This window comes from Pieris napi, chromosome 1, assembly GCF_905475465.1.
Source record: "Pieris napi chromosome 1, ilPieNapi1.2, whole genome shotgun sequence".
Classification (NCBI taxonomy): Eukaryota; Metazoa; Arthropoda; class Insecta; order Lepidoptera; family Pieridae; genus Pieris; species Pieris napi.
Window position 1 is genome coordinate 7608822 of NC_062234.1, and position 288358 is coordinate 7897179.

The window sequence follows — 288358 nt, forward strand, 5'->3', positions numbered from 1 at the left end:
TTTGAGATAATCTAGACTTGTAAGAGACTCATTATGCAAAGCATCGAGTTAACGCATATTGTAATAAGATTATAAGTTTAATTACAATAACAAAAAACAATAACTAACCTCAACATATAATAACTAAAATATATTACTAAAAGGAGTCGCTTTAGGCAATGTTCCGATACTGGCAGCGTTCCATCTTATTTTAATTAAATTAGTTTATAAAACTTGTCTTTTTTATATAAATCACTCCTCGAAAAATGAACTAAACAAATACACACATGTATTTTTTACATTTTAAAACGCAAAATGTTTTTAAAATCGATCGCAATAGGGGTGTAGAAAGCCAAGCCTTGTCACTAGTTTTTATACAACAAAGCAAACTTAGTAAATTCCATGGTAACCTGAATCTAATCCAATAAACATGTATTTATATGTGGCAGCCCTGCACAACTAATTTCTTTTAAGTGCTCACGTTTACGCCATCCTTCTATTTAGTTTATATTTTATTAATGTGATATATGCATTCAATCACGGATACTAATGATTATAATATAGTAAAACATCTGTAACACTTATACTTTTTTATTACAATATATTTAGTGATGTTCAAGGATCTGAGATGGTGTGAAAAAAGACTGGTAGGTAATGATAAAATCTAGTGATATATTATTCTAAAATCTAGGGAAAACTGAACTGCGTAGTAATTTTTTTTGTTAGTTTAGTCTCATTCTAAAATCAGGCCTAGTAAACAACCTCATTCTCGTATTATTTAAACATTTTATTTATATAAACGATGAGAGGGTAATATTAAAATTATAATGATAAACAAAAGTTAAGTCAAAGTTTTTGCAATAGATTTATCTTAAATTATTCACTACATATCGAAGACTTTGGAGTTCAACCACAGGTAGCTAAGTAACAGATTCTAGAAGAAAGAAATAAAGATGACAAAATTGACGCTGTCAATAAAATTATGAGAGCACTTTGAATAATGTCAATAATGGTTTCCGAGTGTGACAATAGAGTTCCGTCCAACGCGTTGCATTGTCAGACTTCAATGGCTGCCCTCTCGGTGGAAAATCGCTGTTACAATGATTTGCTTTTATACTTAACGAGTAATTCCGTTTTAATACAACTAGTATTGAAAAAGCAAGAAAAATTGATTTTTCTCTAAATAAATTGGTACTTTTTATACATAAATATTTAGTTCTACCCGAGCCGTCAGCAGCATTAGCTTCTTTTTTTATATCGACCATTCGACATCCGATAACAGCCTTGCGATTCTGTAACTCACTTTTCGAACTCTCACAGCGGTTTCCGCAGCGGCGGTCGCGCTCAAATCAGTCGTGAAGCAGTCATTTTACGATTTGGCATTCTGATAAGGAGCTTGTAGTTTATTGTTTTTCGAATCGCAAGGCAGCTACCAACAACTACTACTAACAAGATAATCGCTTATAAGAGGTTCTTTGTTAAAACTATGCGACTACTCTTATTGAAGTTTATTCTAATTATTTTAATAATAATATGTTAGTATAGGTAAATTGAATGTCATCTTGAAATATAAATTTAGTTACGCTAGGTACCAGGGTGGGAGAAACGTTCAGAATGTGGACTGCAGGCATTTAATGTATTCCGCGTCCGATTTAGTTGAATAAGGCTCAAGCAAGATACCGACATCCATTCTTAGCGTCTTGAAAGCACTAACTAGACAATGCTTCAAATATCTGCATTCTAGATAAAACTTTTAATGAAATATAACGTATATTTCAGTATAATAAATTTCGTTATTTGTTGAAAAAATATGTCTAAGTTTTGATATAATATATTAGTATCAATGTTTAACAATACGAAACTGAGAGTAATGTTTTGTAACTAGTGCGTGCAATTTAGTTATAGTTACATTATTTATAATAAATAATTTTAGTGGACATATGAGTATGATACTTTAAAGCAGAGTTCCTCAAACTTTTTTGTGTCGTGGACCCCTTGCCATGTTTTTCCGTGTTGGGTAGGCCCCTACTTACCTGATATTGATTTCCTGTAAATTTCTAACTGTGGTGAAGTTTAGTGTTAAAAACTTAAAGTAGCAAATTGGGGAACTGAGAAAATTCGCCCCGTCCAATATTTTGCTTCATTAGTTTAACTCTAGCAAAACACTCTGATAAGATGGACTTTGTTTTAATCAAATTTAAACTGTCGCCTTATAATTGCAAATTGACCATATTAAATTTTGTAAACAAATATGTTAAATAGGCGATGTCTGTTTTCCTCTATCAGTGTATGTGTTGAGATCCACTATTTTCATTTCATGGACCCCCAAATTTTTTTTCGCTGACGTAGACCCCTTGCAGGTTGTCATAGACCCCTAGGGGTCGATATAGACCACTTTGGGAATCACTGCTTTAAAGGGAAACATTGAAGCAATGAAAGAATTTAAGTGAGACTTTTTATATTAGTTCAATGTTCAGATAAAAAGAATGAACGATTTATCCTTACCTGTTAAATTGAAAAAGTTTACTTGGACTATCGTAAGGGCAGATTTACGTGCAGCGGGTGCTGAGTAATATCAAAAAAGTTTATCGAAAACCTTATTTCTACAGTCAAAGAAAATTTCAATAATTTGAAACGAATTGAAAAGTAACAGTTTGGTCGGAAATTAATAATGCGATGGAATTATTTAACTTTGAGGTCTAAATTGAATGACAAAATGTGTTTCATTGAATTTTTTTAGAAATTAATGAAACATACCCGCTTCTTTCGTTTTATTTATAATTGAAAAAATGTTGTCATGTTTATAGATATTAAATCGTAGGTTATACGTTTTTTTAATTAGTAAGGTTCTAAATTAATAACAACGTAAATGATTACATAAAACACGTAATTAAATGAAAAATTAACTTAAATTTAACCTGTTAATATGTTATAATATATGAATAAAACTCATTACATATATTATATAGTTAATATGAATCTAATATAGTTAATAATTAATAATTATATTATTGCAGCTTCACAATATTTAATAACACCAGACGTAATCCTTAGTAATAAAGGGACCCTTTTCAAAACACAGCCACATCGCATCCTCTCTTTAGTCTTGCAAGATATAGTTAATCTACGGACAGTCGCGACTTAAGAGCTTCAATAATTCATGATGTTAATTATTAATTAGTGGACGAACCGCGCTTTACTTTAAGCCTGGGTTTTAAATGAAAAAAGCTTTTTATGTTTAATCAAGCTGTTCATACAGCTACGTTGTTCCAAATGAATGAGACAAAAACCAATTAGAAGCGATAGTAGTTATATCAATAAATACACAAGACAAGAGCGTCAGAATGCACTTGGTACGATGCAGCCATCAAATTCAGTGAGTGCTACACAAATGTTTGCGTACGTCAGCTAGTCTACGAGCTACGAGCAACGAGCGAGGGGCGCCCGTAGCGGCTCTACGTGGCGTGTCCGAACCATTGAATTGGAAACATTTTACTCGATTAGACGGAAGGCATACGCTTTAGTGGTGACAGAATTCTCTCCTTCGGCTACTGGATATCTGATTTATGTACTTCATGTGTAAACTGGAACATTATGTATTCAGGCATACCTACAGTTGGGGCTCTTAGGTACACATGATTGTCATGTAAAAAGTTGTTCCTGTTATATAGTTCTCAACATTTTTAATGAATATTATAAGAGATTTTTACGTTATGAATAAACTTAAAGCAAAATGTAGCATCCGCTTTAGTACAATTATAAAACTTGAATAGCTGGGCAACAAAGTAGTTTTATAGCTAAACAACACACGATATAAATCGTTTAAAACTTTAGCCAGAATCACAATGCAAGAAGTCAGGGATAAAAACTACAAATGTTCTTTTTACAAACTTGGCCGGCAAGGAAATTACACCGGTTTGTGTTTTTGAAATGAGCCGGAAAAGTTTTGTGAGATCTGCCGTAAATTAAGAAGAATTATTACACCTCTTATCTTGCATTTGGTCCAAATAAAGACTTGAATCGAACACATATCAACGTCGCTATACGGCCACGAATTAAAACGAACTTCTACAGATAGCTGTCGAGCATTTGTCACGTCTCACTTAGGTTTATTATTTTACAGAATCGTGAAAACGATTGAGAGAACGAGTTTCGGTCACTGATATTAACATTATTTTATTGCTTTTAAGAGATTTATTCTTACCACCACGCATTTCGTACAAATTCAACTATCATTCTTAATTACCAACTGGGATTTTCCGCCGTTTCGTTTGTGTACAAAAATATACATTGTTTATGTGAACAAAATATATTAATTTAGCTTCCCTTAGCCAGTTCTTGAAAATGTTTTATCGTTTTTATTTAGGATGAAACTTTATAATCATCACCTATACAATATATTTTTTAAATTGGTATTTTAAATGCAGTAGTATGCCGTACTTGGAAGTTGAAATTCTTACGAAAATTCGTACGTTAATGATCCTGTTTCTGTAGAGACTATTGTAACTGAAACGTTCTTATTTTGTGCGGAGCGTTTAAGGGGCTACTTATAAAAGTAACAGTTAACAAGGAGACGAGTGTAGCTTTGGAGTATGCCATAAGAACTTGTAAGCGGAATATCATAAAGTTTTTTTAAAGTGAAACTTTTATTACATGGTCTCAAACTTTTTCGTCTGTGTGTCGCATGTCGCGTGACGGTCGGCCGCGGAGTAGGGATAAATTGAAAGGCGCTCGTCATAGCAGCCAAGGCCAATATGGCGGCGCCTATAGTTCGCAGCAGCTGACCGTGTAGTGACTATTATTTAATATGTGTATATAATCTAAATAATAGTTATTAATATGTGTATATAATCTAAATAATTGTTAAGTATTATGTATGTCGAACTCTCTAAGACACAGAGTTCAATAAAAATATTAGTTGGAGACTTAGTCTACTTTTATTATTTCCCATTATTATTCCAATTTTCCAAGTATACAATTAAGATTACTAAAGCGATATTTATACCCTTAATGGAATATTATTCCAAAAAAATTTAGTTGAATGTCTATAATGTGTCTATATAATATGTTTAAAGAAAACACTTTTTTAAAAGCATTGTTTAAAATTATTTACAAATATATTTTTCACGGCGTATAAACATCGCGCAATGAGTATAGAAATATTACAATAAAAACCGCAATTGAAGCCAGATGCCGCGGTATAAAATAAAAAATGAAAGCTCTAGCGGCCCGTAATCTATCACGCTCACAGTCATAAGCTGACTTTAATGTTGGGTCACTTCAAGCCTCTTTGTTGACGTTAATGACTAAAGCCTTAAACATTATACAAAAAGTTTTGGAATCATTTAGCTGTGACATTAAAATAACGTAAAAACATACGTGCTTTAGTATGCAAGTACAGATAATTTAAATTTGGAAATAAACATATAATTGTATGTAGTAAAAATATCTACTTCAATAATTGTAATAAACATATATTTTAATAAAAGTGAATTCTCATGTCATTGTAATCTTACGAATACTATGAAAACACCGTATAACTTCGTACCTTTCTACATCCAGGTAGGAATAAATATAAAAATTCACCTAAAAGGGACATAAACATTAGAAGCCAACGTATCTCATAACCAGAACCCTTGAATGCGGTCAACGTTCGCGGAAAAGCAGCAGGGCATTTTATCCTTTGTTTTAAGCAGTTGTCTTACAGTCAAGTGCCTAAAGGGGGAAAATATGTCACTATACTTTGTCCCCTACACCCTAAAGTCTTGAGTATATACCCAACCGTTGAAGTAAGCATAATTATCAAATTCATTCCTCATTATCCTATTTGAACTATAATTATTCTTAAAGCTTTAAACTATCTCTTATTAAAAATCTATGTATCCAATTTAATGACCTGCGTTCAAGTAAAATAATAAAACGTTATCATTTCACAAGAGCTTGCAGAAGCTTCTCGCTTCACAATGGAAGCTTTTCATTTATAGTGTAATAAATAAAATATAAATATTAAAAACTAGTATTACTTAAATGTCGTTTGTAAGTGCGCGAGCTTGGAATATTTACTGCACCATGCTACCGGTAACTTTACGCTTTTCCTAGAAACGCAAATGAGAGTCGCTCTCCTGAGGCTTCCAGCAAATGAGATTTCTTAAATGAATCTTTATTAAGTGTTACCAACCGAGATATCGTTTTATTTCAAGCTAACATTTCAATAAACGCTAGTCGTTAGCAGAAATTAATTAGAAAAATTTCGCTGGAATAAGCAATGTTGAGATTTTTAATTAATATGCAAGAATGTGACCGGAATCTAAAGAAATGCCGAGATCGGACAGAAACAAATAAAGAAAATATACAGTGAAAGCTTTAAAGATAGTGAAAAATGTATTTTCTTTCACAAAGCGCATAACATAGAGAACATGAAATATGGTACGGATTCCGTTTGGCTCAGCCTGCACTGGGATCTACGTATCGGTTTTCGCGACTCGAAAAGCATCGAACTTATGCTCAGCATTTGTTTTATGTTCGGATTGCGACAGTATTTCATTTTTGTGTATGATGCATATGTAAGTCACAAGAAGGTTCTTTAAATATTTCATGTTCCAATATTATTGTTTCTTTATATTACGATATTTGTTTGCCAAACTACGCCGACAAACAAGTTTCCATAACTTGAGTTACACATTATCAATCGTGGTACGCCAAATGTGTCATCAACACTAAATGAACGTTAGACGATTACGGTAACGAGAAACATGCCTCAGACAGGAGCTTTCCAGAAATTACATTTACCGTTGACAAGCCTCAAATTAATTAAAGTCAAACAACGTAACCATTCTCCAAAATTATCTCCTTCGCTAATGAAATTAATATTTTCATTTGTGTATTGCTATTGTGAATGTAAATTTCATGTTTGGTATTTAAGTTTTTGACTTCAGAGTCTTCATTTAACAAGGTTTTTGTATAATATGGATCGTAATACTTTAAGCGGGGCCGGGAAGAATTTTACCGGTATTACGTTACAATATTTTAACAGTTTTGGTCCTCTCGCTTCCTATACGGACGAGGGTATTCAATTTAACTTATGTAATATATAATAATAGGTAAATAATTTATGTAATTAATAAATAGCAAACAATTTTATTTCTCTTGAAATATAATTCATTAATACACTCAAGATCCATCATCATGCCCCAAATAACACTTGACCTGAAAATGTAGACGTTTAATACATTAGAAATTAACGTTTCTTAGAAACCAGTATTATTGATCCTTTTGAGTATTTTTATCACAACTGTATCAAGGAATCCGTTAAAAGCCTTTCAGTGTTTGTAAGTATCGCCTTAGGATAAGTGTATTTCTAGATAACATTAATTTCTTAGTATTATTTTTACGTTCAGATTTGTTTTAAAAGAACGTTATGCAATTTTGATCCATAGATACAGTTTTGCTCTAGATTAAATGATTCATTTTGTTGCGGCCTCTTACAAATGATTATAGCGCCGTGGACCATGGGTAACTGGGAGTGTACGCGGCAGACGATCAAACGTAGTGAAATGTACTGAAGTCGTCAGAATTACAAGAAAAGCTATCATGCAACTAGTCTTACATTCTCTAAACTTCTACTTTCTTTGCTTTATAAGTCTTATTCAGTGATGATAAAAGCTGTATAACTGATCTTCAAGATGTATGAGTAAACTGAAAATCAGTTTTGCTGGTGACAGTAGCGTACATCATAGTTGGGACCATTTTTGGTTAAAGTGATCGCGTGATTTTTTTGTGTTGTTTAATTTTAATTATTTTTTTTCTTTCTTCCTTAAACCATATTTACATTTTTATCTAAATCGAACTCGTAGATTAAGGCAATAGAAGAAGCGGCTTTCTTCTGAAGTGAATCCCTATACTTTGCTAGACACGTATCAATATACTATTTGCCAAACATTCTAAGGTATAATTGAATAATATCTGATATTCTGATATTCTGAATATTATCCTCCGGAGTTATCCCGTATGTCAGAAATGTTTGCGATTTAATACACCGGAGTTATATTTAGCGCCTAATTCTCAACTCTAAATGTTACTCTTAGTATCCAGTTCGAGTAATTATCCTCAACGTCAAACAGAAAATATAAATATATTGTGGGGTCCTGAGTTAATCATAGTAAACGATATATACGACTGGTGTTTTTTGGTAGTAGGAAGTTCTCTACCTACTACAAAAACTACTGTCTAACAGGGAAAGCCACGTCCAATATACTATAAATACTAATACAAAAACTTAAACAACGTAACATTCGCGAGGTTATATCTCTCAGCTACACTCTCAAATAAAGCCTGACGCACACACACCCATTCGCAGACTCCTGTACTTACGCATACTTAAGGTCCCACATAATCTCCTGTTTAATTAGATATTCATCATTAATACTATTTTCCTTAATATTATTCTTATGTATCACGTTTATTGTTTTTTTTAAACATGTTCTATGCACCACGGTAGAGCTATAATCTAGTGAACCACAAGACGGGGCTCCCTAGTGTTGGATCCATCACACCGTCAGATCAATTTTCTCAAAACCATGTTTTGTTATGATTAAAGTTAATATTTATTATTCTTCAAAGTGATACACCGATATTACACTAGTTGTTAAGGTCCACTTTTAGTACTAGAACGCATTTTATTTATTTGAAAGTAAGCATATTGTAGTTAAATGAGTTCAGATGGAAAAGTTTTGGTATCCGACAAGCCGACCTAAGTGCACTTTGTCACTTAAATTGAAAAATATTGCGCTGACTGTAGAAAAAGCAATAGCCAGGAAGCTAGAAATGTTTCAGCGTTTTTTATTGACTCTTAAAAATGTTTTAATATAAAAAATACTTTCGCAAACAAAATAAAGGTAGTTAAAAAAATATAACGAAACAAAGTCTTATTAGTTGACAAATCTTTCAGCATTATTTTTTATTAGCAAATTGATATAAAAGTGACAAAGAAGTTTAATAGGTGAGTGCGACGGATCTCGCCGTAGTACCTTTATAAATAATGAGGTTATACTGGTAATACCGCAAACAACAGTTTTCACATTAATTATTACATTATTAATTACAAAATCGGATAAATTCAGAAACGTAATATAAATCGTTGAGCTAAATAATTTATTATTACCAAAAATATGTTTTAATACGATAATCCTTTATTTTATCTCAAAAAACAATATTTCCAGTTGTGCAGTCCAATCGTGTGCAATAAATTCCACTGATATGTCACCTATCGGACGGGTGACGAAAAATGGGAATTATCTGGATTCATGGCGTGATCTTTCATTGAGACCGTATTTTACCGTTTTTACATTTGTAGCTATTCGAAACTATATGGGTCAACTTATTGATGAAATATTCGCACAGCAATATACAGTATACACCCTTAATATATACACCATTTTTTCCGTTCAAAATATGTGTATTCAAAAGTAACAATTTCTGTGAGACATATTCAAGAATGAAGCTACAAGTATTCAAATCACTTTCTTTAGAACATAATTGCTATTTATAGGTTTTTATTATTCAGTATACAACAACACCTTTAAATATGAAAATAAAATATCAAACACCGCTCACACATCTCGCTGTATTAAGTAACAATGAAAATAAATTGCTATGATTTATCAATAAATTTATTTTTAGATCAAAAGCATGCTATTTCAGTATTATGTGCAGTTTATGCTCCATACCCTTTCTTTTAAATCCCATTAAAAGCTGCCCTGCGATTCTGTAACTCACTTTTCGAATCGGTGGTCACTCTCAAATCAGTCGTGAAGCAGTCATTTTATGATTTGGCATTCTGATAAACAATAAACTACAAGCTCCCACCTTATCAGAATGCCAAATCATAAAATGACTGCTTCTCGACTGATTTGAGAGCGACCACCGATGCGAAAACCGCTGTGTGAGTTCGAAAAGTGAGTTACAGAATCGCAGGGCTGTAATTAATAATAACATTAATTCGTAAAATATACACTCGGTTATTATGTTCAATAGAGCTAAACGCACAGATTTAGCCATTTGGTTCAGCCATAGTTTAGAGATGTGACCGCAACTGCAACATTTCACCTCGCCCTAATAGGATACTGGCGCGAAGTTTCGCCTTATAAAGTTTTATGTTATTCACATTGCAACTACAGTTTGTATTCCTTTTTGTAAATTCTTCGTGAAACTATTTTGAAATTCTGCATGCTTTAGCCGTTAGTGCTACATGGCTTGTTTTAGTAATTGCAACGGCGCTTCTTTTTACTATGTTAATATATTGAATTTGTAAATGTGTTTCCATTAAGTTCATGAAAGATGAATTTAAGACACTTCTAATGCTTTTTGTTTTTGTTAAAATTACTGAATCACCTCAAATGAAACTTATTCTCGAGTCATTCACATTATCTATGATAAAGGACATATCTCTTTGCAATAACATGCTATTTTTTTGTATTAGACAATGCACACCAATTGACCTAGTCCCATGCTAAGCTGGTGAAGCTTGTGTTATTATATTATACATAGATAGACATATAAATACATATTTAAACACCCAAGACCTAAGCACAACACCAAATGCTCATCACATCGATGTTTGTCTCAGCCGGGGATCGAACCCGGGACCAATGGATTCGCAGTCAGGGGTACTAACCACTAGATCAATGAGCCGTCAATATTGTCGTATGATTTAAGTTTTTAATAAATACACTTTTAAAAATATATAAGTATTGCAATCTCGTAATATCTAAAATTTTGGTGGATCCACAAAAGTCTTCCATATATGTCATTGTTAAAATAACGATATAATGTATGAATATTGTCATTGTATTTTTTGATCCTTAAAATAATGAAATAATACAACACATCAAAGCGGCGGTTTTGCACTTAGATTACAAGGGGCAAGGCTGTTGAGGGTTTTCTGCAAAAGCCCAAGGCTATTGTCCCTTGTACGTTGCGATGCTTAACCCTAGGCTCAGTACAAAGGCTCTACACAAAATAGGCTTTCTTCACTACAAACGCCTTGTTTTTACTGCATCTTAAAATAAAAAATTCATATCTGCCGGCAGCGTGCGGTTTATTAAAAAATCAACTGAGTATACCGGTCCTTGTTGTGAATGTATAATTAAGTTACTTATTTGTACTAGCAGAAATTCACCCCTTAATTTTCATGTTTCTGTTGTTTTAGTTTATGTAACAATACACAAAGTTTATGTGGTTGCTACTAATTTAATTTGCGATTCAGCTCATTATTTGAATATGATTTGTTATTGTTTAACATATACTGCGGCTTATTTCAAGCCCTGTATTGACTTTTTATTACTTCTAGATAACCGAACGTTTATTGTAATATGATTTCAAGATGGTTTTCAGACAATTGCGTAATAAATACGTAATTTTATCTTATTTGTTTTTGTCACTTTCCCCTTAAATACTTGTTTTTACGTACAGCTTTGCTACTGTACGTAGTTGTGTTAATTAAATACCGTTATGTGTAAAATATTCTTCTTTCATATTTAGTGTTTTGCATATACTCTACACTTTAGATGCTTTTATAAAAGCCATTACTTTACGAATATTTGATTTTACTTGACACAGCGGTCATACTTAAATTGTATGCATTAGAAAACTTTAATGTAATTCAATGTACTGTATTCATTATTATAAATTGACTTTAGTGTTTGGTTATATTTGTTGTATCAAACCATCTGTTTTATTGATTTTTGAACAGCCCTGCGATTCTGTAACTCACTTTTCGAACTCACACAGCGGTTTTCGCATCGGCGGTCGCTCTCAAATCAGTCGTGAAGCAGTCATTTTATGATTTGGCATTCTGAAAAGGTGGGAGCTTGTAGTTTATTGTTTATCAGAATACCATAAAATGACTGCTTCACGACTGATTTGAGAGCGACCGCCGATGCGAAAACCGCTGTGTGAGTTCGAAAAGTGAGTTACAGAATCGCAGGGCTGTGTTTAGTGACTGTAAATTAATTATATTATAATAATATTCTTAAATGTAAAGATATTTCCTGAACAAGACCATGTTCCGATACACCTGACTCGGTTGTTTTTATATCACTTATTCAATAGCTGTCAATAAATTGGATGCTATTATTATAATAACAAAACGTATCCATAAACTGACATGTTTCAGAATAATCTGGCGTAATTAGTTCGGCCGTTAAATCGACAATTACGTGTAATAATGTTGTGTACAGCTTATTCGTTCGGAAAGTAAAAAATTGCTCCAATAAACGCTCATTTATTTTAAATTGTATGTTTTTATTATTTCGCAATTCGCCGGTTACGTTTTATTAATTTTAATTATGTAGATTTTAAAGTTATTTTAAAGTTCATAAACTTTTATTATAACGCACAAAGCCTACTCTGCTCGTGTTGTAAAGTATATGTAGTATTTGACGACTCATTGGTCTAGTGGTTAATACCCCTGACTGCGAATCCATGGGTCCCGGGTTCGATCCCCGGCTGAGACGAACATCGATGTGATGAGCATTTGGTGTTGTGCTTTGGTCTTGGGTGTTTAAATATGTATTTATATGTCTATCTATCTATAATATGTATGTATATCCGTTGCCTAGTACCCATAACACAAGCTTCACCAGCTTAGCATGGGACTCGGTCAATTGGTGTGAATTGTCTTTTAAAAAAAAAAAATGTAGAGTCACTTTACTAATAATAATTAGACTATTTATTTTTTAAACTATACTATACTATATTACTAGACTATTTATATATTTTATAAATTATGATATAGTTATAATAAAATGATTATAAAATTTACTGATAAAATAATTTACTAATTGAGTATATGTCTAAGTTAATCCTTAAATAGACAGTGACCTAAGATCAAGAAGTAAATTACTAGAATGCGAGTCACAGTCGCAAAATCCGATCAAAGGCAATTTTCTCAAAGAAGGATTTTCTATCCCTCGAGTAAATATGCACTCATGAGTTTGCCAACTGCTATGAAAAGGTAGAGAAGAAAATTGAATTGGACTTAAAGAAAATGGAATTGTGTTCTTCTATTTTCAAATATCATTTACATCCAGTTTATTATGTTTCTAGTTGTTTTATAAATAACTTACATCTGGCGTTGGTCTAAATTGTTAGGTGATTTTACTAATGAAAAAAATTGCTTATACCTGTGACTTAATATGCAAAATGTGTAAGAGAAGACAATAGAATATACTGTTTGCAACACACCACAAACGAGATTTACAAAAATAAAGTTTTGTAACTAGAAATATAATTTATAGTATTGTCTTTTATTGACTTAACTTTCAAACATAGGAAATACACTTTTTTTACGGATTTGAAGTTATGTTTTATTATAAATTTACAATTATTTTACAAAATTTTAAATTTAACCGACGTTTCACGTGCTTTACAGCGTGGTCACACACGGTGACCATAAAATAATTGTAAATTTATAATAAAACATAACTTCAAATCTGTTAAAAAAGTGTCTTTCTAATATAATTTATCTGCAAATATTTTACGCAAATGTTAGCTGTTAAATATTTTGCAGACTCACGATTGATATCGTGTCGTTAAATAGAATTTAATATAAATTTTTCGAAACAACTAGTTCCAAAATAACGCAATTGTTATTTGGATTTATATAATTTGTTTAAAAACATACTGGCTTTAGCCAAAAAGTGTATAGCAATAACTTTAAGGCAATAAAAAACTCGTATGTTGGGAGGCGTATTTTTTGTAGGTCCAAACAGCTAACGACATGAAAAGTTTAGATGGATTTTTCATTGCTCCAGTAAAAATACAACGGCTTTTGGCCAAATATTGCCAGTTTTGGATATCTTTTATAGGTCAGAATAATAGAGATGTCAAACTGCAATATTAGAAAGTAAAATTAAAAAAAAACTCAATATATATTCCTACACGTTTTGCAAAACAGAAATGTAATATTTTCTTTGTGAATACTAAAAAATAATTTTGGTTCCAGTTGACTGGTGTAGTTTTTTAAATGTTGAGTGATCTCGACTATTATGAGGCGATCAGTTTCAATATCCGGTCGACGCACATGTAATCATTTATGTTCTGCTTTTCACACAGGATCATAGCGGAATCTTTAATTATCACATGGCGGATGCTGCTGAATTTCTATGGCAAGCGGAGAAAAGTACCGCAGATACTACAATGTCTAAATCTACTAAAGTGGCTTGGTGGTTCCACTTTCATGTTACCCTATCATATGCGGGAGATATTGGAAGAAATATTAAGTAAATTTTCCCCGGCCATGGCGTCTAAACTCTATTGAGACCACCCATTTACACAGTAGACATGCTCTGCAAGTTATATTCATTTTGACAACGTTATTTTGCGGGTGCTATTTGCAATACAAATTCAGGAAACAGGAAGAAATATTAACTTTGATGTTTTGATTAGTAGATTTACGCCTACCCGCACAGCGTAACATAAAAGTAACGCGCTATACCACATTCAGTAGGTATTTCTCACAAAGATTGCATTTAAAAAATTAAACTATTAAATAGTATTTTTTTATGGTTGTACAATTCACACCAATTGACCTAGTCCCATGCTAAGCTGGTGAAGCTTGTGTTATGGGTACTAGGCAACGGATATACATACATACTATAGATAGATAGACATATAAATACATCTTTAAACACCCAAGACCTGAGCACAACACCAATTGCTCATCACATCGATGTTTGTCTCAGCCGGGGATCGAACCCGGGACCCATGGATTCGCAGTCAGGGGTACTAACCACTAGACCAATGAGCCGTTTTGTTTAACAAAAATTTAAAACAATAAAATAGGTGTAAATTAATATGCAGTGTGTGGCCTAAATCAGCTGTGCGTGTAACCAAACAAAACACAATAACAAAATGAAATCAATTTATTTCCCTTGGTACGTACATGTTACGGGCTAATCTAGTTTGTTGGATCGAGCAAGGGTTGAATTACCAATGAGTTACGCAGTCCATGACTGGAGGTCTATATAGAAAAAAATTGCCCAATGAGTATCGCATTTCAATGAAAGTTTTTGAATTAGATTGTACTATGCGACGGTAAAAGGTTCACTTCGAAGGCACAATTTGCGTACCTTTTTAACTTAAAAGGACTTTTTAATAAATATAATATGTTGTTGGGCTTTTTGGGACCCCTCATTGGGTGGCTTGGTGTTTTGTAATACAAATAATTTCTAGAGAACTTTATTTCTTAGTATAGTTTAGTGGAAACATGTGTTTCATTTACATAGTGATGTGGCTAAAATGTATTTCCTTACTTCCAATTGTGGTTGTCTCGGCAATTCTAAAACTCCGGGCTCTAGGTATAATTATTATACACAATACAATACATAATAACATTCCTCAACCTAAAATTTTAATTATCACAAGAATTAATAAAACTCGAAGCTAATCAAAGTATTATATTTAAATAACAAAGGTACAGAGACAAACGTGATATAATTTGCTTAATTAGAACTTCCAACTACGAGGATAAGTACTATTATGAAGTAGTTTTTAGGGGTTCAGTTCTGGCTTTCAGTTCTCGAGCATACTATTCTAAAAACTTTTTTAATTACCGTGTGTGTAATGTATGAAATAATATAAATCAGTAATTCCTTTTTAGGTCTGGGCCTCAGATTGCTCTATTTGTTTCATGATCATTTGTCAGTCTTATAAGCAAGTAGGTAATCAGCCTCCTTCATGTGCCAGACACACCCCGTCGACCTTTTGGGTATGTTATCCTTCATCGTTTGATTGAATGTTAAATGCGCACATAGAAAGAAAGTCCATTGGTGCACAGCCGGGGATCGAACCTACGACCTCAGGGATGAGAGTCGCACGCTGAAGCATCTAGGCCAACACTGCTCACTGTGTAATGTAGAACGCATAAAAATTCGGGCTAAAATTTATATAAATAATCGTTTACGTCTTTTATTGACGCGAGGATCACAAAACCGAATATACACGATAGCTAAAGGATTTTTTACCCAATTATATTATTTTATTTTTTCCATGTGCGCTTACTTTACTATTAAGCTATTTCTTATTACCTTTCCAGAGAGATTTCATAAATCACAATAAATATTTCTTGTATAATTAAGAGTGATGTACTAATTCTGAGTTTTGATTGGTCAAAAGGATCTCTCGTCTTATTATAGATACGCGATACAATCTGTGGTTTAGTTTAAAACATCACAACCAAGCTGGCAGCATCTTTTAGACTTTTGTTTAACATTACACAGATCCTCATTAAAATAAATGACTACGACACGCAACGATATTAATGTCATATTTCTTAAGACAAAGATTTCTTACTCGTAACCTCTACCCATATAAAATAACCTCGTCACAAACGAGTTGGATGCTCCGACTGCAGGCTTTGGGGCTGAAAAACTTATGAATAAAAAATGAATTCCTTGGTTTTAAAATTAGCATTACAAAGAGAGGTAATTCTCGTACCTTTGCGCTTGAAAAAGAAATGTATAACGCGGTCTTTGTCGTTTATTGTACTTTGGTAAAAATCTGCGCTTTTCGCTGACGAGAGCGTTTTGATTATGCAGGACTTGTTGTTCTTTCATTTAGTACTTTATATGTTAAAATACTTAAGATTTATTACTCCCAACTCCTATCATCTATCTCAAAACAAATCTAAAATTATTATTATATCTTTTATGATCCTTAACATTTCTCATCTGTAAAATATAAAGTATGTGCTTCATGTACTATGCTATCTCATCGTTGGAGATATTTATTTTTAATGCTTAAATAGGTACTTACTGACGGACCCAATAACTGGTAATTTAGTATTGTCCCTGGCTAAGCAAATCCGAATCTTGCAAACGCGTGTCCCCTTCACATAATGATGAAAATGTTATCGCGTCTCTCTGAATTGAGTTCTTTAGATGGAAATAACTTTCAAACTACCGTTATGTGAACGTTTATTTCTCAATGCAAAGGAAAACGAGAGGTTTATACAAAAGCCTGCCTATTTAGGCATAATTTGGAAGGTTTTTGCTGAATACAATTCTTTCTACTCACGTATGTATAAAATGTGTTTATATATTTAATGTGTCTATATATTTTGTACCTTTTGGTACCACAACCTAGCAAATTAATAATTTTCTGGCTGGTGCCTTTGTAGGCACTTTTAGTTTTTATTAATATAGTCCTTATATATATTCTGTCCTCAACATTTGCGTGCAGACACCAGCCTTGCGATTCTGTAACTCACTTTTCGAACTCACACAGCGACACGATGACTGCTTTACGACTGATTTGAGCGCCACCGCCGCTGTGAAATCCGCTGTGTGAGTTCGAAAAGTGAGTTACAGATTTTTTTTCGATTCGGGGGCTAGGGTGCGACATACGTGTGATCTTCGACTGAGTTGTTTGACCCTTCTGATCGCCAAAATCAGAAGTGGGATTTGCTTGAAAACATGAAATTTTTATTTTTTATTTTTCTTTGTTGACTCCTAAAATGAAAAAAAGAAGTATAAGTTGGAAGCTTTGCTTTTAGTTGCATTAAAAAAAATATATATTAGTTTTGTTCTATGTTATCAATTAATAACTCTGAAGGAACGGCCTGCAAAGGTTACATTTATTTCTCGCATCCTTGCACTGAAAACCATACGCCAGCATTGACTACCGAGACACCTGTACGTGCCATGGACGAAGCGATAAGGCAATGTCTGTTGAGGCGTCCCGTGAGTCTGACGCAGCAGACAGGATCGTGGGTGTACTTTTTTGGTTGATTCGAAAACAGAACGCGCGACCTAAATCAGTGAGATGATTGGGTATTCATGGCCTGTTTCGGCGGTTACTACGTTAAGCCTAAAAATCCATCTTCCACTACCAATAATCTTGCACGCACGTCAGACGCAACTAATCCTGATCCATGGAAACGTAGACTTATTGGTCATAGTCTGGTTAGGCCGAGCTGAAGCTTTGGTTGAGTCTCGCTGAAAACTAACAGCGATAAGATTATATTAACGAGCGACAGCCACGTTAATTTTCTGTTTTTGTTGGCAGTTTTGTATTGCCAAATCACTGAGAAAATGGATTCCAGTATATTAGGCAACGTACAAGGTTATGCGGGCTGTACCACACGATTAATATGAACTGGATATATTGGTCGGTTCATACGAGAAGAAGATTTAAAGCGCTGTAGAACACATGGTTCAGTGTGCAGTGAGTGGACAATGCGGACTGACGAAACGTAGAGTCATCTTTGCAGCCCCTGGTATTATGTACCCCGACATTGCGGTTCTTGCTGCCCCGACATTATGGCTTTCTCGAACTCCGTGATTGAGGTAGTAGCAGCCTCGACATTGCGGTTATCTCGTTCCCCGACGTTGCGGCATTCGGTTTTTCAAAGCCTCGACATTTGGTTACACTTTTGCTTTTTCTTTACTTGCCAGAGATTTTGTTGTCTCAGTAATAATTGCTGTTTTGATCTGCATTGCTGATACAACTTGAAAATTGCTAGTTGTTTAATGCTATCGTATGGGAAAAACGCTTGTAAGAAATAATGGGTCGCTTGAGACTAGCGGACATGCTTAAAGCTTTGTTTTGTTCTAGGTATAGATCTGAATATTGAGGAGCAGAAACATGACGATCCTCCATTAGGTAACCAATCAAGCGAAAATAGTATAACCAACCAGTAAAGCCAGTATATTTACAAACTAACTAACCTATAGAACTTTAGCACAGGAAACATTTAGTTGGTTTTATCATAATAAATGCAAACCAATAGGAATTACGTGATTGTAAAAATACGATACATACACCTTACATACGTAGAAATGTATTTCCTTTTAAATGTTACTTGTGTAGTAATAAAATTATCTTAATTATCATATCAAAAATTACTAAGACAACATTTATTATTAGAAACATAATAGATAGGCTACGTATACTTAATTATTTTAGTAACCATTAATTTCCCACTAAAAATCATTTAAAACACATAAAAAGTTTGAAAAGATATTAAAAACACGTTAAGGCGTTAATAAAAATGACCCATCCATCGGATGATGTACAAAATTTTATTCAAACTTGTATACCTCTCATACAAAAACGTTGACAGTGGAATTTTCTCATTACAGCTCAAGGATAACCATACATCACTTTGGAAAATATGGCTTTTAGGGTAACAATATATCCAATAAATATATTAATCACATCCTATATGTTTACCATTACTGTTTATTTATAGAGGAATTTTGAAGTTTTTTCCAATACAGTTTTTTTTTAATATAATAGGGGGGCAAACGAGCTTGCGGGACGACCAAAAAGGGCAGTCTTCGCAGCCCATAGACACCCATTTTTAGTGGGTGCGTTGTCGGCCTTTGAGGGAGGAGTACACTCGCTTTTTAAACATTTGGAGGTCGTATCTCTGAAGACCCCCACCGGGAGTCGTTTCCACACTTCGCAAAAGAAAATGCCTTGTGAAACGGACTGTGGAAGACCTCCAACCATCAAGATGATGTTGGTGAAATTTAGAGGTCGTACGGCTCGTATTATTTTGGTATTATGTTGGTAAATTATTTTTATTATTTGAATACTTAGTCATCAATTAAATTTTGTCCAGTCCAGTTTTTTATATCTGAAATTAGTCTAACAACAAAAAGTGGAAGGAAAAGTTTTTTTTTTCGCTCAATGTTATTTACATTACTTATTTCCTCGATGTGCGATTACTTGTTTCCTTAGCTAAAAGTTTAATCATACAGTTGTACTATGAATATGATTAAACTTTACAAAGGCAAAGAACTCCGTAAAATGAAAAGATAATATAATTTTCCGGTTACTATAAAGGCCGGCTAAGTCGGATTGCGGTACGACGTTATCCTAGTAACGCTGCAATTTTATTGCTTGCATTGCAATTGCATCCAGGCTGTTGTTAATCGCTATCATTATGGAACTACTAATATACGACTCTATTTTTTATTATATAAGGTATATATTACAAAAAATATAAAAGTATACTTAAAGTATTTAAATAATACATTAAATCACGTTAGTCCCTAAGAAAAAAAATTTGCAAATGTATCCGCCCCATATCCTGTATCATATGCTGCATATTTGCATGGTACGCCTTTTTATGTTTATGTTCGAGTCTTTATGAAATATCTTACCATATTGAAAAAGCAACAAAGCAGTTTACATTAACAATAAAATCACATGCATAAACTATTACTTTTTTTATACGAAATCCCTTCCAATCTAAAATTAAACTCAGGACTAATGTTTTAAATATATAACAACTAAATCATGTTCAAGCTATGATTATAGCAACCAATTTGGCTATGAATAACTAAGACGCGTTTGGGCATCCTTCCATTAGCTAAGACTTAATTAAGCTAGGCGGCTACTATAGCGAAATTTGGACGATACTAATCCCCTCATCAACATTCTGCTCACGAGTTTTCGTTTGTATAAGAGTACGCCAAATGTCAATACAAGTCTGCCATCAAATTTCGCAATTTAGAAAATCATATTCCATCGGAAATTATTCGCCTTGCAGGTTAAGTGCTTGTAAATTGCTTTGTAATGCGATTGAGATTTTAAAACGATTAATTTCCTTAATTTATGATTCATTTTAGGTTGAAATATATGTTTATAAAATTGTGTAACTTTTAAGTGATAAAATTATAAATTATATTGACCCAAGTCACCCTTGGGTACTTATTAAAAAAATTGTTTTTGCAAATAATTATTACGTGTATTCCACGAAATTTAGTAAATTAAATCTTATTAAATGGAATGAACACTACTACTTAATACTAGTAATAAACCAATCACGGTTTAAATTAATTAATACGTGTGGTAAACATTACAAGCAAGCATATTCCACTAACATTTATAGCAAATTATACTTCGCAGGGATAATTAAAGTTTATTAGTTTCCATTCGAGATCTAAGTGCTAGATCTGATTCTGCGCTGAATGTTACAGATTATAACTGCACTTCGAAATCAATATAACTCAAACAAGCTATGATTAATTGAGTCGAAGATGAACTGTTTCGATTCCAGTGAGAATCTATTAATAGTGATTTCATTGGATATCTAACAATACACACATTACCACATAATATACTCTAGTTTATATTATATACGTACGTTACCGCTGTCGGACTTTCATTGTTTATACATGCGTTTAACCAATTCGAAACAACCTTATTGTACTAAAATACTTGTGCTTGATGGAATCGATGCAGAAATGTACAAGTACAGCCCTGCGATTCTGTAACTCTTTCTGTAACTGTGACTGAAGCAGTCATTTTATGATTTGGCATTCTGAAAAGGTGGGAGCTTGTAGTTTATTGTTTATTAGAATGCCAAATCATAAAATTACTGCTTCACGACTGATTTGAGAGCGACCGCCGATGCGAAAACCGCTGTGTGAGTTCAAAAAGTGAGTTACAGAATCGCAGGGCAGAAATGGTTGACTAAAAAAACAAAAACCATACCTGTAAGTAAACGCTATTACGCACACTACTGAACAGTTTTTGTTGTAGCAATTCAAATTCAAATACACCATGATTGCGTAAAGTAGTCAAATATTCGAATGAAACAGAATTATTGGCCAAAACTAGTTCATATAATTGAGTTCAGCTAAGTAACGATAACGGGTGGGTTTGAACGGTGAACATATATTATCAGTTTTGGCGGATAAAAGCTATCAAGCACACCTGAGACTTATTTTACGCCCCGCGTGCCAATATCCCTATTTCGTATCTACGTGGTTACCTGGAGCCTTGGGAGTAATTCCACAGAAATTACAAAAGTCATGTCAATAAGGATATGTATCCTTTTTCAACCCAATTTATAGAATTAAATGCTGTGTGATCTCACTCACTGTTAATTTTAGAACATAGTTAAGATAAAGTTCATAGAGTCATATATTGTATATTGAAGACAGTTGGTTGGTTTTTAGAAGTGTTAGTTACAACTTCGTCTTAGTTTTAAGTTTAGTCTTACAAATTACAATATGGCAAGGTGAATTCAAATTGAATCATTCCGAATATTAAAAAAAATATCATTTTGTCCCATTCGGTGTCGAGACCCTTGGTCCGTGGGGTCCTAGCGCTTTAAGGCTTTTTAACGAAATAGCAAGAAGGTTAGTCGACATCTAAGGAGAGCGAAGAGCTGGCAGCTACCTCGGACAAATAATTACTCTAGCTATTCAAAGGGCTGCCAGTATCTTCGGAACCTTGACTAAAGGGACTCCTTTTAATAATATATTTTAGTTATTATATTTTAAGGTTGTTAATTTATTTTATTTTTATCTTAAATAAATATATTCAAAACTAAATTTGCACATTAAATGAGAATATAGTAACTGAATGTTTAATTATTTATGTTTTATTATTATTACAGCGGTCAACGTAGTTTGAAATGTATTTTACAATGCTTTTAATAGGTAAAGTTTCGTGACGTTTGATCAGCACTTCTCTCAGGACATTTGTATTCCATCAATTTGCACACATCACGTATGCACCAAGGCGCCAGTGATCGTTTGTTCAGGGTGTGCGCCGCATAACTCATAGATAACCCTCGATACATGTCATAATACTATTTGGATCCATACATATATTACTGAGGCATATTTTTTTACTTAATGCAGTTCTAGTTTGGACTGCATTAAATAAGGTAAAATTTTCAAGATTTGGTAATAACTATATTCGTAATAATTCAAAACTCTTACTCTAACTTACTATAATAAATTAATTACTAAAATGATTAATGCTTATTAAAATGGTTAAGAGCGTGCAGACGATCGATATTGAAAATCGCGGCACTTATAAAACTAAGAAAAGTACAGACTTTTCTGCCGACATTACTATACCATGTCTATACATGGTATAGTGATAAAGAGGAACCTTTAATCAAAGAAATTATTAGCATTTAAAATAATAACTCTAGGTAAAATACTGCAATGGATATAAAAGCAGCTCGGCTCGTCGCGACGCCTACAAACTAAGTTTGGCACTTGAAATTCTTCTTGGCGTTTTAGGGAACGTTAAATTACTTATATTAGAAAGACAGCGCACATGACCGGCGTCTTAATTTCTTCTCTGTATTTGACGCTATATCAACTTTTAAAGAAACCCCTTATTTTCGTATAAAAAGACAGCACTCAGAATCCAGGTTACATTTTATTTAAGTCTTTCAATGAAATGTTTGCCTGACTTCTTTCACTGACCATTTATGAAAACAAAATATGAAACTCGTCAACATACTGAATGAAAACGCTGTATAACCTTCAATATTTTAAAGTTTACTCCCGTTTCATTTTATCTTAAACCCATATTTAGATACAAATATATATAATAGTTTTATTTAACAAAGAATTACGAAATCACATTCGTATTTACTAATACATTTTTGATTTGATTATATAACCAATAAAATAACTACTATACGTATACGTAAGTAATGTTTCAAATAAAATGATATCCGGTTAGTTCCCGCGAGTATCTGAACGGTTAATTAAATAGAATTTCTCTCTAGAGAACGCTGCTTGTAGATAATATTGTATACCTTCAACTTATACAAAATGATAATTAAGACGAACCCTAATTATTTCTCCCATTTCGTTGAAAGAATTTATGTTTTATGGTGATTCCTTTACATTCATTTTGCGTTGCTCAACTGTCTCGACTAATTAGTATTGTGTTCATTGGGAAGAAAAATTTTCTTTTGTTTCTGTCACTGGCTTTTCATGTTACACGCTAATTTGTTATAAATGGAAGTCTGAATGAGACAAAGTTATAATTGAAATTAAATAGAGAATGCCACATTTTTATGTAAAAAAATACAATTCGTTGAGGCTTCAGTTGCGTTTTATAATTTAAACTGGCTCTCAAAATGTTTTTATTTCGAAGTTTAAATAGTCACTTTAATACAAATTCTATTTCTATAGAATGTCGAACTTAATTCTTTAAGTCTTCAAACACTTCCGAACAGATCTAATATTAATTTATAAATAAATCGCAATGATGTGTTTCTTAATTGCCCTCTTCATCTGCATTCGAATATGCTAATCACAGAACCAATGAATTAGTTAGTTTGGTTATTGTCAGCGTGTTCGTGGAAAGTAGAATACGGATAAATTAACATCACCAATTAACATAAGTCTTGTACACATAATATTCCATATAAAAGAGCCTAGACCTAAGACAATTTTGTATATAAAGAAGGCATGGCAATGAAAGTGATGGGAAAATGTGGGGGAGGTTTTTATGATGCGTCTACTAACTTTAATCAAAAATAATAATAAAAATGTATATTTATAATTAATGCAATAAAAGCTTTAGTTTGTTTATTATATCAATAATAGCCCAGTTATTTTATCATTCTCTATCAGAATCGTGTTTAAACAACGGTCGTGCGTTTAGCGACAATCGTTGATTACTCGCAGCGTTCGCGTAATCATTGACTCGTACCCAGTACGTGCAGTGCAAATGTACTCGTTATTCAGGGACGAGCTGATTCTACAGTGTTGTTGTGTCATTCAAACGTGACTGATAATTAACCTGAAATCAGCACATTTGTTTATGGCATCATATTAAGGCTCCGGCTTTCGAAAGTAGATACATGTTGTTTATATCGACGTAGGAAAGCATATTTGCTGTAAGTAGACAAAATACCTAAAGTGACTTTTTCCTGCCATTAGAATCAGAAAAAGCCGCATCGAATGACCCGGGTCCTGTGTCTCTACGATGAAAAAAAAAATTCTGCATTTTTTTCTTTACAAATACTTCTTCCCATTTAAAAACTTAACGCTACTTATAGCATTTCAGCGGCGTGTGATTTTTACATTCGTTTACGGAACCTACAGTTTTAGTTCTTTTTTACCATTTACGACATTTTATTTCAACCAAACATTACATTACCAAATGACCCACTGCATTTCTAGATTTAATCATAATTATAAACTAATCTTACATCTTGAATTGCAATTGAAAGAACCCAAATACATAAATGTAGTGCGTACAGCATATTTACCGCCTGTAAATTGATAATATTTCCGCGCGTACATTTTTCTTCCTTAGTTACAGCATTTTAAAGGTTTGTGATTTAAAAAACTATTTGCTGTAACTAGCCAAACACGAACTTATAGTAACTTTGGATAAAAAGTTTACATTGCAAATGGTGACTAGCAGTTAAATAAATATATGTTTCAAAAATGGTAGCAATATCACGGATAGGTCAGACACTATTAATTTTTTTCCGAAATTAATAAAGTTTTTTGGCTCTGGTGAACAATTGCAATATCTCTACTTACAGCAAATGTGCTTTCCTACGTCGGTATATTGTTGACCCAGTGACAACCCAGAGATTCTCTTAGTTTCCTAAAAAATACTCTACCATAGAATCTGAAACTTAACGCTAACAAAGAAAAGACTAGAAAGACTAATTTTTATTAAGAATTTATGATATGTTCACTATCTTTTTAGTTAGTTTAATACGAAAATAGAACTCAGAGTACTCAATAATTAAGTAACAGAACGTTTTACCTATACATTAAGTGGTAGATCCATTTTGATGTATAGGAATCGTGACGTATACTGATGACTTCTACTTATGACGTATACTCGTAAGAATGGTTTCTCGATATTTTAAAATTATATTATACTTCGAAAATGAACGTAACAGCATAACATAACCTTTTATAAAATTGTGTGATTGTAGTTAACAGAATTTTTTATATTGTACGTAAGATTTTAACAAAGTACAATAAGTTCTAATTCACCTAAGTAAACAAATCGATATGTATTAGATACTTACGGTGCTCGAACCAAAACGTCGCGTATTTGCTGAGCAAATTGAATTACTCCCCGAGATTGTTTAATTTTAAGCGTAAATGTTGATCTTTATAACAAAATATTTGCTCCCCAATGTGTTTCTAAATATATGTTCTAAAAGTAAAACTTGTTTTATATATCTATTATATTTTATAATCTAATTAATAAAAGCAAATATATAATAAACTGGTTTGACAAATTTACGAAAATAATATTAATCTGATGTTTAATAAAACGCTAGCTCAGTTTAATCTCTCAGTCGTGCTTGACTTAAATTATAATCACAGATAAGCGACAGCTTAATTTAAGTTTTCTATTTCTATCTTATCATTTTTGTCATCTTTCGACGATGGATGTTTGCTGCAAATACGGCTAAGGAGTACGAATTATAAAATTTTGTTTATTAATTTTAATATATTTTTTGCAATAATGATATTTTAACACGCCAAGTAAAGCCGCTATTATGTTTAAATTACATATTAGATAATGTCAAAGTGTCAAAAATCACGTGTTCTTTAGAATTAACAGCTAAATACACGATTGCAAATCTAGCGAATATGGGAAAAGCGTTAAAATAATTTCAGATTAGAAAAGGTACGAATTATACTGATAATAACCGCTTTCATCTAAAACATTCGCCATTGAAGAGGGTAAATGCAAGTACACTAAAAGCTTCCCTGTGTCAGAAAGACGCCTCAGGCCGTTCTTTCTTAGCCACTGGGAATCTTTCTCTTTATGATCGGAACACGAAGTACTTGGGACGATCTCAATTCAAATTTTATTCAATGGTAGAATTTCAGATCATTACTTTGAACTTTATTTTCTGTATAATTTTGCTTTATTATACATATTATTATGTTTGTAATTAAAATCCCATTTTGGAATACCAGAGTGGATTTAATCGGCTAACCAAATGGAAATTTGCTCTTATTTATAATTAGTTCTACGAAAAATCGAACAACGTTTTAGCCTTTTGTAATGTTAATCCAAGGCCTTGGCGTGATAACACGCAGTTTGTTATTGGACAACGTCAAACGATTAATTTATTTACTAAAACTAATATTGCCTTATTGATATATGAAGTCTACAATAAAAAAATATTTGTTCATCGCACCGCCAGAATTGTGATGATGTTTTTATCATGATTAATACAATGGTAATAATAGTAATTGTTTGTGGGATTAAGTACGAGCCACGGCTGTATATTTTGATCACTTAGGTTTCTTAGTTATAAGCGTGGCGATAACCCAAACCAACGGAGTTAAGCGAGACGCAGGCACTTTCTTTAGCATAGCATTTTATAAGCATTTCATAGTACTAATTTATTCTTTTGTGATATGCGAGGTATAATGAACATTAAAACTGATAAATGTGTCATAATTATCAGTAGAGTCAGTAATAAACGTTTGCTCATAGCCTTGGGGCTGATTGCAAATAACCGCAGAGAAAAAAAAAAGTTATAAATGTAAATATATTATTCAGTAGCTACCAATATAAAGTGAAAATCGTTTATCGTGGAGTCAACAAGTCAAGCAAACAAAAATCGCGGTAAAGTACTTGGTTTCGCTTCTGTTTATATAACATCAATATTCAAAGCTTGTAGAAAAATCTGGCGTTGCTCGGCACGGGGCTTAGCCGTTCAGTTTCAGCCGTGTGTTTATGCAGCGGGCACGCTTCACTGATTTCCTCGACGACAAAATGCACTCACGTAGACTCCGTGTGCACTCAGCCAAGAATTGGAATGCACTAATATTATTGATCATAGGATCGATAGTCGTAACCCGAGCTGAGTCCCGCCTACCGAATCTTCTAGACGCTACTTCAGTACACTATGTAAATTTGATAATAGTCACATAGCCTCTAACAAATTCTCCTTCAGAATTTGAATCTGTGATAAGGTTTCTAGGCTAAATATGTTTAATATCAAATATATACGAATACAACTCGACAAATAATAATATATCGATATTTTGATATGATTTTTTTGTTTTCGATTCATGTTGTCTGTATCATGATGTCATTTTGTCTGTATGTATTGCGAAGTTTGTCATAATTTCCATCTTTATTTAGAAAGCTTATTTATTTTTTATAGAAAACGGGGGCAAAGGGGCAGGAGCCTCACCTGATGTTAAATGATGCTGTCGGCATGGACACTCTCAACGACAGAGGGCTCGCGAGTGCATTGTCGGCCTATTAAGAATTGGCACCCTCTTTTCTTGAAGTACCCTATGTGGAATTGGCTCAAAATTACTTCAGTGGGCAGCTGGTTCCCCATACTGGTGGTACGCGGCAGAAACTGTAGACGTCGAGGGGATTCAACGCCTTGACTTGACATTAAACTGTATTTTCAATTTGAATAAAAAATATTTTTTAAAGTAACACAGTTCAGTGATATTACCAGTATTCAAATTAGTAAAATATTTAAACTTCTATTAACAAATGGATAGAGACTAAGTTGCATTAATAGTTTTTCATAAATTTGCAAACGCGCTAAAACATATCGTTGTTAAGCCGTGCATAATTAAGTTGTTTAAAGGGATTAATAGTATATCGATACATAGTAGCAAGTTAATGTGAGCAAGTGCACTTATCCCAAATTAGTAAGGATGGCAACGTTGCACACGCTGAGCCATTCCTGAGCACCGTCTATCGCGGAACGTGATCCCCTGAATCTTAAACCTTCATAATTTTAAGCAAGCCGCATAGATTTACATTTGAATTCGAAAACACACTTCATTACAATAAATTCCTTATTATAATGACGTGTTAAGGCAATATAGTAGAAATTTTCAGTGCGCTTATCGAAAAATGTCTGAAGAATTCGTCTTATTCATTCGAATTGCAATACAGTTCAACGTTTATGCGTTTTAAAACTAGCCATTGTGCTCGTAACATAACAACAGAACAGATCCGACAGCGGAGAAGGTTCCACAATAGCTCATTCCGCTCCCCTAATGCTGCAATTAGAACGAGAAATACTAGTGAAAGGATTTGTCTGTCGCTAATGAAGACTGCAACTTAATTGTATTTAGGTTTCCTTCCTAAAGAATTCTCTTTTCCCGCTTCTTTTAATGCTAATTGAAGTTTAGGTATTTACACTAATTAGGAGTATCGTTAAATGGAATGGATTTTTAATTGTTTTTCTTGATCTAACTAAATCGTCGTTTTTTTACTTATTATTGTTGGTTGAATAGTTGGGTTAAGACATACTCATACCTACATACTATGGAAAAATCGATATATCCTTTCTACAAAATACTTAGTATGTATTTTAGGTTTGTTTGTAAAGCTGTATAGTTTTGTAAAGTTTTATAATCGTACAGAGCAAGATAGATATTATAGTATCAATGAGCAGGATAATTCAGAGACAACAACAACTCACAAAGTTAACTATAAAAACCATTTATAAGTAGCAAAGCATAGCAAAACTCATAGATTACCCATTTCATCCAAAGAAAAAGACAACAAAGATGATTAATTAATAATTGGCCGCAAGAGGAGCTTCTACGGAGTAAAACTTAATTACTTTTCTCGGCTGAATCCTAAGGCTAAATAATTCATACACTACCGAGTCCAGGCTTAAATACGTGACATTTTTCGACACGAGACTAAAATTGGCTTGGCTTTTAGCACATCCCGTGGTAAAATTTACGATAACATTTTCATACAGATGGTTATTTAAACATACCTTTACAGGCATTAATTTATACGTTGATAACGCGACAAGTAATGGAATATCGATTTCACCATGAACAAAAATATATTCCGTCATGCTTTTGCTGCTACAGAAAAGGATTTTAATTAAAAATTGGCATGAACACAGTTTTGTATTGCTTCTCATTCTGCATAATGTTGCACAAGATGATATCGCCTAAAGTACTGACACAAATATACACATTACCTTTTATGTAAACTGGGAAACGTTACAAAATTTGTTTCATATCTTTCGATTATATATTTGTTTTCAAAATGATTGAATCCACAATATTGCTCTCAACAATGACACAGATGCCACAAATTCCATATAATGTCAAAAAACATCACATTAAAACTATTATTTTCGCTGAAAATGCGAGTTGTTACAGAAAACTCAAAGGAATGTAGCCAGTTAACCGGTCTTCAATATCTCAGGGGATTACAGGGACACGTTCCGTTCAGTCGGCAATAGAACTTCTACTCTCAAAGACAATTTCAATGTTCTTTTCTCGTCTATACTCTATAGCTGACATATAATTTCGATTCGATACTAACGGTTATACAATACACAACTGAATTGGGATTTCAGCATTGGATTTCACCGAATACGCTCTTTTAAGGATGTCTCACAAACAATGTATTTATTTGGAGTGGCCTTTTCAAACAGCTCATCCGGCGGATTCGGTCGGATCAGTATTTCATTTCTATTTGTGTTCTGATGTGAAATTTTGTTTATTTTCTTTTATGTTATATATTATAGATTATGTTATGATAATCAGATAAATATTTCTAGATTTCTCTTAAAGAGACATTTTTTAAAGTAACTAACTAACTTTTTATCAAAAGTAGCGCAATTAAACCTTCTTCGTCAGAGTCCATTATGATACTGCAGGCAAGGGTTAAAAAAAGTAGCAGCCACCGACCGCAAGTGTCGACCACCGGCCACAAGTAGCTGTCGCGCGCTTCAGCTACCTTTGTAGCCGCTTCTAGCTTCTCATGGCGGCGTTTGTGGCTGTGGCATGTGGCCCGTGTGCGGCGACAGTAAGTAAATTTTATTGCCTAGAAAAGCATCCAATTTCACTTAACCTTTTATGCGTGCGAGTTTTTATAATTCACACATATTAACAAAAGACCACCGCTAGCCTTACCTTCTTCAATATTTACATTCACAGGTAATAATATAAAATTTCATTGATCAAAACAATATAACAAAATGACATGTATATATACATTATTATTGTGACAGAAAGTAAAGAAATTATTCAAAATTAGTAACGAAACAGGCCGTTCATCATGGGTGATAAAAACAACTGTTTAAATTTTCTTATAATTTGTCTAATAAAGTTTAATTATTCATATTGGTAGATGCCGCTTTAAAATGTCTCACAAATACATGAGAGTACGAACTCTCATTCCCTTGTCGGATGAAAATACATAAATTCCAATAGCCAACCGTTAGTCTTTTTAATATGCGCAAAGTGTTTTGTTTCCGCGTTGAAAAATGCATTTATCCTATAGTGAGACAACGTGACAGATTTATTTTCAACTCCTATATCTGAAACTCCTTCGGTATTACAAAGTTAGTATACACGTTTTTTACGACAAAAGTGGATTAAGATTCGCTATATACGTTATTATATCCGGTAGGTTCGTATGATTTATAGGCTAACTTTGCTAAACTTTTGCATGTCATCTACCGGCTCTTTGGGAAAATTTCTAAAGAAAGTTTAAACTTTTTACGTTAGACGGATGATGGTGACTAACCTAGTTTAATATTATACGCTAGATTACTTTTAAGTTTTTTACATGTATTTTAAATCTATCATTCATTTTTTCTAGTTATAAATATTAAAAAAAAACTATTTTAAAACGAAACATACTGCTATGGGTTATTTCATGCGTTAGGGTTTTTGTAATAGCACTGGGAAATAAACATGTCTACATCTTATTAAGTTATAACTTTTCCTATTAGAAAAACTTCCAATCGATCGCTTTATACCTGATCTAATAAGGAGCATGAGGGAAGAAACTGCTTTTTATTAATCAATGTTAATAACTTTCGTTGATTAGAAGTTAGTATTGTAAATAATAAGCTACCCATACGACTTCGATCTTGGAAAGAGGAAAATACATTTGGTAATAAATATTTATTTTTCACCAGTATCAAACTAACTATAAACAAATTAACTATATACTCGTATTTTTACATATAGTTATTTATAAAATAATAACGTATTAGAACAACGGAATTTAAAAAGGTTACACTTAAACACACTATAAATTTTCCCAAAATCAGTCCAGATGTTTAGCTAAATAGGTTGGACAGAGGATTTATATATATAAAGAAATCATATGAAGAGTGAGAGTTTCTAAAAATATTTTGAAAGCGTCTAATAATGCATTTTCGGAACATCATTATTTTTAAAAAGAACCTCTTATTATGGAAATATGTTTTCAAATTCCCTATACATTTGTTATATCTATATATAGGCTTAATAATTTATCGTGTTAAATTTGTAAGAAAGATAACTAATGATATTTGTCTGCTCTGTGATTAATGGTAAAGAGAGTTGCGATTGTTCGAGCGAGATGAACTCTGAAGAAGCCTCCACAGCCCGTGAAATTAACTTTCGATGTCGAACTCCTGTCAGTTTATTTTCAGACTTATAAGGCGTCGCTTCCCTTATGAGCATTTGAAATATCAGCATTATTGGATTTCGTCAATTACATTAGCGCGAGCAACATTACAAGTATTCTATATAATTAAATAATAAGTAAAGTAGTAGTATGTATTTAAATAAATTATATAAATCAATAATAAATAACTCACTTTTCGAACTCACACAGCTCAAATCAGTCGTGAAGCAGTCATTTTATGATTTGGCATTCTGATAAGGAGGGAGCTTGTAGTTTATTGTTTATCAGAATGCCAAATCGTAAAATGACTGCTTTACGACTGATTTGAGCGCAACTGCCGCTGTGAAAACCGCTGTGTGAGTTCGAAAAGTGAGTTGCAGAATCGCTAGGCAGGTCTAACAGTATTAATGTTCGTAGCTGTTTTTTAGTAATATGCTAACGAAATTTATGTATTATAATTTTAGCTAAGTTTAATATATCTGCTGGAATAGGGCATACCCATATATGTATTACATACTCTTTTATAATTTAATTTAAAAAAAATTAAATGGAGTAAAAGAGACAACAAAATCGATAAGCTGTATGTAATAATGTACGGAACATTGTTGTCTTTATTATCACTATATCGACAATCTATCGTACGATGAGCGAGCACTGCATACTATGTCAATGTTCCTTTTAATGGCGCCTTTGTAGTGGCCAATTATTATGTATGGCAATCACAATTATGTCGGTGCTTTTACGCTCCATGAGAATTGTGAATTTCCAGTAAATTTACAAACATTTGATTTCATATGACGGTTTCGTCGGTAGTCGTTTAGTACTTTCTGTGATTTATATGATTATATTTACTATTTATTGCAATCACAATAATTATGGTGAAAGAGGCCAGGATTTATGTTTTATTTTTATTTAATTAAAAAAAAATATTCAACGTTATCTAGATTACGAATCTTAATTTACATCTTAATTAATCGTAAGGTTACGTAATAAGTGTTATATAGATATCTCATAAAATTTTATTAAATACTTTAATAAGTATTTGGTCATTAGTTAATATATTTTTATATATTATGTATTTTCAACAAATAAAATATAATAAACTTATAACCCAGACGGAACATAACTCTCGATATTTTAGCCCGACAAATAGGGCGGAAATAAAAATTCCTTTTAAAAACCACTGTGGAATATAAAAACATACTTTTGCTTGCTATTCAGTAAGGCAATGTGATTTCAGGATCAATATGTAAATGCATTTGTGAGTGTTCTGGTGAAGGCGTGAGTGCATTTTGTCGTAGTCTTCGTGACCTACTGTTTCAGATTGTGTACACCGAGCCTCCGGACGCCTGGGATTTGAATAAAGAAATGACTTGTATTATTTTTAAGACACTACATGCATCGTGTTTTAATAACCGACAAAGTGCTGCAAAAATGTGAGTAATAATTACTTTGTGAAAATTCTATGCTATATAGTTGTTTAATGAACATTTTTATCTAAGTTATTTTAATTGTATTCTCGCTGTTTGTGCTTTCTAAATAATTTAATGTGCTTTAGTAATTAAATAACATGTATTTTCGTTCCTCCACATCTCTTGTATTTTATGTGTTTCAAACGTGTTGTTGTGTTTACTCCGTGTCTGTTCTAATTAGGTAACAATTGCGATATGTTATATTCCAGTTTCAATGGTTTAATTACGTAAGAGCCGTAAAAAATAACTTTAAAACTTGGCTTATTTAAAACAAACTACGGAGACGGTAATTGTTTCCTTATCTCCTTTGTAAACCTTTCATTTTATAACCAGGTTTCATGAACTTAGTAAATATTAGGATCTTTAATCCAGAATAAAACTTACGAAAATAACGGCTGAGCAAAAGTCAATAATTACATGAAATGTCACTCACACAAATTGACTTTTAACCTAACAAGAAAAACCTTTGTTATTTTTTATCAAAATACAGTCAAACATATTAGATTAACTGGTACATTTTTTACAATTAAGGGGCAGTACTCGTGTAGTGGTTAGAGGTGCGCGAATCTTAACCCAAAGGTCGTGTAATCGAAGCCCGGAAATGCTCTGATACATTGTCCTATCGCACGTAGCACGTTTAAATACTTATATTGGTTATACGATAAAGACAAACGTCGCAACCATCATGTTTAATGGACCAGCTGTCAGGCACCGAATAAAATGCGTACCGCCACCCATGGACCTGCAACGCCTTGAAGGTGAGTTTCCGATCTTTGGGAAATTGTACGCTCTTTTCTTGAAGGCCCCTAAGTCGTATCGGTTGGGAAACTGGCTGAATAGGGCCAAAACACACAAGGCAGAAAGTGCCTTCATGATATGTTGCTGGCGACTCTAGTTGAGAAGAAAATGATGAAATTTAAATTTCCCCACCATTATCAACAATCTATTGAGTAATTCCGTGTTCGTTTACGTGGTTTCAGCTTTCCTGTTTACAACAAAGAAATTAAATTGATTGAACGTTTGCATGTTTTGAGGTATTCAAACGTTGACGTGCTTCCATGTTGTAAGTCGGACTTAATTTTCGCCAAGTAATTACTTGTGGAAACCACAATTGGCTAAAAGCGTGTAAAATGAATTGTTTTTAATTTTTATTTGCTTAGGGTTTTACTAGATTTTATTGTAGAATATCACTTTTCTAATTTGTAAACCGAAACGGTATAAGAATGTTATCTTAATAACTTATAATTAGAATAAAAATAAGATAATTGGATCATCTGATATTGCAGTATGAACTCAACTTACAAAATTGCAATTAAAAATACTTTGGGATAAAAACACCTATTACCAGTGCGGTTCATATTTTTAAAAATTTAATTGCACAATACGTTGAAAACTTACTGTTAAATTTAGCTGTATTTGTGAAACAGAGACCTACCTGTTCTACGAATCACAACGAGGTTATAGTTATATAACTTAAAAACTTTGACATTAGCTTCTTGCATACTATAAACTCATAAGCTACTATAATACTTGGCAAATTGCACTAAGTACACTGTCAAAATTTGTTGGTATGCGGTACGAACGCAGCCTGCTCACACAAGTTAAATACGACTTAGGCTAAGTTCTCTTGACAAAGAGAACCAGACTAAGGAGCCAGTTTGGTTGAGAAACAAGCTACTTTGTATTATTAATGGTTCAATTTACATTACCGACGTTAAGTGAGCTTTGGGAATTGTGAAATACGATCAATTGCTAAAACACCTTGGCAGACGAAATGGAAAACTACAAGTTTACCTTCACTTATTGAAGTTTTAGAATAAACATAACTGCGTCAAAGACGATACATTCTTTGCCCCACGCTTGGTTTTACTAGAAACCCGAAAGAGCAACAAAGCCAGAAGAAGTTTGATGACATCAAGTAATAAAATTAGACTTGTTTTAAATACACTTGTAAAAGTTCAAAAGGCAACTATTTATTACAATATCATCCCATTGTAATTGTGTGTTATTAGAATATAGGCCACATAGGCTCTCTCGAAATTCCCATAAAAGGATTCATCGTTTTTTTTTCAAGTTATACTTCTTTAGGCGCGTTATGAAAAATTGATGAGAGTGAGATTTACGATGCGCGCGCACCGTGACACAAAATTAACAGTATGAAGTTGCCCACGGAAGATGCTACGGCATTGGACATAATTTAAAAACAACATTCGAATAATAATAGAATTTATGTTACACTTAATGTAAGAAATTAATAATAAATATTTATTTATTTAATTTTTCAAATGACTATAATGTCTCCTTTTCCAGTCTTTGATTATTGAATTGTAATTAATTATTTGCATGCAATCAAAAACAATTTTTAATAATGCCAAAGAAGTATAACTTCTTACGCGCGTACATGTACACGCACCCTTTTTTTTCATTGTTGTTATACTCGCAAACCTTAAATTTATATAAGAATCTGTTCACAGAGTGCTTCGTACTATTTAGTTCTCATTGTGCTTGCTAATAAATCCGTTAACCTTTTTACTTGTTGAGCAAGAATACTTTACTTCCGTGAACTAGTTTTTAATAGTAGAACGCTCAGCTTGAACATTTTCCCATATAGTATGCAAATGCCAGAGATGAAGCGCTGTAGATTCAAGAGCTAGGTTAAACATTCTATATATGCTTATTAATCGTCGACTGGACGTACCATAAGCTACCATTAATTTTAATACGCACAGTAAAAAGTAAAGAAATAAATAAGATAAAGGCCTTTGAATTATCTAATATTTACGCTTAAGAAAATGCTTAAATGGAGCTAGAATCAAGAGGCTTCGCATGAAATAGTTAGATTTTGATATTGTCAGCAATAGTTAGCAGTTTACCGATTATAGCGGCCTCCCTAATGACTTAAATAAATATTAAGAAATTCCAAAGATTACAAGGTACATTAATTAAATTTAATTGTATTAAAAATACAAGACACCAATAATATTGTGATTTCGAAACATTTATTTTAAAGTGCTTTCGTTTGTTTCTGACAGTATACAATAAATTTAAACGGATTTAATAAATATTTACAAAATGTTTCATGCCTTTCTAAATTTCTTGATGTATGCCTTACTCATAATCTAATAAATAGTAATTTTGTCCTTTAAAGTATTTTATTAGCCACCATTTATGTGAGTGATTCGGATATCACGATTTTCACTTCTCAACTCCAATATGACAGAGACAAAACTTCCATATTTGTTCAGTTCATTGAAAATAGTAAAATAGAACTCAAGCGTATGTATAGATTGAATTACTGTTGATTTTGTTTACTGTGTCGGAGGTATGTACGGTCGCAGTAAATTGTGATGGTAGTCGGCCCTCGCAATCGACCGAGTCACCAGGGTGGAATTAAACGATTTATCGTAGTCACGGAGTGCGATTTCAGGGGAACCCTGTCACAATCCGCTATAATGGTGTTACATGGATCGTAGTAAATACTTTTAACTCTTTTTATGACTTAGATTTGTTTGATAAGGTTGCACGATCCACGATATATAGATCGTGCAACCTTAGATTATAGAGTACTGTATGAAATTAGCTTGCAATTGTTTTGATATACTAGTACATTAACAAAATTGAAAGTCTTCTTGGCATATTAAAGTAGATAACTATTTGTTGACTTTTGAAATCCACATTTTATCGCTATTAAGAAAGCCATCTAATCTTTTTGTTAAACAAATTACTCATACAAAACAATACATACACATATAAAAAAACAACACAACATTAAACAGTAATATATTAAAATATTTACAAAAAGACTATCTATTTCTCATCTATTTCAAACAGTATAGAAACTGTTAGAAGCATATCTTTTGTCAGTTCACTCAATGGACAATTAAAAACGTCTCTCAATCTATGTCCTTCATTTAAATATTTCCATACATTGTGTCATGTGTGCCCTTTTCGAGACGTTAGTTTCGCTGAGGTTACGAATAGTAACGGCGGTCGATGTCGCCTAATAGCCATCAGGCAACCTAGGTCTAGGCATGTGTGCACTGCCGGATGGTTTTTCTTTCCACGTAACAGCTCTATAAGCAAAAAATTTAACACAAATTCTCGGCGCACTGTGAGTTCGTTCCTATACTTTCTTGAGGAGCCCAGATTGCGCCATTATGCTCCAGGTGATTCCTCACTAACGAATTATATAAGACTTGAATGGTCTGAATACTTGTGAAATCTCTGGCCTACCTTATTAGGAGTCAAAGATTTCTAAATGCTTTCTCACATTTGAGTAATGTGGCTTCCAAATGTCAGGTCTGAGTTAAACAACGACTCGCTTTGGCGAATCGTGCCCATAGTATAACTATATTTGTTAAGAATATATAATATGTTAGTTTTTGATACCACAAAGTCGATGTCGATATGTAGTAAGCCTCTGTAGATTCGAAATCTACAGAGGCATTATTTGTTTTTTCTCTTTTATAAATGTTTAAATCTTTTTAGGTAAAAAAACCTACCTATTATGTATTCCATCTCTGGCTAAATTTTTAGTGTTATTTTTTGTTATTATAATGTTTGTTAGCTGTAAGATGACGAAATAAATAAATGAGAGGTAAAAGTATAACTTATGTACCTACAATCTTACAAAGATATACATGGAGCTTACATATTATAAGAACTTTGGTAACTTTCGAAATTGTATATCTTAAATGATCCTGTTCTAAATTACTTACGGATTTTAATATGTTTTTCATCGATAGACTAACGTTTTGTCGGGTTCTGAAGTCTGTACTTGTGTATTATCTCGACAATTTTTAAACTACGCTCTTATTTCCAAATTCCAAGTTATAGTCAAGTATACTTATAAGTTTATATATAACATAGTCTAAAAATATGAAAACGAAATGTAACAGATATTATTGCTTTTATTTATCTACTCAATGCATCCGATCTTGAGCTACAGAGAGAGGATGTATCGTTGGAAGGAAGACTCAATAAAAATACTCTTAAAAGATTCACATTGAGGGAGTAAAATTTATACAGCTATGTATTAACGTAGCAAGCTTTCAGCAATCATATTTCAATGCGGCTCATTTTGTGTGGGCTCCACAGGGACAATATATCAACCCCAATTTATTTTCTTCTGAAGTATTTTCATAACACATACAAATACGTCTTAGGTATTTTAAATGAAAAATCTGTTCATTATACGCAAAAGTTAATATGTTTTCTATGTTAATAGAATTGACTTCATCTATTGAACCTAGTATTTTACATCTATACTAATATTATAAAGAGGAAAGATTTGATTTTTTGTTTGTTTGAAATGAATAGGCTCCGAAACTACTGGTCCGATTTCAAAAGTTCTTTCACCGTTGGCAAGCTACACTATTCCCGAGTGACATAGGCTATGTTTCATTTTCAAAAAAAATAGATATGCTTACTAAAACTTGAATAATCTAACCCAAGGTGTAAAAAAATAAACAAAAAACTCCCTTCAATCGCGTGCGCTTCGAAAACTATTAATGATAGAACAAAATGATGTATTACAATTTTTCAGGACACATCACTATCTATAAAAAATGTCACGACAGCATGTCTCTATCTTTTATACTTATGTCTCAATAAGCGTCCTTTTATTAATTTTTTTTAATCAAAATACCACCGCTAGAAAAGGCTCTTTATTCGTACCTAGGTATTGATCTTATCAAAATAAATACCAACGTTTCACATAAGCTACAATTTAATGGCATAACCACCAAAAAGCATGGTGGATTGGTGTTCTCCTGCCGTTTCTATTGAATAGTTTACTACTATGTAATATAACAAAAATCTTAGCCACAGCAACGCTTGGCCGAGTCTACTAGTGTAAACTAAAACTAAAAAAGCAATTGAACTTACGTTTTTAATCAAACAACAACCAACGTGTTTTGAAAATAGAATTCCAATGATTGGAAAATATAATGTTGAATTTGAAAAAATAATATTGTATATTTTTAATTTATTTGAATTTGGAATACATTACATACATTAACTTACAGTTCAGGTGGTAGAACGGTAACTTGGTAGATAAAAGTGTTCGTATTTTGTTACTAAATGACACTGTGTAAGCAAAATTTAAATTAAGACCATTTAATACGATTTCAATGTATTCAAGTTGAACAAAGTGATTTATAAAGACTTTGTACCGAAATAAGAAAATTGCACAATAAGACTTTCTAGTTATTTGCAATTCATATTAAACGTTTACACAGTTAATGTCGCCTGGGTGTAAGATCTTAAGATAAGACTTAAATAAATAGACCTGTCCACAACCATGACTCACTTCGTTTTGTTTAGTCTTTCAGTGGATCCTCAAGCTCTTGCCAAACAGTCAGTTTTAACAAAACTTTATGTAGTTTATTATTGCCGACTTAAAAAAAACTATTTCTTTGTAGGTCTTATGACCGTAAGTCATGATTTTAAAAATCCTACCTGATTTGTTCAATTGCAACCAATATGTTTCATGGCATGTCCTAGTAAATCTAGTCTGTTTAATAATTAATAATAGAAATAAATATAACCAAATTTTTGAAATCGCTCAAATAGATTTTGAGTTTATTCGTTACAAAGGGACGACCACGCACGCACGCTGTAGTATAAGAATGTTATGTATACCAAGACGAGAGAGACTAAAATATGGCGAGGGGGCCGATGGCTGGCCATGCGTCATACTCCTGAACGGGTGCTACTTGTGGTGACTGGTCGTACTTGAATTCGTGTATGCGGTGATGTTAATAATTTCGACTATGTGTTTGCGTGTTGTTCCCATGAGAATGTAAGTGCGTGCTCCTATTTCACCATGCCTCCTGCTGATAGAGGACAAGTCTTTGTTTTTAATTTATGTTATTATTATTAATTACTTAAGATGTCATGTGGAACATGGTGTAATGGTTGCAGCTCCTTACAAACGTTGTGTAAAAAAAAAACATGGCGATTAAAAAGAGTGGCGGAGAGTTTATTGCCAGTTCTTCGCTTCCGTTCTACGCCCTAGATTTGAGAACTGGCACTAAATGTAAAATTAGAAGCATTCATATGTATTTCTTTACTGACAATTCATAAGTTTACAATGTGTTACCTATATGATTAAATGATTTTTGAATTTGAATTTGAGACGAAATATAAACTATTATTAGAATTCGTTAAAAGTCTGATTATTTAAATTCCAATTTTAAATCCAAGATTTATTGGTTAGTTCTTTTAGCGATCCATGGTATGCGAATCATCTTTCTCCAGCGCCACATCTCCAGTGAATCAATCCTTTTGCAGTCCAGTCCGTGACTCCGATCCATAGAGGAATATAGTCAAGACGCACAGAATCGCAAGGCAGTATAGACCTTCCACTGAGAAATAAATCGAATGCTATATTTCAATGTTTGACGTCACGAGACAAATTGCTAAGATTCCATAAACGTCTCGTTATCTCAAAACAAAATTAATATCGTACACGCTAGTTGTAGACGTTAGTACGTGTGGTTATATCAATAGTTACTAGCGCTCAGTGTATGACGGCAGCTTGAATATCAGTAATCGTATTCGCAACACGTCGCCCGCTGCGGGAAGACGCGCTACAAATCTCATGAGACGCCAGGAATCTGTTCACAGTATGCTTTCATGTACACCTTAGTCTTATTTATACACGCTTCGAGCAAACATTGCCTGGTAACTAGTTATAGCACTGAGCAAGAGTATATTTAACATAATGTTAATGTATATAACAGGAAGTTTCCGCTAACAATGTTTGACTAAATATTCTTTTTTAGCACTATGTGAAATGAAAATCGTTGACGTAATGTAATTAATAGTGATGATACCTATCGAGCTCACTCTACCTATATCAGCTATTGGTCTATTACAAGTCTTTGTCCAGCCTTGCGATTCTGTAACTCACTTTTCGAACTCGCACAGCGGTTTTCGCAGCAGCGGTCGCGCTCAAATCAGTTGTGAAGCAGTCATCTCAGTCATTCTGATAAGGAGGGAGCTTGTAGTTTATTGTTGACCGCTGCTGCGAAAACCGCTGTGCGAGTTCGAAAAGTGAGTTACAGAATCGCAGGGCAGCCCTGAGAGAAACGAGTTACAGAATCGACGCCTGACGATGATAATTAATATTTCAAAAATTCATATCACCTGAATGTCAATTATTTAGAATTATTATTGTTGTTGTTTGCTTTGTTCCTACCCTGCTTTTTTGTAGTTTCATTATATATTTATAGATGCTTGGTGGACCCATACTTACTACCTACTTCGCTATAAAAAGCCCCTTTGGGAGTTGTGTGCTGCGATATTGCGATGTACTCGATTGTGAGGAATTGCATGGATCCGATTGGCGCTGCGCCTTCTTAAGGTCTCATGTCATTTTCACACGTGTATATCCTTTTTATAACATACTAGCTGACCGGGCAAACGTCGTTTTGCCATATATATAATTTATAATAAAAATATGAGTTGATCGTAGAGGGGTGAAAATTAGGGGTTGTTTCTCAGACATACGCAATATGCACACAAAATTTCATGAGAAGCGGTCGAGCCGTTTCGGAGGAGTTTTACTACAAACACCGCGACACGTGAATTTTATATATTAGATTTTCATAAGTATTTGATTGTCCTAATTTCAACAAGTTTGATCTTTGAGAGCATAAATAAAATAACATAAAAGACGAACAAAACAAAACTAGACTTAATATTATAGTTGTAAACGACACACCTCACACTTGCAAGCCCAATTTTAAAAATAATTAACGTGTATAATATTATTATATGATACAAAATATAGGCTGATTAAAATGAAAAACGTATCGCTTGGAGCGAGAAATCCTTTCAGAGACGGCCGCGAGCTTTTCATTCAATTTCCACAATATCAGCTTTTAATAAAGTGATAAAACGTTTATGCCAAACACGCGATGTGTTTTTTTATTTGCAGTTTTATTCAGCATTTTAAAGATTGTTCCTCTGGATTCATTTATGTGGAAATTTAAAAACGTCTTAACGTTTTAGATTAACTATTTAACAAACAGTTACCAAGCGTAAAAATCTTTGCTTAAATGTATATATTTTTTAATTATAATTATAATTTAACTGCGCGATACAAACAGTAATAGACTGTAAATAATAACATAATTTTAATGGTTAGGTTATGACCTATTTTGCTGTATATATATACAAATATAAATTCATATTATAGCGTTTTTATTATTATTTTTAGAAATCGCATAGGCTCACCTGATGTTATGTGATCTCTTACGAATATTCAAAAACGCTAGAAAAATCACGAGTACAATATCGGCTTTATAAGGCTTGGTATACTACTAATACTATTAATATTACCGGTGAAGTTGCTCGCATCTGGTTAGATACGTAAAAAGTTAGAAGTAAAAGCAATAAAACTTTTACCCCTTATAAAATGATGAAATGCACCATAAATGGTTACACTTCAAGGAATAGCTTGATTAGAAGCAAGATTTGTCTATTTTTTATTTCTTATAACAATCATTATACAACCCATGCTTGTCACGGGACACTTTTCCTTATTTATTCGTGTCTCGATCCTGATACATTACAATTTCACTTCGCACCCTTATTTTCTCTGCTCCATAGATCCCACATGATCCATCCCTTTTATGATCCGTCCCAACACTCTACCACTGGATTGGACACGATTCAATTAAATAAATACTATTTGGAATTTAAAGCAGTCGAAAGCTACAAAAAAACAATAAAGAAAAAAGAAGACACACCTACAAGTTTTTCTTTCGACAAAACCACAGATTGTATGACACAATATTTTTGCATATTAAGAAAATTTAAAATAGGTGAACTAACTACTAAACATTGGCTACTTTTCAAATGAAAATTTTCAAGCAATAGTTAAAAATAATCTACCAACTAAAAGACAGCGGTTTTATATTGCTGTATACAAACCGTCTCAATCTAGTGTTGTTAATAACTATTACTTATTTCTCCCCTTAATACCTCAAGGGATCTTGGCGTGATTTATTGCATATGCAAAGAATAAGAGGGTAATATTTTCTTCACCATAATTCAGCCCGGTTGAGATTAGAGGCCGCCCGTGTAAAGGATGATATATCAATCTATTCATTTTATGCGTTGATACGCTTTTCCTTTATGGCCCCATTTATTTGATATGGAAATCTATTGAAAATGTAAAGTTGCTGATTGATTTGTACTTACTTGTGTACGCTTATTTTACGGGCTTACAGTCATTATCACCACAGACACCGCGTAATCAAGATATCGCGATATCATGTAACAATATTTAAAAAATTTCGCTACAATCTTTTTAGGTACTTAGATTTATGTGTGCCTCTGGCGACCATTTGTTTTTTTAATAGGGCAGTAGGTCCTTTGTGCCTGACACACGTCGTAAATTTTTAGATCTAAAGCATGCCGATTTCCTCACGATGTTTTCGTTAACCGTACGAGGGTGTTTTAACACAATATGACAACAAGAGAGACAAAGTAAGAAACTCGCGCACACGCATAGAAGAATATGAGAAAATCCTCGGCTCGTCACATCGGGACGCAAATATAATTGTTTAAACAAATTAACTTATAGCCCGATTGCATAAATTGAAGAAAATGTATGTAAGTATAATCGGTACAAAACAGGTACGTAACGCCAATATACAGAACAGAATGTAATGACCTTTTTTAGGTTATTTTTATAGTAAGGTATAGGAGCCTATGTTTAAAAAAAGGCAAGGCTAAGTTTTCTGGCTATTGAACGTGTTGTAAGCTAAGATTTTTAATATGGGCAATACAAAGGCTTATTTAATTAATATTTTTACATAACGAGAACAAATTACATATTTATTGTAACAATATTGTTTTTTCAAACGTCTTAGGATATCTTTCCCATTTAATTATATTTTGTAAAAATCCTCTTTCTTTACCTCACACAGAATATCGTGTCTTCGTGTAATAAGTAAGGTGATATCAGGGCTCAGTAAGGGTAGGGCTTGCTAAACAATAGACTAATTTATTATCCATGTTGAAGTTTGTTATCAAGATTCTTGAACGCATTAACGTTGTTTTGATTGTAATTTAATTTTACTACGCTGGGGAACGTTACCATTAAAAAAAGTACTTTTATTCATCAGAGTATATAAATAACTGCTATATGGTTGAATAGTTAATGAATAAGTATGAGGCCTTAACTTAAGGTCGTGTGTTCAAACTCCATCTACCCCAATGGATTTTTCTATGAAATGATAAATTATTTCCTTTCGGAAGAGAGAATACCCATCACTTTCTTGAAATTAAAATATTTTATATAAGAGAATTGTATCAAGCCAATATAAAAGCTTTTATATCTCAGGACTCACGATATAAAATAAAAGTCAATATTAAAATCAGGTTGGCCGGTTTCTTTAAGTTATTTTTCTTGCACTGAAACTTGTTGACTAGTTAAATTAAAATTTTACCCAGGGCGTTAGCTGATAAGCGCTGAAAGGGGTAAAAACGGCAACTCAATATGCATACTAATAAGTTTCTAGAAAATCGCAATCTTATTAAAGCAAAATCGTTAAACAATCGCTGAATATACAAAAGCAATTTTAAGTCTGTATTGAGTATTCTACTTCTATATTGAGTATTCAAAAAACTGTAAGTGTATGATTCATCAAAGAAGAGTCTTAGAAGTTATGGGGACTAGAAACTGCAAATTGTGGTAAGTTGATTTTACGATGTAAAAATTAACTAAGACTTTTTTGGAACATCAAGGACGATTTGAGACCTTAATATGAAAAGCATTGTTAAAATTTTACGATGTATCAAAGTTGATGTAACACACAACTTTGTATAGAAGTAGATGAAAAGAATATATATGTATAGAAGTTTACATGGTGATCATGAACTTTTACAACCATTTGTCCTTGAATACTTACGGACAACCCCAAGCTAGTAAACATAAAATACTGATATCTCTATCAGTTTGTTATTTTATGTAATTTTTTTTAGTTTTATAAGCAAGTAGTTCTTACATTACGCTTTATGTTTTCAATTAATGGCAATTAATTGGTAGATTCTACTAGACAAAATAAGTTCTGAAAAGTATGTGTTCTAATTATTAATAGGTCGGCAACGCCGAGTGCGTACCCTCTGGCATTGAGTGAGTCAATGAGCGGGCGATATCACTTAAAATCTATAAAAAAATGTGTATTATAAAGATCAAAGAAACATAGTCTATATGGTCAAGGGGTGTAAAAAAAGTATAATTGCAGTCTCATTTAATTTATTATTTTCGTTATGTATACTAATTTAGGATTGTAGGTACATCAAAACACGTAATAAATTAGACTGGAAGTAAACCAACGTTACAGTACTAGAGCAATATACGAAAATATTCCAACAAATCTGTTTGATATGCTTTAAACGTATGAGTAAGCAAACATCCACAAATGGAATAATATTCAATCCGAACCACGTTGCGGAGCGGTGAAAATAGTCTAAATCTAAAATTCAACAGATATGTTTGACCACGAACTCTAACGCATGTAAAATCTAGTCGAGTAGATCATTCGAATATTGTCATAGTTTTATAATTACGCTAAACAGATAAAAACTTAAGCTTAATCTTAAAAGCGTCTAAAACTTATAAACTCGTACTCGCATAGTATTTAAAATTCTATTATCTACATTTTCCAATACCAATTTTTACTATGTTCTACGAATGATAATCTCTGTATAGATGTGCTAGAAACAGTTCGTATAATTCATTGACATTTAACATTAAAGCGGCTTGTAAAAAAATCTAATCTATATTACTATTTACACGATATCTACAAGAACTTATGAAAACAAAACTCTTTGTATTTCAAAAACAATTCGTACCTGGCAAACAAAATAAGATGTAAAGACGCAATTAATTTTGAAACATTAATTTGGGATGATTTATGAATTACTAGAAATGTTATTGTCATATTTTATATTCACTGAAAAACAAAGCGTAAGAAATAATTAAATCTGAGTAATTACTTATCTATTTACTAAGGGAACAGCTACTGTACAACTATGGCACTTTATATTAGGTACATAATATAATAGTACTAGTAATTAGGTATTTTGAATGAAAGTCTTAGATTAAGAATGTATTTTAAAATACTGAGCGATATTTTATATCGGAAACTCAGTATTTTTTACATATTTAAGCGTTATTATTACGGAATGTTATAATTAAAGCCCATTGAATAATTTTATTCTAATAATACAATATTATTTTGAATAAATAGTTGAGATATAATTAGTTAGTGATCCTAACTTAATAACGAGATGGCTTTGAGGTGTTTAGATTATACGACAAATACTTATGTATAAAATTATTATTTCCAATGACCGAGAACAGGTATTAGAATTTAGAAAATAGTTTGTCGTTTGTTTGTTCAAAAGTCAAATAAAATAAATTTTGTTGATGATTATAAAATACTTAATAATTATTTTTATTTCAGTTAAGGTTATGGCAATGACAACAAATATATTGCTTATTAGTTAATGATTGTTATACATTAACTAAATAACACTCTTAAAGAATAATACATAATTGACACGCTAAATGCATTACTAAGTTCACATCAGAATAATCTCATTTTACTAATGCTGGATAAATTGCAGATGATATGAGAACGGAAAGGATAAATATGGCTGGAATGCTTAAACATTGTAACAGGACTAGTGTCGTTGCTTTTTTACCAAATACAAATAGTATTGTTCAGTTACAATAATTATCCTTCCATCCTGACTTATGTTTCCATAGATAAAACGAAACATTTTACTGCACATAACAGGTTTTGTAATAGATATGTATTACAAGGTACAGGTACTAGTAGTATTCAACTGTTTGATAATACTTTTAATATCACTGGCTGCAGCCTATGCAAAGTTATACACAATATCGTATCGTACTCATAGGTCGTATGGGGTTCGTGATGTCTAAATGTCGTCCGTTCGCTTTGATGCTAGCAATGCAACCACGCAGTCCCGTGTACAGAGACGTCGGCAATCCTAGTGGTAGCGATGGAGATCCACCTACAGATAGATTTATTTATTACTTTTCAAATTATTAAATAAAAGTAGAGAAATGTCAAAGGATAGGTATAGATACCTAAATTATGTTATCGGCTTAAAGTCAATTTAAAACTACAAGCATTTTATTCTAACTTAGCTTAATTCTATAATTCATTTGTTTAATGGATTATTATTATTGTATCCCATCAAAATATATTCAGAAGATTATGAAAAAAAAGTTAAAGTTTCATTAAATTTTGAACGAACGATTTTAGTATCGAAGAATCGATGTCCTTTAAGTTAAAACTTACCGATCCACAATTTAGGATTAGCCTTCGAGGGTACCAGTAAAGACTGAGAGTAGCCTCTAACTGGTGGTAGATCATCCACTTGAAGCATTGCCAAACGTTTACGTCTCCTCAGTATAGCAGTGTGCCATAATCCATCATCAACTCGATCTCTGGACTCTACACTTTGGAACCAATCGTCGTGTCCTATAATATCCTGAGTATCCGTATCGGTGAAGATCAATTGCAATTTTCCACCACTGAAACCCAGTCCGATGAAGTCACGTGGCCGTACACCGATTCTACGTCGCCACATTAACAGACCAGATTCATTGAAGGTACGGAACTTGATTTCGTATCTAATACCGCGAGGGCCACGATTCCTAAAATATATTTTTTATTAATAATAAATATAGATATGAGTATACGTAGATACAAGTAGCTGAGGAAAGCGAACACCAAACCCACTAATAGCTACGGTTTAAATCGGCTAGCAAAACCTATTTGTATAAAAAGTACATTATTTTGTTAGCTAATAAAGCTTTATAACTAACGAGATTCAGTTTAATAACATTGGAATTCATAATAGTAACAGGTAGCTTATAATTCCTCTTTTAAGCAATATTTTTGCTCATTCATATATAATGTAAATATTTTAAAATAAATAATGGTATGCAATACAAATCTATGCGACAGCAGTTTTGAATTTATGCTTTTATGCAAAATATATGGAACTTTGGCTCAACTTTTATATTACCATGCCGTGAATTCTGCACATTCGAAAGCAAAACTTGAATTAATAACGAGAGACATTAGGAAATCCGGCGAACTTGTTTAATTATTACGGTAAAGTAAGTGCCTACCAATTGCGTGTTAATGTTAAATAATAATTGAAAAATATGGAAGGACGCACTCATATAAAAATATATATTTCTGGGGTTAGCCACTACTTCCCCTATCACCCTACATCGGCTTGACGTTGATTTATGGTACACTTGTATATATTTATATTCAACACCAGTATTACGATACATATAACTGAAATTGTAGTGACGATTTTTTATCTTGGTATTTAAATGTATTTTTGTCTAGGTCGAAGCAAATTATTTAAATGAAAAGGGCAAATGTGCTAAATAATTTATATAAGAAGCATTATTATATAACTCGAACCGCCTTTGTAGATTACAATAGTTGGAACATGACTAGAATTTCGCATATTCCGAAACTTAACCAAGTCACGTATAAGCACTTTAGTGTGATCTGATAAATCAACTCAATTTACAAAGACTAATGAAGTGGAGTAGCGAATAATTTACAAACAGGCGTATTAATCTATGACTATTACTATATTACTACTTATCTTAATGAAAGTGCAAATTAATACAAACAAGCTTATAAAGGAGAATATTCATATTTATTCGCTTTCTGACCAAATCAGCTTGCCATGGTGATTGGAAATAAACCGAAGATCTAGGATAAAATTCTCGGTGACACGAAACCAGCGTATCATAGAATCGACAGACGTAGAAAGTGTTCGACCAATACGTAAACGTAATGAACCACGTTTCGTTCGATTGTGGCCATATAACATCTTTGGACCAATCACAGGCATATGACATGATTCGTTTTTCCGTTTGACAAATGACTATCAACGCGCCTTCGAATCGTTTTACATTATAATGTATAGTATAACGGTTGGAACCAATGTGTCTATACTACGATGTATATTTACTAAAAAAAAATAGTGCCAAAATTGCAATACTATTTTTTACAGAATAAATATGTATCTCCTTTATTCTTTGAAAAAAGTCACTTCACGTAAGTGTTAAAGAAAAGCTAAATCCTTCAAAACACACATATATCACAAAATTATTTACCTAATCTAATTATTGTGAAGTTATATTATTATCTATGGAATGCATCCTTTAACGCTATCTTACATCATAATTTCCTTCACCAAACAGCGCATTAGTTTGTAAGCTAGAAAATAAAAATTATGTTAGTTACAGTTAGTAGATATCTAATATAAAATATATCGATACGTCGAATATATCAAAGAAAAATTTTAATGTAACGCCTCTAATGTGATAAAATTTATTTAGAAAACAATATTATATTCATCCAAAGTTGACAAAGTGTGTTCATTGTACCTTTATACTCGAACCTTCAAGCATTTATTATTAAATAATACCAAAATGTTGAACTTTAAAATCAGCTTATGGTTATTTTAGAATGCTGACAGACCCTGAAGAGAAAATCATAATATGCATCCGGGTAAGACGTTCTTTGATGCATACTATCGGTGTTTATTTATACTTATATATTTCACCGTAAAATTGTCAAAACCGTTAGATTGTAATCTATCTCGCGAGATTGTAAACTGTCGAAAGATTGTGAACCTCAACGAACTGCTTACAAATTAACGTATTATTATTCGGTAGTTATATGAAATTGTTGGGAAGTAAAATTAATCTGTAATTGACCAAAGAAGTTTGAATGATAACTAAGTTAGTGTAGTACAATCTACCGAATAATAATACATTAAATTGTAAGCAGTACGCTGAGGTTCACAATCTTTCGACAGTTTATAATCTCGTGAGATAGATTACAATCTAACGGTGTTTACAATTTTACGTTAACATATACACTCGTAAAATTTACTTTAATAAAACACGTTATAGGATAAAATAAAAGCATTAGTCACACATAATTGGCTCTAATCATTATTGCTTAGAGTCACAAAAGACTTCATAATTACCTGCGTCCGCCCCGGCTCCTATACGAGAAGTAATTATTTCCGTCGAACCTAACAGGTGCTCCGTCGTTCAACATCTCCACTTTTAATTGCACCTCACAGTTCCTGCCTTCATAGCCTTCGCGACACACACATTTATACTCGTTCAATAGTGGTATACATGTGCCATTATTTTTACACGGTGTTAGACCTGGTAAAAAATTTATTAGTAGAGCCTTTTACCATTTGGATGCCTTTCTTTATAAATAAGGAGGAAATAGGGTCTCTATTTAATAAGGAAAACACTGGGATCCTGGTCAAGAGTTTCATTCTACGCAAATTTCTTAAATGTTACTGGGCCAACCATCTCCTTGTCTTAATGATACCTACTTCTACTACTACAACAACTACTTGAGAATCAATGAGAAAGACGTGAAAATGACTATACTATGTTAACCTTCTACTACAGTACATAAGATATAGTAAAAATATTTTTCAATTTACGTCAAGATTTTTTAGAAAGTAAATGAAAATAATACCCATTTATTTAATGTCACCTTTTTTAATCTAGTTCATTTTTATCTTAATCTATATAAGATTCAGTTATAATTAATAAATAACATAGATAAGTTGAAAACAAATTCATTTTTGGTTACGTTAAATAGAAAGCCCAAAGACATATTTGTTCTTTCCAAATTTAAAATGGTGAAAGTTATTGTTATTTGTAAAAACAATATACACATATCGTCAAATTCTGGAAGAATATTTAAAAGTCAATTCAAGTATTAAATCTTTTAGAACTTACCATTTCCACAAGGTGGACCGGTGTACTTTGTGACCCCACTCGTGGCACAAGGAAGCCTCTCCTCCTCGGGGACTACAACACACTTTGCTGTATCCGAACTGTACAGGGATAATGGTTCGCCATTCACAAAGACCTGTTGCACGGCTCCTATAAAACTGCTGGTCACCCCTGACATTTTGTGGGGACGGATGTAAGAACTGAAAAGGGGATTTCGTGTCAGTCTACCCTTCAATAGTATAAGAAGTAAGATTTATACGACTTGAATAACAGTGCTTTATTTTTGACGTTTTGCTTGTGGGCTAAGATGAATTTATACTTTGCAACTTTATATAAGTTGATTGACTGAAACGTAAATTATTTTTTTAATCATTTAGTATGGTTATGCTTATTAGGCTAGTTAGGTAAGGCTTATGGTACGGTTGTATATGTTTCTCAGCAAATAGTACAGAAATAGAAGTATTATAATATAATAGAATATCAAAAATGGGCAATTATATTTTTTTATTACGTCTAACTATATTTTATAGTAAGCTAAAGGACATTTTATAATCACTGATCATACTTTATAACAAAAGTTAAAAAAAAATAAAAATCTAAGTAAAATAAACAAAATTGACTTGAAAGCACTTTGTTAAAGAAAAATCCGTAGAAATAACATTTTGGATTTATGTATTTTAAGAAATAAATTCGAGTTACCATTTTTCTTTACGTAAAGTTTTTAGCATATTTAACACTTTAAAATAATAAACATAAAACAAATTGTATAATCCTATCATGTATGTGATTTTTGTGAATTTACACAAACAACTTTACATGACATTATAAAGTAAATAACATTCCTCTTAAACTTTGTATCTAATTAACTAGCGGCAGAGTACATAAGCGTCATGAATTTCTATGAGAACAGAACAAAGTGTTGTTTTTTAAACACAAAGGGCATGCGTTAGGCGTCATTAAACTATACATACGGTAGAGATCCAATAAAAAGGGGCAGCGTCAGCTCCAAGTGCGTTAGGGGTGGGGGTGAGTGCCCCCTCTGAACGGGGTGGTGGTCGAGTTGTAGGCTTCCGTGTCGGCCTGCGCGCCCCACACGCACGCGGTGCCAACGACCCTTGCTCACTGATACTGGTGACCTGGTGACGTTATTCTATTAGTATCGGTATCAATTTACAGGTAAGTTCTTATACCTGCTGAAATAATAATTTAACTACCCATGATATAGGAGAATGATTTTCAGTATTATTGATATTGGTTTGTAAATTATACGTAATTAATTAATAGGTTAGGCTTAGTACACATACCCCAGCGACCATTTTAACATAAAAAATCTATTAATATATACCATTTCATAAAATACAATTGTACAATTTGATTTATTAAATATAAGGTTTAAAAAATAAAATATGTGCACATGTATACATAATGAGAAATAATTTATATCTATCAATCATTCCTTTCTAGTTAAAAATTATATATTAGAAGTTAAAAAAATAAAACTATTGCTGTAATACAGGAACATATTTTGAATCAAAGAGTTATTTAAACGTGTAATCCGTACTAAGCACAGGAAATCCCCTTAAATTAATTTGGTTCTGGAATTCAAAGCTTTACTTACGTGATATTAGCAATCCCACTCCCTAAATTGTATCTAAACTGAAGGTATCCATTAACTAAGTTAATAGCTATAAAATCTCCCTTCGCTTTATTGGATTGGCCGGTGTAGAGCAGCATTCCAGAGAATCGGTTCGTTAAAAACCAAATTTCGATTCGAAACGCTTTTCCAAGACCTTCGAGGGGCATTAACTCGATGTAGCTCGTGCCATTGAATTGAGGAGACCACGTCTCTTGAATTACATTTACATCTGTAAGAAGAAACAATTAGTGACGAAAAAACAATATGGCGGGGGAAAATAAGAATATTGTCTACCATTGTTACAAGTATTTCCACTAGATCCGATTTCTCCAAATAAACAACGGCAGACGTGTCCTCCATCTGGTCCAATGTCACACAATAGACTATCATCATATCCACAAGGATTTGATTCGCAAGGGTCTAATCTCTCCTCGCAATTGGATCCTTGAAATCCCAAAGAGCAGCTACATGCGTAGTCAGTTAGCGAGCCCTCGATAGCGCGGCATGTAGCCCCATTTTTACACGGCATACTCATACATGGATTAGATTGACACTCTTGGACGTTTTCTAAAGCGACTACTAATGAGTCAGGACGACCCAATTTCTTAGTTACTTGATGACGTATTATTCTCAAGTATTTCACACAGCCTATAAAGCCGCTTCGTGTCCCGATATTATCGTAAACTCTAAAATAAAATGTAGAATAGATTATCTGAAGCTGTGACGCTTACATGCTTTAATTAACAATGACTATCAAAGTGTCAAATACACCAGGAAGATAATTTTTCATTTACTGACCTCGAATAATTAGTAGGCACGCTGCCAATATAAGCGTCATCAGCGAGGTCCAAAGCTTTTAAGTTGCCTCTCGACTGTCCCGCTACATCTTCCATATTATCAACTGATAGAATTCCATCTCGATGATATCTTTTGGCCGACACTTTATGATACTCATTTAAGGTGATTTTTTCCAGCGATGTAAGAATTATAGCCCCGTTGCCGAGGTTGTACCTAAAGAAAAACTTCGACTACAGTTTGTACAACATTGTATTGGTTAAATACTTTAGCTGTAGAACATAGTTGCACGCGTCAAGAATACATTACTTGAAGTAGGTTATAAAGTAAATCAATACAGTACCTGAACTCTAAATATCCGTTCACAAGAGCGAGCGAAACAAAATCGCCTGTACCGTCGTATTTTTGCTGATTGTACAATATTACTCCATTTTCAGAAAATGCCTTGAACTCGATATCAATATTCAGCTTATGGTAAGCCTTCAATGGTTTTAGTCTTATATAAGACGAACCGTCGAAGGAAGGGGTCTCTATATAGGCGAATAGGGAATCATCTTTGAGCAGTGTTTCGCAATTGATTCCTGTGTAATGGTCAGAACACACACAAGCGTATGTTGTTCCGGGCAAGTCAATACATGTGCCAAGATTGTAACACGGCTCGGACAAACAGGCACTATATTCCTCCGTTGTTTCTGGAGACAATTGCTCTGTAAAAAGAAGTATACTTATGCCACTAATAAAAAAATAGTACTAACATCGATTTAAACAGGCCAATAAAAATTTTTTAAAGTTAAAATCTGTATCGACTCGAAATTGAAATGACATGAATTTACATTTTATATTCATCAATGGAAATACACATTTATTATTGCTTTTATCAGATTGAAACATCACAACTATGGAAATGTGCTGTGAAATAAATGAAAGGATAAAATAAAAGTACTTTGGATGACGACAATATTTGCTCTGTTTATACATTTACTAACCAACACATGCTTTCCTATGTGGAGTTGGTATATATCCAGGGCGGCAAACGCACCCGCCTCGCGCGCACTGGGCACCCGGCAATGCGTTACAATCAGAATCCTCAGTACAAAGATCGCCAAGCAATGCCCCGACAGCCCCAACGGTTGCTGTTGTAGCTGTTTGTGAACCTTTGAATGGACATTCCAAATTTGAATTTATTTAAAGTTATTACATGTCTCACGGCACATTTTCAGTGTTTTAATCAATTATGGTAATTATATTAAAGGCTAATACAAAATGTATCGAATAAAAAATATTGCTAATATTTTAAGTTACATTTAATTAATATGGTCGTAATATGGCCGCGTCGTGATGATATCAGGACGTAGCATTGTAGAGCACTTTGCAAAAGCGTAGCCAGAAATGATCTCCAATTTTCGCAGCCTATGTCGTAATTTTACAAATCAGAATTGGCGTTGCAATTATTGTTGAAAATGAAAAATTTTCCAGAAATTAATATTCCACAAAAAGTTTTCCTATTAACTTGTATTGAACTTTGAACAATGCCTGATTTTTCGTTTTATCGAAAGTTAAGGAAAATACTTGTATTTATCTCTTATAATGAAACAGGCTGATGGCAATTAGCATTATTAATAAGTAAGATAAATTGTTAACAAAGTTAGGACAAGGGGCGTTGTAGAATGACAAGGGCAAACAACTCACACAACAAGGAAAGCTCTAATCTCAACATTTGTGATTAAGATGAATTGAGTAGTTACTGTATTCACAGGAACTTTCCGACTAAATTTCACTTCCGAATACTCAATTTTCATTATTTAAAGGGGTAATGTGGAATAACATTAAATATTCAGCGACGCAGAAAACATGGATGAGTGGGTTAAAAGGGTTTCATTATGATATATTAATCATCATAGTTTAAAGAACTCATAGTGCAAATTCATAAAATAATTTAAGTGGCCGATATTTCTGGTAATTTACAAGGCAAATGACCCTGCTAATACTCAAACATATTTAGGATACTAATATGGTTTTTATTTAATTTATAGTTTAATACATTAGAGGATAATAATTTCGCCTCTACAAGGAGTAAATATGTTAAATATAACACTATATCCGTTAAAAGATCAAATATTTGACCTTGACGTTTTGATCAGCCGGTAGTCTTAACAATCGATAAAAATTTCCTGCAAAGTTCACGTTCAATACTCATAAAATAAGTTGATAATTTCGCACTTAACAAAGTTTTATTTACAAAAAAAAACACTACACTTAAATATCGTAAAAAAAATTTCCGATACAAAAATCAATTAATTAAACATTAGCATCAATCACTAGCAGTAGATATTGAAAAGGAATAAAAAACCTAAATTCATGTGACCTAAAAAATTGAACGGGTCCCACCTGCGACCTAAATCTTGTTCCCGATACGACGGAATTTTATAACATCTAAATGTCAGCGTTTACTTCTAAAATTATGGTTATTGCTACTTAAATTTATAGAAAATGCCATAATTTTGTGCTTTAAGTGGCTGTTGAACATTATTCGCAAGATTTTAAAATGGTATACGTAAGAGCACGTGACATAAGTTAATAAGCACAAGTCCGGGTAGCATTTATATTTTAGACCATAAACCATCGTGTTTAAATTGTTCCCTAGGTGACAATGAAACTCATTTATTCTTAGAGATTGAACCTCCAATATCTGTTATTTTCTTACCTTTTGTTTTTTGCCCGGGAAGAATGCTTTCGAAATCACTTGGCGTTTCTTTTAGTGTCCATTCATATTTATTGTAGTATTTGTCTGGATTAAGTAAGTGTCGTGTAGATTTAGAGGCTGCACCATCGTCTTGTTGAGTGAATTGTATGGGCGAGGAAGGTCTCAGAGGCCCCGCAGTGGCCGGTATTTCTGATAATTTACAAGGCCCAAATGCCTGTATAACAATATCCTCTTGAGTTCTACAAGCCTGCAGTTTGAGATGGCATTCCGATTCATACGTCTTTCCGTCGCTTCCACAAACCTTAAAAATTTCATAAATTCGAAATATAAACTAATTTGAAACCATCTCCAAGGCGAATTCTTAAGAGTCGCATTATCTCCAAGTAAACTAGTATAGCAAACTGTCTGACGGAACGCGGAAATTTAATGATCTCTCTCGTAAACTACGAAGCAGATTGTCAGACTGAAAAAGGTTGTGTTACCACTTGTCGATAACTTCACGGTATCAATAAACATTTTACGGTTATGAAATCACAAATCAAAAGCGATATCGCAGTCAAACAAATCGAATGCAACATATTACACAGTTTAATGTTAGCTGGATATTACGTTGGCTTTATTGGACAATCCCAAATGTTCTGACAGATGCCCAATTTATGTTTCGTTTGCCAATAGAAGAGAGTAAATAATTGTTACACAAAATATTTTATAAAATTGTTAATAAAAAATTCAAGCTCATTCCCCCGTATTGTTTCTTAAAAACCTTTCCGCTTTAATTGCGCCATTAACGTTCTACTTAACGAGAAAGATATTTAACTCAGAAAGAAATTCAGAGTTATTGCTTTTCAGTTAATGGCTGAGACGTTAAACTGAAGGATAAAAAAAATACTAAAAGGTTGATTGCAAAATTAATCAAAATCTCTAATTTTATTTTCGGCGTTTCAAATCCCTTTTATACAACGTTCCTATTGTGTTACAAGCTCGGATTCTGAATACACATGAATCTGTACTAAATTGAAGGGTTTCAGATAAAATATCGTATTTCTTTAGTTACATTTCACCTTTAAAATAGAAGACCATTCTTATGATCAATAAATTACCTATATGTATGAATACTTTGACTAAGTAGGTAGCTTTATATTTTTACTAGACTAGTTTATGTCTACCTAAATGATATTTATACAGGGTGGCCAAAAAGTCGTGGATCAAACACAAATAGGGGATAGATAAGGTCATCAGCGGCAAAAAATTGTTCTACGGGAGGTCTCTAAGGTCAACCCCTGCAGAGTTATGATTTATTTTGGTTTTTATATGAAAATTGACTTTTTTTTACTAATTCTTCTTAAAATTCGAGAATATCTACATCCTGTATGTTTCTCATAATATCCACTAGATTGGTACTGATGAGTTCTTGCGTTAGACATACTATTTATAGTTGTTTATTGAGTGTATTCAAGATAATATTAAGTGATACAATATAAAATTTTTTCAAATCATAAATTTATCTTTACTTTGGACCCCACTGTGAAAAAAAATTACTCCACCGAAAAGTGTCCCTGTACTACAAGTTTTGGCGCATTTAATAGGGATTCTGAAAAGGTATTACACGTGGCTATGAGTCGCTCTAATATCTTTCTAGGAAGAATTACAAACAAAGATTGTGAAATAATGATTGTATTAAAACAATTATTTCTCAATGGTTGTTTGTAGGAAACAAAATATTTACAATAAAATATGCTAAAAATTCCTGACTCTGACCATAATACTTAATCTGCACCGTCTAATCAAATTGCTACGTAACCCTACAGCCATCTTTCAATTTTTTTAATCTAGTCCGATTCACACAGTACTGGTCACAGGTAGGTAAATAATCTATCATAAGTCCGAATCGTTGTTGTTTTTTCGTCCTAGAAAGATATAAGAGCGACTCATGGCCATGTGTAATACCTTTTCAGAATCCATATTAAATGCGCCAAAACTTGTAATACAGGGTCACTTTTCGGTAGAGTAATTTTTTTTCACAGTGGGGTCCGGAATATACAAAAAGTTTTGATTTGAAAAAAAATTATATCGTATAACTTAATATTATCTTCAATACACTCAATAAACAACTATAAATAGTATGTCTAACGCAAGAACTCATCAGTACCAATCTAGTGGATATTATGAGAAACATACAGGATGTAGATATTTTCGAATTTTAAGAAGAATTAGTAAAAAAAAGTCAATTTTCATATAAAAACCAAAATAAATCATAACCCTGCAGGGGTTGACCTTAGAGACCTCCCGTAGAACAATTTTTTGCCGCTGATGACCTCATCTATCCCCTATTTGCGTTTGATCCACGACTTTTTGGCCACCCTGTATACATAGAATATAATAAAAGACATAAAAATTCATCGAGCTACAAGTACCACTCTTAAGAATATTTATTAGCGCTACTACTTACAGCGAAAATTTTTTTACGTTCTTGGGTACAATTTTATGTCATGAGCACTTACCAGCATATTGAGATCGCTGTCGGGGCAAGGTGCAGCAGCACACTCACATAGGGCTCCACCAGTCCGCTCTGTGCACACAGCGCCAAAGTAGCAAGAAAGCTCTGCGCACGATTCTGCGATTGCCAAGTTTTCAGCTGAAACAAATCTTATATGATGTTTCTTGCTACCTTCGACTACACAATATAAAAAAGTTTAACTTGTGTATATTGTTCTAATTTTTAAAATAACTTTTTTTAGTATTGTTTTTTTTTGATGACCGTTTTCAATCGTTGCGCTAATGGAGAATGTAAAATAACGACTTTTAGTTTTTCAATATATAGAATTTTGTTTAGTAAAAAGCAATATTTTATCTAGTAGGATAGATGACAGAAGTATTGTCTTTTATTGACATAACTTTCACACATTTGATAATAAAACAATATCTTACCGGATTTAAGTTATGTATTTACAATTATTTTTCATAATTTTAACCGACGTACAGCTGTGACACTTTTTGACATTCAACACCTTTTGTCTTCAGTCACCGCGACCACGCACGCTGTAAAGCACGCGAAACGTCGGTTAAAATTATGAAAAATAATTGTAAATACATAACTTAAATCCGGTAACAAATTGTTTTATTATAGATGACAGAAGAACAATTATTTTCAAACTATGAATAATATCCGAACATTAGTAGAAGGAATATAGAAGGCGAATGTAAATATCTAGGTGGGGCTAGTAGACCTGCTTGCAAGTTCTCCGAAAAGATATCAGGACGTTCTAGAAAAAGAACTAGTCAAAAGTATCCATAACTGAAGAGCGTGTATAGTGAATATCAGTGAGTAGGAAGATAGACAGGTGTAACAGAATCGTACCAAGTGAAGTTGTAAAGTTTTCCTTTAGGAAGCAAGTGGGAGTTACATAAGTAAATACAATATTTTATTGAAAGAGCAGGGATGGAGCCAGTTGCAATTACATCCTATAGTCGTATTTTTAATAAGACGAAGCCAACTGACAGTAGCTAATGTCACTTTGTAAAATAATGTTGCCATATTTAAAGTAATAGTGATACGTTCAGTTCTTGTTCAATCAGATGAATGAACAATGAGTGTGAATAGTTAATCATTTCAAACTATAAAATAATATTATTTATATTTTAAAATTGTATTAAAGTGCTCTGATATAAGTTAGGTACTAGTAGTATGTAACTACAATCAGTTTTTTGACGGCTTATTACAAAGCGCGGCGTGGTGACTAGTGCCATCACCGATCATTAATTCGGGAGTTTTTTCAATCATTCACTTTGTCACAACACTATTTTTATTTCATTAAAAAAAACTGACAACACCGTAAACGTCAGTTGACTTCGTCTAATTAAAAATACGACTATAATTACAAAATCGAAGCCCTTTTAGTTTGGGAAAATATCCCCTTGTTGGTCCAATTTTAGCTAATTATATTCTATTACACTACTAAAAACATTATTGTGGCAGTTTCACCGTTATTGCCTTAAAACTGACACAGGCACGCACAACATTCCCTGGAGTGAAAAGATGTGTTTTGGGCCTACCCGTTGTATTTCCAAACGTCGTATATATTTACGTATTTCACAAAATTCGTAAGTACCCTTGTGTACCAAGTACTATAAAACAGTGTATTTAAAGTTACATAATATAATTTTAATACATCTTAAATCTATACTATAATATTATAAAGAGGAAAGATTTGATATTTTGTTTGTTTGAAATGAATAGGCTCCGAAACTACTGGACCGATTTCAAAAAATCTTTCACCGTTGGCAAGCTACACTATTCCCGAGTGACATAGGCTATGTTTCATTTTCAAAAAGGGATGCTTATTAAAACTTGAATAATCTAAAAAAAAGTGTAAAAAAATAAACATAAAACTTCCTTCAATCGTGTGCGCTGCGAAAACTATTAATGATAGAACAAAATGATGTATTACAATTTTTCAGGACACATCACTATCTATAAAAAATGTCCCGACAGTACTTTTATAGTTACGTCACAATAAGCGTCCTTTTATTATCATTTTTTAATTAAAATAGCACCGCTAGAAAAGGCTCTTTATTCGTACCTAGGTATTGATCCTTATCAAAATAATTACCAACGTTTCACATAAGCTACAATTTAATGGCATAACCACCAAAAAAGCATGGTGGATTGGTGTTCTCCTGCCGTTTCTCTTGAATAGTTTACTACTATGTAATATGACAAAAATCTTAGCCACAGCAACGCTTGGCCGAGTCTACTAGTTTATTATAAAAGTATTACAAGTAATTTCGAGGCCACAGATCCTAATTTATCTTTTACGCCTGAAATGAATTACATGAAAAGCGAAGAAATCCAATTATATTCATAAAAATTGGGTATTTCATTAACCGATGTAGACAGGCCAATATGACTCAATTACAATTTACAATTACTTCTTGTTTTCGTTGAAGATCTAAAACAATTATTTATGCAACTTACGTAATGAAATTAGTGAAAATGTTCGGTAAATTACGGACGTACACACGTAGAGTGTGGGGCTTAATTGAAAGCAGCGTGAAATTGTATCATGTTATTTACACACAAGTACATAACGAGCTGGCGATTAAACGTCTAGAATACTTCGGAATTTCTGCCAAGATACGCAACTCTTAAGAAAACATTTCCTTTATAGCGTAAACTGTTCGGGATTGTTCGCACAAACTTGCTTCTAGCTTTTAATGCTACAAAGCCTACTATTGTTGCTTTTAATCTTTGTTAAAACTTTAATCATTTAAACTTAGAGATATGAAGGCTTAAGAAGAAACTATCCACTTTCAAAAGTAACGTTACTTACGTTTTGTGTTATTATTTTCGTTTCTGAATGATATAAAGATACGAGCAAAACTTGAGACATTTTCATTTAAACAAATCGATACACATACTTATATTCTTGTAGCTAAAGTTAAAACACCATCTATGTATATGATATCAGGTTACGTATCACTGTATAATTAATACACTCGTTTAACTGGGAATGTTGATTTGAAAAAAATATAATTAAATTACTTATTGCGCTCCTGCCTTGCGATTCTGTAACTCACTCTGATAAGGAGGGAGCTTGTAGTTTATTATCAGAATGCCAAATCTTAAAATTACTGCTTCACGACTGATTTGAGCGCGACCGCCGCTGCGAAAACCGCTGTGCGAGTTCGAAATGTGAGTTACAGAATCGCAAGGCTGTATATACTGTTACGAACATTCATAGTTTTTAAAGATACTAAAATAAAATAATAGTTAAAAACGGTATTCACCAAATCATTATAAAGCTCGTAAGCTCTAGATATCTGAAACAATGTTATACTGTATCAGTACTTTATAGATGTTAGCTTTAATACTTACGATCGGAACAACCATTAGGCCCTAGTCGTCTCCTATGATCGGCACAAACGGTACACTTCTGTCCCTGAACTCCGGGCCGGCAGACACAACGACCAGTCATTTGTTCGCAATCTTCTCTCACAGAACCAAATGCTGAACACCCGCAGGCTATGACACACAAAAAACAGGTGTGCAGAATTTATAGATAAGGATGAATAAGGAAACGCGCCTACAGAGTACGAAACTATTATAGTACAATGTGATACGTTTTAATCATTGTTTATAAATCATCTTATAATACTATTACGAGTATTGGCTTCAGCGTGCGACTCTCATCCCTGAGGTCGTAGGTTCGATACCCGGATGTGCACCAATGGACTTTATGTATATGTGCGCACCTCAACTCTCGCTCGTACGGTAAAGGAGCATTGTGAGGATTTCTGGTTCACTGTATTCTTCATTATATTAAATCCAGAACGACCACATCAAAAATACCGATATAAAAAAACAGAAAATATCATGAAATGTTAATAATAAGCAATTATTTTCGCTTGATATTCCTTTTTTCCAAATTCTATTTAAATGTACTTAAAAAAAATAAAAGTAATGCCTAAGGTACATGATGGCTATAATTGTTACTTACGAATACATCCAGTGTGTCCTGAGCCTATACGCGGCAGACCCCAGTAGCCAGGCTCGCATCTATCGCACTTAAGTCCGCCAACGCCCGGCCGACACACGCACTGGCCGCTATCATCGCACTGATCAGACACCGACCCCAAGCGATTACAGCCACAACTTGAACTTGTAATCGGGCAACCCTCCTCATTAGGGCCCGATGCTGACGTTACACCATCCCCGCAACAACCAAACACACTGTCTGAACAATGCAGCACCTTCTTATCTTCCTCTTGCTTCATGTCATCTGCATATAAATTCAGGTTTAACCAACACAAAGTGCATTTTATAACACCAGAATAAGTGACTCAAAGCCGCTTCAGCGTGCGTGATTTTATCCAATTTGCTCGGTCTTATACTTTAGTATCCTGCAAAGTTTCACAAAATGGAGCGCTTGCCAAAGTTATTTATGAATATGTAAATAAAAGCGGAACGTACGATCATCTGCATTTGAAAATAATTTTACACATTTTTTAACTGAAATCATCACGTATTCAGTTTAACCCCCGAAATGCTCCGCGCCCACGGGATGAGCTTTCTGTTTTGCATTTAAAATGTATTTTATATTTTGGAATTCGTAATATTTCGACTAAATGTAGCATTAACAGTTACATTGTTTTTAAAAACACACACACAGACACACACAGAGTTCATATTATTTCCATATAATTAGTTTCACGGTATGAAAATAAGATTAGCTTACTTTTCGGACAACACCTGGCGGCTGTTAGTGTGATGTGGCAGTAGCTCCCAAGAGGACAGTCCTGTCGATGGGGTCCGTTCCCGCAGTCTATTTCCAGACCCGTAGATAAATCGATCATTGCTTTGCTGTTCCCACAAGGCCTGACTTCCATGCCTATAAATGAGATTTTGCTTAGTGTTTTGATAAATAATGTCTACCACTTTATGACAATCTGTAAGTAGAAGCTACGAAGTTGGCAAAATAAATTTATAAATGGATAAGTCAAAATGTAGTAGAATAATTTTTTTTCCTGAAATTATTATTTATATCATTAGTCTGTTAATTAAAATAGTCAGTTGCTTGTTTCTGGTAAACGAATTAAAATAATTAAGTTTATATTTTTACTACAACGTTGTATAACAATTAAGTTTTGATTAAAACAAATAAATTTAAAAAAGTTTGTAATGCCCACAAGAAACTAAACAGTTTACGAGCAGGCAGTTTGTACCTAAAACTGAAAAAAATAGGGCAAACATCTCAGCTGTGTTCCGGTCCTAAAATTGTTTTAAGTAATTAGAATAAATATCATAAGCAAAACAAACCTTTACATAAATCCAGCGGTCGTAATCTGAGCTCTAATTGCTTCTGGCATCCCTCTTTCCGCATCGCGCACAAACTTGGATAAAGTCGAAAGTCGGACGCACAGACCGGAAAATATTCGTCTTCCGTTGGACATTCGAAGAGGCAAGAGCAACGGGGATAGCCGTCTACACCGATTTCACAGCTGGCGTCAAAATCGCAACGGATATCGCGGCAAGCAGAGGCACTTGTCGACTCTCCATCCGTTGCACCCAAAGAATCCGTAAACTCTTGCTCAGCCTCGGTTGTAGCCATCGCGGTCGTTGCTACTCGCGCCATGCAAATATTTGCGTGTTAGTCAAGCGATAAAGCGGAAAGTTAGTTAATTGATCCGGATAGGTCGCTTTATTGGAATTACACCCAACAACCGAAGTTGATGGCGGTCCGATAGTAAATATTTTGTTTGCGATCGTACAAAACTTTTAGTATAATGATGAGTATATAATAGAGGTTAGTCATACTATAAACAGATTTTATATGATTAAAGGTTATACATAGGTCATGCGTTCAAATAACATTAAAGCACTACTTACTCATAGCTATAGGTGGTACAACAGCAAGTCTATCTTTGCAGTCCCCGTAGAAAATAACGTGAAGTTTTGTCGGTGGTGGTACTCCACATGCTGCCTTTTGAAGTTCGCATTCATTGGGATATGTTTGCATAGAACTGCTACATACTGGTTCATGAGGAGCTCCCGTACAATCGGTGGGACACAAGCATTCTCCAGCTACACAGTGGGCCCCAAAAGAGCACTGCACTCCCTCACATAGAGCTAAAACAAAATAGAATAAAAACAAAAATTAAAAACGCGTTAAGACAATAGTATCCCCTCGTTATTTAATTACGTTCTCCAGACGATATGTTTAGTAGATTTTTGTTTTCCGCAATGAAGAATGGAGGAAGAGACTGTGAAATTTAATAACGATTGTTTGCTACTTTTCAACAAAATGAAATCCTCGTGAACGCGGTCGATTACCGCTTCGCGAAAAGCTGGTTGCGAAGAATTAAAAATTATTTAGCTTGGGGAAAAAGAAAGGAAATTTGGTAAGGTATGTCTGTTAATTAAAAACTTTTTGATAGCTGAGCCCGAACCAGATAATTTTCGGAAAGGGATAAGCCATTTATTTCATATTTACAAAATTATGATTACCTTACAATATATACGTAAATGTTTTCTAAATTGTTTGATACACACATTTGACATATAAAATACAAATGAGCGGCCTTAATTGAAAAATAATTACGTAAATGGTCTATAATAATTAATTCATATAACGTCCCTTTAATTTCACTTCGACCATAATTCTACTATTTTTGCTTTTTGCTTTGTCTGTGAGAATGAGTAATGTCTCCTTAATTACCATTAATAACAATAATTGACGGTGGGTTTATTTGGGCTTCAATGCGTTTTATTTAGTAAATTATCCGTTTTCGTATAGTTCATCCCTTATTTTGCTTTTTAGTAGTTGAGTATACAAACTCCTTTGGAGCCATGTTGTCTTTGTAAATGCAATGGAATGTGAATCTAATCTGTTTAAACGCGTGTTTGTACATTTTGTGAATATATCCAAAAATATTGTTGATGGATAAATATATGATAGTTTGCTCGCTGGTTAATGATTGTATAGCAAAATGTTTTAAAAATAAAAATATGTATATTTAATTCATTTACAATGTAATAAAATGAATTTCACGTATTCGAAGTAGATGGGCGCCAGTTTGATCCATAGAATACGTTTAGATAAATATATGAATTATTATGATATGTCTAAATATTGACCAAAATATACAGTTACTTCTAAGTGTTATATTAGCTGTTAGACCCACGTTCATAATCCCCAAAACTTTATCCCGATGCCACATAATACGTTAATATTAAAGTTCTCATGCCACTTCACAGTTTCATAACATCCTTTGTGTCCCTGTTTCATTATTACTCATATGTTGACGAACACTAATTAAAATTTTGGACAATCTCTTAATGCCCAAAAGTAAAGTCCATTACCCTGAAGTTTGGTCTTAATAATATCAGGTATATATTCTGCCGCAGTTCAATTTAATTTGAATAATAATAAAACTACCTTTCTGTTTTCCTATTATTAGAAGTATTACGTGGAATTTTTTATCATAAAGCCTTCTTTTATATTACTACTTCATTAAAAAAATATCTAATAAGTAGAATAGTGTTTGTAACGAATATTTGAAAATTTGTATTAAAGGTTTTGAACCAATTTGACTTTGACGTTATCAAAAGACAATGACAATGGCAGCTGACACTAACACCATAGCTTCAACATAAATAATAAGACTATCAAAATATAGTCGTTCATTTGTAGAATAATATTGGTAAATAAAATAAACCATATAACGGTTTTTAACTAATTTGACTTTGGTGTTATCAAATTATAATGAAAATGGCAGCTGATTCCAGCGCCATTGCTCCGACATATACATATATCTAAGGTCATAACTAATACAGGTCTTATGACCTGTACAGTATTATATAGTATACTAGTAGTACTACTTGCTAAATAAACACTGTTTATTCAAAAACAGTATATTAGTATTTTAATAATAGTATACTTGGGAATACATTGTCAATAAAATATTTGTTACAAATGTGTGAAATTAAAGATGGCGTTACAATTCACAGTAATTTCCTCGCGCAATTAGTAACCGCATTTAAAAGGACGAGGCAGGTATTGTTCACGTTTCATATAATTATCCCAAGGCTTCATAATTGAGTTAAACGAAATTATTTACCTACGAATGTATTCAGATTTGTTATTACATAACTATTATATGAAATACATTTATTTATAATAACTATACAATTATGGTCTTATTCGCTGTCCATAATAGTAGTGTTTTTCGGTTGGTTATTGAGTTGCAACTATTCACAATTTTTTAATAACTTCTCCTACACATGATGATGAAAGAGATCGCATGTTAATATGGACAAAGTTTTGTACCGCTAAAAGGTGAATGTTAATTCACCTATACAATTCGCTACTTATTGGATAGATATAATGTATAATAAGTAAAAAAACTACGGAATAAAAAATAAAATAGATCAAAAGTAAGGACTCTGGTACTAGAATGCACAGATTACAATAGTCTAATATTGGGCACAGAATATTGTTACACATAAAATGACTTGACAGTTGACAAATGAAACATCTCTGTGTCAGATTGTAGTCCAATGTTTATTTCAGATATGAAAACATTGACTGGGGAACCTTAAGTTGGCGGGGGGAGATTAATTTTTTGCACTTTTTTTGGCTCTATCAACTGTTCGTTAACTGTTCTTCATTGTTCTATCAAAAAAATTTTTTGTTCGTTCTTATTTTTTTTTTTAATTATAAAAAAATTGACCCTCAATTTGGCACGAACTATAGATATTCTGATATTTTTTTTTTTCTAATAGTTTAGAACTATTCAATAACTGTTCGTTCGAAATAAACAACTGTTCGGCTTTCATTATCCTGTAATTTAATAATAATTAACTTTTTTTTATAAATCTTAATTAAATGTTATTGCGCATGCGCAGTATCAATGCGATGATTTTGTTGTTGTTGCTGTTATTGTTGTGTTGTCTCTTTGAATAGAATTCAAATAGGCCGCGCATAATTTATGAGAACTATGCGCATTGATACTGCGCATGCGCAATAACATTTAATTAAGATTTATAACAAAAAGTTAATTATTATTAAATTACAGGATAATGAAAGCCGAACAGTTGTTTATTTTGAACGAACAGTTATTGAATAGTTCTAAACTATTAGAAAAAAAAAATATCAGAATATCTATAGTTCGTGCCAAATTGAGGGTCAATTTTTTTATAATTAAAAAAAATAAAAATAAGAACGAACAAAAATTTTTTTTGATAGAACAATGAAGAACAGTTAACGAACAGTTGATAGAGCCAAAAAAAAGTGCAAAAAATTAATTTCCCCCCGCCAACTTAAGGTTCCCCATTGACTGAAAGTGTTGGATTTGATAATTTGACTATAATCTTTGCTACGTTGTATTTTTGGTATTGTTATTATAATAATTTAAATAGGTTTTTATTTAATTTCTCCTAAGTTGAAAAAAATATTTGGTCACTGAAACAATATTATTTCTACATTTAAAAGTTACCGGCATATATCACCACGGAAATATTTTATAAAAAATTGCAGTTGTAATTGGTAATGTATATATAATGAATTGTACTCAGGCATAATAATAATAATGCTGTAAAAATATAAGCTATATTGATACATATATCTTATTTCTTTGTTTAATTTCTAAAGATATTCTCTAGGTTTGTTATAGGTTAACGACTATGACGTATTGTCTGCATAATTTCACCCATTCAGTAACACCGGTTCAATACTAATAATTAGGATTTACGGGTAAATCTATTCAGTTAAGGTGTAACCAACCGTACAATATTGCCTAGTCTAAATTGATTGACTGAAATAGCTTATCTGAGAGAGCAAATATGGATTCTGAAGAAACTAATTGAAATATGTATTTATGTAAAATTTGAGTTTAAGAATGAGGGCTACTAGAGGGTTATCCTCTAATACGATATTCAACCTATCTAAGACTGTTCCCCTGTGTGGAGTTTACAGGTATGGAGGTAACCTTCTTTTCTAACAGCTAAAATCTTCGACCCAAAGGATCAACTAAACAGTTGCATATTCAGTCTGCTCTATTCCTAACTATTTATGTGAAAAAGTGTCGTTGACTGTGATACAAAATTAGCAATCACGGGCATTATGTGTGACCATACGAAACAAAGCATACGATTCAAATACGCGACCGAAGAAAAAATTAATAAAATTATAGAAACTCTAAATGCTCGGAAAACTCCGGGCCTTGATAGCATAAAAGTATCTGACCTAAAGTTAATAAAAAACGAAGTTTCTCCTGCACTTAAAAATTTAATTAACCAAAGTTTTAAATACGGGCTTTATCCTAACGACTTAAAACAAGGGTGTGTAAGACCTGTCTTTAAAAAAGGAAAGAAAGATGATTATGCCAACTACCGTCCTATAACGATACTATCTTCTATAAACAAGATAGTAGAGAAATATATTGGGGAACAAATTAAATCTTTTTTTAACAGACATGACATAATATACAAGAACCAATTCGGGTTTCAAGCAGGCAAAAATACCTCGGGGCTGCTATCGCGTTTCACGGACGAAGTAAATAATAACCTTGACCTTAAAAAATATACTCTTGCTTTGTTCATAGATTTTTCCCGCGCTTTTGACACTTTGGATCATAAACAACTTGAGAATAGACTTAATCATGTAGGAATTCAGGGGCCACTAGGCACTTGGTGTTCAAATTATTTAAAAAATCGTACTTATGTAGTGAAAATAAACAATACACACAGCGAGGTTGTTTCAGTATCAGAAGGCACCGCCCAAGGCTCGGTCCTCGGTCCTCTCCATTTTTTGACTTACGTAAACCAAATGCATAATCAAGTAGAACACTCCACTTGCTACCAGTTCGCAGATGATACGTGTTTGTTAGTTGGAGATAGGGACCCTCATATAGCTATTGAAAGGTTACAATCAGATTTTAACAACATACTAAAGTGGTGCCATGATGCTAAGCTAGTACTTAATATTGAAAAGACAAAACTACTTATCATACAATCCAATTCCATAAAAGAAGCTACTGGTATAGCATTGGTGGCTCACGATCACGCTTGTCTCCACAAAACAACAATGTGCAAGTGCCCTTCTATACAAATAGTCGATAAACAAAAATATCTCGGATTAATTATAGACAAAAATATGCATTGGAATCAACACATAGAATACGTCTGTGATAAACTTCGACAGTTTTTGGCACAAATAACAATACTCAAAAAGCGTATCCCATTTAAAACCAAACTTTCACTTTACAACGCGCTTTGCGAATCAATCATCAATTACGGTCTAAGTAGCTACGGGAGAACTTATCCAACGTATCTCAGCCGAATACATAACCTCCAAATGCGAATCCTCAAACACGTTGTCTCGAGAAATGTGCTCGACTCATATAAAAATGAAGAAAAAGGAGTTTTCAAACACGTTAATAAATGTCTTCTAGTCGAGCACTTTTTTCGAGATGACTTAAAAAAACGAGTAGAGCATGACGTACAGACCCGAACGGTAACGCAAGTCCGGCTCTGTACATCAAGAGCAAACAACGTATACGGCGAGAGAACGTTGAGGTATTTGCTACCGCGGCTAATAAATGGTCTACCAAATCACATATTAGATTGCCTAACGCCAACCAATATAAACAGCAAACTAAAAAACTACTTTTATATGCATTTGTCGCGCTCCTAAACAAGATTGTTATGGTTACATGAATATAAACCACAGCGGTTTGCTAATGTAACTTGATATGATTGTATTATATTTTGTTTGTAAAATAAAGAAATTAAAAAAAAAAAAAAAAAAAAATTTACACTTTTTACTTTACAATGTTAGGACAATTGTTTCTTTCATAATCTTAATTTTATCATCGTGTAATTTTTATTTTCTATTGACCGCACGATTTCATACGTGTGAAAACGTGAAAGCTTAGTTTAAGAGATAAGCATACAAATGGTGAAAAGGGACTTTATGGGGTTTAAAGGGGTTTTATGCTATTTGAAACTTTTTTTGAAAGTAAAGAAACGAAATCGTCTTTCGCAATAATCGTTATCGTTCAGTCAAATTAAAAACAACTAATTCTCCCTCAGGAATCACTCTATCTATTAGCGAAAACCATACAAAGTCGTAATGTACATTTTGAGTTCATCGTGTTCACATAGACGACAGCGGCCCGGGTAATTCGTTCTATTAATTATTTTATATTATTCGCAAATCTTATTAACAACGAAACATTTGATAGACCGCGATACGTAAAACCACAGCTGCGATTGTAGCTTGGCCGCAATTTGCATGTCATACCAATGTGTAAAGGCAACAGCGGACATGATATCCGATTATCTGATTACAAATCTAAATTTCATGAAAATGTAACAAGAATTACTCGTCACCGTATCGTAGTTTAACGCATGTGTTGTTTTAAATTCCGGAAAAACAATAATATTAATGTTGATATCTTTGAAACATATGCAGAAACTTTTGTGCCCTATGGATGAACAGGACACAGCAAAAACTCGTCGTTGGGTTTGTTGACGGGTTGACGGACCTTAAATTTTCATATAGAATACACTTCGTATATAATGTATATACGAAAGGTCGTATATACATTTTAGAGTTTTTTACTGTCAACTTCAAGGAGTTTATAATGAATTTACTATCATTTCGTGATACAATTAAATTGAAATTTACGGAAGTTAAAAATCTAATAATCAGTCTTGCTTTGAATGACAAGGGAGCCCTTCCCTCTCCCCCCTCCCTTCCTCGGGGAGCTGATGCCTTGCCTCTCATATGGCAGCGATTTTTGAATTAGTTTATACTTAAGTTTACGTAAAAATAAGATAATTTGTATCAACCTGAATGTCCTTGATTCAGGTAAGTACTTACCACAGTCGCCATTATAAGCCAGCCGGAGGTCACTCTGCTCTCGACATGCAGTTGAGTCTAATTCACACTGAGATTTGTATGTTCGTCCATCGTTTCCACAGACTACTTCCTGTCAAAAAACCGGAATTTGGTAAGAAAAAAGAACTGTGCAAAAAATTATAGATACTATAATGATGTCTCAAAAACATGATATTATTATATATTGTAATTATACACTTATAATAATAGTATGGACTCCTAAAACTCAACCATATCTCCTCATTTTTCAGTTAATAATAATAAACACAAATAGTATTAAAGCTAAATTCAATTCAAGCAAAAATTAAGTGGCTATCATGAAATTGGGTAAACAGTAGATACTAAAATAAATTATAGTCATAGCTAAACATTTACGAAAGTTTTTCCACGATTTTGGATATTCACTGGACAACAGTCGTACCATGACCGTGCTACGAACGCGCCAGGAATGCATGACACATACAAAAATGTTTCAACACGATAGCAACACTCATGATAAATATTGATACAGTCAGCGTATAAGAAGTATATAAAATATAATTGCCTTAATTTAATTATAACGCCATCACCATCACGGAATGTTTACATGCACACAGCTTTTGATAAAATTAAAATGTGGATTTCAAAGCACATAAGTTCACTGAGCTAAATTTAATGTATATCATTCAGGTTAGATATATAATTAATGATATTAATGTATTGGATATCTATTAGTAAAAGGCATCACGTTTTACAATTTCGTAATAAAACTAGCCTAGATTTTTATTCCTATATAAATTTAATAATAGAAACATATCGACGGATTTGTGTACAATATGGTAATAACAATTGCAGTACAGAATTAACAATTTTTATAAATTTTTAGGCTTTTATGTACTGTAATAAAATTTGATTCATACAGTCTGTAATATAGTACAAATGTGCCATCTATTGCTGTAAAAATGCCGGTTAATAACTGTTAAAAGTTGAAATAATAATAGTGTGTGGCCCTGAAACACTATAAAGGTCTTGATCTCAGATTTCATCCGTTTCCTTGATCATTTTAAAAACAAATTTGTAAGCTCTCTGCATATCATACATTTTTGTATTTTGGGACACACCGGCTTCCTCGCGATGTATCCTTTCACCGTACAAGCGAGTGTTAGATGCGCATATAAAACGTACCTTGCTGCACGGTTCGGGATGAGAGTCGCACGTTGAAGCCACTAGGCGGACAATGCTTCTTTAACAGTTGAAATGGAAAAAGTTTAGGAAAAACATTTCTCAATTATTCATACCTGACTATCAGTGCAGTTGTGGATACAGCGACAAACAGGGCGCCCAGTTAGGACGTCCACCTCACAGTCACCGCCGCCAAGGCATACGATATCTCCACACGTTACTATAAAAAAAAATGTTGCTTGTACCTGTGTTATTTGAAATACACATCTATATTTCTCTATTATATGTAACAAGAATACATTTTTCAAGTGTAGCCAAGCGTCGAAATAGAAATATGTAAATACAAAATTGTTATAGTATAATATTGTCTTGAGACTATTCAACTTCAGCCGTATTTCAAATATCAAGGCAATAAAATCAGTCCATCAAAGACACCACTATCTTTGAAATTGAATGAAGTCTCAACAGACTTTGTTCAAAATATCTAAGTCGTAAATCTGTCCATCAACGTCGTTCCGAACGAAGCAGAATATTCTTAAAACTAAAGTAAAAGTCTTAGAAAGCGATTCTCAAAGTAGCAAGCTAAACCCTCTGAAAGAGATTTCATTAAAATATGAAAGCTATTACTGAAGGATAGCAGCGTTCAATATTGATTCAATAACCAATAAGATTGTGTAAAATTAATCCTTTGTCTCCGCCCATTAATCCGTGCCTCTTTTCATTATTCACTGGAGCCATTTTAATCACTAATTGACGTTTCAACGAACGCAGTGGCTGATGGATTTGATGCTACTAATCAACGCGCTTCTATGTGATGTGAATTAGCCTTTCAAATTAAGGGACAAGTTGATATCGTACTTGAATTCGATTAAAGTCTACATTAACCTGTCCAATTTGATAGACCTACAGACTAATTAGTGAACGTTAAAAAGTAGTATTAATAGCAATTTAGTTCGCTAACGGTATTAATTGTCTGATCATAAACGTGATTTTTTACATTGTTTTATTATATCGTCTGGATATTAAAACAAGCTCGCTCTTTATGAAAGCATTTTTATGCAAAAGGAATCCTGTGCGTCTTTTATTGACAACTTTATAAAAGACGAAGACTTTCATCACGGGAAATTGATAGCGATTTTTCTTCCGAGGGAATTTTATAATTGATTTCATCTTTACTTTTACATTCGCTGCGGAAAGCGGGGCTTAAATCTGAATGACTGATGAAAATATCCTCAGGTACCGCTTTAATATTACCGAATAACAAAAAGGTTGGTGAAAATTGTTTGAATGATGCTTCGGAAAAGATTCTTCTAATAGACGACCCAATAAAATTTTCCACGAGTGTTTTATTAAGTATCTAGGCAATTGATATTGCATTGCATTGTATTTTATATAACTGTTAAAATAAATATAACAGTTGGTTGATTTTTGTTTCTTTTACGTCCTTAGTTCAGAATAAAATGTATTATTAGATACATACTAGTATGTACTATTCTGTTATTACCTACTATCTACTACTATATACTAACACATCCGTATTCTTCATTAAAACTTTTTATACGTATTTATCTGTTTCTGACATTGAAATTCGCGACTCATTAATAATATTAATTAGAATCTTTCACTTTCTATACTGCATGAATCGCGAGGGTTCACTGCTCATTAAACTTTACGTTGAAAAAGTTTAAACTGGCTGCAAAAAATATTCCGCTGCAATTCGACATAAAACTGCTTAGTTTTCTAAAATATTATCTTAGTTGAGTGCAGTGTCTCATTTAGTTGGCACCGGTTCAAATCTCCTAAAGTATAAAATATATTTGATAAAATAAATATTTTCTTTAAAAACTTTTACATTTTATTAAGTTTAACTGTAAAATTACCATTTTAAATCTTATTATATGGTTACGCTTTGATGGTTTACTTTTGGATTCCAGGTTGAATCTTATAATCGCTATTGCTTCCTATACAAAGTCTCATAATAATTAGGCATGTTATTTGGGATGACCTGTGCGTTAAAGTATTTCATGACACAATTCGACCTTTAAAATTCAAATAACACTTTGTCGATGCCAACGGGTATATTCGCTACCCAGACTATGTATTGTTGGAAACAAGCACGATCTTCATTCATAGTTAATAATATTTATTTGTTTAAGGTATTATTTATTTAATGATAAACTATTAATTAATATATCTGGCATTATAAATGAGAATTGTAATTTGCCACATGGGAAAATTTTCGTTATAAGTAACTTGGACAATAACAACATATACTTACAGCAAGTACCATTATAAAGGACTTTCAGTTGATGTTCCCCGATACCCTCTTGACAGGCGTGCATACGCATTTTGCATTCGCTTCCATATGTATTGTGGTCTGAGGCACACACGGGCGCTAGACTGGAGTCACAAACAGGACAAGAACAGCGCGCAGTGCCACCGTGTGCTATGCAAGCTCCGCCCCAGGGGCAACTTGCTTGGGCACATGGGTTTTCGTCTCCTGTTAAAAAAATATCAATTATTGTCACTCATTACGTGGAAAGATAGGGGGTTATATTGGTAAAAAAATTAGCAGATCCTTACCACAAGCACCCATATAAGCAACTCGAATCTCCCGGTTCTCTAAACACGCAGCTCGGTGCAGCTGGCAAGGATTGTCATAGGTACGACTGTCACTTCCACAGACTGGCCTCATCACCTTCTCACATTCTGGACCACAGCCACATACAGCGACTCCACGTGCATCTAAAGTGCATAATTCTCGCATACTGCACTTGACAGATTCGCACGGATGTTGGGCTACGACAAAACAATACGAAACTTCGATTAGCTTGCTATTGAATATATTTTATTAACAAACTAGAACTGACAATAGAATCCCTAAAGCTATATTTTTCAAAGTATAGATATTTTTAAATCTTTATAAATTTCAAATTTAAGATGTACCACTAAAGCAATTTATCACTGCAGAAATTGTTGTGGATTGTAAAGATTTTTAAACCGACTTAAAAACCGTAAGTCGGCTTAATTGGGAAGCACATGAATTGATATCTAACGAATTAAGACTTGATATCGATCTCCATACAAATAGAAGCTATAAGGATCTTTATACCCATCTAATATGAATGAAACTAGTTAATACTTTCTTTAATTCTCTTGGCCACAAAACCATTGTATTGATAGAAATTAAAACTATTACTATTTAATACTTTTCAGTGCATTGGAGCCGGTTATATTTTTTGTTCTAAAGGAATATAAGGCAATGTGTAACGTTTGCTCTATAATAACGCTCTCCAGGCCGACTTGGCCACGGCGGCTGATGTTTTATTTTATTTATTTTTATTTATTTACACTTCGTTGCAAATAAAAGAAACACAATACATAAAAATTATAAGGGATGCAACGGGCGGCCTTATCGCTAATAAGCGATCTCTTCCAGGCAACCCTAGTTAAGAGAAAAACTAAAAAAATAAACATGATGCGTGCGAGAAGTGCAGAATCCTTAATCTAAAGTAATACAAAAAAAAATGTCCATTGAGACAGGAAGGATATCTTTTATTTTATAAATAAAAAATAAATAAAATATATATTCGAAATTTGTTCGAGAATTCAGTTGAATATCAAACCTCTAAACCTACTATCTACTAAATCATATATATGCCTTACACCCTTGTCAACGTAATAAAAGTCAAAGACACTATAAAAATCAGGAGAATTTTTAATCTCACAAAGACGAAGCAATCATATCTGGTTAAAACAACTGATAAAACACAACAGCCTTTCAAATATTGAGTTAATAACTCTAGAAAATTGAATTATATCGTTGCTGTCACAATTCCTTTGGACAGTGCAGGCTTGGATGCTCCAATTACTTTCTTTAGAACAAATATCTTACAAACGGTACCTCAATAAGCGGGGGATATTTGTGTTTACGGAGACAGATTTAATTATAGATTAGAGGCAGACATCGTGGTGAATATTTGTTAAACCAAAATATTTTGTTTCAAATTTCTCTTTAGAATTGGAACTTCAATTCGAAATGTTTTGTTTGACGTAGACAGATTGGAATTATGACGAATGTTATTAATGGGTCATTTAGCTGACTTTAATATTGTTAAATATGTAATAAGTTAGTAAATAATATAAAACTAAAGTTTTACCATCTATGAATTTGAAGGGTGCTTAATGGATATATATAGATGAGTATGTTATGCCTTAACGGACCTAGTATACACATTACACAATGAATTAAAAAATGTATAACGTTACACCGTTACCTGATGCACACTCTCCTCTGTAAGCTATGGACAATTGTTGCCTCGTTCGACAGGACTCTTGACGTAGAGTGCACTCGCTTATATAGTCTTTGTAATCGGATCCACATACAGCTGAACCAGGTTGAACGATCAGATCACACGAAGGGCCACAACGACAAACCGGGGCGCGCACCTCATTCAATTGACACACACTGCCATCAATGCATTCATGCTCCGAACAAGGATCTACGTAATAATAAAATTAAAAAATATTGTTATAGATCTTTAAAGGTAAATTCACGGTTTCTATAAATGCTAGAAATACTTTTAGTGAAACTTTTATTACATCGTCTCAAAATTTTTCGTCTGTGTGTTGCATGTCGCGTGACGGTCGGCCGCGGAGTAGGGATAAAGTGAAAGGCGCTCGTCATAGCAGCCAAGGCCAATATAGCGGCGCCTATAGTTCGCAGCAGCTGACCGTGTACTATATGGACTACTATTTAATATGTGTATATAATCTAAATATGTAATTGTTAAGTATTATGTATGACGAACTTTCTAAGACACAGAGTTCAATAAAAATATTATTATTATTTCCCATAATCATACTAATTTTCCAAGTATAAAAGATAAGATTGATAAAGCGATTTTTATACCCTTAATGTAATATTATTCCAAAAACATTTAGTTACATGACTATAATGTGAAAAATTTTTCACTTTTACCGTGGTTTCATAAAACCACACAATCTTTTTTTGTTAATTACTTGTTTTGGTCCTCAGTACGACTAGTTCAGATATCTAAAATACTAAACGTAAAAATTCAAACGACTTATTCTTTTTAATGCTATTATATATTCCTCTACAAACATTGGTTATTATTCTAAAATTGTCGAACACGTGTACCCACTGGTTAAACTTCTGTTGACTTAACGAACAACTGTCTCGACTTCCATACATTTATAAATTATTATTCGCCGGAAAACTTTTAAATTATTTTCACAACGTTTATGTAAGACTAACTGTGTTCCGGTTCCGAACGCAATTTTAAACATTTTTCGTAGAACTCCACTTCTAATAGGGCCGTTCCGTTATATCATATCATCGTCATATATCATATATGTATATATGGATATGAGTACACAAATAATTTAAAATTCGTAGTTCCTGAAATAAGCGCGCTTAAGCAATCGGAAAACAAACCCTTCATCGTTATAATTTTAGTATAGAATTCATATTTATTTGTGTGGTATCAAAATCTAGGTTTGATAGCAAATATCATAAAGGATTACTTATATCAATTGAATAATAGTTTTCTAGTTTAGAGTCAGTAATTGTTTCACCGAGATTCGACACTTTGAACGCACTGAATAAACTCTCGAAGTAATTGAAGTAATTCTTTGTTATAGGAGAACACAAATATTTGAATATATTTCGTTGATTTAACAAAAGAAATAAAATGAGATCAGAGACATTAAAATACGTCCTTTATTTTAAGATTGAACTCAATCTGATTTCGAAAGAATAAAAGCATCCAAGTGCGACATAATTTCACATCTCGAAGATTTCAAAGTCCAAGACGAACCATTTTATGTAAGTATAAAAGCGAGCTAGTAAGGTAAACAGTAAATCTCTCAAAGGACTGAATGTGCGGGCATTCGGTACAAATTTAGTTTAAATCGAACGGTCTGGGACAATTCTATGAAAAGGTTATACATGCTTCATTGTTATATTAAAGAAAGTTTGAATTAAGAATCTGTTTTCCTTGTGAGACTTCAAAGAATCTCAAGTCAAGATTTTTCCTTCGCTTTGACTGTATAAAAACTGGAATAAAAGAAATAAACGTTGGACGTTTCTCATTCATTTATATTTTAGTTTGATTTCGTTGTATTTGATTAGAGCTATATTCAAATACTAAAATCCAACTTTATTTTCTCTGGCATTGAGAGTGCCCATGAGCGGGTGGTATCACTTAACACCAGGTCAGCCCGTTTGCCCCCTTTTCTAAAAAACAAATATATATTTATTTGTGACTTGTACCATAATATGACCCAAAGCTCTATATATACCACATTATACTTTCCATGATATCTGGAAAGTATAATGTGGTATATAAGATAAAAATCCAGACGTTTTTAACCGTCCGTTAAGTGAACTGACATAAGTACTGTTTCATGCCAGTTCCTATACTGTAAGATATAGTTAGGTCTTTTTGTAAATATTTTAATCTATTACTGTTTAATGTTGTGCTGTTTTTTTCGGTGTATTATTGTTTTGTATGCGATATAAATGCAAATAGTAGTCGCATTGGAGTAATCTAGAATGATTTTATTTTGTTAAATAAATTAAATAAAAAACTTTTATCTAACTAATTACTAATTATAATAGTTCTATAAAGTTTCCGTACCGCATTTTCCATGATATTTCACTGTGATATTAAGCTGGTTGTCGCAAGCGTGTTTATGGACGTGGCACTCTGAAGGGTATTCTCTACCGTCAGATCCGCATACCACCTTCCGCTTTTGACAATTCCGTGGACACCGACATTCTGCCTGGCCAAGGGTCGCTACGCAACGTGTGCCAGGTGGACAGGTCATAGTACTACAGGGTTCCCCAGTTTCTATACATAAAAAACATCTTTATAATATATTGGTATATATCTTGAAGCTTATACTGTCAAACAATATTAAAATAATGATTTATTGTATATCGTAATGGCATTAAAAAAACATATAAACTGTGAGATTTAGATAATTAGTATTTACCCATTAGCATGCACGCATTTTGTCCAGGATATAAATTTTTCATTACAAAATTGTTTTAGTTAAACGTAGCGATATAAACAATAACTTACCACATTCTCCCTCATACTTGACTCGTAAGTTTAATCTTCGTTCGCAAGCCTCCTTTCTTAGGAAACAGTGGTTTCTGTATGTCCGGCCCGCGGTTGAACAAACCGGCGTTGCTGCTGATGGGCAGCTTGTAGGGCAAGCGCAGTGTGCACGGCCATCGCCTAACGATACACATTCTGCTCCCCAACGACAAAACGTTTTTTCACAGGCCTCTATGGAGAAAAAGTTTTGCTATGAACGATTTGAACTTGAAACACAAAACTCATACTCTTATTTAATAGAGTTTGGATTATCTGTAATTCCTATGAATAAGAAAACTAGAACTATCATTTATATAAGTTATTCAGCAGTTATTCAGTTATATGCATATATTGACTATATTACTAAACCTCAAGATTTACTACGGGTTAAGTATGTACATATTTATAATGGATAAAGCGCATGTTGTCTATAACATAAGTTAAATATATTATATATATCAAAATAAATATGTATATTTCAAAGAATTACAATAATAAATTAGTTATTGAGAATTGACGCGTATGCAATGCAATGAAAACGGAAAACAACTATCTAAAACCATTTAGCACTCTTTCATAGGTATTGATTGACCAAAACGTAAAAAGTTCTTTAAAACTCTTTCAAATACAAAAAATAAGTAGATTTTCTACAACTTTACATTTGAATTGCCTAAACTCTTATCAATTTTCTTTATAATATAAATAATTGAACTTTGAAAAGACGTGATTTCTTAGCGAATCCTTAACTCAATTACCTAGTCTATTTCCAATTTTCTACTGAGGCGTTGGAGTCGTGACTAAATTATTAAGACACGCTAAAGTAAGGTACGAATATCCGTTTTGCCACCGCATTGTATTCACTGGCTTTGGAAATTGTCGATCTCTATCATCTAGTTAAAATTCTAAGGCGTGTTTTCCGTGGGAAATCTTTTTATCTTAAGCTTTTTATAAAAAAAATATGTTTGATTCATTGGAAAACTTTTCTTCAATCTATTGTATTTCTTATTCTATATTACTGTTACTTATTTTTTATTTAAGTTTAAAAAAAAACTATTTGATTTTTATTTAATCATACTAATTACTCGTTAATTTATTATATATTTATATATTAGGAAACTTTGAGGAACTGTCGGAAATGTGAAATCCTATTACATCGTACCTTTTTGACCGTAATACAACACTAACGTACAGTATTAGCATAAATCGTCAAAGACTGAATAAATTTTTCAAAGAGAGTTTACTTCAAGCATCAAGATTCAACCGCGAACTCATTTCCTCGAGTTTTATGAAAGCTTCAGATGAATCCGCTTAAGGAAAGAAAGCAGCCGGAAATAACAATTTTGTAAGAAACAAACAAAGTGTTAGGAAGCGAATCGCTGTTTGGTCCCAATATAAATGGAGGGGAGATAAAAGTGATGGCGGATTTGAATAGAAGAAAATTAGTAAATTAGGAAACGGTTGCAGGTGCCCAAAGACCGTAGAAAATTTACTATCTGTTTGATTTTGTATTCTGTAAGCATATTTTTGTAAGATTACCTAATATCGTATTATCTAATTAAATATTTTAAGACGTAGTATTGTCTTTTATTGACATAACCTTATCATATTTAAAGAAAAAAAACTTTTTAACCGGATTAAAGTTATGTATTATTATAAATTTACAATTATTTAACATGTTAAGACATAACTTTAATCCGGTTAAAAAGTTTTTTCTTTATTTTAAGACGTGTTTAAACATTACGAGAATCATTAAATTCTTTTTAACTTCATCATAATGATTACGCGAATGAATCCCGATTTATATGCAAAATTACTTTTGCGTAATGCGTAACAATGCTTTTCAATGTTCTACTTATTTATAAAACAATTTCAAAATAAATAGCTTCTAAAGTGCAGATGCTAATAAGTTTATTAATTAATTACGAGGAAATCATACCGGAGCATTTACTGAGTAATGCGAGCAAAAGCGCTTCCACTGAGTATGAACAAAGCAATTTTGCTGGCACTCTACGTAGTTGGCATGTCACCCGCAACGTACGTGCTTGTGTGAGCCGCAGATAAGCTTTTCTACTCATCTGTACCTTTACACAAAGAATTTCCTCAAACACTTTTCCGAGTTTCAAATTTAGGAATGATGTTAATTTTAATGAGAATATTATTATTATTTGTATGTATGCTTAACATATAAAACGCTGAAATTTTATGAAAAAGTCGTGATCTGTTCTTAAGACAGATATACAATTACATAACGTGGAGAAAACAATGTGTATTTAGGAATTGAGGTAGGCAAAATTTTTAATAGAATCAAAAGTTGTATTACCTAGATTTTTGCAGCTTGATTTTACTTACAATAATAAAATACAACAATGTGGCTGCTAACTAAAAATAAATGGGTCTTCGCCTTAGATTGCATCTGTTTCTCGATCATGTTAATTTTATAGGCAAAGTGATCAACCTTCTGTGTCTGACAACTGTCATCGATATTAGGGTGTGACATCAGTTTGCTCACGATGCGCTTTCACATGCGCAAGTGCAATTTGCGCACATAGAAAAAAATCCATATAAACATAGCCGTGCGTCTAAAGCACGACCTCACAGATGAGGGATGCACGCTAAAGCCACTACTGCCCTGTGATTCTGTAACTCACTTTTCGAACTCACACAGCGGTTTTCGCATCGGCGGTCGCTCTCAAATCAGTCGTGAAGCAGTCATTTTATGATTTGGCATTCTGATAAACAATAAACTACAAGCTCCCACCTTTTCACCGCCGATGCGAAAACCGCTGTGTGAGTTCGAAAAGTGAGTTACAGAATCGCAGGGCTGCTTTTGTTATTAAAATAAACTTATTTATTTAAGCAAATAAAATGTAAGTTATCTCCACACAGATGAGGAAGGAATCATTTCACGCTTTGGAAAAAACGAACTGCAAAAAAGTGTTTTAAGTTACAAACCTTCGGGGGCCGGCGGTCGTGGTTGGTAATGTAAATCTGTAACAAAGAACAATCGTATTAAAAAAAAAACAAGAACATATTTTCTAGAATTTTCTGTTGTTCAATTGTAAAATTAATCATACTGCTGTTGTACTCAGTAGAACCGAAAACTATAACGTACTAAGTAATCATTAATTAAAGCTTTGATCGGTAAGTTTATTGGGAGATCAAAACATTTATTTCGGATAATATTTATCTAAAATTGTATTTGTACTGTGTAAATAAGTTTAACAATATCTACTATAATATATTATTTATTTTTTATTTAGTATAACTTCAAAGTCAAAAATTGCATGATATAAAATAAAATTAATGTATCAACTCAAATCTAAAATAAAAATTGAAAGCTATTTATCATCAATTAATATTTGTTTAAATATATTTTCTTTTTAGATGTCTGAGCTAAAGGGACACTTAGAGGGCCTTCTTATTACCCAAACAAAATTGTATAAATTTACACACATTAACGACACATGTAGCTTAGTAATGAATATGCAGAAAACATTGAACTATGAACCTCAATTTATCAATATTTAGCTTCCCAGATCAAAACTCTCTATCAGACTATTTTAATAATATCATGCCGTAGAGTTTGTTTTAACCCACTAACCGAATTATTGAACTGAGTTACTTAGCAATTTTTGTGATATTCGATATAAATATACGAATGTCAAAAAAATTAAGTTATAAACTTAATTTATAAATATATATTTATCATAATTTGGAAAGGTTTTATTTGTAATTCTGACATCATTTTCTGTAATCATTATAGAAAGTTAGTTAATCAGCACAAGTATTTAATTTTGAAGTTGCCATTTCATTATCATGAATATGTTAGATGTCATCATTAAAATAACTCCGCAACATATTAATGATAAATAGCACTCGCGCATTTATGATTTTCAACCCGCGTTATGTGTACACACTACAGGACACATGTGGTTAAATTATATGATGAATAAGAATTGATGTTGATGATACATGCCTTATAAACATTTCAAAGCATACGTAAGAAAGTTATACGATATTTTAAGAAGAAAAAAAATTATATAAAAGAGGGCAACAGGGCACTAGGCTCATCTGATGTTAAGTGATACACCCGCCGTCCCTGGACATTACCAGAAGGCTCACAAGTGCGTAGCCGGCTTTCTTATTTAGTAGAATTGGTTTGAAAATACTTCAGTCTGTACGTGGTTAGTGTGGTGGTGCGCGTCAGAAACTGTCTTAAAAACGCTTAGCTGTGGAACGACGGATGTGAAACCAATTATATGTTTTTACTTTATTATTACGCAAATGAATTTACCATAGAACCGTAATATTTAGAAATGTGCCTCAAAGGCCGTGGCTAATGATGCTGTTAAATATAAAATACAAGAGGTTGGCGGTCGCAACACGGCGTTTGTGTGCGCTATATTGTTTTATTGCAAATTGGATGGAGGTTTCCCTGTCCTTTACAAACGGGGCTATTAAACTACACGCGGTGTCCACTCCTGTGGCAAACGAAGCCGATCAGATAGTTTGTGCTTGGATGTCTATTAAAATGTTATTTAATACCTTTCTTTAAATTGTATTTTGGGCTATAAATTCTAACAACCCCTAAATGACGTAGTAGATAGCACTAGCTACATACAGAATTTGAATTGCATACCTAGTTTTTTTATATAGAACGATCTAAACGGACAAGAATTTCACCCGATGTTAACTGATACCTTCAGTACAGTCGCGAATGCGTTGCCGGCATTTAATTTGGACATCACGACGGGCAACTGGTTCCACATAACGGTGGTATGCGGCAAAAAGTATCTTAAGAAACGTTCAGTTGTGGATACGGTTGTAATTATATATTCTGCCTCGCCCACGTCCGAGTTTTATTTTTGTTTTTATACTAATAATTATCATTTAACTATTTTAATAACATGGTGTCAATTTATTAATATTTTTACAATAAGACAGACTTAGAATAGTAATGTTTTGTAAAAAGTTTTAAGTATATTACATACTACATTCGAATCAACGAACTAGAAGTCCAATATCAGTTAGAGCACACAGTAAATAACCAAATTGATAGTTAATTAGTAATAGAACTGACTCATAATGCGGATGCCGTATTTAATATCGCGGTATAGATTAAATCTGCACAGAATATCCGAGTACTAGATTCGAAAACGTTTCATTCGAATAGTCGCAGATTAAGTTCTGCAGGAACGCAACAGGAAAGTGGAGTGGAATCGATCTACCCGAATCGAGTAGAAGCTGCAATAGCGCCGCAACAAATTGAAATTGATATCATCTTTGGGCAGCGGCCGGCCGGATATTACTGGTGTCAGGCGGCGATCACGCACCGCCAGGTGGGATCTAAATACCCTTCTAACCTTATCATATCGATGTGCTATGACAATCGACCCAAAAACGTTTTGCGACTAGAAAAATACCTTGTATTATTGCCCTTGACAGCTTTATGGCTTCCAACACACCCTAAAAGTTATTGTGTACAAACATTACTTTATGATTAAACGTGTTTTTAAGGTTTTGCTATATTTTTTGTGTTTATTAACCGTTACTTAGCAACACATTTTTGGTTGTAAATATATAATTAAATCACACAGTATTTTTTCTAAATATTACTTTGTTTCGAAGAATATTGCGCAGCCTTAATATATGGGGCAGTAATTAATACTTAGAAAAACACCTGTCTTTATCGTACATGTAACAAATTACACCCTCCGTTACGGAACACGGACGGACACACGGTCAAGGAAGTGTTTTTTTTTTACTGGTTTAGTACGTAGCCATATGAACTATCAACAACAAAAGTGTTTTATATGTCAAACTTGCTTATAAGTCTAATAGTTTAAGTACTGTATGCTTTGTGCATGCTTTTGTCATTATTCATAGTAACATGAAACACTAAGTTTCGATTCACCTTATAGCCAAGTACAGCGTTGGCGCTGTGAACATTGCCACTTGGTGATAGTGAGCGCATCTTACTTGACAAGAGGCAGCTTCACACTATTATATAGTAATAAAAAAAGTTGTATATGGCATGTCTTTATAAAGGGAAAGTGCACTAGCCCCCACATTAGGTACCCTATGTCGTGGAAAGTTAGTCTCTTCCATTTGACATATTAATTTAGGGACTAGACCTTGACGTAATACATTCCACATAACACAATTTTATAACTACTGTTGCATAAGAAGAATAATTTTGGTTTCACCGGGACAGGTTTAGAAGATATTGTTCAAGATTGGTAGTGAACGTATAAAGTTTTGAATCGATATACTATAAATATATATTTTTTGAACTCTGATATTCTATATTTCGAAAGTTTTAATCATATCCAATGAGTTTCATGATTACTTAAACACAGGTTAAGGATAACTTTCTTCAAATATAAATAATCCGAAAAATATATTAGAACACAAAGTATTAATACATATATTTTATATGTCACTAAACGGTTCAAACGATTAATTACCTACAGTAGTAGTACTGCTTATAGTATATCACTTCTAATAAAACTACATATTTGGATTTCAATTCAACGCAACCGCCAGAGCCTTGCCCCAACCCATAAATCACTTTTGCCCATATTTCTTTCTGATTCGTACATTTAAGGCACTATTCATTGTATTCTTGTTAATCCAGTAATCTGCGTGCTAAGAGGCAGTTATTCAAATTCACTATCGTTGTATAAATTATAGCTTCATACTCAATTACTGTATTGTGTAGGACACGGGCGGCTGTGCGTGATTTATAATGTTTTTTAATCACCTGTGGGGGTCGTTCATAATTTGGTGGCTATTTAAAACCATTTAATTTTATTAATTAGCAAGTATATCACGGAATTTGCAATAAATTGATATAATTTGTTTTCATTTATGCGTTAGAGCGGTTCGATGTGATTTATTAATGTATGAAATTAAAGGTACAATTAGAATTTTGGTTAGTTTGGAAATTGTCTTTGTTTTATTGTTTCGGTTTTGTAAAACGTGGATCTAAGGATCTGGTTCTCAGATTTAGTAATGGTAAACTAAATTGGTTGGTTAGTTATATTATATTACTATAGATACCTTTTTCAGAGTTAAAAACAACAATCTCTAATAAAGCTGGGGGAGATTTATTAAGCCACAGATCATGGATCAATACAGACTATAACTATAGAATTTTGTGCTCAAACAGTGTGAAAATTAATCGTTCGATTAACCATTCGCGCCCAGCATCCCCAGCTAAGCCGAACGTGACTCGTGAATCAGTGCCCGGGCGATGGTGGAAATTAATTCCTTCGACAAAAAAATGCGAAAAATTCGCACAAACCGTTTCGACTTTTCGATGGCGCATTGAATAGAGTTGGGAATGGGTACTTTTTACTTTATTCTGTTGTTACAATTGTGAGTACAACTAGGACGGTCGTTAACAAAACATGACACTATATTGGCTGTTTCCGCGACACCATGAGTACTCGTACAGTACGAGTCGTACTAGTAATTTGATTAGTAGTACCTTCTATACTATTTACTCACTCTAGCTTCACCCAGGTGCCATGTTTTTACACGACATACGTCTTTACTAAAGTGGGATTAGCGTTGGGCGACATATAATTTTATTATCAATTCTATCTTAGAGTTAGCCTCTACGTGATATACGTACATTTAAAAGTTCCCCTTGAAAGACATTAAAAACGTCTGTATACAGCGTATACATTGCAATCTGTTGGGTTGGTTAACAGATCTAAGTGTAAAGATGGCGGTAAGATTTTGTTTCATACTAATTATACTGGTACAGTGCAGTCAACCACATGTATAATTGGTTTATAATTATTTACAGCTATGGATGAAATAAAAAAAATAACTTGCGATGTTCTACTATACATAGTAGTATATGTAATACTTCAAATAAAACAAACTTTTTTCTTGTACATAGAGCATTTTATAATGATATTTTAGTAATCTTTACTTCTGTTTGATTACAACGGTGATTTAATTTAAAATTCATTAGCTTTGTTACAATTTAAAAATCGTCTACGTGGCGTTCGAAGTGGCACTAAAATAAATGTTCTGTCAGAGAGAAAAACGAGCGCAACGCCACACTCTCGGCCCCTCCTATACTTGTACACCCCACTATTTCATTTCAACTGAATCAACTTTGAATTACAGGTAAAAGTCATACGCATACGTTGCCTTTAATATTAAAATAAAATACTCATAGTATTATTTCTATGGTGATTAACGGTTTCCATTTTTTTTAACTTTAGATTTATGTGTTTCAAAGTTATACCAAAATGAATTTGTTTGGTGATTTTCACAGTTTCATATTTAGTCGACTTTTGTATTAAAATAGATGTAAAGTGTAATAAAACGTCATTATAATTTTTTTCCACTAATTTTAGGCACAAATGTGGCAACCCCATATTTGTGCTGTTGTCTATGTTGCTTAATATTTTGCCCATCTACTTCGTAACATTTACTGAAGTACATAAAAAGGCAAATTTCTTTATTACATAAATCTTAATTGTAAGTAAATAGATTTTATAACATTTATAGTGTCGTTAAACCTTGCTGTTAATCTTAATCTAAAACATATAAAAGTCGTCTCTTCCTAAAAATAAATTATACAAATTTCTATAATATATTTATATTTTCACGATATATTTCACGATATATTTCTCGAAGATATTTTAAGAGTAGATCAATTGAAAACTTAACTAAATGATAACCTTTATACTTACAGTTATTTGTCAATAGAAACCCTGTAGAAACGCCCAACAAAACTAGAAAAAACAGCAGCAGCAACACAATTAGGGCTGGTCTACAATAATGTAGCCAGCAATAGTCTTCAGAGTTCGCTACTTGCGGGTTCGATGACCACACACAACACTTCGCACACGACGTAGAGTCTGCACTAGCAGTTCTAACCACTGCACTGTTTCCCTGCTGATTCACTATCACACCCTGGACTGGGGCAGTACTTGTCTGAGAATATGCATTCTTCTCAGACATGCGAGCAAACCCAGAGCTTTCATCATCTTGTGAAGTGCCATATACGCCATACGATGCCACCATGTCGACCCCTGAAAGAGATCTCGTCGTTGCATTCCCATTTGCATTTTGCACCTCATTATTGTCAGAACTAGGCCAACATTCACAGGAACATCGGTTTTCCTTTCTTCGCTGTCTTGCTTGAGATGCTTCAGATCTTACGACTTGCGTATCAGTTTTCTTCTCTTCCTCTTTCTTAACCTTAACTTCTGGTATAGTCTCATTATTGGTGTAATTTGGTTGTACATTTTTATGGTTTTCTATATACCAGTGTCTCTCCTCGGCTCGAAGAGTGGTATCATTGTTGCCCTCGTAGATGTCTGCATAATTCGAAAGGGGATGCGCTGATGGACTGTAGACGGGAACTGAGGTAAGTTGGCCATACCCGTGTTCATATTGTGGTGGCCGACTGTTCGTCGGATAATATGTGGTGGAGACAGGCACGGCATATTCGTAGCCCGGCCTGTTCATCTTCAGTCCGTATTGCCCTCATTGAAAATTACTTCACTCTAAAATAACATTAATATTTCAAAACTACATATATTGCTATCCAATTCAAAAATAATTTGATCAATCCCTAAGTAGAAACAAATTGGTTTATAAGGAAAGTAATATATAGAGCCGAACCGAAAGGTGAGGTAACTTCGTAGACAAACTTTTGAGATTTTGTTATATGTTACACGAAGTCAGAAAGTTATATGAGCAGAATATACACCTGTTTATCTCAATTACGTCTCTTGTTGTACGTTAGTATTTATCATTTGTGTTAAGAATAGCGCCCGATCATCCGGTTTCTGGGTAAAGTAGACGAGAAGTAACAACGTGCGTAAACAAACAGTTTCTTATTGAATTAACATTGGGTATAAATCTTATATTGTTACGTAAACGTTGTTTGAGGGAGAAAATTTATTAGCGGCAGTGATTTAAATATGAAGATAAATTTTGAACAGTAATTCAGTAACCTTTTCCGCTCAGCTTCCGTCACCGTATTTGAAGAAATAATTTAATAATAAATTTTCATCCGTAAAAGTGTATCTTAAATGTTATGTTAAAAATAGTTAACCGCTTACCTAATTAAACGGTTGCAGTTACTAAAAATATTTTAAATAACTTCATTATACCAACCATTTAAAATAGTCTGATTCAATTTTTATCTGCGGCCATATTTATAGCGGCCATATGTATTCACTGACATATTATACAAATGCCTAGTCAACTTTTTTGAAAGTGTCGGATACGTGTATAAGACACGATCCTATTAAACAACTTCATTAATTAGTTTAAAAAGTTTTATCTACTTAGTTTGAGCATTGTGAAAGTTTTGTACTAATCCGTATCCCCGATTCTCCTAATTAAAATCTGCTTAACGAGTCTCAACGCAGATAAAAGCAACGTTAACTAAATTACTGTAAGAAAATTTAAAACAAACATGTGAATATCTGAACACATCACTATAAAATTATTTCGACTTTCTCTGTGGTCTTTTTTAGATTAATCGATAATATCTGCAGAATATTTTGAAAATAGAAATAAACTACACCAAATAATGGTACAAAATATAATAAAAAATGTGCGTAGTGCTAATTGGCAACTCAGTGCATACTTGAGCTAACCTGAAAATCACTGCTCATTCACTGATTTCTAATGAGCCTAGACGGAAGCAAAAACATACAAAACGTACAGCCAAATGTATGATGTGGATATACTGGTAAATGTATACCAGCCTTGCGATTCTGTAACTCACTTTTCGAACTCACACAGCGGTTTTCACAGCGGCGGTCGCGCTCAAATCAGTCATGTAGCAGTCATTTTACGATTTGGCATTCTAATAAGGAGGGAGCTTGTAGTTTATTGTTTATGTGTGTGTGACTTCGAAAAGTGAGTTCGAGAATCGCAAGGCAGTACTTCGACTATCATCTATATCGGCTTCTAAATGTAACACTAGTAGCATGTATACATGCAAAAAATTAGAATCGTATTATAATCTCAATCTTAATAGTAGGGGAGCCCAAGCGGGGATTTCTGGATTTACTAAAGCGTGGCAGATTAATATACGGGGGGATTCCATGTGCCCTGTTAAGTACCTCCACTAAATGTGAGACCCGTATATATGGGCTCTCTTCAAGGATAAAGGATCAGATTAGAAAAAAATAATAATTATCAGATATTCTCGAGTGCGTCAGATTAAGATAGGGTGAGTTAATAACATGCTAAAGTGTATATTTCACAAATCTGTCAATTTGCAAGTGGCATAACCACAGCCAGAAAGGGGATAAGTAAAAGCTCACAAATAGTCGACATAATCGATAGTTAAGAATTCTATCTTTCAGAATGAATTGGTTCAGAAACCAGTGAAAAACTTTATACTTTGGTGCCTTTTTCAACGTCAATCTATTTTATCTAAAGTACTTAAGTACGCTCACTTCAATGGAAGTAAAAAGAAGTTCTTAAACAATAGTTTATTGTTTAAGAACTTCACAGCTCTGAAATTAAGGGCTTAGTTCTTATATGTTTTCTTATTTAGATGCACACTAAGTTTTCTATTTTTCAGTAACGTATAGTTTCATGAAAATGAAAATCAAATTTATGAGGGTAAAAACCATATTAGATAAAAAAGTAATGTTCTTGAATGAAAAGTAATTTGATCTGTGTGAAAACTTTACGATGATATCAAGACAACATTAATATATCTAATTAATTTAACTATTTATACATTAAATTCTCTCATAAATCTATATGCATAGCTAAGAATATATTTACATATATAGCCTGGCGAGTTTAAACCCTAGCGGTTTTATTTTATGAGTTCAAATACGTCATTTATAAAAAAAAAACATTGTCAGGAAACCGTCACATCTAAGAAATAAAAATCGATTATGTGCCCGCCATATGAGGGAAGCCTTTGTATATATACCTGCATAAAAATTAAATATCAATAAAGATAGAGAAGTAGGTGATAACACGTACAGAGTGTCGTAGCTAGATTATTTTTATACTTTCCGCAATTGTTAAATTCTATTTAATCAAGATACCCGATTTCCGTAAACATTTAACGCGATCTCGAGATTCCAATGAATTAATTGTTTAAACAGTAAACTGTAGTATTTACTAAGAGCTTACTCAGTGTACGTCAGAGAGGATAAAGTGAATTGGGTCACTGTTTGGTCGCAGAGGATAAGCCATAATGTAACTATGAAATCTAATGAATTGCCCCGTTCTTGATACTTGCATGGACACTCAGAAACTGTACTTTATTATTATTTTGCTGCCGTGAACTCTCTCAGGTTCATTTATATTAATACTTACATATATACATACTTAATTTCCTACTTTATCTTTTGATTTAGTACATCGTAAACCTCTTTTAACATGGAGGTTAAAACCTTAGTTTTACCGCAATACGGCTTGAAATCTAAACCCTCTGCTTCAGTCAGCAATATTCACGCTAAGGTTCGTAAACGACATTCAGTCAATAAAGCGACGACAAAACGCAATGTTCAGCAGTTTCAAAACGCTTGGGTCACATGTGTTAGAATAGCCCACACCTGGACGTGAAATATATGCAAATAGCCGGAGCATTTAAATAACTGTTTCGAACAAAGCCTATACTGTATTTAATGCTTGAAAACGTGTAATTTCGTACTTTGCGGCATAATAGGATCACTTTATCGGGATTATTAATTAAATTCATACATTTTAACGTTAACGCTCCGTAAATAAGTTATTAATAGTAGTTTAAAGGTAAATACATAATATATTTATTAAAAAAATAACATGTAAAGACGGCTTTGTCGCGGAAAATAGGTTGACGTGACTGACAGTTAAAATTTTAAAAAGGTCGAGTTGATCAAAGGAAATGCCTTTTAAAGTAATTAATACCTGATCTTATAATACGAAAATGTTGAAGCCTCCTTCAGTGAATTAAAAAAAAACAAAAACAAAGTGATTTTATAAATTCATTTTTTAATTTAATAGTCAGGAAACCGCAAATTTATTTCTTGAGTGAATAAACGAACATTCACTTCAACTACCTAAACTACATTGAAATGTAGCGATTTAACTAGTATATATTGGCTTGTTTTCAATTATCTAGTCGAAAACATCTAGAAGAGACGATTTTTATACGCTATGTGCAGACTTTTAGCTGGTGTAACAGGAACCCAGTCATATATAGATATTGCATATTTAAATATAAGAGTTTTATTTTAATATAATGTAAATTGCCTTTATATTATTATTTAGTGTGTCCATAATTTTTTTTCTTATTGCTTGTAATATATAAATTAACTGTATAAAAATTTACTATAGCGGTGTGTATAATTACGATTTTAAATTCAGGCGACTAGCTGCTGAATCGCAATATGAAGGTATGGGTTATTATTTTTGATAAGACGTTTCATGTAACTAAAATACTTTCGATCAATACAGTCAAACAACCAATTATTGAACGGATGCGTGACATGAAATTGAATTGTATTATTTCATTCGGGCACAGAATATAAAACTATAAAAATAATAATATCTTGATGTTAAGTTCTATTTCAATAGATATCTAATAAATAGTTGGATTCTTTGCATCTGTTGTTATACAGATATGCCTAAATAATAGTATTCATTATAAAAAAAAATTTCATGAAATTGGAAAACTTAATTAGGTTACGCTTGAGAACAAAACTAACGTGTCGATGGCAATTAGCAGGCGGTTCAACGTACGGTATATAAGCTATAGTTAAATTAATTAAAAACAAACCGTATAATGGATTTTCTACGTGAAATATTACTGAAATATAAACTAGACGTCTAATTGGATATGAAACTTTGTTATGAAACAAAACTTTTCGTGAAACATATTATGTTTAGGAATTTATTAAATTCCGAGAAATATCTAGGTATTTTTCTGTTTGTATTTTATTAATAATAGATAGAGAGAAAATGTATTATTATTATTATAGTTATTATTAAATACTCTATAACCACCTGCTCTACTTCCTATATAAACCTCTCTTTGTACCCGTACAAATTGGATACACATTCATTATTCTGGTCCCTTAATTAAAACTAAAGTCAAGTTATTTACAGTTCTTCACCTTTTATTTACTTCAATACCACATTCATGAGTTGAAAACCCGAGTATTTTTTTTTATTTTGATTCACCGCATCAGGTGTACTATCATTTCCTCTAGTGGCCAACTTGATTTACATTTTCAACTTTTTATACTTTTTATTTCCGTTACTGGTTTTTAAAGAGTTTATATTATTACCATACCTTTCCAAAATCGACTAAACGTAATTAACTTTAACGTGTGATTTTAATACAATTAAATTATTTCTTAGTTTCGAATTCTCTAAAAGGATAGCAATATAGCAAATTAAAAATTCACTACTTGGTAATTTTAATTAAATTAAGTGTTTCCTTCTTTCTGACGCACCAACACATACATAAAATTAAAACACATCCATGCAGAACACTGATCGTACGCTCTCATTCTGCCGACACGGTTATCATTAAAATAGGAAAGATCGTGTTACAGTCATTGACTCGATGCGTAGCACGCGAGGTACGGTGCGACGTAGCGTCGCCGTAGCAAAGCGTAGACTGCCGGCTAGCGCCGTAAGCCCCGCCCGCCCCTGTCACCGCCACTAGCCCAAATCCAGACAAGTTCTCATTAATGTTGTTATCGGTGTAAAGTTTGTCCAAGTCAAACTTATCTACAGCTTTAATTAACTGCCCGTAAAATAACACTAAACAAGCAGAGATTCTCTTACTTTAGGCGCCTAAAGTATAGAGTTACCAGGTGGCTTTTAGTACTAGTCAAGTTATGTAAAATATGAATAATATGTATATTAAAAGTTGATGAGTTTGTTTACGCAGTGGCTATATTAATGTATTTTCATTTAGCATATACGTAGAATATAAATATGGTGGCCAAAACGTACTAAAGACTACATTATAGCTGGAATAATTAGTTACGATTATTTATTATTTATGACAAAAACGTGATAGAATTAAATCATGCCATATTTTTTTAAACTTATAGTAAATACACTTATTAATCTGGTGATTAAGACTTATCCATCCATAAAAACTAAATCAGTCCTATAAATTATTTCAGATGACTGATTTACTTAAACAAAATTAAACAGAAAGAGACAAATGACTCAGTACTTTAGTAGAAACAGTGTTAAAACTGATATGGTTATCATAAGACGGAAGTTTTGTCAGGAATAATTTGGTAACAAATAATTTAAAGACATTAGTTATCATAGCAAGCAGTTATAGAACTAATTAAACTTTGCGAATAGTGTTAGTAGGAGCTCTATTGTTCCTTTATCAATGCTTCACAGTATTGTCTATAAACTAAACATATATGTTAGCGCTTAATATTGGGTTATCTCGTAAACGATCTTAATAACAAGGTGTATTAATAAATATCCACTTGATTACAATTACTATATATGATATGTATTATAGACACACCTTTAATAATATCTACATATACTGAACTATAAGTTCCTGATTGTATAGGAAATAATTATATAATTTTCGTTTAATATTTACGCTCGTACGTTGAAGGAAATCATCGTGAGGAAACGGTTTGCCTAAGACTGTCAAGGAATGTCAAGCACAGAAGGCAGATGACCTACTTGGTTATTAGTAAAATGATCTCGTAACAGATACAGAAGTAAGAGGCCCAGACCGTAAAGTTTGTAGCGCTACTGGATTTTTTCATTTATTTTTTGAAGTGAAACTTCTTTATCGGGGTTGGAAAAAAATTTTGTGTAACATTTTTTCGTTACGCGTCACATTTTTCGGTTACGCGTCACATTTGACCGTTACGCGCGTCTTTTTCTCGTCCCTACCACGGTTGATTCTAAACCATTAATAACAAAAATGTATAATAACGATAACAATGATACTAAAAATTCTATTACAATTTATGAAATTCTGTAATAATCTTAATGGTAATAAGGTAAAATGAAATAATTGTATTATTTGTATTCAAGTCTGTGATATTAAAAGCCTTTTGTTAAACTTTATCTAATTTAACTTTATTTAACCAAGTTCTGTAAAGTTAGTTGCATATAGATAATTTTTCGAAAAATAACATCATAAAGAAGTTTCACTTCTAACGTGTGTACACTAGTACACGCACATTTTTATTTTTTTTACTTCGTCAAACCTCCAATTGGCACCACCTATTTATTAGGTACATCTTATATGAAAAGTTATTACTTAAAGAAAACTAAGAAATAAATTCATATTTGTCGGTCAGTTCACACACTCACACCCCTAAAACTTTATTTTGTAGTAATCTAGTTGATTTTTTGTTTGTTTTTTTTTAGAAATTCTAAATTTGGTTTGCCTACTCATACTCGTATTAACTACATACGTATTTTTTGTTATAACTCAGTATGACTTTGCTGTGGAATGGAAGCCTGGTATCCATATCACAGGTTCTTACCTAGCTTGGGAACCAGTCTCCCACCTTCTTAATTGTAATCGTACTGTTTGTTTCAAATGTTATATGTGATAAAATAAAGAAAAGAAAGAAAGTTTACGCGTACTCTTGTCTCTCAGAGCCCACAACGAGCAGAGGGACACATCGAGCGAGACATCCTATATTTTGTTCCCGGTGTAACTATATTAAATTTAGGATTGCACAGAAAAGCTGGTAAATTTAATTATAAATGTTCAATGCACACAGAAAATTTATACTACGACGTATTTCCCATTTTTACCAGAATGAATTAAAGTTCGCATTTTAAAAACTCTTTACACAAGATTTTTAATTGACAAAGTAATGTATATTAATATGAATAGTCTTATTTTTACCATAATAATTATTATATTATTTTTTAATGTTGGATTACCACTACACATAGAGGTAAACTATCACCGCTCTTAGAGCAGTGTTGGCCTAGTGGCTTGAGCGTGCGACTCTCATACCTGAGGTCGTAGGTTCGATCCCCGGCTGTGCACCAATGGACTTTCTTTCTATATGCGCATTTAACATTTGCTCGAACGGTGAAGGAAAACATCGTGAGGAAACCGACATGTCTTAGACCCTAAAACTCGACGGCGTGTGTCAGGCACTGGAGACTGATCACCTACTTGCCTATTAGATTGTAAAATGATCATGAAACAGATTCAGAAATCTGAGGCCAAGACCTAAAGAGGTTGTAGTGCCACTGATTTTTTTTATCACCACTCTACCGAAACAGTATTAACTAATACAAAAATAGTTATTCGTAATAGAATGATAATGGTACATAGCACGTAGTAACGAGATTTATGTACCTCGAGAAGGTTAAACTTATTGCACAATACTTTTATGCAATGGCAAACTTTTATTCCTTTTCTTCTTCCCTATAAATAACGCAAAATTATATTTACGCACTATAAATAACTTTTGTCTCATAAGTTAATCTCAAAAGTTACATTTGATTTTAACTTCATGACAATTTACTTTTTGATAAACTTTGCGAGTCTTTCTTTTTCCCAAAAGTTATTTCATATACCTTCCAAGACACTCGTAATTCAATCCCAGATTTCCAGAAATAGCTGTAGGCTAGGTCTGTTGTAGAAAGTACAGGACAAACTGAGAGCAAACTTTTACCGGCGTAAGCACGAGCGTTACTTATCGCTAGCCGCTGACAGCGCCAGATGAAAAATTGAAATTGTGTGAGATAAAACTACTAACTGCCGCCGCAGTGAACAATGCGATGACAAGAAATAATTTTAGCTTGTGTACCGAATGCATATTGTGATTTTTGTGACACTACGTTTGCATATTTTATTAAAATGTCCAAGAATTGAACGTGCTAGGATAGAAATATACGCTCTTGTTTGCTTTTTCAGTGACAACAATATTTAATAGTGGTCAATATTATTTAAATATATGTATTCAACTTTTGAAAAATGCAATTTATTCATTTTTTGTGAGATTATGTAGTAGTTATCATATAGTATAGTAGTTATATATATATTATCGTATATTATCATATAGCCATAAAACATCTAAATCTACTTAAATTGTAATTAAAATATGAAGTCATTGTTGATGACCACCACACAAGGTTTTAGGGCCCATTTAAAACAAGAACATTGATTTATGGTCAGAAATCAACTGAACAATTAAAACAAAGCATAACGCTAAGGCGCATTTCATGCCTTTGAGGTTATGGTAGCTCTTTTAATGAAATCGTCAAATTTTTATCCGGTTTAATATACATTATACGTGGCAGAAGTGCCAAAAAACCCTCGAAAAACAAATTTCACACTCTGCCTTGACGTTCTTATCGGACTATTATTATTAAAAGTTACCTTAGGTATCTCTTGAATTTCGTTTATGTATTAAAACTCTTTATTATCAATTTACAACGCACATAATAAACTTACTATTCAATTCAAAATAAATTCATCGTCGAACGTGAAATTTATCGTCCGTCAGAAAGTCCACAAAGCGCCAAGTGAGCAAAAATCATTTTTATGCGAACTCATATCAATTGAATTACGATAGGAAAGGAAATAATATGGAAATTTCCGATCTTATTTCGATCCTATATCAAATCGGGACCGGCAGTTCAACAATGACAACAGCACTCGGCGCAAACAACAATAACGAACTGTTCAAAACGTCAACTTGAGACCCTTCCTTTTATGATAACTCTGAGGGCGTTACGAAAAATTTCGCGTACATCAAACACATAAATTCAACTATCGTGAATGAATACCATGAATGTCTAGTACAGTCGAATAGTCCCTCCCTCATAGGATCACCTCTACCAAGTCATTTGCCTTTGTTCGTAGGGCAATTAATAACTGGCAGAAGGGCGTTATCGAACCGCAGGCGCCATTGCTATCTGAAATGATCTAGCGAGGTTTCACAACCAGATCAGGTTTGCTATCGATCATTTAATAATACTCTTTGATTTCATTTGATTCTTGCATATTCATGCGATTAAATTATTATTTATTTACGTGTTCAACAGGTATCATTATATAGGTTTTTTTAGAAAGGGCATATTTTTTATTGTGTATAGTCTCATTTATTTCACAATTGTTTTGTATTATAAATGAGAAACTTTTGCAATTTTTTATGTTCTATAATACACGCTTTTGGCACATTTTTCTAGACGTCATTCCGGACCCAATGAGCTATCGCACTGTATAATTTTAAGAGCAGTATCTCTATTTTGTACCATTTCCAACTTGTCGACTAGACTATATATGGGAAAAACTTAATAATTCCTAATTGGTTAATGCAGATTTTTCAGGTTTGTTGAAAAATAGTATTCATTAAGTTTTTTTTGTTTCCTACTTTTATAAATGCGACCTGTTGGCGTTCGTCGTCAAACTCAAACTCCATACTAACTTCATGTAGGTAAACAAGGACACTTATGAACGTCAACAGAAAAGATGTTAAATTGATTCTAAATTTACATTTACTACCAGTTCGCAAGTTGTTGTTCTTGTTCACAATGTTATTTTGATTGAAAAGTTAATAAAAGGTAGTTAATAGTTAGTATAATATTTTTCTGGGGTCTCAGTGTGGATAGAATAATTTTATAAAGGTATTTATTAATTTTGTTTAAAAACTACCGAGTCCGTCAATAAGCAGTATATCAAATTTTAGAAAAAAATAATTATACGTTAAATTATTCACGTTACAACTTTTATAAAATCAATAACTAAGGAAAAATATAAAAAAACGATGAAGCTGCGATATTTAAAGTAACGAACTGATAAATTTAAAAAAAAGTGTTAATGCCCAGATTTATTTTAGTAGAAATTATTTTGACAATAACTCATCAAATATTTAGCCCGGCAAATATTTTAGAAGTGAAATAAAATGGCATGAATATTCCGCCCAGAATTAGAATAGCTAATTGTTAAATAGCGTGTTCCGTTAGTCGTGCACTGTTGTATTACTGAGCTGAATGGATCATTTTTACCCAAAGGATAATAAATATGTAGAAGCTATTCATTAATCCCAAGTATTGTTCTAGCTACTGTGGTCGACCCTGAGGTCAGGCGTTTGAAGCACAACTGTGTAGATTCTTATATCTATGTTAGCAATGAATTCTTGCTCATATGGTGAAAGAAAACATGATAAGAAAGCCGGTACGTCTAAGACCTATAAATCGATGGTATATGTCAGGCAGAGAAGACCACCTTTATTCAAAGAATTTTGAGGCCAAGGCCATTTTGTAGAACCTGGAGTATTATTAATATTGTTATTCAGCAGTTATTCGCGCATATTCTTAAGAAATTTAACATTTCCGATAAATTCAATCAATTTTTTTCTAATAGTAGTCAAAAAATCATTCATTCCAACAATTCATCATCATAAATTGCATTAGCTGCCGATATCACCGTTAAAAATTCTATCATAAATATAATAAAGCAGAATTAATAAAATAATTACAGTTAAAGGAGAATTAACTGTAATGCTATTGTTTTCAAAAATACAAGATGTTTACCCAATGGTAACAATTTACAAGTCGAACTTCTTTCTATAGAACACTCAGTTTACATTTCACTTTATCTACGTCCTAGATATTAAACTCGGATACGGATACAGTGAATAAAACATTGTGTAATTAAAAACTTAAATAAAACAATAATTTCATTGCATAACATTCGAAAATTATGATCAAATGTAATGTACTTATTCACGCAAAACTTTTTATCTAACACAAAATGAAAAAATATTAAATGCAATAAAGTTTTCTAGGGATTTCACAAAGGCATATTTTCGGTGTCACATTATGTACCTATATATCGTCCAAGTTTTACATTGTTGTTTACGACAAACTTGGAACTTACTAGGGGCAATTCTGCTCATAAATTTTCGAGTAATAACAGCTCTTAGTTTCCCCAGACACTTGAGGAGTATGGTTGTATATAACCAGGTAATACCGTCAATGTATAAACCATGCTTAATCACCTGAGTTAAGCAAGCATTTAAACATTTCCAGGAGGTTTCATATACGAGAAAATTCTAATAGTTATGATGCGCAGATTACTATCGAAGTTATCAATGTTACTTATAGTGTGGAAAATAAGTATGCTAAACTTATTACAATTAAACGCCTCGTTGCAGGAATAAATATTTTTTTCATTAATCATGAGCATGATTTTGTATGACGGCAACCACATAACAGTATTATTATAGAAATTTTATGAAATTATATAGATCATAACAATATATGATTAAAAAGTTATACACACAATAGGTGGTCAGAATCAAATTAATAATATTACATGTCGATTGTCGATGACAGCTGTTGGATCTGAAGTCCCCAATACAGTGCCAACGCACTTACACCAATAAATAATTACTGTTAATATAGCATGAGCTATATCTTCTAACGTCATCATATCATAAAACAAGTTTTTAAACGTTTGTATTAATAGCTTGCTGATAAAATTTTAGACTGTGAAGAACACTAAGGAATGCTATTAAAGTAAAAACGCGTGATTTAAACATTTGTACATGCGTTTTGTCATACTCAAGTATGCTATTACTTTGGTCTTTATAAACATACCTCTGTACTATATTTAAGAAATAGCAATATTCCAGTACCTGTAAGAAAAAGAATTCGTTAACTAACTATAATTGCGTTTTAGAAGCTATATATATTTTATCACTAATAGTCGTCAAATATGAAATGACCTTAAAAGAATTTGTGACGACTTAAAACCGTCACTTACGAAGACTCACACTTAATAAGCGCATTTTCTGCATTTTTAGTTTTATTCCAACCGGAATGTGAATTAGAGATGGCCCCTTATACAATATTCAGTGACTATTTCAAGTGGGTTTTCCCGCAGAATTCAACCGCTGTCAACAACGCGGCCGCAACCCGCAGCGTAATTACCTAAATATGGCTTCTACCAAAAGTTTTGCAGCAAAGCAAATTCTATTTGAAATTATCAAAGCTTAATATAAATATAGCATTGAAGTATCAATAGCATAGTATTTCCGTATTTGCACAATCTTCTTAGCCAAGAATTCGAGGTTCAAGCAATACACCGAATGGAAACAAATGTATCTAAATTTTCCCGGTAAACCCAAGCTGAATAGCAAGTAAGTGCAACCCGTATAAAGAATGAGCCGAATCGAATATATACTGGAATATGGCTTAGTGCGGTCAAAGGGTTATTTCTTCCAAAATGTAATCATAATAAATTGTCCCATTTATGAATCGAATATTGTATAAAGCTTATGTAATTTTATTGAATGTTATTATTTTTTTTACTCAGAAAAAACAATAGATATACGACTTATTTGAGATAATATATGTTGTCGTGTGCATGTAGAAAACAATTCTTCTTCTTCAGTCGCAATCTACATGTCTCAAGGTGGTGTTAGTGGCGGTGTACAACTTTCTCGACACTCCTCTGACTTCGGAAAGCCTATGGGTGATGGTAAGACATGTAAGGGTCTTTACTTTATCGATCCAGCAAATCAGCCTCGAGGTCAGCTACCCTCCACTCTGCTTGTCACGATGACTTTTTCTAAACTTTCTTTTACGTATTACATGTCCAAAAAAACTCAGGATGCGTTGGTAACAAAGTGTCGAAGGATATTTACCTGTAATGATCTTGGTTGGATTTTGGTTGGACACATATGTTTCCTGAGTTGTCTAAGGAATCCTAACCATCCGCCTCCAACACCACATAGAGCATCTATTTTTCTCCTTTAAGATGCCCGTATTGTCCAGGATTGAGCGCTATAAAGAAAAATCGTAAATACCAGAGTCTCAACCAATTCCTTCTTTGTTTCCTTCTATAAGTAGTCAGTAAATATGTAATTTCATGTGAAGGTATCATAGTAGGTCGTAAAGTCTATATTTAATCATATTGCCACTTTAATTTACTTGCAGAAATGAAATAGCAGCGTACTGAAATACAAAATTATACATTCAATAAATGTTGCGAACATTAATTTAAAATTTTCATCGCATCTTTGAATGCTGAGGCCATATGAAAGGTATAAATAATAAATCCTAATTGCCTCTATCTGACTTGGAAATTAAGTTGAACTAGACTCCGATAAGTTCAGGTGATTCAGTCTGCTACATTTAGATCGTCGTCGACACCCGATAATAACACAAGTTATTAATTGAATTGCATCGTACGATATAACTGTCGCGGTACATTAATATTCAAAATTGAAAATGAACATGTCGCTAAACGATGCTTTTAGCGTAATCATAATCGTTAAATATACATAAAATACCTTGTTGCTTGTTGGTTGAGGACGTTATATGTTTTTGAGCTCTTTTTTACAAAAGTACCATATCCAAGTAAGAATAAGTAGAAATAAGATAATTAATCTAGCTTAATGGCGCAAAATAACGACTAATAGAAGATATAAATTATCAGACACAAAAATACCACCGCAGGTTCCATTATGGGATTACGGGCAGTTTACGCACATATATATTCACGTTCACAAATATATATATGATAGAACTTGTAATACCAATATAAACTTAAGCCTTGTCAGCGAATAATTATGTATGCTATTTATACCGTTATCGCCACTGTTCATATCAGCTTGATACAGATATTTTCACCTCGAAAAACATAAAATAATTAAGATAAATACTAAGTGGAATTTTAAGCAGAATATAATCACACGCACTGAATTAACAATTTAATAAAAAGAACAAGTTAACATTTCAAACGAGAGCTATAAGGAATATCACTTCATTAGGTCACTTTAGATATTGCTTTACGCCTCTTAATGTAAAGTAGATTGACAAGGTTTCAATGGAATTTCACAATTACTAACTTTGTGTCTTTTTATAGCCTTAACCTTTCAATACAAAAGGAAAAGATTGGCGTGCGTAAATCGATTTATAACTATTTTGACAGACACACGACGTGTTGATTAACGTAATTTAAAATAATAATATGACTCTAATCTTAATGTTTTTGTGCAATTTCACAGACAAACCTAAAGCAAAGCCTCGCAAAATATAAAACATATTTTTAATTAAAATTATAAAATTAATGCGACGCTTATGGAGTTTTCCTTCTGAATAATTTACTAAGTGTAAACGTCTTCAAACGAAAATAATCTTTGTTATATCAATAATGACAATCACTGACTTTCTATGTTGTTTTACTGGTAGCTACATACTTTGAACTTCCACCTATACTACTCGGACGTTAGGTGCACCACAAAAACCGAATGCGATATTCCGAACAGGTTTTTTGCTAAAATAAAATGTTGCTTGTCACGCTAAATGGGTGGCAGAGATAAAAGCTTTTCCTTTTTGACGATTGACGCTCTAGTGACTCGTAAAGCGGAATCCCGCAATCATATAAGGACACGTACCTGACATCTTACTTTCCAGTCGGTTAGAGATAACATTATCAGCGCTTCTGGCCACGGCATCAGGAAGCACGTACATGTAATATTATTGATTACTAGGTGCGGCGGTCCCCTGCCATTTGAATTTCCAATGAGCTCGTTAGAATCGGCCGCACACGGTACTCGGACACCCGATAAAAACTTCATTTCTTTTTTAGCTGATTGCGAAGGTTCGCTTTAACACCGAATTACAGTAATCACTCGCTTTTTCGTAAGCGATTTGTACGCTTGACTGTGTTTAAATACGGTACAATTCAATTATTTAGTTAGATTTACTTCAGCGTTCAAATACGTAATGCGATTCGAAAACACTAATTTTGATCAGAATGTTGTGTCAACAAATCGTATCATATTACTATTTTATAAATTAAAAAAAATAGCCTATTACGATAAAATGAAAACAATATATTCTAAATCTGTGTAGATCGCGTTCGTGGTTTCTGATTCGATTCCCAGAATATTAGCCCCTGAGGGTGACAGGAATTCAATATTTTCTGAAACTAATTATATTATGATATTTATAGAATATACATTATACAAGTTTACGAAGCATTAGGCAATAATTGATTTGTTATTTGTGTCGTTGTTGGCAACTCGAATTGCCGCGTGACTACTTCAACCACGAGGTCGGGAATCCAGTAAACGTTTGAGTATAAAATACTCAAATTCCCATCTACTTTTTAACTTAATAATAATGTATGCACTATGCATACTTTCATTACAAATTTTAATAAATAGAATTTCCGTTAATTTAGCCGTGCCTTGTTGCACGAGCCGGTCGCAAGTTCCAATGCCTTAATTAAGGCGGCCTACCGGGAAACTTCGATTGCGCTGTCAAAAATCCGAAGAATTATACTGGTAGTAAAATAACTTGCGATGTTAGAGTTTATCGAGCGAGTTCAGGCATATTAGCGAATTTATACGTTCAGATGCAATATGCTGGCTATACCGCGCTAGTTGGACGGTTTTATTAAAAACAGTTTTATTTATTGACGTTTCGAGGGTCGTATGTATTTTTCTTGCAAACGATTGTGCTCTAGATATTGTTTCCATTTCAAAGGATCTTACGTTACGCGAAAATTGAAATTGTGAAACCATTATACGCCGAAAAAAGTTGCGGCTTTTTTTGTCAGAATGTCATGATTGATATAATATTAAATAGATCTATCTTAAAAGGTTGTTTAATTTTTAAACTGATACTAGAGTGGCTGTATCTCGTTTCAGAGACAGAGACATATTGTGTCACAAAACCAAAGGTGTCTGTTGTGTGTGTGTGTGTGTGTGTGTGAGTGAGTGAACTATACATATATAAATATATAATGCCTTATTAAGTACTACATAATTTCACTTTTTTTATTTAAATATTTTCTTTATAGGCATAAATTCAACCCAGAAACCCACTTCATAACTAAGCGTCGTTAGCACAAGGAAATATGATGAATAATATTAGTTAGTATTGATTATTTCCTCAGCTCATTTGTCAAATCGAGACACATAATTATTTTCGTTGAATACTAATAATGAAGCTAATGGTCTAGTTGGATAATTATTTTCGTATTGATTGATGGCTATTGAGCTTTTGTTTATGAAAATCAATTGGACCAACTTTTCGATTACGGCATTCGATAACGCGTAATAAAGTCTATTATTTGTCACGTAAGATATAATTTATTGATTATTCAGTATTAGGTTCAGAGTCGTGCCTTAGTATAACATGTAAAAATTAATATTAGTAATACTAAGAAAGACAATCTCGTGAGTACAACAAACGCTGGATGCTTACCAAATCTATTCCGTGAGTCTATAATATACATATATGTTGGACACAATATTTCAAAGAATGTTACATACATATTTTTCTTTATATATCTTGATTATAAGCACGCAACGACACACGCGGCTCTTTTTGTTCTCACTTATTCGCTTTGTCTGGACACAGAAATACATTTGGAAATAATTTTTGATTTTCGTTCGTTCGATGTTACATCATGACATAAATGATGTATTAAATATATTCGTGATTGTGGAATCAACGCGTGCAATTTACTGCCTCCCTCCGCAAATAAGGGACACGGTGTCTATTTTTTAATTACATAAATAATAAAATACATTTTTAATTGTGAATTTCCACAAATTTATCAGTTTTGCGATATGTTTCTACATAAAATCTTATTCATTTATTTGAACCAATATTAGCTGATACTAATTATATCAAATAAAGATTAGATGTCTGTATAATATTTTAATCACTTATACTGTATTGCGATACCGTAGACCCGGTATACAGTTTAATGAATGCTCACTCCTAAATTCTAAATTTATTTTAGAATTTTACTTCTTTTTACTGTAACTTTTAAGTATCCTTGTAATAGTTTCATTATAAATAGTTATTTTAGACACATTTATATTTACGTTTAACATCATTTGAATCACTTTATATTATAAATATAAAAATATATAAAATATAAAAGACATCTTTTTCATGATCATTTGTGAAATTAATAGGCAACTAGATGATTAACTTCCTGCGCCTGACACACACCGTCGACTATTTGGGTCTACGACAAGCCGGTTTCCTCACGATGTTTTCCTTCACCTTCGCGCCTTTAACATTCGCTCGAAATATTAAATGCGCACATATAAAGAAATTCCAATGATGCACAGCCGGGGATCGAAGCTACGACCTTAGGGATGAGAGTCGTACGCTGAAGCCTCTAAGCCAACACTGCTCTATTATAAATAAATTACTTAAAAACAACATGAACTAACTCACATCTAAATTTCCTTTTCAAATAAGGGATTTGTGAGTTAAGCTATGCGAATCCTCCCGTGTCATTTGGTCCGAGTGAGATATAATAACCATTCTTCAATATTCTTCATTCTTCAATAATATATTATATCACAGAAAAAAATAAACTGGCTTCAAATAACAACCAACTAAATTTACCAAGGTGTGTATATTATAAATGTCCCTCCAGAAATTCGTGGATCCATCACAATAACTACCAAGCCGATTGATGAACTGCGACTATTACCCGGAATATGGCTGACTTTAATCAAAAAGGATATTCTAGATATGACTTTTTATTTCCGATAAAATTCTATAAACTAACAAAACAAACTCGTGCTTGGAAGCCTAACAAGATCATCATACTTAAATAATAATCCCACTCTAATAATATCACACTTATGTTTTTTGTAGGCAGTTAATAATGTAGTTTTGGCATTTGAAAATCGACACCCATCGCTCTCCCTACAAACAATCGCTCCACGCACTGTAAGCGCCCACTACCCGCTATTTTTATTACCATAACCACTGGTCTACTTATTGTCATTTCAGCATTCTTTGGAAACCGTATCTTCTGTATGTAGGAGTTTTATTACTCTAACACGAAATGCATTATAGATATTGTTGGACCACATTTGGCTTTATTGAAACGTGCCTTTATTAAAAAGACAAAATACTGTATGGTTGAATGATAAAACTTTATTTATTGCGTATAAAAGCGTATATATGTGTGAACGACTATATTTGTATGGATAGGTAAAAATATAGAAGCAATGTGTTAATGTTGTTGTTAATTTTACAGCACACACAGTTTTTTGTTTTTAGGTTATATCAGCATAGATGATTTACATAAAAATTTCAGTCACGGCGACAAATCGACTGAGAGCAGTGATGCCAACTCCTACAGAAGGTTCTTTCTAGGATCATCTTCTATTAGCCCCTAAATATCTATTAAAAACCCCTTGTTGTACACTCCGTTTGAGAGGTAATTTCAAATATGCATGAAAAATACATTTAAGTAGTATAAAATATCTAGGAATATTATAATAGCTTTTTGATATTTTAGTTATATTTACGCTTGGAGTTTAAAATTGGGTTGGGTTATATAGCAGCTAGGGAAATTGTATAAAATCGTGCGGTTTTTTCCAAAAAAAAAACATTCTTAATGAATCAATAAACTATCCCCTTACTATCCCCCTAAATAAATATACGTCCTAAAAACCCCCAGGACATCTTGACTCCCCCTAAATGTGGGGGGGGGGTGAATACCCCCAAGTTGGGATCAAGTCTGAGAGGTCAAATTCATAAGGTAACCTACTATTACGAAATTTCCTTTCTTTTCGAAAAAAAAGAAAAACGGCAGTGTGGCATGTAAATTTTTTTGTTACCAAACGGCTTCTTAGATTTAATTCAAAATGTTCAAATCGTTGACCCTTTTAATATCTTAAAACAATAATGTTATTAAGTAAACGGTAATATTTATTGGACAGATTATATACTCTACAAACTAATTAATAAAAGTAAATAAATTTGACGAAATACGTTGTATATAGCCGTAGGCTTACATAGTGATATATGAAATAGGGTTCTTAATTGCAAAGGGGAAACGCAGCTGCAATTATTATTAATTCATGAAGAAATTTCAAAGGCTTTCGCCATAAAGTTTCATGTTTTACAGCGTTATGTTCACCCCCGCTTTAGCTTGTCAGTGATGCGCGTCGCGTCATGAGTGTGCTTCATAATATGGGATCGGAGCACATACTATAATTTGCAGGCAACACTTTGACGCTTGTTAAGTCTTATTTACCATATAAACGATGATTATGGTTATTACTTCTATACCAACACATGCAAATGGCTTATAATAAATGCATATAATTTGCCTATATTTTAGCTTCATTGGATCTTCTTACTACGTACGTATAAGATAATATTTGTAAGACAACACAGAAATGGCGAATGTTTTAATGTCTTATCCTTAAAGTGATACTTTGAAAGGAAAGAACGTTATTTTGAGTGCCCTTCTTAGACGTAGACATAGACATAATATGTATTACATACGAAAACACACACACATAAACACACAAAACAACAATACTCAAAGAAAAAATAAAATAAGACATATCAAAAACAATAAAAATAAAAAAAAACCCTATTCCCATTCGGTTCGCTTCAAGTGTGCAATGTGTGTGTGCTGTGTTTGTAATTGGCCCTGGCTCAGCATTATGCTGAGGAGCAGAAAGTTCCACAGCGCTGGTCATTCTGCCAGAGACCACAGCAGCTAGTTTGCGCCAGTAGCAAAAAAAAAAATACTAAGTACTTGTTAGTTGGTTTTACGGTGAATTAACTCTTATTGTATATGAATACTTATATTTCATATGAACAGTGCAACATAGCTACTAAATTAAATGCTTCATTAGATAACGACTGATTTAAAGAAATATAGGGCAGTGGAAGAACTTTTTCCGATTGGATATCTGAAACTTATTTAAAATTTGGCTACATAGCCTAACAGTCGACTCTAAACGGCTGTTATGTTCTATCTACTACAACTACAACTATCTGCTCCCTTACTCTGAAACTTCCAATAGTGACAGCGATTTCGATCTCGACGTTTTTGTATGCAAGTTCGATTTAGTTCTCTCAATATCCGTAGCTGATGCTACCACTTTGGTGTCGCACGGTACGAAATCCCATTATTAAGATGAGGATCGCTGTCGGTATCACTATAGAAAGTTACATAGTAGGTGCTCTGTTCTCTCTGTTCTCATATATACGAATATATATCTATCCTTATATCAATCAATCAAAATACGTTTATTCAATTTAGGGCATGCTTATGAATGTCAAAAAGGTTTACAAAATTCACGAAAGAGCAAGACTACGCCATATAATTCCTAATCCTTTTATATTCGAGACATATATTTCTATAATAATACTAAATGAATAACCACAATTTTTTGAAAGTTAATTAAAATTCTGTTTACTATTGTTGATTAATATTTGTTCCTTTCACACCATGAGTTTATTTATGAAAATGAATGTTTGGACACGGAAAGGTGTGCAATTAAACGTAAATATTAGATAATATAACATTGTATGAAACTTTCGCAGAACACAATAATTTTGCTTATTATATTTAATTATCAATCCAGTTTGACTGCGGCTTTGGTCATGCATTAATGTCATTACAGGTTCACAAACGCTATTAAGCCGCCACAACCTTTACTTCTAAAAATACAGGACTATAATAGTTGCTAATATATATTGACGTGTATTTTTGTTATTTCGGTTGCATCTAACGAATTCGTACAGGATTATCGATTACATAGACAATCACTTATTAAATAAAACATAAAAAGATTTGTTTTTGTTTCTTTTCAAAACAGCATAATACATTACGCGTTTTTTTAAAACACATAAGTCCTCAGACCTCCATAAAATTGAATACACATATAAGGAAGCTATCATTCATAGATACGTTTAACTAATCGCCTGTTAAAAATTGCATAGCAATATCACTAAAATGCTCTATTTTGAAGGAAGCATGCCCTGCTGTCTGTGAAGCTCAAGAACTGTCCTCCGCCAGCAGTCACAAATTCCAAATATGATTTCGCTGCGTTTCCTTACATCTGCACCAGATTATATTTGCGACAGGTTTAGCTAGACTGAGAGACGAATGTAAGATGGTTTAAATAAATTTTAAGACATACCAATATCACGTTGTTCTCATGCAAAAGATAAAGATTATATCGTGTTAACCCAAGTTATTCTGAATTATTTTGGCTTACGTATAGTAATGTAAATAAAGCCTGTCTCAGCCTTATACATTGTTCCAAAGAAGCTTAACCTCTGACATAAATACAGACTTCCTCGCGATACAGTTGATCCTACATACAAGTTAGTCTACGAAAGTTATAATGGCTGTTCTACACTTCATATTCTCATATGAATGTAGACGAACTTTATACAAAATATTATTTATTTTTGACTTGATTAATACTGTGTCGGTTTCTTGCCCGTTCTTCTCAGAACAAGGCCTCCTGGTAGTTTTGCGAACGGATGGCGTAGTCTTGCTCTTTCGCCAATTTTGTAAACGCTTTTGACATTCATAAGCATGCCCTAAGACGCATCTAAATTGAATAAACGTATATTGATTTGATTTGATATATTACCAAGGACAAGTTCGATTCTCAACGATACAAAAAAATTTCGTTACAATTCGCTGTTTGAATGCGACAAATTAAACATAGTGGTGCATTGCACATAGTGGCTCCACTAAAACAAAATTGTTGACAATTTTTGGTTTATGATAAATGGACTTTATACATTGATTAGTGCTTAAACTTAAATATAGTACATATAGATATAGGTACCAAGAGCGACATATAGAAGGGATAGTAAGGGGTAATTAAACAGATTCACTTGTGAAAAATTTATACCTCATAGGTAACTATTACAATACTATATTTACAATTTAAATTATAAAGTTACATATAGCTCTAGAAACATTAAACTCTATAATACTTTGCACCAATAAATGTAAGTAGTTCATATAAAACTTGTTCATGATTGTTTACTAATAATACCGCAAAAGCACTTTGCGGCGCGAAACACCGTGTTATTAAGTAATATAACCGCAGAGCATTATTAAATTATAGTTCAGTGTGGAGTAGTTTATTATTAATTCACAATCTTAAGGAACTAATAAACGTATAATTTAAATTGCATCAGATTTTGCCACGTTCAGCGTAACATAGGTGCTATACGTGTGTTTGCAAAATAGTTTACATTATAATTTTATCGAAAATAGTAAAAAAGGGAATGAATTCCAAAAACTTGTATTATATGGAAATTAATTTAAGTGTTATTATGAAGCGTAATGGTACATAGCCTAGACTCTAGAGCCTTCTTTGATTACGCACAACGGACTAAAAAGGTTTCAAAGTGCGTAAAAACTGAGTCTTCACTACAGAGCCTTCTTCAATGCATAAAAAACAACTATTAGTTTCATAGGTTTAAGCCATTAACTAAACATACTCTCAGCTATAGCTTGAGAAGCGATTGCGTTGCTTAATAAGATCAATATTAGGTAGAATAAATATTGTATATAATAACGGTCCTTAGCTATATTCAAAGTGGAGATAAGGCACGAAGTTAAAAATTCTTGTGATCATTAAAGGAGTCGTTGGACCGAAAGCAATAAGCAAATGAACGCCCGTCTTAGTTGACATTCTGTTATCGGAGGGCGAGACGGTGCATCGCGATACTGTCCACCCCAGGTAAGGCACGATTCATATCTGTATCCAAATATTTGGTCATGCTTTTATAAATATGACGTCACGTTTCAGTTAAAGGATTACGGTCTGCTTAATTTTGACATCACTGATCTGATTTTTCATACAAGATAACGATGAATAAACAAAGACAATTTTCGGCGAAAAATGCTCGCAATGTCTACGTAAAATTTGTGTAGAAGTCTATCCTCGGACCGATAATTTTTTTGTAAAATGTTAAGGTACAATCAGTACATGACCTAAATATATATAGAGAACAATTTTACGCAAAGAATAAATACAACAATAGTAATTTCATGTTCTACTAAAATTTGTACCGAAAAAAAATTAATTAGAAATATTACTGAAAGTTTCCAACTTAAATATTAAATTCAACCCTACTAATTTGTTAAGCTAAATTAAATACGAAAGTTTTGTTGGAATGGAACAAACATTGTTTTTGTAAAATAATTCAGAATGTTTTACTACTTCTTAATGTTTTTATAATATTAAAACGAAAATACACTTAGAAGTTTTCTAAACGTTGTATTAAAATTAATACTTTGTATTAAAATTAATACTTTGTATTAAAATTGATACTTTGTATTAAAATTAATCCTTTGTATTAAAATTAATACTTCGTATTAAAATTAATATTTTGTATTAAAATAATACTTTGTATTAAAATTAATACTTTTTATTAAATTAATACTTACTCGAGTAACAAGGCATTATTATGCCATTTTAGAAATTTAATTAAACTCTACATTTCCGAAAAAGATAAAAAAGGCTTGTAAATGTGTTTTTAAAGTACGAAATGCGTGTACTTAATGTTCATATTAATTTTTATGCAATTTATTCAATGGTTATTGCGATCACTGCCTTAGTTTACCAAAGCTACAACCCCTCGGTGGCATGTCCAAGGGAGTGATACAACCCCCTTATCTATAGTTTAACACGCAAACTTGCCTCGATTGTCGCTAATCAATTTGCTTTTCATTTTAAGTAAAGCACAGCTTTTAGATATCAGATTTCTTAAATAACACGAAACTCTATTTTGTCATATTACTAGTTAAAACAAACTGACTATGACTATGACTACTAGATTAAGAAATCTACCTATAATATACAGTCTAAATCTTTATCCTCTCTTCTCCACTTTATGAAGTAAATCTTTTTTAGGCGCATGAGGGTAAATTTTTTACGGATGAAAAGCAATAATATTATTATTATTGCTTTTCATCCGTAAAAAAGGGAGAGTGCAATTGAGACCGATTGAGAGAGAGTGAGAAGGGCGAATTAACTTATAGAAATTCTATTTTTAAAATTTAAATTTCGTAAAGAGAATGTATGAAATATTAATATTTTTTATTTTATGCAAAACAATTTATTTAAATCTCAAATGACGAATTGTAAATTAAAATGCCACAATTATTATCGAAGAAATAAATTAAAAAGAAAATTATAATTTGTACTAATTTTCGACACTTTTAATATTTTAATGAATATTAAATTAATTAAGTTCCTAGCATATCATTCCTTTTTCCCTCCCTCTTGTTTTGGAAATCTAAAGTTTTAGATTTGTATAAATATGTACGAGACTTAAAAATTAGTTTGCGAAAGAAGTTTCACTTCTGACATGTGTACTTTGTACGAACGCACTTTTTTTTCGTTTACAAACCGCAAAGACATATATATATATATGTCTTTGAAGTCTATTGTCTATTATATATATATATAAAATATTGTCTATACTAATGAAGGTACATATACAAATGTAGTGTTTTTAAATTGTGGGTAAAAAATTTCAAAGTAGCAGATAGGCAATTTAACGTATTATATAAATACATGCATTTCTGACATCAATAAAAAGATTATTATCGATTTACTTACCAGCCTTTTTTGTCTATGGCGTAAATGAAGAATTTAATTGCATTCCTAAAATCTTATAAATATAACGTTTCTCGAGTAGTATAGATAATTTCAAAATCGACGTAAATAAATTTGTTTAAACATGTCATGTATTTTTATTTAAATAGTATAAAAACATTAAGTAAACTAGTGTTAACATACTTAATTTAACAAAGAAACTGTTTTATCCCATACAAATTGTGTTTATAGTGAGAAAATCCGTTCATTGAATGAAATTAGGTTTAGTGGAACAAATCTAACTAGAAAGTAGAAGTTGGTAAGAACGCGTACTGCATTTATCTGTACATCGTCATCGTCTAGCTTATAACAAACAGCTAGATCATTCTAGAAAATTTTATTTTAACGTTTCTTTGCTTGTTACAAATAAAATTTGGGTACTTCTACGAATTTACGAGTTACATAAAACAAATAATTATAATACGGAAAACAAATTGTATAAAATGTGTTGTAAATAATTGCAAGTGGTGTTTACGTTTCGTATATCAAACGTTTTTGAAATACGGAATTATTGCAAACCCACTATGGCTATTTCTGTATCTATTAATAGGAATGATGTCATACTAAAAATATCTTTATATGAATCTGTTTACTTTAGGTACATCACAAAAACTAACAATGATGAAACAACTGCAAATGATTAACAAAGCGCAAAGAAATTCTATCTGAATATAAATAATAACCCATATAGATTAGCTATTCTCCATTCCCTATTGCTGGTTTCTACAATCACCGCGTAATTAATTCAATGATCGTCCGCATAATGACTTGCATGTGGCTAACCTCTTGCAACTGCGGCTCAAACTAACGCTAATTTTCACCCAGTAAATGCAGCCAATTCAGTGCTGACGTTTTTGTTCGAACAACACCCGTACGTTTGGGACGTTTCACCCATTTATCATTTGCAAAGATTGCATTTTAAAATCGTACCATTTGCTTGTAATGTCCGGTCTAGGAATTAAAATGAAAGCGCGGTGGTATAAAACGAAATTACTGGTACACCAGTTGTGCTGTTCGGTACAGCTCACGTACATTTATTGTTTCTTTTTTAATAAGACAGTAAGTATGGCCAGCTAAAGACGTGATAGAATAGTTGTTTGCTGTTTGAAAATCGTTGTAGTTATAACCCTCAAATAGTATTTACACGTTGAAAGTGTTAAAACGGCATTTTACATCTTTAAAAGGAGAATAAACTGTTTGATGGCGTGATTAGATAAGTTTTCTAGTCTAGATAAAAAAATACATAGGTAGGAAGAATTATTATTTTAATTATAAGGCACACTATAATGTACAAACAGGCAAGTTTGCATGACCACAAAATAAAAATAAAAATTATGATAACAATGTTGGAACTAAATTTTGTTTTTCTTGACTTTTCGAAAAGATAAACATGATTCTTAATATGCAAAAGATGCAAGACAAGTATTAATAAAACAACTGATACAACTAAAACAAAATAAAGTTATTTTCATCTTTCTTCGAATCTATTCTTGCAACCTAAGCCTTTCTCGGACGTATAGATCCAGCTGAAGAGCAATTGGCCCATCTTAGAGGCAGATAGTTGAACTTTGGTTAACTACTTGAAAGTTTGGACGTTTTGAGTCTGCATACTAGGATAAGGTAAACTGAGTGGCTTTAATCAAGTTAGTGGTTATTCAAACAGTACTTATACTCCTTAATTGCGCCATGGCAAAGATAATTACGTTAAATAAAAGTTTTCGCTAGCTGCATATGTTATTTCTAATCTGTTTTATAAGTTTCAAGCTAACTAGCGAACATATAATGAACACCATTTCCATTACGAGCAGTGTTGGCCTTGTGGCTTCAGCGTGCGACTCTCATCCCTGAGGTCGTAGGTTCGATCCCCGGCTTGCACCAATGGACTTTCTTTCTATGTGCGCATTTAACATTCGCTCGAACGGTGAAGGAAAACATCGTGAGGAAACCGACATATCTTAGACCCAAAATGTCGACGGCGTGTGTCACGCACAGGAGGCTGATCACCTACTTGCCTATAAGATTGAAAAAAATGATCACGAAACAGATTCAGAAATCTGAGGCCCAGACCTAAAGAGGTTGTAGCGCCACTGATTTATTTTATTTCCATTATATGGGATTAAGCTAAAACATATGCGACTGCTTATAACATATATGATGCTTATTACCTAACGCAGTAACTTGCTTACTAATACTAATAGTAATCTCACTATACTATACAAGCTTATAAATTCCGCGTAAAATCTTAATGTAAAACTAGAAGTTAATAAATTACAAAAATATTTAATACGAAGGGTCTTTCGAATGTGCAAGTTGACATTAAGTGGATCAAACCGCCCATGTAGCCATGTCTGGCGCCACTCGGCACGTGCGTGGGCGCAGAGGCCGCAAACTGTACTGGACACGCTAATTAACTGTGAAATATTTATGCTCTCTATGATATCTGTTAAAATATAGTGCTTTTGTAATCAAGTATTTTTTATGCTGGTTTTTTACTGCCCGGGTCTTAACTGATACTGTCAGACCAACTAGATTAATTGTCTGTGTATATACGAATCCAACAACAATAATAATTGGTTAATTAGTTTACTTACGAACGAAAAATAGATCGCATATTCGATATGAATCGTTTATTTGGTATGAAATAAACACATGGCCTTATATTAGTTAAAATTGACATTTGCTCGAACGGTGAAGGAAAACATCGTGAGGAAATCGGCTTGCATTCAAAAGTGAACGGCATGTGTCAGGCACAGGAGGCTGATCACCTACTTGTCTATCATAAAACAGATACAGAAATCAGCCCAGACCTAAAAAGTTATGGCGCCACAGTTTTTTATTATTATTAGATAAAAACTTAATATTTTACCTTTGATATGAAAAAGAAAAAAATCCAACCTCGGCACATCAAAGGTCTAAACGCCACTGGTTTTTATTATACTAACTTTGACTGAAATCACTCTATAACCTAATATTTACACAAAACATTCTAAAACCAATTATCACAAGTGGCTTGCATACAAATTATTGCCAGTTGTAATTAAGAGCGGCTTAATTTATTTTCGCATTCTAAGTGAACGCTTAAAGCATTGCTTGTAATAAACCCGCGATGTTAGTAACGGCTGTCTTGACTGAAGAGCAATAAGTTTCTCTAAGTGTTCTCTTAGCTAAGTTAATCATTATTTTACGGTATCATTATATATCATACATAGTATCGTCATCTGATGATCTGTTGTTTAGTTAGTAGCACACATTGGAAACAACATTGTCCCTGATTTGATTCTCGGCGATTGTTTCTGACATTATTATTAGAATAGAAAGTTTAGTAGAAATGTATGACCAATTAAAGAGACACAAAAGTTTTTTGTTTTATGCTGTTTTTGCGATTGGGTAGTTTAAGAATTCTTAGAGTGACCTCCAATAGATAGCGTGTACCAGTCATAGATATTGTATAGATAAGAAATTAGCCTTTAAACTACAAATTGTAAGAATTACAAACGAAGAATCACGTAATAATGAGACAGTAGATTTGACTTAAATCTTTATTTCAAATTTTTGAGCTATATCAATCCTAACCACAGATATAAAAATCATTTTGTCTAGTTTTTTTTGATATCATTTAGTAAAATTTATTGCACTAATTACGATAAAACAAATATACACTTGACCCTTTAACTTTCCTCTCAACGACAGAAAAACTTTTGCATAGGTTATATAATTTTAATAGTATTGTCGTACTAGACTGTCTACAATCTACATCAAAGGTTTTCGACTACAATAGTAAAGAAAAGCATAATGCTATATTAAAATCGTTCGGAGCCCGCGTTTCGCATTGGAAGTCTAAACCGCTTCTATAGTTTAACCACAATACTCGGCTCTCACTCGCGGCATTTGTTTTTAATTCCTATGTATATAAGTATTTAAAAGCCTGTTACAGCCAATTTGTAGAAGTTCGCTGGTGCAGTTAAAATTAGCGCAATTTTTACCAAATAAAGACTAAAAATGACCCTTACCTATCACCTATGACAAATTAACTGTAGACAAGTTTTAAACTCAACCCATTGTTAAAGTGTAAAGCACGTAGAGCAATTAGCTATGGATGGAAGTTTCTCAGTCAAGCAGATTAAGTCGTACTCGCTATTACGTTATAACATGTGCATATTTTATAAGCTGCGCTTCTATTTTAACTTTATTATTAGCATATTAGACATCATCGTAGATGGGAAGATGATATTAAAAAGGTGGCAGGAGCGACATGGATGAGGAAAGCAAGAGATAGATCTTTGTAGAGAACACTTGGGGAGGCCTATGCTGAAAAGCAAGTCGATCAAGAAACCGGTGTTTATGGAATAGGATCGGTGTTTGCATGTACTTTAACTAAATTTCATTAATAACTTCGTAGAAATATCATAAAATGTAACTTACAAGATTGTAAAGCTAAATTTATTTATTGGAACGAAGTTCCTTATCGCGCGTTGCGAAAGGGGGCTAGACGGAAAAAATTCTTACGAAAAGTTGTCACGACACTTTTTTGCTATTTGCTATTGTAATACACCGGTTCTCGTCCGATCACCGAAGTTAAGCAACATCGGGCGAGGTCAGTACTTGGATGGGTGACCGCCTGGGAACACCTCGTGATGTTGGCTTTTTTTTTAATTTTTTGTCGCGATAAGAAATTAAAATTATTTTTGGAATCACTTAACTAAATTAGTCGTAGTAAAAGTACACCAGAATACCTGTACAAGAATAATTGCGGGGTCCCTAGTTTCCTTGCAAAATACAATACCTTTAAAAAATATTCATTATAATGAATAAAAAAATTATGTTTTCAGAAAAATGTCATGAAGTTCTGCGAATTCAAAAATTAGTGAACTAATATCACAACGAGAACAGCTTTTACAAGGAGATGAACCAGATGAGACTGAATTAAATAATTAAGATTGGTGTCGAGAAAATCTATCATACTGTTATGATACCAATTACCAATTAACATATAAATTAATCGAAAAGAATTTCGTTCCATCCGGGTGTCCCTTGACACCTCTTAAGTTTTTTATTAGCATATTAGACTATGTGGATAGACGAGACACTCAACAATACTTTATTGAAACAAATATTATTTTAGAGTTTATTTCGTTGCAAACATCTCTTGCCGTAAGGCCTTTACTAAGTAGTCTCTATGATCGCATCCTTAATGACAATGCTAAAAATATCGCATAAATGTTGTCTATAGTTTTAATACTCATAATAAACGCTCCGTTTACCTCAAGAGAACGTCATTTCTAATCTGATTTAATTACTTAAATCAGAAACTTAACTCACGCTTTTATTACATGCTATTTAAACATGTCAGCTCCCTTAGCAGCTCACGATTAGAATGACATAAAGGTCACATTGTCACTCGAGCATAGCTATACCGCATTATAACCTTATCTATCATTACCGCAATCTGCACATGACTTAGCCCATTATACATTTACGGCGCCAGTAAGGGTCCGATAATATTCCCTGATTCCGCCTAACACTATTACTTAAACTGTACCACACATAAAGCCGGGTTCGGGATATAAACATGCCGGTAATTGTGTAATCCTTTCAAAATCGACCATATATAATATTTCATGTATTAGAAATAACCTTTATGAAGCAACCGTAAAACGTAGGCTTTCGGATGTTTATTATGAAGTAAAAATAAACGTATATCGCTTTTTTTCATCATGAGGGTTGCCACAAATGCGTGACGTCGTAAAAATAAATTAAAGAAAATGCAGCTGTAACAAAAAGAATCTTAAACGTATCTTATTTACGATCTTGGAACAAAGTTAAGTCGAGGTCATGTTCAAGTCTGAACTATTACAAGTTCCACAAAGAGCTGCTGCAAATCTTTAAAGTTTCCAGTCGATACTCGGCACTTTGAAATTTATTATTTCATACTGTTATAGAAGACGCATTCAACTTGTATTAACAAAAGATATCTATTTATGCTGGGCTTATATATATTTAGTTTTATCTACATACTATTCAGATTCGAGACGTAATGACTCCTGTGTATCAAATCAATACCTTCCCAATGTTTCGTATTTCTACAAAGATATGTAGTTTCTTAAATATGATATTGATGTTGATTAATGGTAATACTTTAAAAAACGAAAGTATGAATAGTTTTATTCAGTTGCTAAGAAATATTAATCAACACCATACCTAATTACTAAAAAGAGCATGTTCTATTTAACGACATTTTAAGCCTGGCTTATACTTGGATTTTTCATTCATTAAAAATTGCTACGCACACGTAAAGGGGTTTTGTTTGTATGGCACGTAGTGATAAACGACTTGGTACAGTCAATAGGGTTTTATGAAGAAAAGGGTTACCAAGTTCTCTTTTCACCTTAGTCAACAAGGTAGCACATACGTATAGCTGTACGCAAGACTATTGTCAACATTGCGCCGACACACGCAAACATAACTTGGCGAAAGTCAGCCCCTAGCTTCAACTCGTATTATTTACTGAGTCTTTGACTAAACAAACCTCTTTTACTGGGGACGACTACACTTGTCTGTTCCACAAAAGCTTATATGATTAGCGTTTTGCTTTAACTACTAAATACAATGGTTAGCTAACGTTCAAAAGAGTTTACGTCAATCCGAAACTTTTTTGTGATCTATCGAAACAAATATTTGTTTGTTTTATTTAGATGATTACTATTTACACTTACTTTAAAAGAGTATTATTGATACCTTTATCATTATTATTATTTATTAGTCAAGATGTATATTGTATACACTCAACAGACTTAAGATAATTTTAATCTCGTAAATAAATTTAGGTTAGCCTACTCTCTTGAATAGGCTTCTATAATCTATTGCACAACATAACAATGATGAGCAAAATAAATGCTGTAACATCATTATTGGTACAATAATATATCTCAGCCCCCGCGGTATTGTTATGTTAATATTTTTAGTAAGTGGGTGTCGGAAATTAATTATTGAACGAGAAATTTGTGATTGGACGAATTTTTATAACCACGTTGGTGTCATATTCTCAGTGTTTAACATATTAAAAACGGCACTTATGATAAAATAATATCCAATAAATAAAATTCATAAATTACGAAATATCAATCGAGATATCTTTTGTACAAAAAACGGAATCACTAAAATGGTCCATATATGTCTTTTTATATTCATTTCCGGCAATGGTTTTTCTGTCAAGGGTATTGCTACCTGCGTTGAATGATATTTGATATTGAATAAAAAAACAATAAAAACCGCATTCAAACACAAGAAGACTCGTAGATAAAACTATCATAGCGTAACGAAAAAATTAAAACGGTGAAATGGCGTAAGTAAGTTCCCTAGTTCGAAGAATTTTTTAGAATAAATTTATGTGATTTTCTTGTCTTTCCTAGTGTAGATTATTTTTTTAATAGATACACATAGAAAATGTATAACGATTATAAATTGAGTCGAAGTCACGACATTGTTCGCGAGGTTTAGTAGTTAGATCAATTTCAATTATATTACGTTTTATTATACGTATATAACAACTAATCGTAAATTACAAACGTAAGTTTAAGAATAAAATGCATGACCTCGGTTGATGAATCTGTTATTAAAATGTAGGAACTCTGACAAATGAAAACATTTTTATAATATAAATTTAGCCTTTAAACAACTTGCCAACGCCAATTAAGAAACCAAAAAGGTTTGGTGATCTTCATTTGTTTTGTTTTTTGACAGCTTTCAATTTACAATAAAATAAATGAGTGCACAGATTGCATGCGGTTTAAACCGGAAATCACTCAGTTTATAGACAATAACGAGTGCTTGTCAAAGCCCCGAGGCATGTCGTGGTGTTCAATTTCATTCGGTTTGCGGCACCAACGCTTTACTTTACGACGAAAAGCACCCCGCGTCGTAACAGACTTTTACGATCTGTACATCCCCTTCTTTCTAACATATTTTCCTCTTAAAATTACCGGTTAAAGTTATATAACGACATTGCATCATTAAAATGTTTATATTGCAAAATAATCTGCGATGGTTTCAAACATGATTTTTATTTATAATATTAAATACATAAGCCCTTTACCTTTTTTAAATAATTCCGTTAAACAAAAGACAGTCAAATTTACAAGGAAAGAGATTTTATGAAATATTTGATAACATTATGAGGCATCTTTATCATCACAAAAAGGCTTTGGTTAGCCATTCTTTCATTCTTTACAAAAAATTAAGCTTCTTATAGTTTTATATTAATCCTCTTTTGTCTCTAAGGCCATCAAATAATAAACGCTGAGTCATAAAAAAAAGATTTTAATGCAGGGTATTCCAATTTCTTTCGGCTTGTTAAAGGGTAGACAATACTTGGATATATTAAATATTTATCCAAGTACTATCTGATCTATAAGATATATCGTTAGGTATTTAAACTCAAGATATTTTTCCACTAAATAAAAGCATGCTATCCGATGTTAGTGATAACTTTCAATTAAAAAAAACTATATTATTTTCTATTACGTTTACTTCCACTAAAAGATCATATTTAGCTATCGTGTAAATGATTGCACGCTAAATAGTTTTTTCTTGTTTTAAAAAACGCAATAAAAGTATGCTTTGTGGGGCGGGGCTATCTAAATAAGTCACGACAAGTTTATCAACTTAATTAATTAAAAATTCACTCAGTACAAATAACTTTGATTAACCGTTGTTAATGTTCGCAGTAACTGTTGGGCGGGGGTTTACATTTATAGGCCAATAAAAGTTTGTAAGAAACCTTACAATTCTATGCATCAAAGACCAAATTAACTAGAACAATGGAAATTATGAAAGTACATCATAATTCTTGAACTTAATTGAATTTTATTTCCCAACCATGAAATTACCTTCGACGAATAATTCGAATCAATTTTCGTTAATTTATGTAGAACAATAGACAAAAGAATCACAAGGTTACCGTCCCAATTAGAATTGTAATCTGACCTAAACTTTGTTGTGTACACCAACGTGTGACAAAACTAGTTTATTGACATAGTTAATGTTAGTTATGGTAGAACTTTAGGAAAACACACTTAGTTACCTGAAAGGGGTTTCATAATACTAAAAAAAGTCTTAAGGATCTACCTCAAACATTACCTTTACCGAAGGACATATGACATTATGCAAATGTTAAATTTAGAATTAAATGCAAATGTTAAAATTTAACCTTACGTCATTTAATCTTAGATATGTTTATGTCATCCTTCTTTTACTACTTTCGGTTTCTGGTGAGAATACTTTTATTTGTTAGAACGTACCACAAACCATCAAAACTAGAGTTTTCTCGATGTTTAAGCCTAGATTTCTTCAACTTACTATCTATCATTAAGTTGTTTTAAATAAAAAGTAGTTGCACTTATTACTAGGCGGCTTAGGCCTGCGGTCGCCGCATTTTTCCGCCCACGCGTGAACTTATATCCCGTGTTCTCACATAGAAATTTACACATGCTTGCGAGTATCGGCGGCTCGTAATAACACACTCGTCGCATTTTATCTGCCGGCGGCGGCAGCTTGCCCTAAGTCGAAATGTAACTCGCACGAACGTTTGACAACGCCCATGGGACGTGGGCGAGCAGCCGCAACCGGCGCATTTTTATAACCTTTTTATTCCATTGTCACTCGGAGGCGACGCATTCGAGGGAAAAATAAATTTTTAACTCTTATCTAAATGTCAAATCGTTTGGTTTCGATCGAATCAGTTTCCAAATAGTTTTAATAAATCTCCTTTTACGGCGCATAGAGCGGGCGGCTGGCGATATCTAGAGACGCATTACAGATTCATGCTGCGAGTTATCGTGTTTTATTCTGTTGTGACCGGTGCGTGCGTTTGCCGCAACAATAGCTTTAATTGAAAGAGTGTCAATAAATTTGTCGCAGGTTGTCCTAGTGCGACGCTGGTGGTCCGATAAACTTGATAGTGCGCTGCGATGCATCTCGAAGGATTTGTACCCTTGTTCGAAAATAGGACCGTTTGTTTTTATCTGGCACAATCCATGTCTTCATTATAATAAATCTCTTACGGAGGCTTTCTATCAAATAATCGATTTGTTATCTAATGTTACTTTTGTGTCATGTTTATTGTTCTTATTATTTACAGACATTGCAAGATTTGTTGATATAATTTATAGAAATGAATTTCCCTAATTTAAATTTTAAAACGCAGTGGCGCGTATTATCTGTATGTCCGCTTCATTTATTCCGGAACTAATGACTCGCGGTGAAGTCTTTGAAGTGATCGATCCTATTATTATTTAATAGCAGATTTTAGGTACCTATTGTAAAATCTTATAACTTTTGAGTTGTGTTCTCACGGCGTCTCCGCCCACGCATCTATTCCACGAATACATTTCATTTTGGTGCCTTTGCATTTATAATAATTCGGGTTTTTACACATGTAAAATCGTGACCGACATGGTATTAAAAATTGTATTAGAAAAAATAGCTTTCTGTAATAGAATAAGTTGGTAGCTGGTGGAGGTGTAAATAGCGTTATACTGTACTTAACTTCAAATCGTTTATTCTCGTATTCATGACATTTCTCAATTATTATTATTATTATTTTTAATTCATGACATTATGAGTCTGAGTCCAGATGACTTGAAAGCTAATGCAGACTGTTAAAATACGGAAAGTCGCTAATCTCGGACACGTTTTGCGTCATCATCGATACGACGTGTTGCAGCTTATAATGATGGGCAAAATTCAAAGCAAGAGACGCGTTGGTAGAAGGAAGAAGTCGTGGTGGAATGTACGGGAGTGGACCAGCATCACATTCGCCTAGGAACTGTTTAGACTAGCGCAAGATACCTTGAATTCAAGTTATAACAGCCATCCTTTAGTAATAAAGTGGCACCTGAAGAAGATGTCTCTATTTAAAGAAAATGCTTTTTTACCGGATTGAAGTTATGTATAAACTTATAATTATTTTACATAATTAAAAAAAAATCCGACGTTTCGCGTGCTTTACAGCGTGCGTGGTCGCGGTGACTGAAGACAAAGGTGTTGAATTTCAAAAAGTATCACAGCTGTAGAAAAAGTTGTGCTATCTGTATTTATTTCCCCAGAGTTGATATCGACTAAAAGATGGAGGGTTTTGGCAGAAATTACTCACGGTGTCCTCTATTTTCGCGGAAATAAATAATTTTAAGTTTATAATAATACATAACTTCAATCCGGTAAAAAAGTGTTTTCTTTAAATGTGTAAAAGTTATGTTAATAAAAGATGACTCTAGTCCCGACATTAGGGATATTCCTGTGTTGTGGGTATTAATCTGTTGAATTTACCAAAAACAGACAAATCCTAATTATGATGTAGATAGAGAATGCGTTAATAAAAACACACTTAACGCGACAATGTGTACAATTGTCACATCTATAAAAGGATTCTTGCTTAATGCTTTTAAATCCAGTCAACGTTTGGTCTCAACAATTCACACCCGATAATCATCTTTGTGATAGTACCGACGATTTTACCGTGAAATCTGTGAATTAAACAAAGCTTGGATCAGATGCATTTACCATGTTGGAATGAAAATTTAATTATACTGTTTGTACACGACTCAATCTTGACGTTAACGAAGATAACAAACAAATTCAATGTTTATTGAAAGACCAAAGTTAGAGATAATTACTATTGGTCTAACGTGAACTAACAACCTATTCTGTTGGCTTAAATCCTTTTAGAATATTTTAATTATTGGTTTTATTATTGTTTTCTAGATAATGGGTGTATGAATGAACGTTACATTTTGATAGAAAGTTTGGAAAATAGTAGCGAAGATCCTCGAAGCGGACTTCTCCAATTTCTTTTTGTCCCTTCCTTTGTGCCTTCACTCCATCGGAATGTACTTGAATATAGGCATTTTTTTTAATTAATATTTATTTATTTTTAATTGTTTCCTTAGTAGATATATTTGTAATTGTTAAAGTAGATCACGTGTAAAGATTTGCATCACACCATTATAGGGCATACCGAGTCTACCATACATATCGGGATATTGTTTAACATATATTAAAACTAACTGTTATCTATTAAAATTGTGATTATTTACCTTGAACAGCAGATCTTACTCTCCGTACCCTATCAAGTGTCAAAGGTACAGGATCAACTAAAAGCCTTAGCGGTGAATACGCTCTGTCCCCAAACAATATCGCAGCCCAACCATGAGACACACACAACCCCCTCGTGCCACCCCCTTCAGCAAACACGTACGATCTAGTCGAATTGCCCGTCCTCGTTTCAAAATTTAACAAATCACTAAGCACACTTAAGTCACCTTTTAAAACTCGTCGTATGAGCACTTTGAAAACACTCCTTTTCGATCGTTCGATTCCATACATCCTTGTATGCACTTGTGAAATTTTGCCCGTAAATATAAATCGAGATGAATCCACAATCCGCTTTACAGATTCAACGTTATCCAAAACTGAAGCGTTGTGACATGTAGATGAAATGTTATTTTCAAATTGTATGACTGTATTTCTCTTTTTCACTTTCCCTTTTATTAGAAATTGGGACTGTGAAGGGAGGATTATTAAAAATGCAATAAAAATTGAGGGAACAAATCGATAAAATTGTGTCATATTGAATTCGTAATGTTAAGATGTAGGCAAAGTTTAAAGGACATTATTCGGTTTATTTTTTTATATTATGAAGGCTGATCCAATATTGGTCGTAGGCGTGTACGCGCTAATGATGTGTAAGTGTGCGGCGCGCGCGCAGTCTGCCGTTTCGATCGTAACTGAAGGCTTTATCTGTGGCGTTGCAACTCAAAGCCTGTTTTTGTTATGTTAATTGCTTAAGGTCCTCTTCAGTTAATGTATACGTATGGTAAGAGTAAATATGTGTAGTATAAAAAAATATGACTTACACCTTATAAACACCATTTTACAGTACACTATTGTGTTATAAAAATAATTTTATATTAAGTATTGTGCCATATCTACTAAATTAAATACGTATATGCGTACCATTTGTTAATTTTGATATAAAATTAATATATGTAAAGACAATTTTAGTGTTTCAGTTTCTATTTATATTTTTTTTGAATATCATTATTATTACTATAGAGGTAAAGAATATAGTAATACTGTAAATAGTAAGTAATAATGTATATATATATGTGTGTTGGAAATAAATAAGTTAATAGTAAAGATTCATCCATATTATGAAAATCGTCTAAAATATGATCATTTTCTCGTCTACTCTAACACGAATAAACTCATCACACTTGAATATATAAACGGCGCAATTAAAAAAATATTCTCAGCGTGAATCCCTCAGTTACAGCAGCGCAAAAGTGCGAACAAAATAATTCTAAAAGCTTTTAAAAAGCGGAGACTAAACAGAAAGCGACGAAGCTTTATTCACTAAATTACACATTGGTACCTCATCGTATTTTATTGACGACAAGCCTATTAAACTTTTGTAAACACTGAAACAATAAGTGCCTACATGTTCCCATTTTTACTCGACCAGCGTAATAAATAATTCAGCTTTATTTTAACCTTGTTTTGTTCAGCCACAGGACTGAACTTTAAACGTATTTTTACTAAACGATAAATCAACATGAAATTATGAATTATAAATTGAGGAAAAAATTTATATATTAGCACTAGCTGCCCCCGTGAACTTTGTTTCTCCTTAATGTGATTTTACTTAGCTTACCTTTGTAGTACCTACCAACATGGGACATTTTGCTATGCTACCCCGGCGACTGTTCGATTTTCCGGAATGAAAACTTTTTAGGTTTTTCTGTGAATTTTTCTGTATATAAACCTCTGAGTTTAAGTCATAAGTTTTAAATTAACAAATAAAACTTAGGGTTTGATCGTATAGGGGGTAAAATTAAGGGTTGTATGTATTTTATATCATAAAAAAATAATGTAATCCAAAAAAATTTTTACACCCTTTATCAATTAAGGGTTCGAAAGATATATAGTAGCCGATTCTCAGACTTACTGAATATGCATTAAAAATTTCATAAGAATCGGTCGAGCCGTTTAGACACGAGAATTTTATATATTGATTATAGAATTCGCAAGTCTAGAATGTCTGAGACTGAGCTTCCTACGATTAAAAAAACTTTTATTTTTTATTTTTATTATTTTATTAGAGTAGAAGTAGATAGTACAAGGTTAAAATTATATTTTCGTTTAAGCTAAATCAGGATATACTTAAATTCTCTAAAAGCAAACAAATAGGTCAATGGACTTCTTTAGAAAGAGTATTAGATCCTAATATAGATATACAGTCAAACAAACTTCCCTTACAACCTATTTACAATCGTTATCGACTACTATCAAGAATTATAGGACTAGCTGGAAACGCTCGATATTTAAACTATTTTCCGAGAAAGCAAGACAGCGCTTTCTTTTTAAACAATCATTTCCCATGTAGTTAGGTGAGAAGTTTTGCAGCGTAAAAAGCTTTTATTGCTTAGAGATTTGATTCATTTATCTGCACGTGTTAGTGGTATGCGTAGGCGAACGAGTAGCGATACATGCAAGAGACCAAGCGTGACAGTTTAAACGCAAACGCATTAAAATGGAATTACCTTCGAGGTCTTCTTATTTCACGTCAATAAGAGAGACGCATTTAACCGTGCTAACTCAACGGCATGATTCAAAAGTTTTCTTTATATTAAAAATGTATGAAAATGAACGAATGATGTTAGGAAAATGTATTACAATGCCTCTAATGAAATATATAAGGCCGCCTCGCAAGCGGTTTCGGTTGGTGGATGGCACCTGTCTAGTATATATTCTCCAATATCTCCTATATTCTCAGTGAACTGGCATTTAATACATAAAAAACAAATGCGCGTTAGAAGTAATACTTCTTTGGCGTAACAATATAAAAATCCTTTTAAAATTTTATCTTTCGCCTTTTTCTACGTTTGTAGAAAAAACGACACTAACAATAGAAAAAAGGTATTTAATACGTAAAAGTTTTATTATAACGCATTATCTAGTTAAAAAAAGTTTATTTAAATATCACAAAAAAATTATTTCTACATAATTAAAGAAATAGACATTTTTTTATTTTAAAATGATAACTTGAGGGTGTCGGTTTTTTGTGACGGTGTCGGTTGCGCATCGTAAAAATTTACGCTTATCATTTTTCCCTAACGCGCCAAAAGAAGTATAACTTCAAAAATATGCTCTTTGCAAGACATGCACGCTTAACCACTAGGCTAATGTCGCTACCAAAAATATTACAAATAGACCAGTAATGCTATAAAATGTATAACGAAAGTATACCAAAATATTATTTTATAATAAATTGTACTTAGTGTAAAACGCGCTTTATTCTAACCAACGTTTCTGAATTAAGGTAAAGCTATCATACAAAATTTAATTTAAAAGCACACCGCAATGAAATTCCTCCGGGACTAGTCTTTGTTCAGTGGAAAAATTCACTTTATAATTTTTCGGACGGGCCGGCGCAGCACGATTTTTGAAAGAATGACCACAATACAGATATTGTGTTGAACCCTTTGGGACTAAACAAAATTGATTCAACCTCCGTACAACAACAAGAAAACAATATAATTATATTACTGTTGTAATCTTTACAACATTATTTGTAATACTGAATACCTTAAGTGTACATATGTAGTTTTTATAGGTTTGACTTCGTGCTCTGTGTAATAATCTTGCTGAAGATAACACCATTATCCGACTGCAGGTCAAAGTAACTGTCCCAATTCCAACGAAGCCCCAAGAGAGGCATTTTAACAACAACCGCTTTTAGCGCCACAGTTACAGATCACCAGTCGTTCCCGAATTCTCCCTAGAGAATCTTGACATTTTCCATTGAGAATGCAAAAATATTTCAGATAAATTCCTATTTCAAATATTTATAGTTTGTTACGCTAGAATAAACTGAGTGTTGAAAACACCGCCGGGCTTGATTACATAATCAACAGAAGAGCGGAACGAAGAAAAGCCATTAAAAGTGGCCGATGTGACGTACAAATGCAAATAAATAAAAAAGCTTCCAGGATTAGTCCGGTCGCTTACACAAAAAATGGCAGTTTGTTAATTTCTGTTCAACAAATTTATTTCAACAACACTTCGCAACTCCAAAGCAAGTTCTTAAAGTCAAATATTTGCGAACATTAAAATTCACACATGAGCATGCGCTGATACTTAGATAGCATAAACAGCTGTTTGAGATTCGCAAAATTTCTCCCTGAGCGTCTGAGGATGGGTCAACTTCGCTGAGGCATTGGAATGCAATTCGTGCATAGCTGTGGCAGCCGGCGGTCGATAATTGCATTTTGTGGTCGCGGAAAGCTCCACTTGGAGGGCAACACGGGCAATCGAATGAAACTCAAACAAACTTCACTCATACGGATCTTACTCCGTACTTAAATAATACCACACGAAGGCGAGAAAGCTTTATTTTAAAATATTTATTTAACTTACATCAAACTACATTATGTTAATATATATACTAAGCAATAAAAACTCTAAATTGAATAAAAAAGTTAACGGCTTGAATTTTAAAATACTTCATGAAATTGTTCAAACATTTCAGCGTTTATCGAGTTAGACTAACGTAACGAGACGCTCGAATTTAGGGACTGAGTATTTCTAGACTTAAATTGAAGTAAAAATAGTAGGCGAAGGCACAATGGATAAGTAATTCAGCACAACGTTATCGATAGTTTCACGTCAGTCCGATTCGAAGCTTTGCTACAACACACAAGAGAAATGTTGGACAAATTGCCTCCACGACTGGTTGCAACGCTTGATGGGTCCCATTTACACAATACCATTTTTTACCGGAAAACTACAGCCGTTTGTATTTAGAAAAACGATTTATAGAAAACAAAATATGCGCTTTCAATACAGGATTTTTTATGAATTGGTATTAAAATCACCGTTCTCCTAATACTAATTCGTAATAAACGATAAGAATAGCTGTGCCGTTTAGTTTATGATCATTTGAAGAATACAGATAATGCAACTTTCTCTGCAGCTGTGATACTTTTTGACATTCAACATCTTTTGTCTTCAGTCACCGTGACCACGCACGCTGTAAAGCACGCGAAACGTCGGATAAATTTAAAATTATGTCAAATAGTTGTAAATTTATAATAATACACAACTTTAATCTGGTAAAAAGCGTTTTTCTTTAAATGTGTAAAGGTTATGTTAATCAAAGACAATACTATCATTTGAAAACCCCTTTTTCATTATAGAAATGACTCCGAGCAACGTATTTTGTGGTAAATATAGAAAATCGAACTAATTCACTTCATGCTAAATTGAATTGTACTGATAATGACAATTCAATCAGAGATCAAGTTGTTTTCATTTCATAACTAGAAACGGATAACATGAAACGTAATTGAAGTTATTATGAGCCTTAAGATCGAAACCAGATTATTGATAACAGAGTGTTCTATAAATGTGTAATAATTTTTATGAAATATATTCATTTGCATTGTACACAATCAGTTATTTATATAGCAGCTGAATTTAATTTAGTTTAACATTATTTTATTTATTTATTCCATATCATTATTCTATCTTTACAGTAATTACTAATTCGATTGAACGACACAATATTTATACCCACACCAATTAACCTAGATAAAAAACATTAAAAAAATATATGTATATACCTAAATCTTATAACTAATAATATAGGAAGCAACTCTTGTGAAATCAGCCAGTGTACAAACAAATAGGTCTACCTTAACAGAAATTCTATCTATTATGTGTATTGCTCGCGTGAGTGGTGCTTCGCTAAGCAAGTTGGAATGTGCGCGCGGTACATCCAAAAGTTGAGACTTCCGCCTCAGGTTTCTACTTGGTGCCCGTAGACTCAGTCTCTCCATTATATCCAGATTATGAACCCGACCCGTGAGTATCTTAAATATATACACTGACAAGGCTAGCTCTCTTCTGAGGCGTAGCTGGTAATAATATTTTTAGTTAAAATTTGGCCACACTTAGTCCGTAAATAAATAATAGAACATAGGTAGTAAGATCAAGAATCGTAAATCTAGACTTGGTAAACTCTGTTCATGTTTACATAGATATTTTAGCGCGACCTATGATCGACACAGAGCGAGTATAAAGAGCACTCTGTATATCACATCTTGTTTAATATTTACAACCTGCATTGCAGTGCTGGAACACCATAATTTTCGTCTTATTACATACAACTTGTCATAAACATCGTAATAATACGAAATATTGTCTTGACATTTAAAGAACAAGGTCTCATACTCAGCCTTTGAGTTTATAGAAGCGGTCTAAAAATAATTACGTGATATTAGGGTAGAAATTGTAATGGTTAAGTAAAAATAATAAAAATACAACATGTAAGTAAAATGTTGATGTGTCAAGGATGGCGTTGAATATTTCTGACAACAACGTATCAAACGTTTGACAGCTTGTTTTGGCAATGGAGTAATTTTAGAATATTAATTTTTTTTTGCTATGACAGACAATAGCTAGACACTAAAACTAGCTTATAAGTTGGATTTAAATTTTTAAGTAGACATTTTTGAGGGTAAGACAAAACATCCGACGTGAATAAGAAATCACGGATTCGTATTGTATTAACATGACTGCTATCGAAGTTTCTTCTTTCCATTGAAATAATAGGCATTTCCTTTTGCAAACCAGCGAGCTGTGGAATCGGCTTCCAGTGGAGGTCTTTCCTGGGAAATATGTATAAAGTAAAAAAAAAGATCATAATGCAATATTAAAGGTTGGCAACGCACCCTAGTAACATGGCTGTCCTGCAACTGCCTTTAATGGCTACTCCATAGGCTCGTTTGCCTCTTATTTATTTATACTTCATTGCCATAATACACATAATTATACATATAGAAAAAAAAACAAAAAGTAAGTAGGTAACATGAGTTATTGGGCAACGGGCGGCCTTATCGTTAACAAGCGATTTCTTCCAGGCAACCCTAACCCTCTTAATCATTTAAAAAATAATCAAGGTTAAAATCCTGAATCGAAAGTATAATTCCACCAATGGGCGATTTGGTAGACAATATTCTTCTTCTTCTTCTTATAGTGCCATCTCCTTGCGAAGGTTGGCGATCATCATGGCTAGTTTGATTTTGGATGCCGTGCTTCTAAACAATGACTTGGTGCTTTGACCAAACAATACTCTACATAACTTATTATATATTAAGTAATCCCTAACATAATTTTGTCCTTATTTAAAAAATAATGATGTAGCTACTTATTTTTCGAATGATTTCGATTAGTAGTTATAATTCCTTTATATTTTATTTGTATCGCGAAATATTAGAGAATTTGTGCAAATAAACACAGTAGAATACGTGACAAAGCGGTGGTCATGATTGAAAGGATATATCGTCATTTCTTACATCTTTGTAGCAAATAGCCACATTATGGGGATATAAGAAAGATCGACGACTTGATAAATCCCCGAGTCAAAGTAAATAAAGTTGATTGGAAAACGAATATTAGATTTATTACGTGAGAAAAGTTGGTAGATTATTTATTATTGTAATTCAATTATTCGGAATCACTTCAACAATTTTTACGGTTACTGTTATACTTGTTTGAGCTTTAAAGATCGAGTAACGCTCATAAAATCGGTTTTATTAAAAGTCTAGACTAACAGAATGCGTTTAAATCCTGACTCCGTAATTTTATCAAAATTTTATTTTAAGGGTTTTTTAACAAATTCTAAAAAATATACGAATATCGAAAGAAATTTTATTAACTTCTATACAATATCTTGATTTAAGCCTAAGGCTTAATTGTAAAAGCTCTTGATATATATAAAATATGTTACGCTATGGCGTTCGGGTGGTCTGCACCCACTCAAGAACAATATTCTACTGAAGCCGTCTTATGTGAGGATAAGCTCTCATTATTCACTAAAAGCTCACGGCAGACTGCTCAGTAATTGAAAGCTCAGTTCCTCTAATGTGAACTTCAATGGTTACTCCCTTTGATCATAATATTATTAAGACTTGTATAAGTAAGTAGTAAATTAATTAACATTAAATTATGATATAACATTTTTGTGGTAAATTAGTTGTTACTTCATACTGCATTTATTACTTTATGAGCTTAAAATCAATGATTACTTTAGACTTTACATAATTGAATACATAATATATATATATATATATATATATATATATATATTATATATATTCAATAAGACAATAATTAAATTCAAAAATTATTTTCTAAGACTACGTATTAAATCTGAAGCTAAACTCGTTCAGAAAATATATGATGGCATTGTCCGTTGTCAAGTTTCAAGCTATATTAGGCGTGGGAGAAAATCCCTGTCGAGTTTGGTACGATGCATAAATAAATAGTTGCGATGCCTGCGACCATCACAATAACTTCCAAAAGTGAAATACGATGTAGTATTTTAAGATGCTATCGTAGCAAGAATGGGGTTGTAAATATAACAAAAGAAAACTAGCTAGGTTTGCGCAATAAAGTAACCCACTCGACATATTCTTATCCCTGGGGATACCCAGTTGAGTGTCTTGTCAGGACAGTCTTTTCAAATATAATTGGTTACCTCCCACTTAAAAAAGAACTGATTGCTTTACCACGACTCGTAAGATCTTGCGCTTTAATAGCCTATTAGTTTCTAGATACATTTTACTATTATAGGTACCAATTTTTTATCATAACACCATTTTTAGTATACAAATCGATATTTATAGATTTGTCTTACATTAACAGTTTTGAAATTAATCAATAAATTGCTTCTATCTGTGCTTAGGATGTATGATTCAATATCAATTTCTAATCAAATAATCGAAAGCGTAATAAATTTCGAGCAGCAGTTTCTAATCTAAAGTTGCATGTTACCTCCCCCACGTGTCTAACTCATTGCTCACTCGATCGGTACAGTTATTGCTTCGTTCAGTTCATGGACTAATTAATTGTTAATCGAGACGTCCTTTAATTATAACCTATCGAAGGTGCGGTATTTGAATTGATATTACTACTAAAGATAATTCTTATACTAAAAAGTATATTTATGTTCTAAATGTCTTAACGTTGTGTTTTTAAGAGCACTAAAAATAATAAAAAAAAAGAGTGTGTGTACTGTGTTAGAAGATATACTTCTTTGGCGTATGGAAAAAAAATAACCAAAATCCAGTAGTGATTAACGAAAACTATTACAATTAATCAATAAAATTATTATTAGTAAATACTATCACCGTCGTATATGAAATTGATTTAATAATAACACCAAAGTAATATTTATTTATTCACACTGTTTAATTGTACTGTTACGTGTTCTAAATATAAAAATACTAGAATATACAACTTGAACATAGTTATTATCAATTTTCATGCCACCTAGAACTATCTTCATTCTGTTAAATTTGTGTAACGGTGCGCGCGCATCGTAAAATTTCACTCATAACGCGCTTCAAAAATAAACATATTAAAAACATCAGAGGTATGTTCCTAATTATTATTTAGTAAAGAATTTTACTTGCACTAAAATAGAGTCAGAAGTATTTTCGGTCATAATCGCCGGCGTCAGTTATAGAGACTCGTTAAATTGAGCCTAGAGGCGATGTCACAGACACAAACTTATCTCACATTTGTATTTAATGCTGTACGACTTTCGACCTTACATAAACCACTCTATGTGCTTAATACGTTCAGCATTATTGTTTAAAATTGCGATTTTCAGTTCCTTCCTTATTAGAGTCTGCCAATTTCAGCGCTGCGTCGCGTCTCGCTAGATAATTACGTATCATTTAAACCAAGAATTCTCTTCACCTCTTTTGTTATAAATTATCTGTTTTAAAATAGAACATTTTGAATTTGACTGCAACTAAGATTCGTTTTTTTTTAACAATAATATTCGGGTGACTTCGATTATATTTTATAATATTAATACAGATTTTTTTGGTGGTTTCTCTATTATATATATTATGTATTATATACGTGGGATTAAATTTTTCCAACATTTATACCCCAATATAGAATCTATAGTAATATTATAAAGAAGAAGGGATCCAATAATATCCCTCCGTGTAACAAAGGCTATATGTACTTATTTCCTGAATATTTACAAATAAAAACCAAACCGTGCGAAACCGGGACCACTTTTATGTAGAATGCACACGATATGATACTAAACATTCCAACAATAAGTACGTGTTAAAACCAAACACGCAGTCACGTCTCGTCACTTCATCTTGAACTTGACTCCAATGCAGTATCCAAGACCCAAAGGATCTTGAGATAACAAAAACAAATAAGTAAAGAGAACACGGGCCCAGCTCACGTAATCCAAACAGATAGATCTTCCTGTCAGCTGAGATGTCGCTGGGGAAAGTCTATGCAGTTGTAAAGTAAAAGAGGCTTAAGTGACAACTATGAATCATCATTTTTAATAACAATGGAGGTCCTCTGAAAGTCCTTAAGGATTCGTGTAGGTGTTTTAAACGTAATGTATGTAATTTTATAGGTAAGCTACACGCGTAAAGAATCATTAGTCATTTTAGTGCTTTTCTTTAGTTGTGCAATGTGTGAAACTAATTTATCAATATAAGCTTTTTTGATTTGATTTTAAGTGCATATATTTATTAATAGATCATAAAAGATAACTAGAATACAAAAAGTCCCTCTGCATGTTCACTTTACTATTCGAAACAATTTAATGAACTACTCTTAGTATGGCGATGGGTATATGATAGAACCGTGAACAGTATTTTTAGATATTTATAAAGAAAGAAGGTTAAAAAACAGTTAAATAAACAACATACAACCTCAGATATTCCCTTTATTTGATGATTTTTCTCTATAAGTAATTATAAAGTTATAGATACTCAGCCTTCAGTGCCTATCACAAGCGTTTTTTTTTATAATGTTATCCTTCACAGTATTAAAAAAAATATGAATTATCCCGCTGGTAGACACTCCACAAACGACTCTCGAACGCAAGACTTAAATCGCCTAACCACTAGACTAACCCTGTTTTTAGTATTATTGCCTATCCGTTATAATTTGCATACGCCTAATTGAGATATAATGATATTGTTTCGATTTATTGTTCATAATGCATGACCGGGCAATGTTATGTGACAGATGTAGCCTCGTGGGTGCTCCTTACAGGTGTAGGCGGGCCAACACCGTAATATTCTATAACGGTCACTTCCCACTGAGAATCTAGATAAATGTATATGGATAAAAAGGTATTAAGGATATCAAAACCAGATAACTCTCGTTTCTCATAGTTTTACAAATGCTTTATATGTATAGTAAATATTAGGTTATATATTCATTCCCTTTAATAGACTTCTAATGGAAATACTAAATCGAAATGGAAGTGTATCACCGAATGTAGCTCCACCAAGCTCCATCTTCTGTGGACCCATTCCAACATTGGGATGTCTAATAATTCGCCTCAGCTAAAACCGTTAACCAAGATCAGCTCCTACTACTGTAAATTGAGGTTTACTTTTTTTCGTAAAGTGAGATAAAAAAAATTGTTTTGGAATTTTAACCTTCATTTTAAATTTATTTTCTAGATACACAACCTCTCATAAAGAATGCGATGCAGTTTATCAGTTACCAACAGACAAGTTTTGCCCAAAAATGCGGAACAATAAAACACCCACAAAAGCCATAGCTCACACGCACACAATACGAAATCTCTTAAATTTCGAAATTAAAATATAATTTATATCCACGGTCTCTCAACCGGACAGTTCAGATAACATTAATTCACTGTTGATTTTATAGTTAATATCAATGTATAATCTTCCATAATTAAATGATATTAACGACCTTTTATAAATGGTAATTAAAAATCAAACTCAAAATTAATAAGAGTCATGGAATAAAATATCTATAATTCTAATTAAGCCAGTTCTCACATTTAAACAAATACATTTATTAGAAAGGTATGAAGATTCTTAGGTTAATTTGCATACGCTTATATTACGTATTTTACGAACACGGTAAAAACAAAAACAAATTGTTGGACTGTTTTCATATATTAATTTTGTATATGTTAAATAATCTATGCAATTCGTAAATAATTAAAGTTGGATCCATAGACGACATCTATTAAGATTTTTAATTAGTAAAGCAATAGTAACAAATAAACCAAGATACAACACAAGGGCTTGCTAAATAATACGACAATAGTAAGCTTAAAATATCTATAATATAGACCAGAAAATGTCTCGCTCAAAACGTGGCAATATAATTTCTTGATTCTTAAAAATCTCCGTAATGACCTCTAAAACTTAAAGGGTGTAATAATTAAGACATTCAGGTCGCATTTGCATACAAATTATACAGAACCTACACATTAAAATGCTTCATCACCTCACGTCAGTGCCTACATCAGTACCACCGCGGTTGAATGCTAACGAAAAGCATGACTCCACAAATTCTACTCCACTTATGTTGAATTTTACATTATCATAACCATTTACATAGTAAACCGACCGGTACGATATATGCAGCTTTCTTATTGAACCTAATTATTGGTCTTTGTGTTTAAATTCAGAGGGTTTTTATTTAAATGAAGTCACGTACGCGTCGGCGTGCGAACAATAAGGGCAAAAAGTATTAAGTTGTTAGCGCATTATAAATACGTGGGTATGGTAGTAAGTTCTCATGATTTTTAACCACTTACTACTAAGAAAATATTGTATTTATTCGTAGTAGAATTATTTGACTACTGTTTTCTAATAAATATTACTTTAATATCTCTCAACTTTACGCAAAACGGACCGATTATAAGTCTAAGTGCGAAAACCGAGTCCACCAACCATCTCTCTCAGCTTAATATTTAATTAAAAACTTGTGTTATTAACATGCTTTTTGGCTTTCATGGGTCGTGATTATTCAGATACACTCTCGATGTTTTCACCATAATTTATTTAGGGTGACTCGGTGTGTCACATTTTTTATGATTCCGTTGCTTTGAATTTCAAAGTCAACTGATAGCTTCGCAAGAAGCTTTAAACTAAAAAGTTATACTCTCAAGACAGAAGTACAGCCACATAAATTCAAACATGCCTCAAGACGTCACATAAACTTGATTTATCTTTTGTGACGCAGGTTAACTCCACTACGTATCTCAGTTTAATTTAACATAAAGCAATTTCTTATTAGACATGCATGTGTGAGTTTAGTTTACCTAATAAATGCTAATTTTCTTGTATAAAACAAATAATAAAACAATTAAAGTTTGTCTGGATCTTGGCCTTTTGGCAAGTGAATGTTTTTTTCACAATGCAATTAACATAAGAAAAAGCAAAATACTAATTTAAACTATAAAACCGCCATCGTCAGTTGCTTGATTACATCAGCTTCCACCAAAAGAGGAGAATCGCAGGACTTATTTTTTTTGTAATGAGGATAGTTTCAATGTGCCCTTAAAATTTGTTATTTATTTTATTGATACTATTGTAGCATAAAAATACAACTCCGAGTAAAAAAAACATCTAACAATTTAAAGTTTAGGTTTTGGGAGCATTCTAGCTCACGTTTTAACAGTCAATAGTCGTGAGTATTGCAAGTCACAGAATCTCAATACACTTAGTCCATGCATAGATCTCGACATGACATTTGGCATGAAATTTATCTTTTTCAGTCAACAGTCGGTATGAAAACGATAATATTTATTGCTGATGATACTGATATTGAACATTAATTGTAGAAATATAATTACTTTTAAAGGACAAAGTGAAGCTTAACATTACGTACATAACACGATCACTAAAATACACCGTGTGTAATATATCGGTCATCATAATCAAATCAATTGGTATTTTGAAAGCGAAAATTTAAATTTCTTCGTTCATAAAAAAATTATCCTTATGAATTAAGAATATTATTGCATTAATGCAGGTCGATAATATCCATATTTGCAGCTAGTAAAATCGTTGACCAAATCCAAAACTTTTCTGCAAAGCATAGAACAGAAAGAGGCAAGAAGTAAGAACCCTAGTAGAAAAACGACAATAATAAATATTTGATAAGTTACGCATTAAGAATTGAAATAAAAACAAATCAAAACTTTGTATATAAACGTCAATCCGTTTGTTATTCGTCAATTTCCGACTTCCTTACCCACTTTCGGAAGTTTTACCCTTATCTTCATATCTCGAATGGAAAATAAAATTGTGCCAAGAAAACAAAACTTTCTTTTCAATTTCCTTTTTCCATAACACTTATGTCTTTCTTTTATACGATAAAACCTTTTACTTAAGAACGATAACATTTTATGTCCAAATCAAATATTGTTGAGGCTTTGGTAGATCAGTAAAATAACACTGTTTAACAGTAAGGACTTTAGAATTTAAAAACAAAATGATTTTAATACGCGATTGAAAATAAATTTCGTAGTTTATCTGCTGTCAATTTGATAAAAACTAATAGGTCAAACATATTATTCTGTTTAAATTTAACACACTTTTAGTACTTTTAATTTATTCTGTAGATTCTATCATACATACCACGGACGTGTGTTCAAACCCCAACGTCACCAACAGAATTTACTAGAATTACAAGTAAAAATTTAGGTAAGACAAGAAATATTAAGATTTTTGAAAATTATGATAATATATAGTGAAAATTTATATATATATTCCATATTTGTATGGAAACTTATAGGGCCAATTATGTGACACTGTCTCTTTACTAAACATCTCTTTTTCCTAATCGCGTCAGACAGTCACTTGTGCAGGGGCTGTTTCAGCGCAGAGGAATCAGTCAACCACGTTGCCCTGGTATGCATGTCTGTGGCTTCCCAATGAACAATAATTCTCGAAGTAGTGAGGTCGCTCCGTGAAACCTGCGAAGTGCCCAAAAAACTACTGAGCTTTAGGAAAGAGCTAGACTGGCTTAATTAGCGAGGCCGGACAACGGACCAAATGGGCGTCTAAGTCAACTGAGTCCTCACTCAAACGCACATGTATGGAAACTGAAACCTAATGATAAACCATGATTAGTATAAAAAACGACAACAATTTAACGATAACTATTACTATAACATCAATTCTCGTGGCATTATATTATAGTAGGGATGAATATTCATGCGATTACGAGTACGAGCAAGATATTTTGCTATCGGTATTTTGTCACCGTTCAGATCCCACCCATTTACATACCGCTTTGTATAAATCAATAACGTTATGCTATGTAAAAATATTATATTAATAACATATATGGATTCATATTCATGTCATTAATTTGTCATCTCAAATTAATTATGTTTTTCATTGTATAAATCTTGCTCTTTACTATAATAATATATACCTACCAGCCCGTACACGCTTCGCATGGCTGTGCATTTATTTAAAATAAATATAGCGCACATTACCAAGGCAAAATGTAGTATTCTAATTAAAATAATTCTATAAAGATTTTTTTGAAATCGGCCCTGTTATTTTTTTTAATAACAAACAAATAAACAAATCTTTTCTCTTATTTTGAATTATTTATTTAAAAGTTAATCAATAATCAGTAAATTGAGAAAACTATAATTTTAAGTTAACGTTAAGTGTGCGATATATTGCACACAATAAAACTGATCCTAAATAAAGCAACCATTGAAGATATACAGTGATAATATAAAGGCTATTTATTATCTAAACGCCCTCGCCGCCCTCCAGCTGTTAATGTACTGAATTTAACTAGATTCTAGCACTAAATGTTATGCAAAGATAAATTACTTTTATTATTACTTTCCAAGAAAACAAATGAAAAGGCAATACGCCTATTTAATTATCCGTCTTCGACCTTGATTGATCTTCGTATATGTCTTCTGTTCGTAGATATTGTTTAAACTGTCTCTGTGGCTTAGTACGAGTACTCATTTGGTTTATTCAATGCATTGATGCTGGAATATAAATTGGTCGTAGGTTTGATTTCCGGCGACATATATATATCATGTAAATAAATAATAATAAATCAGTGGCGCTACAACCTCCTTAGGGGTTGGCCTCAGATTTCTGATTCTGTCTCATGATCATTTTTTAAATCTAATAGGCAAGTAGGTGATCAGCTTCCTGTGCCTGACACACGCCGTCGACTTTTTGGGTCTAAGACATGTCGGTTTCCTCACGATGTCGTTCGAGCGAATGTTAAATGCGCACATAGAAAGAAAGTCCATTGGTGCACAGCCGGGGATCGAACCTACGACCTCAGGTATGAGAGTCGCATGCTGAAGCCACTAGGCCAACACTGCTCTATATGTATCATGTGGCGTACATTATTTTGATCTAACAATTGTCTATATATAACTGGAATAGATACAGATGTGGCCGCATCACGCCCTATACTCATCACAGAACTTCACTTTTTATATTTTAAGTACCTAAATCATAGCTCTATTCTTATTCACACATATCACGTCATAAGAGAATCGTATCATTAATATAAGAACACATCTTTTAATAAATCGTAATGTTTTTCTTTACATAACGAAAACTTCTGCGTTCCATATAACAGTGAAACAAACCTTGTCTTACGAACAATTTCTACAATTGCTTGTATGCATTCTCAATACGTTTTCTTATTTTAAACTCTGAAACTGTTTTCTTTTAAACGTTTACAGACAAGTGCTGAAAGGAAAACAATAATATAATGCACGATCAATGCAATTACTCGAATATGCATTAAATAAACGTTTCGATTCTCGCAAAATAATAAAATCTCAATAGCGCGTTTCCCAGTGAAGGAATATTTGGTTTAATTGTATGATATAAACGTTTGAGTTAAATCGTTTAAAATTTTGTATATACTCATACATTTGTGTAGATTATGAAGTATGATTTCTCGCTTCTCAGCGTTGGCATATTTTCATGTTACTCTTTTTACCACATGTTGAAGTCCACCATCTAGCCATGGTCTTTACCACGCAAATTTTTATATTAATTAACAATAACACTATCAATATAAACTATCCTTTTTAGAAAATTAGGTTAAACTTAAATTACTTATTAGTTTTAAGTTAGGCTAGATCGTAATGTTTCATGATGTCTTAGTGAAGCACATGTATAAAAAAAATATAAACTATGATAACTGCATTAGTTCCCTCGGATGGGGGGTATGAAACCAAAACGAACAAAAATGAACGAGATTAGCATAGTAATAGAATAGGTTTTGGAATTGGAGTAGAGTAGTAGTAGTAGGAATAGGATCTCGAATTTCAGGAGAATGACCTTCTCTTATAATTCCAAAGTAAACGAGGCGCGGCAAGCCGGCCCGCACCAAGACTCGGTAGCCTTTATTACATTGTAAGAAAGTGAGGGTAGGATTGTACATAAATATTAATCTATCCACCTAACCATGTACCGAACCAAAATTGTTTGGCAGAAAACGTCAAAATGGCTCTTTCTTCTTTCTCTTTGAACTTGATTTACATTTTTAAATAAATAGTTTATAGTCAATATTGATTTTGATATTGCATAGACGCTTCATAAAAAATACACTTGTTTTTCAAAATATAACTTAACATGTTGGTCCTTCATTAGAGCCCGACATTAGTTTAATCATTAATAAGGCGTCTTAGAAATTAGACCCAAGTCAGGATATCATTAGGCTAATGATGCCAATGTAAACAGCAATCCAATGTCATTAGAACAACTAACTTAATTAGTGCTTTACGAAGCTCATACGTTTAGGCACGTGAAGTGCTTGTACAAATAGTCTAACACTTTCGTTTAACAGTTTTATATTTAACTAACGAAATACGATTGATAATTATGATATAACATTTCAATGAGTTTTCAATGACTCGAATGTAATTAAAGAGCAATGTTGGCCTAGTGGCTTCAGCGTGCGACTCTCATACCTGAGGTCGTAGGTTCGATCCCAGGCTGAACACCAATGGACTTTCTTTCTATGTGCGCATTTAACACTGGCTCGAACGGTGAAGGAAAACATCGCGAGGAAACCGACATGTCTTAGACCTAAAAAGTCGACGGCGTGTGTCAGGCACTGGAGGCTGATCACCTACTTGCCTATTAAATTTAAAAATTAAACAGATTCAGAAATCTGAGGCCAAGACCTAAAGTGGTTGTGGCGCCACTGATTTTTTTTTTGTTGATTGTAATTAAAATCCTGTTGAAACCTTAATAACTATAATCAATTATACTTAACGTTAACTGTTGTAAATTGTGATAATTTAACGGGTTCGGTCATTAATATTGTATTTATTAATATGTATAAAAAGGTTATTATTCTTATTGTATTATTAATTGGTGGCCTCTATTGTATTTTGAATAAAAATATCATATTTCGCTCGCATACCATAATTTCATAAAAATGTAGTAAGGAAATTGAAATATCAGTACTTTAACGCTTTGCGTGACTCCGACAATATATTCTTAAAGAAAGTATTACTTTAACCCTCCATTACTATGGCATTAATTTTCCATTTTAAATAGAGTAAAATGCTTAATATGGTGCAAGAACCCAAGCTAAAAGAGCTTATTATGGTGTATCACGTAAATGTTTTAGATTACATTAAATTAGAAGAACACTTCTTCTTATAGTGCCATCTCCTTGAGAAGATTGGCGATCATCATGGCTAGTTAATTTTGGATGCCGCGCTTCTAAACAATGACTTGGTGCTTTGACCAAACCATTGTGTTAAGTTTTTTAACCAAGACGTGTGTCTGCGGCCAGATCTTGATTGCCTAGTATGATTAGTTGAAGGAGGTCATATTTTTTGGTGTTACGAAAACGTGTCTGAAATACTCAAGATTCCTCAAGAAGAACACTGTATAAAATCAAAGCGTCTGTATTAAATTGTAATTGTTGATCGTTTACACAAAAAAAAATTACATTAAAAAATCTGTCCTTGTTTAAAATCCTGTTTTTGTGATAAAAACGATTTTAACCATAACAATCTGACATTAATCTATTTAACAAACCTACAGGCGGACAGCGTGTCATCGTCCTGGCAAAGAACGCGGAACGTCGAACAAACGTGTTCTATTTCTTTTATTTTTAATAAGATAATAATGTAAGGAAATTGTAGTTTTAAATTATTGAAATTATCATAGAATGAATTTTAATAACGTATGTTTATTATTAAGAAAATCCTATTCAATACTAAACATACACTGTCACGAAAAGGAAAGAACTTTTGAATATCGTAGTAAAAGGAGCACATATGCGTCTCTTAGTCAAATATTCAGGACATCGCAAGTTTACGTGCTGGGTTATTATTAGCCACAGAGGAATGAAACTAGCTTTAATAGCACGTGGCCTTTTCCTTAAGATGTTCCTTTTTAGTCTATGGCACTATATACAAAGCCATTATTTCAAAGAAATGAACCATGTTCAGTCGTTGTTATAATACAAAATGTGTAAAAGTTGCATTATCATGTAATAAACTACGTTAATTATAATCTCTTTTTCATAGCTAATTAATTACATTACTATTCTCACATTATTCATAGAATATAATGTTGCAATTGTTTAAACTCCACAAACCTCTTGAATTAAACCCATGGAGTTCTATAAAAATAGTTATCTAATTAATTATAGGAAAGGCAGTATCAGATTATATTGTAGGCCACCAACAGTGATCGCATAGGGTCTCATTTACACGGGTGATTTACGAGTTCGCACATCGGAACCAATCTCACTTACCAATGATTTATGCTCAACAGCTTCCCTATACCGAGTTAAGCGCATTATCGGACCGCAGCCTTATCAACTCCGAAAACGGTTCAATATTAGCCCAATACTTAACATCAATCTCATATAACCTATAAATAAATAACCCTCTTTTTTCTTGTACCTTTCCCAGATATCTAGGACACATCTAATAGTATTGTAATACAAATTTATATAGTTTCTGTACGACTTACTAAGTTTTGATCAGGTACGCATCTATCTCTTTTTCACAACGTAAACACCGTTTAACTGAAAGAGACGAAACAGTGCAATTATACTGATTCAGTTTGAATTAATATCTAGGATAGTTTATAAGTACACAACAAAGAATCATGTACAATTCTACTTAAAAGAATGTTAAAGTCGAAAAGCATTGGAAAAACTAAAATAATTGTCAATTTCGTACTGTTATAAAAAAAACTATGTATAGTAAGAAATAACCAATACCAAAAGTGTTCTAAAATAATCTTCCTCTCTTAATGTCTATGGGAAGATTTATATCCGTCTTAGGAGCAATACCAGTTAAAAGGCGAATTTGAACTAAAATATTGAGCTCATTCATCTTCTCTCAAGTGCGTATGTAAATAGGCGAGTAATTTTGTACAACTGTTTTGTTGAAACAGTACTGCGAAGTGTTTGGCTTTATACAAATTCAACCTGCGCCTTTCCTAACGAACGCGAGCTTGTTAGGAACGATATTCAATTCGAGGAGATATCAGAGAACAAGCAGCGGCTTTTGTCGCTTTGCAGAACAAAGAGGATATAGTATTAAGAACTAAATAATAGGTAAGTACCTAAATGGAAAGGAGCGTGGAGATTTATTTTATGGATAAATTGAATAAAATGTTAGTAAGAGAAAGCTAAATAAGCCACATTTATGTTATTGAATAGATCGTTACAGCATTCGTTTAGATGTTATTAGTTTACAAGTAGGTATTCTATTCGATTGTTCAAATACGCGACTAGATTAAAAAAAAATATTTTATTATAAAGTATTTAATTTTGTTTCATATGTATGTTATATAAAACGAAATCATTGATAATGCACATAATGGCAAAGTAATTTTTCTTAATTTTAAAAATTATATTGTACATGCTATCCCCACGTTAGAACGCCTAATATGATTTTTTTCTTAACCTACCGTTTATTGTAGCTACAGCAAAATGTTACCAACATATGGAGCATTTTTCTATGCTACCCGATATATGCTATTCGCTTTTTTCTGATTTTATAAACTTTATTTTTCCATAAAACCCTTCCTCATAGTTCAAGGAATAAAAAAATACTCGCATTGGTCCAGACGTCTTCGAGTTTTGCGCTGAGCAACATATTTTGAGATTCATTTTTATTTATAAACATTAGTTTAATTATTTTAGTTTTATTTACCAATGCTGGTAAATAAAACTAAAGGTGGTTTGTAGGACTTTAAATTATGTGTAGTTTGCGATGTTGCATTATATATACTGAAATGTCGTGTACAATACATGACAGAATGACCAAGACACATAGGAGTGCAAAATCATTGACACTAAATCTACAGGCAATCAGAGAGAATGTCACAAAGTCCAATTTAGTTGGGTCTATGAAGGCTTTGACGGGAAAGTTCCACTTTTGGAGGTGTCAAGCTTACGTCCGTACTAATGACTCGTGATGCTGACGGTTTATTTACGTCTTTGTCCGCAACGCACTATAGTTTTGGCCGTACCCACCCCTGTTTAATCTAGTTGCTACTCCGGAGTGTCCAGTTACCCATCACCTAAGGAAATACATTTCTTCAAAGAAGCACGAAACGTTAATGACGCAGGGGTCACAGAAGTACGTTTGATTTATTTTATTTCCTAGAAATCATAATATAATGATAATGCTTTAAAATCGATAATGTTCTTTACATTACTGAAACAATGGTTACTGTTTATAATAAAATTAAAAAATTTAATAAAAATTATTTACTTACTAGATAATATTTTTTGTAATATAATCGTGCTATTTAAAATTCCATATTAAGGAAGTAAAAATATAGATATATAAAACATTTAAATCAAAACCATATCCGTCATACAATATACAACAAAATATTTAAGCTCTAGTACCTCATTTATCCCGGTAACCACTTGACATATATTGGCGGTTATCTGGTCGAGTTAATTTTCCAGGCCGACGTCCGAGTGAATTCAATCAGAAGTGTCAACCTAAGCAATCTCGTCAGCTGCGGACGCTACGAGTGAGCACTGAGCGGCCGGTGAGTACTAGTCGACAAGTGCCTACCTCGACTTTGTACACCTCTTGCCGCAAATCCTTTTATTAATAAGGGACTAAATTTTGTCGTACTTATTTGAAGTTGGACGTTACGTTTGTTGGTGTGCTACTTAATTTTATTGATTAAATTACCTTTTTTCTTTCTAGTGCACTTAGAGGCACAGCTTAAACTCAAACTCAAAATAACTTTATTCATATAGGTACACAATTACACTTATGAACGTCCGAAAAGAAGTTAAATTAATACTAAATTTACATTACATTTACTACTAGTTCAAGTTCAAGTCAAACGCGTAGGGCGGGCAAGCTCTACGCCCATGGGCATGAACGGCATCTTAGGCATCCTATAGCAGACTACCATAGTGATTCCTGTCTATGATTTACCTATTGTCAGGATATTGAACGCAAAGAGAAATACAACTTTTATATTTGTCAATTCTTTATATTTTGTATAAACGTATAGATTTATTTTTATTATAACTTACACATGTACCGTAAATGAATCAAAATAGCATAGAATTTGAATTAAAAAAAACGGCATATGCAATTTTGATTATGTCACAATTATTGACCAATTTTATTAAAATTTCTTAACTAATGGTTCGAGTTTGGGTGTTTGATAGGATAAAAAGGACATTTCTTCTTATTTTATCTTAAGCTTTATATAAAGTTAAGACTTAAGTTATTATTAAGGCGAGTTTTGATTAATTCAACAACACTCTTTTTAACAATTATCTTCGTCTTTAGTTAAGAATTCAGAATTTTAATTTAGAAATACTTAATTGGTACTTAATTGAAGAATTGTAAAGATAAAGTTCTCATCGTTAAAATTTGTACCGAAAATTTGTTTCTTATATTATTTGGTAGAGTCTCGAAGTTATTGAAACAATACGGAAAGCGTTATAATAATAAAATATTATGAATACAAGCGTTGTACTCGAGTGCTGCGGGCACCCGTTTAAATGAAACGGACAGATCACTTAACCCCTCTCTTATATTTGAAGAAAAGGTGAATCGTTGAACCCACTTCGCTACCTAATTTACTATGCAATGTTAAATTCTAAATATATTTATTAAAATTTATCTTTCGTTTGATTAAAGAGAGTCTTGAATAAACATTCTTTGGCACAGAACAGTGATTAAAAGTGTGTGCAGAGTTCTAAGATTACTGATTTATTAAGTATATTTCTTTATATTTACAATCAAGTATACAGTATTTACAACTTTCTTAACCTATAAAGTAATAATAAAAATAATTAATAAAAAGAAAATCAAAACAAATGTAAAAAGTTTGGTACCTGTGGCAGTGTACCTTTAACGCTGGCTAGATTTCCTCGCTGTATTGCGATACTTATTCGTTGAGCCAGGTTACTACCAGCTCTGGGGTCACCGCTACTATCTACTAGGCGCTAACTTAAATCTTTAATTAGCGCCTGTGCACTTGAACCCCACGGCCCAAAAGTCTCTACTCCAAAGGGAACAAAATCGAAGTTGGAGGAAAGACTCTTATATTTGTGCCGTTTTTTATTACTGACTTTGTATCTGAACTAAAATGACATTTATAGAAACTCGACCCGAATTTCAACAGATAATTTAAGATTCCGAACCAAAAGAAAGTCATAAAAAGAGGAACATAAGAACACACATAATTCACAATTTGTAACAAGCATTAAGTTGCCATAAATGAAATTGTAAAAACTGAATAAACTAAGTATATTTGCCACACACGGGGACCACCAACGATTACCTACTTTGTTTTTACTATCGAAGAGCCAATGCTCTGGGAATGGGCTATAAGAAAAATAGCCGGTCAACTGTTATATCAATATTCGTTTATTAGTGTAAGTTTTACCAAACAATTATCACCTAAAATGTCTCTTTACGTATGTATGTGCAATACACGGCGATTCTGAATGGAAATTTGATAAAAAATCTCGAATTCTGCAATTGGACGTAATTGCCTGATTGACCAATCTGGGATGGGATGAAAGTTCGTAAGTGAATACGATAACTGAGATTTACGAAATGTGACCTGCATATGGATAGTTTTTGCTATCTTTAATGCTATAATTATTGCAATCGGATGTAGAAGTTTTTACTATATATAATTGGGAGAAATTAAAACAATATAAACGAATCGAACAAGCCACGTGCCAAAATCTGCTGAAGTGAACGATCCTCAAGTGCAACGCGAATGCGCCGCGATTTCACATAATACACGACATTAAAACCAAAGTTAATTTAACTTTATTCCTGTTTAGGTGATATAGGCGAATGGAATCTGCATAACGACTTCCGTTGTCATCAAAACCCAGTGGGCAGGCCAGTATCAATTCACACATGGAAATTTTACGGTGTTAGAGTAATATATTCAATTCGTTCGTAACGGCACGGATTCGGCCAGCTTTACGAGACGGTTTAAAGCTAACTAATTTGGTTAATGATCAAAATTTGTGCCAGAAACGTTCGCTAGTACTAATATATGGAACTGACTCAACGGATTTCAGTAGGAAATGGGTTTAAACGTTTTGCACGTTAGGCTCATTAATCTTGTCCGTTTTATCTGTGAGAATACGTTTTCTTATAATGCTATCAATTAATTAATGTTAACCGTTTTGCTATTAAAGAGGTGCTTTAATAAGTTTGATAAGAAAATATTAATATTATCTATGATATCGACGATAAACTTAATTATTACGTACTTATAATATTATGATTAAGAAATGGGAGTCATTAACCACAACATGTTGGTTTTCTGTGTAGTCAGTACAATATTAATAAGATTACTGCGTGGGCTTCGGAGAATAAAGTTTTAATGTAAATTTTGTGTTCTTTTAAACTTATAAGCAGCTAGAGTTGATTATGAATTATATATATAAAATAAACCTCAAACGTACGTGATTTGAGCTGTAGGCATTGCATTAAAAATTTTAAATATAAACCGGCGGAACGAATAAGTATTTCACAAAACTCCACTGCCTCATATTCAGCTCGGGTTCAATTTAAATTCAGAACAAATTTTATTTCTTTAACACATTTTGTCATTTACATTTTAGAACAGAAAACTCGTAACTAGTTGCCCCTAGTTCAAGTTTTATATCAATCAAAGAAGTTTGAACTCTTTTGTAAGTTTCATTGGATGCAATTGAGAAAGTTAAGTAACTTCCAGTGCGGTAGTATTGCAAGCTTTCTTCAAGTACAGACACTTGAATGTCTGTCGCATCTTTTATGACCCACTGTTCATTGACTAAGTAATTTGAGGCGTGAGGAATTTCGTTTCATAATATTTTGCAAAACTATTTACCGAACGTTCTCACATGAGACGACGTTTATGAGTTTATGATTACGCTATTTACATAATCGAGGAATGCGATTATACTATAAAATATTTATTGCACTTAATTTTTACATAATGTACTCAGGTTACAATGCATCCTGGAAATTGATATACGTAATAAATAATCAACTCGATTAATATTCCGAAAATATGCGTTAAAATGAAATGCATTATCTACTATTGATATTCAAGAGTATTTTATTTATAGAAATACTAATGTCTATCATTTGTAAGGGAGTCATGTTTTTATGGAACACAAGGAAAAAGCAATAAAGTGAAAACCGCCGCCCATGGACACTTGTAAAGCCGGAGGCTAGCGGGTGCGCTGCCGACCTTTCAGGGAATGGTACCTACGCTGTTTTCTTATAAGGAATGTAAACTGTCCCATTACAAAATATGTCTTTAGAATACACCCCCATTAAGGCTTGTAAGTATTTTTTAAATAAGAACATTATTAACATTAACAAAAAATGCCAGAAATAGTTAAACATAAGAAATCCTATTCTGATTATGTTCTTCGAGTACTTTTCTAAGAACGACATTTTATGACGCTGACTAATAATTGAACTCTATGACCACATTAAAGGAGGCTGGGTGCGACACTCCATGTTTGTTTCTCACGGTCACACCCGCCCACTGAGCTGGGAGCTTTGCATTTAAGTAAACGGAGCTTACCTGAAGACTTATTCTCATAAAGCATCATGCGGTTATATCATTGAACAAGCTTGTAATAAATCATTTAATTTAGGAAAATTTCATATGGGACTTTTTATTCTTAAACAATACTTAATATAACGCAACTTAGAAGTTTACATATAATATGTATATTACTTTTCAAACGATTTTAAATATTCTTTCTTAAGATTTTCGTATTGTTTGATTAATTTACTTTATAATAATCATACGAACAATACATAAGTAACGAGTTGCGGTTGACTCATGTCTCTTAGTCTCCATCAAAATTCCGAGAATAAGGCTTTTGCTACTCAGTTATATAACTGACAAATAATCACATACAATCGTGTAGTCACGCCGGGATGTTTTAACACTAAATATGGCTTAACAGCAATTGTAAAACATACAAAGTGATGAAGGTTCGAATAGTAGTTATTATACACTTGACACTTCATAGCTCTTTGCCTTACCTTCAACGAAACAAATATAAGTTAAAAAGTAGTCAAATCACAACTGTAGTTCGTAATCTGGTATTTTGACCTTTCTTTAAGAGTCAAAGTCAAACTCAGCAAACTCTAACATTTAAAAATATAGTTGAAAGAGACACTAGAAAAAGCTTTTAGGATAAAAGTTGAAACTCAATGTCAAACAGATAAAAACAAGTCTGTGTATACGTCAATTGTACTACATAGTACAAGAAATATATCCAGAAAAATAAAGACTGGAATATAATGTAAAATATAAAATGATATTATGTTTACAATAATTAATGCCAGGCTTAGTTTTGGCTTAAATTCAAGTTTGTGTCATAAACGTCTGGGAATATTATATTCATAGTTGGATAAGACTACATTATTGCTTGGTATCTAGGATCTTACATAAAAGAAATACCTCCTAGACCTTAGAATTATTTTACTGCTGATTATTTTTCTTAGGACGGAAATAGGTCACCAGTCTTCTGTTTTTTTTTTAATGTTATTTAAAAAGTTTGATTTTCTTAAGGCATCTGGGAGATGACATGTTGGATCTATTTCAAAATCAGCCATAAAATCGCAACTTTAAACATCTCATAAAGACATAAATAAAGGTATTGTCTTTAGAGTTATGAGGTTTTAGGAACAGGGCGCAAACGGGCAGGAGGCTCATCTGAGGTTAAGTGATACATCCGCCCATGGACATTCTCAATGCCAGAGATCTCACAAGTTCGTTGCCGGCTTTTTAAGAGTTGGTACGCTTTTTTGAAGGATCCTCCGCGCAAAAACTGCCCCAAAAAATACTCAGTCGTGGAACGACGGACGTCGAGGTGATACAGGTGGAATTTCGAATTCTGCCTCGACGTCCGATGATGAAACCCAGGTGCAGGTATTAATCCGAACAACTCCTCTGTCAGATTTTTTTTAATTTCAGCCTACCAATCCAAATTGTTTTACTTGGAATTGAATCCAGAATGGATATTCTTATAGATTAACATTTGTACATTTGGAATTCACTAGGATATCTGCGTTAATCACTAAGCCACGGAGACACAACGGACATTATTACACGTATTATAAACGCTTTACAGTAAAAAACAGTTTTATACCCGTGATTAGAATAACAATATTATGATTGCGTTTTCATAACAGCAATAATATTTATGAGCAGCAAATTGTGGCTCTTGGAATTAGTTCAAATGTGAAACACACACAAAGGGCGTTTACAGCTCTATATAAATGTTACTGCCGAGAAAAGTCATGAGAAAAGACTTAGACCAAAGCAAAATCTAGTCTAAGAGAAAGAAAAATAATCAATAAGAACGTTACCAAGAATCTAAATGTGAGAGAGAATTTGAAGATATTTTAATATTGCATTTGGGGCATATCGTAAGTAATGTTATTCACAAGATAAAACTTGAATGGTTAACAAGGACAAGGAACGATGTGAATTTCACATACAATTAATATGGTTTATTATGGAAATAGGGCATGAAGATTATTCTCCTCCTTATTTTATTTACCACAATAACACGAAACAGGAGAAAAAAGAACATAAAATAAATAAACCCAAAGGATGTGAGAATATAAATACAGTTTTTACGTCTGGGTTGTCTAGTTTTATCTATATATATTATATATACAAGCTGACCCGGAAAACGTTTGTTTTGCAATGTACTTATATTATTTCTAGGACACATTTTTTTAGTTCTAATAAAAATATCTACAAAAATAGGGGTTGATCGTAGAGGGGTGAAAATTAGGGGTTGTATGTATTTTTGTATGCTGTATCATAAAAAAATAAAAGTAAAAACAATTGTCTAAAAAATAAAATAATAAATTTTGTGTGGACACCCCTTGTCACTTAGGGGTTTGAAATATGATTGTAGCTGATTTTCGGACTTACTGAATATGCATAAAAAATTTCATAAGAATCGGTAGTATGGGAACGAACATTGTGACACGAGAATTTTATATTTCAATAAATTATTTTGCATAAAATATAAAATACTAATATTTCATAAATTCTCTTTATGAAACCTTAATATTAAATATATAATTTCTATAAGATAATTCGGCCTTCTCACTCTCTCTCAATCTACTAAAATACTACTAAAATTATCGCAGGTGAGTCGCAAATTCAACGTTGCGCTAAAATATGAATTTTCAAATCACTTTAATCTTGTATGATCTCTTCCTAGCAGAATAACCCTACATTATGCGTGGGTGAGCCAGTCCTACACAGGCGTACTAACAAATTACGTTTACCTTACGAGCTCACCTAGATGCTGATATAACACGAACCCACTGTTGACAAAGCAACGGACTGACGTACCGCCTAATAGTAGGGGAGCCCACGATGCTAAATGGGGATTTACTCGAGCGTCGTAGAGACCTATTGGAATGCAAAGCTTAGATAAAAAGAAGAAAAAAATGTTATATGATAAATTCCTTTTCATCGGTGGGGGAAGCGGCTATAGATAGTTAAATATGTAAAAAAAAACTGTTGCATGGACATCCTCGAGCGCGTCAGATATTGATAGCATCTATGCCCTACGTATTTTTAATAATGTACGTATGTTAATCTGATCGTTTGCATGATGCGGGTGGTTGTATTTAAGGGTTGAAAATTAAAAAAAAAAAATTTTTATCGAGCGCGTCAGATTTTCTAAGGGAGTGTTAAGTGCACCAAAAAAATTTCTTAATTTGCAAAAAAAAATCGCAATTTTGAAATACTCAAGCGCGTCAGATTAAGATATATGTGGTTCATCTTTATGTTCTAAACGTACTGTCTCATAATCTGACGATTATCTAGAGGGATTCGCCTGATCTGACAAAAAAAAAATAGAAAAACGGTTCACCTAAAGGGCCATCCCTGCAACTTCCCGCTAATTCCATTCCTGGGCGCTTAAAATTGATATTTTGAGCTCGCTGAGTTCAAAGAAATAACATTTCTATGCATTTGAGCTCTCCAAGCTCGAAAGTCTGATAGAAGTTTCATAGAACACTATTTTTGGAATTTTCAAACCGCAATAACTTTTGAATGGATCAAGCAATTTTCACGCGGTTGGCGGCATTCGACGCAGTTTTATCATCCTCATAAGTCATTTTGCAATTTTAATTGATCGAACCACAAATTTCGGAGTAATCCCGAAAAAACACTTTTTCGGGTTTCTTTCGTGTACGATATCTCTCGAACGAATCAACCGCTTTTGACCAGCTTGGTGGCGATCGACGTGGTTTTTCAAGCTCAAAGGCGGATTAGTTTTTGAAGTTGATCGATAAAGAAACCACTTTAAAAAAAATATTTCTTATTTTTTTAAGATTTTTCAAAATTTCTCAAAATCTATCGGTCCGAATCGGTTCAAATTCACAGGAAATATAATTTTGAGGGAAATATTTAGAACGCCGTTTAGTAGATTCCGATCGGTTTAAGGTAATGTAGGCATCACGCAGCTGCACGCATTTAACTTTATCGACGAATTTTTGTTATTTCGGCTTGCGGAAATCGTCAGATTATATATTTTTCATTATTCTTGAATTATTTCCTTCAAAATAAAAAAAAAATTCGCTACGCTCGAGAATGTCGAGATGACGTTTTTTTTTTTACAACTTTGTTGCCCTCCCCTTTTTTTCCGTCACTCTCAAATTGTCAGATTAGTGGAATATACACTTTTTAGGATGTAATTAACTCACCCTACCATAATCTGACGCGCTCGGGAATTTCTGATGGTCAATTTTTTTTTACTAAACTGATCCTGTCTCCTTCACGTGCGGCCTTATATATGGGCCTCATGTTTTGTGGAGGTACTTAACCGGGTACAAGGTATCCCCCTATATATTAATCTGCCGCGCTTTAGTAAATCCCGAAATCCCCTCTTGGGCTCCCCTACCATAATTAGTTATTTTCCAAGCATAATGTTTATACCGACCCCTAAACCTTAACATATATTATCATATATATATATCTTGAGACATATTTGTAGACCTATTTTTTTTAATATTTTATAAACGTGACCATAAGTGAATAGAACTATTATTTGTATCAATCATAGAGAAACATCGAAGATGATAAAAAAAAAAAAAATTTACTCTTTACTAAGGAATTAATTAAGCTGCCTCTGCTTATATATATTAATTATTGTGACTCTGTTAACCTTTTGATTGTATTTTAAATTTTTGTCTATACATACTTTTATTTATTATTATTGTTATTTTTCCTTTAGACTTTACTTTATTTTAGTTATAGTAACGGGTTACTTTGAGTTTTTTTTTTGTTAATAATTCCTGCAATTCTTGTACTCTACCCTCTGTAGGTGTTTCTTTTTCATTGTTCCACATTAGGGTTGCCTGGAACAAATCGCTTGTTAGCGATAAGGCCGCCCGTTGCCTTATAACTTTGTAACATGTTTTTTTCTGTATTTTTGTTTTGTGTATGTTTGTGAATAAGGTAATAAAGCATAAATAAAAAAATAAATAAATAATTATGCCGTGTTTTTTGGATTCGAAATTTAAAAGTGACATCTTTACTGAGCAGTGTAGTTTGTGTATAACGTGCCAGTATAATTTCGTAAAAATCAGAAACCGGTGGAAACAGATAGTCTGCTCCAAATGCTTCTGTTTGATTGAAGAGAGAGATCATTTCGTAAGTATAGTACAGTAACTTTAAAATGTATAGTTATGTAATGAAACTTTTAATCATAGGATATAAAATATCTTTGCCTAGACATATCTGATAGAAATCCCAATTTAAATAAGGTTTAAAGATCATGGCAGGTCCAAGAAAAAAAAGAAATAATATCTATCAGGTACAGCGTTATTATATATTTAAAACTATTTAAAATTGTTATACGTACACTATGTTGTGTTTTTGTACCTCCCGATCTCAAGGTTACGACACCAGAGCTTATATTAGATATTGACAGAACCATATCGAATTTGCATACAACAACGCTGGGATCGCTATAGATTTATTAAAAGTTACAGAATACCAGCGCTGCTCTTGACAAAAATTACATAATATTTTTATCTGCTCTGTTTCGCAATAATCAGTAGAACGTCATAGCTTGTAGAGAATATTCGAAAACGGTATGTTAAACATCGCTTAGATAACAGTTTAGTTTCGCGTCCGCAAGAGGAAGTGTTCTAAAATGATTTTTAGTGATGAATTTAAAGATGGAGTGTTTTACGGCAAACAAGATTTTAATATACCATACCATATGAATTTTGGTGCATTTATCATACAAAACATTATAAATTACAAAGATAAAACTGTTCTGGTGAGTTTTTCCTGTATCGTAAAATTTTTTTAACCAATTCTATTCTTATATTTAAATAAATAAAAAAAATAAAATCATGGTACTTATATACATTTCGTTATTTGGTCCCTTTTTGCTAACGTTTGTTGTGATAATATGTTGCAAATGTAAATATCGGTGACCCTGTCGCATATAGGTACCTTAAATAATTTTTAAAACAAAATATTCTATTTAATTTCTTAAGAGCAACAAAAAGTGCGACGTATGTTATCAGCGTATAAATGTTATTTCAAGAAACTAACTAAATACTACAACGCGATTTACGTGTGCTAATATTACTTTGTATATAGTGTTGCTTCAATACTGAAGAAATATAATTCAAGATAATTATCCGCTCAATTGCACTGACTGAACTATATATTGACTTATGAACTTGACCGTATCTTTTACAGATAAATGGTGTAACAGGGGAAGAAATAACATACAGAGAGTTTGCACAAAGAGTAGTGAACACTGCTGACTCTCTAACTCATTTGGGAGTGAATGTTGGAGATGTTGTCGCTATTTTAAGTGAAAACCGTATAGAGTTTATACTTACAGCATGTGCTGTGTTTTGTGTTGGCGCAACTGTCACCTTTTTGAATACTTCCTATGGGGAAAGTAAGTATTTAGTAGGATCTCTTTAAAAACCATTAGCGCTATAAACCGGGGCGTTGGCCTTAGATTTTCCTATCTTGTTCTTTGTTTTCTTTCTTAATAGGCATGAAAGTGATCCGTCTCTGGCTGACACGTCTTCTTCTGTTTTTGTTGCCTCTACATTACTGGAAGTTGGCCGTCAGTCTCATGAAGCTTTTCCATACCGCATGGGTAAAATAAGCCATAATTTTTCTTCATCTACAAACACACACCGTTTACCCTGGATTTTATCCTTCATGATTACTTGAAGGTGGTGGGATGTAGTACCGGGGATAGAGCAACATCTGATAAAGCCACGCAACTATCCATTGTTTTATATTCTGCATAAATCTTCTCGACATTCCAACTGGATTAAAAACTGTCTCGTTAGAGACTATTTGGATCCAGCTGCTGACATACGCCGTCGATTTTTTTAAGTCTAACCATCTTCTCGATTTTATCAATCACTATACAAGTGTTAAATGTGGAAAAACCTATCAGTTCACAGCTCGACCTCAGGGTTTTTTTCTCTTCCTACATTGAGGAGATTGAAATCCCCCAAATACGGTACTTAGTTAAATATCCACGATAAATATTTGTAACCTTTTTTGACGGTGTGTTTAGAGTGATGTTAGATGTGCAAAAAAGGGTTTGTTTGTATGAATTCTTTTCCTTATGTTGCACAGCAAATACCTACGTTTGGCAAGACTCCAAAAAGCCCATTGCACTATTGTAAAACTGGAAAAAGCTTGTGACCAAAAATGAACTAGTCAATACTGTGTATGTGAGCAATAATTTGATTTGTGCGTTGGCATTTCTTTATAAAGTCTAGGACTTTCATCATACTATACATACCTTTAAAAATTGTACGTACGTTTAAAGAATCTAGTTTTATTTATTTTATCTCGTTTTTTTTTTTTTTATATTTTTATTTAAAGAAGTCGTATGGGCTTGCTTACATATTAGAGGAAAACATCTTGATAAAACCAGCATGCTTTCGACCGAAAAATCGACGGTGTGTGCTAGGCACAGGAGGATTATTTTATCATCGATTAACAGATATAGACCTTCCGTCCATGAGGCCAGGACAGCAAATTTGTACCGCCACTGGTATATGGTATTCATTTTATCTGAAATATTTTCAAGATAAATATTTTTTACGATCAGTAAGTTGAGTTAAATTTACAATCACGTTTAAGAAAACGTTCTGTAATGAGACATGGAACCTCTTACAGCGATATATTATTTAATTTCATATTCTTTCTAACCCAGGTTTCATATTTTAATATAATAGAAGTAAATTCAATCATCCAATTATGGTAAAATAAGGAAGACGTAAAACTTAATACAAATGATTAGTTGTCGACGTAAACATACAGTAATAAAATTTATCTCTCCTATCGTTATCACTTTCAAGTCATGCATACTTCATCAACTATAAACAACAAAATATATGATATAATCTAAATTATGAAAATCCCTATTATAAATAAATAATTAAACTGGAATGTAGTCGCGTGATTAAACAATCATACGTCAAAGTTTGTGCGTATAGTGCGAAATAGGTCGGGCATATAGTAAATAATAAGAGCCACGATTTAAAATCAAAGCAGTGTTGCTAATTCTAGCACAAAATTCAAAAAAATCCAAATAATAATTTTAAGGATTATATGATTACCAGATCAACTTTAAGTAAAAAATTTAATAAATTAAAAAACTAAACAGGTATTTAATATGAAATAAAAAAAAATGCCTGTTCAATTCAGATAAAAATCAATAATTATTCAATTTAGAAGTATCAGTCTAAATATCTGCTCTGGGGCGAGGCACAGATTAAATTTTAGTATAATGAATTCTCATATAACATAGTTAGTTAATAAACTTCATTTTTTCAGGCGAGCTAAGTCACGCGATAAACATATCTAAGCCGAAATATATTTTTCTCTCGGGGACTGCATGCGACAGTCACTATGAAAATCTGCAGAAGCATAAAATGATAAGAAAATTCATTTTGTACGACGACAGAGGGTCATCGAGGTCACAAAATGTAGTGTACTTCAAGGATTTAGTAAAGTGCCAGGTGGATTTAAATTTATACAAACCTGTACATCTTGGAGGTTGGTTCATAAATATAGAATTAAATATTTATGTACCTAGGATCATGGCAGTGATCGTTACAAGGAAACTTCTATTGTCTAATGTTTCTATTGGCTAATGAAGCCGATTAAATTATTAATTACTAGTGGACCCGACAGACGTTGTGCTGCATGATATTTCAAGCGATTAGTAAAGCAAAGTATGAAAGTACCGACTGCAGCGCCATCTGGCGGGCTGATTTGTGAATCTAAACCATTCCCAGATCCCCTTGAACACACACAAAAAATTTCATCAAAATCGGTCCAGTCGTTTGAGAGAAGTTCAGTGACATACACACTCACAGAAGAATTATATATATAAAGATATGAAGTGCATTGCAAAGGCTTATTTGTTATTTCAGGAAAAATTCTAACTAGTATGATATTGTATTCATCTGGGACAACTGGACCAGCTAAAGGCGCTAAGATTACTAATCTTAATTTAATCACCTCAGCACAACAACCACCGTACGTTTTAACGCTTTAGTTTTAAAAGTTTACATAAATAATTATTTTATTTTATTCTAAATAGAAAAGAAAAATACACATTTAATTCTAATTTTTGAAAATTTTTATTAGCCAAAGTAAGCGCGACCTCATTGCACTATCTATATCACCCTGGTGCACCTGTATGGGTATATGTACCCTTATTACCGCAATCATCCACGGCAAGACGACGGTCTTCCTCGCGAGATTTAACGAAAAACAGTTCCTACAAACAATTGAAACATTCAAGGTGAGTAATTAATTAGAGTAGTCTTTGCACCACTTGTATTATAAAAGTTAGGGCACCTGATTAAAAGAGTTTGAATGCCTAGTTAGCTACAGTTACATAAACTATTCTCCTTCTATTTCTGATATTAAAACGTTATATAGATATAACATACTGTTCTTTATGTTTTCAGATAGGATATATAGTAGTACCACCACCCCTTCTAGTGATGTTGTGTAAATCGAAGCTTGCTAAAACATTTGATCTTAGCTCGATAGAAATTCTCAACAGTGGAGGCGCAACTACTAAATTGGACGTGATAAATCAAATAAAAACGAGGTACATACATATGTTTTACAAAACACATACATTATACAAATTTTTACCCTACTAGCATATGCCAGTGACAAAGACATAATTGTCAGTGTCACACACGAAATTGATCCATTCCTCCTTACTTACTCATAGTTGCGCAGAGCTATTCTTTCCAAAAATTTACAGTAACTTGCAATTGATATCAAATCAATTGATATGAAATCTTTATAATGACTTTTTTACAGATTTCCACATATAAAATTTGTTTTACAAGGATATGGTATGACTGAAGCTACAAGTGCACTCACTTCTGACACAGAAGAAAATCCAAGGGAAGGAAGCGTGGGAAAAGTTGTTCCGGGAATTGTTCTAAAGGTAACGAATTTTCACTACGTAAATAAAACAACTAAAAAAGAGGTGGTTATTAAGTTACGTTAGAATATTATGTAAATGTTATAATTATTATTTATATTATATTATCACACAGTACATTGATTTTAAAATACTAATAAATTATTGAAAAATTGAGGCATAATTTAATAATCATGTTACTATTATTTAAATATATTTTGTAAAATAATAAAATTATAAAAGCTTAAAGAATCAATGCATATAAAAAAGTGCATTAATTAAAAATATTTAATATACAATATTTTTAGCTAAATTATATCGAGTATATATTTTCAATTACTAGAAACCATAACCATAATATAAGTACGCCACCCTACTATTAGTATTTAAAATCATACACATTTTCTAACGTACTTATTTCAGATAGTTGATCCTGATACTGGTAAGGTGTTAGGCTATAGAGAGCCAGGGGAAATATGTGTCAAAGGCCCAGTTGTGTTCGAAGGTTACATAGAAATCAACTCTAGTAGCAGCTTCTACCCTGACGGGTTTTATAGAACAGGCGATATCGGGTATTATGACGAAGAAGGTTATTTTTACATTATTGACAGAATTAAGGAATTGATAAAATATAACGCTTGGCAGGTAAGATAATCTTTATCGTACGATAAGAACTTCATGGTGGTTGATAGTAGCTAATGATTATAAGGATAAAGTTTATTTTATTATTGTATATATTATATTGTCAAGTCACTGTATGATCGGAGATCTCTAGCCGGTGTTGCGTTTTAGTACAAATTGTAAAATGGCAATGACATTGACGTTCCTTACTCATTGCCACGGTTCATAATCAACAATTTTCTATAATACGTCTGTAAAAACCAACCTAGAAGTTTAGGTACCTCTCATTCAAGTTCTTCGCGAATTTAACAGAATAAACACTGCTTATCCATAGATTAAAATATTCGTTAGTGTACTGATAAATTTAAAAAAACATTGTTAAGCCTACCTATCTGGTACCTAATCCGCATTGTTTAGCAAAAAGTACTAGTAAAAAATAAAATTGGAAGTGTAAATTTTTTATTGTATTTTTATATTTTTCTGTAGAATTTAAGTTCCCCATAATTGTCATGTATTTTAAATTAGATAGCTTTTACATATATTGTAGAAAATGCATTATATATGATGTGCTGTACATCACTAAATAAATAAATATATGTTAATTTTTATTCATATAGGCATACATGCCGTAAGAGTTCGATAACTGTAAATCAATTAACTTATGAAAACAGTGACTTAGACTTTTGCCTATCATTATTTCGTCACCTTAAAGGTGTCAAAATAGTTAATTGCGAACACACTAAATTGAGTAGGTATGCGTTGAATTTCACAAGTTTCAATTAGCAACTTGATGAAGTCAACCTTCATAGTTCACTTTTATCAAAGCCTAAGGGGCCGTCTCCACAAGCGAGAGAATCGCGACGAGTCCGCGTTTTTATCGTCGGGTAATCTCCACGAACGAGCGATTATTCCGCCAGCGTATCGTCGCTATTCGTAACGGAATCACAGCGTATCCGCAACGACTCGTAACGGAATCGCCGCGTTTCTTTGACGACACGTTGTGCTCTTATTTTGTTCAGTGTTCATTTAGAGTTCAGTGGTGCAAGGCGAGACCGAAATAAGTAGTGTCAATCAGTCAATAAAATAATTATTTACTATGGCTGTATTGTTTTTATTGATGTATGGCCACGCACGTCGCGCGCTCTCTGCGAGAGCGCCACGTTCCGTGGCGAGTGCGCGACGTGCGCGCCACCAGTAGCGACAGGCTCGCAGCGATGTATTGACGTTTCGCTCGCACTCAACCACCCGTCGCATCGCCGCGTTAAGATCGCCGTGTGGAGACACGTTCTATGGCATTGTAAAGAAATGCGTGGCAGGACGATTGTATCGTCGCGATTCTCTCGCTTGTGGAGACGGCCCCTTAATGTCAAATCTATTGTTCGTCCCGGAGAGTACAAAAATATCAAACAGATTTGTTAGAACGACACACACTTCACACACAAATAAATTAATACCTACTTAAATTAATCAATGACGATAAAGAACTTCAAGAAGATTCACAACTTCTCAGTGAAACCGAGAAAAATGTATTCACCCCAGATTCTGGAGGCGTAACCCTATTGGAGTAATTTTTTTTCAGGTATCCCCTTCGGAGCTTGAAGCACTTTTATTAAAACACGGAGATGTAAAAGATGCGGCGGTTATTGGGGCACCAGACTCTTCAGCTGGTGAGCTTCCCACTGCGTTTATTGTGAAGAAAGAAAATTCACTCATTACAGATACGGAAATACGAGAGTTTGTTGATACAAAGGTAAATTTAAAATTACAATTGGAGTTGTAACTCTTTTAATTTATTTTTCGCTTATGATCTTATTTTTCCTTCTGAAAACTCCAACCTACAACTCTACTACTGCACACGACACATTCTGCTTTAAGTCAAAGCTTTTAAGCTAAACTTTAGTTACTACAATGTTTCAATATAAAAATTTAAAATAATTGATTTTATTTTATTGTTTCGTCCTTTTATTATTTCTGTCACAATGATAAAAGGAAGCTAAACTTAAGGATTTCCGGACCACTTTTTCAAAAAAGGTTAAATAAGGGCGAGTCAGTCATATTATACGAGGTAAACAAAGGCATTACAAATTCCTTATGTTACAAATAATATTTCTATATTTTAATTTATTCTTTTAATTGTGTTGTACCATCATTAAAAACTCTTTATAGGTAGCATCATGGAAGAAGTTACGTGGTGGCGTTATCTTCGTAGATTCGATCCCCAAGAACCCCAGCGGTAAAATATTAAGGAGACAATTAAAACAACTACTTGTGGATAAAAGAAAAGGGAACGCTCAGAGCAAGCTATGATCAATTATAAAAAAGAAATGGCACTGTAGAACGCAAAGGTGCATCTACGTTATGGAAGTTTTGGAACAAAATAAATGTAGATATTATTTCAAATGTAATCTAAATAAACAATTTTTCAATACAACTTTTTTTAAAACAAAACCAGTGGCGGTACTCACTGTTACAGTTTCAGATTTCTGTATCTGTTTCGTGATATTTTATTTTTCTTAATAGGCAAATAGGTAGCCATTCTACGACTGACACCCGCCTTTGAGATTTAGGTCTCAGGTATATCGATTCCTCATGACGTTTTTCTTCACCGTACTACCTAGCGATTACTAATTGCGGACATAAAAAGAAAAATCTATTGGTGCAAAGCCGTGATTCGTACACACGACATTATTTTGAACATAATTAAACATACTATTTAAATAATGAAGGGATTTGTTCGGTTTATTTATTTAATAATTAATTCGAGATAAGGCAAAACATTATAAGGACAAAATTAAGGTGTGCAGTATTTTTATGTATAAAATTGTTTATTTCGGAAAACCTTTAAAAATTTAAGCTATATTTTTACTCTCTTTTGTGGATTAATCCATTTATGAATGCACTGTACAGTGATTTATATATAAGATTGAATATCGAAAAAAATATATAACGATTATTTTTCCTTAAATTTATCCCTCTCAACAAGAATTTTATTAAAATAAAACTAGTAATAAAATATGAAAAGTACAGACCACTTTCCTTTTATACCTACGCAATTAAGTTCATATAAGCTCGAAGCTTGGAGACAGATGGAAAATTATAATTACAGCATTTAAACCACCGCGTAATGTGTATCAACAACTTGTAATAGCCAGTTAAAGGGAATAATTAGTTTTTATCTAGAATATTTAATACGAAGCCTCTATTATAAGCTATAAATTGCAATCTAGTTTATGTCGTTGACTTTCGAAGGGCTATTTCTAAAATTGACGCATCGTATTTTATTCTGCGTCATAACAAAATGAAAAAGTGTTGCACTTAAATAGCACACATCTGGGAACTAGCTGGGGAGAAAAAAATAATAGCCTATCATTTTCAAGGTTAGATTAGTTTTTTTGCTAAGCGTACTTCGCATATAAAATTAGTTGGAATTACTTTACAACCTTACAAGTGACACCGTGATTAAATATTATTTTAATATTATAATGCACAAAAAACAAAACACATCCACAGTCATTATTCCAATGTACGACGAGTTGACTAAAACAAAATTTTCTAATAAGATAGAATATGAAAGTTGGTCTAAAGAGGATTTATTAACATTTAATTATCTCCAATTAACGAGTAGGTTAAAAACACCGCAGGTGCAGATAGATCGATCAAACAGAGCATACTGACCGAAATATTTTATGTTTAATCAATCCATAGTCGAAACCGAGATTGGCCTCGTTCAAAAAGTCTAGTCATTCGTACAAATATTTATGTATCACATGTAACATTCAATATCTGGGTTTTAACGTATACTCGATATAAGGAATTTATAACGCGTATAGTCAACTTATAAAAGTTTTCTTATTTGATTTTTGTGTTCGATTATCGAATATTGCAAAATTACGTTGCTAAGTTTTACACGAAAAATTATAAACATTACTTAAAATTACTGTAGTTACGACCAAATAGGTATTATTACGTAAAGACACAATGGGCGGTATAATGATGGGATCGTTAGTGGTGGAGTAAATTGCACGTTGTATAGGGCCAATATCCACCCACTATGCCAGTATACAATGACAAGTTGATTTGAAACTGTTTAGCTTTGCTTGTCAAAACCAATACCGAATGTATTTAATCTGCATTACCCTAATTAACTTTAATTCAAGCAGTTTATACAAAGGAAAAAATATTCATACATATATTTTTCATAAAAATTCTATTCAGTTACCTTATTTTGTTGATTAGTTCAATTATCTTTTAATTATCTATGCTATCCCAACCTAGCTGTGTAGCAATGTCCTTGATTCTCATTGGTTCAGAATTAATTTACTATTGAGCTCATTCGTTGTAAACAGAACAATGAAATACAAAAGTTCAATGTCAACTAGATTATTCAAGTTGTTTTACTATAAATAGCTATTTAGTATAATTATACACTTGCGCTACTTCATTAATATCATCTATATATCGAGTTTTATAGCATTATCCATTATACTACTCAAATAAGCGTAGGTTGTTGTGCACGTTGTAAATTACGCATAACTTGAATACACCTTCTAAAGACACACAAAGCGGCATGACACTTAACACAAAGTAATATTTACCTTTCAATGCGGCATTTACTCTGTCCAAATCGTATAAAGACAGTGGAAGAGGTTCGTACAAGAGCCGCAGTCGCGGGGTCCGACGACCGTAGCTCTCGTAAAATCCATCGCTCAAAAATATTCCTGAAGAATGCCTATACAACTTATATGCGCACTTGTTCGTCCGAAGCCAGTCAACGAACACAATTGCACCATTCAACGTTCGTTCGTCTCCAACAAAAACGTGACTTTTCAGCTCGTGAACATCTCCTTTCATTATCAGTCTGATATACAGTTTGTAGGATATGTTTACTCTCACATGGGGCTTGCTACCCCGTTTAATCTTCCTGACGCTCAGGACGCGCGCTGTGAAAATGTATTTAGATTCAGACACCGCCGACGACAGAATCTCGTAGTCATTAGTTAGCGTCTCATTTAAAACACATTTGGAGATGTTTTTCTGTTTTCTACCGTGAATGAGACTGCGTTTATTCCCGAGACCCTTGACAGTAATGTGACTGTAAATAATACTGTAATTGTACCACAATAATAACATTAACATGAGAACATTCATTTTTGTGTCCCTATTGAGGCTGTAGCCGTCAGATTATATTCTAATAAAAATCCATTTTAATGGTGTATAAGTTATCGAGACGGCTCGTAAGCTCACGGTGCGATCACGAAGTTGCGCAAGCTTGGCGCCACCGAGACGGGTGCGCGAGCGCAGGCCTCCGCGTGTACTGGAAGCCTCGCAATTCTATACAACCTTCAATATCGTAAACAAACGTGAGACTACGTTAGAACGTACTACGAGAAAGCTTATGCATACATTGAATACCATTACAAGATTAAAGCATAAAATGAACAGCCGATGTATGTTTGTTTCATTTAATATCGTACATTCCTTTTCTGAAAAATATTGCTATCTACAGAGCAGCTTCATGGGTCAACGGAGGCACAATAGCCGGAGGATAGGAGATAATACAGAGCGCACAATATGGGCCAAGTTAACAGTTATTGCCGAACGAGTCGCCGCCTTACTGCGCCCTGAATATTCATGCAGTTGAGTCGGGCCCGCGCCGTATCGCCCGGGATAACTACTTTTACCGCACTACACGCTATTCATACAGCGCCATCGTAACGGCTTAGACAAAATGCAGAACAAACTTTAACATTTACATGTTTATTTAACTGCATGGTTAAACAAGTTAAAATTTTAAAATAAGTAAAAGCTTCCTGGTTTTATAATAGCTTACTATTTCATTTCAAGGTGTTGTCAGTTATAAATGTATATTATAATATATAGGGTTCTCTATTTCTATACCAAGGCATAAGGCCATTGCAGCTCTTACACAAGGAATTTGGAAAGTGGCACGTGCGTGGGCGGGCAAGTCGAGGCGGTCGCTCTCTTGACGAATCTTCAACGTCGCACTTTATTATTTTACGGCATTCAAAGTATTCTTATAATCGATTCGAATCGATCTTTAATTAACAATAACTAATGTTTAAGGTGCTTAAAATAATTATAGTTGATATTTAAAATAATTTAAACTACTATGAGCCTTGCAGTTACAACACTGACATCGTGTGAGGTGTAATTCCATAATGATAAATGAACGCGCCCATTATTTTCTCTATCTTGTGATCGAAGTTTTCGATATAAAACAACTTTACAATATCCATATATCAATGTGTGCTTTATGCGATACCTGTAGACACAAAAAAGCGATTGCAACAATGCGCTGAGTTGCATTGCGTGATATTTAAAATATTTCTTTAAACGTAATGAGTATGATTATATATATCTTCTTCGCATGTGGCCCTTTAGTGTATGAATGTTCTCACGGATCGTGCTGAGCGTCGTCGATATGCATCGCAATACTGGCAATACCTTAACCCACAGAGAACTGAACATAGACAACAAAGAGCGATGGATCGTAACAGTAGACCGGACTACTCAAAGACAGATTTATTGACAATATTGTTCCCATAGTTTATTAAGCTCTGTCCAGGTAGAGTTATCCTCCCATACTGACGATACAATTTATAGTTGCGTTAAGTAACAATGAACAAAACATTGTAAACTATGCCCTGCCGTTAATAAATTACGCGTGAGCTGCTAATTAAAATAGCGATGATTAATCCTTTATACAATTTATATAAATGACGGCTAAAGGAAGTGTTTAAACTAGCTGCTATAAGAACGTGCATAAAACGTCTTCTTTACTATTCATAAAAGAGAATACATTCACAAGGGGTTGCGAGTTGCAGTGTTGTTTATGAGCGCTCTATATTATGAAATGCATAATCCGTACGTCAGAAAGCATTTGTAATCCCCGCACAAAAGCCTTGCATGCGGCCGATACTGGTGAGTAGTCCCGAAGGATGAGGCTCGATACTCATCTCGCCGCATTATTCGAGGATTAAATTGGATCTTTCCGGATTTTTAGGTCAAAATGTGAGCTCAATTTACTGCAAAGGATTTTGACCTCGTGAATTCTTTTTTCGAGTGGTTTTCATTTAACTAATTATTTTTTATTGAGATATTTTAAAAGTTTATTTAATATGGTAGTGTTTTTCAGGCACCAAGACACCTTTAATAGTTGTTTTTTTTGTAGTATTTATTATATTTTTGGCCATAGCAAAAAAGATTTTAAAAATGTTCATTTTTCTCACATAAATCTATTTTTTTTTGTTTAAAGTTGCTTGAAGGCTGCGACTAAATTAATAATAACAATGTTATTATCATAGTAGCCTTTGTTGATCATTGACATGGGTGTAAATTATGTTGCTTTAAACTCCGATTTTCTTGTAGTTTTATATATTAGATAAAACTACATGAAAATCGGTTAATTACGAAAACAGAGGTTATTTTAGTACTTTATATTTCTAGTGCTAAAAATCTAAGTGTCACCTCTCTTTTAACTCTATTTTAATTTTAATATTAGAGGTATAATGTACGTATAGGTAAAATAACTACACACTGTAATACTTTAAAGTAATAATAGTTATTATAATTTTACTTTATTTGCATTTACTCAATTGGATTGGTATTTTTATATGTTATTAGTATTAGGGATTTATTTGTTAATGCGATCTAAAGTCAAACAGATGTACTGCGTACAGTTGTCGGCTGAACACAAACGCATTCACTCTATTAACTTAACGAACAGTTGTCGAGATGTCGATCAAACCACATCTCAATGCCCGTGTACCGAGCATTATGGATACAGCACCCACACATTATTGTAATTTCCACGAACCTCATTCTATTGAGCACATATTATTTCGCCTTTGTGTCTGAAGTTAGATTTTATCGGTACCTTAATAACTTTAATCAAAATACATTTATTGTTTTAATAACGACACCTTTTATTATTTTTATACAATATTAAATTCTGAGTCTGTGATGTATTAGCAAAGGAATTTCATAAAATATATTAAGAATCTCTGTTACAGTTAAGACGTGGCATCCTAATTATGGCTATATTTTTGAACTTAGTGCGTTAGTGTTTTTGTAGTCTGGATTTATTATAATGTTTAAGGAAAAATAATAATTTAAAAATGTATTGGTTAATTTTTTCATTGAAAAATCAAAGATATATTCCTGTTTAAATTTCCTTAAAAACTGCGTCTAAATAGAATTAATAATAACAATGTTATTAACATAGCAGCCTTTTTGATCATTGACATGGGCGTAAAATGTGTTACTTTAAACCACTTCATCATCGAATTTCATAAGATATATTAAGAATTACATAAATAGGGTGATATTATTATTTCATTAAAATTTGATATATAATAGGAATATAATCAAAATTTTATAATAAAGAACAAACGAACAGCGAATCGAATTTTATAACATATTCAAGGACTATGACAATGATTCCAGGCCAATATTAGACACAAAACTGTTGCTAACAAGGTTCTTTATAAAAAGTATGTTCTTACCTTTAACAGCTGCATTGATCCTGTCTAAATGATAAAGCGTCAGCGGTATGGGGTCAGTCAATAGCCTCAGACGCGGCGCAGATCCTCTTTCGTTTTCCTTAAACACCCCATCACTTAAAAAGATTGCAGATAGTCGCGGCCTTGGTCCAGCCGCGCAATTCTCTCTTGCGTGAGGCCGCTCCACTAACAATGTAGAGCCGCTCAAACTACCCGATCCATCTTGCTTTAGAAATATCGTAAAATCTCTATCCTCCCCCTTTAAAATACGCCGCAAATATATTGTGTATAGATTAGATCTCTTCTTGCGACTGTCGCGTTCCGATCTGTATTTTCTCACACTTAAAACTTTACCTGTAAAAATAAACTTCGAATGGCCTATCGCTTCCATCAACGACCATTCGTCCTCGATAAGGCTTTCATTGAAATTGCACGGCGGCAATATGGCCCTGTGCCTCCGATGTACATTGTGCCTTTTTCTTACTTTACCGCGAATCCTGATCTCGCCTCCTACGATGATCGCGAGGGTGATAAAATAAACAATAACCATTGAAGGCCTCATGTCGGAGAGTCGCCGGTTAGACACTCTTATGCGGTCAATACAAATGTATCTGTCACATTATGCAAGTTATTTATGTCCCCAGATTCACATAAAGTGCCGACGACAGCTTATTAAATGGGCAAAACGTTGACATCTCACTAACAGAAACTGATTGAATTGAATTTATAATTTATTGTTGCGTTTACTTCACGAATTTATTCATGCATTTTATTAAAAAAATTAACGAATATAATTAAACAATGCTGATAGCAAAAATCATTCTTAACCACTCATCATATAAGATTGTTAGTAAACAAACAAGTTGGAATGTCCGTATCTATGACATGAACGCGTGCGCGCGCGCTGCTTGCCGTAGCTAACTAAAGCCTGTCACGCCTTCTCTCCCATGTGAAATAAGGGAGCACACCGCATATTTAGTCATATTAACACGTCCATTACATCAATCACTTGAAATTATTACTGATTAGGTTGTTGACTGAGCTCTTTAACTCCTTTCGATGGCAATTTAGCGCCAAGTTGTAACTTCTTTAGAGTATCTAAACACTGTAATTGGGGACTAATTATTAAGATTATTTGATTTTTTTTTAGAAAGGCCAGGAATACTTTAAGTATTTATATCCCACATAATGTCCGCTACTATTATTTAGTACTACTACACTATTTGTATTTATACTTACCTATAACATAATATATAATAGAAGTGTATAACGTAAAGCAATGACATTACAATGACAGCCATAGAAAGCTAAGTGTAATAAAGTCTAAGTTCCCAACAATTATTACTTAAACACAAAATATTGGCGAATAAATCTTCCGTCTCGACGTATTCGTCGATAAAAATGTGCATACAAAATAGTGTCGTGAGTATTATGTTTGTGTTCTTGAGAACTTGTAGTTTTTACGATAAAGTAATCTTTATTACTATTTATTAGATGTCAAAACGGAATGCACCAGTTTTGTACAAGAGGAGATAAGTGCGTGGAGCGTCGTATAGATCTTGTGAAAGCTCGATGCGTGAGACGCGTGGGTGAACCAGCCTAGCCGTGGCGCCCGCGCCGCGATCTGCGCTCATTTTAATGTATGGCACAAGACGGGAAAGAGAACGACGTAATATCCAAAGTTATTGCAAATCAAAAATACCATCTTTACCAAATTTCAACTACCAAAGACTATATAGAATATATAGGCGTTTTATTTAGATGTCCTTTATCATATTTTTTCGTTCATCTATAATTTGTATCATTCATAGAATGTTGAACTATTATAGTTGACAATTGACGAGGCGAATGTACTTTAAACTTTCATATTGCTTATGCATGAAAAGCTTTTAAATTTTAGTTGGATTAAAACTTAAACCACTCGCAAAATCGTATCGTACAAATCTTTTAACGTGTTATTACATAGGCTGATACAGAAACAGTTGGTCGGGAATATTCTCAATTACAACGCTAATGGCGGAATCTTGTTATCAACATTTTGAATGTTGATAAGCATATTAGTATTTTGTATGAAACTTGGAATTAGGTAATAATGCCTTAAACCTTCGATTAGTTTAAGCTGTTCTATTTCGCTTCGAATGCTTCACACTGCCTAATGTATATAATTACCATCAATGTAATTGAATCAATAAATTAGGCTAACTTCAATTCCAATTTCAAACTTAGCAGAAAGAAATATACGTCATCGGTACAAAGGAATCAACGCTCCTTTTTAAAAATAAACCGCTTTGTATAGTCAGCCAGAAACACCATAAATCATATTAAGACAAACATAGTTTTAAGCAAAAGGTTAAATGATATGCACACCCACACTACATTTCGTTGTAAGAATGATTGCGAGTATTTCCCTTGAAACAATTTGCAGCTTTTGTTCGAAGTGTATTCTGCGCATAATTAATGCCAACCATTTAAATAATGAATACTTACATGAGCTTTCTACATACGGAAAAATGCTAATACTAGAACTAAGTAGCGGTAAATCCTCATTTAATGGTCTCGATTTATGGTGCTGATTATAGGTCCGAATAATAGATTAATTAATATGGACACAAAGTTATGAGAGTACTATGCAGTAGGAGAGGTATACTGACTGATGATAAATTACAATAATACTTTAAAACCAACTTTGAGGCAATTACCTCATTGGCAATGCTTCATAATCGAATTTCCATCCGCATATATGTAATAATAACAAACAGCTATTTAATGATCTTTGCACCAATAACGAATTGATCATCAACACAAGTTCTGGTATATACAATACCAATCAGCGCTTTCTGAATATTATGAATATATACTTCACTATTTCCAATTTGTTGTTACAAGGAAAGCCTAACATATTTCTTAAAAAAAAATTGACTGACTTCCCATCAATCAATTATTACCTAAACACTATGGATATTGCCAAATATGCTGCCGTTTCAACGTATTGTTAATAATAATGTTGTGAAATATAAAGTTAACAAAACAATGTCATACATTCTTGCAATTATTCACGACTGTTTCACCCCAACCTAATCCCGATTTAGTGAACGATCACTGCGATATTAAATCACTCTGTCAAACTACAACAAGCCGCTCATTAAGCCCGCCCGCTTAAACGCCGATACAGCCCCATCGTGGCCCACTAACTCAATTAATACATCACGGCCAACAAAGTAAAAGCGAACACTTTTAAACTTTTTAGTGCTACTTATTTCGCAATCAAGTTTATACTTCTCACATTAACATTTATCTTGCGAGATTCAAAACTATAGGTCAAGAAATGCAAATTCATGACAGTTGTTTGACAATTGACACCCTTAAATATACAGGAAAAGTGTAAATAACATTTTTTTCGCTATAAATATAAACAACCTATGTAAAAGCAATTATAGAGAAGGTAATTGCTAGAGTTTATTTCAAATAAAAGCTAGAGTACCTTTGTAAGCCGCTTTCGATTCGTGCGCCGAGAACTCCACTTTTATACTTGTGCGAAGGTGAAACAGGTAAAATGCTTTTACGATACACACTTCACATTTGATGTTAACAGAATTCAGATCAGTATACTTTTATACTTAGGTATCCGGTCTAACGCCTTCGTTGTTTTAGAATTAATGGTTTAATAACATAAAACTTTTAAGTTTCGCAAATAATCAATCTATATATAAATGTTAATCTAGAGTTAATGCTTTTAAATAGCGAACGTAAGGTTGTTAATTTAATATGAAATAAATTTGCGAAAAAGAAGCATACAAGATCTGTTAGAGCTGCAAATGGCTCATTATTAGTGTTGAAAATCACGGCTCAGCAGAGCAGAAGCTCTTCAGTGCACAAAGGTGGACCGGACGAGTTCGCCTGATTCGTCTGAAATACTCGCAGCTTCACAAAGGGCCCTACATTCGATGGACTCTCGTTTTTGTCGCACTCGCTTTTTGTACTGTTTTAAAATTCCAATTCAGATTCTTTCAAACACGTTGTTTGTTTAAAGTAGAATGGAACAAAATGTTATTTATTTATAATGTGTTAAGCTTATCAAAATGGTAAAGCTAGCAGAATGTTTTATATAATTGTTGTGTTAAAATTAGAACAATTCGAAATATATTATATAAACACAGAAATAGTAAAAATTACCATCTATGAATACGTAAGTGGCGTAAAGGTTGCATGAAAAAACGGTACTTTCATCGCGTAGATTTATTTTACCAACAAAGGAAATCAAATGTGACGTACATTCCATCTGACTTACTAATATCATGAATATAAATTGAAACATCATGGATATTTATGCGGGTTGCCCGCGGATATTGCTCAGGCCTGAGCGTTGAGGAGCAGAGAGAGCCAGGTGTTCAGACAATGTTCCCGCCGGCAATACATTACTGATATCAATATTTACGCCCATTACCGCACCGTCATCTCACGAAATCTACCGATTTGAATCTGTCATTGTTGTTTACATAATTATAGTACGCTATCTATTTGTTCATCACATTATAAACTTTATCCGATAAGGTTCAAAATAGGCTCTTTATTTCATTAAATGCAGTGTTGATAGCCGTATCGAATGCAATTAAAATAATCTCGTGCAAATGACAAAGTGCCAGCTTAATACGAGTTAAGAGATTTAATCGTTACATAAAATTCACGAGTAAAATTAATTAATTTGTTAGTTGTTTATTCAATTAAAAGCGTCAAATATAAGACTAAATTGTAAGTTCATTAATCAATTGTAATTTTTAATTCATTTTATAAATCAATATAATTTTAGTAATTTTAAAAATACATTTTTGATAACTAGAAAAGGGAGTTCGTAATAAAATTTAACCACAAACATAACATACAGTAATAAAACACTTCATTCCAACCGTTTAAAAGATTAAATAAGAGCAATTACATGCATCATTTGGTTAGCAACATCACAAATCTCGTTCCCAGCGCGGCGCCGATCTGATAGCTTGAGAACACTGATAACACCCCGGGCGGGAATGCATGGAGATAATACCCCTAATGTGGTAATCAATCACCCCAAACAAATAAACCATTGTTTTAAAATGTGCATAGTTTATTAAATTTGCGTAGCAGTATTCTCGTTTGTATATAAAAATACAGTAAACGTAATGTGACATGTTTCCAGTAATAGCTTTTCTATCAAATTTTTATTCACGTTTTTTTTAAGTCCACGACCGACTGAGCTGTGTCTGAAGAAGACTCTTATGAATCAAGCCTGATAATCTAAAATATTATTGTAATAGAAAAAGTTGTGTATTAGTGTTAGTTTTTTACATTTACGTGTTAATTAAAGTAAACAATTTAGTTACCGCTTAACTATTTCGTAATATGAAGAAATTAAAGGATCACTTATACCGTCGTCCGTCTTCTAGACCAGAAACAAAGTAACTTAGGACTAATGCTAATGGCAGTTTGTCGGGTATGTACGAGTATGTATGGTTCGTTATGGTTTTCTGCAAAAAATATAGAATGAGAAAGAGGTTTTACTAAGAAGCGTCCACATAATTATTCTAGTAAAGATAAAATTAATAAGAGGCAGCCAAGTCGAGTTTTTCCACAGTAACAAATTCAAAGAAAATGCTACGGAGTGGCGCAGCTACGAAATTCTATCTACGGTATTATAAGGTCTACGCAAGCTGCATAATAATCATAGATCATAATAAACTTTAGAATATATAGATAACTCGGGCGTCCTCGATTCTATGAATTTTTTTAAAATCTCATCGTCCAATATTACTTCGTCAGACTTAAAGGTAAATGGTACTAATATAACTTTTATAATAAGTTTAAAAATTTAAGTCTATTTTACGATTTTTTTAGTTTAGTTTTGTCTTAATAATTATATGTATTATGTATTTTTGCACTTCTTGCTTACCTTATCTAATTTAATAAAAAAAATTGACAGTCCTTGCCTAGAAGAGATCGCTCGAAAGCGATAAGGCCGCCAGTTGCCCTCCTTTTCATTTAATTATGTTCAATTTTTAGTATTTTAATGCAACGAAGTGTTCGTAAATAAATAGATAAAAAAGGTTTCGCGATTCCACGACACTCCACATACATCATTCCAATGATGTCAAGATGTCGATTACGGTATTTAAAGAGAGTGGTCTGAACTGCATTTCTTGGCAACGACGCACGGCGGTTTGTCAACAAAGTATCACCTGACAAGGAGTACACAAACGATAATGAATTACTGCGAATAAATTATATTTAAGGTTTCCATGAAGATTGATGTATTGACAGAAAAGCAAACCGGTTGTGTGAGAATGTTCTACAATGTCAATTAGTACCTACATTATTTGATCAATACAAATAATACTTACCTCTTTCCTTTAACTGTCAGAGACCCTCAATCAAATTAAACATCGCAACAAATCGATACTTCGTGAGGAAATCGTAACTACAGATAAGTAAAATCAACTTATCGATTTAAATCCCGCTAAGAATTAAGCCCTGAACGAGTCAATTAGCGTCAAAGTGCCGCAGCAAAAAGCTTGATAATGCACATACGTAATGGTAATTAGCTTTACGCAGTGTATTTGCGTTATGAGGCCCGTTCCTGCCACTTCGGCTCACTGATGCTCTTTTAATAGCGTTTAAGTTAAACAGCCATAGCTAACATGCAAACTTCATTTACTTTATGACACATTACACACACATTTCCATTACAAAACCTTAAACAACTTGGATGTTAGCTTGATGGTTTCAAAACTGTTTGCCTTTTGATCTTCACGCGCGTATTTTAATTATTTAAGAGCTCTATATTTGAATAGAATACACACAGCGTATCCAGAGCTGGATATATTCGGTAGTGGGCTGATCGGTTTTAGAGAAAGCATTGTGGGGTGCCTTTCTAGAACCTAATTTCGCTGTTTTTCTGATGATTTTTCTTTTTTTTCTGCACATAGTTGTTGAAAATTTTATTTTATTTTATGTTTATGTTAAAAAATTAATTTTATTTTAGTGTGTGCTTGCATTGTCGTGTGTGTGTTTTTTTTAATTTCTATTTGATTTTTTTTACTGAGAAACTTATGCTTGCATTAACTGTCACACATTTTAGATGTGGGATTTTGTGAAATAGTTGGTGTACTTATGACTGTGTGTGATGTTGTGGGCTTTATAACTAAATAAATAAATAAATAAATAAATAAATATGTAGTTTAATTACATACTTGCTGGGTAACCACATAGAATTATATAGTAATAACTAATAGCTGTTTTGTATTCCAAGTTGAATTTCAAGTAAGAAAATTAACCTACCTGTTCGATTGCATCGTTAATCCATTTTGGCAAGGTACGCAGCGCCCGCGCATTGACTGTGACGTATGCAAAGGGATCAAAGAGATAAATTGTTCAGTGCTGTCAATTATTTCACGGCAAAATATACGCGAAGGAGAAATGTGAAGTTGAGAGGGCTCAGAGCTTAATGGTCCGCGTGGGCTGAAACTATTCGTTATAGAGTCGCAATAACAGATTTGATTAAGATATCTATTACATTGTTTATGCAGCTATTATCGAGATGAAGCAATGACCTCAGTTTTATTTAAAGAATATTACTACCCAGTAATATTACTTACTTATACTATTTGAATATATAGAAAATACAAATCATTTTCATTACTAGTCGGTAACAGTCCGATCAGTTTTTATGGGTACATTGGATAATAGGTTCAGTATTAACTCACAATAATTTGTTTCGCCAGGAATCGAAAACAGGTCCTCCGAGTTAAATGATTCAAATAACCCCAGCGACCACTGGTCCAAAAGAACAATTGCATAACCTTAGCATAAGAAGTAAAAAGCATGGGGACCAATTCTATGCATTTTGCTTACCAAGGCTGTTTAAGATAAGCTCTGCAAATGTCCGCGATCGACAACGTCAGTCTTGACTTAAGACTGACGGAGTCGACACTCTCTTAGCACTGAAATGTGTGGATTTTGATTCCATTAATATTCTATTTTTTTTGTAACAAGAGGCACACCCACTATTATATATTTAACATATAACTGGGGGCAAACGGGCAGGAAGCTCATCTGACGTTAAGTGATACCGCCGCCGTCCACACCCACATTGCCAGAAGGCTCGCAAGTACGTTGCCGGCCTTTTAAGAATTGTTATGCTATTTTCTTGAAGGGACCTAAGTCGAATTTGTTCGGTAACACTTCAGTGGGCAGCTGGTTCCCCATAGTGGTAGTGCGCGGCAAAAAACGCTCAGTTGTGGAACGACGGATATGGGATGAATTCTGCCTTGACGTCCGATGATAAAACTCATTAACCGTAGAGACATTAAATAAACATAACTCAATCAAGAAAAAAAACATTCTTATGAATATTTTTTACACATTGGTATTATCATTCAAACTTTCATAGTAGTTCTTTTTATTGACATCACGTTTCTGACACAACACAGATCTACATTTCCCTATTGCGGTCTAATCAAATGTTCATTAATAATTAATTCTCATGTTTGTAACGGTTAATTAAAAACATTAAACGACTCGTTAATCGACTCGAAGACTTTGTGCTAATATATTCCCTGCATCAAATAAAACGTACTCAGTGGAGTACCAGCTCTTAAGCTGTATTTGTTATAAATCTACAAATAATGTAAATTTTTACTGTACAAATTTTATGGAGATGATATTAATGTTTCGTGAAGATGTAAGCATCTAACACACACGATCGGTTTCTTGGTGTCTCCGTGTTATTTGCATAAAGGCTAAAGCGGCCGTGCCTACAATGTCAATTGGCCTATATTACCAAAATTTATTCTACGTAAGTATGCTGAAAATTCAAGAGAGTAATCTGCTATTAAATAAAGGCATGAAATTACATTCTTCTCACGTTTGTGGTTTTCATTTTCCCGTGTCGTGTACAGTTATATTTTGGTGAAGGAAATTTTCCTGAAGTCTTACAAGATCAATAAAACCTTATTCAACTTGTTTACATTATAAGGATGAAAGGACGTTATTTTTAGCTTATTCTTGTTTCGTGTAATTTTTGAGAAATATTATATAATCTACATTTTTGAAATAAAGAAAAACATTCCTACGCTACAATGCTTTATAGGGCTCACGTTTCTGCATCTTTTTCATTGATAATACAAACACACAGGCAAGTACATAAGTAATAAGCATTCTTTGTCTTCCATACACCCTAGGTGAGACATGCCGTATTTAACGATATTTTCTTTTACCAAATGTGTAAGTATTAAAGAAACAAAAAACTTTTCAAAACATACCGTCACATAAACAATTTTCCAATATATTGAATTGCAATTATAATAGGAAAACTTAGTCCTAAACTACAATATGAATACGGATATCACAGAGTATTAAAATTATTGCACAGTTGCCAAACAAATTCAAAAGCAGTTTGGAGATTCCGCAATAGGTACAAAAGTTTACAAACCAAAATGAGCTCTCCCGTGGCCACAGAGTTCACTGCACTGGGCATAGTACGTTAATTTCATATTTGTATTGGCTAAGTTATCAAGTCTACCATCCGAATAATATATGTTTAATATAATTTTGACAAAGAAGCGTATTCAATATAAATTCATATGAAATCTTGGCAGACTCTTTTACAGTATTTTTTCTATTTATTAAATAGACAAGACGCAAAGAAGCAGGCGGATCAAGTTAAATAAAGTAATAAAAAACCGGCTGTTTTTTTTCATCATTTTTTTTAAATATAATTTCAAGCTAATTTCTCGGCTATGTTGTCGTAGGAGATATGCAATAATTTACGTTTGGTACAACTTAAGTAAATGATATTGGTATTGGTATGATATTGGATGATTAAGCACTATTACCCTTTTCTTGTAACAACATTTTGTATAATATTTACAGCTAATACCAGAACGATACCTCTTATCCTATTGTTGAACATTATTTCTTTTAAGTTCGTCTCTGTTACTTTTATTCCCATAGCTCGTTCAGTGTTATACCTGTCGTACCTACATTGGACAGTCGGTCAGGACACATAACACCGTCTCTTCGGTCGTATTGCTACAACGACAGGCAGCACTTTGTCTAACCCTGAACCTGTAAAGATACGACAAGAATCCATCTGTCAACATCTGGGTGAAAAGGCCGAAACAACATTTGGAAGGAATAAATTAATTATTGCAGCTGTTTCGTCGGTGTGCTTCCATTTTTCTATCGTGTTTCCACGTAGACAGTTCTTCAAATGCGATATGGGGAATCTTTTGTACCCGGGCGCGCCCATGGACACCTGCAATGCGTCAGCTGTCGCTGCAGCGACTAGCGGGTGTGTTGCCAACCTTTTAGGCAATATTACGCTATTTTCATGAAGGCCCCTTTCTTTATACTGTATACTTTATTTAAATCTCATTGGCTATTAGTTACTTTTGGTTTATTCATAAAAAAATAATGTTTTTGATTTACATAACCTTTACACATTTAAAGAAAAAAACTTTTTAACCGGATTGAAGTTCTGTATTATTATAAATTTACAACTATTTAACATAATTTTAAATTTATCCGACGTTTCGCGTGCTTTACAGCGTGCGTGGTCACGGTGACTTGAAGAAGATGTTAGATGTCAAAAAGTATCACAGCTGTAGAGAAAGTTGAAATAAGTTGAAATACATAACTTCAATCCGGTTAAAAAGTTTTTTTCTTTAAATGTTTTTATTTGTTATGCTTTAATAACTAATCAGTATTGTATAATTATAACGTGGCTAATTTAATACCAAGTATTGTATAACTTACATTTTCGGACAAAAGGATGATTTATTTAATATAATTTCACGTACGCATGTTTATCTTGAGATAATCCTAAAAATACAAGGCTAGCTATTGTATGTAGGCGCAGAGTAAGTACGGTATTCGTACAATTCAAAAGCGCAATCAACTTTTGTAGTCGTTTTGCTCGACAATATTGCATCGCCGCTTAAATCGATCGCTTCAACACAATACCGCTCGTTTGCTGCCTCCATAAAACTAAGATATAACAATGACCTAGCTTCATAGTCTCTTCTCGAAATGGCGTAGTTTAAACCATATTAGCAAAGATAGTTCGGTTACAAAAGCAATAATACGTATATATTTAAACTTTGATCCACGAGAAATATCGTTTCGTGTATTCTATATAAGTAAGACTTAGCCGTACTCAGTGTAGTGACTGAACTATGCTATCTATTAAAATCTTAACTAGATGATGAGATGAGAACTGGGCGTTAACCCTAAATTAACAACTTTGGTTACAGCTAAGGTTTTTGGTTATTTCGATGAAAATATATTCCTCGTCTGTTGTGCTCAATTTTTACTACTTTTTCACATAAATTTATATAAAACAAGCACAGGATATGTTGATAAATTCTCCTGCATCTACAATAAATCGGAATATTTAATTAATTTTGTTATTGAAATAAATAAATTAATAATTATTGAAAATAAAAACAACAGTGGAAATGCAAGCACAATCAAATTCAAATATTCAATACAATTCATAAATTGTAACTACCAAAGGAAAACGCAGAATTTAATTATTTAAAGTAAACAAAAGAATATACGGGCCTGACGAATTTTCCAATAATCCTCTGGTACAATAAAACACTATTCGTGCAAAAGCGCTCAACCGCACAAAGCGGATACACCGCCGTGTCGCATTTAAACTCCAATTAATCGATTTAAAAATAAAATATACATAGGTATTGTACATGTAGATATCTATAAATATTTACTCTTATACTATATACTTTCTATACATTTATTTTATAATCCGTCAAAGGCTTACGAAAAACTGACTAACTTAATACATATAAATTATTCCGTTTTTCGAAACACTCATTATATTATTCGTTTTATACGAGTCAAGTAAGTGATTGCATTACATATCAAAGGCTTATCCAATAATAATGTTAATACGTTTATGACTTAAAGTTGAGTAAATATGAATAATGATCATAAATATGCCTTAATATACTTTGAATATATATCTCTATTCCGACAGAAATTGAAAGTATCGTTTTCTACTATAATTCACATAAACCGTCTGAATAAATTTAATTATTTGGCGTGTTTTGGAACGGTGAAATGGGAGTTGCCATCGAATCGTAAAAGGTTTTAATGGAAGCTGTAATAATAAAAACCGTTTTCAATTTATGCGTCCAAACGACACCTCACAATATCAAGTTATTGGAGGCGAAACTAATGAATTGTTTTGCCTTGAAATAAAAATAAAGCAGATTAATGCAACCGAAACTTTGTATAGTGACGTAATTTGTTCGGATGTTGTAGACACGCTCAGTAAACTCTATTGGGCTAATCGAATCGACCGATAACTTGGCTTGGAGCGTGTCGTAAATACAGTCCACTTTATTATCTGTAGCAGATTTAACCACCGCTCTCGGATGAGACGTTACTCACCAACTTGCCAGCATATGCTCCGACACTTAATTGAAATATTCCTGGCTTTCACTCAGCAACTTGCATCGTTCAATTAATTGGAAAACAATATTCCTGGTATAGATTTTAGTTTTTATATTTTTTCGGATATGCCGTAATAAATTCTTCGTGCACTCATTTGGAAAAGACTTCGCACTTTTGTTGCATATTTTAAAATACTAAAGTACAACCATATTAATTGAAAACCACGATTCAAGATCGTGCAGAACTCATCACTTATGCAGGCATGTTATGACAGCATGTACGGTATGATAAAAAATATGTAAGAATGTGTCTTATGAATTTTATGCATTTTAGCGGCCTATGTCAGTTGTAGCTTTAATTGAATCGCACGTCAAGCTAGTGATATATACGAGAGAGGGGCGCCGGCGGCGATCGATCCAAAACGAACGATTAATCCCACATAAACAATTATGGAAGACCGATTTATATGCGATAAATTCATTGAATCCAACGCGCGGCTCGTCAAGTTTTTCGACCATTTAAAATGGAGACAAGTCAATTATTACCACTCAATAAAGTGTTGTTTTACGATTCGATTTAAAATAACCTCGACTTGATTGAATCTGTCTGATAAAAACGATCAATTTAAGCAAATTGAAAAACTTTCATAACAAAAACTATTCGGGTGAGTCTGCGAGGTGTTGCTTTCCCAAAGGATCTGAAGTTGCCAAGCCAAGTTGAAACGAACTCCATCATCAACTTTAATGACCTGCGAAGTTTAGACATTAAGCTCTCTACTTTTACTAATATTTTGATTATCTTTTAGTTGCTCATGAATATGATAATGCTCACTTCGGTACGCGGGAAGTTCTAACTGTTTTCTTTATACTTATTACATAGTTTTGTTAAAAAGGGCATTTCGCTCGTTGGAACAGTCATATGACTAGTTAATTAAATAGCTAATAATTAAGTGTTCTGTTATAAAAAAATACTTATTATATAATCTGTAATGACGGAATATTCATAAGTAATGTCAAACTATATTTCATGTTATGGACTCTAAAATAAAAAGGCTTAATTTAAAAGCTACTTAATTTACGATTATTTCTTAGAATTCGCGGCTAAAGTCAGGATCAACTTTGAACATTAAATGCCGTCATACGTTGTTTTCTTATAATCTTAGCAAAGACGACGTGTGAAATATAAGAGCGAAATAAACATAAAAATGTTTTGAGTGCGTTTTTATAACTCGGCAAATAAGTCATTGTCAGATCTCCCGTTTATGCTGGATGATATTCTGTCGTAAACGGACCTGTATGTAACCTTCCCAGGAATGTTTTATTGTGCCTACATGTTTATTATCAACTGGATTTTATATATCACAATTTGCTTATAGTGAATTATAGCTTGCCTTACAATAGGGCAGGAATTTTACTACCCACGTGTACTAGTATTTAATGCAATAACTAGATCCTAGTAATCTAGGAATTTTGAGGTAGATTATTTGATTTGAGGTTCTGTTTGATATGAGCACTGGAACCATGTAAATAAAATACTTCTCCATTTCATATCCATCATCCGCCATATGTGTCCAGCAACCCTAAACAGTCATTATTCGCTCGAAATCATAACTACATGAGTATATTTCATTGTTCTTAACCACCACACCCCATGGTGAGGTAAGTGAGGCAAATTTCTGAAGGGGGTCGATAATTTAATAACCTGCATTAGATTATAGCTACATAATAATTGATGCAATATCTTTACCGCCTACTCACTATTACTTTATCTGTCTTCCATAATTCTGCTAATAAACCTGAGTATTATCAGCAATTTAGTATTAGTATTCATTCGGTATTTTATCACATTTAATAAACGTACAATGTTAACAATTGATTATGTTTTCACAACATTTCTTATTTAACCTTGATAAAATAAATATGATTGCGGTATTCAGGTCTGTCAACTAAAATAAGCTCTAATGGTAGCTGAGACGTCAAGGCAGAATGTCTACCCGCATCACCTCGACGTCCATCGTTCCACAACTGAGCGTTTTTAATGCAGTTTTTGCCGGGCACCAACACTTTGTGGAACCAGCTGTCCACTGTCCATAAAGAACAGAGCGTACCAATTATTAAAAGGCAACGCACTTGCGTCCCTTCTTCTGGCAATGTGCATGGACGGCGTGCGGTATCACTTAACATGAGAGGGGCCTGCCCGTTTGCCCCCTTTTGTACAAAAAACTAATAAGAATGCAATGCAAGTCTGCTGCAAAGAAGAATTGTAGGCCTATCTTCATTTCGTACCTTCGTAAAAGGTGAATGTGCAGGTGTACAATGTGTTATTTATTCGATTCATAACATTATTTGTATAAAAATCATCGAGTAAATATTATCTTACAGATTAGTTTTTAAAATAGACAATTTAAACGTATCATGCCGATTTGTAGTAAATTTCATTTCATTTGTCATCTAATAATAATTTTAATTATATGGTTTTCGATTCGATTATTTAACATTATTTGTCACAGTTAAAGTAGTTTTAAAATGTGTTTATTAAGTTTCTCCAGAATAGTATAAAGCTATTTGAGACAGCAATTGTCCTCGGGAATAAATAAATAGGACTACAATTCGCGTTTTTTAATTAATAGTTGGGAAGTCATTTAAGGAAGCCTAAACAGAGAAAAACTTTTTTAGCTTTTGACGTTTTTATTTATACTTATTTTTTTTATAGAATAGGGGGCAAACGGGCAGGAGGCTCACCTGATGTTAAGTGATATTGCCGCCCATGGACACTCTCAATGCCAGAGGGCTCGCGAGTGCGTTGCCGGCCTTTTAAGTAAGACTTAGACGATTTATATATGGTGTACTTATTTACTAAAAGCTTTAAATAATAGTTAATTCTTAATGAATGACTCTGAGTACAGCTGTCATTTTTTTAAAGAAAAAATAACAATTAAATCGCATGAGATACATCGTTATGAAATAATGAAAACAGTAATTAAATTTTCCCATATTATAACCGCAATAAGTTTTCCGTCATCGCAAACGACATTGACGCTTGCCCCGCCCTGCAACTAATTGCCGCCTACTTGTTTGCTTACAACGCACCTACTACCGTTAAACCGCCAGCGTTTCCATTAACTCTTACTTAAATGGCATGATACGGTAGCTTTTATAATTATTCTAATCAATTTCTTATCCTTCGTTATAAGCGTACTGACGCTGATAGCTGCGATTTCGTTTGTTACATGATACTAGATGTACCTTTTTATCTTACGAAGTGAACTCACGTGGTAGATATATATGTACATACACCAGATGTCCTGGATTTGATTCTCGCGAAACAATAGTGATTTCGTTGGTATTAGGTCGGTATGCATATATGGTGTACTTAATTGGGACTTCTATGTAGCTTATATGTAAACCAGAGTATCACCGTTTCAATGTTATAGTTTTACATATAAATACAGAAATATTGTGTCTGTTAGTAATTTGATATAGACATTTACAAATACCACGCTTTTAATGTTATACGATATTTTGTAAAATAGTAGTCTATTTTTAACTTTAACTCAAACTCAAACTAGTTCAAACATAAATAGTTAACGATCACAAATATGTTCTGTTTAATATTAGCGTCATAGCTAAAACCCCTCACCTTTGATAGCAGCTTCTATAATCTCTATGTTGCGTAGCGTCAGCAATACGGGTTCAACAACTAACTTCAGTCGTACGGGATTTCCAACACTGCCGCGATTCCTTTCTGTTAAAAATATAGCATACGTCCGCACTCGTAAAGGTCGACATTTCCAGTCTATCGAACTTTGCACTAAAATTGTAGCATCGCTGAATAGTAGCGACGCCGCTTTCCCGAACCCAACCGTTATGCCAATGTCATTCAGATCGCCTTTTAAAACACGTCGTATATTAACTTTATACACCCTCGTGGTATTTCCTGTATTCACGCCGTGCACCTTTCCCGTAAATATATATTTCGATATCAGACTAACACGCTTTAACAACACCCTATCGTGGGTGACATTTTCGTGGCATGGAGATGTGTGGCGATGTCGTCTATAGGGGGTGGATGATACCGAAAATTGCGCCGCACTGACAGCGCTGAGCGTAAATGTCACCAGCACAAACTTCACTGCTAACCGCATTTTGTTTAGGAAAAACATTTCACAATACAAAGCTACATGTCTATTGTAGACAAGATAAATCGTGTACTAGAACTGGTATCGAAGCGATGGGAGCGTGCGCACGGGCGCAGAACACGCCGGAGGCTGTTGCGCGCTGGCGCACCCACTCACTCCAGATCGTTCACTTACCCCACATATTTACATACTGATTGGTGCTGTTCTACAGCGATAGCAATATTATAATAACATGATATAAGACACCTGGTAATGGGATAATATCAATCAATATACCTATATACGCTTAATGTTTTCCAGCCAACACAAACTGAATTGTTCTAAGGCGTTTTACGTGAATGGAAACGCTGTGAAGGTGATTAATGGATACGTAGGAAAATAAAACTGGAAATGCATAATCGGCATAGGGATACTTGGTATAATTCCACTAAATATTGAAGATTAATGAAAGTGAAGGTGCAACTTCTAAATATTTTTACAGAAATTGGCCAGCGTAATTAACGAATTAAAGTCGGAGGTGAAATTAATAATTTAATTTATCACGAGATAATGACTTCAGTAGGCTCCTTTTACATAGCGTTATTAATGTTTACCGACAAAATAAGTTTTTGTAAGTAAATGAGGCGGCAGACTGCCGGGGAAAATTATCGCGGCGTAAGAGGCGACATCAAAAATCAATTTGCCTCTGGCTTAAGGTGCTTATACACGTTATGTAAATATCTGGTAATCAAAATTATGAAATGATTCCATTATATTAATTCTTTTTAAACATACCTATTGACAGATCCCAGATAACTCGTATCAAGATCGTGTAGTTCATATTGTACTTGTCAGAACTCTCAACAACCAAGTTAGCAATTTTCTATTACTTTTTCTTATTAAAAAATAATATAAATCTATAACTCCTAATCGTAGCTCATACAAACTCATAAAAAACATTTTATTAAATTATGTGCTGATTAAATTTAATATATTTTTTATATTTTATCTCACTAGTATAACAGCGCGTCCGCTTCATACCTCATTGCTTACCGTGGACAGCTTCCATACGCTTGTGGCAAGGCGACAGCAGTAGCATTTGCGTTTAAAGTAGCAAATCAGGCTGTGCTTTAATGATAAAAGTTGTTTAGAGAACGCTATTTGAATCTACCTCAAATCTGGTCCTAAAAATGTATCTACTGAAAACGTAAAATAATTTCACATGTAATATCAATCCATCCCAACCACGTAACACGTGAGGGTCATTGACTTAATATTCATGCCTACAAAAGGCTCTCTAGTAAATTGCAATTAAAATTTGGATATTTATGACACCGTCAGCAATTTAAATTTCAGTTCATGGAATTTTTAGCACATATCAAAGAGTCTATAAATAATAATTACTTGCTTTGTATCCTTGCTATGTTGAATACTATAATTGTTTTTAATCACAAGCTATGATGTTTCTACGACTGGGCAACTACTAATGGGCATATACATAATATATACAATTATTAAGAGGAACTGAGTTACAAAAATATCCTTCTAACATTAACTATTTAGACATAGATATAACATTTATTACTAACAAAAACACACACACATAATAGCAATAATCAAGGAAAAATATTATAATGAGAGATAACAAAAAAAAAATCCCTTTTCCCTTTCGGTTCGTTTCAAGTGTGTAATGCGTGTGTTCTGAGGTTGTAATTGTCCCTGGCTCAGAGAAGCAGACTGTTCCACAGCGCTGGTCATTCTGCCAGAGACCACAGCAGCTAGTTCGCGGCTCAGTCGCAAAAAAATAAAAATAATTTAAGCGGTATTTAACAAATAAATATTTTGAACCTAATTTTGTAATTACTTGCAATAATTTATTAGATCTCTGTTGAATAGTAGAATGGAATTTATTACACCAAAGCTTGATTTATAATGAAATTTTTTAAAACATATTTGCAAAGTCGCGGTTACATTATTATCCACATTTTCCTAAAGCGAGTCATTTTGAACGTAATAACAGTGGTTATAATGGTCCCCGTTTGTTACTCCCGATAACGCCTTACCTGATGGCATGTTATTTATGGGTACAACTGTCACATTATCTGAATTTCCTCGATTTCACTTATATAACTAAACGTTTATATCGGAACGCTGCTGTTTCTTCCAGCTTGAGTAACACGTGAAACGTGAAATCCCATTTGCAAAAGAAATAGAGATATGAGGATTTCAGGCCTCATAATGATTTTAAAGAAGTGATGCGGCTACAGCTACAGTCTTTTCAGAAAACCTATTACTTATTTACTATACTGAAATTGATCGTAACTATAAATAATAATAATCTATATCCTTCGATAAGATGCTGAAAAAGTCAAGAAATACATTATGTGTGTTATGTTAGAACTGTATTTCCAAATCTTTACTCAAATCCACGCGTTGATTATGTTTATCACTGGTTTTCAGCAGTACATAATCAAACCAGATACATTAGTAAATAGGCTAGTCTCTGGCGGTATTAATCATCATGTATGTCACACATATCGGAGAGTTAGAGTCTAAAGTCCATAATACATTCTGTGTGAGCATTACAAACGAGCTCGTATAACCGCACTAAGCCTACAACAGGATAATTTCCGACATGTTCACCGCGATTACTTTTACATTCTGCCACCAAAGCGCGGCGTGTGATATACGGGTGAGCATTTTCAAATAATCCGCTACGGAATAATAACCTGTGAATAAACATAAAAGCCCACAGAACAGCGTGTTGTAATTTCGGCTTGGTGCGCTGTAAATAATTGTCGAGGCTTTCGCGATAATTCTCCACCGAGAATGAAATCTATGAGATTGTAGTGCCTGAGTAGCTTACATTTGCAATTTGCTTACTGTCTACGAAATATTTTGAAGATTAATTATTTTAGTGGTACAGTATAATAATTTATTGCGATGTCGAAATTACCGGAATCTCTAAAAAGGTAGTCTAGGTGATTCTTTCTGAAGCATTTTAACACACACATGGAAGTCTTGATACGTCGTAATATTGTCTGATTCGTTAAATCATAGAGTTATAGTTATTCAGTTACAAACACTGAAAACAAGTTTTTCTTTCCATTTTTAAAAAGGTATTAAAACAATTTGGTCATAGTCTAAACGTACGCGCAAAGAGCTACATTTGCATGAATATAAATAACGGTTTGGGTGGCGTCAAGCATCCCGCTGTATGTCACAGCGGTAATTAAACATTCCACAACCTCTCTTGATATTAACCCGTTTGAAAATTCTAACAATGTCGCGTATTAGGCCCTCTCTGAAAATGCACTAAACAACTCATTATGTTTCGCTTAGTTATTTCAAGCTCTCAGGACCAGCAAACTCTAAATACCGGCATACGGTAATATATATTCAAGTATACTGTGATACATGCATTTTTATGTATATACGCTAACTTATCTCATAGTTCGCTGTTAGTTATTATACTACAATTTCGTCATAGTCGTAGAATAGTGACGGATCTGACAAATAGTAAACTTTACAGGGCAGCCATTTTAAAATAATATAATCATAGTTAGTTTTTGTCATAACTATTTTAATTCATATTCAGGTTTTATGAAAATTAGCATACAAGCAAAGAAACAAAATAAAATGTTAGTTTTGTTTTGAAACAAAATAAAAATAATAACATTAAATTACACAGTTTTCTAGAAAATTCACATGTTTCTATAAAATCCGTCACTTTACCGACTGATTAATTTGAAATTTAAAACACATGGATTTTTTTTCTAATGTAGCCGTAATATTTAATCAATGTAGTATCCAAATATGATAAAAAGTGGATTTTGGATTTTTTTTGGAGGATTTGCTCGGAGGTTGTAACGACGCTGCAAATATATATACATACTTCCAGGAGCAAACATACAGAATGAAAAGGAATTTGCTTATCCAATCGAAGCAAACTACACCGCGATAACGCATGGAATATCCAGTACCAACCACGAGCTAACGCCTATATGTGAAATAGCTCGTACACAACAGATATTGAAAGTTTCAAAAGCAGAGAGTAATGTCGTGATAAAATTACGCTCTGATAAAATACATCAAGATGACACATTAAAAAAGTGGTAGAGTAAAGATATGAATGGGGCTTTTAGCTGTATTAAACCTTGGAAGAGCGAGCGAGTAGAGCGATTGTTATGACAAAATTAATGCTTCCCGCTTGAGTGGTGTACATTTGGTACCTGCCGGTAATGTTAAGTGGCACTTGAGCTCACCAAATATGAGAACTTTCACTAGTCGTAAAATATTCATATTGATCGTAAAAATTGATGGTAGCAATAAGATGACGTTTTATTTAAGAGGCACAGTGAACCCAGTCGAAATGCATTTGAAACTTGATACCTATTATGTTGGATTTGTAATCGGAAAAATATTTTTGGTATTGATTATGTTGTAATATACATTCACTATAAACTCATCAAAAATATAAACAACTAGATGAACTCGTGAACATCGTATCACCCACATATATTTGTGTCAAAACGTAATACAACATTTTTAAAACAGACCAAAGACAACCTCAAACTATAGCTATGAAACACTCATTTCTGAAGGCACCTATTTATATATATATATATATATACCTATATATGACAACCAAGTGACACTTCTTTATTTCTAAAAAGACATAGGAACACACAATAGGATAGATTTTGTTGGAAAATTTAATTTTATTTCCACAAAAATTATTCAAGACCAAAATTAGCCAAATCGGTCCAGCCGTTTTCAAGTTTTAGCGAGACAAACGAACAGCAATCCATTATATATATAGGTGCTGTCTAGTTAGATACGCCTTTAATTTATTGAGAGAGCATTTTTATCTGTTTGTTCAATATTTTACGATGAACGTAATTTAAGTATGGACAATAGAATTTTTGTAAATTACAGTTTTTACGATTTGCTTCGCGTTGTCCGCTGGACAATAAAATAGATTTAAATTTTGAAGGCCCGGCTTTTATGAAGGAGATAGCGATAAGAGGGTTTATAAAGGAAATAAGGAGAAATTCAGATAAGAAAGTAATGGGCTAGCGTCGAAATAAGGAAAAGGGATTTAGTTGTTCAGTACAATTGAAATAAAAGATCAAGTAATTATAAACTTTAATAGTTCCAAATGTTATTTTACAAAATTGTTCCATGCATGGTAAGCTTTTGAAAATAGTTTTAAAGATTTCTTTCTGAAGACTTTTGTAGATATGTTTATAATAATGACTAAACATCTATAATTATCACAATATTCACGAATGCTATGAGTAATTTAAAATACCTACTTTTATTTAACAAGATTTGTCAAAACAACATGTCTTATTTATTACATGAAATTTGTTATAATTATAATACTTTAAAAAAATAAAATGCCTCATTTATACTCGTAAATTCATTAAATACGAATACAATTTACGTATATAATTCATAATATATTTTTAATGTTTTTTCTAAAAGTTACTTTATAGCGACAACCATAACATTAAGGGTTGTCACTTCGCAATGAAGAAAAGAATTTCTTTGAAAAAAGAGTTAGACTTCATTCTGTAGATTTTCCACTTAAAGTAGAAAATTAACCATAAAAATGTTAGCAGCGCAATTTCGCACAAATGAAACCTAGTTTACATAAAAACAACATTACACTGTCAAAGTCTGAAAACAAAAAAAAGGGTAAAATGTTCTAAACCTAAACTTTAGAAACGATACGTCGAGTTTTTTTTAAATACGAACTTCCTTGAAACATTAATGTAAGATTTTAAAGTTCTTCGACAATGTAAATAACATCATCTGGGGATATATCAGGGACATACTACCTCAGCTAAATTCTGCGGCGTGCACGCACGTAGACCGTGAGAAGTAACAGACATTCCCCGGGAAGGCGGGATGACGTCACGGCCATTCACCCGTAGCCGGTGAACGCATCCTACGAACCCAGGGAATCCGATTTTCGATAACCTGATTTTATTAGACAAGTTTTAGTAAGTCGTTTTTCGTTCGTCGTTTTGTTATGAAATGATAGTATGGACCTAACTATAATATGAATTTTTAAAATAGATCTTGCCAATATGCATCTATATTATATATAAATATAATATAAATTTATACGACGCGACACCTCATCATTTAATGCTCTTGTATGCCAGTATTTTTTCCTAAACTACGTATATATACTGTTTTGGCGGTCAGCAATAACGAAATGGTTTTGAAATAGCGTAGTAATTTGGATAACGATTATTTTAATCTATACAAATTACTACGACACATTACAAAAGCGTAGACAATACTTATTTTAGATCAAATATAATTACGATAAAAATGGTTATAGTGAGTCAACTTTAAGAGACATGATTTTTGTATAAACTGCACCGTAAACACAGCGCACAAAACGAAAGCTCTCAAGAAGTAATCCCCCTTATTTTTCACCTTATTATCCCTACCATATAATAATAAATAGACCATATAAATAACCCATCTCGAAAATACTTTTTTTAAATTCGAATCAGTAGTTCCTAAGAGTATCGCGTTAATTTCATTTGTTTTTGTTTTTATTTATAAATTTATTTTTATATATAATTAACATTATACTCACAATGTATCATTCATCGGCGGCAACCCAATATGAATGTAAGGTTCCACATCGAGTGAGCTCATTCTTCCTTGAGTCGTTCCTCTCGCAGTGATACTCCCAACATTCAACATCGCATCTTTCTTGTATCTCCGCGCCAATAATTTTGACTTGTTATCAATATTCACTTTCCCCGAACGGAGTTCCAAAGGCCCGCTACCGGCATCAAAACGCATTTCGGCCTTGCCATCTATAATACCCAGCCATAAATAATCCCTCACGCCTGAGGCGCTCATTAAAGTGCCTTTGCTGCAGACGGCAGACACTTCAGCCCATATATCGAATCGTTTAGCCGGTAATAACATCGCTGCTGTCATTCCAGCACGCCCATCGAACAATGGGGCCGAATACAAACTGTTTTCGTGTTCGTAGAAATACTCGTCGTATATTACAGGGTACACATCCTCCACGTCGTTCGTACCGAATTGCTCGTCCTCGTACTCGAAATAATTCTTAGCCTTTTTAGTACAAGTGCTTGTTATATCATTTTTTATCTGCACAGTGTGAATTGTGCGTAAATTTTCTGCGAATATAATAAAAAAAACATATTTCTAATAAGTCAAAAATTCTACAATTAGCCACAAATTCTAGCGATACTCGAGTGGTGGGAGCAGATCGACGCAGGTTTGGGGTTCTGGACTGTCAGGTTTGCCACTATCGCTGGTATCTACTGAAGCATCCGCGTATTTCTTCTGGACAGGGCTCGAGCGGCTACTGTTTACTATGGAACGACTACCTCGCCGTACGCTGGGTGTATCAGCACAAGGACCGAATGCTTGGACCACTGTATCCGACTGGGTCCTGCAAGCGTGGGCCCTTAAATGACAAGTTGAGAGGTAAGTGCGTCCGTCGCTTCCACATACAGCAGGCTGGTCTTTTTTACACTCCATGCTTGGACATTCGCAAGTCGCCAGGCCGCTCCGGACTACGCAATAAGCACCAAAATAACACGTCATGTGCTCGCAGCTAGTGGCAGGTAGCTGAGTTGATTCCGCTGTTAAACAAATGTTACGGATTGGTTTTTATATTATACGTATTATTATTATTATTATTTCTTATAATGGTTTTCAGAAACAATTATCGGTAAGGAGTTGTATAGAGTCTCGGCTATAACATTAATACCATTTCACATAAGATTTAAATTTTTTTTCGTTAAATTAAACTACAAAATAGGTACATTTCGTAAAGTTATATAACGTTTTAGGAATGCCATATTTTAAATGATATTAGCTAAAAACTATTAGCGATACCTTTATCGTATTAATCTAATATTAAATACAGACACGATTTAATGCTTTATATTTGAGCTCTAGCATTTCGAGCATTTCATAAATCAAATACGAAAATTGATTATACTATCTTGGAGTTCCCGGCACAATCGCTTTCCTAAATCATTATAAATAGGTTTACCGAATATAGTTTATTAATTATTTAAACAATTATAAAGAATTGATATTAGTTACAATATTGTCTCAAAGTAATACGTATTTTTTTTTTAAATAATATAATTTGCACCATCGACTATTCAAACAATACTTACGATCAAAGCATCCCCTCGGTCCAAGAGTATGTTCGTGGTTAGAACACACGGTGCATTTTTGCCCTTGGATTCCAGGCTTACACACGCATCGGCCTGTCATTTGTTCGCAATCTTCTCTCACCGACCCAAATGCTGAACATCCACAAGCTAAAAATAGTCATTGAAAAATACCGAGTTGTTTGGATGGCTTAAATACAATATTCTAAAGAGAAACGACCAGTAAAGATTTACGGTTCACGTGTAAGAAACAAAAAAAACAATATTATAGTGTGCGTAACGGGCGGTAGATGAAACTAATATAATTCTTACGTGTCACTTCATTCATTCTCAAAAATTTTATACGTTAAATTAGCTTACCCGTAAACTTCGTTTCGACTTTATATGTTTTTTTAAAAAGCCTAACTTTAGTATCTACATAGCAACATATGGAGCATTTTGCTATGCTACCCAATAAAGACTGTTCGCTTTCCGGAATAAAAACAAAAGCATATAACCAAATATCTTAACTTTTTTAAATATTTCCAATTTTTCTCTCCATAAAAACCTTTCTCAGAGTTCAAAAAATAAAAATTAAAAAAAATCAAATTGGACCTGCTTTGAGTTAGTGCGCTTAGCAACATATTTTGCGATTCATTTTTATTTATATAGATGTTGAACTAAAACGACGTAACATTTAAAGCAAATAAGTTTTTGCGTTCAACGCCACCTCGAGGAGTTTATAGTAAACTCACAGAAACATTTTCTGTTTTGGTTACAAAACTGACTTAAATGAAATTTTTATAGCTTACATTGAAGACAATTTTAAACATACAAAAATAAATACTCACGTATACAGCCAGTATGACCAGTCCCAATACGAGGCAGGCCCCAATAGCCCGGCTCGCATCTATCGCATTTCTGCCCTCCAACGCCAGGTCGACACTTACACTGGCCCTCACCATCACATTGCTCATTCTCTGACCCAAGGCGATGACACCCGCATTGAGATGGACATCCTATTCCACTTGGACCCTTCGCTGGTGTGATACCGTCTGAACAGCATCCATACCATGATTCTTGACAGTCTTTCTTCTCTATTACACCTTTGTCTATGGAAAAGGTTAAAAAACCAGTGGCGTTACAACCTAATAGGATTGGGATCTCAGATTTCTGTGTCAGTTTCGTGATAAGTTTTTTCGTTAACAGGTGATCAGCCTTCCGTGTCTGACACATGCCGCCGATTTTTTGGTTCAGGGCATGCCGGTGGGGAAAACGTATTTGACACACGCTCCAAAGCAGTATATTTTTTTCATTACACACACAGAATAGTTTTATAATTCCACCTAAATAATTATAAAGTTTAAATAAAACCAGATACATTTTCTAAAATATAGATGAAATTTTTTGTTGAATACATACACTCGATAAAGATTATGCAAGATTTCATATATAATATACCTTTTTTACAACACCTAGCCGCTTTTGCCGTGTGATGGCAGTAACTGCCCGCAGGACAGTCTTTACGATGTGGTCCACCCCCACAGTCCATTATTCGCCCTTCAGCATCAGTCAGCGGCTCGTCATCACCGCAAGGTCGGAACTATTGAAATAATTTTACAATTTCATTTTTTTTATATAATAGGGGGGCAATCGAGCTTGCGGGACGACCAAAAAGGGCATTCTTCGCAGCTCATAGACACCCATTTTTATTGGGTGTGTTGCCGGCCTTTTAGGGAGGAGTACACTCGCTTTTAGGACATCAAGATGGAGACTAACAGGATTCCTAACAGGAGGCATTTAAAACTATTTCGAAAAGCAGGTTATGTGCGACCCTTAAACACCTCGCGACGGTGGTAGTGGTAATGTACATAGTTATTACATTCTCATTGGAAACTTTTAGTTTTTGTTTGTACGTTATGTATTTACATAATAAGTAATGATTTATTTTAATATGCAGACATGACATATAATGTACTTTATGGTGATTTTACCTTGGTTGTTAAAGACTCAATACTTTATAATGTAAAAATACTTTGAAATGGGATGAATATCAGATGCTTACAATAACTTTACATAAAATGATGAGGTTACTTGATAAAGGAATGTACCTATGTATGCTATACAAAATGCTCCTAAAGCATAGTTAATTACACACCTCTAATCCTCGACAAAGCGCTAAGGGTCTTAATCGTAAATCCTCCTGTCGGCGACATGCTTCAAGCTTCATATGACACAAATTGGGATACAGTCGCAAGTCGGATGCGCAAACCGGAGCGGATATTGCGCTTGCGGCTGCGCAATCAAACAGGCATGCACAACGCGGTTGCCCATTTCCATCTACTGCGCATGTAGCTTCATATGCGCATTGCACTCTTGCGCATACGGCTCCAGAAGCCACTTTCATTGTGTCCGTTCCGTGAACTATATCATTGCTGTCCCTTAGTTTTGTTTTGTTGCCTGCAAATATAGTTTATGATTTTTATGTTTTATTGGTAATGTTTAGGCAAATAGGTGTTCAATTCAAAAGGTTATTTAGATTTAGATATTATGGAACCAGTCCTAAAGGTGTATCTATGCATATCTTTAGATATATAATTCTTCTGTGAGTGTGTATGTCACTGAACTTCTCTCAAACGACTGAACCGATTTTGATGAATTTTTTTGTGTGTGTTCAAGGGGATCTGGGAATGGTTCATGGTTCACAAATCAGCCCGGCAGGTGGCGCTGCAGTCGGTACTTTCATACTTTAATATCCTAATAGCTTGAAATATCATGCAGGACAACGTCTGTGGGGTCCACTAGTGTACATATATATGCTTCACTGTATGAGCAAGTACAGAGGAGTTTGACCAGGAATATTCAATAGAAACTGTATTCGCTAGTTGGTCTCCCATTAATTTAAATTAGCAAAAACAAAAAAAATAACCATCCAAATACTGGAACATTTTATACTGGCATATTCGCAGGTTTCGAATCAGTTTTTATGGTCACACAATCAACATACCAGAATTGCCATTATCATCCAATGCTTCCGAGCACTCCCCATAATATGCAACCCGTATAGCCGATTCTCCCCTCATTTTGGCTTCGCAAGCGGCTTGTAGTAGGAAACATTCGTTAGGAAATGTCTGTTTTGTATCAGAGCAGACTGGCTCATGAGCCCCACTTTCACAATGACCGGAACACGCACATTTCCCTCGGGAACACCACATACCGTTGGGGCATTGGACATTCTGGCAGGATTCTGTTGGGGAAGAGTTATTCATTTTAGACAGGTAAATATATAATAAGTATAAGAAGAGATAATTTTACTATTCATTACAAGATGCATGACCAATTTTTTCTTTAATTGCTAAATTTAGGTAAAATTTAAATTCTACTGAAGCGAGCCTCTTAAAAAAATTGTAATTACAGTTTGTAGAACTAGACTAAAAATAAAATTAACTTACCACAAGAACCCATGTGCTTCACAAAAATTCGTTTCTTTTCACGGCAAGCTTTGTTACGGAGAGAACACACGCTACTGTATGTTTGATTATCGTTTCCACATACTTCCTCAGTTTCCTTTAAAAAACATTAAGAGCAACACAGTTACAACAAAATATATTAAAAACGAAATTACACTGTTTTACTGTCCTGGATGGTGAGAATTTTCAACGAATTAAACTTTCATATAAAAATCATCATATAAATATATATTTATTTTAATATTTTATTAATACTTCGTTGCAATAACATAATAAAATGGACAAAATTAAATGAAAAGGAGGGCAACTGGCGGCCTTATCGCTTTCGAGCGATCTCTTCCAGTTAACTGTTGAAAAAATTAGAGAAAAAATTGTGTTTTTTTTTTATTAATATGGACTCCTAACCAGCGCCTTGGGTTTGTCTAATTATTCTACTTTGACAATTGCGTTAAATCTCAAGAAAGCTATGGTTGTTATGTTAAGTAAATGTGGTTTGAAATAAATACTTACAGTCCCTTCTTCACAGTGCTTAGGACAAACGCAACTGGCTTCTGAGACTCCATCGCTCTCACATACAGCATAAAAATCACACTTCTTATTCTCGCAACCATCTGGAATAACAATTCGTAGACTCTTCGAATCGTCAGAGTCCTCACTCCTTTCTTCAACACTTACGTTGATAAAATATTACTATCCAATATTATAGGGTACATAAGCTCATAGTGCATGGAATAGACACATTTCTGCATTTGTTTTATAGAAAGAGCAAGTAATTTAGCATTCATATCGAATCATTTCAACATCTAATGTACTCTATCAGCTACCGGTAAAGGTATTTCTAAACCGATACGACTTAAATACCTTCAAGAAAAGAGCGTACCGCTAGCACCCGGTGTTGCAGGTGTCTATAGGCGGCGGTTATACCTTTACTTAAAGTGCTTGCTGGTTTGCCTCCTGGCCCATATATAAAAAAAAGCGTGGGAAATATAAATGAGGCCATTTCGTAAGTGATCAGCATACCTACAGCGCACGACCCATAACAATTTTTCTCTGACTGCAGCAATAAAAACAAAAAATTGGCTAAAAAACTATCCAAGCGAAAACCTCATGTTATACGCTCTATGGTTTCTGTAGTACCTATTTAGCAACAAAGGTAATACGGAAGACGTTAGGGGCACTCTTATATTGTATTATAATGGATCTATACATACTGCAGGGCCCGTCATATAGTACTTGGACGTCACGTCGATGTCTACAAGCTTCCAATTGCAATTTGCATCTGTTCCCATATGAAATCCCGTCTGACCCACAAACAGGGGCGAATTCGTTGGAGCAGCGAGGACATCTACAAACACCCCGACCGCCAGAGGACACACATTCTCCGCCGTGAGGGCAGTTACGATCTGCGCAAACGCCGTTTGAACCTAATACATAGAAAATAACAAATAATAGAAAATGTGTGTGTGTACTAGGTGTACACACATAAGAAGTGAAACTTCTTTATGACCTTATTTTTCGAAAAATGATCTACTATATGCAACTTTACAGAAATTGGTTAAATAAAATTAAATTAGATAAAGTTTAACAAAAGGCTTTTATTATCATAGACATGAATACAACTACAATTATTTCATTGTAACTTATTACTGTACTACTATGTAGTACTAAGATTATTACAGAATTTCGTTAATTGTAATAGAATTATAAGTATGACTATCATTGTTATCGTTATTATATATTTTTTCTACTAATGGCTTCGAATCTCTTCGGATCAACCGTGGTAGGGACAAGAAAAAGATGGCGCGTAACCGAAAAATGTGACAAATGTGTGTAAATTTTTTTCCAACGCCGATAAAGAAGTTTGACTTCAAAAAGCAACATGGCGCGTAACCTGCTACAAAATTTTTCCCATACGTCGATAAAGAAGTTTCACTTCAAAAGATGGCGCGTAACGGAAAAATGTGACGCGTAACGAAAAAATGTTACACTAAATTTTTTTCCAACCCCGATAAAGAAGTTTCACTTCAATAATCCATAGGTACTCCAACTTTTAATGGGTCTCAGATTTCTGCATCATCATCTTATTTCACACGAATAGTAAATAGCAACTTTCAAGCAAGCAGCGAAAAAACAAACGCATACAAACCACAAGCTCCGGCATGCAGCACCTTCAGCTCTCTACCAAGAAGACATGCAGTACGGCGCAATTCGCACTCGCTATCGTGAGTGCGTGCGTCCGAACCGCACACAGGCCGTAATACGGGTTCACAGGGTGTCGGACACGCGCACACTGCGCCGCTACCTTCAACTCGACATTCCGCGCCGTGACGACATTCCACCTCTGCACATGGGTTTACGCCTACCAAGATAGACTTTATGTATATTTTCATGCAAAAAGAATGCAAGAGATCTAGATGTGTTTTGGTTTTCACCTATTATAAGTAGGTATAGCGCAAATTTTGCCAAATTAGGTGCGGAGACCATGTGTTTCACATATCATTTAGTAGGTACTTTGACTAGGTCGTTGTAGAGCAAAATATAAAGTCGAAGTCTTTCTCCTACCTTATATTTCAGCATCTGTCTCATATTTTGTGCTATGTAAATATGCTTTACCGAGGGTCTAATCCAGGAGTAATAAACTAAGAACTAAGTGTAAGTAATAATATCTAATTTTAATATACAAATTTGTTTAATCTAAGTTTCGCCTCAGTAATGATTACATCTCTTACCTAGGTATAATTAAAGACGAGCTAAAAATGAATGAATATGGAAACAGTATATGTATTATAAGTAAATAATGTATGTTTATATGTTAAGAATGTTACCTGTACTGCATTGCCCTTTGAAAATGATCTTCAACTGTTTTCTGGCTCGACAGGATTCCCTATGCATCTGACACTCGTTAGAGTATGTTTTGCCGTCAGACGCACAAACGGGAGAAAATTCTAGAGAACAGGGCTCTGCACATCGACAGGAAGGAGATCTCTTTTCGTCCAACTGACAAACTTCTGGATCTGGACAGGTAACTCCTGCGCAAGGATCTAAAAAAAATTGTTCAATTTATGTTTTAGCAAAAGTAATTAGTAAACAAGTGGCTAATTCCCTCCAGCTCAATTACCGATCATCAGTCAACCTAAAGATAGCAATTTTAACGATGTTGTTCCTTAGGCAACAGAAGAGGTACCCAACTATCTAATTAACTAAGATAAAAAACGTGTGGCACTCGGGGACTGCCACGTTAAAGCTATTGCATAGTATTTTTTATCAACTTATGCAGTTATAATTATTTATTAATTTTTTATTTTTGCAGTATTTATATTTCTTTGATATTAGTTCAAGTTTTTTCTTTGATATTATTTCAATCTACCACTCTACCAGACTCAGATCAAAACGCCTATATAGTCTATCTCACTCTAATGCGTACCGGCTGCACCGGCCGCGCTTACGCTACGTCACCGATCTCGTCAGAGAGATGGGAATGCGTAGTATGCGTTCTGTCCCACTCTAACGCGTATTTGCCGCACCTATATTACGTCATCGTGTGTTAGGGTTTTTTCGTTACGGAATTTCTTGATTCGGTCACCGCGCTCAAAGCCCGCGATAAAATCTATGCAATAGCTTAAAATAACTCACCACACTTTCCGTAATATTTAAAAGTTATATTAGTGTTTGCTTCGCAAGCAGCTCGTCGCATCTCGCATTCACCGTTGTAATCCCTAGCATCACTGCCGCAAAGTGGTTGGGCTCCATCGTGGTCCCCATAGCTAGGACAGGAGGGCGGACACTCGCAAATGTAACTTCGTCCATCGGATGTGGGTCTGCACAACTCTCCAGGGCCGCACGTCACACCGCGGCACGGATCCGGCACGTCTGCCACAACACATCAATTAACTGTAACAAATATTATTATCTACGAAACATTGTGACAGCTTACAGTCAGTATAATTTACGGCATAGAAAAGTTTTGCTTTAGTATTTGACTCAAAAAAGACATTTAACTCTTGTTATTACTTAAAATTAATGAATGCATATTATCAAATAGACTTACCGCTAGGAAATAAATAGCATCCGAATGTTGTTGATATGAGTATTGTTAAAATGAACTGCTTCCCCCACATGGTCTAGTTGAATTTACAACGTATGATTACGTTTAGGGTTCGTCTTTGTAACTTATTCAGTATTAAACAGTTTCTGTGTTGTGGGTAATTACACGTTAGCTAAAGAAATATACCTAAAAGTGCTCCGATATAAATGATTCATTAAAAAATATACATAAATAAATATAATTTATATTTTATTCTTACCATTTACAAAATTGTATGTCATTAAGATTATCTACGTACAGCAGGAACTTTAATCGATAAAGTAATACTCAGCCATTACACAATAGTACTAATCTAATTAATCGCAGATGTCTTTATACACAAATCTTTACACCACCTTGCTAGGCTTTTATTGTCAGGAATCAAATCAGATATGTAGAAACGCGTGCCTCTTATTACCACAACTAGAAACTGGTCTGCAGCTTTGGCGCTGAAAGCACTACGAGGCATGCGCGAAAATCATTGATAAATAGTGATCAGTGGGGGCATAGTGAAATTAGATGGAGTATCGTATTTCACGGGACAAAATTGATATCTCATATTTAAATAATAAGGCATTTGAAAAGTGTACCTGCTTGAAAATGCGAATAAACAATATTATTATTCAATCCATAATGACCTAGGGAGTTTGCCCTAAGGAAAGAATAAAAATACACTACACTTTATAACTACTGTTAATGGAACTTAGAACAATGGCCAGATAGATTCACAGAACTATAGTATAATAGGTAGGTACACTTGTACCTACTTTATTTTGTTTATTAATTGAGATTATTTATAAATAGCTGACTTTTTAATAATCATAATTTGTTTAATAATGATCGTGGCAATCGCGACAATTCAACTATCTATATATCTATTTTGTCAAATAAGTTTACTTTTGAAAAACAGTCTCCTTGTGAAAATCGTGAAAAATTTAATTATCTTTATTTATGTATAAGATATTAAAGTATACATAAAAAGAACCACTGACATTGCAGTGAATTCTACATGCTATTACGTAAATACACGGCGTGAACATATTGAGTGACCGTGAAGCGAAAGGAAAGTAAATAAATTACATTAACAATTTTAATAAGTTTATTATCATGGTTTACACCACATTAAGACGTTTTCACTTATTACATTCAATTTTATGTAACAGAGAAAGACTTTACATATTTGTATAAAAATAGGACCATACGAGCCCTATTGGACTCGGAAATGCATATGTATATGAGAAATGAAACAACTCTTTCCAGTGCACTGCGAAAATGCAATGACAAAATTTTGTGATTCTCGTCTGCGTTACAATAATTATACATATTTCAGAGTTGCACATGATTTTATTTTATTTGGAAACAAGCTATCATATTATACACTGACTCTGAACTATTTATATCACTTGTCAAGAATCTATAAAACAGAAACATCAAATAAATACACCAGATAAAAAAATATGAATTTTATAGATTGGCAACACAATTGAAACAATATAAAATTAATGGTATCCATCTACATCTAAATCTGTACACGTAATCGACAGACTTGGTAATAAATAAATTTACTATACAGTCTTACTCACAAAGTCATCATTATCGTAACCCTTGGCTCAGGTCCAATTCCTTGCTTAGTTATCACTTAGATAAAAACACAGCACTTTTGTCACTTACACTTTACGGTTAAACCAGTGTCCGTGGAAAGAAATCTCTAACAGCTATTTTATTTACAGGTACGTATTTACAAAGCGTCCAAGATCGCTAACTCGTGAGCTATGTAGGTGGGGCGCGTCTATCGTAGTCTCGTCGATAGACCTCACGTTCATATTCCCGGTCATCGTAGGGGTACTCCGGCTGGGCGTAGCCCCGCCAGTCTTCGGGATATGGCCTCACGGGCGGGAATCCCATGCTGCCCGGCATCGCCGCCCCGTCGTAGTACCCACTGTAGGGGCCGCCTCCCATGGGAGGATAACCCCCAAACCTGCTAAGAATTACAAATAGAATGACATACCAATAAAAAAACACATGTGTAAATAATAATAATAGTAAATAAGTTAAGTTACAATAGTAGTTATACCTTCTCTTATCGTGTGTTCTCGGATTCCGATCGCTCCGGTACTGCCTGGGGCCCGGATAGGCTGGAGGCGTCCAGCCAGGGTGGGCGGGGTGAGTGGAGTGAGGCGGATGACCGTGTGTGGGATGTTCCGAATGCGGATGTGCATACGGTTGTCGAACTCGGGGTCCGCCACCTCCGCTATCCCGCCTCGTTCTCGACCGTTCTCGATCTCGTTCTCGATCCCGGTCCCTCTCTCGATCGCGATCCCGCTCCCGGTCTCGATCCCTCTCCCGATCCCGTTCCCGCTCGCTCCGACTCCGCTCCCTATGGGACAAATCATCTCGCTTCAGGCTTCCATCCCTACACTTGCGATCCTTATGCTTGTGCTTATGTCTGTGGCGAAGCGAGATGATGAGCAGGAAGTGTTAGTGATGCCGAGGTAGGATGATAGAATCATGCATGTTACATAAATGAAATAAAGCTGGAGCTGTCTAATACAATTAAGCAAATAGATAGTATGAAAAAATATATTATATATCTGGAGTTGTGGAAAATGATTTTTTTTATTTTACCTTTCATGTCTTTTACTATCATTTGGATCAGGATCACATTCACCCTCTTCCAATTTTCTCTTAACCCCCGAAGCGTGTGCAGCTTTATCATTATTTTTATCAGATTTCTCGAGCCGCTGTCGTTTCTCCTTTCGCTCGGAATTTTCATCGTTTCTGCCATCTTTTTTTGATTTTATGTGATTGTTAGAATTAATATTGTTTCTGGCATTTCCCTGAAAATTAATAATAATTAAATACACCTGGTTTTGAAAAAAATATTTATAAAGTGTATGATTAAAGTGCATACCTTAACATTTTCCTTGTGTTTTCCATCCTTATGCTTTGTATCACTTTTTTTGAGACCATATTTATATAACCTAAACAATTGCTTTGCGTCAAAGTTTGTAAACTTGGAGACAAAGTACCAGAGATTACTTCTCCACTCAACCTTCTTTTCAGGATCAGGATAAGCGTCCAAACAGATATCTATTTGACTTCCGATTTGCGAGAGGCAAGCTCTTGTTCTCGATACTTGTTCTGTTTCTGATAAAGTTTGATCTGGATTGTCAAGGGCTCTTAAGGCTTTCTTAACTGGCCTCATTTTTTCTTTACACTAAAATGTGAAATATGTATTAAATAGGTATATTATAGAAAAGAAAACAATAATTTCTCTAACACAATATTTTACAGGATCAATTAGTACTTTATATGAGTTGTCCCTGTGTTCCAACTACTTGTGGATACATAAGGTTTTGGCAAACAGACTCACAAAGGAAAGGAAGGAATATTAATTTACCTCTTCAAAAACGGATGGATCTAAATCTCCTAATACTTCTAAAGCCCGCGGTTCATTATTTGCAGTAAAATGCATAGGCCCAGCTGGTTTTTTATTCTTTTTAACCTTGTCGTTTTTTGTCCTGTCTTTACCCTCCTTCTTTGACCTTTTCTTATCTTTTTCCTTTCTTTCACACGAGTTTTCATCGTGTGTCAATAGTTCTTCCATTTTGAGTTTACCCTAAAAATGTTACATAAAAAATATAATTGTATGCTTTTATAAACTATGATTATAAAACTAGATAGAGACTCGAACTTGTATTATATCAATATAAATATGTAATAAATTAGAAATAAGATTTGTTTAATTATAATATCAATTATTTTACCTTTTCCTTTGCAGCCCTGTTATTCTTTTTATGATCATCACCAGAACTGACATCATCTTCAACTATGTCTTTGGTGACTGGCTCTTTAGTGCCCCGCTTCATACGCGGCTTTCTTTGCTTCTGTTTACCATTCTTCTGGTCGAGCAACTTTTTGATTAGCTTAAGTAAATAATCGGCTCTCGATTGTAAATGCTTTGCTTGCGGCTTCTTATCCTCATTGGTTAATATTTTATCCCCAATACCAAAGGATGAATCCATTTTTATAGCCTCCCAGGATCCCAAGCCATATTGGTAAATCCCTGCAAGTAGTTTAGAGTCATCCTCTACGGCCCAGGCGACATCAAAATTAGCCGGTCGCGTTCTGAATAAAAACATTTTATTTCATTTTTAAATTCAATTGTCATAAAGAATGAATTTTTATTTGAAAATCTTGTGAAACTTACTTAAAATCTAAATGCCACTTAAGTCTTTCCTCTTTTGTTTCGGGAAGAAATTCATCTAATGGCGCGAGTTCATTTTGGCATGCCGCCATCGTCTTGGCGTTTACAGACACGCCGCCCAATTTAAACGATTTTCTTGCATTTTTCCGGCCATCGCTATGATCATCTAGAAAGAAACAATGTCAAGTTGAAGGTTAGTTTAGCACAACAAAACCTATTATTTCGTATATTCATTAATTCAAGTATGCGCTATTTTATTTATTTTTATAGAGATTAAATTAAATTAAAAATGACCTTTTCAGTAATAACTGTAGGTTTCATTTATGATCTAAAGTTTTTTTAATTGAGATTTATTTAAACTTATGTATTATAAAACTTACTCGAAGTATCAGCTGTGTCATTGAGAACAGATCTACACCTCTCTTGAAGAATTTCTCCTAACTTCTTTAATTCCGCTAAAGGTTTTTCCTGTAATTCTGCATCGCAAGCAATGCTATCTAAATGTTTCAATGGCGCTGAAAACTTTTTGTAACTCTTCACAAATCGTCTTATCTGGAAAGAAAATATCAAAATTGTTTAATGTAACCTCATTGGACACCAGGCGTTATATACACACGAAGAGCTTGGAGATGTTTAATCGTTTGATATTTAGATGCAGGTACACAAATTACCCTCAATAGCCTACATTGACCGTACCTTTTGTAACAGCGCCTAGTAGATCTGGGTCTAAAGTCTAGTTCTAAAACATAACAATGATTATTCATTTAAAGACATTGATGAACTCACCTCCTGATCTGTAAATCCCTTGATCTTCTCCCTGTGGCTGGCCGGTGGCCGACCACGTTTCCTAGGGCGGTCATCATCAGCGCTGACATCAGCGTCAGAAACATCCGAATCATCAGCGTCAGCGTCTCCGTCTGCCCCATCGGCACCGTCAGCTTCCCCACCCCGGCCACGTCTCCTGCGATCACCTTCTGAGCCAGAAATAGAACTAAGGTAAAAAAATTTAAAGTACGGATATCTTGAACTTTAAAAAATATTTCGGAAATTTTCCATGTTAAGATAATATACTACATGAAGTAATACAAACAGAAAAGGAACGTTAAAATAGTCGGCTAAGTTGAATTCATTGAATGGCCCAAGCCAAATAAAATTTCGCCATTTTGATTCCCCGCGATCAACAAAATGGCGGACGTCGGATTTGACGTCAATACAATTTGAACATGACCTTGTAATAAAGAACACCATACACATAATTATTATACGTAGCTTGTATTCTAAAAACCATTTTATATACAATGCAATCTATAGTCATGTACTCAATGCAGGTAGTTTCTACAATACTGTAAAAAAATAAGACGAAACTGCTAAAAGTACGAAGTAAGTAGTGCGATTGTTATTTGTACAAGAAAAATGTCTTAATTATTTAACTTTTAATAGCTTACTGTTCAAATTGTTTTGTTGCGTTTTCCTACGAGGCGGTAGATATAGATCCTCCATTTTCTTGGTTTTCGCTTGCTCCGCTAGCGTCTTTCGGACATTTTCTGGTATGATATCATCCTAAAGTAAAATAATATTATACACTACTGTAAACACAATCCATGAAATTATAACGTTAGATAAAATAGCGTCCGTACCCAATCTTTGCCTTCTTCGTCTCCTCCGTCTTTTTTCACGCCCATGACAGCCTTTTCTTCATCAAATGCAAAACTGGCTACTTTAAAAGCAGAAAGCAATTCATCTCCCACCATAGCAGGCCCTTCATCCCGTGTTTCAGCTCGTTGTAAGATTTCATCAATATCACACTGCAATAATAACAAAACTAAAATATTTGGGGGTACTTGATACTAAAAAAGAAAACATTCGTAAAAAATATACACACGACTGGATCTTCATCATTTTCATCATCATCTTTAAACAGTTCTTCGGCTCCAAACTTCAATATAGCATTGAGGTCTTCCTTATTGAACGGGTTATTAGCACTTGTACCGGACGCATCGCGTTTATTAAGGACAGTTCGACCAGTAGTGTCCATTCGCTGGATCACGAGATGATCTAGTACCATTTTTCGTTTAGCCCTCTCTACGATGTCTTCTTCCACGGACCTGGCAGTTACTAACCGATAAATGTTGACCTACAAATATCGTTCAAAAATTAAATTGAAAAAACTATCTATAATTTTTTTAGTTTCTCAATAAAATTTACCTGATTCTTTTGACCTATTCGATGAGCTCTCGCTTGAGCCTGTAAGTCATTCTGAGGATTCCAGTCTGAATCAAATATTATCACAGTATCAGCTGTTGCTAAATTAATTCCCAAGCCTCCTGCTCGAGTCGAAAGCAAGAAACAAAAGTCCTGAGATCCTTCAGCATTAAAATGGTCAAGAGCTTGCTTTCTTAACTCTCCTTTTATACTGCCATCCAGTCTTTGAAAAGGAAAATGTCTCCTTTGCAAATATTCTGCTAGTATATCCAACATTCTAACCATTTGTGAAAAAATTAATACCCTATGACCCGTTTCTTTAAGTCTACATAGCAATTTATCTAGCAATAATAATTTTCCAGATCCTCTTAATAGTTTCTGCAAATATAAATATAAAAAGAATATATATGTTTTTTTTCATGACATTCATGGTCCATTATATTTGTTTAAAATCATACCTCGACTGCATCAGTTGTCGCAAGTGACGCCCGTGTTTCAAAATCTTCCGGTTTCGTCAAAAGAGCGTGATTGCAACACTTTTTCAGCTCTATTACAATATTGATAAATGTGTTTGTTGAACCCTTTACGCCTTTCCGTAATTCACTGTAGTTTTTTGTAAGAATCCACTTGTAATATTGTTTTTGTATTGACGTCATTTCTACTCGTAATATTTGTTCTACTTTAGCGGGTAGGGACTTTTCCACGTCTTTCTTTTGTCGTCTTAATATAAATGGCTCTAGTTGTTTGTGGAGTTTCTCATAGCCTTTCGTCGCTGCATCTTCATGATCTTTTTCAAATTCCTCCCAAGATTCAAATCTGTAAAAAATATGTTACAATAACTTATAACACTGATAATGATAAAATAATAAAAAGATGTGTTTTTTAAAAAGTAGATCTTACCTGTAAGGCATAATAAAATGTAGTAGAGCCCATAATTCCTTAAGTGAATTCTGTAAAGGTGTTCCTGTGACTAGTAACCTTTGATTTGTGTCAAATTCTTTAAGTGCCTTGTACAAAAGTGAATCATCATTTTTTAGCCTATGAGCTTCATCTACAAGCAGGCAAGCCCAACTGAAAGTTTTTAAAAATTGTCTATCTTTTAGTAAAATTTCATATGTTGTCAAGATTGCATTGAATTTTAGCCTCTTTGAACTAGCAAAACTCCATTCAAATTGTCTGATCTGAAAAAACACAAATATTATAAATATATCCACAATGAATATTGTACCTCAACGATTCGTAGCATAGTGTATATTTACAATCTTGTATGTTCTATTTAATGTAAGTACAAATGTAATGTTTTTTGAGTCAAATAAAGTAATTTTTATTTTTTTAATTTACATATTCTGCTTTTTATGGAAAATGTAACATCATTAACAAATATATATACTTACAATATCTCTACTAGAGACATCTCCAATATAGGTAACAACATTAACATCAGGCGCCCACTGCGTGAACTCTCTTTGCCATGCAGTCATTGTACTTAATGGTACTACACAAAGGAATGGTCCATATAATTGTTGTGTTTTGAACAAGTAATACAGAAAACATATTGTCTAAAAATAGTAAAAACTTTTATTAATCAGTACAATAAAATTAGAATAAGAAAAATAAATGTAAAATCAATTTACCTGAATAGTTTTACCTAAACCCATTTCATCGGCAAGAATAACAGAATTGTCTTTACACCAGGAATGTATTAACCAGTTTAACCCATCCATTTGATAATCTCTTAATATATATGTCTGAAAACAAAATTTATAAAGTTAGAATACAATATTTGTAAACACTATTATTTATTTAATTTATTAATCACTTAGTTTAATACAATTAGTACCTGGTCTTTACCCATGTATTCTGGCTGTTCTTTAACTTGATGGAATTTTGGCCTTCGTCTCAAAACAGGGCAATGTCTAGATGGGGTTGTTGTTGCTGCTTCCCTAGCCTTAAAATGCTGAACTTGTTCAGGCCATTTCTTTTCTATAAGTGCAGAATCTTCCCATGTTGCATCAGCATATGGAAGTGATTCCCATTTACAAAAATATTCATGTGCTGTTCCACCTCCCTCAAGCTCCCGAGTCTGTTCAGCTAAAAGAATTATAATTGTGAAATGCACTGTTTTATGAGGATCTAAATTGAAATACTTTATGTATTACACTTACCAAATATCCTCTCCACAAAGTTATAAGACTTGACTAATTCTTGTTGCAGTTCTGATTGACATTCAAAATAATCAATATCTTCTGGCCCAGCTTGTTTTCTCCACCATGCTAACTCTGATTCCTTTTTCTTATAGTTTTCCAATTTTTTCAACCCTTTAACCTTTTGTTCCATAATCGACTTCTCAGATTCCCATGTATTATGAATGTGGGACCATCCCTTCCACTTAATGAGGTACTGTGGTTCTGTAGTCTCTTCATCGTCTGGATTGCAATCCTTGTTTGGATCACCATTTTCTTCTATATAGTAAACTGTAGTCACATTTCCCGTGACTGCACAATGATAAGAAGCAATTAGCTAAAATTTTATACTTGACTGCAAATGTTATTAAAAAAAGAAGATAATGTCTATATATTATACCATAATAGGCTATAAGTTATATCCATATAATATTTGAAAAATTTACGTCCCTAATAAATTACATACCTCCTATTTTGCCGCGTCGAATACCAAGTATTTTTTCTATTGTTTCACTGTGTTCTTCAGGTTCAGGTTCAGCTTCCATCTCGCCCTCAACATTATCCACTTCCAGCAAATCCGAGGAATCTGTTTGTTCATCGCTGGCTTCTTTATAACTAACAGCAGCAGCTCCCGTGCGACGTGTGGCAGTTCGACTAGACCAATAATGTTAAGTTTATATATATAGTAGATATATATAAATATAAGGTGTAACAACCAATAAAATCACTATTGCCTTTACCTTTTTGTGTCATCTGAAAGTTCACTACTTTCATCTTCATCATCACTAGTAAATCTTCTTCTTGTTGGTTTCTTTTTTCTTAATGGTACTCCTCTTTGGCCTGGTCTTTTGGAAGGTGGGGGTGGTGACCCTTTAATATCACTATCACTATCTGAGGAATCAGAATTCCAGGAATCACTAAAATCAAACAATCTGGTTATATTTAACTTGGATAGCTAAGAAAACCAACTATCCTTATAAAATCTTGAAATGGTCCTTCAAGCCGGAACGTAAACAGAATGATAACGAAGACGTACGTCATTATAATTGTGGTAAAGTTATGTTAAGATAAGATATAGAGCATCATTTTTAATTACAATGGTTCAGAAAACAGAAATCCAAAAAAGGCAAAGGATTTTACTAGTATCTGAGGCCCTAACCTATCTACTTCTACAACTCCACAATATTTCAAGCTTAACATTTCAAGCTTGAAATTGGTGGTTGGACTCCTTAAGCTATAAATCTGATTATTTTTATTGTATGTAGAAACAAAAACCTTAAAAAACTAAAATTCATGAGAACTTTTTGAATTACTATTTTTTAAAAAACAGTCTACAATGTATATAAAATATTCATCAGAAAGTATTAATTAAAAAAGAATTACCTCTTCTTTCTATTTCTTCTACCATTACTTCTTCCTTTGTCACTAGAATCACTATCTGCCAACTTTAACCTATCTGGTTCTTTACGAGACCTTGCAGATCTTCTTACACCATAAATGTCAGGGTTATCCTCCCAAAGATCTGACTTTATTTTATCATGATTATTTCGGGATTTTTGTCTAATGCTATCATCAGATGAATCCTTATCAGTGTGGTGATCAGATTTAGATGAATTGGCATGACTATCTTTTAGTGATGACTTGCCATCCTCGCTGAAGTGAAATTGCCCTGCATTTGAAGATTTTTCTGATCCAGAGTTAGCACCCGAAGCTGAACCAGATGAACTGGAGCCACTGTCACTAACAAACACCATTAGAAAAGGAAAATTCTTTACCAATTAAAGAATTTAATAATGATATTAAATTACCTTTCACTTCCGGATCCAGATCCACTGGAGTCTGTCTTCTCACCCTTTTCACTTGTAGACTCACTCTCAGATTCATTCATAAAGCCCTTCTAAAACAAATATACTTTGTAAAATTTGAGCATATTATATGCATTTAGAGCTATTAATTAATCATTTGACATTTCTTATGCTATTGACTAAACAATTGTTTTAATGGTACCATAACATTAAGTTATTAAAAAATAAATAAATATTATATGACAAAAATCTAAAACTTTTATAGAAAAAATTTAAACTTAATTTTTCACATATATTTAAACAATGTAGTAAAACTGAAGATTTTATTCCCAAAAGCAAAAAATCGCTTTTTCTAATAATATACATGTGACTGTCATTCTAATAGTATACTGTGGTACTCTCTTAATATTCAAGAAACGATGAAATTATTAAAAAACTGCTAACAATTACTTCACTTTGTCATGTTAAATTTCACAATACATTTAATGCCATTGTATATGAACTAAAACACAGAATATTTAAAATTCAACCGAATCAAACCTATCTTGTACATCGAACACAAAATAAACAAAAAAAATATGAATAAATAGTTTAAATTTTCCCTTACCAAATATCTAAATATAAATATTAAATATTTTTCATTCTAAGAAGCCCAATCCAAAAATTATTTATTACATACATGCCCTATAATCTAAGGCTCGTCTGCATACCTTTACACTTCAAATCAAGACTAAATTTCAAAGTGAAATTGCTAAAATGGGTCCATAAAGAAATCAAATTTAATGTAGCTCCTATGAAAGATTACGTAACAAAGCATTGAAGGAAACCTTTCCTAGCGTGGAACAATTACATTTTAATACATAAAAACTTAAAAATGTAATGTAAACAACGGTAGAAAACGATATTTTCGCTTCTACGTCTCAAAATCTTCTTTAATTTTAGTGCCACACCCATAGTTTCCAGAACATTCCTTAATAATTAAAACCTCAAAAACAATAAAATTAACGAAAAAATCACCACAACAATAACAAATAATGCTTAAAAACACTTACCAAGAGCATTTTGCAGAAATTTCAAGGAATACGTCGTAACATATATATGCGTGAGGTAAAATCAAGTAAAATGCTTTAATCAATTAATTGAAATCATAATAAACAAGAAAAAATATTTTGTTTTATATAATTTTACTCATTAACAAGAAATGTGAAAATAAAATTTTTAGTGAAAAACTTGTCAAGCGACGCCATTTTGTCGTGGCTAGAATAATGGTGACGACGGAAGTGAAAATTCAGTAAATTTGCTTTTAAAAATTGGTAAAACAAGAGTAAATAATGATAGTTATCGCGAAAAAATCAAAAATGAAACTGTACAAGTCGTCAGAATTACACTGTTCTCTACAAAATTGGAATCAATACCGCGCACTACCACCGACACTCGAAAGCTACAGCCATATTGCCATTTCACATTTGTTCGCAATGCAACGCTGCTGGAATGTAAAAAAAAATTGCCATCTATAAAAACGTTATTACGTAATTTCCGTTCTAAGTACAAGCATTTGTATTGTCTTTGGTTACAAGTAATATTTAGATTAATCGCATGTCTCTAGTCTATTGACTCTTGCCATGAGATATAATATTATTATGTCGACTGCTTTTGTAACTTAGAATAATAATTACTTAAGCATAGAACCCGTATAAAAAGAAAAACTTTCTTTTTTATATACCATTTCACCCTAAAGGACAAATGCCTATTTAAATAAGTAAATAAGAAAATAAATTATACATTCATGACGGTTTTGCAAAGTTATCGCTAACTTATTAAGTCAAAATTAAAATGTATTTTTTCTATATAATACCAGAAGGGGAATTCCTTTACTTTTTAAGACCATCCCAACGGGTAAGGGGAGATAAAACTGGTATTATGTGTTTTTCTTGGCTAGTACTTTAGCAAAAAATGTATATAGATATAAATAAATTATCAACAAACTAGTAATCCAATCAAACAAGTAATTACTACTTTATGTACAAGAAAATATGTATTCTAAAAAAAAAATAATCAAACAAATATACACTAGAATAATAATGTTTTGAGCTAGGTTTTTCTACTCTACAACTCTTACTTCTTAGGCGGCTTCCATGGTTTAGTTCTTGTTGTCTATACTGTACTATGTAAAGAGGTGAGCCCCTAGGACGGCCCTAAAAGACAAATGGTGCCACTTAAATGTATGTTTTAAATATGTAATGTAATTTTTATTGCGACGTCTGTGTTTTTTTATGTTACAGGACAGGCAAACGGGCAGGAGGTTCACCTAATGTTAAGTGTTACCGCCCGCCACCCATGGACACTCGCACCGCTAGGCTCTAAAGCGCGCTGCCGGTCTTGGTACGAATTGGTACGCTCTTTTCTTCTCCTAAGTCGAATTGGTTCGGAAATACTTCAGTGGGCAGCTGGTTCCACATAGTAGTGATGCGCGGCAGGAAATGCCTTAAGAAACGCTTGTAACGCTGGAACGACGGACGTCATGGTGATACGGATAGTATTTTCTATTCTGTCTTGATCCTTGTCCGATGATAAAACTCAGCTGCAGGTATTATTTCGAACAACTCCTCTGAAAGCTCCATGGTAAATGCGGTAGAATGTAATGTAAATAGATGCAGAGAGATCCATCATCACGCAACGCCAAGGGGTCAAGCTGCTCGGAAAGTGACTGGTCGTCAATGATTCCTCTTCGTTGAATCCGGTCAAGCAGATGGAGCTAGTACTGGGGAAAGCTCCCGCCCAGAGGTGAGAATAGTACTCCATGTGGGGCCGAATTTACGCTTTATAGAGTTGCAAGTACACCAAGCTTCTTAGAGGCTAACTTAGCCTTTCCTTCCAAATGACCGCGAAGCTGAACGTCATTCGATATGTCAACGCCCAATATCCCGATGCTAGCTGAGGTTATAAGGAGAGTATCATCGAAGATAGGAGTAGTGACAAAGTGTGTTTATTTTAGCGGACAACGCGCAAACTTGTGTCTTTTTGGGATTAACGCCCGACTTATGGATGTCCAAGGAAGATGGAAGATAAAGCTTTGCGCATAGCACATTGCCGGAATATAACTTTATCACCGCAATAATATCGGTGGTTCCTTCCCTTTGGTCATCCAAAGCGGAGTTCGACGTAAAGAGACAACCTAGAAGATCAGCCTTCTCCCTCGTGGTATGGACCAGCGAGTCATCCTCCCTGTGCAGTGGTGGAATGGAGGGCTGACATAAATTTCCTTGGAGAGCTTTGGCAAGAGATCAGGTGGCTCAAGTTCTCGAAGGGAGGTGGGCCAATTTCTGGCCAAATGTTTTCTGAATTTGCCTAAGCAATTTCCCGTTTGAAGGACCTGGAGGCTGAGTTGTATTCTTTTTTACGTTCGCTTACGACGCTGTGTACATTACAAAGATTGTAATGTATTTTAAAATATTTATGTATCAATTTTCTCATACTATAAAATTAAGTAATGGTAGTATTGGTTGTGTTTTAGATTATTTCTGATTACTGTCACACTTGTGAAAAACCTTTTAGGAAATACTCCTGTTAAAATTTCGTTTTACCTGTTGTCTTGTTTTACTTCGGTTGCACAGTCACAAAGGCGTTGCCATTCATTAAAAGTTTTAGTAAATATCCATTTTAAAGCATAAACGGATATCGATATTAAAAAAAATTACGTTGTAAAATTAGAATTAAGCTTTTTGTGAGTTTAGTCTTTTATATTGTCAAAACCTAATAATAATCACTGGCGCTACACCGTTTTCGGGCCTCAGTATCTGTTTCATGATCATTTGGTAATCTAATAGGCAAATAGGTGATCAGGCCTCAGATCATCAAAACAGATCTGTGCCTGACGCACGCCGTTGACTTTTTGGATCTAAGGCAAACCGGTTTCCTCACGATGTTTTCCTTCACCGCTCGAGCGAATGTTAAACGCGCACATAGAAAGGAAGTCCATTGGTGCACAGCTGGGGATTGAACCTACGACCATAGGGATGAGATTCGCACGCTGAAGCCACTAGGCCAACATTGTCAAAACCTAAACAAAACATAATTCCATAAAATATGTTTTTTCTATTAGGTTATTAGATAAAGTATGTAAAATTTTGAACATGATAATCGATTTAATGCGTATCTTCATATTTTAGTCGTGAATGTCTTCTCAAATCATTATATTTATTTTATATTTCCTAGTATAATGTTTACTCTATATTTTTATTTCAAAATTCAAGTCTAAGTCGAATCACACTCTGTTAGAGTACTAAATTCATATCTGTGGTGTATCTATTTTTACTCTTTATTCATTTCATTTCACAGAACACTAAACACTTATAGTTTATACCTCTTTCACGTTAATTTACTTATTTTACTATAAATTATAAAATATAAATTGACTATTCAGTATTCACTATTTAGTTCTTTGTACTAGCTTATATGTATACTGAAGTCCTTAAAAGTTAAAACAATTAATAAAAATGGCTAAGAGAACAGCTACGGTTGCTTTCGACGAACCTAAAACGAAGGTAATCGATGGAAAAAAACATTCCCTTGATTCTGATGAAGAGGATAGTGCCGCTGAAGAAGAAAAACAAAATGTTTTAAATGCCGACGACATTGAAGGTGAAGAAGAAGGTATTGCTGGAATGGAAGGTGAAGTAAGTCAAAAGGGTTTTGACCAGTCACATAAAATACAAAAGTTATTGTGTATCTACTAGAGATGTATGAATAAAGACTAGAATCGTCCTGCCTTTGCAGATATAAGCTGTGCTTGATTAATAATCACTTTCATGTTGAAATTTCTTCAAGTTAAGTCTTCAGCATGTGGAGACTTGATGATTTAAGATTCAATATTATAATACCTATGACATTTAACATTTAGGTGGTCACAAATCATTCATTAAAATAATTTAAAAGGTCTAAGTGTCTATTGTATATTTATTGTTTTTTAATAATATAACATTTATTACTAATGAAACACTCACACAGAAACACACAAAATAATAATCATAAAAGAAAAATATCAGAAAATGATGGAAAGAAAAAAAAGGAATAAGGTACATTTTAAGTGTGTATTGTGGCCTGGTCAGCGCCTGTCATTCTACCAGAGACCATCACAGTTAGCTTGCTCCTCAGACACAAACAAAGAGGAAGATAATTATTGTCTTTAATTAAGATACTTTACATAATTTTTTTTAGTGTTACATTTTCCTGTAAATACCAGTATCTATTAAATTAGGAAAAGGGACCCGAAAAGCATAAAAGTTTATGAATGAGATTTTTCTACTGACATAATCATTGTCCCCAAACATCAAAACATTAAGGATTTAATCATCCAAACCTTTCTCTCTTATTACTATTACGCTGAATCTTAAATGAAAATCTTCTAGACCTCTAATTGGTTCCATTTCTAATAAAAACAGATTACAATAACACCATTTAATATGAAAGAAGAGTTGGAAGAAGGACATTTTGATACACAAGGCCACTACCATTGGAAAAAGGAGAAGGAGATTCGGGATGGTTGGCTAGATAATATAGATTGGGTCAAAGTAAAAGGGCGGCCTGAAGATAAGTATAAAGTCCATAAAGATGATGAAATGAAAGGTATCCTCGATGACAGTGATAGTGAAGATGAAGAACCAGAAGAGAAATTTGATCTTATATCTAATTATAAAGAAATATTACAGCATATGAAGCCTAAAGAGACCATAGCAAAAAGTATACAGAGACTAGGTGTGTACATTATTATTGTTAATTTTTAGTTTTATGTAAGTTTAAATTTATAGATTTGGCTAAGATTAATAGCAAGTTCATGTTTTCTGAATTTTTTAATCTGTTATATTGTATTGCTTGATTTGGGGCTGTTAGTATTGAGTTGCTCTCTCTGAAAAAATATATTATACCTTATACAATTTAAATTCTCATAATTAATAATTTCTATTATCCATTGGTTTTTGTATTTATACAAAAATATATATTTTTTTAAGGGGCTGCTTCAAAAATTTCTAGTGCAGACCGGTGGAAAAGAAAAAAGCAAGGAATAGTTGATGAGGGTAGTAAAGTTGTTACAAGAGTAACTGAGTTGGCAAATCAAATTCTTACTAAAACTGGTAATATGGATATTTACCAGGAGACATATGAAAAAATTACAAATACTATTTCAAAATCTGATAAGAAAAACCAAGATGCAGAATTGGATATGTATGCAGATGACTTCGACCAGAAAGAAAAGCAAACTTTGGGCCAAGAGAATGAAACAAAAGCTGAAAGTGACAATGAAGATTCTAACGAGGTAAAATGGGAATTTAAATGGAGCCAAGACAATAATGCTGAAATATCTGGACCTCATTCTACAAGTCAAATGAATAAATGGGCAAATGAGGGTCACTTCAAATCAGGTGTGTGGGTCAGGAAGCATGGAGAAGACTCACAATTCTACAGCTCCAGTAGAATTGATTTTGAAATATATATGTAAACATTCTATGCTTTTTTTTAAATTTACTTCTGGGACAAATTTTCATCAATATGTCTGATATTTGTAAAAGTAAATCAAATATTTCCTTACTATATGAAGTTTTATGTTGAGTTTAATATAATTCTTAACTATTTAGTTTCATTATTTAGATGACTAGCTAATGTCTGAGTGGCATCCATTTTTAATTAATTTTATACATTTCCAACTGGTTTTCTGTACAACAGTTCATACTTTATATAATACTATAGGTTACTTGGTTTGGATCAAGTATGACTTAGACTTTAGATATACAAGTATTATATTTTTCACACTGCCCACACACTAGATTATCCTATGGGAACAAAAAAATTGAATTCATCTGAAACTCTTGAAAATGTTGGTAAAGATAACCAGTTTTTATTACAATATCACATCTTTATTGTTATTTCTAAATCAAACAGGAATAAATTAATATTCATTTAAAAAAGGAAAACAGTTATGAAGTAATTAGTAAATTATAATTTTTAAGTTTGATTCTTTTTGTCTTTTCCTATAGCCGTTAAACCTAACGACAATATTCCTAAAACAGCACTTCCACCGCAGGCGTAAGTTAGAACGCCCCTGTAGTATTGAGGACAGATCAATGCATCATCACATTTGCTGAAAAATAAATTCATTTAAAAAATTAGTTCACTGCAATATAGAATCACATCAACTACTGAATAATTTTCACATGTGTAAGCGGTCTGTTAGGTGCAATACTAAATTAAGATGGGATTTTTTTTATCATCAAATAAATAAAATTCTCGTCACAATGTTCGTTCCCATACTCATCCGAAACAGCTAGACCGATTCTTATGAAATTTTTATGCATATTCAGTAAGTCTCTGAATCAGCTACTATCTATCTTTCAACCCCCTAAATTTTAAGGGTGGTCCACCCCTACATTTTTAATTTGAGATAAAAATTTTAATGATACAGCATACAAAAATACATACAACCCTTAATTTTTATTTCTTAATTTAAATAAAAAATGGGATGGGTATAAGATTATATATTATATTTACCTACATAATATATAAAATATAATCTTACGACTTGAAATGAGGTTTATATAGAGAAAAATTCACAGAAAAACCTTAAAGTTTTCATTCCAGAAAACCGAACAGTCTCTGGGGTAGCATAGCAAAATGTTCCATGTACGTACTGTAAAGGTAGGTTAAGTAAAATCACATTAAGGAGAAACGAAGTTCGCGGGGGCAGCTAGTATGTATAAATATTTTAATGGGTTTCTTACTAGTTTTCAATAGCTACTACAGCAATTCCAGTGACCAGTTTGTCGGCAAATGTGACAATTGAATAAATAGACGCGCCCTGGTGGGAATGTGGGCCGATGAGATCAGCCGTTACACAGAGACTAGACACGAGAGTAATTGCACTACCAGCGCCTGAAATACGAAGAAATATTCTTAGAATTGATTATTATGATTATTCGCCGAACTTCTTTGACATGCTTTTTGATTGGTTAAAAAAAAAATAAGTTTCTTCCTTATAAAAAAAACAATCCTTATAATATAAAACATTAAAATGTTTTCTCTAAGTCTCTGAAGTTCTAGGTCATTCAGTGAACAAACAAAATGTTATTGCTTTTCTTTCGATATTCACATAATACACACATGTATGTATTAAAAAAAAACTAAATTATTAAAATTGTATTAATTCGGCTGGTACAACTAACAACACTACGTCATACATAAATTAATCTCACAGATTTAAGTTGATCAATTTATAGGTCGCATAATTGATATAGATTCCCACGGTACAGTATATTTTTTTTGCGTCAACAAAGTTATAATGTCATTGGTATAAATGTTTATTAAGGAACTGTTGCTATATTAAAGAAATTAAAATATAAATTTAAGAATTACACATCGATTTGATAACCCCCTCCTTCGGTTTTTGTTAAATATTATCATGCTAAAACTTACCAATCAGTGTTGCCACCAAATAAATTTGGGTTACATTCGCCTCAGGATCAATGGTAACAGCTATCCAGATACAACTAATCAGACTAAAGAAACTTCCTATTAAATAAGCAACCTGCAATCGTATGGCACTCATAAAGGACAATCAAGGGGAAATATTGAATATTTCACAACTAATTTATACTACTACTAGCTTATTCACCTATTATAAAAGATTAAACGCTAATAAACAAGAATATTATCGCTATGCTAAAGGTACAGCAGTTCAGCCACTCGCTAAATACAAAACCTCGAGTTGTAAAAATAATTTCTTGTTTAAACTCGTAAAAAAGTTTTTTAAATGTGTAGTCGGTATTACTTTCTTGATTCACAATAATAACAGTTAATATGCATAATTAATAGGATGTCTTGAAATACCTACTATTTTGCTGTTCAGTTAAAAATGTTTGTTAAAATTTCCTATTTTATACGAGCTACCAACCTGGTTACCAATTTTCTCAATATTGCTTTTTAGGAGAAATGAGAAAAATAGCGAAGAGATGTAAAGCACCAGCGGTACGCTGGCTACCAGCTCTGAACCTTCAGTAGGGTTCACAGATAACCGTTCCTCCAGGAATAAGGGAACATAGACTAAACTTAACGCCCAATATAAACGTGAGAAAACATATCTGAAAAAATTTGTAACATAGATATCATCTTACAGAAAATCCTTTTAGTACGTTATCTTTATTATGTGTGTAGGTATGTTAATTACGTTTTGCTCTGGTACCGTTTTTTGTTATATATATCAAATTTCATAAATGCTTTTCAAATATAAATGTGTATGTATTTTTTTCTAAAACAGCGTATAATATCAAAATATCATTTAATGATAGATATATAATATGTATACCTATACATATATACTTTTAATAGAAAATATTTTTTGCTGTTAAATTTTAATTGCTATAATAGTAATAGTAATATAGTTTATTTTATTTGGTTTTAAATTCGATTGTCTAATATAATAGTCGATTAACTTTTTGCTTTAAAAACAATATAATGGTCGCTAAAAGATACATGAAATATGAAGAAACGTCAAAGACCATTTTCTCTGATAGATCGGTAATAAAAAAAGAGTTGACTCGATAGAAATCTTGTCTTAAACCAAAATTACCTGGGTACACACGGCGACGCAATAATCAATTTTATATTTCATTTCAACCCGTTCACTACTTATTATTGTAAATATAATTAATATTGTTATTTCTATACTGAATGTATGTTAATAATAATAAGTACTTACAACAAACTCGTTTGGTATAACAGAGGCATTTTTAGAAAATACCAAAACTTCCAATTTGTATTTTTTAAAAGATTTTCTTCACCTGAATCCGAGTCCATTTTGACAGTCTTACGTTCATTTTTACATCGAAGTTTAAAACAAATGTGAAATAGGGTAGTACAAATTATTCCTATTGCGGAAATAATTAATGATACATTCTGAAAAAATAAAACATAAACATCAAATCGGTCCAAAACTAAAGTGAAGTTTTCTTCCTTAGCTATTTGAATTTTAAAAAGAATTCTGAGAAAAGTCTGAGAAAAAGTAAGAAATGGCAAAATAAATATGTTTAAGTTAAATGAATTGCGTTAGCATGAGTTATTAAAATGTTTCATTTAAACCATTTATACGTTTTATTCATAATATTATACAGATATTAATGAGATAGAGATTGCGCGCTATAAGAAAGTAAACAGACTTGAAGACCTAGTTTTGATATAATTCAATACTTACTTACCCGAAATTTATAATCATCAGTCGGTCCAATGGAAGTACTGTATTTCGTGGATCTCAAAACAACCCACGTTATAAAATACACGGTCAAACTCGATATCACAGAAGCCATATAACTGGAAACCAATACAAAATATTTGGTTAAATATGTGGGGCATATTAGATGTCCCGAACTCATATTACCTTATCTGACCAGTCAGATAATTACTCGTAAGTCGTAACTTATATTGCTTGCAATTTCATTCTCCTGGAAGCGTTTTAGTAATGTCGAAATCAATTAGTCATTATTTAAAATTCATAATGAATTTGAAATACATTAAGTATTCATTTCAATAATTCCCACATTTCATATAAATAAATTAATCTCTATGATAATATTGCAGGATGTATTCAGTTATATTTCTGAGATTCCAACATTACGGGAAACGGAAGAGTTATCTAAATGATACAGACAATCGTCTCAAATTCGCACGCAATACACTAAGAAATTATTAATATGAATATGATACAATGCAAGTTAATTAATAAATTCAAAATTTAACTCTCTCACCATAAGTTATGTTTCGGTTAAATAACGTTAGTTAAATGGACCTTGCAAGTAATGGATTCGATTCCCGGCTGTTTCTTTGGAAGGCACAAATGGCATCTGTTATCATATTATTGTATCAAAGGTTTTTTGCGTGGAAGGGCCTGAGGGGTTACGCGACTTTAAACCTCCGTGGCCCAGTAGTTAATCTATCATAATAGGCATATCAAATGCCTAATACGAAAAGCGACCAGTGAAACAGTGTCATGTGTCCATTAGGTTATACTCGTATGTACGTCACTAGTACGGTTCAATAATCTGTTTGTAATTCTAATCCAAAATAGGTTTTAGTGACTTCTAAACGTGATCTTCTACTGGCTACGAACCAATGAATTTTTTCGAACCTCAGCTGTGCATGATAACATGTGGATTTTCCTTTTTTTTTTTTTTTTAATATTATGGCAACAGCTTCAACTTTATGATTGGATTTTCCTTTCCTTTCACAATTAACACCATAAAGGTTTTACCGTGAAGGTTTTAGAGCAACGACGTATGTTCAGGACAGTAGGCTAATTTCTTACCAAAGCATCAATGAAGAATGTGTCACTTGTCTGTAATCTAGGTCATTTATAAGGGTCATAGGTTAGTAATATACATAGATAAAAGTCGAGTATAAAAACTACATACCGTATAGATGTCAGCTCGGACCGTACTTGTAAACTGTCAGATATAGCAGGTATCATTGCTAGGTGAGATATCTGGACAACAGCCCAACCGATTTGAAACATTGTAATAAGAACAGAATAATACACCGGCATCCATATTGATACATAATTTAGTTCTGCCTCAGGCCAACATCCCCAACATCGCACAAATAATAAGGGAAACGAACATATGACTAACACAGACCCTGGAAGACATTTCAATAATAATTATTATAATGTTACTAGCTGACCTGGCAAACGTCGTTTTGCCATGTATATCATTTATACTAAAAAAAGGGGTTGATCGTAGAGGGGTGAAAATTAGGGGTTGTATGTATTTTTTAAAGCTGTATCATAAAAAAAACTAGCTAAAAATTAAAAAATTATAATTTTGGGGTGGACTACCCTTAACATTTAGGGGGATGAAAAAGATGTTAGATGTTGTCCGATTCTCAGACATACCCAATATGCACACAAAATTTCATGAGAATCGGTCAAGCCGATTCGGAGGAGTTTAACTACAAACACCGCGACACGAGAATTTTATATAATAGATAATGATGCATATCCAATTACATATATAAAATCGCGTTCGAAAATGTCGCTCTGCCTTTTATTTTCATGTCGTATTATTGTAATGTATGTAAGTAAACACATGTAAATAAAATGATATTTATTTTGTGTATACATCTTCGTAGTAGTCCGTCTAGAGGTAAAGCTAAAACAACTTTTAATGCCGAGAAACTGGCTCTGATTTAAAATAATACACGAGGCATAGAATAGAAAACTACTCAGAAGAATAATTAGTGAAATAATCACAAATCTCTAATTAATTTATTTCCAACTGTGGTAATCTGCTTACCTACTAAATGCCACCTCTTTTTCGTATTAAACTGGTCAGCTAATACCCCTACAACAGGTGTGGCTAGAGCATCTATAACTTGACCTGAAAACATAAGAAATCCAACAATCCGGCTTATGTTCCATTCTAAATGAGTTTAATATATTTTTTTATTCAGTATGTAGATACCTTCTCATCTTTAAAACATCTGATGAAATTAGCTAACATTTAAAAGAGACGAAATAGTGTTTTAAAAATACTGCATAATCGGCCTGTTTTATTTTTTTGAATATGGGAGAAATCTTTTAACTGTCAAAATCACAATGCAAAAACATTTGACAGATGGGAGAGTTACTTCGCCCTTGAACGTGTCTCTCGGCCCTTACAAGGATATGAAAAGTTTTACCTATTTTACCATAATATTACATCTACTATACATAATATAATTCAATGAATACTGTCTTTATCAAGCAAGAATAAGAGAAGTTTGAAGGGAGTTTAGGTAGACCTACGCCATTGAAGAGACTGCGATAACTTAATATTGTACAATTAATCTTGATTTTATAGTTGTAATCAAACCTAAAAGTAACATGGTTCCAGCAAACACAGCCTGCATTTCCATAACCGCCTGCAAGAACAGCATCATGTAGGAAAACCACATTGCAGCACAGAGGTCGTTGTAAACATGTCCCAAACCAAAGAGGAATTTTTGACTCACAACCCACCATTTTCGCGTTATTGGTACACTGAAATGAACACAGTTACATATCTCTGATGCCATTATAATAGGATTTTTTTGAGTTTTTTAAGGTAATCATGAGTACTCAACCTCTTATAAATACAATTATTTAAAAAACGTAAGATGATCTAGATTTCAAATATTGTGCAGCAGCCACGGTCATCTAAATGAAGTTACCTGTGCTTAGTACTAACTACTAAAGCACTTATTAAAATAGTGCTTCACGCATGTCATCTTAATACGCGTCACGTTGTTTGTCCGCTATGGACTACTAAACTACTTAACCGATTTCTATCAAATTTGCACACCGTGTGCACTGTGCAGTTTGAACTAACTTAAAATATAGGATAGCTAACATCAAAAAAAAATTGAAAAATCATTTATTCACGTAGGTAACATTGTGTACACTTGTGATTCGTCATTAAAGAAATAAATATTAATGCTTCTAATTTTACATTTACTGCCAGTTCTCAAATCAAGGGCGTAGAACGGAAGAGAAGAACTGGCAATAAACTCTCCGCCACTCTTTTTAATCGCCATGTTTTTTTTGTTTTTTTTTACACAACGTTTATAAGGAGCTGCAACCATTACACCATGTTCCACATGACATTTTAAGTAATTAATAATAAGAACATAAATAAAAACAAAGACTTGTCCCCTATCAGCAGGAGGCATGGTGAAATAGGAGCACGCACTTACATTCTCGTGGGAACAACACGCAAACACATCTTAATTTATACCCGCAAAATTATTTTATTACAAATTATTTGTTTATTATTTGACAATCACATTTCTAACAGATGGCGCTGTGTTGAAAGTACCAACGTTTCAACGTTTCAAATAAGCTACAATTTATTGGCATAACCACCAAAAAAGCATGGTGGTCCCCATGACTGGTGATCTACCAGTAGTAATATAACAAAAACCTCAGCCACAGCAACGCTTGGCCGAGTCTGCTAGTTAAACTATATAAAAGATAGTCTTACAGACATTTTTATTAGAAATAAATGTTTGACGTCCATACAAAATGATACTTATATAAGTCACGTGCCATGAATGATGAAGCTACTAAAAGATGTATATTTCAACTATATAAGACAATATAACGATTGTATACACCTGTTCAAATAAAATAAATGATAATCCATACTGAAGTTAAAAATACTGTATAAATTGTAGCAAATACTTTTAATTCATTTTAACGTGGTTGAAACTGAGCCTTCACTTCAGGTAAGGGTAAACGGAATTGACTAATGATTCAATTTACTAATTCCTACAGGGAATAAAAAAAATCTATTTTCAGACCATGAAGGATGTGTTAATGCATCTTAACTATACGATCTCGTTTTGTGTCCTATTTATCCGCCGAGTGTCGCAAATTGGCTGAATTGAAAATTGCTTATACCTAAGTATGTACTGTGTGCAGTGTATACATTATTATTACCTTATATATTCTTCAGTAATTTCTTTTGCACTGTTAACCCCATTATCATTTTCATCTGTTGCTCCGTAATTTATAGGCATTATAACTATATATTTATTTGATATCACTTTAGTATCACTTTAACTTGGCAGGTTATATTTAATTTTTCATTGTGTTGATTGGTAATGAAAACCTGTTCACAAAATTTCTACGTAAAAATAGGCGCGTCTATCTTGAAGGGATTCCTACAACTTTGTGACTTCGTTTCATGTTTGATAGGACCGATGCGATGTGATACAATTTAGTATAGAATCGCTCTACAATTCTCGAAATAGGACTTATAAATTACTAACTTAAAATAAGTAATAAATATAGTAAAATAAGATAAATTTATAATTTAACTTATAAAGTAGAATATAATCATTAAGATTTGTCTAAGTATTTAATATATTCATACGTTTTGTTTCTGTTTATTGACAAATTGTTTTGATATAGAGTATAAAAGAAAGAATAAGTAAAGGTTGGTGATAATAATTATTACAAATATGTAATAATTAAATAAATAGTTTATACTCAATATCAATTAACTATAAGAAAATTTCAAATAAAAGGCATTTCCCAAATAATAAAAATACAAGGATACATTACATACAATTATAATAGTTATGTCTTTCTATAGACCTTTTATATAGTCACGACATTGCTAACCGCAAAACTGTTCTTTGATACAATATGCCTACAAGAATATTGTTTATGACCTAAATGCTAATATCGTGTAACAATACTTTTACTATGTACATATAAAACTTGTATTATAACATAGTAAGAAAACTAAATACGGTATAGGTACTATGAGTTCGCAACTAAGATAACTAAGGTATTGAAATTTTACAGACCATATCCTGCATGTCTTATTGGTAAAATTGGATACCTAAAGATAAATAGGTCATTTAACTTATCATTGGCTTCCGTATTTACTTATTGGGTTTCTTTATACCCGAAGTTTCATGAATACGTAAACCTGTTTCGTTATCATTTTTAACATAAGGGTTTTATATTTCGAAAATGCTATCTGCCGTCTATGATTAGAAAAAAAACTATTTTGCTAGCACATAAACTGGGTTAAATAGGATTAACATACTTCGTCCAGCCGACCTTGTAAGGTTAATAAATTGATTAATTGTTTAATCGTTAATATCAGCGACATCTGCGTATACACGAACCTAGTAGTAAGAGTTTTACGATGAACCAAAGCGCAAGCGGAATCTTTGTAATAGTTTGTACTTTAGATCATAGATGGCACTACTATACGCATTTAACCTAGGGACAAGATTGTAATTATTGAAATATACCTAAATGTTAATAAAGAAATAATTATTTTAAATATATTTGTCATAAAGAAAATGGCGTGTAGATTAATTCCGAAATTTGTACTTCCACATTCCACTACGTTGTTAATTGCATCAACCAAATACAGTACGCATAGTACTATGAATAATGAATTTTCTCTGGAATCTCTGCGGTTATTTTTGATACCATAATTGAAAGCATGAGTGATGTTAGCATTTAGCCACCGATCCTGCACCCTGCGCCCCTAATTTATGAGCAAGCCGGTGCTGCAACCTGCGTAGACATTCGTGGTTGGCGGCACTCGCAAATTAAATTAACAATTAATTAATATCGCACCGGTAATGGCTATTATAATTAATCTTTCAGCTGACTCGGACAGAATATTTTAAAGCGTTTATTTGAATCAAAATTCGAATGCACCGAATAATTTGCGTGCAGTTAAACTTGCCATATTGCAAAAACTCTGTCATGTATTCCGGTTTTTAATTGGTTTTTATCATTTAAAAAAGGTCCTATCGAGTTGCACAATTTTTATTTTATGGGCTTTTTATAAAGCATATTACGTTTATATTTTACATAGGTGTTATAAATTTCATAACTATGTAGTTCTACAATCTGCACAGTTTGTCGTCGAACTTGTATAATTTTTCACAAGTTCTGTATCCTTTACACATGTTACATATTATTATACACAATAGCGTAATTATTTCGTTATTTGGTTACGAATTGTCAGGCGGGTTATGTGGGTAGAAACTTAATCTTAGCTTTTGACAATATTATGTATTTAGGTCTATTGTATGAATTATTTATTGTGCTAAGCGTTATAAATTTAGCTTACGTCCGGGGGTACGGGATCCCATTTCGGAGGTTCGAGATTTGTTACATACAACCATAATAATTTGTATTGGATAAATTCCTTTAGGAAGATATTTCAGCTTTGCAATACACTATCGTACGGTTCCACGTAATCTATGTATGAACTATGCCAATTGTCATATATGAATATGTTTTTAATTTTCAGTTTTAATTACGAGGTTATTTTTATGGTTAACCTAATCAAAAATTTTATGCTTTAAAACGTTCCATTGACACTGTTACACTTAAGTTTTAATGATTAAGTTTCGCATTTTCTCCTGAGTTTGGCATAACATTCAAACAAGGAAATAAGAAATATATAGAGATATATTCTCTTGGGACCAATATTGAATGTTAGGAATTTGCTTTAGTAGCTTTAGCATGATATTTGTTACGGCAAGATTTAATGATATGGTGTATGGCAGGTGCAAAGTAGACCACATTCCAAGACGCTAGAAAAACTGGATTGAATGCTCCTGCACCGACCGGTATTAATGTCCAGATTAAATGATAGGGTTTAACATGTTAATTTTAATAACAATTATACAATACTCTGTGAACCATCTTTCAACTCCGCCTAGGTATAATGCAGAAATGTGTTTGTTTGCCAGAACATGCAACCTTTTTTCTCTACTTTGTTTACAACTGGGAGTTACGTTACACTCTGCATTATGTCACATAGAGTTTCACAGTCTTTAAGAAGACTCCAGAGATCAAATTGAAACCAAATTTATTAAAACAAATTTGGTTAATAATAATATGCCTGTGTTAATAATATACACGATGTAACGTTAGTTCACTATCTTAAAAAAAAACGCGGGGCGCTCTGTGCCATATTTTTCATCTATCGAGCAACCCACGCTTTTTCACAATAAAACCAGTATTTTTTGTTCATTACCATTTTCAGCCTAAATTAGGAATTATTTTTCACTTTTTAGTTTAATGTGCTTTAAAAGCGTGTTTTTTAGTTTTTTTAAACTATTATTTTTTTTTTATTTTTTTTTTCGGATTATTGCATTGTCATCGATCTTTGACAGGTGCGCAAAGTTTGAATTAAATCTGTCCGTTAAAAGTGGGTCAAAATCGAGTCCGAAGGAGTCGGTTACATACATACAGGTGAAGCTAATATAAAGCGTGTAAAAAAAAAGTTTATTTCAATTCAATAAGCTTTTAATATATTAACGGTCGGTTAGTCTCTTTGAAGCAGTCGGTATATAAGTACGTATTTATAATGATTAATTTTCATTCCAACGGTAAATCTATGTGTCAACACACTTAAGTAATGTTAACTAGAGGCTGGATTAATTATTTGAAGAAGAAAAACGGCTCTAATGCACTCGAAGTATTCGTAACGGGATAAGTGTAAATACGAGTAACGGGAATCGTCAGTAACTACCACATATGAGGAGTGTCCACGCAAAAGGTTATATCTACAAAAATAGAAATATGTTTTTTTTTTCTTGATTCTGGGTCAGTACATTAAAAAGTACAATCCCGACTAAATAAAATTATCTAAAACGCTTTCTTTTTTATATAAAATGTGACTTAAAGACAGCATGACTGACCAAAACGCTGTAACTTTTTAACTTTTTTGCAAAAGATTTAAATTTTGACCAAAAAGCTTTTAATTTACATACAAATTCATAAACTCGCAAATAAAACCGTACAAAAGGTTACATTTGTCTAAAAAAACGTATTGCTAAAACACATTCAAACAATATTTATATAACGGTTCTTGGTCGTTTTTTTGAGTTTTTTGTACTCATTTCTGATTGAGCTAGACATACCTGACCATGTAAGAACACTCAGATTATTTTGTGATGGCTGTGGGGGCCAGAACAAAAATAGTCATTTAATTCATCTTTTAATGTACTGGCTCATGAATAGTAATAACAACATAAAGGATATTGTCATTGTTTTTCCAGTTAGGGGACACAGTTTTCTTCCAGCTTATAGGGTCTTTGGAAGGTTAGAAAAAGAAATCAGAGAAAGACCCATCATCATAAACAAAGAAGAATACTATAAAATATTTGCAAAACATGGAAAGCACATGATCTTGGGAGAAAACTGGTTCCTCTATCATGTCAAAGGTTTAGAGAGTTATTATAAAAAAACTAACTGGTATACAGTATCTTAAACGCATACAATTTAAAAAAATTAAGAGATCCCAGGGTAGAACTCTTGATTGTAAAATAAAACCTTATGAACACTATAGGTTTGAGAGTAATGAAAACTTTTTGTCATTGTGTAAGAAAGCTAAAAGACATTCTACCGCACTAGAAAAACTAAATGTCGGTGATTCTATACTTAATTCTAATAAAAAAAAGATGTCTATAATATTTTAACTAAACAGTTTCGTGATGATTGGATGACTGTACCAGAATTAGAATGGTATAATCGTTTAATCAATGATAGTAGAAGCAATGTCAGAGAAGTTAATGAAAATAGTGAACATAGGGATGACGATAATGAATCTTGTCAGTGTTTGGAACAAGATATAGGTCAATTGAGGGTGTAGATTTAAGTATGCTGCCTGCACAGATTCGCTTTTTTTTCATTTGTAGAAGAATACATTGTACCTATTCAAATAATTTAGAAGGCTTTATTAAGTAACCAACTTAGTAGTAATTAGGCTTAGTTTATAATATGTTTAAGTAAATTTCGTTTGATAAGAGAAATAAATACTTATTAAGCTTAAATTAAGCTATATTTACAAATGAGTCCAATCATAAAGTTATATTTACAAATGAGTCCAATCATAAGGTTATATTTTATTAGGTGTCTGACCAAAAGACAATAAATACAAGATACTTTTTTTTTTATCTCTTAAAATTCTGTGTGTAGAGGGTAAAAAATTGTACTACGGGTAATTTAGTTCCCTCCTTCAAACATAGAGAAAAAAAAACGATTACATTTATAGCTTGGTTCTTTATTTCACTATTTTATTGTTTCCTGAAATTTTACTTAACATGTAGATATAACCTTTTGGGTAGACACTCCTCATATGTATCTAATGTCTTCTTAGTATTTAGTCCGTTACGTTGGTTATTATGGATTTCATTGATTATACGTTTAACGCTAATCAGTGGTTCGTGGGGTCTTATTATCAAGCGTTATTTATTCTGTTATATACTTATAACGTTACTAACGGAGCGTGAATTAAAGTTACTCGTTAACTAAGAATACACATTGTAAGTAGGTTGTTAGTAAGTAGATGAAGTTTGACAACAAAATAAAATCACATACTTCGGTCGCTCACTCGTTTCCTAGCGAGAATATTTAAGTTTTACAAGCTGCCATTTTGTATTTTATTCGGGATTTAAGATTTCACAGTATTTAATTTTGAAGTCACCATAGATAGCAAAGCAAGAATATAGCCTATATTATAGTCTGTATTATATTAGTTATAGTAAAAACAGTTAAGTCCACATAAATATTATTCACATTGGTCCTGGTTATTACTTCATCTTATTATAAAGAAATAATCCTTCATATTTCAAAAAATCATTTTTTTATAATAATTTTAAAATTGTCTAATTTAAACGTAATAAAGAGTAAATAAAGTTATGCACAGTTAAAAATAAAATAATTACTTATTATAAAATCTTATGACTTTAATATACACATTTAGTACTATAAGGAACTTACAATATTTCCGTATAATTTTTTTTAATGTTGGTCAATCGTTTTCCGTAATTACACAAATATCTGACAAAACACATAAATGGTCGAAATGGCCAATTCATATGTTGTAAATGATTGTTTTATAGTCGTAAACGAACCAAGAACAATAAAATCAGCATCAATCGAAAGATATCCGTCTTGGTGATAATTAACATAGAAACCTACTATCAAAGTTCACGTATTTTTATATTTATTTATTTGAAACAACAAAATTTTGAAACTAAATCGAAATATTAAAATGTGTTATGTTGTTTTGTGACCGTCTTGATTGTTTAAAATGTCTCAATGTGTAATAGTCCAATTTTTGTACACGTTGTGTCTTTGTATTAAGGGGCTCCTAGACGTGCCATTTTTTTTACGAAAATGTATGGCTGGTAGCATCTTAGCCAGCATTTATGGCGAGACTGTGTAATACTCGGCAATATTTTTAGTATGGCCGGGACATATTGCCAAATATTTTTTGTATGTCCGATGAATGTTTAGTGTCCCAGCCGTATTATGGCCGGAACGATCGCTTTGCAATCAAAAAATATAAATACTGCAATATTTCTCAGCCATATTATTGCTGTACCGCTTTACGGTCTAAGTGCGTCCCCTTTTCATGCAAAAAATTGTAGAGTTATAGTTAATCTTGTAACAACAGGTATAGCTTTTATCATGTTAGTTTATATTCTTTGTATCATTGGTCCATTCTTGTGAACAATGTGATCAAACTCTTCGACATTCGTGTAAAGTTTTTAGATAATTGTTGGACTCTTAATTTCAGACTTAAAATATCGAATGTAACATGCCTATTGAAATAAGGTCGAATCCACATTTTTCTTCGTTTTTTTTACTTTGCTTTTAAAGCAATATAATCTGTTGCAACGCGTTTGAGTTCGTCCGCCATTGCAGCCATAGGTTCTCAAGCCATGTTTGTAGACCGTGTAAAAACAAAATTTTCAGCCATGTGCTGCATTAAAATGTTTTTGTATTTTTGGGCTATAGTCGGCAATCATGTACACATGCCACCACAATGTAGCTCGTGTAGGTATTTATATGTATCTTAAGGTGCCTACCTTAAGATACACATAAATATTCAGTTTAAGCATTTTGTATTTAACCGTAAAACATTTTTAGAACTCTCTGATGTCTCCTTTGTTTCCTTAAAGTACATTTAAACTACATTTATCTCATTAAATTCCTTTGCAGTCTTGCAAATACATACAAAGTTTGACAAGTATTATAAAACCTGGAGTGTTGGCCTAGTGGCTTCAGCGTGCGGCTCTTATCCCTGAGGTTGTCGGTTCGATTCCCGGCTGTGCACCGACTTTCTTTGTATGTGCACATTTAACATTCGCACGGTGAAGGAAAACATCGTGAGGAAACCGACATGTCTTAGACCCAGAAAAGTCGACGGCGTGTGTCAGGCACTGGACGCTGATCACCTACTTTCCTATTAGATTGAAAAATGATCATGAAACAGATTCAGAAATCTCAGGCCCAAACCTAAAGTGGTTGTAGCGCCACTGATTTATTTTTATTTTATTATAAAACCTTACAAATCAATAATCTAACTATTTCATAGAACTCGAAGAAAGTCACGCACATTAGTTTTTAAAAGTATTGTTTTTGCATTTGCTCGCCACAATATATCGGGTTCATAATCCAATCAGCTAAATAACAGATATCTATATATGTTATACCTTAATAACTTGCAAAATACATTTTATATACCTACTGTAAGTAAATGTTTCATTCATAGTTTTATCTAGTTTAATATTATTAATGGTACTGGAAATTAATATAAATAGTAACATTCAATAAATTTCTAAATTAGATCCCATATTTACTCATTTATTGAATATTTCTAAGCTGACAAGTTTTGTTAATCTGGTAACTCGCTTTGAAGTCATGTTTATTTGTGTACTTACAAATACAAATAAGGGAAGTTAATACGTGTAAATAAGAGCGTATCACGTTCAACCATATATAGTTAATTACTTTACTTTTACAAAATATTACTTACATCAATCTAAATTGAGTAAATATTAGAATCTACTGAAGATATTAAAAACATACTGACTGAATATGACTAAAAATTAAAATTTGTATGCACTTAGAGTCTAATTAACCAATATAACATTTACTACCTTCTTAGTTTAGTGCTTAGCATGTTCGAGAACATATCACAAGGTATATGGTACAATTCTGAGTGGAGTGTAAATTTGAAATACGCTACAATTTTTCTAATAGAAATTGGTATACCAATTGGTTTTAAAATCACAGGTATCTATGTCGTTAACAAACAATCTAAAACGAAATCTCTACCAGTCTGGCAAAATGGGCCGTTGTATGTGAATCAATTAAATCCTGACAGACTGCCCATTTGATGGATGCGTTAGCGGGCTAACTAGCTTTATATTGATACGGGGAATCTACGCAATACGTGAAACACTATTTCCATCCAACGCATGAGTTACGTCCGAATAAATTTACGATTGCGCTGACGCTAACAGAGCGGATGTCAGGGGGATGAAAAATGTTGTCGCGACAGTGGCGCCCTGACTGCATCGCATCGGAGCCTTCCGCAGCGTCAATGAGACTGATTGCAGACTGCACCGCAAATCGATGCGCATTTTAAGTATTGTCTGTTGTCAATCGAGAAACCTTTTAGTTTTAATTAAACCTTAATGATTTATCGAGATTTATTACACGTTTCGTAGTGTCAGCATTGCAAGTTCGTGTTGTTTAACAATTACAAATGTATAAATATAATCTTTGTGTTAATTAATATACCTTTAGTTACGATCGACTTCATAAACAACTAACGGAGTTCATATAGAATTCGCAGTCTCGACATCGTTAAACTGTTCGAGGAAAATACAGTTAATTTAAATTGGAGGACTGCACTTACCGAGCCCACACTTACGTGCTATAATATGTTCGTAAAATAGCGTTGAATGAGAGTGCAGTGCAGGCTGCAATTGGTGCATTCCCATTGAGGGTTCCAGTAATCACGAGGCGGCGAGCACAAATGATCGGTCGCCGGGCGCTAGTTGCGGGTAATGAAATACGATCCACGATGTTGCTGAATCTAGCCAACGAAGATCCCCAAGTAATAAGGTTAACTTCGTACACCGGCCCAGTCAACCGAGATTATCTCTTTAAAATGAACTAGACATTTTTAAAAACTTCCCTATAAAATGTTGTTAATACTTCCTCAAATTTATGGTTCGTTTTAGCCATTTAAATCAAGCGCTTTTTATTAAAGGCGCAACGTTGCAAATACAAAACAAAATGCATAACGAATTTATGAATATGGTTGTCCCTGAATTAAGCAACAGTAAAATGAAATAAGTAATTTCACCTGTTGTATCGTTCTTGAAAATTGTTTATACTTATTACTCGACTACTTATTTCAATAAAAGATCTGTATTCTAATGAAATAGATAGAAGAATATGCAACATTTGGAAACGGTACTGGTCTCTAAAAGATATAGTTAAAAATTCTCTTCTCATGGCAATGAAAGGCAAATTATATAATATAACACATGTATTCTACGGTCTACCATGTCTTACTTATGGATGTCAAACTTGGCCTGCGACGAGCTAAAACAACCAAAAGCTAGTAGATTGTCAACGCAGTATGGAAAAAAGCATGCTTAATATAGGACTACGGGATTGATGGACAACTTCAAAAATAAGAAAAAAACAAACGTCATTGACGTGTTACAAAAAAGAAGAAAACTTAAATGCAAGTGGACTGGACATATAATGAGGACTAACAAAGAAAAATGGACTAAGGAAAAGACAACGAGGAGGTCAAATCAAAAGATGGGAGGACGATCTACCAAAAGGATGGAGAAGGTCTGCCAAGGATAGAGAGACGTGGAAACAATTGGGGGAGGCCTATGTCGACAGACAACCTGACCAAAGTGGTTGCTAATAAATGTATTATTTTTGCTACGTAAATTAGATTTAAGAATACTACTGTTTTATAAGAATAGCATGTAAGTTAAAAAGGTCAGTGACTAAAGCGCTTTTCTTATTATTATGATTATACTAATTACTACTATGTATTACAAATGGAGGTACCTATATGTTACAATATCCATGGCAATAATATATTATACATAACAAATATGGACGTATTTTTTAAATTAAGGTGAGATAAGGTTTACTTTATTTCCGCCAACGCAAAGAAATGGTGCGACTTTGAAGCTGTAAATTATTGTAAGAGCTTTCCGGCACAGAATCTAGAGACCATCATAAGAGTTAGGTGTTCCCTTATACATGAGCTGCAGCTACTTCAGAAATACTAAAATACTACTTCAAGAAGTTTATTACGTTTTCTAAAATTTTCTAAAAGAATTTTTAGTCGTTGGAAGTATAATTCAAAACACACATGAACCAACCAAGCTTTAATAATAAATACAGTACAACTGTAATTATGGTACAAAATAGATTAGTAATAAGAACTAATGAACTTTAAAACACTGATAATAATAATTTATAATTGCTTAGTACAAAATAAGTATTAAACATTAAATATACCATACATATATAATATACAATAAGATCCTAGTATTGTCTAATCGTTTTTGTGTCTATTCTTCTAAAATTCTTATGCCAATATGTAAAAATTGAATTGTTCACTTAAGAACTTTAAATGATAGGTATTAGGAAGAAATTACTATGAAATTTTTAACGAAACAGAGTAAGTAAATTTTCAAACATTATGAAAAATTGTACCCCACGTTGGGAAACACTAGACTATACGCCATTTTGTTCACAAAAATCATGGGCAATTCAAGACAAATAATTTTTCAATTTCAACCAGTTTACTGAGCCTGATCAGCTTTATAATATTAGTATAGACATTATAATGGAAATATTGTCTTGTCTATCTTAAAAAGGAAACTAACGTAAGCGAATAATGTACTCAATTGCAAAATATCCCTGTGGGTGGACAAAGTGGTGCTGACTCAGGAACACGGGCCAAGACTGGTTTAGTTAATTTAACATTTACTTCTCTCATCAATAACTGTATTAGTCTAAAGGATATATTGGAATACAATTGTAGTCATGATTAAATATCTAATTAAAATGTATCTAACATCTAACAAAAAAGGAAAACGTTACGTTTTTTGTAAGGGATATAAATATTTGGTTTGCTATTTTCTATAAAGCTTTTTTAAAAATTGTTAGTAACATTTCTACTTTATACATTTTTAGTCTGCTAAATAAACCTCACCAAAATTGCTTAAATCAAGGCGTTTATCAATACATACTCTCATGAATACCAAATGGCTTTTAAATTGTTAACGACTCATTGGTCTAGTGGTTAGTACCCCTGACTGCGAATCCATGGGTCCAGGGTTCGATCCCCGGCTGAGGCGAACATCGATGTGATGAGCATTTGGTGTTGTTCTTAGGTCTTGGGTATGTATTTATATGTATATCTATCTATAATATGTATGTATATCCGTTGCCTAGTACCCATAACACAAGCTTCACCAGCTTAGCATGGGACTAGGTCAATTGGTGTGAATTGTCTTAAAAAAAAAAAAAAAATCATAAGTGTACCTCACAGTGCTTTATTTGCTCTTATAATAACGCTTACAACGGGCAATAATAATTTGAAGTCGATAATTTAATTTCAAACATTCAAGTAATTCTTTCAAGATCCTTACACAAAGGATTACCATATTAAACATCTATATCGACGCACGAATTTCAACTTCGAATTTTACATGCCCAAACTCCGATTGTACATCGATAACTTAGCCACCGATTATATAATCGCTACCGCCATTACATACCAAGTATCTAAGTCCTTTAGAATCTCGCCCGGGCACGTGCCTAAGCAGATGTGCGACCAAGATATCGGGTTAAGTTGCTAACTTTTCACATTTCCCGCGACAATCTGGGCCTTGTCGCACGTCGTGAATTACTTATCGTCTAAACAGCAATAACGAGTTGCATTCCCGCCTCCCGTCTGTTACGACCTAGTTATTCATACGAATTTTAAAATTTCCATCTACGCGAGGAAATTACTTTCATCTGTTATTTTTCATTTGTTTTATTTGATTTGACTCCAAGGTTCTTTCTAGCGAGTATTGAAATTGTTTAGCACATGAAATATTTAAGTATCTATATATATCTATAGTATTTTTATTTATATATTAGTATTATATGCCATAGGTTTGATGATGTAATTAGAAAATGTGTTATTAGATTGTTTTGTCGTTTGTGCATACGTTACTGGCTCAATATATGTAATTATGTATTACGCAGGGTAATTTTGCATGGTGCGCATAAAAATAATAATATCTCAAAATTACATTTTCATCTGTTAACACGTACAAATTGTACCTATTGTGTCGTATATTTTTTTCCCATCACAAAAATTTTATGTGTATCCTTTATATAGACATATCAGTTACAATTCTACATAAATGTGTATAAAATTTACTAGGGAACGAATTAATTGCTCGGTTAAAGTTGTATGTGGACAATTTAGTTTGTTTGCGGTAAGGGGTAATAGGTAGTTCCCTACGCTTTGCAATTCACATTAACAAACTCGCGCTGCTTGCCTGGTGTGGTATTGTGGTCACTTTAGCCTTCCAACCCCTTTTAAGTTGACTTAACTTCGCCTGTTATCTTTATGCCAATGTGTATGCATAACTGTTTTGAAGATCAAACTAAATATAGCTAAAAAACTGCTTGACTAAACAATGGGATAACAAACTTATATACAATCAAAACACATTAGCAGACAGTTAATCGTAAATTTCAAATATTCACTTCTTCTAACATAAAATCACAACAAATCACTTTTCTCAGATAAGATAAATGATCAAGGTATTTTATAAATTAGAACGTGTTATAGTAGTTTCGTCGTTTTATAGTAGAAATAAAATAAGTAATTCATCTTTCTGACATATATTATTATCATGATACATCGAAAAATTTCACGACGTGCTTTGGATTTTACGAGGGTTTCAACCGACATTACGTAGAAGGGACGAAAAGGTTAGTAGCTTTTAGAAATCGAAACATTTTCGGATTCGATCAGAAGTATCTTAAATATGGGAAATACATTTTATTTGTAGGAGACGCGACCTGCTGTTTGATAATGGCGTACAAGGCGTTGTCCTTTCGAAATCAAATACATAATTTAAATAAAAAATACAAATACGCTTATTAGTAAAGCTATTTTTGTCTATGTATTACAAGTTACCATAGATAGTGTTGAGGTCATATACAAAATTCGAAGTATACTATTTTATATTAAACTAGTGGACCCGACAGACGTTGTCCTGCATGATATTTCAAGCGATTAGTAAAGCAAAGTATGAAAGTACCGACTGCAGCGCCATCTGGCGGGCTGATTTGTGAATCTAAACCATTCCCAGATCCCCTTGAACACACACAAAAAATTTCATCAAAATCGGTCCAGTCGTTTGAGAGAAGTTCAGTGACATACACACTCACAGAAGAATTATATATATAAAGATTTAGAATTGTTTTTAAATGTTTATCTTCTTTTCGTCTGGTTTGTCTGGAAGAACCTGCACTTGGTAGTAAGGCCGTCCATTTACATACTCTATCAAGTTTTATTTTTTACTTGTAATTTACATACAGTGATTTTGATGTGTTTGAGATGTTAATAAACTGTTTTTATTATACCCACATATGATACATACGTATCTTGAGATATCTTTAAAAATATAATTCGTATTATTTCTTCATAAAATGAAATTTATAGCAAATTCCTTAAAATTGCAATACTTGTATGAAAATGATTGGTTTAAATTCAGTGTATTGCAATTTAAAGTATTCTCTCTTCCATAAGGATGTCAAGTTATGCTTAGCATTGTTTTAAAGGATATGTTCCTTATATTATGTTCCTATGATAAACTACAATTGAATATTAAACCTAGGTAAAGTCGAGTTTCATAGAATCGACCACTTATGAATTAATTTGTTCATAGAAAACTAATCGATTGTTAACGAGAACCTTGGTCATACTAAGCACTTTACACACGCTAAATGGGCATCAGAATGTTTGGCGAGACTGCCTGTACTTGACTTGTTAACTTTATCGAGTTGGATACATTAAAAGTTTATAAGCGAGGCAATTTAATAGTAGTTTTATTTTAAATAATAATACCTTAAATTGTAAGCAGTTCGTTGAGGTTCACAATCTTTCGACAGTTTACAATCTCGCGAGATATATTACAATCTAACGGTGTTTACAATTTTACGGTGACATATAGAACAATCACAAAATATATTTGCAACGATTTTTATATCTGCTAGGCCCAGGAAGTGCCGAGTTATCATAATGAAGGACATAAAACAAAAGGTGCGTGCCGTAATTGGAATGTGTTGGTGTCCTTACCTCAATTAATTAATATTCATATAGTTAAAGCGAAACAATCTGCGATTGACGAATTGCATATGAATTCTCTATGGATTTGTTGGTCATGCATTCTATAGTGTATTGTATCTTGCACAATATGGTACCTAAACAGCTCATTGTTATGTGTTTTATATTCAGGTAGGATATTTTGCGGTGTCAACGGCATGTATGGCGATGGATTCGTAGGTTCTGAGTGTATGCATGTCCAGTATAGCCTGCCATGCCATTAAGAAGAGTCGCAGAAGCCGAATACTGGAGATCCTTTAGCTTTATCTAAACAGTAATAATGTACGCTAACCGTGAATGATATGCTAGTCAGCAATCAAATTATGTACCAATATTTCATTAACAACTTAATACTTACCGGACAGGCATGTTATAATGTTTGCGTTTTACTTCTAAAAGTGTACGTAGTGCGATATGATATGGCACAGCATTTCTATCCATCTACACATATACAACGTAATCGTTGCAATGCTATACCTACCCTAATAAAAACACTAAAATAAATGATTAGTTAATCAATATTTCGTTATGCTATTAAATGGCAATCTTTATTAAATTCGCGTAACGTGTAAGTGAATTGAAACGTATTTTATTTGGAAGTTTCACAATGATAAAACAGGTCAGCTTTAATTGTATTCGATATATGCGTTGCTATACGTTTTTTCGATGAAACTTTGCACTAACTTATAATTGATTTATACCATTATAATCGACTTGTTAGAAGCCTTATGATGAACATACTTTAGCATTATTATTATTATTATTAAAGCTTTATTTACGGCCAAAACCAATATGCAATATCAATCCAATTTTAGCTGTCATAGACTGACAATTCAATCCATTTCTAAAGAAAAGCATGCCAATATTCAATACATGGATTGAGATACCAATCTAATTATTCAACCAATCGTTCAGAGGGCGGATAAGAGATTGAAGGTTGCCCTCTGTATGAAAATGAATGTTTACTCATGCCAACAACCTATCTGTCCATTTTGACTGTTGCTTCGATTGGCCAAATCAATCTCGGATTGCTATCGGTGAAACTGGTATGATTTGGGTTTGGGATTGCGACCTAACTTAATATTCATTGGGAAAATGTATTCATCTTCGTCATCTTCCAGTTCTAGTGATAGTGATTTGGAAGTTTAAATGCAATTATCCGATTGGGATAGTAATTCTGAAGCTGGATGAAGACAACGTACTTCTGTGCGAAGACATAAGAAGACAAGAATTAATTATATCCAGAGCCTGAATGACGCCGAATTCACATTTAGATTTAGGTTAACAAAAGAAGCTTTGGAGACACTTTTACACAAAGTGATGTCTATCATATGACTTCTTGCAGGTTTCATCTTTTCATCAACTTTTGTAACTTTTTTTTAAATATTAGCTACAACCAAAAATATTTGTTACTATTGATACTACCTACTAACTCCACTTCAAAACCTCAAGACTCCAGCAGAACATCTTTATAACGAATCTCAAATACGAAGCAGAAATGTGGTGGAAAGGACATATTATGGTGTTTGGAATAAATCGGTGCCCCAAAATCGGTTTGTCAAAAAAGGTTTTGCTTCAAGTATCTCGTGTACAAGCTGTGATAGTGGCATGTGCAGTGTTGCACAATATTGCTATTGATATGCGAGATGAACATTTTGAACTACTGCAACAAGTAGATGAACCAGCTGATGATATTGATCAAAGCGCAATTGACAACGTGGGAAATGCAAGTGTGCGAAGTAATCTTATAAGTGATTATTTTGCTTTATTACTATAATATTTTATAAATAAATTACAACATTTTTGAGATAAATAAAATAAAAATTCAATGCTTTTATATAAATAAAAATACAAATTTTTAATACAATACATCCTCGCTCCAGGCACAAAATCTATTATTTTTCTAATTTATTTAACAATATATTTTTTTCTATGGCCCATAATTCTCTTTTATGCTCTCTTTCTTCCTCTTCAAATGCCCATTGCTTTCTCTTATTTAGAAGCTCTTCCTTTCAATTGACTTTCAATTCCTTCGACAGACAACAATATAATGTCTTTGACTTTTTCCTCGATAGGGAGTAAGAGGAGTAGCAGCACTAGGGCCACCTCCTGTACGATATGTTTCAGCATGTATCAAGGCAGACTTTTTTCTTGTAGCCCTCTTTAAGCTTTAGCACTGCGAAAGTTTACCCCACTTGTGCTATTAAACAGCGCCTCCAGCGTCTTCCAGCACTGCTCTTTCTCCTGCCAGGTGACTGAGTCACTCTTTTTATTTTCTAATATATTTTTATGGTCAGCAACAAGCGAAGTTAGAAGGACAACTTCTTCCCGGCTGAAATTGACGCTTCTTTCACGTTTTTGCGTAGACATTTTTTTAAGTTAAAGAACCAACCTCGAATCACAAAAACAACATACACAAACTACTCCGAGAAAATTTATATTTGTAATAATATGTACTAAAATACTCAATAACCTATCAAACAAAAATACCATATGAAAATGACAGCCCGTTTCGTTACAAGTAATATTAAATGGCTTATGTTTAACTTACCACCAGGTATAGTAACATATAACAGACAAAAATAGTAAATGATTACCAAAATTAAACCCGCATTTTAATGTAAAATTACAACCTAAGTTTTAACATCTCGCTATCCTATTTAAGCAAACTGGCTCCAAAAAACTCATTGTTAGCCCAAAAATAGTTAATGAAAACCAAATTATTAACCATATTTTAATTTAAAATGAAATGCAAAAAAATAAAATCTCGTTATCCGATTAAAGTAAATTACCCTCGGCAAAAAAAATATTTTGCCAAACACAGTAAAGTAAATTTACTCCTAACCTTTTTGTCTCCAAATTGATTAACCACTACAAAAAAAAATTATCTTGAGCGTTTCGTTTACAACCAAATGCTATACCTAAAATAAAAAATAAAACTCTTACAATTTCAATAATCCCTTTTTTAATTATTGAAACAATCATTAAAAAGATAGTCCTCTTAAAACTAATAATAAACAGTTCAAAGATCTTAAAACTAAACTAATAATAAGCATTTAAAAAATCTTAAGAAGAATCAGTCTTCTGTATTAATTCACTGCACAATTAATGCTTTCTTAGCTTTGGCTGGTCGTCCTCTTTTGCGCTTCATGCCAATCGGAATAGCTCTGGCCTCTGAAGGTGGCTGGACGTGCTTAAGCCGAATCGCCAATCCAACGAGATGTCCCAGTGTGGTGGGAGAGGATCGTAAGCCGCAGACATAACTTAATATGGCATCATAATGCTTCATTTGGTAATAAGCCTACATTTTATGTCAATCATAGTGGTTTATTTAGGCAGAAATAGCGCATTAATTTGCTCGCTAAGATTTGGTGATCATTTACTACATTTGGTGTTCGAATACAATTTGAAGTGCAGTCGTGACTAAAATAGCTAGTACTATTGTAATTTTAGACGTTATTTATCTGGTGTTAAGTATATATTTTTGGTAAAAGAACTAAGGGTATCAAAGCATTTTATGGTGATCATTATATTTAACCCCATATTAAATGACCAACAAAAAGGTTAAGGTTCTATGTTTTTCTATAGAATTTTGTAACTTTATTTGTTCGTAACAAAAAAAAAACAAAAAAAACGTTGCATAGCTATTTGCTACTTTATCCATACATTGTGAAACAGACCCTAAGTCTTACTTATTTTATTTCGTTCCAAAAACAGCAAACTTTTGGTATGCTTGAACACAACATATTGCATTGAACGAAACGCGGTCGAGAGGGAAGGATCACGCAAAAGATTGCTGTCAATCTTTTGTCAAATAAACAATCGGATAGCAGAAATGTTTATTGGCATGCAGATTGGAGATCGGTCTTTAGATATGAATCAGTCCAAGATTGGTTATAATCATAGATTGAGGATACATTATTAGTTTTGGCCGTTAATCCATACATACAACAATTGTTAGTTTATATTCCTTAATATTTTATTAGTATTAGTTAAGTTAGTGAGTTTTAACAAAATTTAAGTTAGATTTTATTTATTATTTTTTTATATCTGGTTTTTGTATGGCCCCTTTTAGGGTAAAAGCCTCCTCCATAATTTTCCATTTTTCTTTGTTTTGCCCAAAGATGAGTCGAAGATCATTAAAAAAAACAGTAAGCTCACTTAAGACTAGGGCAGAAATAACAGAATATATCCGAAACCTTGAGGAGAATTCGAAAGCATTACATGATAGTTTGGAGAACAAAATAAACATACAAAAACTTAACGATAACATAGAAGAAATAATTTCAACAAGTCTTAAATTAGAAAACAAAACAAACAACAAAAACAAACAAAAAATACTTAAAAAAGATAAATTAGAACTAATTTCAAAGCGCCGAGAACTAACTTCTATAAAAAATAAAACTGTAGTTACAAAAGCTCAAATAAAAAACATCTGGAAACAAACCTACAAAGCATACTTTAGCATTACGAATCGCATTTACTATAGCAATTCATATGACTTTTTTTGCTATGTTGTCCATTAGAAAGGTCTATAAATCGTAAAAGCCACATCTCATACTCTACGGTTATCTTGTAATGACCTACTTGCGTTGATTTGTTCAAATTGCTCATTCGCGGTGCTACATTTATATGACCTAGTTACTTGATCTTCAAGATTGATACCTTGATAGTTCTTACCTTGACGACTATTTACAAAAAAAACACCAAAGTCTGGTTTTAAAAGACGCGTTTCTCTAATGCAGATAAAATTATTTAAACTAAGTTTTACTGTTCAAGTTAGAGAATAATATCCTAAAATATATGTATTGACATTTTCCTCTGCGTTCTATGTAAAAACATATTAGTTTTAGATTAAATAGGTAAATACTCGATTACAAAGGAATTCATTATCCATTGAAGATCTATTGTTATGAGCAACATATAATAGGAGCACATACATTAATACATGTAATTTACTTATTATAATGCTATTAGCTTAATGTTATTGTACATAGTATATATGGTCTATTAATACATTACACGTAATGTATATAACTTATATAATATTACAATTATTGATAATGAAATAGTTGTGTAATTCAGGTATCAATTCGATTCATCCTACAGTTTTGTGTTATCTTAAGAGAATTCGTTACTCTAATGGAAAACGAACCTTAATTTGTATAATACATATTTGTTTAATAATTTACGCAAAATATAAAACGACACGTCAGTGGCTATTATGCTCGCTCAGAGACACTTTCCTAAATAAATTATTTTAATTACTAATACGCGATTTTAATGCGTATTGTGTAATAGGTGTTATCGTAAATTCTGAACAGAAATAGTGGACAATAAAGGTTAAAATGTAATCTGATCGTCGAGATTTAACAATGCACTTGGGACTGGGAATGGTGGTAATTGCCAGTGTTACCGTTTTTACCCTTTTCTCTGTAACCGCTCTAAATTATACAAAATGGTATCAGGAATTACTAGCTAAATTAATTAGTAATAATAAAGGAAATTTAATTTGTTTAAAGTGTGCCTCCTGTCAACTTGATAAGGCAGTTTATAAAAAGTGTAGTAAATTCACTTTAAACTCAAGTTTGCACAAAGCTCTCTGTATTCGTTAATTTGTAATATTTATCTTATAAAAGTTCTTTGTTGCATATATTATTAAGAGTATTAAAGCTGCAGCTGTACCTGTAAGGGTGTGTGAAGGCATGTTGAAGAATCTTCAATCAATGAAAATGTACTTACTAAAGCTTAGTCATTTTTTGAATGAATCACATTTGACCATGAATTCCCGTCGCGTTTGAATCAGCAAGAGTATGTCTCCTAGTAACGTAACGTGGCAACATGGACGGATGTCGCGACACTGACTCAGAGTGGTTCTGACTCTACTTTCTCAAATACCCCAATATTTCTTAATTGCAAATATTTCTTTATATGACTTCACTTTTATTTCAAAGACTATATTTTAAATGTAACCGACTTTCGTTTTCGTCGCCTTTTTCTGTCCACGAAGAAGATCAAAAGACATTCGGATTTAAAGATTATCTACAATAGATTCCACTTCTACCTACCGGAGACAAAAACTTAGCTTTGCTAAGCTTCTTGGGTGATGTTTTTTAAAATAAATTTTGAATTAGGAATGCTAAAACAATGTTAAACTTTTTGAATGAAAACTTTTTTTAAGCAAATTAAAATGAATTAATTATAATAGCCACATACGCAAATTATCTAATAGTTATTATTCATTCACAATACATATTTATCTTCTCTAATAAATAATATGTCATAACTCATAAGAGTTCTTTAGTACCTTTTTCTCAGCCAGATTTTGCATAAAAGATTTTTCCTAAACAGAAACCCACAACCCTCGCTGACCACATTTCTTCCCTTTTTATGAGAGTAGCCGCGATACTGCATCGCAATGTTATTGAAGATAACAAGCTGTTTTTTTACAATTATCTTATATTCAAAGGAAACCAATGAAGCATATATTATTGTTGGTTCAGCAGATTTTAAGGAAAAACTTAATTGAATAAAGATTTTCAAGATATTGATTTGAGACGTATATTGAAATTGAGAGAATATTCGATTTCATTACGGCTTTTCTTGGTCTCAAAGGTAATGTATCATTAAGATAGTCTAGTCTGATATTTTATTGTTGTGTAAAATGGCATCACTACTACTGATTTTTTTTTATAAAACAGGGTTCAAACGGGCAGGAGGCTCATCTGATGTTAAGTGATACCGCCGCCCATGGACACTCTCAATGCCAGAGGGCTCGCGAGTGCGTTGCCGGCCTTTTAAGATTTAAGAATTGGTACGCTCTTTTCTTGAAGGACCCTAAGTCGAATTGATTCGGAAATACTTCAATGGGCAGCTGGTTCCACATAGCATGTTCCTCGTTACAATTTTTAACCCGGATAGGAGAAAAAGTATCAGTTGGGGGGATATCTGACTCTCGGTAACAAAGAGCAAGGCCAGCTTCGTTCCTCAAGAAACAAGCATTCCAATTCTTAAAAGGCCGGCAACGCTCTTGTGAGCTTTCTGGCAATGTCAGTGTCTGGGCGGAGGGGTGGTTTCACTTAACAACAAGTGAGCCTCCTGCCTGTTTATTACTTTAAAAAGTTTTTATAAAAAACTTTATATAAGATGCACTAAAGCTTATCAAAGAAAATCTAGTTCCTCATACATTATTTATCAGCATTATTCAATATATCAATATCATTTTACAATATGCCAAATCATTTCATGAAATTATCAATTTTATTATCGGACCACAACATTTCTATTAGTGTAAACATACTATTTCCAGTGCATGTTGTATATATACGATGGGGCTGAAATATCTATGCGTCAAGAAGTTCAAAACCAATCGCGAATCGCAGGAATCTCCTATTTGTATACAACGCTGTGTGAATTACTAAGCCAGTGAGGCGACTATAATAAGTTGCGGTCGACTTAATTACTTTTTAAATAATAATGTTTAAACCGTGGTAAAATCTGTGTGAAATTAGAGAAGCTGGTCATTGACCAAACGATCTTTCGTGAATTATTATCACGACACTTAAACGCTCGGTCAAACTCAGTTGCAGTTTTTCCTCACGACATTCATTTATTATACTCTATTATATTTTGTTTTGTAGTGGCTTATGGTAAACGAAAGGTAATTCGTTTTTTTAAAGTATCGCTTATTAGTAATTGTGTAATTCGTTCGGGACACAATTATATTTAATTTTGAGGATGTTTTAATTTTTTTTTTATAAAACAGGTATTTTCTTACCGATCACTTTAATCGGGATTTAATTAAGTACGTAGCTATTATTCTCAGATCGTGGTACGTTCTCAGTATATACAATATTTCTTGTACTGTAGGTTTTTTTTATTGAATAAAATATTCAAGTAGCTAAATACAGGTTTCGCTCAGTAACAAATATTGAAAATAAGTTGTTGGATATGCTTGCTTGCCTAATGCAATCAATTTCTTTTGATTTATGTTGTGCTACGTATTATCAAAATTTGAGAGAACAAGTTGCGTTGAGACAGAGACAAGTAAGCTTGTTTATAGGTATACTTGCAATAATTATATGTGCAACTTTTTCTCGGTAAAGCAATTACGAAAGTTTCTCGATGTGTTCTCATTAAACTGCATTCATTACTTGCTACTAACATTTCCTGCACTGAGATCAAGGTCTTTCAGTTTATATTTATTTTATGATTTTCATAATTCCACAGCAATATTTCATTGTTTGGGAATTATCGATTAATTAATTCGTTTACCATAAATTCTATTAGTTTTGATTAATAGATATTTGAAATGTTTTCATTAACTCTTCTAACTACCCTTTAACCGCACAATGTATTTAGTAATGTTTAACCATTTTAATATATTAAATGATTGATTTATGATCTTCATAAATTGTGATGTTTTGTTGTATATTTTTATGTTATTATCAACACTTACACGATTACAGATTTTTCTCTGCAAATTTTTTAACTCCCATTCAAAAGTTGCGAAATTATAGGAAATTACAGCTAACTAAATTTTGCATTTACACAGCAGCGTTTATGCAAAATTTTATTCGAGTTCGAATGAAGTTGGAATATGGTATATAATCAAGTTGGACTACACTTGTAAGGCGACAGTCGACGCAGGGCGGCGCTTGCGACCTATACTGACACGGAAGCTTCGTCCACCATAGCCTCCATTCCTATGTAAATCAAGTAAAGCGTCTAACAGATAAAACCAATTTGCATATCCCATTTGTCTCTCTTATGTCTGTTTCCTGGCGAGGCGAAATTGGCGTATCACAACCATATGAATGTCAAACGAAATATAGACAATGGGTTATTGAACATAGTGATTTGGCATTCATTGTGGCCTGTGGCAAGCGGGTAGCGGTACGGGAAGATGTGTACGTACTGTTGAATGTGGCGTGGATGGAATAATTTAGGTGCCTGGCACAGATAAGATACTTACAAAGCGATATCAATCACATTAATATTCAATTGAGTTTGTTTTTATGGGGTAATTAACTTAGTCTGTTGTACGTTTGGGTTCTGATTTAGGGATGACCCATTCTTGGGTTCATTTGCGTAATTGCGGTAAAAAGATGATGTAATATGCTACTAGCAGACATTCTTAATTTAAATTGTTTATATAAAAAAATAAAAACAATTGTAAACTGTTGCCTTATATGGCAAGGCGCTTTGATCTTTTAATATCAATGAAAACAACTTCTTGCACTTTAACATTTTAAATGTCATGTTTTAGTTATCTTGTTATATTATTACTCACATCTATATTATGCTATTATATTTCTTACATGGTATGCTGTAAGTCTAGTTCGTCAAGGTACTTAAACTTGAACTAGAGTTATAGTTTTTTCACGGATGCACCATATCGACTCATTAAGTCTTCTTAAGGCAGGTAACCAAACCCGTCTAGAGATTACATAGAATCAATTATATCGGCTGTCGAGTTGCACCAGCATCCGTTGGCTTTGGTGTCCAGTTTTTTATAATACATGTCTATAGTTTTTTCTTTAAGAGTTTGAGCCAGCCTTAAGCGAGTTTAGTAGCAATTAGGCGTTAACTTTAAAGGCTTAGGTTGGAAAATCTGAGAGACACTTACGAATATTTGGCGTTTGACTTCGCAAATAGCATATAAGTTGACTGGCTCATACTTCATTTTTTTAATTCGTCTGCAAAAGAACACATTTTAAATCTTTTAATATAATAAATATTGCTTTGAAAATATATACATATATAGCAGTTTTGGTACTACATTATAGCCAAACGATTTTAAAAGAATTACTGAGATTCTTATGAACAAAATTAAAGGAGCGTTTCCCATTATTTTGTGGGTTATTGTGATTCTTTTCACAATGTATTACTTTTTTCACGTAAATTGTAGACAATATAAAATTTTCCTAAAACTGCGAGTTTTACTTTTTATCAAAATTAGTTAAAGAAACAATGTTTGACATAACATAATCAAAAGTACAAAAATCTCAGATCATCAATTCTTACCGCCTCTGTGATTTAGTGGTTAACGCGCATGAACGAAAGCGAAACAATATTTTTCGTTAGTTACAGAAGGAATTTAAGGTAAGTATGCTTAATAATATTAATAAAAATAGTATATTTCTATTTCAATTATAAACTGTTGATGGGATGGATCAAGTAATGTGCTCAAATAATAAAATAATATACAGTAATGATCAAACATTTTATATGGCAGTATAAAAAATTGTGCGACTAATATATTCCAGGAATTTAATAAAGTAAATATCTAATCTGCAATAATGTTAAATATTAATAATGCCTTAGAGATAATACAACCATATCATTGGCTATTGTCCAGGCTGTGTAAAATGTGAATTTCAAATTCCAAACTGGATCATTCGCTGTCGATCGGCAGATAACTGAAATAACTTTAGAAGCAGTATTGGCCTGAATAGTGGCGACCTTGTTTACATTTCCTGAACCGAACTCGAACAATAAATGAGTATCTGTTTACGTGATGAGATTCATAACGAACGCTTTTATACTTCGCTGAGTGACTCGGAATAACTGTTCAATGCACCCGCAGTTGTCGTATTGTCGATAGCCCATAATAGTAATATTATATCTTGTCAAGTGTAAATATTAATATTTAAAAAAAATAACTATTACACTGGACATCGGGCCTTAACGCTAATGATCACATTTACTCAACTCTTCCAGGAATATAAAAAAACAGCGATAGCGAAGTTCGAGAAAAGCGCAACTTATACAAAAATGATTTTAGCCACTCTAAATATACATGACAACAATAACTTAAAGACACAAATTTTAACTTATTTTAAAATTTACTAGATTGGTTCATATACCGTCGTGGATACGAAATTTATAGTTTTACACAATCTAAAAGCTACGTATGAGGAAAGATAAACTCACACATGTAGCAGTATTACCTTTCAATTAATTGAAATGTTACGCAGCCGATTTTAAAATATTTTTTCGGTTGATTTGTACATAGATACATAATAATAAAGAAGCAAACGCTGACAACTCCGCAGGGTAATTGCCTTAATAACAATTCTGCCAGTCATGGTGACATAAAGATTCATTCCTGAAATACTGTCCAAAATTTGAAAACTTAAGCAACTAAGATAAGGAAACTTTAAAGCGAAGTTTAGATCTTACGAATCTCAAAGTCTCTCAGTCCAACGCTATATTACAAAACAGAACTATCTTACAATACCATATGAAATGTAAAGATAAAGTTGTAAAGGCAAAAGTTTTCTTATCCTCATTCAAATTACTTTACGATAGACGCACGTACCAGCTTTATAAAAGATATTTTCTGTCTTTGTAAAAACCATAATGTAATCGTATTTAATAATAACTAACAGTAGTTGTCAATATAAGTAAGTAGAATGAGTCATGAGTTTTCTATATTGCAACGAAAATGTTATTTTATTTGAAGTAGTTCGGAAGCGAGTGACTCAATTCCCTTCGAAGATAAATCACTTTTTTCCACAAACACGCTGAGCGACGCAAAAAGTAATTGATACCAACAATTTATTACTGAAAGCTGTGAGCGAGTACTATTTTGTACGAAAAACTTTTCATAAATGATGTTGGCTATACGAATTGTGAAATGTTTAAATTTAACATAAAAGTTATGAAATATTTCTAGTACACAAATAATCCTTTCAACTTGCCCAAAAGTTTAAATAATTCTTTGAATATTGTTGAAGTTTAAATTGCATCAAGTAAGAAATACGCTTTGGCTGCCAACATAAAGTCAGTTTAAGTTGCTATGAACTTTGTCCAAGGGCGGGCGGTGACAATTGCCGCCCGCCCAGTATTGTGAAAGCCGCCCTCCACAACTAACGTGTGTTGAGTTCGGCTTGATTTTACTCCGCTAACGTAACATATGGTAACTAATAACTATAATTACTGAGTGATTAAATATGTGCGCATTAATTAACGAATGATTTCTATCTCCAGGACCAAGCCAAGTATTTGGCAATATTTAAACTAATATCTAAATCATTAAAAGTTTGTGAATGAATTCTGTTTTCTATATATCTTATTTTTTGCCTCAACGTCTTAGGTGCATTAGGACATTTAATGAGACAACCTTAAGGTAAGTAAGATAAAAAAATATTTGTGTTACTTATTAGTAGCTTAGTTAGCTTAATCATGTATTATACACACAAGTGAGCTGGGAAATTAAAAAAAATATATATTATAAAATAAGCTTGTTTATTTATAAATCATGAAGGAACAATCGATGTTCTATACCTAACTTTTAACTGATCTAAAACCAGACTACTACAAATATTGGCAAATCAGCTCTATCATACCGTATTCAGTGGTCAAATGCTCCACACTCGGAGTGCTGTGTCCACTCTCCAGACTCAAGAGTCGTGGTAAAACAAACAACCCCCTTTAATGACTACTTGTCCCTGGCTGAAATGTCAACAGTCGAGTAACGTTCCTGTAATATGTTTTACATCTTTCTGAGATGTAATATGAAGACCCGACCAGGTCAAGTCCTTGACCTTGAACCTAAGTTGTTGATTCAAGTAACAAAACATTGTGTGTTTAGGATTATGGTCATTAAACATCCTTTAAAAATTCTCACGTAAATTAGTGTCCATAGATAATTATGACCGCTTTGTTATTTGACATTGAATTAGTAGATTTGGTGTTGCGTAGTTTAATAGGCGTAAGTCAGTATATCGTGGGCTAAATGTATATGTGTAATTCATTTACGAATAGTCATTATAATAATATATAAATACATACTGCAACGTAGCAAAATGTCTATAACTTCTCATATTAAAAAAGTGGTTTAAGTTCGTTCAGTATCTCGTCAACTAATAAATAAATACATAATTGTAAAATATTCACACATTCACACTTACACACACTTACACACACACACGCACACACACACACATACCCCATGTGGTTTCCTTATATGTGTATCGCTATAAATATTCTTTTTTTTGTTTACGTTGCAGCCTGTGTAATAGTGATTGTTTACTCTCACAAAATTTTTCTCTACTTTATAAGACCTTCTGTCGCTCCGAAGTGGTGGAGGCCTGATGACCTGTAACACAGGTACTCAGGTACACACAGTACCTTTAGCAGGCATCAGTCTCACACAACCTAGCATTTTCCCTAAATAGAAGTAAGATAATTATTTATTTATAATAGTATATAACTGTCACTTGTTTATATACTAAGTTTTTGTGACAAAAATGAATAAAGATTATTATTATTATTATTATTCACTAATTTGTACTACTCAAGTATTTTGTCCTATTTTGAAAATAAAAGTTCGTCCATCGCGTTCTTTAATTATACTTAAATTGGATAAAGCTATCGCCCTCTCGGCCCTCTCCCTATTCTAATGGTCGCATCAACCGTGTCCATTTCCGTTCAGTAACAGTTTCCTTCCAAACCTATAAGCTCAGTCCCTACGTAAAGCGCATTTGAACTCTTTTACAAAATAATGTATGCATGGAGTGCTTGTAAGGACTTAAAAGTAACAACTTAAACCGGTTCTTTACCACGTCGACCACCGGATGAAAAGTCTTTATTTCTGTTTCTTTTCGGTTCAGTGATCTGATCAAAGGTATCGCGTATCCCATGGGTGAGAAAGGGACAGAATGTTTCTATGACACGAAAGCGAAGATAAACGATGTCAGCCGATGCGCCAGCGCCGGTTTGCTTGACTCAACTCAACTAGAGTTTGTACTATCAGGCTTAGTTATAAGGAAAAAACGTTATAAATTATATTGTGACGTAGTTTCATTGATGTTTTGAAAGCTATTGTTTTTTATCAGCACGTGTTATAAAAACAGACTATGTCGTGAAATTTGTTGTCAACTTTTTGGAGTCCCTTTAAATTTGAACCTCAATTATTAAATAACGTATAAAATTATACACACCATATAACTTTCGAGGAATTTGAATCAATAGCGTGAAAAATAGAGTCAAAGGGGGAATGTAAAGGTTGCACGCTATACACGACTAACATTGAACGTGAAGCAAGGAGGTGAGGTCCAATTTACTTAATTTTATAGTCGCCTACAGCTGTATTATAAACATAATATTTTGAAGTAGATTCGTTCACCGTAGGTGTAGTTTTTTAATTAGAAAACTGTTTTCAAAGTTTAAATTATGAAGTAGATGTGATTTACCGTCTTTACGTAACATTTGATTTAGTGAAGAATGATTCTGAATGTTTACATTCGTTATAACGAAACATTTGTTTAAGCGGAATCTTTTTTCTTTTACCAAGAAATCTTTAGAATGTTTTAAATATGACAAAACTTATTAATAATTCGACGTAATCCGTAAAATTGCGACAGAGCCTAGACTAATGTCTTGGCTAATGCCAATATTAGATATCTTTCCAAACACTTATTACATAATTATGAAGGAAGCTAGACATTTAAACGCTGTCTTGTTTCATCGGTGAGTAGGCCAATAGACTACAGGAAAGATGCGCTGTGACCCGCAAGTTAAGACCTCTAACCTTGCTATCATGACATTTATAAAACAAACTTAATTATCTCGAATTTATACGATCAATTAATTAGTTTCCTGAAGTTCGTTGCGTAATGCGTTTATAAGATTATGTAAATTGATATGCAATCGCTTACGCTTGGCTGTTGGGAAACAACAATTCGCTTTTATTACTTTCATATTGAATGTTATTTACCAATGGATAAATTTATACGCTCATCGGTGGTAAAACAATTGAAAAACTACTTAACCGATTAATCTTCCTATGTGTGAGTAACAATAAGCAGGAACTTTTATTTAAAGACACGAGGTATAAAGGAAGCTATTGTATTGTTTTACTTGAAAAACATTTTTTTATTTCACCTATACTTACCCAATTAACACCTTTATTAACACTTATTTTAAAAGCATAATTAAAAAAATATTAATATTCATGCATTGCTTACAAACTTAATAATAAAACTCAGGACGTTACATAATAGTTCTAACTAAATTTTATATTATAATGTGGGAGAAAGGTGAACTTAAGTAATAATATCTTACACCAAAACTCGGATTCACTTCGCTAAGCTGAAAATGTAAGCCCCTTGTATAAATTCGTTGCATACAACTTTTACTCTGACATTTAAATACTCACTATCCGTGAAATGCGCATTTTGTTCATGTTGCACTTGTAAATGTCGATGGGATTCGCGACTGTAGCAGAAACACGTTCGGTTAACTGTTATTCCGCGATCATTAATTTTAAAGAGCATTTGCAACTATTATAGAATCACATACAGTAGCTTAAGATTGTTGGCTGTGTTGCTCTGGTCATTAGAAGAGCGACTCTCAACCATCGTGTGTTCGAATGCAGTTGGTGTTAAGAAAAACATCATCAAGAAACAAATACAGAATATGTTATTCTGGTACATAGGTATATGTGCACGTAGACATGTGTCCGTCCTATTGGGGAGGTTCTGTTTATATATAATACAACAATACATATATATAATATATGTATATATATTCAACAGGGGGATTTGTGTCTAAACTGGTTGCCTCACGAAGTTCTTGCTTCATTGGAAGAGCAAATGCAGTAATATTTGGTTAAGATTCGTACTAGTTAACCTTTATTATAGATGTTATATTAATAGAACTATAACTTAATTTTGTCTAAATAGACAAATAAGAAATGAGCATAGACAAAACACTATAAAGTAAAATGACAAATGATTATTTTCATTATAGAGTAAAAAGTATAGTTGAAGTGATACCGAGAATTAGCTGTAAAAACATTTTTCTCCTTTAAAATACCAAGAAGCAACAACATTAAAGATTTGTGAACACGATTCCGTGCTATCAAATATATGCATTAACGATACATCGTACACGTCTATCAGAAATCTGACCTCACGGCAAACAGCATCTTGGGACGTGACGATATAATAATGACTACATGCAGTGTTGCAGTTTCTGAATGTAGATTCTAGATAGTTCTCAAACACGATAAGGACATTTTAGTGGTCGGGGGCGCTGTGGGATATTTTCTACAAAATCCACGACTAAATGGAATCCCGAATCGAAATATTTTATGTATTGGCTTTGGCTGTCCAACCGACTCCGCTTTGGTTTAACATAGACTAGACTGATTTAGATTTTAAATTCGATTACGTGCAAATAAGTTAGAGTTTTAAGGCAGCGATAAGTTTGACTGCAAAGTACCTGTCTCATATGGTTCTAGTGGTCTAAAGTAGCAGTTTATCGAATTGACCGTTATCCGAACTGTCAACTGTCAGTTTGCACTTAAGGTAAGATTCAGAGAATAAGCACTGAGCACAAGATAATGACAAATTAGATTTTGACTTACGGAAGTCATAGTCTCGATTCTAAATCGAGCCGTAATCGTCGTCATCCATAAAATTATCTTTAATGATGAATATCTAAAAAACACTGCAACTCTGCGACAAAATTTAATCACTTAAATAAAGATAAGATAAGAACACAGAATTCAACATGCGAGACATAAAGGTTAATCACGATTTATAAACAATATTTAATCATAATCAATAAACAACCGTGAGTTGCCCGAGGATTACTCTTAATAAATAAAAAAATTATATACATTTCCGGTTTGGCGTTTAGCTAGTTAATAAATAATACAATTAAAAGCATAAAGAAAGATTTGTATAAAATTAAAATATTAAAATTTAATTTCTACAAATGTACCATTGTTGAATTATAGAAGTATTCAGTTTCTCGTCCTTTTAAGACAGCAGAGTAGCTCAGATTTAATATATTTTATTCATATAAGATTCAGAGAAGTCAGTGTTGCTTTTCAAAGTTATTTAATTAATATTTATGAGATACAATCGTCGTGTCTCACAAGTCGTAATAAAAGCAGTTGAACTTGGTCTTTACCTTTCTAATAACAACGCTACAAGATCTATCAATTATTGAGCGTTTCAATTCTAGATTATTTTAAAGAAAATATAGATTTACAGCGTTTAATCCCTGTTAAAACGCATTATATTCAACGTTTTGTATGCAATATGATTCATTGTTATTTTCTGTTTGTTTTTATTTTTTATTTCTCTTTGTTAAAGGTACGCCGCTACCAGGGACCAACATTTTTCAAATTTATTTTATTTTTCTATTTATCCATTTTAATAATTATTAATATGTAGTTCAAGAATAGTAAATACTCTTAATAAAAAGTCTTACAATTTGAATGTAGAATTTATAAATACCCTGAGGCTAAAAATAAAGCAGATAATATTGTTATTTAATATACATAAATGTTATTTAATATATATAAAAATACTTTATAGCGGTAAATGTTTTCCTTTATATATGAATATAACATATAAATTTTTCATCCAAATGTTAGACAGATGATGCTATGGATATATTTTTTATGAGACAGGAGGCAACAATGAGGCGGGTCGTTTAGAGTCTAGTGCATGTGGTAAGGACCATAGACACCTGCAACCTCAGGTGGCTTGCAAGTGCCTGCCGGCCTTTAAGGTAGTACGCTCTTTTCTGGAAGGCCCCTACTGTTCGGAAACCTGGATTAGCAGCTTGTTCCATAAAGTAGTGCGCGACAAGCAAGTCCTAATGCAATCATGGAAAGCCAGACGTCACGGTGGACTGGATGGAATTTCGCATTTTTTCTTGACGTCCGATGGACTATGTAATGGACTCACTGTAAAGTCGTTATATATTTATTAATCTATTTGTTTAAAAATAAAGTTGAATAGAACATTCTACAAAACGTCTCTTCAAATACAGGAGTATAATTTAGCTTTTATATAGGACAATATATATATTTTTACTTATATGTAGCTTCGAGTTTAGGTTATCATGTGTTGGTTGATGCTCAATGCCAAATTAACTTGTACAAGGAAACCCCAAAAATGTCTCACCGAATATACAATTGGATATAATGAATTCCAATGGTGAAAATTATTGTAATCTGGGTAAAGCTAACAAAGAAGCCTGTCAGTAGCTATACCTACTAATTTTGGTCTATTACAAATACGATGAATTGCAAATATGCTAACACTATGAACAAAATAAATCTTTGTCCAGTAAACCCTTGTTTACTTATAAAACTATTTGTCTCTATTGTATTATTTGTCTCTGCACAGACATCATATAACATTACGATCTAGCTTAGCTTAAGTGTAACGTAATTTGCAAAAAATATATTTAACATAAGAAACCAATAACACTACTTACCGTCTCTATTAAGGGGAAGACTCTTCATGTGTACTTAAGACTAATTGAAGATACATTAATTCACTAAGACGAATCTTTTTGTCCTTTTCTATCTTCTCACTAGGCTCGTGGTGTCAAAAAGTTGATTAGCCTCGACATTCACGTGTTGGTCTTTAATCTTTTTGATATTGGTGGCCACGTCCACATTAAATATATAATCCTTTAAATAAGAATACAAAGGAAGAAAGTCTACTTATTTTAATACACATTATGTTAAAACGTTTTTGACACGTGAGTAATACAATAGTTAAAGTAATTTAATAGTCTACCATCGTATCCAGTTTGTATCTTAAAAAAATATCCTAACCATTATATTTTACGTAACTCAATAGAGAGCACTTATTATTTTAAAGTTTCTCATTGCAGCAGCAGTATAAAATAAACGTACAATTATTATTTTAATACTAGAACTGTATTTACATACAGTTGTGACTAGTTCTATAATATTTCATATTAAATATTACCAAGTTCAAATTTGTAACGTGTATAGGACTAATTTAATGATAGCGCACTTTATAGCAAGGGTCCTCGATTGTTTTTCTTTTGTATTTCGCTGCATTATTCCAAAGTCCACTTGCCTTGGAGCCTTTTGTCTTTACTTTAAGTCAGGTGTATCTACATTAAACAGGGGACATTACAAAGGACGAGAATTATAGCTTGACTTTGTGGTTAGCAGAGAAGTACTGGCCTTTTATTATGCACTAAGTTAGTTGAGGGAAAATAGCTTTATAATCTGTTTTAAAACATGGTTTCTGAGTTTTTTTTAAGACTTCCAAATTTCAGTTGAAACTTTTTTTTTACCACCGACAAACTATCATCACGTTAATAATAGAGTGACTAGAAAACTATATGTAGAGACATCTATATTATGGTAAAGACTATAGTGTAACAAAATACATATGTGCTCTAATATAGTGATTAAAGACTTATCGAAGCGAGTTAAAACCAACCATTCAGCATTCTTAATTTTATTTTTTCTATTTAAGGTTACGAATAGGTATTTATTATGTATTATCACGCTAATATTATTATTATTTTCGTAAAACATGTATTTATGTACAGCGATGGCCTACATAGAGTAAAAATAGGTATCGATGAGCTTTTAACATAATATTATGCTAATTAAGGACCTGCTTCTTGACCTACTTAGAACAATACTGTTGTCTCCAAGCCTACGTTATGCTTGTCGTGGTAACTTTACGCCAACACATCACAAACTATTTTCTTGTTTGGGTGTCATGTAATTTTGATATATTGAGGGGCTTATTATGTAGATTATGATATTTAATTCATATCTGCATGGGTGTGGTCCTTTATGGTGAAAGAGTAGAGACGAGAAAAGCTTTACATTTTAGAATGCGAAGTTTACGGTTAACTGAACTTAATAATTTCTATTGTGCGTTAAAGTGCACTCATTATTTTTACCATCGTATTTACAAAATAAAAAAAACAAAACGGTTAACCAATAATTGTTTTATACTCTATATTTGTGTCAAACTGAAATTTTTCCCAGGACCAACCCGAACCTCACGTGAAATACATACGTAGGTATATAACTGAAGTCAGATAGTATCTCATCAGTAATCATCTCTAGCTTTGAGCCTTCAGCAGCTTCACCGACTTGAAAAGCAACTTTGCTTTTCGAAATAAAATATTTTTAAATTTATTTGAATCATAAAATCAGCAGTCGTCTGAGATAACTTTAATTTCATTAGTAGATGTTTACTATTAACTTCATTGAATAACATTTTTCCGTACTCGAAATCATGTTAGACCAAATGTTTGTACTCAAAACTATAATCAGTCATAGACATAGAAGGCACATTGTGGAACAAAGTCATATATTATAAGCCCTATGAACGCACTTAAAGTACTGGTTTGCCTTATCTCCAAGATTTCCTGAACATGGCCATCAAACTCGAGAAACCGCTCATTAATTACACCTTGGAACACGTTACTTAAGAAATCATTTACGTCTCGATAATACCTCATATCATATTTAAAAGGCTTTTTCAATCTGTGATATGTAGGAACTTGAGTGTTCATAAAGCTTAATGTATGTCTATGTGTTACGTTTTTGAAAGCTAGTTTTTTTTTTATCTAAATCCTACGGATCTTACTGCGTAGCTAGCCTTATAACCTAGGTGGTGATTAATATTTTCATACATACGGGTATTCCGTCACCGTTGAACCCTAAGTAGTGTACCAGGCATAGACGCTTCAGTTCCGTATAGAGGAAAATGATTGAGTTAACAGATATAGAAGTGTGTACCCACTGCCCAAGTCCAATATTTTCAGCATTTGATTTAAATATAAATGTGCGTTTATTTCGTAACAACCTCGGGGTTTTATTAGGTACAAACAATGTGTTTTGGTTCGAATAACACAATGGCTACTTATGTTACAGCGAAGCTTCTTTGTAGTTAGCTCGAGGCTATGGCAATTTTCAAAAGGATATTTCCTTTACTGATGATAAAGTCTTAGTCTCAGAAATCTTGTGTACATAATCAAATCGTCGTATAATTCAACGCTTATGAAACACTAAGTTTTTTCTAAAACATCTTTTATGTTCTTTAAAGTAATTTTAACCTTAGCTCCGTCAGTAAAAATGACTTTAACGTACGTAAAATGCACGAAGTTGTTTCATAATAACTTTTCGTCGAAAATCGAACCGTTCACCAAGTTGGTTACAAGCTGTGAGTCACGGTGGTTTATCACTCGGACTTTTGAGTGGTTTGGATAAAATCAATAGTGGCCTATTATTATCGGTGATTATAGAAGGTCCATTTTGTGTCAACTAGAACAATGAGCTCGCGTGACAATGTCTGCGCAAGAAAATAGAAACTGAGTGCGATTTACCATGATTTATCGTGCCGCTATAAACCTACCTGGAAAACTTTGAAATTAAATATAAAATGGCTTTTGCTATTGCGGTTAATTACTTGCTTACTTAAGCTGCTTAATAAATACTTAGTGCTTTAATTACTCCTATTTTAATACTCACTATAAAAATAGCAAATATTTTTTAAAAATTATTTTTTAAATTAATTGTACCATGTTTACTAAAGTTTTTGTTAGTAATTTATTTAAGTGGATAAAATAAAATCTTTCAGTTTTTCTGTAAACTATGTTGTTCTTGATTGATCGATCGATATGTACGTGAAAATCAAGGTAGCAGAATTATGTTTCGTTTGATTGTGATTGTGATTGTTCAACATCTACTTTAGTCCTACCGAATTTACGAACCTGTTTTTTTAACATTGTCATCGTTCGTCTTTTGTTTCATTCGTTACATTCGCTGAAGATACATGCTCTAACTACTAGGGCGAATCAATCAACAATATTCATATAAATTATATATTCATAATAAATGAATTACTCAGTTTTGGATACCTACCACATATCTATATCTATATACGCATACATAGTATAAAATAAATAATTTAACAATAGGTTTCATCTATAAAAGGAAAATTAAGTAGTAATAAATATGCCTTAATTAAATTCAACGGCAGGACACTGAACTGAGAAAATTTACCTTATGATGGCAAGCAACTACGAGTTGCCGTTTAGAGATACTGCTCCCATCCAATTAAGAGCCAAGATCGGCTGGATTGCTTCCAGCGTTTTGTCGTTTTTCTAATTGTCTTCTCATACCTTTTTTATAGAATGGTATGGCTTTGTTGTATTCCTGGCAGTAACCAGGTAGATAGTAACATTTATGTTAAAACGTGTTAAATATAATTATATTCTTGTTTATAATATTGATTTGATAAATATAAATTAAATAAATGCTTTATTAAATAAACCTTATTGTATTGTTGCATTATTTATGTTAGTCACTGGGACATTCCTGTGTCGTGTATAATGAAAGAAAAGCGTAGTACTTAAATGAAAAATATGGCAAAGGCGTTGTGTCGCTATGTTTTATCAACGAACAATTTAAAATTCCATAATTCGAAAACTGTTTATCTAGATTATACATAGATCCACCACCAACCATACGGAAGCACTTTAATTATAACAATTAAAAACGTAAAAAGGTCAGACAGATGCCAAACACAAGTGCCGTTATACATATATAAATACATATGGATCATACTAATCACCCGCCTCGGCCTGGCATAGGCAGATACGTAAACACTGTTTTAAGAAATTTGAGTTAGAAATATATACAGTAGAACCTCGTTAAGTCGAACCTCGATAAGTCAAAAACCTCCAAATCTCGAAAAAATGTTTTGTTCCCTTCCCTTAAAACACCAAAACCTCCATTACTTGAAATCTTGACCCTCTGTTAATCGAAATAATCACCGAGTCCCTCCAAGCCATTTTGGTACATATTTTCACTCTATAACTCGAAAAATTAAATTTGACCTCTGTATCTCGAACATAGGAACGTTTTATTTTACAACCTTTACAACTTGATCATTTGGAATTTATTATGTCTATTGTTCGAACAAAAATAAGTTACCGACTTTAAGAACTTGCCCACAACGTGAGTACACTATTGTTTCTTAGAAAACATTTTAGGAGTATACAATAATAAATTTATGACTCATGGAAACACGTGTTTGCTTGCTTTGTGTCAGGTGTTCAATTTATAAGAATAAACCTCAAACTCTTTATGTCGAATCAAAATCCGCCTAAGTCGAAATCCTCCCTTGATGTTCGACTTATAGAGGTTCTACTGTAATACCCATGTGTAGATTGACATTTTTTTAAATCTGATATAATAATTATAGGGTAAATACATAAACGCGGCAAATTATGCAAATATTTGATAGGATTTAACCATTGTCAATATATTTTTACTTTTAGTTGACTGTTAGTAGTGTTGGCTTGTGTGTAGTGATTTCAGCTTGCGTCTCACATCCATGCGGTCGCTTCGAACCCCGGCTGTGTACCATTGAGTGTGCGCATATAACACTCGCTCGTACGGTGAAGTCAACATAGTGAGGTAACCGGTATGTCAAAAAGTCGACGGCGTGTCAAGCACAGACCATTGAAACCATCTACCTGCTTATAAAATAAAACCAACGATTATAGAAATCCGAGGCCGAAACCTAAAAGGTTGTAGCGCCACTGGTTTTCTTTACTCGCTGGTAGCATAGTTTTCTATAATTGAAACAATTTTAGAAATTAAGTTACCTTTCAATTCTCCAAATACAAACTCTTTGTATAACGGATAGCGTGATATATGTACGTTTAGAATGTACTTTTATTGGGTCTTGTGGTAGCTTTCAGTGCGAGTGTCATGTAAGGGCGGTATTAGGTACACGGTAGCACTGAGTGGAATATGTAAATGAAGTAGAATTGTGAGTGATACCGTCGTACGTTCGCAGTGCACGACGGGTGCCATTGTCGACGTTAGGGTTGTCACCCCCCTTGTTCAGGACCTCCCAAAATTAGGAAACCCACTTCAAAAGCCAGACAGTGTTTTTGTTATAGGTGACGAGAATTTTTTTTTCGGAAATTTTACTGCACTTTCTGTAATATTTTGCGTAGGTGTTTCCTAAATATCTCGGACAATTATTGACCGAGTAAGACTACTTAGTAATAGCCGTGACGGCTATTTTATTTATTTATGAAAATACAACTGCTTATGTAGTTTGTGTTACAAATTTGTTTTTTGCCATTTGTGTCTTAAAAACTATGTGTGATGGTAGTTTTAATTAATAAATTAATATAATGAACTGCCTGCCTTTTAAGTATAAAAGCTAATTAATTTCCTAATTGTAACCCAGGATTGCACGGCCTATTAGCTATAAAAGATTATAAATATGTATTAATTTTACATTCCGTGCCTGAACTTCGGATCGCACCGACCATATAATCCAGCGGCAAGCATTGAACTACAAAGATATTCTATTTATTGTTAGTAAATTAAAACGATACTCAGAAATCGTCCAAACGTTAGTACAATACAATCTGGCACTGAACTTTAATGACAAACAAGGAGGATCAAATGTAATTCATACAAAGCATTGATGAACGCAGTAGTCAGTATTGGAGCGTGTACTGTGTAAATGGTTATGCTTATGGGAGTCATGACAATTTGGCATAATAGCAAATAATGCTTAAGAGCTATAGTGGTATGCATTTATCTGCAGTCAGAAACCGTTAGAGCCCGTGCCGCGTCGTGCCAAATCTCTTCATTAAACTAGTCGGCGAAGGCGCGCCGTTGGCGGTTTATCCCGTTGTTTACAATACAGTGCTCTCCGACCACTGCTCTTGTTATCTATGGCATCCTATTGCCGTGACACTGAACTTGCCATTCGAGCTTAATCGGCGTAAAATGATATCGACCTCGGCTCCCTTACCTACGTCGCCGCTTACAAATATTTATAAATAGAACTTAATTAGATTCTAAATGTACTGCATATGAAAAATTTATTATGTTGATAGAAATCAAGACGGTGGGTCACGTACATTTATAAATATTTAATAGTACGCAGCGACTGCTTACAAAACCATTTTAATTCTTAACAGGTTAGGAGGTGAGTACATAAGTATGCACCGTCTTACAACGTCATTGTTTTTGAGCATATTACCATCGAGAACATAAAATTAAAAGCTCATCCGTACCCTAGAGGGGTGCGTAAGCTGATTTGGATGCCGTTCGAGGATAGTGTGCGCCGTCACAGGGACGGCTGCGTGGGGAGAATGCCAATGCGTAATTATATTTAGCGACCATCACGATTACAACTTGCTGAATTAAATAGAATCTATGTCAGAGTGCCAACGTGGCGTCTACACTTGTCTGGTTATTAGCTTACCTCCAGCTGAGGTATAAATCCAGATGATTTTATCTGAATTGTTAAACTACAATTTGTTTGAATTTTACTTTATTGACATGACTGGTTAACATTCTTGTTACTTGTTTTTCTCTACTGTTACCACAGAAAAAATTATTACCAGTCCATAAAACGTACGCCAAGCAGCTACATAAACCTAAGAAAGAAAAGGCAAATGTAACAAAAAAATACGATTCTAAAACGGACTAATGACTAGGAAATTATAAATAGTAAAATCAGTCAATTTCAGTAAACACTGAGTATAAATAGCGTAAACAAAACTAATAATGTTCCGAACGTTGCATTTGCAAGTGAAGTTGGCAGACGTCCATTTGTAACGAAGACAAACTGAAGAGCAACCGACCAATATCGTACTCTAGTAACGACCTCAAACACCTCGGGATTCGGAAACACAGACACGTACACTGTCCTTGCTTATTGTTTCCAACTCGATTAATATAATAATAATTAATATTGTGAATCAAACTCAAACTCAAAATATCTTTATTCATATAGGTAAACAAGTACACTTATGAACATCAAAAAAGAAGTTAAATTAATTGTAATTTTACAATTACTACCAGTTCGCAAGTCAAGGGCGTAGAGCGGGCAAGAAGAACTGGCAAGAAACTTTCCGCCACTCTTTTTAATCGCTAAGTTTTGAGTCATTTACGGCTACTAGAAAGAGTCATTTCAAGTGACTCGTGACACTCGCTTATTGAAGTGATAATTAATTATTTACAGCACACTAGCGATATGGCGTTGTACATGTTGTTATTACTTTATTTAAATTGGACTACTATGAAAGGAAGGCATATGTACAGGGCATAATATATAATGTAAGAGAGTGGTGACGTAATATACTCATAAAGTCCTGTACATAGAAGAGGCGACGTCCAGTAAACGCACTATCTACTATCCTGTAAATACGCGGGTTTAACGTCCGTGCGTGGAAGCCAGCCAAGTAATAAAACTTCATGTTTATTGTGTCCAATGTCTGCTACGTTGTTTATATATCGGTTCTAGTACAAGTTATAGGCAGGCGCAGCCTTCGGGGGACCGGTTGGGAATGTTGCAACTGTCGAACAATATTAAGCGAATGTCTAAATGAGATCATAAATTGAGTTCGGGACTGTCTGGGTTTCAATTTTTATTGAATAGCTTAACAATAGGCGAAGGGTTTGAGTCTGGTTATTGTTACAAGTAATTAAAGTCTGGTGCCGGTGAGCCGAATTAAAATGGATGGTATCAATTATTAGAGGAAAGTGACCAAATATGGGATAGTATCCCTAATATGGAATACCCCTATTTCTCCCAAATGCAAACTCACATACGCAATAAACAATGATTTTCTGTCTCCTTTTACTCCCGTTTACGCGTACAAGTTGTAGCATGTCAGTTGAGCAAGTACTTTCGTCATTGTGACAGTTTTTTGTTTTATCGCTACCGCATAACTTTCTAAGGTATGTTAAAAATACGTATTTTTCGTAAAGCAAGTGCATAGAGTATTGATTTTATAGCTTTTAGAGACCGTTTAGACGTTCTTTTGTATGTTTTAGCGGTATTAGATGATATTACTTTCTTAAATATAAAAATCTGAATGTCAGTTTGAAATCGTTGGAAAATCCAAATATGGACAGATCACAGTATCCAATTATGGACTATTCCATAATTGGTTCTCTAAAGTATCAGCTGATATGATGATTTTGTTAATTGTATATTTTTTTAATGTTTTACCAAAATGGCGGGCGTCAACTCAAAAACTAAGCGAAAAGAATGGATTCAGAGCATATGGCGGAAGTAATAAAATTAGTAAGAGAGAAACAAATGGGTTATTTAAAAGCTGGAAAATACTTTGATGTGTCAAGATCTACTTTGTTTTGATTATGTCAGAAAAACGAATTTTCTCCAGGAGAAGCCGCAGCTACTACACTTGGAAAGAAAACTGTCGTGTTGGCAAAAAACAAGAATTAAAAACAGAATGAGAAAATATCAAAAGGAAAAAAACCAAAAGAGAAGACTAAGCCTAATTCAGATGATGAGGAGGTGATGCTATTTGATACTGACAGTGAACCCGATGCCTTGATAGGAAATACAGCTCCAGAATCTGAAGATTCGGAGTGTATTTTCTGTGGTGTGCTGTTTTCGAATGATACTCATGGGGAAACATGGATCAAGTCTCTTATGTGTGGACTCTGGGCATGTAATGATTGCGCTGCGCCAGAGTTTGATACCTGGATTTGTGATTTTTGTAAAAAAATTGTGTACCTTTCTATATTATACCAAGTTTCCAAAGAGTCTCGTGTATTTTAAGGTTAATTTTTGATAGTGTTTATAGTATTCCATATTTGGGGTACCTATTCCATATTTAGGTACCTAAATCGTTTTTTAGTTTCTTAAATTTTTTCTTACCTTAAACTTATCAATAAAACCTAAACTTGTTACAAACTAAAGTGCAAATATATGATTGTTAATAATTACCACAAAAAGTTTTTTATTTAAAACACTTGTGGAAATTATGCCTAAAAATCAAAATGGTATTCCATATTTGGTCACTCTCCTCTAATGCTGAGGTTAAAATATTTTACTTATATTGAACTTTTTAAACAAATTGTTTTTTTTATAATTCAAGAGGGTTGACTTGCGTCTATTTAGTCTTATTTACTAAAACTTCCGTAATACTAATTTGAGATAAAGCCGATTGAGCTTCATACAATATATGAAAACCATATTTTTAATCGACTGTGATTCATTGTATAATTGAAAACAATATTTCTGTCAGTGTGGTCACGGGTGCGTGCTTTTCCGATGGCATGGCGTGCGTGTATAATTCGAGATATTATTTTAATTACAATAAATGCGTAGGTAATATCTTATACGGATGGATTATAATATACGCTTGGAGTGATCTGTATGAGTCGACTTTTAATTAGAGGTCATTATATGATTTGATTTTGATCTTAGTAAGAAAATGCAAAAGTGTAGCAGAAATATTTGTTTTAATGAAATTTTTAATTTATCTTTCATCATAGTATGTATATTTTTATAGAATACTCTTTGAACTTCTTAGCCTTCGCCATAATACTCTAATACCAGATTACGGCGAATGAAACTAAATAAATAAATCCTACTAATAGTATAAACGCGAAAGTTTGTAGGTAAGTATGGATGGATGTTTGTTACTCTTTCACGTAAAAAGTACTGAATGGATTTTAATGAAACATTAAAATAATATAGCTTATACATCAGAATAACACATAGGCATCAGAATAACATATACATTATGTATATTAAGCCACAAAAAAGCCCGCCACAGTATATATCTATGTCTTGTGTGAAAGCCATTATAGCCAAATTAGTGAACCATAACTATACGTACAATAAAAATTGATAATTTATTTCAGATGCACATTCGGTAGTAATAAATTGAACTCGTAAATGAAAATAGATACTTTTGTCGCTTCTAGTATTCAAAGTGGATAAAATAGGTATGTCTTTCACGTCATTTTGACAAATATTATTATAATCCTGACGAAGTCGCGTACACCAGCTAGTTACTGAAATAACTTTATATCAGATTGTGTAAGTACTACTATAGGATGGCCTTCGCAATTGTAGCTGTCCTAAAATATTGTACAAGTTTTATGTTGATAACCAACGATTTCCTTTGAATTATTTACCGCTGGGAAGGTCTTACATATGATATTCTGTATGAAAAACACGTAGTTTCACAGGTTTGATATAACAGGCTTTTACCGCCGGTTTCGTAGGTGCTAAACAAAGTAGACCTTAAAGTGTGTTTAGTAAAGCGATTAGCCAGCGTAGGTGGTCATTGCCCGTAATGTGTAAACTGGAAATGCAAAACATGATGTTTTTAACGTATTTGCTCAGGCAACAAAAGTCCTGTTATAAATCATCCCGGTCCCAAATGAGTTTTGACCTTTGTTTATTTTTACACATTGAGAGAATACGTTTTTTAATATGTATTATTAGGGGAAGTCTGTTCGCCACGCTGTAGAATAAATGAACGTTAAATAGCTCGATTAACCAGTGATTATATAAATAATAAAGTATTGTTTTCAAAAGAATTCGAAAGCTTCAATAGCAATTCTTCAAAAAATCACTCGGAAAGTGGGTAAAAGTATCACTAAACATGAGGTGAGCCTCCTGCCTAATTGCCCGCTGTTCTATAAAAATCTCCAGGCTGCTAATCGGTCACAGCAGCTACTGCCTTTTAAGACTAACCTTGTATTATTAACCAGAAATTTATATGAATTAGTTATATTATACCATATATTGCTTCACTTTGTCCTAACCCTTTAAACACGATTATGTTGTATAATGGGCGTCCTGAATAATCGCGGTTTCCTTGATGTCGTAAATGACCACAGCCCCTTGTGCGTCACTATTTGAGATCCCTTAAAGGCTCATCTAAAGCTTTCACTATGATTCACAATAATTAAACCCAGTGATAATTAATTTAAAGCAAACTATTTAGTCCGTGCAATAACGGTTGTCGCGCTAAGTGAGTATTTATGGCATGAAATTATGTTTAATTTAGAAATTATTATTAAAATTTGTTTTGATTGGATTATTGCGTTTAAATGCGGATAAATAATTGTGTATAAAATATTGTTTCAAGGTTTGCTTCTATGATATTCAATTGTTTTTTTAATATTGTATAAAACACGAAGGTTAAACACAAACTTGTTTCCTACTAGGTCATCAGGTATCATCATTTGATATTACAAAATTATGTTTTTGTATAAGGTTGATTATGATAAATATGAAGGTTACCTTTGGTTAGGTTCGGCAAGCGCTTATTACCTGTTAATAAACTGCAGTTATATTTTATATAGCTAAATTAGCACTAATTTATTATTTGATTGAAATAAATTTAATATATTTTAAAATAATATATTAATTATAAAACCTTCCTAATTATCACAAAAAATCATAAGATAGATAATTTTATATTTTCTATCTTAAAGAGTGTACATAAATATAAAATAAACAAATATATTTATTTTATTTTATTGTATTTAAATTAAATGCGTTGGTGGTAAGCATAATTAAGATTATCTGATTTAAATTTCTCTTTTTTACAAGTGCCTGCTTTCCTACTAAAAACTTTTAATAAATATTACTAAAACTTTAAGCTAGCTATTATTCACCTACAAAATCATATTCTATTCATCAAATACTAATGAACGTTGTGTCAGAACAAGTTATTTACAACACTGAGAATAAGTCACGTCAGTTAGTACTTGGTAGGTATCAATATTAATATAATAGTTTTTGATGTGGAATGCGTTGGCTGATGCAACTGGACACCTGCACAAACGACGCCACGCGGTCTTCTAACGGCAATTAGTTTCATATCTAGAATTCCACTAAGGAATTTAAACTAAATGCAGTATTTGTTGAATGATCTAAGAAGGGCCTTAATTATCGGCATGTGGTAATGGAAAAAAATAGATGAAATAGTGTTATTTCAATGCCACACAAACGTCACTGAATATTAGTTTAAACATTTTTTTTCACTTACAATTAAGACGGTCGTTCGAGAAAATTTCGTTAGTTAACAATTATTTAACTTGTTGAAAAATTAACTTTAAGTAAAATTTTCAACGGGAATAAATTAATTATAGTGTTCAGAACACACCATATTTTTTTCAAATTTAAAAAAAAATATTCAATACCTTAAATAAATTAATTAATGTGCCGTAGTCCTAAAAATGTCACCCGCAGACCTATTTTCAGCGTTAAATTAACATTATAAATAATGGAGATAGAGTTCTGGGAGTCCTCTTTCAGTATCTTTATTTGAATTTTCTTAAATATTAATAGTTTATTAAATATTGGCAAAAAACTAAATGCCATTTTTTTTTCATCTTTAATGGTCTATAACTTTTGCAATTTTTTATGTGCTAATACACGCTTTTAGCACATTTTTCTAGACGTCATTCCGGATCCAATGAGCTATCGCACATAATTTTAAGAGCAGTATCTCTATTTTGTTCCATTTTCAACTTGTCGACTAGACTATATAGTCCTATTATTGACACAACAACACAACTTGTATTGGTTAACAAGTATTACGTAAACTTGTAAAGATGCAAAATGATAAATAGAAAAATTAACATATACAACCTATAACATAACCGATAGGCAAGCAGTAACGCAATGTAGGCGAAGATAGCGTTTTCTGGTTTCGGAGACCAAGGTTAAATTTCTTCTAAGTATATACATATATCTTCTATAGTACTTACATTAAAAAAGGTACAAAAAGCTAAATAACAAAGTTTAATGTAATTCTTCTCCTGTATACAATATTGTGTTTAATTGTTTCAGATTAATTGCAAAGTCTTTATTTCGAGGAATGGGTTTATGAGAACTTCCTATAAATTCACTTCCATTGTTTAAATATAGAGCCATTAGTTTATTTCGTAGACGTATATGAACGTAATCGGATATTTACATTGTTCGTTTTCTATTATGCACTGCTCTATTTATTCGCGTTTATTATATAACGGCAATTGAATAACAAAGAGTGGTATAGTAAATAACAGGTTGCTTTGAATTGTATCGGAGATTATTTTGATTTAACTGTGAGTGCGCCACACAACGCAACGGGGTCCTGGGTAATAATCATCATTTATATTGGTAAAGATTTAATAGCCGCTTCCTCATAGCCAACAAATTTATCTCTTCTATTGTTATATTGTTTAAAATTTAGTATCACTTTTTGACAGACGAAAAAGGCTGTGAAATGCTATACATGGCGAAGTTATCACAGGTCGCATAATAAATGAATCCATGTAATTGTTCGTTATCAGCAAAAGCAATAAATATGTATATATTGCTATTGACGTTGAACAATAGATGATTTTATAGGTTAACAGGGGCGACTATGTTACGCATTAAAACAACAAAAACTTGGCTTTATATCCAATTAAAGTAAATCTATGAAAATGTTACATGTATTATAATATTACAAATTTAAAGAATTTTTAAAAAAAATTATAAATTCCCCTAAATTGCAGATCACTTGGGTGTGTTTAACCTTATCTGACGGGTCGAAATTTAACCGCAGCGAAGTCATATCTTTTTACTGCTGATTGTGCTCTCTGAACACCTGTGCCATCTGATTCAAGTAATATAACCACGAGGAAATTGTGTACAATACATGTACCATCGATTCACACCATGTGTAAATATTTCTTGAAATAACGTGTTGTTTGTTCCATTATACAATTGAGTCCAAAATAGTTATTATAAACCTATTATAATTAATTTATGTAACCTCTTAGGGCAGACACAATCAGGCCTCTGTTAAGTTTATAATAATTTGAAATAATTATTAATCATAATCAGATCAGTAGCCTCTGTCTATGCCTTCAAAAACAAGCGTAGAACATTATCAGGTATACCTAACCTTACCCAACCAAACAACAGTCGGTACTACACTATTAAATACTTATAATGATTTCTATGCCTCCATACTCAGGTAATAAGATGAACCTTTGAAGTGTCTTGGTTTTCTTTTATATGTAGCTAGCCCAAAGTGCACTGTATAATTTAATTACCTTGTAATACTTAAACTTTAAATAAAAGCTAAAACAAAGTTCACATTCAAATAACAACGATTTGAATGCATTAAGCTTACCGTGTAAAGATGGCACGTAGATCCATTAGAACTTCCTTTAACGGCAGGTGCGCATTCGAATGTTTCGCTCTCCCATTGGCTAGTTCTCTCAGGATGCGCGGGCGCTGATTTCAAGACAGCTGCTACTTCACCGCTGCAACCGCGCTGGAATTATCGAGGAAGTCACTATTTAGATAACTGTAAAAATATAAGAAACAAGATGTGTACACCTTGCATTGATGTACAATTCTGTTACACTTTATATAAACTATTAGCAATTCCTTTTTTGTATAATGTAATGTCTGCTTACTTAAATAAATTGCACAATATGTATATACAATTAAAAATAATATTTTATCTAAATTCATTAAAAATAGTTTTTAGAGCAGGAAACTCGTTCGTTGATAAGACGAGATATTAATTAGAACGAGTCGTCAAGACTTATCAGATCTCTTAACAAGCAATTAGACAAGCCAGAGCCCGATTAATTGACTGATGAAGCGTTTCAAAAAGGTATGGAGGGCGAGGCTGGCGTGACCAAAGACATGACGAGTCGAGACACAAGCGTCCTGGCACCAATAGTACCGGACTCTTTCCGGCACGCGACGTCGCATGGAAATTGGATGAAAACTGAATTTATAGAACCCTGCATTGACGTACATTTATTAATAATCTTTATTGTGCGAAGTTTTAAATATGAAATGATATTAATGTCTATAATGACATTGTGTCTCTCAGTTTGTACTGAGCCGGTGGTATTAAGGTATCTTATTCTAGATTATATTACCAAATCTTTACTATAATCGTTATAAAGTAATTAAGGCACTTTCTCTTTTATGTATTCACTGTACAATTATATTAGACGTACCAACATTATAATAATAATACAACAGTTACTGACAGCATAGATTAGGACATATACACATTTCAAAGCAACTTATAATCAAGATTTATATATTTTTACAGCAAAGCTTGATAACCCCTTTGCTTCATAATTTAATGAGTGTCATTAGTTAAATCTTATGCTCACAATTAATCAGTTAGACACTTACATCTATTTGATAAATGTTGATTACAACTTGACTACAAAACTATTTTATTTTTGATTACTAGAACTTGGAATATTATTTTCCAACGAATGTCTACGTAGAATATCAATACTAAAAGACTTCAATAGACTTCAATATAAGTATATTTTCAAGTAAAGGTATATTACATTTTATGTAAGTACCACAATTACCAATTGGCGTTCAAATTACATAAATAAGGTTATAATAATTGTCTTACACGCCATTTAGAGATCTTTTAAGACTATGGTATAAACTAGTTTCAGTAATTAATTTGTAATGAGTTTAGACTTTGAAGGAAATAGTTACGTTCGAAAATTAGTTTCAAATGACGTTTTCTTGAAAACTCTTTTAATAATATAATATAAATTAGCCACATTTACTTAGCATTTTCACGTCTAGTACTCCGTTGGCATCTCACGACCTCATTTCATTTAATTTCATAATTAGGGTTAGTTTTAAGAGTCGCTGCGGGACACATAAAGAAATGATTTATCCTTTATTTTATGTGAATTGGAACTTACTAGATAGTAATTTTAACAGCTCTGCATTTTATCGATGGATGATAGCATTATAACAAATAAAGTTACTTTTTTGAAATGTATATAAATTAAGCATTGTTTTCAGCATTTACTTAGGCCACTGTTAGTCTGATTTCGCCCTTGTCTTACCTGCTTTCATTTTGAATTTGTAATCCAGTGGCAGTTGGCACAGACTACAACTTAGATAGGAAAAGATTCTGAGCCGAGACTTAAGCTTAGGTTTCCTAGGACTTGGAAGAGCGAAAATGATTGGTTTTTGCATTATGTTAAAAAGTAATGACGGCCATTAGTTAACGGCACCTCTTTTCTAGGAAACCTGAGCTTAAGCGGGAATTATGACACCCAAATGTCAAAAACGTGATAGATTTTGACGTGTCATCTGTCATGTACGATTATAACTAGGTTTTTAACAGATTCGTTAGACGTCATTGACTCCTACCCTAAGACCGAAAACTTTACGTAATGTAGAAGTAGTTTGTATCCTTTTGTATGCCTCATAAGATTATATAACAGTGAATTTATCACTAGTAATATATAGTGAACAGTAAAAATGAATTTTTAGGTTCAAAATTTCTTGCTAAATAAATCCAATGCGTTAAAATAAACACAATTATGACTAGCTAAGTAAATATTTGATTTCCAAATTAAAAAGTAGGTTTGCAAGATTGCGAATGAAGGTTACGTAAAAGTTATCTTGGTTAATAATCGTGAGGTGACCCAAGTACGGTTCACTAGTTTGTCACAAGTCACAACTCAACAAAACTTTTTTTATTATCTCAAATTACCGTGAAACTCGATTTACCGACCACAAAGCGCGTTGAAATGAAAACGACAGTTGCTTCAAGCTAATTTTCGCAATACTACATGTAATTTCTCTTTCATTTCATACATTTAGTATCAGGTAGTTTTGAGGTCGTTTGCGTGTAATTAAAATATATGTGGTAGTTTTATTGCGCACAAATGGAGTCAACTAAATTATTACAAAGTTTTTTTACTAATATTTCTTATATATACAACTTTGTCTTGTTTCAACTTCAGCTTCGCTGTTTATAATAACAAAACAAAATCAAAACCGAGTACGAATAAAAAATTGTACATGACAATTCTAACTGATGAGATTCACATCGAAATCGTAGAATCAAAAACTGAAAAAGAAACAAAATTGGCGTAGCGATCATACCTTTTCATAAAAAAACGTAATAGTATCCTGACGATTAAATAACCCTATAGCCAAAATAAATACAAAAAAATAACAGCTATAACCCTATAGGGTCATACATTCAAGGTTGACCTTATATTAAATGTGATAGACAATTGTTATTATCTATCTTTGAAAAAAGATTACGACGCGTAATTACAAACATCTTGACACCAAAGAGATAAAAAATAATAAACTTAGACATCTTGAAGTTATATAAATAGTCATATCTCACCTGCCTCGTTAAATAGGTTAAAAGTATGGACCTATTTTAACCCAATTGCCGTGTAGGTGGAAAAGCCACCTGCTCATTCATATTTACTTCTAGTGGACCAGCCCACGCAAGCCGAGTCTCGAGTCCCGACAATAAAATTATTAGCATTATATCCGCCGGACATAGTAGGCGTGATGAAGATTTCTTTACAAATTGTCATCTTGTTGTTACAGTTCAGTTGGTTCGTTAGCTAAAGTTTATGTACCAGAGATAAGAATGAATGAGAATTCTGGCCCACGCCATGGTTATCTAAATAAAACTGACCACCTAGGCAACATGAAGAATCATGCTTTTAAAAAGTTAAGAATGACAATGCAAATGTTAAGTAATCCTTCGTTTCGTTATTAAAAAAGACTTTAACCTGCATGGCACGTGAATAGAGCAGCTCTTGTCCAGTAGTCATATATGTCCAGTTGTATGAAAAACAAACTAAAGAAATAGTTACAACTTAAAAACGTATTTTATCCAGATTAGATTCAGACCTGCTGCAGAAATAAAAAAAAAGGGTGCGTGTACTTATGTACGCGCGTAAGAAGTTATACTACTTTGGCATTATTAAAAAATAGTTTTTGATTGCATGCAAATAATTAATTAGGTACAATTAAATAATCAAAGACTGGAAAAGGAGTCATTATAGTCAATGAACTTCAGTTTACATTTGAAAAATTAAATAAATAAATATTTATTATTATTCTCTTACATTAAGTGTAACATAAATTCTATTATTATTCGAATGTTGTTTTTAAATTATGTCCAATGCCGTAGCATCTTCCGTGGGCAACTTCATTCTGTTAATTTTGTGTCACGGTGCGCGCGCATCGTAAAATTTCTCTCTCATCAATTTTTCATAACGCGCCTAAAGAAGTATAACTTCAAAAATCAGAATAAATCGTAGATTCGGGTCACTCGTGCCTCAACAAAGACAAAAGAACATTACATTACTGTTTGCTAGTATATTGATAGTGATTAATGTTGATTTGCAATACAATAATTACGTGCATAGAATGTTTCCACGTGCAATGGTAACTTTAAATTGGAATGTCTCAAGGCAAACTGACATCAGCGCTTTTGGAAAATATTACGATTATCTAATACTTTGAGGAAAATATATGAAATTTATTGCAAGGTGAGCTGTGCAGACTCGTCGGCCCCACTTATGTGTTCATCGAATTATGGAATATGTTATAGAAACTTTCACACAGGGTAATATATGAATATGTTGTACGTAATTTTTAAATATTAAAAGGTAATTAAAACAAACGATAGCTTAATTATGGTTATACATGTATATTACATTATTTAGGTATTTCTTTGTTCGGTCCTATAATTTTTTCCTTTCACTTCAAAAATGGTTGTTCTCTCCTCTCTGAAAGTTCTGCGGTCACAAGGATAGCCTGATATTCCACAACAGGCGTACTGAGTCAGGCCATATTAACACTGCGCATTACTATTTCTGTTATATTCAGTTTTTTTCGTTTTTGGTATTGTGTTAATTTAAAAAAATGTAATTTGCGTGCGTCGTGGAGTGTTTTTCATTTCTTGTGTATATAAAGAGATACTTCACATCTGAGAGATATGGAGTTAGCAAGTATAAAAAAAATGGTTTTCACGGCCATGTCTTCAAGGAACAAAGGAGTCAACAAGGTTTTACGAGAACATTTGTAAATAATCGTGTGCGGCGGATATCAATACGTCAATTCAGTCCAGTTGTGTTAATGGTCATTTTATAGAGCTGTTAATGGCGAGTCAAAACATTCCACTGAAAAACGTTTCAATTAAACAGAAACAACTGCTTTATTATGTTACTTTAAAGCGGTATTTAACCTTCAGCAAATTAACTGTCGAATTTTATGGCGCTGAATTACAAAATCAACTTGAAGCATTAAGCAAGCTAAAAGCTTAGATTATTCTACGTAAATATCTTTTACGTAATTGGTTTTTTTTCAGAGAGCTCTACTAAGTTTCTTATGACTTTATACTACTTAAAGTAGTTTTTTTTTTAATTTTAAGGAAGAAAATAAGTTATATAACAAAGTCCTTATAGATGACTATTACTTATTCTTATTTTCAATTGTTTTAATATGTACTTTTTTACTTTTTATATTTTAAATACTAACATAATTCGTTTGTATAGTACACACAAAGTAGTATATGCTACAAGGATTATTTATTTACTTGTAATTCAATATATCTGATATATTTTACCTTTTCTAGCTGCAATTATTCCATATTCAATATGTAAATAATGTAAAATTTGCGAAACATCTGCCGATGCACCTGCAATAGCATATAGGGAGAACCGACCTCCACCGACCTTTGTCCATCTGGCTTGTACTATTAATATTCTAAAACAGGAGGTTACAAATAAGAATAAGTGTTTAAAGGTCTTCTTTACATAGTAAGATCCAATTAAATAAGGCTTTATTGGTATTTGTCATAGATATGAGACGTCCTCAAGGTTCCATCGTAGATAAAAATTTTCTATAAATAGTACAATAATTACTGATCTCAGGTATCATGATACGAAAAATAAAAACGCAAAATACAGTTCATTCCAAACTACAAAAGGTAAATATTTGTATTAATAACATTATATGGTCCCATTCTGAAGCTTAGCCTTTTTTAGTTGAATATATTATATTATAATATTATATTTAAAAGCTTATTATAGGTAACATTTAAGACGTTTTGTCCTAACATTGTAGCATAAAAATCCCACTATTGATGCAGCAGTAATATTTTTTAGCGTTGATAACAAAATACTTACCTAGGTATATAACAAACAATATCATAAAAAACTTCTGATGATCCCAATTAACGATGGCGATAATTAGTAATAAGCGGAGTTTAAAAATCTGCAACAGTAAATTGAGAATTTCTTATCATTAGTTTGAATATTTTAACCTAATAAATAAAATAATGTTATTCTATTAGCGCCACAAACCTTTATGGATATTTTTTTAAACGTTTAGTCTCGTAGTTCAACGAGTTACGGTTGCTCCGCTAGAGTACGTAAGTAAGTAACCTTCTATGCTTGATTAACTTTTTTGGTCGAAACTAAAACTCTTAGCGATGTTTACCTTCAATATACGTGTTCATCCCTTGGCCGGCAACTAATAGTGGAGCTCACCACGAGTTGCTGAATTTAGCTGGCTAAATTAGCCAGGACTCGTACGCACAACGGACCAACCACGAGTCTAATTGCGGAAAAAGTCCTTCTACCCTATCACCACGAGTTGAGAGTAGCACACTGCTTTTTTACCAACTATATCCTTTTATATAGATATTGTATATGTATATAAAAATAAAAATGGTAATGTTAAATTCTAATAATTATATAAGTGTTTTATTTTAAGGGAATATTTGTTACGTCAAATAAAGTCCAGAGTGATCCATGATTATTTTCCCAGAGGCTGACCCTACTCATATTCTTAATTCCCAGCGGTCTTAGTTACGTGACCTCTTTGTAATTTGTACATACACACTGACATGCTGGCCCTTTTAAGGAGACTTTCTTGTTCCCAGCAGACATAAGGGTTGCTCCGGTAAGCAATCATATTATAATCCATTACTAAGTAGTTCTGGGAGTTTTTAATTCAATTTTGGAATATCTACAAATTTGGTAAAATTATTCTGTATTAAATAAGTTATATTGAAGTTAGTAGTTACTACTTTGGAGAGCAAAAATTGGTACCACATCTTGTGAAGTTAGTACAAACAGCTTTATAAATTCCATTAATAATACAAACAGAGGAACATTAACAGTAATTAAAATTAGACACCTCCTCTAAGGAACTCCAGTATATTTAATTTGTACTGTCTCCAGCCATCTTTAGCCGTAATCACAATTTCATCTGCCCAACTAGCAGGCCGGCTTGTCGATCTTATGCGTCATGGACCAGGTCATGTCACCACCACTGTACCTCACCAAACAGTTCTTCAACATACAGACAGTCTACGTCATAAGGTACGATTCCACCAGTGTGCTGCAATAAAAATTGTGCGCGAATATTTTAGCTAAGTTCGCGCACAACAATTGTACTAAACAAGTGAATAAATACGTCATTTGATAGCATAGTTAGTCTAATCTATACCACGGATATACCGGATATTCATTACTGTGCCTGTTTCCACACAATTAACGCAATTAAGTTTAAAGGGAAGTAATGTAATGAGGGTAAAGCGCTTTAATTGTTTACTAGAAGTCTTCACAAAAGCTCCATTCTACAGAATTAATGTCAAGGACAATATAAGATTTTCATATATTTATAAATTATGGAAAGCATATTTACGAAATACCACCCTTGAACGACAAATTAAATACCAAGGTCTGACTCGAGTCCTAAGAAGTTAATAAGTTGATAATTTGTATGTGTGGAGTGCAAATATTGTTATATTATAACATTTTTGACACAAAAATGATGATATTTTAACACAAAATTGTCATGTTATGGCATAATATTTCCAAATATTTGTATGCACTGGTTTGAAACTGTGGATTGAAAATCGTTAATGGATATAAATTTCACATATTATTGTTATATTTAACTATAATCATTGCATTAGGAGCCGGTTATAAAACCTAACTCCGCGATAATCACTATGAATAACATCAGACAATGTTTCACACTGACGTCAATAAAATCGTAAAACATTCGTGGAAATGCACATTTGCGATGTTATTTCAGACTGTTAAACAAAGATCTAGGAATAGGTGCAGTTCAAGAGCACGAAAAGTTTACTGTAATAATACCTAGCTACTGAATTATTGTTTCATTTACACGTTTTAATCAATATCTCAGTATAAGAAACTTAAAAATATTTGTAACCTTCACAGTAATATCCAGTTTCCTAATTGTTTGAAGTAGTGAGTTTTAAGACAAATTTAGAATCATTGTACTGTATTTTTTTATACATATGTCTTTACTATAGAACATTACTAACTTATGACTAATAAGAAATTTAAGTCTAACCCAATTTACTAATATATTTAACATAAGAAAGTATCCAATAACACTACTTACAGTCTCTATTAAAGGGAAGACACTGTGTTCTTGTGTTCTATTTTTTCACTTACCACAGTTTAGCACTTAAGAATAACGTGCACTAACACTAATTAACTAATTCAAATGGCTTTATCCTTTACAGTCTTCTCACTAGGCCCGTAGTGTCAAGAAGTTGAATAGCCTCGACATTCACGTGATGGTGGGGCCTATGTTCGTGGGCTCCAGCAGTCTTTTTAATTATTGTGGCGACGTCCTCAGGTACCGATGGAGGTCGTTTTTTGTGAATGTACCAGGAAGCATTGACTATTCCCCTGAGCACTTTGTTTTAGAATAGTTGGATTATTTGGGTGTGGCTATTACTGGTACAACCCCAAAGCTGACAACCAAAGTCCATACAGGTGTCAAGACTTGTTTGTAGTTCAATAATTTATTTTGTACTCTTAACAAACTCAGTCCGAATACACTTATGAGTTATTCGTAGAAGTGTAATTTTGAATTATCGTTATAGTATGAGTTACGTCTCTGCTCATTCTCAGATCTATCTTATCATATAGACCAGATTCAGGACGTCTGTAGAATCTCCGAAGCGCATTCTGATTTCTTGGTCATACTTGTGCCCCTGTTAAGTGCTACTACGAATAATATTGTTTATGATATGATGTAAATATTTAAACTAAAAGTCTACACTCGTTGGATGACAATTGACTACCTTAATATGATCGATTCTATAATCATGATCTATGGTCGTCTTAAGTAGTAACGTGTGATATATTTAATGTCCTGAGACCTGAGTGAAAATATCCATTAAGACAGGTAATGGGTGGTGACATTAAACTGTTGAGGTCGAAGTATATTTTATTATTATTGGCTTTCAGTAACGCGACTTTATTGTTTCACCATTACGGTTATTTACCATTTAATGTTTCGTGGGAAGAGAAAAGTTTTAGGCAAGACATGATATGGTAAGAATTTTTATATCGAGTTTTACGTAAAGTAACAACAAGGTCGTTAATGTTAGCCTAAATTTAATTATCTAATAATATAGGCAATAGATTAATACATTATTAAATTATAAGAAACGGATCATTTTACAGCTGATTGATAAAGTAATAGTGTTTTTTTTTTATACAACAGGGGGCAAACGGGCAGGAGGCTCACCTGATGTTAAGTGATACCGATACCGCCCATGGGCACTCTCAATGCCAGAGGGCTCGCGAGTGCGTTGCCGGCCTTTAAAGAATAACCATATTTTGTAGTTATTTTATTGTTTAAAATAACTACAAAATATTGTAGTATCTACGTTTCTTCAGACGTTAAACCATTCTTAATAAAATACCTAAATGTATGCAGAACATGGATTTTGCTGATTAAACAATTTATTATGTTTTTAAGCAAAAAGTGAATCGTTTCAGACAATGTTACAATTTATATTGTGAGAGAGCATTGAACGGAGCGAAAGTTTCTCAAGCTATATTTGCAGTGCATGTTGGAGCCGCGGGCTGTTGTATTCAAAGGAAACTAAAAATATATTATCTTGAGTTTCATTACTGATTAAATGTTTAAAAATTAACAATAGAATCTCGTATTGTAGTTTCTAGTACTTTTTAATGCAATACAACAACATAATCTATAAAATAAGTCAAAGTTTTACTGTCTTATTATTATTGCCTTGTATAATAGCGAAAACTATTACATTTCTAAATAATACCCAAAAACATTGATTCTGTTTAAAGATTTGTAGACGGTGTCGCAACATTAATGTCGTGCGTCTGGGCACATTTTCAATCTATAAAAAGATTGCTAAATGCTCTAGTCTAGCGCGGTGTCTACCATCAACTTCCTATTTTATTTAATATACCACACTTGGCACTAAATCAAAATGTTAATATTGAATTAAAACAAAGTTGTACGCAAATATTTCGTTTACATATTCACGATTATTTCTTAAGCAATTGAATTTCTATGTCTTTAATAGACGTAAATTTTTAAATTATAAGAAATTACTTCGTTATCTGTTAAAATTTTAAAAATATTCACGTAAATAATAAAACAATTAAAATAAAAAATATGTTTATTATGGAACATAAGATACATGTATCACTTATTCCACGTCATTAAATTTAAATTTGTAGGCATCCGTACTCATCGGCAAAGAAGACAGAGGGTGTAGGCCGAGAGAAAAAGCCGGCGTAAAAAACTCTCGGTACTCTTTTTTAATTGAAAGCTGCTTAATAAAATAATAGTCTTTAAAATAATTATCTATTTAAATTCATAACCCTGAGGGCTCTAACCCTCATTCAGAGAGAGCGCTGAGATTGAATCTCGTATGTCAAAAACTTTATAACTAATCGGGACTCGTACTTAGCGCTAAGTAATTCAATTGGTATACACTGAATTTTAGTTCCATATCCTTTAAGGTTTATGTACCAATGTTTAGCGTACATGAATTCTGAAGCTTAGCATTTTTAATGTCTACAGATCAGGTAATCTAAGTGCCTAGCATCGGGATCCTAACCGCAAACTGATTTCTGTTTGCACACAAATGTAATATATTCTCTGTAGCTTACAATATCTTATTGCAACAATTACATTATACATGTACGTATTTCTTCAAGCAATTCTTGCTTGTCACCTTTATAAACCAAAATAAAAGTTTTTAAATGATCATAATAAATATATTAAGAAACCGCTATTATAATTCCAGAAGGGCATTATGTACTTAATAATCATTATAAGCTGAAATAATTACCAAAAATGATGCGAAAGAGCTAGAGTTTATTGAGCTGCCTAAAAAGGGAACCTAATTAGATATTTACGTCACTCGTCTGACCGTTAAACCCTTGCAAAACGGGATTGCTATAGGCGTAATAGTGAATTTCAACAAGTTATTGCTATTTTAAAGAAAGCGCAGATAGTTAAATGGCGCCGTCTGGCCGCGTGACTCACTGGACTCTCCACCGAGTTCCCCTTTACAATTTACCCCATAATTAGTACCCACACATATAACCTACCCTCGTTTATGTAACGTTATCGATTTCGTGCTGAGATAAACAAAACGTTCGGCTAAAACAATACCTAAATTGTGCAAGCGACTTTGCAATTTGTCTCAAGGTAAAGGTGCTTGTGAACGTTTTAAATCTTAAATTCGCGAGCGTGATTAGATATACCGTGATTACAGTTTCGAAGAAGTAAAACACACCCATAGATACCCTTTTTAATAATAAGTAGAAGTTATGTTTTTACAAGATATGATAGAATGAGCCTTATCAATTTTTTTGGTTTTAATATCTGCGCAAACTTATAAAGTAAATAGTGGTTCCTGTTTCATCGCGATTTTGGTGTAATTCGTTAGTTCTGAAACATGAACATGAAAAAAAATTCACTTTTAAATTCGTTTTCGGTAACCAATTTTCGATGTTTATGAATACAAAAATATTTCGCCGTATCTCTAATAATTTCGTCTACATATTTTAAAATTTTCAGATAATATAATAAGAATAAACTGATCAACTTACGTAACTTTAATAACAGGAGATTTATGTTTACTATACATTCATAAAAAGTTATGGTAAAGTGTATATACCTAACTACTATACATAACACTAACTCCCATTATGTAGTAAATAACTAAAACAAATCGAAGACCTCTGTTAGCCGAAACAATACAGCCTTGTATCGTCTATATTTTTCGATGTATAGAAAGAACAGTTTCGATGGAATTTCATTTGATAATTAATTTGAATATAGTTGTAAAACCCTGTACACATAAACAAGATCCTTATAAATAGAGGCAATAGCTATTATGTATATATGTATTATACTCGCATGACGTACCCCTCCAGCTTTACACGCAAACAGATTTGGATTCTCAATTAATTACTCCGACATCTGACGCGTCTTTACTATACGTGTAATAATTAATTTTAAATATATTAATAATTGTTCTTTTAGTAGAAAATCTGTGTACAATTTTTTTATACATTTTTACATAACAAAAAAAGTTTGTGTTCTGTAATGCGTGTTCATAAAATAAGACTTAACTTAAACTTTTTAGTTTTTTAATTATAAAAATAATATACATTATTTAACATATATTTGCTACTATTAGCGATTGGCGTTTGAAACTATTGAATTCAAAAATATATTTTCCTAAAAAATACACTATTTCTTATAAAAACATAATAAATATGTATACCATGTTTGCTTTCATCAAAATCAGTATTTGTGTATTGATACAGGAAAAAATTGACTTGTTGTTTACATATCAGATATCCTCACGTATAAAGAATTATTAATCTAAAACGTAGCCTTTTTTGG

At 33.0% G+C, this 288358-nt stretch overlaps 6 protein-coding genes across 21 annotated transcripts; 2 read left to right on the plus strand and 4 right to left on the minus strand.

Annotated features, from left to right (window-relative positions):
- Window positions 1-47347: 47347 nt before the first annotated feature.
- LOC125063768 (agrin-like) lies at window positions 47348-188395 on the minus strand. 8 transcript variants are annotated; one of them, XM_047670387.1, is made up of 27 exons: window positions 94876-94932; window positions 89037-89855; window positions 83272-83307; window positions 80302-80511; window positions 79855-80067; window positions 77470-77694; window positions 75776-75991; window positions 75471-75692; window positions 73309-73412; window positions 72014-72122; window positions 65017-65256; window positions 64447-64749; window positions 63866-64018; window positions 63128-63409; window positions 62506-62652; window positions 59132-59265; window positions 56631-56931; window positions 54913-55080; window positions 54270-54633; window positions 53930-54142; window positions 53426-53817; window positions 53114-53360; window positions 52467-52631; window positions 51499-51695; window positions 50718-50904; window positions 47984-48342; window positions 47348-47693 (listed from the first exon to the last, which is right to left on the minus strand). In XM_047670387.1, the coding sequence occupies exons 2-27, from the start codon at window positions 89815-89817 to the stop codon at window positions 47548-47550; spliced, it is 6114 nt and encodes a 2037-aa protein (XP_047526343.1). In that variant the 5' UTR covers window positions 89818-89855; window positions 94876-94932; the 3' UTR covers window positions 47348-47547. The 8 variants fall into 8 exon arrangements, 7 of the variants coding, with proteins under 7 accessions (XP_047526343.1, XP_047526333.1, XP_047526380.1 ...); XM_047670377.1 differs by having other exon boundaries at window positions 94786-94926; XR_007119572.1 differs by lacking the exon at window positions 47348-47693 and adding an exon at window positions 49837-49939 and having other exon boundaries at window positions 48232-48342; window positions 94786-94926.
- On the plus strand, window positions 158226-165666 carry LOC125063801 (4-coumarate--CoA ligase 1-like). The gene is made up of 10 exons (XM_047670445.1): window positions 158226-158450; window positions 158882-159089; window positions 161000-161221; window positions 161602-161707; window positions 161819-161975; window positions 162145-162290; window positions 162512-162641; window positions 163041-163262; window positions 164818-164988; window positions 165405-165666. Exons 1-10 carry the CDS (start codon window positions 158322-158324, stop codon window positions 165543-165545), a joined length of 1632 nt encoding a protein of 543 aa, XP_047526401.1. The 5' UTR covers window positions 158226-158321; the 3' UTR covers window positions 165546-165666.
- A 5065-nt stretch (window positions 188396-193460) lies between the features above and the next one.
- On the minus strand, window positions 193461-204683 carry LOC125054061 (agrin-like). The gene is made up of 16 exons (XM_047655739.1): window positions 204273-204683; window positions 204017-204199; window positions 203602-203838; window positions 202794-203009; window positions 202115-202327; window positions 201180-201392; window positions 200479-200579; window positions 199951-200065; window positions 199506-199745; window positions 198657-198958; window positions 197960-198101; window positions 197350-197610; window positions 196523-196669; window positions 195719-195976; window positions 194947-195505; window positions 193461-194312 (listed from the first exon to the last, which is right to left on the minus strand). The coding sequence occupies exons 2-16, from the start codon at window positions 204084-204086 to the stop codon at window positions 194156-194158; spliced, it is 3231 nt and encodes a 1076-aa protein (XP_047511695.1). The 5' UTR covers window positions 204087-204199; window positions 204273-204683; the 3' UTR covers window positions 193461-194155.
- Window positions 204684-205133: 450 nt separating this feature from the next.
- LOC125054009 (chromodomain-helicase-DNA-binding protein 1) lies at window positions 205134-215914 on the minus strand. 9 transcript variants are annotated; one of them, XM_047655718.1, is made up of 24 exons: window positions 215502-215914; window positions 214453-214538; window positions 214028-214378; window positions 213385-213561; window positions 213111-213298; window positions 212627-212956; window positions 212302-212552; window positions 212096-212209; window positions 211856-212020; window positions 211362-211642; window positions 210920-211277; window positions 210465-210839; window positions 210142-210393; window positions 209897-210064; window positions 209705-209819; window positions 209046-209239; window positions 208640-208811; window positions 208263-208425; window positions 207820-208180; window positions 207453-207671; window positions 206964-207269; window positions 206678-206889; window positions 206127-206498; window positions 205134-206033 (listed from the first exon to the last, which is right to left on the minus strand). In XM_047655718.1, the coding sequence occupies exons 1-24, from the start codon at window positions 215508-215510 to the stop codon at window positions 205823-205825; spliced, it is 5430 nt and encodes a 1809-aa protein (XP_047511674.1). In that variant the 5' UTR covers window positions 215511-215914; the 3' UTR covers window positions 205134-205822. The 9 variants fall into 9 exon arrangements, with proteins under 9 accessions (XP_047511674.1, XP_047511650.1, XP_047511667.1 ...); XM_047655694.1 differs by having other exon boundaries at window positions 214453-214541; XM_047655711.1 differs by having other exon boundaries at window positions 205134-206030; window positions 209046-209233; window positions 214028-214384; window positions 214453-214541.
- A 2870-nt stretch (window positions 215915-218784) lies between these two features.
- On the plus strand, window positions 218785-220951 carry LOC125050889 (CD2 antigen cytoplasmic tail-binding protein 2 homolog). Its single transcript, XM_047650957.1, has 3 exons — window positions 218785-219125; window positions 219891-220203; window positions 220458-220951. The coding sequence occupies exons 1-3, from the start codon at window positions 218946-218948 to the stop codon at window positions 220943-220945; spliced, it is 981 nt and encodes a 326-aa protein (XP_047506913.1). The 5' UTR covers window positions 218785-218945; the 3' UTR covers window positions 220946-220951.
- Window positions 220952-221312: 361 nt separating this feature from the next.
- On the minus strand, window positions 221313-229187 carry LOC125050879 (major facilitator superfamily domain-containing protein 12-like). The gene is made up of 10 exons (XM_047650946.1): window positions 228941-229187; window positions 227337-227503; window positions 226779-226862; window positions 225900-226122; window positions 224691-224802; window positions 224195-224391; window positions 223391-223577; window positions 222913-223024; window positions 222222-222372; window positions 221313-221584 (listed from the first exon to the last, which is right to left on the minus strand). Exons 1-10 carry the CDS (start codon window positions 229018-229020, stop codon window positions 221449-221451), a joined length of 1449 nt encoding a protein of 482 aa, XP_047506902.1. The 5' UTR covers window positions 229021-229187; the 3' UTR covers window positions 221313-221448.
- Window positions 229188-288358: the final 59171 nt, after the last annotated feature.

Coding starts and splice junctions, on each gene's coding strand:
- LOC125063768 (XM_047670387.1), bottom strand. CDS start 89,817: ATGAACAGGCCGGGCTACGAATATGCCGTGCCTGTCTCCACCACATAT. Junction 75,992..77,469: donor CAGAGGAGAGTGTGCATCAG/GTAACGGTGTAA, acceptor GTTTTGTCGTAG/CCCAACATCCGTGCGAATCT. Junction 55,081..56,630: donor TCCCGGGCAAAAAACAAAAG/GTAAGAAAATAA, acceptor GTCCATTCAAAG/GTTCACAAACAGCTACAACA.
- LOC125063801 (XM_047670445.1), top strand. CDS start 158,322: ATGATTTTTAGTGATGAATTTAAAGATGGAGTGTTTTACGGCAAACAA. Junction 158,451..158,881: donor ACAAAGATAAAACTGTTCTG/GTGAGTTTTTCC, acceptor TATCTTTTACAG/ATAAATGGTGTAACAGGGGA. Junction 162,291..162,511: donor ATAAATCAAATAAAAACGAG/GTACATACATAT, acceptor ACTTTTTTACAG/ATTTCCACATATAAAATTTG.
- LOC125054061 (XM_047655739.1), bottom strand. CDS start 204,086: ATGTGGGGGAAGCAGTTCATTTTAACAATACTCATATCAACAACATTC. Junction 203,010..203,601: donor TAAATATTACGGAAAGTGTG/GTGAGTTATTTT, acceptor AATTTTTTTTAG/ATCCTTGCGCAGGAGTTACC. Junction 198,102..198,656: donor CGCTTTGTCGAGGATTAGAG/GTGTGTAATTAA, acceptor TTATTTCAATAG/TTCCGACCTTGCGGTGATGA.
- LOC125054009 (XM_047655663.1), bottom strand. Junction 211,643..211,855: donor ATGTCTCTAGTAGAGATATT/GTAAGTATATAT, acceptor GTGTTTTTTCAG/ATCAGACAATTTGAATGGAG. Junction 209,240..209,704: donor GCAACAAAACAATTTGAACA/GTAAGCTATTAA, acceptor GTTCTATTTCTG/GCTCAGAAGGTGATCGCAGG.
- LOC125050889 (XM_047650957.1), top strand. CDS start 218,946: ATGGCTAAGAGAACAGCTACGGTTGCTTTCGACGAACCTAAAACGAAG. Junction 219,126..219,890: donor TTGCTGGAATGGAAGGTGAA/GTAAGTCAAAAG, acceptor TAATAAAAACAG/ATTACAATAACACCATTTAA. Junction 220,204..220,457: donor AAAAAGTATACAGAGACTAG/GTGTGTACATTA, acceptor TATTTTTTTAAG/GGGCTGCTTCAAAAATTTCT.
- LOC125050879 (XM_047650946.1), bottom strand. CDS start 229,020: ATGCCTATAAATTACGGAGCAACAGATGAAAATGATAATGGGGTTAAC. Junction 227,504..228,940: donor ATTACTGAAGAATATATAAG/GTAATAATAATG, acceptor TGTTCATTTCAG/TGTACCAATAACGCGAAAAT. Junction 223,025..223,390: donor TTGAGAAAATTGGTAACCAG/GTTGGTAGCTCG, acceptor ATACGATTGCAG/GTTGCTTATTTAATAGGAAG.